This window comes from Scyliorhinus canicula, chromosome 7 (assembly GCF_902713615.1).
Source record: "Scyliorhinus canicula chromosome 7, sScyCan1.1, whole genome shotgun sequence".
NCBI classification, from domain to species: domain Eukaryota; kingdom Metazoa; phylum Chordata; class Chondrichthyes; order Carcharhiniformes; family Scyliorhinidae; genus Scyliorhinus; species Scyliorhinus canicula.
This window is the reverse complement of record NC_052152.1, coordinates 18,217,153-18,422,386: the sequence shown is the minus strand read 5'-3', so window position 1 is coordinate 18,422,386 and position 205,234 is coordinate 18,217,153. Positions and strand designations below refer to the sequence as shown.

Sequence of the window (205,234 nt, the reverse complement as noted above, 5' to 3'; positions counted from 1 at the left end):
TGGCCTGCCTTGGTCTGCTTTAAAAGCCAGCGATTTAGCCCAGTGTGCTAAACCAGCCCCTTTGCAAAGAGAGCACTTACTGACTTCAACATAAAACTCAGAAACAATCCCTCTTAATGTTGCCTCGAATCTAGACTTGGAAGTCTGTCTGGATTTTGGGTGGGTTGCGTAGAAATTTTCAGACATGTAAACCAGACAATACGGGTGAAAAACAAGGATCAGTGCCGGAGCAATGAGACTTGGGAGTTCAAATGCACAAATCAATGAAAAAAATCGACTGAATGGGGCTTAGAAAAAGTTATCAGAAAGGCTGTTGGAATGTTGGTCTTTATCTCGTGGGGCTGGGGTACGAAGGAGAATAAATTACACTTCAGGTGTACAAAGCCGTAGTCGGATCCAGTGCAGTGTACTGTGGCCAATTTTGAACACTGCACCGAGTGGATAATACTAATCTTCAAAGGGATGGAAAGCAGGTTCACCGGAATTACACTGAGGCATGATTAAATTATGATAAGTTGCCTTTGCTGTAGACCTCTATGACTAGTACATGTCATGGACTTGCAGAATCAATAAGGAATCACAGTATTTGGAAGCTCTCCTTGTACTGTTTTAAAAGGACTTGAGCAGTTTAAAGATTAGAGTATTATCTGGCACTGATCTCTAATGTTGAGAACAGGCAAATTGAAAGGTGGCTGGGTTGCAGTACTCCCAATTTTCAGCGATATGGCTGTCAATTTTTTAGTACAAAAGTTCAAGCGAGGGAGACCTCCTGCTGGAATGCTCCTCTGAGCTGTCAGTGAGACTTTTATTCACAGAGGTTTACTGTAAAAGCTGGTTTTTGGTGTAGCGGATCTCTCTGTCTGATTCCTACATCTCTTTTGATCTGCTGCTCCGTCACTCAAAGAACAAAGAAAATTACAGCACAGGAACAGGCCCTTCGGCCCTCCCAGCCTGCGCCGATCCAGATCCTTTATCTAAACCTGTCTCCTATTTTCCAAGGTCTACTTCCCTCTGTTCCCCGCCCGTTCATATATCTGTCTAGATGCTTCTTAAATGATGCTATCGTGCCCGCCTCTACCACCTCCGCTGGTAAAGCGTTCCAGGCACCCACCACCCTCTGCGTAAAAAACTTTCCACACACATCTCCCTTAAACTTTCCCCCTCTCACTTTGAAATTGTGACCCTTTGTAACTGACACCCCCACTCTTGGGAAAAGCTTGTTGCTATTCACCCTGTCCATACCTCTCATAATTTTGTAGACCTCAATCAGGTCCCTCCTCAATCTCCGTCTTTTCAACGAAAACAATCCTAATCTACTCAACCTTTCTTCATAGCTAGCACCCTCCATACCAGGCAACATCCTGGTGAACCTCCTCTGCACCCTCTCCAAGGCATCCACATCCTTCTGGTAATGTGGCGACCAGAACTGCACGCAGTATTCCAAACGTGGCCGAACCAAAGTCCTATACAACTGTAACATGACCTGCCAACCCTTGTACTCAATACCCCGTCCGATGAAGGCAAGCATGCTGTATGCCTTCTTGACCACTCTATCAACCTGCGTTGCCACCTTCAGGATACAATGGACCTGAACTCCCAGATCTCTCTGCACATCAATTTTCCCCAAGACCCTTCCATTGACCATATAGTCCGCTCTTGAATTTGATCTTCCAAAATGCATCACCTCGCATTTGCCTGGATTGAACTCCATCTGCCATTTCTCTGCCCAACTCTCCAATCTATCTATATTTTGTTGTATTCTCTGACAGTCCTCCTCGCTATCTGCAACTCCACTAATCTTAGTATCATCTGCAAACTTGCTAATCAGACCACCTATACCTTCCTCCAGGTCATTTATGTAGATCACAAACAACAGTGGTCCGAGCACGGATCCCTGTGGAACACCACTAGTCACCCTTCTCCATTTTGAGACACTCCCTTCCACCACTACTCTCTGTCTCCTGTTGCCCAGCCAGTTCTTTATCCATCTAGCTAGTACACCCTGAACCCCATACGACTTCACTTTTTCCATCAACCTGCCATGGGAAACCTTATCAAACGCCTTACTAAAGTCCATGTATACGACATTTACAGCCCTTCCCTCATCAATTAACTTTGTCACTTCCTCAAAGTATTCTATTAGGTTTGTAAGACATGACCTTCCCTGCACAAAACCATGCTGCCTATCACTGATAAATCTATTTTCTTCCAGATGTGAATAGATCCTATCCCTCAGTATCTTCTCCAACAGTTTGCCTACCACTGACGTCAAGCTCACAGGTCTATAATTCCCTGGATTATCCCTGCTACCCTTCTTAAACAAAGGGACAACATTTGCAATTCTCCAGTCCTCCGGGACCTCACCCGTGCTCAAGGATGCTGCAAAGATATCTGTTAAGGCCCCAGCTATTTCGACCCTCGCTTCCCTCAGTAACCTGGGATAGATCCCATCCGGTCCTGGGGACTTGTCCACCTTAATGTCTTTTAGAATACCCAAAACTTCCCCCTTCCGTATGACAACTTGACCGAGAGTATTTAAACATCCATCCCTAGCCTCAACATCCGTCATGTCCCTCTCCTTGGTGAATACCGATGCAAAGTACTCATTAAGAATCTCACCCATTTCCTCTGAGTCCACGCATAAATTCCCTCTTTTGTCTTTAAGTGGGCCAATCCTTTCTCTAGTTACCCTCTTGCTCCTTACATACGAATAAAATGCTTTGGGATTTTCCTTAACCCTGTTAGCCAAAGATATTTCATGACCCCTTTTAGCCCTCTTTATTGCGCGTTTGAGATTCGTCCTACTTTCCCGATATTCCTCGAAAGCTTCATCAGTTTTAAGTTGCCTCGATCCTATGTATGCTTCCTTTTTCATGTTAGCTAGTCTCACAATTTCACCCGTCATCCATGGTTCCCTAATCTTGCCATTTCTATCTTTCATTTTCACAGGAACATGTCTGCCCTGCACTCTAATCAACCTTTCCTTAAAAGACTTCCACATTTCAAATGTGGATTTACCCTTAAACAGCTGCTCCCAATCCACATTCCCTAGCTCCTGCCGAATTTTGTTATACTCTGCCTTTCCCCAATTTAGCACTCTTCCTTTCGGACCCCTCCTGTCCTTGTCCATGAGTATTCTAAAACTTACGGAATTGTGATCGCTATTCCCAAAGTAATCACTGACTGAAACATCAACCACCTGGCCAGGATCATTCCCCAATACCAGGTCCAGTATGGCCCCTTCCCGAGTTGGACTATTTACATACTGCTCTAAAAAACTCTCCTAGATGCTGCTTACAAACTCTGCTCCATCTATGCCTCCAACACTACATGAATACCATTCAATGTTGGGGAAGTTAAAATCTCCCATCACAACCACCCTATTGCTCCTACATTTTTCTATAATCAGTCTGCATATTTGTACCTCTACTTCATGCTCACTTTTGGGAGGCCTGTAGTAAAGTCCCAACAATGTTACTGCACCCTTCCGATTTCTCAGCTCCACCTATATTGCCTCAGCGCTTGAATCCTCCATCGTGCCCTCCTTAATCACAGCTGTGATATAATCTCTGACGAGTAATGCAACACCTCCACCCCTTCTACCTCCCTCTCTATCCCTCCTGAAGCATCTATACCCTGGGATATTCAATTGCCAGTCCTGCCCTTCCCTCAACCAAGTCTCAGTAATACCAATAGCATCATATTCCCAGGTACTGATCCAAGCCCCAAGTTCATCTGCCTTACCTCCTACACTTCTCGCATTAAAACAAATGCACCTCAGACCACCTTTGCGTTCATCATCTCTTCCCTGTCTACTCTTCCCCTTAGTCACATTGAGTTTATTGTCTCATACCTTACTGGCTTTAGTTGCTGCTTCTTTACTGACCTCTAACTTCCTAATCTGGTTCCCATCCCCCTGCCACATTAGTTTAAAACCTCCCCAACGGTGTTAGCAAAAGCAACCCCTAGGACATTGGTTCCAATCCTGCCCAGGTGTAGACCATCCGGTTTGTAATGGTCCCACCACCCCCAGAACCGGTTCCAATGTCCCAAAAATCTGTACCCCCTCCCTCCTGCACCATCTCTCAAGCCACGTATTCATTCTGACTATTCTTGAATTTCTACTCTGACTGTCACGTGGCACTGGTAGCAATCCTGAGATTACTACCTTTGAGGTCCTACTTTTTAACTTGTCTCCTAACTCCCTAAATTCTGATTGTAGGACCTCATCCTTTTTTTACCTATATCGTTGGTGCCTATATGCACCACGACAACTGGCTGTTAACCCTCCCCCTTCAGTATGTCCTGCAGCCGATCGGAGACATTCCTGACCCGAGCACCCGGGAGGCAACATACCATTCGGGAGTCTCGTTTTCGACCACAGAAACGCCTGTCTACTCCCCTTACAATTGATTCCCCTATCACTATAGCTCTGCCAGTCTTTTTCCTGCCCTTTTGTGCAGCAGAGCTAGCCACGGTGCCATGAGCCTGGCTACTACTGCCTTCCCCTGGTGAGACATCTCCCCCAACAGTATCCAAAACGGTATACCTGTTTCGGAGGGAGATGACCGCAGGTGTCCCACCTGCACTGCCTTCCTGCTCTTTCTCTACCTTTTGGTCACCCATTCCCTGTCTCCGTCACCAATCCTAATCTGTGGTGTGACCAACTCACTGAACGTGCTATCCACGACCTCCTCAGCATCGCGGATGCTCCAAAGTGAGTCCATCCGCAGCTCCAGAGCCGTCATGCGGTCTAACAGGAGCTGCAGCTGGACACACTTCCCGCATATGAAAAAGTCAGGGGCATCGGCCGCGTCCCTGAACTCCCACATTGTGCACGAGGAGCATAACACGGGTCTGGGATCTCATGCCATTTTTACCCTTTACCTTAACTGATTACAAATATAGTATCAAATAATAAATAAGTGAAAGGAATAAAGATTTTACTTACCAATCACAATACTCACCAACACACAAAGAGTTAAATTTCTCCCAGCAACTGCTAATTGGAGCACTTTCCTTGCCAGTCAATCAGGTCACTGCTTTGCTGTGATGTCACCCTTCAAGGTAAGTTTTTAAAGAGATAAACTTACCTTCCGACAACCTTAGAGGAGGGGGTAGGGTGGGAAACACTGAGGAAGTGTTTCAGGTTTAATTGTCACTTGACAACAGCCCCTTCACAAACCACCTTCAAATTAGGCTGACCGCACTGCACGTATGCAAATCTCCCCGGAACAGCCAATCAGTAGCTCCGCTCTGCTGCCCTCTGCCCTCGGACTTGCAACTTGTTACTTTGCTATTGCTCCTGGTGATAACCTCACTGCTCCTTATCTCAAAACCTTAGGGACTTGAGCCCTCTTCCTGCCTTATGATTGCTGAGTGCTCGTGATATTTAACTATGGTTGCCAACTGCTCAATGTTGTAGTCTCGGCTTCTCCACTTCATCGGGCACTGCAAGGTTACAGTCTCAACAGTCATTCTCTGCACTTGTGCTGTGTTTTTTTACATTTAAAAGTGGCCTTCGTCAGTTTGCTGCTTGTATATTGCATCTCCGCCCCTCCTCAAAGACCTTGTTAATCTGATCCAGAGCCATCACCAACTTCCCTGCCCTGTACCGCACCTGAACAATTTCCCTTGCCGCCGCCTCCCTCCGAAGCTGACCTGTTAACATATGCCCCGCCTTCTCTCCATGCTCGTAAACTGCACCCCTTGCTCACCTCAGTTGGCACTCTGCCTTCCTGGTATATAGTCGGTCAAAGCTCGCCTGTAGTCCCTGCTTTTCCAACTTTGCGGGGTCCCCATCTTCTGCATAACTCCTATCTACCACCAGCATCTCATCTATTACCCTCTGCCGCTCCAACCTCTCCTCTTTGTCCACCCTGGCCTTAAACAAAATCACACCACCACCAGCTTTAGCGCCTCCCAGACAACTGCCTTCGACATCTCACCCATACAGTTGAAACCTACATGTACCTCAATTACCTTTTCAATTTTGTCACAGAACCCTCGGTCCCCCAACTGTCCTACATCTAATTTCCACCCCGGCCTCTTTAATACCCCCTTCTCCAGTACCATATCCACCCAATGCGGAGCATGATCTGATATTGCAATTGCCGAGTACTCCAACCCTTAACCCCAGCCAGCAAAGCCTTCCGCACCACGAAAATGTCGATCCGTGAGTACACCTTATGGACCGTCGAGAAAATAGAGTACTCCCGCTCCCTCGGGTGCAGAAACCTCCAAGGGTCCACCCCTCCCATTCGGACTTCTATTTCAATGCCCTTCCAAACTCTCGCTCTAACTCCATACAGTTGAGCTCATACTAGACTTTTTCCACCCATATTATAACTCACACCATGGGCTAGATTCTCGATTTAGTGCCACTCTGATCGGGTTTCCCTATCGGGCGGAGAATGGAGAGTCGATGGAAAAATGGGTTTGGTGTGGCCCATTGCGATGTTTCGGTCCTCCGCCAACGGCCTCAGCATGCTACCTGCCCTGGCAGGAGGATGTAAAGCAAGCATTTAAATACATGTTAATGTCAGCAACGGGCTCAAAGTTCAAGTCTCCACCGTTATGCTCTGACCCTCACAGCAGGAAATCCTCCAGGCGGGTTTTGGTGTAAGTTTACCCAAGTGTGGCTTTGATGCAGTGGACCCCGAGGTGGATCAAGGGGGTCAGAGATGCCCCCCAAAGTTCATCAGAAGGCCCCTTCCCCCAACAATGCAAATCCTGCCCGTCCCTACTGACAAGTAGGGATATCTCACTACCACCCCCACATCAGGATGACCCAGTGCCCTCTTCTGACACCTCCATTAGAGGTGTCAGTTACTCCCATCGGACCCCATTAATCACCCCTGTCTAAAAGCTAGAGGGCATTCCAAGCAGGAATGAAAAAATCACTGCATTTTTACTTGCCCTTCCCTTCACATCTGCCGCTTCAGACAGAAGTGTTTAAAGCAGCAGCAGCTCTTATAGTGTCAGAGGCTTCCTTGAAAGCCAAGTCCCCTTCAAGGGCTTCAAATCCCTTGACAGCCTATGAAATGTAAATGCTCCATTAATTTCAGAGCAAACATTTCACCAGCCAATGATTGACAGTTTTATTGGTCCAAACACAGCTCCTTAGGTCATTCTCCTGACCCATGCTGTTCTCACGTTGGTTATAATAATAATAATCTTTATTAGTGTCACAAGTAGGCTTACATTAACACTACAATGAAGTTACTGCAAAAAGCCTTTTCTGCTTCTTTCCCTTCCTTACTTTTGGTTATGTAATATCTTTTAGCGTTATTTTATAAATATACTTCTAAAAACAAAAGTTGGGACTGTGCAAGAGGCCAGTATTGGAAGAGTGCAGAAATCATGGAGGGTTGTAGGGCTGGAGGAGGCTACCTAGATAGAGGCTAAAAAAGGATTTGAAAAGAGTGAGGGCTTTAACGTGGTGACATTGTCAAATTGTAAGTCACTGAAGATCAGTAAGCATAGGAGTGATGGGTGAGTGAGATTTTTGGGTCACAAAGTCAGGTCTAGAGATAACAAAAGCATGCTAAAGGGTTTCAGCAGCTGACGATATTGGGGCAAGGTGAAAGCCTAGTGATGTTTTGAAGCCTTGGTGATAATGCGGCCATGCGGTTAGAAACTTATTCTGAAGTCAAGCACAACACCAAAATTGCAAATGGTCTTACTTAGCTTAAGATAGTTGCCAGGATATAGAAACAGTCGTCAGGGATCAGAGTTTGTGTTGGGAACCTAACATTACTTCAGCACCATCCTCCATATTGCAGCTTCTTTTTCACTGTTGCTGGGTGAAATTCCTGAAACTTGCTCCTGAACAGCACTGTGGGTGTACCTGCACCACATGGACTGCAGCAGTTTAAGGCAGTGACTCACCGCTATCTTCTCAAGGAAAATTAGAAATTGGCAATAAATGCTCGCCTTGCCAGCAATGCTCACACCCCATGAGTGAATTTTAAAAAGTGGTAAAGAAATGCCACTTGTTGCTTTAATATAATTATTCTGAAATTGGTTCCAATGGAGTAATTAGCAACAATGGTTAGAATAATAATCTTTATTATTGTCACAAGTAGCCTTACATAAACATTGCAATGAAATTACTGTGAAAATCCCCTAGTCGCCACATTCAGGCGCCTGTTCGGTACATTGAGGGAGAATTCAGAATGTCCAATTCACCTAACAAGCACGTCTTTCAGGACTTATGGGAGGACACCGGAGGAAACCCATGCAGACCCGGGGAGAATGTGCAGACTCCGCACAGTGACCCAAACCGGGAATCGAGCCTGGGACCTTGGCGCTGTGAAGCAACGGTACTAACCACTGCACAGTTATATGGGACAAAATGAGCAGCAGTCCTGTCGCCCCGTTTCATAATTATTTTTAACATCTTTAAATTTACGACTAAAACCTGGCTATAATCATTTATCATACCGAATCATTTCCCGTACCAGCCTCCCTGAACAGGCGCCGGAATGTGGCGACTAGGGGCTTTTCACAGTAACTTCATTTGAAGCCTACTTGTGACAGTAAGTGATTTCATTATCACAGTGGCCACGATTACTCACTTAGCAGCAGGCTCGGGATGGTGAGATGACAGAAGGCTTCACTGGCTGCATTTTCTATTGTCTGCTGTAAATGTGCCCAACATTGAGCAGGATTGTGGAAGGGGGTTATGGATCTAGTAGTGGGAGAGGAGTGTTGTGATCACTCAGGACGTGATTATCTTCTGGAGGGAGTTTAGGTTGTTTCTGGATGGAGGATTCCTTAATCAGATTTATGTTGTTACGGGTCATTTAAAAAATAAAATTGGTTATTAAAAATTCCCACTCGAATACAAAATACAAAAAGAGTTCAAGAAAGACAAAAATCTGTTATGTTTGAAAACAATTCATTTATTACCATGTCTTTATAAACGTATTACACAAAGACATTGAAGTCAAGTGGTTAATTCGAGAGCAGAACAGTCAAAAGCCTAAAGCTATTGGTTAATCTTTGGTGTCTTTGTGAGCACAACTACTGCATGGCAATGTACAATTGGTATTCCTTGTTTTGAAAGTACAGTGCTTCAAAATAACCAACCTCATTCAGCAATTTGAAAACAAAAACTCAATTAATTTATAACCCTTTCTGGTCCAGACTGAACAAAAGGAAGTCCAATTTAGGTTAAGGACAAGGAACTTGAACTTTTGTACAGTTTAATTCTGTGCCTAAATGCACAAATGTTTTTTTTTTAAATCTAGAGGCCAGAACAATTACAAATGTTAGACTCTTCACAGACTTAGTTAGATTTTGCAGGTATCATTTTGACTTCATTAATAAAAAGTTATAAAGTAATAACACTTTTGATAATAGGCTTGAAAGGGCTCAAACCAGTTTCCTTTCTATGCAGTCAACATGTTCTGAGAGAGAAAGAAAGCAAAATAGATCAAAGTGACCTCAAGTTTAAAATACATTCCACATGATCAGTAGTATATTTTTAACATTAAAATTTTTCAAATGGACACTGGCATGTAATGCAACCACTGTAAATACAACTTGACATGCAAAAAACCCCAAAAGGCAATAGCTATGATTTATTTTTTAAAAAGTGAATTCGGCAAACAACCCAGGAAAAATAGCATCTGTAAAAGGATTTAACAAAAACATTTCTGCAGCAAAGAATCCCTAGGCATGTCCGTTTCCTATACTGTCCAGCCAGGACCCGGTGAGACACTTGTGAATAAAAAGGGAACTGTAAATTCTCCTCACCCTCCTTCCCTATTATGCTTTCCTAAAGTTCCTGGCCACCAGCAGCCTTGCTCATGTTAAGCTTAAGCAGCGAGTGTCAGTGAACTATAGAGGTATAAGCCTATCCTCACCCAAAGGTCCAATAGTGATAATGGACAGGAAAGCTGGTTAATATTCCTCATCCAACCTGAACGCACTGGTGGTCAGTTGTAATTCCCAACTGCTGTCACCAGCACATACCCCCTGCACAAAACAATAAAAGCAGGATGCAATCTGATCTTATTTGAGACCCTTAATAACTTTGGGAAGATGCATGATTTTTTTTTTTAATCAAAGACTAGCGAACTGGCTGATAGTGTGTTCTGAAAACGTGACACGATTGCAAATTTTACAAAAGCTGCGCTCTATTTCAAGTCAAAATTATATGTGTTGATGCTGTCATTCACTGGGCCTGCAGTGTTACCTCATAGTTTCTACACACAAAGTAACAGGAAATACAGGGGAAGAGCTATTTGACGGCAAACTGAATATCCAAAAATAATCTTCAACTGAGTTAGTGACCATACTGTGCATTCCCTACCCTCACCCCCTCCCATATATATTTACATTATAAACTTGCAGATAAAAGTAGCAAGCGTACAATAAAAATAGTTCATGAAAATCAAAGGTTCTGGAATTACACGACAGATATGTTTGAAAGACAAAGGCAGATTGAAGTTCAGGCCTAACGAAGGCCCACTCAAAAGAGAAACTCATCTTTCTCTGTCAGATGCTGATTGACCTATCTCTCCATTTTTAAACTTCCACGGTTTATATTGATCAACAAAAATAACCGTGTTTAAATAATTTATGGTTCGTTTCAGTCCCTACAAAGGATAACCAGTAAACTTACAAGTCCTTTCTCTCATGTCTGGAATACATTTTGTGTTTTCATGGTCAATGATTTACTCCCTAGACAATGATCTCTTCCAGGCTGCAGTTGCAATTTGGCACATTTAAAAAAAAGGATTGTACATGGTTATAATTTCTACAGCTCAAAACAATAACTGCTAGGAGAGTTTTTAAAAAAATAAATAAATGCATGTGCATTGAGGAATGATACTTCAAAAGTACTGTTGAGGGAGGGGGGTTAAAAACCCTTCAGCGTTGCAAAATTTTCCACATCGACTCAAAACTAGACGCAGTTTTATTTTTGAATGGTTAGTGTTCACAGGAAGAAGCTCCAATCTAATCTTTCTTCACACAAAGTTAACTGAAATTGTATGTCATCATTTTCTTTAACAAATTAGGAACAAAATCATGAAATGAAATTAGTTAGCAAGTTGCATTTATATAGCACCTTCAATCAAGTCAAATGTCCCAAGGTGCTTCACAGAAGCATAAGCAGACAAACTCCAGTTCCTGCAGCTTCAGCATGCACCATTTCCCCACTCCAATATGTTAATTCCCGACTGAGGAGACAAATGGCGAATCATTGTTCCATGCCTTCACCTCGCGCCAAGTCAGGGATATGTGTAGTCATGGAGAATTTAGGCAAGAGCTTGGGAAATTTATACACGTTTTCAACAAAATGGAGAGGGGAACAAAAGAGCAATGGAGGGTGACTGGATTATCAAATGCTAAACCCCCTGATCTCTTTATAGCGGCAGCCAGATGCCATGCTATAGTCAGAATGCAGATGCTTTGAAAAGAAAACTCAGGGGTAGCTCACTCCAGCCCACTCTTGCGGGTGCAGAGTGGCACCAGTGCAGTCTTGGAAACAATGTTCTCCAGGTATGGTGCACAATTAATGCAAAATGCTAAGACTGCTTTTATTTATCCATGTTCCATTACACACAGTTCTGTAAACTTGTTCAGGCTTATTTTATCTCAAGCTTTCGTATATATAAAAAGAATACAACGGTCAGTTATTTGATCTTTCTCAGGTATAATCAATGATTACTTCATCAAGTGCATTTAAGCTCTGCCCTTCCAACAGTTCATAGACCTGTGAAGTAGAATAAGATTGGATTGGATTTTTGTTTATTGTCATGTGTACCGAGGTACAGTGAAAAGTATTTTTCTGCGTGCAGCTCAAACAGATAATTTAGTACATGAAAAAGAAAATACGTAGTAGGGCAACAAAAGGTACACAATTTAAATACATAGACACAGGCATCGGGTGAAGCATACAGGAGTGTAGTATTAATCAGATCAGTCCATAAGAGGGTCGTTTAGGATGGGGGAAAAATAGCGCAACCATCACGTCAGTTCTAGAGAAATTACTGAAATCTCTTCATTGGGACAGGAAACCCCCAAGTGCAAAGTCCTGAAAACAATTAGCTGAGTTTGTTCATTCTGGTATTTCTCAGGTGGGAAATGTTAACAAAACGTGTTGCATTACAGTAGTGCATTATCATAGGGTGGGAATGGATGGTAACATGAGACAAACAATTGAAACATGAAGACGGTAAGGAAATAGTGATATTTTATGTACAGGATAGCAGGGTTGGGATGTGATCATCGCGCAAACGCAGGGACTTGCTCTGCTCCTTAAAATTCTATCATTGTGATAATGGAAGCCTCCACAGCACGAGGCATTGTTTAAAGAAAAAAAATTCAGTCTATAGGTTAAAATCAGGTTGGAGAATTCTGCTTAAGGAAACCTGTAGACCGTCTAGAAACATTAACATTGGCAACCAAAGGAATGGAGTTTCCAGAATTGTAGGCAGTCTCCTTCCTAGAATGATTTAAGCAGCATTGACAGGGAACATGAATAAAAACAGATTAGTCCAAACCTTATCTCAATCCACCCGTCTCGCAGAAAGGGAACGCCAAAATGGAAAGTGTGTACTGGAGTAGGGGTTAATAAGTGCTGAACTGTATGAGAAAAACAGAACCTTTCTTCATCGGTCTGGTTGCAATGTGAATCATTTAAACAGAAATACATCATTTCCTCCCTTTCCCAACAGGGGGTAAAAAAAAAAAATCATCAAAATGCTTCTGGAGAAAAACCACGAAAAGCCTTTCTCGTGATTACTTAAAAACACAGAATCATGGACAGAAAAGTAAACCTGAAGGAAAATTACAATAGAAAGTTACAATAATTAATCCTGACAAATCTCTATAAAACTCTCGTAGAACTATATTACCTTTCCAGGTCTCCAAATCAATAACAATTTACTTTCTTGTTATTGCATAGCCAGACATCATAATTTCAAACAGGGACATATTTAACTACCTAAGTACAAATACTGCAATACATTCATTCAATTTCTAAAAGAATATTACATTACACCTGTATGCCATTCAATTGGGAAACTTATCCGCAGGCACTTAGATATAACAGTCATCGACCTATATATATGCAATGAATCAATCAATATATACATATATATAGTATGTGCAGTGAATCAATCAAGTTTAAATGCATGATACAAGTCCATTCACCTGTTAAATATTTTTTCCGTGGCTTTTTGAGGGACTGTGAAAAAATACCTTTTACTATATGACAACAAGTTTCAGCATCATCCATGCTCAGTTATAGCACAGGTTGAATGCAGAGTACAGGACTACTGGCTCCATCACTCTCTACATTCTAACCCTCCCCTCAAAGAGCACTGCTGTGCTATTTTCCCCACACCCAACTCTCCAGGAATATCAATTTTTAGTGCAAAGCTGCAAGCAGTTTTGTGTTGAGACTGCGCCGACTAAGAATTGGGTTGAAGCTGCCCAAATACATTTTCAATGATGAACCTGCCTGGCAGCACTGAGAGGAGACATTACATTTGTCTGCACTGGAATTACATCCAAGTCCCACAGGTGAAAGAAGAATGTTAATGCAGGGAGCCACTGTATTTCAGACCCCTTACTCTTGTCGCCTCTCTTAAACTCCTTCACCAGCACTCTGAAAGTATTTTCATTGGCTTGCTTTGACTGAACTGGGCTGACAGATGGGAGTCGTGCCAAGTTAAAGATGTACTTGGAAAAGGTGAAGTCTGCGACACATTGAAGCGTTTGCATGTGCCAGAGCTGTGTAATAAACTCAGTGAGATCAGACCAATGTAGTGTTTCATAGAATGATAAAATCCCTACAGCGCAGGAGGAGGCCACTCGGTGCAGCGAGTGCACCGATCCTCCGAAGGAGTACCTCATCCAGGCTCATGCCCCGCCCTATCCCTGTAATCCACCTAACCTTTTTATTTGGTCAATTCAGCATGACCAATCCACCTAACCTGCACATCTTTGGACTGTGGGAGGAAACCGGAGCACCCGGAGGAAACCCACGGAGACACGGGGAGAAAGTGCAAACTCCACACAATCACCTGAGGTTAGAATTGAACTCGGGTTGCTGGCGCTGTGAGGCATCAGAGCTAACCACTGTGCCGCCCCCACTTTGTTTAATAAACAAAAGTCAACTTTGAGAACAGGTTCACATGTTCATAGCATAGGAATTGTAGTTAAAGGTAGTGTCGATATGACACTGTACACAGGAGCGCACATACTATATTACTGTACAGTACAATATAAAAGTAAAAATGACAGTTACACCAATAGATTCTCCAGTGATGTAATCACATTCTACAGTCTGAAATTAAGTGGGCTATATCATCTGATACATTGCTAAAACCAGGGGTGGCATACAGCCATTAAATTGCAAACATCAATCCATAAAAATAAAAATCCTGTAAAAATATAGAGGTTCAAGATGAGACTTCCATTTGATTTATATTAATCTTGGAAATATAATTATACAAATCAATGGGCACAATTTAAATAATTCAAATTTGAAAGAGAGGAGGAAACAAGATCTCGAGAAGAAGTGTGGAGCATTCATCCTTAGACCCCAAATATTTGTAGTCTTACTCTTATTTTACAGCCTTTCTTGGCCAAATACATTGCATTAAACTGCTCCATCCAAACGCAGAAGGTTGTGGTTCAAGTCCCAAACCAGTGACTCGAGGGTTCATTTACCACCATAGGTTAAATACCTAGGCTGACAATTCTGAGACATACTAAGGGAATGCAGCACTGTCAGAGGTGCTGTCTTATGGATAAGATGTGAAACCGAAGCTCTCCATGCCTTTCAAGTGAACATAAAAGATCCCAACCAAGGTGCTTTTTTCGAAAATGAGCAAGGGAGTTCTTCCTGCATCCTGGTTAGTATTTATTCCTCAATCAACATCAATAAATGATTACATTGCTGTATCCAATTTGGCTGGTGCATTTCCTACATTACATTGGAACATAGCAACAGGAGGAGGTCATTTAGTCCCTCAAGTCTTTTCTGTCATTTAATGAGAACATGACTGAGATCATGTACAACATTGACAACACTTCAAAAGTATTCTATTGACTGTAAAGTGCTTTGGGATATCCTGAGGTTGTGAAAAGCACCACATAAATCACCAGACATTGAAAATTTGGGTGTGCATTTAAAGTAAGCATTGGAAAATCCTCCAAAATGCTATTCAAATAAAACTTCCCATTTTACACATGGTCAATCTGTGTAAAAAGGGCAATGTACAGGGCAAAATCAGAGTTTTAACCCTAGTCTAGAAAGCTATGGCTGCTTTATACAACGTTTTACACTTTATAAATGGCATGAACCCAGGCTATTACATAATATTTAAAGCATAGTTAGAATTTCTTTACATGGAAATATCTGGAGTCATCAGCCACATGATCTTTCTCGCTAAAAACATCAGGGTTGATCAAAGTAAGGGCGCAAACCTTGGTATTTGAGTTGAACTATCAGATGGATTAACTGTCTTGTCCTTGAATTTTACGTTCTCAATATTTGATGGGCCTGTCAAACCCACAAAACGATTCCTGCATCCTCAAGACCACAGAGGTAATGATGAGGGAAAAAAAAAAATCATTTTTGGAACAAAGTGCAAACATCAAGCACTCCCACCAGGTATAACACAAATAGGTGCATTGCAAAGCTCACAAAACTGTGCCTTAACACCACCCTCAGAAATGCAGCAGCATGAATTTCCGACAACAATTATCCAATGGCTTCTCTGAGAGAAACACAATTTTTTTTGCTAATCTGTGAGAAATTTGCGTTAAAAACCTGCATTCACTAAAAATTGGATAGACTTTCCAAAGTTCACCCTACATGGAACGTTTCGAGCAGATTAGATCACCCAGTTTCTTTTGTCTTTTTACATTACATTAATAAATGTTGGTACTTAAATCCATAAAAGTCCATATCATAAATCTTGTTTGCAAATAATTCTACATTCTATTATTTACCTCTTCTCATTCATTTCTCCTTCCAGAGACAAGATACTGAACTAGTTGTTTATAGCAAATACCATCAAACCTGTAAACCCATGTTTTCAGCCATTTCTGTATGACAGGATAAATAAAAATGAGGCAATCCCATTTGGAGCAGCTTAATTAATCAATTCAGCAATCCTAACACTCTCCACTGTAGCATCTAATTGTTTCTTAAAATGATTCCGGGGGTTCACCTCCATTACTCTATCTGGAAGCTCATTCCCACATTGATCAGTCTTTGCTGTGCAAACAAAATTTTCTAGTGACAGTTCCCATTTACCAGTTTCAACTTGTCCTGGTTCTATTTTCAGATTATCTTTTTGATATACATTTAACCATCTTGCATTCCTCCATAAGATTATCATTGAAAAGTCTACTTTCCAGGTTAAACACTCTTCCCCAACAATCCCAAGTTTTTCTTTATAACTTCGGCCCTGTCACTGGGGAGCAGAGCAGCTCTTCTGTGCATTGTCTCCTGCACTTGAATGTCACTATTGCCTCTTGTTACTGAATTCTATTCAGCATTCCAAGAGTGGTCTGACTCGAGCTCTACATCTATATATATATATATATATATATAGAAACATAGAAAAGAGAAGCAGGAGGCCATTCGGCCCTTTAATACCCTGACACCCCCCATCCCCCCCCCCCCGCCGTGTATACAGTTTGATCAGACCGCAACATAGTTTTAAATTTGATTTTCATCATTAATTGTTGCTCAGAACTAATTATTTATTTGATGGCAAATGGAGCAGATGGCGAGCTAAGGATTCTTAGGCACAAAACACCAACATTGGAGGCTACCAGACTGTGAAATCATTCTGTAACTGACATTTGATTTCACAAACAGTGTTGTCATTTGCATTGATTTAACTTACTCGTTCTGGTAACTGACTACTCTCTGAAATAAGATATGTGAAAACAGTAGTCAACTTCATCATTCAGACCGAATAAGTTCATTTTCCTTCTCTTCACCCGCTGTATGGTTTCTCTCTTCCTTTCCTAAAGGTGATCGTTCATTCTGATTCACAGACGACACAAACTATTCAGTACCTTCACCGAACGGTTACTTCTCCCACAAATCTAGAGTCAGCAATCTATTCCATCACATGAGAAAACCAGTCATCCACCATCAACACTAATGATTTTCCCAGCACTGATCACTGGATTGTAACCAGAAGCAGGAGCTATATCAGACTTTCCTCTTAGCCCGAGAATATTGAAGACAACCACAACATTTCAACCAAGCCGCCCAAATAAAAATCAGCAAGTCAGCGGAAATCAGACCTAGTACTTTCCCGACCTCCTCAGCACCATATCACACAAGTTCATTTTTTTTGACTGAATGGCAATATTGCAAATAAAGTTTCAAATCCATTTGTCATTCTGACCAAACAAAAGCTAGATGGCATTATGATCTTTCTCGAACCTAATTAGACACACCTGATTTTCAACCAAGCTTAACTGATATAATTTTCTCTGCTTTAGAATTCTCGAGGCCTCACGGCGGTGAGGACCCAGATTCGATCCCAGCCCCGGGTCACTGTCCGTGTGTGGAGTTTGAACATTCTCCCAGTGCCTGCGTAGGTGTCACCCCCACAACACAAAAGGATGTGCAGGGCAGGTGGTTTGGCCACGCTAAATTGCCCCTCAATTAGAAAAAAACAGAATTGGGTACCCTAAATCTAAAACAGATAGATGTCCCCTCAGGTGCAAATTGGCTAATGCAGCATTGATCAAAATGTATATAGAAAGCCAACTTGGTGTTAATCTGGCATAATTTTATCAAGGTCATACAGTCAGCACTGTTAAACTGAGCCACATAAAAGGACCCAAAGAATTATTGAAGAAATCATGGTATTACTCCACCAGCATAAAGCAAAAACAAAAGTTGAGATGATAAAGAATTTCGTAATTAAACCCTTATTTCTTACTTACACCACATGGCAAATTTTTCTCAGATGGATCGTCATCAGCACACATCTTCTCAACTTGAGGCTTGATTAGAATAAGAAAATCACACTCTGGAGCCAGAATAATAACCCCCCCCCCCGCAGTTCTGACAATAACTAACGGGTGACTGTAAGCATCACAAAAAAAAGAATGCCGTGTCCAGCGACCCATGATATTCAAGGGTTAAGGGAAAGCAAGGATTTCAAAATAACCTGGCCAGAAAATTCACGTAACATTTGACAAGACGAAGCTGGATGAATGGCAATGCAAAATGTTATATTAGTGTTAAGGTTTTGTTTGACAGTTAAAAGGAATATATTTATGAACGGTTGACAGTCCTAATCTTGGCCCTTGAGCACCAATCAAACACGTATTACAAGGAAAAAGATATATGATCTTCCAATTAGTTTTTTCTCATTAGCTGATTAGAAAAGGAGATTATTGGTCTGTGTCAAAGATTGGATGATCTGAAAAATTGAGAATATGTTCTGTAATCCCAGAAATGTCTGCACAACCACTGGGTGCTGAACGGAACATCAAATTGCAACTGCAATCTCAGGCTGGAGTATGCTGAACCAGCAGGTCATGCCAAGTTTTCAGGGATTATTTCTGTCTCTGTTCAATGTTTGAGGCCTTTGTGTATTTCCTCTTTGCAATTGTTGAAAATCCCGCTTCTCTATGATATTAGGTGAATACTGTGTGGCAAGGGCAGCACGGTGGCCTAGTGGTTAGCACAACCGCCTCACGGCGCTGAGGTCCCAGGTTCGATCCCGGCTCTGGGTCACTGTCCGTGTGGAGTTTGCATATTCTCCCCGTGTCTGCGTGGGTTTCGCCCCCACAACCAAAAATGTGCAGAGTAGGTGGATTGGCCACGCTAAATTGCCCCTTAATTGGAAAAAATAATTGGGTAATCTAAATTTATAAAAAAAAAAAAAAAAAATACTGTGTGGCAATATTGAAGGTCAGCTGGCTGGCAAGAGGCTTTAGACAAACAAAACCAATGGTCAGGTCAAGCTCACAAAGTTTCCTCACAGCATGCTGAGTAAGAGAACTTGTAACATTTCAACTAATTTTGGTTCTCTTCCCAGATCGAAAGAAATTATTTGATCACAAGATTAACACACTGGGGTAACAACAGAAAGTGCGGTGAAAACTCAGCAGATCTGGCAGCATCCATGGAGAGAGAAATAGAGCAAACGTTTCGAGTCGAATGACTCTTCTTTGCAAGTTCTGAAGAAGTCAGTCGACTCAAAGTGTTATCTCTGTTTCTGTCCCCACAGATGCTGCCAGACCTGCTGAGTTTTTCCAGCACTTTGTTTTCTTTTTGGATTTCCAGCATCCACAGTATTTTGCTTTCATTTTAATGAATAAACTTCTTATCTCTTTAAAAATATTTAACAGCGTGTGCAGCAAATGATAAAACAAAACTTAGTTTGGGTTCTTGATTAAAAGCACGATAAAATAAATAGAATGAAAGATGATCTGGCCTGGTTGGATTATAAGGGTTGGTTATAATGGGCATTTTACAGATGAAAATAAATCCTCTTCTTTCAGTTTCCTTCCTCCTCTCCTGAAGTCAATTTGTCAATCTTCATGCATGGCCTTGGATAGGCTATATGGGGTGGGTGGGATGAGTGAGGAGAGAAAAAAAAAAAATCACAGCCAAGCCCAAATATTCAGACAAGTGCCAATTGCTATCCGGTCTAAGATCAGCAGACTCAGCTTACACGAGGGGTCAAGCCTTGATTTCTTGGTCTGTAAGATGCAGAACTACACAAATGTTTGAATGTTGTTTGCTGGTGGGTTAAAAATAAGTAGAAATATTAATAAAAAGGTCGCTGCAGACCCCCCGCCCCCCCCCCCATGTTAATAAGGGACTGGTTTAGCTCACTGGGCTAAATCGCTGGCTTTTAAAGCAGACCAACAGCACGGTTCAATTCCCGTACCAGCCTCCCCAGACAGGCGCCGGAATGTGGCGACTAGGGGCTTTTCACAGTAACTTCATGAAGCCTACTCGTGACAATAAGCAATTTTCTTTTCTTTCTTCTTCTTTTCTAATTTAAGGTGCAATGGAAGAAAGAACATCCCACAAAACAAGCTACCTGTCAAACGCGACACGTTCCTCGTCGATTAGAAACTTTAAATTCATCTTCAGTTGTGAGGATAGATTAGAGGGGTTGGGACTGTTTTCCTTTGAGAGAAGAAGGCTAAGAGCAGATTTCACAGATGTCCAAAACCATGATTAGGCTGGACAGAGTACATGGGGAGAAACGGTTGCCCACTTATAAAAGGATCAAGAATGAGCGGGCACAGGTTTAAAGTGATTTGCAAAAGAAGTAAATGTGATGTTAGAAAAATATTTTTCACAGCGAGTGTTTTGGATCTGAATTTCTCTTCCTGGAAGTGTGGTGGAGGCAGGTTCAATCGAGGCATTAGATGATTATTTGAATAGAAATAATGTATAGGGTTATGGGGAAAAGACAGGGGAATGGCACTAAATCCTGATGCTCATTTGGAGAGCTGGGCCAGATGGCCACCTTCTGTGCTGCAACAATTCTGTGGCTAAAGTATTATTCAGATTTTACTGACATAAACTAAACAAACATGGAAAATAACAGCAGATTAATCAATATCTGAGAGATTAAGATTTTGTGATGAATTTCCTCAGCAGGATGGAGAAGAGATCCACTGAAAGGTCTCAACTCAAACACCAATCTTTTCCTTCCAAATGATGATTGAACTGCTGTTCAATTCCATTATTTTATGCATTTATTTTTGAATTTCAGCATTTATATATTTTGCCTCTTTTTATCTTTTGTCATCTAATCTGCTCCAGGAGTTCATATCTGGTTTATCAATTCCCTCTGGACACATAACAGATTCAAAACAACAGCAAAGGCAAGGGCAGCCTTGAATTTAATGTATAAGAATGAAACAGTAATAAAGTTACGCTGCTTACTATTGGCAAAATTTGGCAATGTTAATCATTTAAAAAGTGCAAGTGAAATTGACACTACAGTGCAAACATAGTGAACAGTTTCAGCCATAGCACCTATATTAAACACGCCTTTCTGCAATTTACATCAAGATCATGCCATTTCCTTCCCCTCTCCTCCTCTCAATTCAGGGCATTATTTGCGACTTGCCCATGTAAAATCCCTGCACTGCCACATGGATCTTCTCTGCTGCTTTGCAAACAAACAATACGTGATCAACTCTTTGGCAACATGGATAGAAATATGCTTACTTTTGAATATAGGCTGTCATTACTCCTCAAGAGTACCAGTACTCTCCTACTATATTTAGGTCTAGTCATCAAGTAGGGAAAGATTAACCAATGGTAAAGGGATGCTAGTGCTGAAGGTTAGCAAAAAACATAGTAAACCAGTTAAACAGATCATAAAAAGATAAAGTTAATGGATAAACAGTAAACCAGTTGATCATTAAAACCCCAATGTCCATAATCAGTTAAACAATCATGGTTAGGTTGATTTTAGCAGATTGATGGATACTTATTTCAGCTGAATCTCACAAAAGATTCTTAACATACGGATTTGAACAATAGTATTAATTATGCAGAGAACCTTTTAAATTAAAAGGGCAATGGTGTTGGGATTTTGTCGGGCTGATGGAGATCTCATCCACCAGTTGAAGAACGAACAGGGAACGCCAGTTAGTTCCGTGGGAGAGGCCCAATGGAATTCCGCGTCCTTCATGCACTTACAGACAGCCAACTGAGGGCCTTCCCTGCGATCGAGGGCCCTGGCGGTGGATGTCCCATCTGCCGAGAGCTGCCAGCCAGAGTCTGGTGGTTCGCCATTGCCACCAGCACCAGTGGGAGTGGGGGCAGCTGGCGGTACTGCATCCACCAGAGGCCCAGGACCATTGTGGGACTCCAGTCAATGGCGACTGAGGGTGGAGAGTTGCGTGAGAGTCTCTCCCAGGAGCAAGTGAGCCCAGCTTCCATGTTTCCCGCCACGATGGACTGCATTGAATCCAGCCTGATACGTGCCTACAGAGCTCTCAACATTCTTCTCCCACACTTAAACTGTTAACAAGGGAAATTACAAGAAATAATATAGAGAGTTCCACTTGATATAGTTTTGCTGCAATAAGAGACAGGTTCAACTAGAAATGTAAGACTTTTCTGTTGTAAACAACTGAATTTAATGTTCAGAGTACTATGCAGTACTAAATTCAGGAAATCAAGAATTAAGTTGAGCAACTCCAATGCAGCAAACTGTATATTATCTTTTAAAATAATAAAAATTTACAAAGAAAATATCTAGTTATAACGAGCTGAATTGCTTGAACTTCTCTTGTAACAATTAAATAGAATGATGCATTGATAATCATTATATTACAATTTATGGTAGTCCTGTCAGTGTTATTGGAAGTTTTCTTATCCTCAATTTGGGAAGGTAAAAAAGACTCACTATGAATCATTTTTTTTGTCAATCACAACTGAGCGCAGACTGGGAAAGTAAACAAATAGAACCGTTTTACATATCTGGACAAACAGTATAAAGTTGATAGAGTACCATCCCTTCAGCGGAATACTGTCACATGATCCATATTTGAATGTCAAACACGGCTAAACAAATGTCTTTGTATTAGTTTCATTATAAACAAGTTAATTACATGTAGCATACTCTTGGAGCTGAGTGGAGGGTGTCCAGATGACAAACTTGAGCCAGTAGCAGGTTCGAAGAAAACTAAACTCTTAGAACCTGCCACAAATAAAAGTGGCTCATCCTCCTGCACTGCACATCTCTCCTTCCTGAGTACATTCTACAGAAACAAAGTTAGTGTAATACTCCATTTTCTGTGCCATTACCTTAAATTTACAATACAAAATACTTATTTACTACAAATTGGCCTCAACAGTAACGTTTGGCTCATGATTTTGAAGGACTTGTCCTCTTCCCCGACATCACTTGTGTCATTACTACCAAATCAGCCTTTCACTCCATTTCCACTTCACTGTACTTTAGTTGTAAAATTTTTAAAAATCCACTATCAGCTATTAAGCAAACAAATCCAAAGAGGAGACATTTCAACATGTTTGTCGCATGAAGGGGAACTTGAAGCGTGAGAATGGTTGTACTTTCCTGCACCTGTTCTACTGTCCTCCAGTATTGCTCAAGTCACCAGCTTTTGACAGAGCCCAGTGCTGAAGCAGGACCAATATGCTTTTGTCTCTTTTCTCTATTGTTTTAGTTCAGACCATTTTAAAGCTCGCATTAGCCGCCTGCTACCTTTGGTCCAGCTCGCAATGCTGGATTTCTAGAATGCTCATTGTGTGTCCAACACGACAATGGAAGTACTTTTTCTTTAATAGGTACTGTATAAAAATCACAGGGTGACTACGTGCACAGGGGTAAAAATGTGAAAGAGTGTAATCTCTAACCCTCGATGGTCGTCGGTTGAAAATCATTTTTTGGAGTCATCTTGGTTACAATGCCTCTGCTTGCAGTAGATTGCCATCAATTGTGCTAACTGAGAAGGTGCAGTTGACAATCCAGCTCCAATTTTGTCTCCAATCTGCTCATTGGTTGAGACCCATCATTTGCAGCTAATCCCAGTTTCTCCATGAGCCACTTAACTGATCCTTGACATACAGGATATACTTTGGGCCTTAACTAGTGCAGAAATCACATTCAGAATTATACCTTTTCTGTGCTGGGAAAAAAAACTAATCAAAATGGCTACATTCTTCATTCCCATTGAAACCAGTCAGTCTGCCAACACGGCTGAACCAGTGAATGTTAACTGAATTGCAGAATACAAATTGCTTTGATGATATTACTGAAGCCCCACATATATTACTCAATGTTAAAAACACATGATAAAGGATCCATCTCAAGTGTATGAGTTGGTTCAATATTAACCAGTCCAACTTAAAACAATGATTGTGTAACACTGGCAACGTCACATCTTTCTTTAAAAATGCTTCCACGTAGCACCCAAGTAATAAGTATGGTGATTTTTTTTTTAAATTCCAGGTTTTACTTTGATCCATCAGTAATACCAATTCCATATATTAATTTCCACCTTTCTTATCCAACTCTGCATTTTCCTAAACCTTCGGTGAATGGATTGTTCATTATATTGCCATCTACACAGTCCATGCCCATGGCACACCCTCTGAGTCCAAGTTATCTTTATAGATTAATCTAGTGGGATCCCAAATGAATCACATGAGACTTAAACCTTAATATCAGTTGTGAGTCTGTTCATGGCTCCACAGACTGAATGCAGTTTTGAAAGTCCTATGGCAAAATTTGCACATGAATGGCCTTTCGAAGGTGGCTGCTGCCAGAGGAGGGGCGTGAGAAAAGAGTGTGTCTGCTGCCTGCGGGCTACTCGACTTGTCCGAATGATTGGAGGGCTGTTCAGGCTCAGGAGATTGCTCATTGGGTGACGCAGGGAGCGGTGGCGCGGGGGGAGCAGGTGGACAAGAGGAAGGGCTCCTCACGGGTTTAGAAAATTCAAGGCGGTCTGTGGACTGAGAGATATGGGACTGAAAGTGGCTCCAGAGACGGAAGTTGGTACGGAAGGCTTTATGGCAAACGTGGCAAATGAATGGCTTGACAGCGCAGAGCAATTCCTGATGGCGCTCCAGCTGCTTGTGTATTGTGAAGATCTTGCCACATTTTTCACATGGCCAAAGACCACGTTCTCCTTTGCAAGTTAGGTCCTCTGGTTCCCCACTGCAGCTGTTGGATTCAGATGCCACGTCTTCCAGATGGATAGGATTTGAGGAGACTACGTCAGGTAGATGGTTATCATTAGCGCCTGTATTCCTCCGACTAGAGACGCTGAGATCTTCAGGAAAGCAAGAGCTGTCTTCAGAGTCAACATACATTGGTTCCGAAGAATCACTACAGGCGTCATCCTCTTTTGACGTACTTGGGCTGGCTATAGAGTCCTCTCCTATTTCAGTTTGAACCTCTTTGGGCAAGACACCATTGTGACATATTGGATCCAAGCTGGATTGTTCCATTGGGGCCATTGTGTTTTCATTGTGAACTTCAATCTGATGACGCCATATGCTGAAAGAAGACTTAAATGTGCGTTTACATTCGAGACAGGTTAGCTTCTTGTATTCACACTGACTTTCATGCTCCTGTTTCAGTTCTCTGGAACAGAACCTAAGGCTACAGTAGCAGCACACTGTAACATTCCTACAGATCCTCTCATGCTTTGTCTTCTCTGCCAATGAAGACATCTTGGTATTACAATGTTCACATTGATTTTCAATACTACCTTCACTCACATTCTCAGTAACACCTTGTTCTTTTGATTTGAAAGCCTTGTTATAGAGTTTGCAAACAAAGGGTTTCTCACCTGGATGGGTCTTCATGTGTTGCCTGTAACGTGAAAGGAAACGAAACAGCTTCCCACATGTAGTGCAAATGTACACTCCTTTGGTTGCAGATTTCAAATTCTTTTTGAATCCTTGTTCTGAGCGCAGGCCTGGGTAACCATGAGAGACTTGCCTGCGTCGCAACTTGTGAAATAGAGCCTTCTTGATCTCTCTTTCACGCACCATATCATTCAATTTCTTTTGAAATTTTTCTTCTGGAACTGGACTAGAGCTGGTAGCCGCTGATGGGTTGATAACCACTCCATGTTGAGTCTGGCAGTGTGTCCAAACTTTGAAATTGGTGAGAAATCTCTTGTGGCAGATATCACAGGCATATGGCTTATCTGGATTATGGTACATGTCGACGTGCCGGAAAAGACCTGCTGTAGACCGGAATATCTTGAAGCAGGTCCTGCACTTGAACTGCTTGCCAGTAACTGCTGATTCAGACTCAGAATATTCATCCTTGTTCTCATCAGTCTTCGATGGATCAAGATTGGTATCATCTGCTGTAGGGCTTGAACTTTCCTCAAAGTTTTGTGGTATATTGGGAGAATGCAGGAAGGCTTCTGACTTCTCATAAGAAAACTTTGCATTTTCAGCCTGGAATCTCCTCTTCACTGGCAGCATTGATGTTCTTCTGTTCCTCTCTATATTTTTCACAGCGAACTCCTTACTAGTAGTAGATGGTGAGGTTTCTCCAACAGTAACCCTAATTATATCAGAAGTATCTGAGACAGGGCTGGAGGGTTCGGTTTTTATTTTAACAGCTGTTGGTAGTGAGATAGCATCAGCTTCAGCAGCTTGAGATACATGAAGTTGTCTTGGTCGACAGGGCTGATCAGTCTGTGGTTTTTCCTTTAGAAGCTGCTGCTTCATTGAGTCTGTGATTGAGGGCTTTTGGGACGATGCATCATACATCAACTCCAGTGGTTCTCGCTTACAGATCTGTGAGCTGTAGTTCATTTTTAGATCAAGAGAGGAGGAGTAGGCAGGGACTTGGCTGTCCATGGACAAAGACCTACGAAGGAGACTTTTCACCAATGGACCACTGCTGACCACAGTCTGGCTGTTAGGTGGCAATCTTGCAGGTGGAACTGTTGGCCCGACTTTGGCATAATATAGCAAATTACTCTCTTCCATTTTGCCAACATTTACTGTGTGCCCAGATTTCTGTTGGGAATATGAAAGTCCTGTGGTTCCATGAAACGAAAACGCAGGTGAAAGTTGTGGCCGGGACAAAGACTTCCCATTTACCAAGAGGTCAGTCAGACTTTGCTTTGCCTCAGAAAGATTGTCAGTAAAACTTGTGGTGCCATCTACACTCATGGAATTTCTCCTATCACACCAAAACCTCATTCTGTTTTGATCGTCCAGAGATTTGAAGGTTGCACGGTATTTAGTGTCACCTAAAGCCGCATGTATATCTTTTGACAAAGGGTGTCCTTTATCATCCAATAGGTGAGTTGCATCAACATCTCTGGATAGAGGATTAGACTTTGCCCTGAGAGCATTCATCAAAGATGAGGACTTAAAACTGTGACTTGGATCTTCCTCTGCAGGTCCCTTTTTATGACTTGCATCTCCTGCCTTTGTTTCAGAATCAACATTACTTTTATCAAGATCATTGCGACTCTGACATACAATCACGCTCCGTGGCTGGGAACTACTTACATCCTCACCAACTTTGGTGAGCTTTTTAAAAGGATTCGGTGCGCAGGAAATCTGAGGCGTCTGTGATGGAATGCTGGTCAGGAAAGAGATACCAAGGTTGCCACCAAGGTCATGGATGGATGAAAGACATTTCTTCTCAATGAAGAGGGATGAAGAATAGATGTAATTCAGAATATTCTCAAAGATGGCTGCTTCACAGAGATCCAACTGGAAGACCGACTGGCCTTCATTCTCCTTCTTGGTAAACAAAGCCCGGAAGTAGTCACTGCTAGCAGCCAGAACGTTCTTATGAGCCCGGAATTTATGGTCACCAACAATTAGGAGTACGTCACATAGCTGGCCTTTTAGACGATCCTCATTGAGTGCGCTCAGGAGAGAGATGGCATGTGCTGGATTGATGTAGTGAAGTAATCCTTCCATGGTCTGCTCCACCTGCAAGACAGCAGCAGAATAATGAATGTCAAACTTGGGAGGAATTAACAGAAAACATAAAGAGCATGAAAGCATCATGATAGTGTCATCTGAATTGACTTGACAGACATTTCAAGATTCACATTCCAAGAGTGATAGCATTGTTCAACACATTTTCTATCAGGCACAGGAGCAAGACCCATACATAAGGATGGGAACACCTTAGTGACCTTGTTTTAAGCAGTAATAGAATGACTATGAATGAGACCAAGAAAAAGAATAATTTGGATTTTTAAAAAAGTGGCATAATTTACTATTTAATGACTTCTGGTGATGGGCGATTTCCGAGGGCGGCCATGAACTGAGCAGTCGCACAAAAGGTATTCGTAGACATCTTCAACACCTCACTCCTCCGCTCCAAGGTCCCCACCTCCATCAAGAAGACCACCATAATACCAGCACCAAAGAAGAACAAGGTAGCCTGCCTCAATGACTACCGACAGTGGCCCTGACTTCAGTTATCATGAAATGCTTTGAGCAGCTAGTCATAGAACATACAGTGCAGAAAGAGGCCATTCGGCCCATCAAGTCTGCACTGACCCACTTAAGCCCTCACTTCCACCCTATCCCCGGACCCAATGACCCCTCCGAACCTTTTTGGACACTAAGGGCAATTTAAGCACGGCCAATCCACGTACCCTGCACGTTTTTGGACTGTGGGAGGAAACCGGAGCACCCGGAGGAAAACCACGCAGACACGGGGAGAACGTGCAGACTCCACACAGACAGTGACCCAGCGGGGAATCGAACCTGCGACCCTGCCGCTGTGAAGCCACAGTGCTATCCACGTGAGCTACCGTGCTGCCCTGTCATGAGACAGATCAACGCCAGCCTCCCAGATGGTCTTGTTCCATTGCAGTTTGCCTATCACTGCAACCGGTCCACAGCAGATGCTATCTCCCTGGCTCCACAATCAACACTCAAACACCTCAACAACAAGGACACCTACGCAAGACTGTTATTCATAGACTATAGCTCTGCCTTCAACACCATTATCCCGACAAGACTAATAACCAAACTCTGCAATCTTGGACATGACCCCTCCCTGTGCAGCTGGATCCTTGACATCCTCACCAACAGACCGCAATCTGTCAGGATAGGCAACAGCACCTCCTCCACAATGGTTCTCAACATCAGGGCCCTGCAAGGTTGTGTGCTCAGTCGTCCACAGTGCTCCCTATACACACACACGACTGTGTGAGAAGATTTAACTCCAACTCAATCTATAAGTTTACGATGATACGACTGTGATGGGTCGTATCTCAAACAACGACGAATCAGACTACAGAAGGGAGATAAATCACTTGGTTGCACGGTGTACCGAAAACAATCTCTCTAAATGTCGGAAAGACCAAGGAACTGATCACCGACTTCAGGAAGCATAGCGTAACACTACCCCCCCCCCCGGACTGCATCAATGGCTCCGAAGTCGAGATGGTCGATAGCTTTAAGTTCCTGGGGGTCACCATCACCAACAGTCTGTCCTGGTCCACTCACATTGATGCAACAGTCAAGAAAGCCCATCAATGTCTCTACTTCCTACGGAAGCTAAAGAAATTCGGCATGTCTGCATCGATTCTCACAAACATCTATAGATGTGCCATTGAGAGCATCCTATTCGGCTGCATCACAGCCTGGTATGGCAATTGCTCGGCTCAAGATCGCAAGAAACTGCAGAGTGTGGTGAACTCAGCCCAACTCATCACACAAGCTTGCCTAACATTGATTCTGTCTACACCTCCCGCTGCCTCAGGAAGGCAGACAGCATTATCAGAGACCCGTCCCACCCAGGCTTTGCCTTCCTCCAGACCCTTCCATCAGGCAGAAGATACAGAAGTCTGAAGACCCGCACATCCAGACATAGGAACAACGTCTTCTCCACAGCTACTAGACTGCTCAACGACTCTCGCTCGGACTGATCTGTTCCCTATTCACAACATCCTATGCTGCTCTTGTTCATGTATTTGCTTTGTTTGGCCCCTTGTACCGCTCTGTAACCAATCACTATTTGCTGATGTACCATTTGAGGGCTGGTTTAGCTCAGTGGTCTAGACAGCTGGTTTGTAATACAGAACAAGGCCAGCAACGCGGGTTCAAATCCTGTACCAGCTTACCCGAACAGGTATCGGAATGTGGCGACTAGGGGCTTTTCACAGTAACTTCATACTTGTGACAATAAAAAATTATTATTATTTGTCAATGTTCTCTGATGATTATTCTTTTGTCTACTATGTACGTTCCCTCGGCCACAGAAAAATACTTTGGTACATGTGACAATAAATCAAATCAAATGGCTCTCGTCCAAGAACTACCATGACGGCCTTTTAACCCTAACAAACAGGCACCAAAAGTACTTATAACCCCCCCCAGTTTAACCCCCATCGACCACACTACAGAACAGGATGGAAAAACACCAACTACTCCTCCCCGGCTGAAAAGCCAGCAGAGAAGAGAGGAGGGAAACCTCAGCCTCAGAGCAGGGAACTACACGTGGACGTGCGGAGCTGGTGAGGGTCGACTCCGCAGAGCTCCCAGTGCAGAACCAGGCGCTGATGGCCAAAATGACAAACATCATCACCTCCGAGCTCCAGAGACACAGGGAGGAGGTGAGAAGAGCCTTCTGGCCATCGAGATGGCAGTGGAAGCCGTGACGGCCCCATGAAATTAAATGAAATGAAAATCGCTTATTGTCACAAGCAGGCTTCAATGAAGTTACTGTGAAAAGCCCCTAGTCGCCATATTCCGGCGCCTGTCCGGGGAGGCTGGTACGGGAATCGAACCGTACTGCTGGCCTGCTTTAAAAGCCAGCGATTTAGCCTAGTGAGCTAAACCAGCCCCTATGATGGAGGCAATGGACAATATGGGGCAGAGACTAGAAGCCCATGACAACTAGGGACCTTGAAAGAGCCGCCAAGAACCAAGGGGACTGGATCGCGGCACTCAAGGCTGAAGTAGGGAACTGGTTAGGATCTGGGAGGTGGTAAAGGACAACATCGACGATAAGGAGAACTGCTCACATCGGCAGAACCTGAGAATCATGGGGCTGCTGCAGGGAATGGAGGGGGAAACCCCACAGAATACATTGCAGCGATGCTGGTCGGCGAGGAGGGCCCGAGGTAGACCGCACCCACGAGTTGCTTCGGCAGCAGCCCAGGGTTGTTGAGCCACCACAGGAGTTAATCATGCGGTCCCACAGATATCACAATAAAGAGTAGATCCTGAGGTGGGCGAATGGGAAGGACATTCCACCCACTTGTATCAGGACATTGATGCAGACCTGGCCAAGCGCTGGGCAGAATTCAACGGTGTAAAATCCACGCTCTACAAAAGTGGGGTGTGGTTTGGCATGCTCTACCCTGCCAATATTTGGGTCACATATCAGGGGAAAGAGCATTACTTTGACACCCTGGAGGCCAACAAGTCTGTCCAGAAAAATGGACTGGGCAAACAGCGATAGTGGACAGGGACCAGAACATGGGCTGCAAGAGGTTGAGAAGGGCAGGGGCGAACACAAGCCATGGCGCGGAGGGAGAGTGGGGTAGGGTGGAGAGAGAGAGAGAGAGAGAGAGAGAGAGAGAGAGGGTTAAATCGGGGAGCCGAGGCGTGGAGGGAGGGGGTGGTGGTGAGAGATAGCTGGGGGTTAAATAGAGGAAGCCGACTGTTCGGGGAACCACTGCACTAACGGGCAGGCTGGTGTACGGGAGTATAACGAAGGAGGGGGTCATGGGGCGCATCCTGGGAGGGAGGGAGCGCCTGGCAGAAGGGAAGGGGAAAACGGAGCTTCGGGTAAAAAGGGAAGGGGGTGGTCAGAGAAGGGGTTAAAGCCAAAAGACCAGGAGGGGGAAGCACAAGGTTGAGGGGCGCAGAGAGAGAAGCAGAGGGTTGGGGGGAGGGAAGGCAGAGGGTGGAAGATAGGGCATTGGTTGCAACAGGTTGCACATGGCAACGACAAAAATGAGGAAGTTGTCGGTGGCCACCTGGAATAAGAAAGTGGCAGCCATCTTGAATGGCCCGTGAACAAAGGCAGGCCCGGAAGAACAGGCCCAGCCCAAAGAGTAAGTATTGTTGACCCCACAGGAAGGGGTGTTGGGCAAGACCCCCCCAATCCAGATTGTAACACGAACGTGAGGGGCCTCGCCCATCTCATGAGCCCAAGGATGGATATAGTCTTCCTACAGGAGACACACTTAAGAAAGAGGGACCAACTGTAGTAAGGAAAGGCTGGGTAGAGCAAACGTTTCACTCATGTTCTATGTTCATGCTTCAACATCAGGGAGAGGGGTGTGGCCACGCTAATCAACAAGACGGTTTCAATTATGGTGGCGAGCACAGTGATGAACCCAGGAGGGCTGAAACGTGGTGGTCAGCGGGACCTCGGAAAGGGGCCTGGCAGTCTTGGTAAATATATACACCCCGAACTAGGACGATGCAGAATTTGTCAAGAAGACGATGGCTGAAACCCTGGACCTAGACACCCACCAACTTATCGGATGGGGGTGTGCGCTTGAACGGCGTAGAGGACCCGACAACAGACATATCCAACTTCAATACAGGAACCATGTCAAGTATAACATGAGAATTAAACACCTTTTTGGAGCAGATTGGGGAAGGGGGGAGGGGAACCATTGGGCAGTTCAAGCACCCGAGAAAGAAAATAATTCTTGTTTTTCTCCCATGTGCACAAGCTTTCCGATAAGGAATTCTGCACAAAGATATCCCAAACAATCAACGATTATGTAACCTGCAACCAGAAGGGGGAGGTCTCACCCTTCACGTTCTGGGAGGCACTGAAGGCAGTGATTAGGGGTGAAATCATAGCTTATTGAGCCCTTGGGGAACGAGAGGGTAACCAAGCAGTGGCTGATTGGCTCCATACTGGAGGTGGATCGGCAGTACTCCACCACCCCAACTGTGGAATTGCTGGTGAAGAGGAAAAATCTGCAGATGGAATTTGATCTGCTCTCCACAAGAAAGGCAGTCCACCAGCCCTGCCAGGCATGGGGGCCTTCTACGAGCACGGAGACAAGGCCAACCTCATGCTGGCACAGGCAACCATGAAGAAAAGAGATAGGGCAGGTTAGAGACAGGAAAGGCAGGATGTTAGCAGACTCAGAAAAGGTTAACGAGGCCTTCGTAAACTTCTACCGAGGGCTAGACGCCTCTGGACTCCCGGAGGGGGACTCGGAGATGGAACAATTTCTCGACAGGCTGGACATACCAGTGGTGGGGGAGGACCAGAAACTAGGACTGCATGGAATTAGTCCATTCCACGATTTTGCCCAGCTCCAGCTCTTGTCCTTCTAGATGGTAGTGGTCATGGGTTTTGAAGATGTTGCCTAAGAAATCTTGGTGAGTTATTGCAGTGCATCTTGTAGATGGTACACATAGCTGCCACTGTGAGTTGGTGGTGGAGAGTTTGAATGTTTGTGGAAGGGAAACAATCAAGTGGGCTGCTGTGTCCTGGATGATGCCGAGCATCTTGGAACTGCACTCATCCAGGCAAGTGGAGAGTATTCCATTACACCTCTGACTTGTGCCATGTGGACTCCCTTTGGGGAGTCAGGGAGTGAGTTACTTGCCACAAGATTCTTAGCCTCTGACCTGCATGTATAGTCACAGTATTTCTAAGGCTAGTCCAGTTCAATTTCTGGTCAATGGTAACCCCCAGGATGTTGATAGTGGGGGATTCAGCGATAGTAATGCCATTGAATGCCAAGGGGTGATAGTCAGATTATCTCTGGTTAGAGATGGTCCTTGCCTGGCACTTGTGTGGTGTGAATGTTAGTTGCCACTTGGCAGTCCAAGCCTGGTCCAGATCTTGTTGCGTTTGGAAATGGACTGCTTCATTATCTGAGGAATCGCAAATAGTACTGAGGGAAACTCTGACCTTATAATGAATGGAAGATCATTGATGAAGCAGTTGTTGGGCTTAGAATACTAGCCTGAGGAACTCATGCAATGATGTACTGGAACTGAAATATTTGACCTCCGGCAATCACAACCCTTCCTTTTTGCATGACTCCAATCAGCGGAGAATTCCGCCGCCCCCACCGATTCCCATCGACTCCAGTTTAGCTAGGGCTCCTTGGTGCCATACTTACTGCGCTGTAATGTTCTATGTTCTATACTCAGTTAAATGCTGCCTTTGTGTCAAGGGCAGTCACTCTACCTTACCTCTGGAATTTAGCTCTTTTGTCCATGTTTACAACAAGGCGGTAATGAGGTCAGGAGCTGAGCGGACCTGGCAGAGCCCGTCAGTGAGCAGGTTATTGCTGAGTAAATGCTGCTTGATAGCACTGTTGATGACCCTTTCCATTACTTCATTGATAATCAATGATGATTTCTTGTGTTCAGGACGAGCCTGGGCAATTTTCCACATTGCCGATTAGATGCCAATTTTGCAGCTGTCCTGAAACTGCTTGCCAAAAGGTACAGGAAGTTCTGGAGCACAAGTATTGCTAGATTATTGTCAGAGCCCATTATCAATGCCTTCAGCCCCTTCTTGATATCACATGGAGTGAATTGAATTGTCTGAGGACTGGCATCTGTGATGCTGGCGAACTCCGGAGAGGCCAAGACAAATCAGTGTCTTGGCACTTCTGGCTGAAGATTGTTGCAAATATTTCAGCCTTATCTTTTCAACTAATGTCCTGGGCTCCCCTATCATTGAAGATGGGGATATTAGTGGAGTCTCCTCCTTCAGTGTGTTCTGTAATTGTCCACCACTATTCACAACTGGATGTGGCAGGACTTCAGAGCTTAGATCTAATCCATCGGTTGTGGAATTGCTTAGCTCTGTCTATCACTTGCTGCTTGTGCTATTTGACACACAAGTAGTCCTGTGCTGTCGCTTCACCAGGTTGACACCTCATTTTTAGGTTTGCCCGGTGCTGATCCCGACATGTTCTCCTGTACTCTTCATTGAACCAAGTGGCCTGGTGGTAATGGTAGAGGAGGAGGAGGGGGGGGGGGGGGGGGGGGGGGGGGGGCTGCTGATGGCCCACATCGCCTACTCTCGAGTTGCTAGATTTGTGTGAAATCTATCCCACTGAGTATAGTAGTAGTATAACACAGCACGATGGAGTGTGAAGACGGGACTAGTCTCCAGAAAGATTGTGCAGTGGTCACTTCTATGAATAATGTCATTGACAGACGCATCTGCAGCAGGCGAATGGGTAAGATTGAGGTCAAATATATTTTTCCCTCTTGTTGGTTCCCTCACCATCTGCCACAGACCAGTCCAGCAGCTGTGTACAGCCAGCTCAGTCTGTAGTGGTACTACCAAGCCATTCTGGTGATGGACATTAAAGTACATTCTGCACCATTGCCTCCTTCAGTGCTTGCTTCCTCCAAGTAGTGTTCATCCTGGAGGGGGCCAGTCGTACATGGTAATCAGCAGGTTTCCTTGCCCATGTCTGACCCGATGCCATGAGACATCATATGATCTGGAGTAGATGCTGAAGATAACTCCCCCCTGGCAGGTGGTGGGGCAGGACATAGCCAGGATGGTGATCATAGAATCATGGTATCCCTACAGTGCAGAAGGCAGCACTTGAGCCCATCGGATCCACATTGACCCTCCGAAAGAGGACCCCACCCAGGCCCAAACCCCATACTAACTACATCACTCCACCTCGGGCCAATTTAGCATAGCCAATCCATCTAACCTACACATATTTGGACTGTGGGAGGAAACTAGAGCACCCGGCGGAAACCCATGCAGACATGGGCCGAAAGTGCAAATTTCATACAGCCAGTCACCCGATGTCGGAATTGAATTCGGGTCCCTGGCGCTGTGAGGCAGCAGTGCTAACCACTGTGCCACCATACCACCCAGATGGTGATAGTGCCTGGAGCATTATCGGCAATGATTCCGTAAGTATGACTATGTCAGCCTGTTGCTTGACCAATCTTTTCACCCAGGCCCCCAGAGGATTTTGCAGGGTTGACGGGGCCATTGTCACTTCCGGCGCCATTGTCACTTCCGGCGCCTATGCCTTATTGACTCATTTTTAGTGGTTTGATACAACTGATTGGCTTACTGGGCTATATCAGAGGGCATTCAATTACATTGCTCTGCTGGAGTCACATGTAGACCAGACCAGGCAAGAATGATGGGCTGGATTCTCCGATGGCGAGTCAGAGTGTCCACGCTGTAGTGAACGCCGTCACGTTTCACGACGACACGAATAGGCCACCGGCAGCATCCATTAAGGCCCCTAAAAGGGGCCAGCAGCGGAGCTGCGAGAATCCCTGGGAGGTAGCCCCATGCCAGATCGGAGGCGCAGTACCAAGTGAGACGCCCCTGCCTGGCTACACACACTCCCTCAGCCCCTCACCTCCCCCACCCCCACTCACACTGCACCCTCCACCCCCTAACCCCCCCCTCACTCTCCACCCCCTAACTGCCCCCACACTCTCCACCCCCTCACACTGCCCCCTCACACACGACTCCGCGTGTCTAACGATACATGCTTTATTGTGTATTCCAGAGCCAGCAGCTGATCGTCCCGGAACATCTCTGAGGAGCTCCTGCCGTCCAGGTCCAAGTTCATCCGTCCACAGCGTCGCACGCCAGGGACGGGAAGTTAGATGGGCAGGAGTGCCCTCTTCCAAGGCCGGGGCATAGGAAGCTGACGCACAGAGGACCGACAGAAACGACACTGACGAACTCAGGACGGACAGTCAGGAGAGGTGAGAGAGCCAGGACAGTGACGGACAGAGGACGGGGTCTCTGGACAGTGACGCACAGAGGACGGCCAGACAGATGTTGGACAGACCAGACAGGGCCCCTCACATGGGCCGGGGACAACGTCCATCGGTCCAAGGCTCAACCCAGGAGACCCCAGACACGGCGTCCGATGAGGACATGGACCTTGCGTCACTGTTGTCACCCACATCCTCCACCATCGCAGATACCTTCACCTCGGTTGGGCACATTAGTGATAAGGCTTCTGGGACACTGACTGGTGCGCACCACACAGCCGAACCGGTACAGCAGGTGGAGGCAGGAACAGCCGAGGGCTGGACGGCAGGCCAGGCCCAGCACCCACCTCCTCCTCCTCCTCCCCCCCCCACTCCAAATCTGCAGTCTGAGCAAAGGGTTTGAAGGGCATTTTAAATCATAGTCCAAATGGCGACAACAATTAATAATATCTATTAATATAATCGCTTATTGTCACAAGTAGGCTTCAATGAAGTTACTGTGAAAAGCCCCTAGTCGCCACATTCCGGCGCCTGTTTGGGAGGCTGGTAAGGGAATTGAACCCGCGCTGCTGGCCTTGTTCTGTATTACAAGCCAGCTGTTTAACCTACTGTGCTAAACCAGCCCCTGAACATAGAACATAGAACAGTACAGCACAGAACAGGCCCTTCGGCCCTCAATGTTGTGCCGAGCCATGATCACCCTACTCAAACCCACGTATCTACCCTATACCCGTAACCCAACAACCCCCCCCCCCCCTTAACCTTACTTTACACTACGGGCAATTTAGCATGGCCAATCCACCTAACCCGCACATCTTTGGACTGTGGGAGGAAACCGGAGCACCCGGAGGAAACCCACGCACACAGGGGGAGGACGTGCAGACTCCACACAGACAGTGACCCAGCCGGGAATCGAACCTGGGACCCTGGAGCTGTGAAGCATTTATGCTAACCACCATGCTACCCTGCTGCCCCTAGAATGTGGAAAGCAAGAACAATTGCAAGTGTACGGTAAATGTGCTAAAGATCGCTACTCACAATAGGTAGCATTCACATTATGAGTTGAATAAATGTGGCACCTAACTGTAAGCTTAGAAACAAAAGTCAAGAACAAGAAAGGACCACACAGATTGGGCTATCTAGCTTGTTTAACAATTTAGATTCACATTCATGAACTACTCACGTTGTCTGTTCCCACTGTCTGGGAACTAAGTCTGTATGATGTACAGTTGGTGAAACAAAAACTGTTTATTTCAATCAATTCTGCATTCTCTATAATGGGCTCATTCATTTATAGAATAAGTCAACATCTAAGCGCAAAGCAGCTACTTTGTGAATTACTTTGGCTCTCTGTTACTTTATCTAATGAACCAAATTCCATTGTTCCCTTCTGCTTCTTGCATTCATTCTACAGATTCTGTATACTTGAATATGACCCATTCTGTATTCTTTGAGCAGTTTTGCTTCTTTACCATTTTATAGCCAAGTATGGGATTTGGATGATGAGCATAAACCATTTGAGCTGTCGTTGTTTCATTGCAGGATAACTTAAAACTCTAAATGGATTATGGTCATGTAAATTATTCCTTAATCAGTTTGCACCAATGCTGATAGTCTTTGGCAAGCAGGCAAAGATAATTTCCTCAGAATTTTAAATGCTAATTATTCTGTCAACAATACTACACATCAACGATATGGAGTGGACTGATAGATGGCATTGGCATGGACGGTTGCTGAATCGAAACTGTATATCTGCCTTGTCCTACCAACAATATATACATGTGGTGTTTTTAATGTAATGACACATCCAAAGGCACTTCACAGGAGCATTATAAACATAGTATGACACTGAACTACATAAGGAGTTATTAGGTTAGATGATCAAACGTTTGGTTAAAGAGGTAGGTTTATGAAGTGTCTTAAGGAAAGCGAAGTAGAGAGGTGGGAGGGAATTCCAGAGCTTGGGGCCTGGGCAACTGAAGGTATGGCCACCACAAAGAGCAATGTAGGCTAATGTGTTTTTAGTGATGTTGATTCAGAGATAAATATCGGCCAGAACACCAGGGATATCGCCCCTACTCTTTTTCAAAATAGTGCCGGGAGATCCTTCACATCCACTTACAAGAGAAGAAAAGACCTCAGTTTTAATATCTCACCTGAAAGATTGCAGTTTTATTTTTCAGCTGCGCTCGGCAGTCTAATACTGATGGTTTGGAAATAGTTTTCAGACCACCAGCAAGGAATATCTCAAAATGACAGGCACTGTTGGACTTTGTCCCCCTTATTGGTGACAGTTTTTTCGAACTATGGCTGTCTCCCTGCAAGACAAATGCTACAGCTCAAAACATCCAGTAATAGTTCTGAAGACTTGTGCTCCAGTGTTCGTTGCACCTCCTAGCCAAGCTGCCCCATTTACAGCAACAACACAGCTTCTACCTGACATGGTGAGTGGAAAGCTGCCTCGGCATGTCCTATCCACAAAAGGCAGGAGACATCTGACCCTGCCAATCAATCTACTCTCGAACATCAGTAAAATGATGGAAGGTGTATCGACAGTGCTATCAAGCAGTATTTACACAGCAATAACCTACTCAATGATGCTCAGTTTGGGTTCTGCTAGGGCCACTTGGTACCTACCCTTGGTTCAAATATGGACAAAGGAGCGGAGTTTCAGAGGTGAGATGCATACACCTGACAACAAGGCAGTGCTTGACCAGGTGTGGTATCAAGGAGCCTTTATAAAACTGAAGTCAATGGGGATCAGAATGGAGTCATACCTAGCACAAAGGAAGATGGCGGTGATTGTTGGAGGCCAGTTATCTTAATCCCAGTGTTATGCCCCAGAAAAACATCAACCAACTTTTAAATTTCAAAACTGACCACAAGAGGCAGCAAAATATGACAGCCCAAGAATCACCCGACTTCTTTTGTGGGTTGAAACCACTCCCGTGTATCAAGAGGGAACAAAAGGAAATGCCCAGACTGACGCTGTCCCAATGCTCTGTCCGGAAACAAATTCAAAAGTGAATGATCAATTCAATGGGTCATTTGAACACAAAGACACTGGCTGTCTCAAATTCTCAAAGTGTCAAATGACAACACATGATTTAGAATCAAAATGCCACCCTTTGTTTGGAAAATGGACTTTGAACTTGTGGAGGTCACGTGACGAGGAACCCACATCTATGACTGGTTTGAAATCAGCAGAAGCTGCTTGCAAACAGAGAGAGAAGCTCCATCAAAAGCCATGAAATTATCTGCAAGCCGTCAAGCAGCCAAGGTAATTTACCACAAATACCTTAAAATTTGGTGATTCCAACAGAAAGAAAATGACTCCCCAATCCATTCCACCTAAAGTTCACCTTCTTTATTTTGAAACTCACAAAGTCTTGCTGCTCAATTGTTTAATTAGGTGCACTTTAAGGGTAAGAAAACACACCCTGTTACATCCAAATTTACCGATAATGGGCAATAAAAAGCAACATAAATTCTGTCCGTGATACAATTGTGTGCTACAGTCCTGGATCAATCCATTGCAAATGAGCCAATTCTGATTTTAAAGAAAATGGAAGGGAAGTAAGCAGCCAAAATTCATGAAATAACAAAAGGGATTACAGCAGTAAGCTTTGAGAGTACCAATAATAAAAAATAAGATGATAATGCAAATATATTAATGCAAGAGAACTTATCTTGGCCAAAATTATCATCCCTAAACATATTTGACCTCGTCCTCACCAATCTATCTGTCACAAATGCACCTGTCCATGACAGTATTGATAGGACTGACCACCGCACAATCCTTGTGGAAACAAAGTTGCATCTTCACATTAAGGGGAACATCCATCTCATTGTGTGCACTACCATCATGCTAAATGGGATAGATTCATGCACATATCTTGTAACTGAAAACTGGTAATCCATCAGGTGCTGTGGGCCATTAGCAGCAGCCGATTTGTATTCAATCCCAACCTGTAACTGCATGGTCCGACATATCCCCCAATCTATCATTACCATCAAACTGAGGAGTCGACCCTGGTTCAGTGAAGAGTACAGGAGGACATGCCAGGAACAGCACCTGACATACCCAAGAGGCCTAAACTTAGAGAAGCCACAACACAGGAATACTTGTATGCCAAGCAGCAGATGCAGCATGCAACAGGCAGAGCTAAGCAATCACACGACCAATGGATCAGATCTAAACTCTGCAGTCCTGCCACATCCAGAAAATGGAAGGGAAGTAAGCAGCCAAAATTCATGAAATAACAAACAAAATCCACATCCACATTGCAGAAAATAAGGAAGTATGGAATTGAAGGTGATTTAGCGGTTTGGATCAGTAATTGGCTAGCTGAAAGAAGACAGAGGGTGGTGGTTGATGGCAAATGTTCATCCTGGAGTTCAGTTACTAGTGGTGTACCGCAAGGATCTGTTTTGGGGCCACTGCTGTTTGTCATTTTTATAAATGACCTGGAAGAGGGTGTAGAAGGATGGGTTAGTAAATTTGCAGATGACATGAAGGTCGGTGGAGTTGTGGATAGTGCTGAAGGATGTTATAGGATACAGAGGGACATAGATAAGCTGCAGAGCTGGGCTGAGAGGTGGCAGATGGAGTTTAATGCGGAAAAGTGTGAGGTGGTTCACTTTGGAAGGAGTAACAGGAATGCAGAGTACTGGGCTAATGGCAAGATTCTTGGTAGTGTAGATGAACAGAGAGATCTCCGCATCCAGGTACATAAATCCCTGAAAGTTGCCACCCAGGTTAATAGGGCTGTTAAGAAGGCATATGGTGTGCTAGCCTTTATAAGCAGGGGGATTGAGTTTCGGAACCACAAGGTCATGCTGCAGCTGTACATAACTCTGCTGCGGCCACACCTAGAGTACTGCGTGCAGTTCTGGTCACCACATTATAGGAAGGATGTGGAAGCTTTGGAAAGGGTTCAGAGGAGATTTACTAGGATGTTGCCTGGTATGGAGGGAAGGTCTTACGAGGAAAGGCTCAGGGAATTGAGGTTGTTTTCGTTAGAGAGGAGAAGGCTGAGAGGTGACTTAATAGAGACATATAAGATAGTCAGAGGGTTAGATAGGGTGGACAGTGAGAGTCTTTTTCCTCGGATGGTGATGACCAACACGAGGGGACATAGCTTTAAATTGAGGGGTGATAGATATAGGACAGATGTCAGAGGCAGTTTCTTTACTCAGAGAGTAGTAGGGGTGTGGAACGCCCTGCCTGCAACAGTAGTAGGCTCGCCAACGTTAAGGGCATTTAAGTGGTCACTGGATAGACATATGGATGAAAATGGAATAGTGTAGGTCAGATAGGCTTCAGATGGTTTCACAGGTCGGCGCAACATCGAGGGCCGAAGGACCCGTACTGCGCTGTAGTGTTCTATGTTCTATCCAGTTCTGGCTGATTGTGGACACTTAAAACAACCAACCAAAGGAGGAGGCTCCACAAATATTCCCATCCTTAATGATGGCCGAGCCCAGCATAGCAAAAGGCAAGATTGAAGCATTTGCCACCATGTTCAGCTAGAAGTGTAAAGTGGATAATCCACCTTGGACTCCTCCTGAGCCCCCGCATCACAGGTGCCAGCCTTTGGACATGATTCACTCACTCAATTTCAAAAATTGGCTGAAGCCATCAAAAGGGTGTGGATGTTGATAACATTTCAGCAACAATACTGAAATAGGGCAGCACGGTAGCATTGTGGACAGCACAAGTGCTTCACAGCTCCAGGGTCCCAGGTTCGATTCCGGCTTGGGTCACTGTCTGTGCGGAGTCTGCACATCCTCCCCGTGTGTGCGTGGGTTTCCTCCCACAGTCCAAAGATGTGCAGGTTCGGTGGATTGGCCATGATAAATTGCCCTTGGTGTCCAAAATTGCCCTGCGTGTTGGGTGGGGTTACTGGGTTATGGGGATAGGGTGGAGGTGTGGGCTTGGGTAGGGTGCTCTTTCCAAGAGCCGCTGCAGACTCGATGGGCCGAATGGCCTCCTTCTGCACTGTAAATTCTATGATAACACTCTATGAAACACACTCCAGAACTAGCCACCTCCCAAACCAAGCTGTTTCAGCACAGATACAACACTGGCATCTCCAAAGAGAGAAACTAACCATTTTCCCTTGAAGATCAATGGCATTACTTTGCTGAATTCCCCTCCATCAATATCCTCAGGGGTTGCCATCGATCAGAAATAAACCAGGCCAGTCATATAAATATTGTGCCTACACAAGGTCAGAGGCTGGGAATTCTGCAGCAAGTAGCTCACCTCCTTGTCTCCCCAAAATCTGTCCACGATCTACAAGGCTCAAGTCGGGAGTCTGATTGAATACTCCACTTGCCTAGATAAGTGCTGCTCCAACAAGACTCAAGAACCCAGATACTATCCAGGACAAAGCAGTCACTTGATTGGCACCTCATCCAGCACAACCCAGAGTACTTAAGGAAATGGCTCTAGAAATAGTGGATGCATTAGTGGTCATCCTCCAAGATTGTATAGACTCTGAAAGAGTTCCTGCAGATTGGAGGGTAGCTAATGTAACTCCACTATTTAACAAGAGAGATAGAGAGAAAACAGGGAATTATAGACCACTAAGCTTGACATCGGTGGTGGGGAAAATTCTAGAATCCATTGTCAGAGATTTTAAAGCAGATCACTTAGAAAACAGTGGCAGGATCAAACAGAGTCAGTATGGATTTATGAGGGCGAAATCATGCTTGACAAATCTACTGAAATTCTTCTAGGATGCAACTAATGGAGCTGATGAAGAGGAACCAGTGGATGTGGTATATTTGGACTTTCAGAAGGCCTTTGACAAAGTCCTGCATAAGAAATTAGTGAGTAAAATTGAAGCCTATGGGATTAGGAATAGTATATTGCGATGGATAGAATACTGGTTAGCAGACAGGGAGCAAAGAGTAGGAATTAATGGGTCTTTTTCAAATTGGCAGGCAGTGACTAGTGGGGTACCTCAGGGATCGGGTGCTGGGACCCCAGCTATTCACAAAATATATTAATGATTTAGACACGGGAACAAAATGTAACATCTCCAAATTTGCAGATGACATCAAGTTGGGTGGGAGGATGAGCTGGGAGAAGGATGCAGAGATCTTCAATGTGATTTGGACAAGTTGAGTGAGTGGACAAATGGCAGATGCAGTATAATTTGGATAAATGTGAGGTTATCCACTTTGGTAGCAAAAACGAGAAGGCAGACTATTATCTGAATGGCCATAAATTAGGACAGGGGACTAAGCAATGAGACCTGGGTGTCTTTGTGCACCAGTCACTGAAGGTAAGCACGCAGGTACAGCAGATGATAAAGAAAGCAAATGGTATGCTGGCCTTCATTGCAAGAGGTTTTGAGTACAGGCGCAGGGATGTCTTGTTGCAATTATACAGGGCCTTGGTGAGGCAATACAAATTAGAAGCAGGTGCAGGCCACACTCAGCCTTCGAGTCTGCTCCGCCATTCAGTAAGATTTTGTCTGATCTGATTGTAACACGGGCAGCATGGTTGCAGTGGTTAGCACAGTTGCTTCACAGCTCGAGGGTCCCGGCTTGGGTGTGTGTGGAGTCTGTACGTTCTCCCAGTGTCTGTGTGGGTTTTCTCCAGGTGCTCTGGTTTCCTCCCACAGTCCAAAGATGTGCAGGTTAGGTGGATTGGCTATGCTAAATTGCCCTTCGTGTCCAAAGTTAGGTGAGGTTACGAGGGTAGGGTGGAGATGGTGTGGGCTTGGTTGTAGGGTGCTCTTTACAAGGGCCGATGCAGACTCGATGGGCTGAATGGCCTCCTTTTGCACTGTAATATTCTATGAATCTATGGTTCTATGATAACCTCAATCCCATATCCCTGCATACTCCCTCTCCCCCGATAACCTTTCACCCCCTTGTTTATCAAGAATCTATCTAGCTGTGCCTTAAAAATATTCAATGGTTCTGCATCCACTGCCTTTCAAGGAAGAGAATTCCAGAAATCAAGACACTCCGAGAGACTCATCCCCATCTTAAATGAGCGACCCCTTAATTTTTAAGCAGTGACCCCTAGATTTAGATTCTCCGACAAAATGAAACATCCTCTTCACATCCACCTTGTCAATACCCTTCAGGATTTTAAAGGTTTCGATCAAGTCGCCTCTTACTCGTCTAAACACTAGTGGATATAAACCTAACCTCTCCAAACCGTTCCTCATAAGACAACCTGCTCGGGAGAATCACGTGATGCAGGTGTGGGAATAGCAGTGTTTCCGTGGGCGCTGGCACTGCTCATCTTTTAATCCTTCATGTATCCTCTTCATGCGGCATATACTTGCCTAATCCGGAGTGAATACACTGCAATACATCCCTGGAAGATTTCTGGCTGGAGCCGACTCCTCAATATGGCGACTTGATCCTCGAGCGAGCTCTTGATCCAGCACTCTCAAAGGCACAGCAAATGACGACTGCGAACACCATTAGAGTCATAGGTGACAAAATCGATTGGCTGGCACAGAATATTAGCGCTCCTGAGACTGAGCTGCAGAATATAAATAAGAGGGCCGACGAAACGGAAGAAAGGATCCTGAATGTTCAAAATGTAACCTCCTCAAGTTGGAGGACCGCTTGCAATCCTCGGAAAACCAGCTGTGTGGTCTGTCAGAAATCCTGAAGGATCTAGAGAGCCGAGGAAAGAAGAAAAATGTCCGGGTTGTCCGTTTGCCAGAAGGGGTGGAGGGCAAGTCCCTAGGAGCGGCATGGTGGCACAGTGGTTAGCACTGGTGCTTTGCAGCGCCAGGAACCCGGGTTCAATTCCGAACTTGGGTGACTGTGTGGAGTTTCCACTTCCTCCCAGTGTCTTCGTGGGTTTCCTGCGGGTGCTCCAGTTTCCTCCCACAGTCCAAAGATATTATGTGCAGGTTAGCTCGATTGACCATGCTAAATTGCCCCTTTGTGTCCAAATGGTTAGGTGGCGTTACTAGAATAGGGTCAAGGCATGGGCCAAGGTAGGGTCCTCTTTCCAAGGGTCAGTGCAGATTCAATGGGCCAAATGGCCTTCTATATTTTTAAGATTCTTTTAAATTATTTGAGAGCTGGCTGCCACATTTTCTTAAACTGTATGTGAAAGCTGAGCGTATTAAGTTGAAAAGGGAACATTGTATCTCGTCTTTGAGGCCTGGGGACTCATGAGTTTGTGGATCACCAAAGAGTATTGGAAGTGATGAGGTGTGGTGGGATCTGGCTCCATGAGGGAGCGAGGCTCTCTTGCTTCCAAGATTTCCTGGCCACAACGTAACAAAAGCATGAAGTTGGAAAACAATTAAAGGCTGCTGGAGTGAATTATGTCCTGCTCTATCCTGCGACACGGAGGGTCATATCCGTGAAGACATTCGATAATCCCGTGAAGATATTCGATAATCTGGCTAGTCCCTTGTCTTTTGTGAACTAGACGGAAGGCAATCATTTGGAGTAACAATCTGCAGCTTGCTAAAATATCTGGACCGTTTCCCAGTTAAAATGCTTTCTGCTTCATCTTATGCTGTTATTTATTACTGATGGAACCATCAATTCACCAGACACGTGTTTCCGATATGAATCTAGGCTTTAATCGACTTACTTCAGAGCCAGCCTGTTACCCGTTGGTGAATGCTTAGTGAACTCAGGCAGACTCTGGACAAGGGTATTTATACAGCTGCACTAGAGGGAGGAGTCGTAGGCAGAGCCAAGGGTGGAGCCCAGTACAAGTTCCTGAGTACTCCCAGAGCTACTCCCCCTAGTGGTAGGATAGCGCTACTGCGCTTACAAAGACAGTGTGAATTATAATATATATATATATTACATTCACCCCCTGCAAAAAAATCAAGTCCGGCGGGGGTGGTGGCCTACAACGTCAGTCTGTCCGGTGGTCGAATTGTCCGTTGTGATCTGCGGAGCACTGGGGTTGCAGCCTCTTGCGGTGGCTGGATGGGTGTTGTGTGCTGGGGTACGATGGCGGACTCCAGGGAGGGTTGTATCCAAGCTTCATACTCTCCTGCTTCGACCGGGGACTGGGGGCGCTGGCCGGCGCGGGGACGCGGAACTGGTGGAGCGAGCTCGTGGGCTCGGGAGCGCAAGGGGGCGGCAGCATGGGGTGTAGGGTGAGAGGTCCTTCTGTGGGGGTAGAGGGGGCGCTGGATCCGGCGGGTGCCAGATCCCGGAGGGATACAGTGTCCTGACGGTCGTCAGGGAACTCGACAAATGCGTACTGGGGGTTGGAGTGGAGCAGGCGTACCTTTTCAACAAGGGGGTCGGTTTTGTGCGCCCTGACGTGTTTCCTCAGATGTACGGGGCCCGGCGTCCTCAGCCATGCCGGAAGTGAGACCCCCGTGGTAGTGCCCCTGGAAAAAATGAAGAGCCTCTCGTGAGGGGTCTGGTTGGTCGCCGTGCACAAAAGCGTGGAGCGCGCCTGGGAGGACTTCCTGCCACTGGGAGACTTGGAGCTTTCTAGACCGAGGGTCAGTAGGACGGTCTTCCAGACCGTTGTGTTCTCCCTTTCCACCTGCCCGTTCCCCCTGGGGTTGTAGTTGGTAGTCCTGCTCGAGGCAATGCCCTTGTCGAGTAGGTACTGACGCAGCTCGCCGCTCATGAAGGACGAACCCCGGTCGCTGTGTACGTAGCTGGGGAAACCAAACAGGGTGAAGATGTCATGCAGGGCCCTAATGACTGTGTGGGAGGTCATGTCGGGGCACGGGATAGTGAATGGGAAACGGGAGAACTCGTCTACGACGTTTAAAAAGTAAACGTTCTTGTTATTTGAGGGGAGTGGCCTTTGAAATCAATCGCGAGGCGTTCAAAGGGCCTAGAAGCCTTGACCAGGTGGGCCCTGTCTGGTCTATAGAAGTGCGGTTTGCACTCCGCATAGATCGGGCAGTCCCTGGTGACCGTTTTTACCTCCTCGTTGGAGAAAGGCAGGTTTCGGGCCCTGATGTAATGGGCGAGCCGGGTGACCCCCGGGTGGCAGAGGTCATTGTGGATGACTTTTAATCGGTCGATCTGCACACTGGCGCATGTCCCGCGGGATAGGGCATCCGGAGGCTCGTTGAGCTTCCCGGGTCGATATTTGATATTGTAATTGTAGGTGGAGAGTTCGATCCTCCACCTCAGAATTTTGTCGTTTTTTATTTTGTCCCTTTGCGAGTTGTCGAACATGAAGGCAACCGATCTTTGGTCGGTGATGAGGGTGAACCTCCTACCTGCGAGGTAGTGCCTCCAGTGACGGATAGCCTCCACAATGGCTTGTGCTTCTTTCTCGACTGAAGAGTGTCGGAGTTCTGAAGCGGAGAGGGTACGGGAGAAAAATGCGACTGGTCTCCCTGCCTGATTTAACGTGGCTGCAAGAGCTACCTCTGAGGCATCGCTCTCTACCTGAAATGGAGTGGATTCATCCACCGCCCGCATGGCCGGTTTGGCGATGTCCTCCTTGATGCCATCGAAGGCCTAGCGTGCCTTGGTTGACAGGGGAAATCGTGTGGCCCTAAAGAAAGAGTGGGCGGGCTTTGTCTGCATATTGAGGGACCCACTGGGCATAGTAGGAAAAGAAGCCCAAGCACCGTTTGAGGGCCTTGGGGCAATGGGGGAGGGGGAGTTCTAAGAGGGGGTCCGGGTCTGGGCACAGGACCCCGTTTTCCACGACATAGCCGAGGATGGCTAGTCTGGTTGTGCGGAAAACGAATTTCTCCTTGTTGTACGTGAGATTCAGTTTCTGTGCCGTCTGGAGAAAACGGTGGAGGTTGGCGTCGTGGTCCTGCTGGTCATAGCCGCAGATAGTGACATTGTCCAAGTACGGAAACGTGGCCCGCAGCCCGTACTGGTCCACCATTCGGTCCATTGCTCGTTGGAACACCGAGACCCCATTAGTGACGCCGAAAGGGACCCGGAGGAAATGGAAGAGGCGGCCATCGGCCTCGAATGCCGTGTAGTGGCGGTCCTCCGGGCGGATTGGGAGCTGGTGGTATGCAGACTTCAGATCCACCGTGGAAAAGAGCCGGTACTGGGCGATCTGGTTTACCATGTCTGCAATCCTGGGGAGAGGAGACGCGTCTAGGAGCGTAAATCTATTTATGGTCTGACTGTAGTCGACCACCATACGGAATTTTTCCCCGGTCTTAACGACCACCACCTGAGCTCTCCAGGGACTATTGCTGGCCTCTATAACCGCCTCACTGAGTAGCCTTCAGACCTCTGCTCTGACAAATACCCTATCCTGCAGGCTATACCGCCTGCTACGAGTGGCTACGGGCTTACAGTCCTTCGTGAGATTGGTGAAGTGAGGAGGGGGGGGGGAATTCGCAGCGTAGCGAGGCTGCAGATCGTGAGTGGGGGCAGGGGCCCTCCGAAGCGGAGGCTCTTGAGGTTACATTGGAAGTCTAGGCCTAATAAGAGTGGCGCGCAGAGTTCTGGCAAAACGTAGAGTTTTAATTTCGAGTAGCTAGCGCCTCGGATTGTGAGTGTCGCGGCGGTGCGCCCCTGGATCTGGACCGAATGGGAGCCTGAAGCGAGCGAGATAGTTTGCTGCACGGGGAACACGGGGAGCGAACAGCATCTTACCAGGTCTGGACGTATGAAGCTCGCTGTGCTCCCGGAGTCGAAGAGGCATGGCGTTTTGTACCCGTTGATATGGACCTCTGCCATCGAGTTTCGTAGATTCTTTGGACGTGATTGGTCCAGGGTGACCGCGCTGAGTTGCGGGTAGTCGGCGGCTCGATCAGCTGTGCTGGAGTGGCCCCGTGGTGACTGCCCTCTGAGTTCATAGTCAAATTCGAATTCTTCCGCAGAGTTGTCCGACCGCGGAGACGCCGATCGGGCCCGTGGATCGCACGTGGCGGGCGGCGAGGAAGATGGCGTCCACCACGAGTCGCACGTGGCCGGCCGCGTGGTGGAGGTTTTCCAAGATGGCGGCCTCCATGGATCGCGCGTGGCTGGAGGGGACGGAGTCGGGGCATAGGCCGCAGCGTTTCGGGCCCCGCGGGCCTGCGAGTGAGGGGAGCGATTACTTCGAGTCACTGGGAAGTTGGAAGCTGGGGCCCTTTTAGCGAGGCACACTCTTGCGTAATGGCCTTTTCGCCCGCAGTTGTTGCAGATCGCGTTGTGGGCCGGGCAGTGCTGCCGCGGGTGCTGGTTCTGGCCGCAGAAATGGCAGGCTGGAGCAGCATAGTGGCTGGCTGGGGCAGCATGATGGCTGGGCGGCCGGGTAGCACAGGCCTGGGGGAGTCGCTGGTCAGGGGCCCATGATTGGGTCGCGGGGAACGAGTCAAGGCTGCGGAAGGAGACCTCCATCGTGGTAGCAGCTTCCACAGTTGTTTCTAAGTCCTGGGCCCCCTTTTCCAGCAGTCGTCAGCGCACATAGTTAGATCTGAGGCCCGCTACAAAAACATCGCGTACAGCAAGTTCCCCGTGTTCAGCCGCGGTAACCGCTTGGTAATTACAGTCATTGGACAAATTATTGAGTTCCCGTAGAAATTCGGCGAGTGATTCTGTAGGCCGCTGGCGGCGAGTTGTGAACACATGGCGAGCATAAACTTCATTAATAGGCCTTACATAAATTTTATCGAGAACTGCTAGCGCCGCAGTATATGAACTGGCCGAGTTTAGTTGCGTAGAGATTCTGTGGCTCATCCTTGCGTGCAGTAGACTTAGCTTCTGATCCTCTGTCGTTTCGGCTGTGCTCGCTTCTGCCAGGTAGGCCTTGAAGCACCGCATCCAGTGGGAGAAGATTTCTTTAGCCTCTGCATCCTGCGGGTCGAGTTCCAGGCGTCCAGGCTTGAGGGCCGATTCCATAATCGATCTTTACTGTTCTTAAATTGATTAAATTGATGGAACCATCAATTCACCAGACACGTGTTTCTGATATGAATCTAGGCTTTAATCGACTTACTTCAGAGCCAGCCTGTTACCCGTTGATGAACTCTTAGTGAACTCAGGCTGACTCTGGACAAGGGGGAGGAGTCATGGGCGGAGCCACAGGTGGAGCCCAGTACAAGTTCCTGAGTACTCCCAGAGCTACTCCCCCTAGTGGTAGGATAGCGCTACTGCGCTTACAAAGACTGTGTGAATTATCATATATATATATTACATTCACCATAATTACATTGACAGGGAAGTGTTAAAAATTGAGCACTATACTGGATGTTTTGTCCTTAAGAATTTCACGAACTTCATTTATCTTGAATGCACAACACCCTTCAGCATGTTCCTTTGAGGTAAGGGGTGTGCTGTGTCGATGGACTAGTAGTAGCGCCTCATGATAGATATCAGATTTATCTTCTTATCCATATGTTTATGATGGTAATATAGGTTTCTTTGGTATCCTTACTTCAATCATCATAGATATAAGTAGCACTACTGCCGAGAGGTGGGTGAGAGGTTTAGGTCTTCACAGGCGAGGTCCAAATGTGGGAAGGGCATTGGCTCCCATACTCATTCAAGCTTATCTTTACTCCTCTTTTCTGAGGAGCATATCTCCCAAATGTTACAAAAGAATGGTTGTAGGTTAGTCTTACAGGTCCTCATGTGTTGAGGTTTGTCCCCTTACAACTAATATCGTTGTGCTTTTCTTTGTATCTTTTTCACTTTGGGGTTAAAGACTTGTTAATTGGATCCTGCATTGGTATGACTGGAGATGGGGGAGGTATGTTTTGGTGCACAATCGAACATGGCGCGAAAATCCTTTCCTATATTTTTTCTGGCTGATTCAGCAATGGCGGTTGCTGTTCTAAAAATATGCACCTGAAATGTGCAAGATCCTGGGCTGGATTCTCCGTTTCACTGCCAGTGCACTCACGCCTACGGATTTCCCGATGGCATGTGGGTGCCCACAATGGGAAACCCCATTGGCCGGCTGCCAAGAGGGAGAATCCCGCTACCGGCGGGGGTGCGCCGCACCAGAAAACAAGAATCCCTCCCCCGTCTTTCCTGAAAAAAAAAGAGAAAGTTGACATAGCTTTGCCGCAGGAAACTCATTTAGATGACAAGGCGCATTTAAAATCCAAACTGGGTGGGACAAGTGTTTTTTGCCTCTTTCTCGACCAGAATATAATAATAATCTTTATTAGTGCCACAAGTAGGTTTACATTAACACTGCAATGAAGTTACTGTGAAAATTCCCTAGACGCCACATTCCAGCGCCTGTTCAGGTACACTAGGGGAGAATTCAGAATGCCCAAGCATGTCTTTCGGGACTTGTGGGAGGAAACTAGAGATAGATAGAGAAATGCAGCAGAAATATGGAGAAATAGAGTACCTGGAGGTAACCCACGCAGAGACGGGGAGAACGTGCAGACTCCACATAGACAGTGACCTAAGCCGGGAATCAAACCCGGGTCCCTGGCACTGTGAAGCAACAGTGCTAACCACTGTCCTACCATGCCGTACCTGACGTCGTGGCATTGCAATATTGGTCAATAAAAATGCACCTTTCAAAGTAGAGAACTGTGTGAAGGGCAAGGGGGTGGGGGGTGGGGCAGATATGTGATTCTCAAGGGACTTTTGTAAGGAGAATCTGTCTTGATAATGAAAGTGTACAATCCATCAACTTAACCCCCTGATTTCATGGAATTTGCTGAGTTGGTCTTTGCTCACTCCTTTGTTGGTGGGGACTTCAATTGTCAGCTTAACCCCTTGGTGGACAAGCTCCGAATGATCAGAAATCCTCCCGCCCAAAAGGCAAGTGCATTATTATCAGTTTGTGAGGAGGTGGGGTACTTGTGTGGCTGGAGAATTCTGCATCTAAAGAATTTACTTTCTCCTCTGCTCCTCATCAACATCTTACTACAATTGACTACTTCATTCCAAGTGCGATCTTGCACTTGATGGCCTCCCACTCTATAGATAATATTGTTGTGATCTGCGACGATGCTCGTGTTTTTCTAGAATCTTTGCTCAAGGGACCTTCCTTCCTTCTCTCTCTCTTCCCCACTTCCCCCCCCCCCCCGATCTAGGTCATGGAGATTTGACACATACTTGCTCAGGGACTAATGCTTTACTACCTACTTGGAGAAGGAATTTGATCTATTCCCTCTCTGATGTGAACCCCTCCCAAACTGTGATAAACCTGTAAGGCTTATACTAATTTCTTACACAGGTAACAAAAGGGTTAAAATGTTGGAGTGGCAACGCCAATTGGAAGTAAAATTACCAGAGGCAGAGACGGAGTATGGTTGGAATCCTAATCACATGTTGTTGGGGGAAATTAATACAATTCGCGCAGCGCTGGGCTCCTTGCTGACTCAGCGGGCTGAAAGGAGTTAAAGTTTACAAATGTAACATTGCACAAGTTTTGGAACAAACTGCGTTGATACCTGGCCTTTTTGGAGGAGGGCGGCTGACTCTAGGGCTATTCCCTCAGTGCTAGGTTCCAAGGGTAATGGAACGATTAAAACAGGATATCAACAGAGAATAAGGGTTTTAATGCCAAGTATACAAAGTGCCCGTGGAGGGAAATGACACTTATGGAGCGCTTCTTCTCTTCCCTTAAGTTCCTAGCAATTTCCAAAGACCAAAGGGTAGTCCTGAATGCTCCTATTTCTGAAGGGGAAGTGGCTTTGGCCATGAGGGAACTTCCACCTGGTAAGGCCCAGGGCCTGATGGTTTTGGATGCAAAGTTTACAAGGAATTTGAAGACCCGTTAATGGGTCTGCTGATTGGCATGTATTGTCATTCAATTGAAGCAGGTCTGCCACTGCAGAACTTGAAGGCAGGCAAGAATCCAAAAGAGTGAGCATCCTTTAGGCCAGTGCTTCTCAAAGTGTGGTACGCGTACGCGTACATTGTCATTCCTGAATCTAGGTTTGAAACTGTTGTGTAAAGTGCTGGCACTGCGTCTGGAAGGAATTCTCCCGCTGATCATCCAGAGTCATCAGACTGGATTCAATAAAAGCCGAATTCCTGTAACAATATCAGGAGATTATTGAATGTGATTCAGGTCTTTCAAAAATCAGTGTTAAATGGGCTAGTGATTTCCTTAGATGCATAGAAAGCTTTTGACTGGGTGGAATGGAATGACTTATTTTATAATCTGCAGAAAGTTGGATTGGGAGGCGAGTACGTTAAGTGGAGGCAGGTGCTTTATCAAAGCCCTTTGGCAGCAGTGCTTACAGATGGTTATAGGTCTGAGAAATTTAGTCTTAGCATAGGACATATCCCCGTTATAACTTGCAATAGCTATAGAGCCTCTGGCGGAGGCAATTAGCCAGGATCCTTCGATTTATGATCTACATATTGGGAGGGAAACAGCATCAGACCATGCTATAAGTGGATGATGCGTGGCTTTTTGTATCTATTGTCTTTTTGCTTCTGTTCCTGTTATTATTGATGAGGGGCCCCTCCTCCATTTGGCTCAACTTTGAAGCGGGCCAGTCCTTACAGGCCCTGTTGTTCCAAGGGATTTCAAGGCTGGAACTGTGAAGTGCAAGAATCCGATAATTAACAATACTCTTAGAGCGTGGAGGATGGTCTGTCCTCCCACAGTCCAAAGATGTGCAGGTTAGGTGAACTGGCAACGCTAAATTGCCCTTAGGTTAGGTGGGGTTACGGGGAAAGGGTGGAGGTGTGGGCTTAAGTAGGGTGCTCTTTCCAAGAACCAGTGCAGACTGGATGCGCCGAATGGCCTCCTTCTGCACTGTAAATTCTATGATTCTGTCAGTTGAAGGGAGATTAAAATTAACTTCCGCTCTCTCTCTCCCATTCAGGGAAACCTCGATTTCCAACCAGGTCTGATGGACCAATGATTCAATATCTAGCGAGATAGAAGCATTTCTAGGCTGGGAGACATGTTCAGTGGTGCTTTCTTGTCATATTTTGAGCAGCTATTCCAATAATTTGATATTTGAAACACTCCTTTTCCAAAACATCTGCAACTTGAGCCTTTATCCTCAATAAGACAACAATGCATCTTGACGCTTTGGTCTCCCTGGTGGAAAGAAAATCCTGATTTCTGCGGAACCTAAATAATAAGTTTTGTGTCTTAGATCCCATGTGAGTATATCAGGAACATTGTAGTCTTGGGAAAATGACCTTACAGTCAATATTGATGAGTGGACCGGAGGGAAAATACCAATAGAATTTCTGTATGTAATTGAACGAATGAGACTCAGCTCAAAATATTATACCATCTGCATATTACACCGAGCTTCAGATACAAGTTTGATCCTGCCATATCCTCGACGTGCCTAAAGTGCCAGGTAAAGTGGGGGCAGCACGGTAGCATTGTGGATAGCACAATCGCTTCACAGCTCCAGGGTCCCAGGTTCGATTCTGGCTTGGGTCACTGACTGTGCGGAGCCTGCACATCCTCCCCGTGTGTGCATGGGTTTCCACCGGGTGCTCCGGTTTCCTCCCACAGTCCAAAGATGTGCAGGTTAGGTGGATTGGCCATGATAAATTGCCCTTTGTGTCCAAAATTTCCCGTAGTGTTGGGTGGGGTTACTGGGTTATGGGGATAGAGTGGAGGTGTTAACCTTGGGTAGGGTGCTCTTTCCAGGGGCCGGTGCAGACTCGATGGGCCAAATGGCCTCCTTCTGCACTGTAAATTCTATGTCTATGTCTAATCGAGGGTGACTACACACACAGTGTATGGTCCTGTATCAAAATTCAATTCTTCCGGTCTGGCATATTTAAAGAGCTTCAGAAGATATACGGCACGGCCTTACAATTTGATCCTGTATTCCTAATTCTGGGGTCCCCAGATGGGTGAATCATCGATGTTAATAAAAAAGGCTGTATAATGTCCTAAATTTTGCAGCGTGGCAAAAATATCCTCTGCGCCTGGATTAGCAATTAGTATCCTGCTATTCAAAATTGACAGAAAATTGTCATGAAACGTCTCCCTATGACCTTTCTGACTTCCATATTCCATTCTGAATAAGATGCATTCCGAAAAGTCTGGGACCTCTCCCCAATTTATAGTTCCACTATGTCCGACTTGCTCCTCAAGATTTTCTATAAATAATGCAGCAATGTTCAGAATTCAATAAAGGTGTACTTCAAATGACCATGTTGGTACTGCTTTATCCTCTTCTCCCCAATTCTCCAGCTTACCCGTTGTCTGGTTTTGAGGGCTAGTTCCGTTATCTATAAAAATAATAAAAAACTCTAATAATTTTTTTTTTTTTTTTTTTAAAAGACAACCTGTCTATTGCTGGTATTAGTCCCCCACACCACGAGCTTTTATTTTCCACCATTATCAAAGGGGAGGTGATGGTGCAGTGGCATTGTCACTGGACTAGTAGGCCAGAGATCCAGGGTAATCAGAGGTGCCAACCTTCTCCAACAGAAATCAGTATTCCAGATACCAAAAATCAGTATTTTGTCAGTAAAATTATTTCAAGTAAAAAATGCCCACCAATCTGAAATCTAACTTTACACCTTTATTGAATAATTCTAAAACACAAATGGAAAAAGTGCAAATCTCATATTTTTACACATACATGTACATCATCATGAATGGGTGTTTTCAAATCAAGTTTCAAACATTCAGTAAATCTAAGAGTTAAAAATGTGAACTAAATATTTGTCTACTTTAAGAACCAAATGTGCAGGGCGGCACAGTGGTGCCTCTCGGTGCCGGGTTTGATCCCGGCCCCGGGTCACTGACTGAGTGGAGTTTGCACATTCTCCCTGTGTCTGCGTGGGTCTCATCCCCACAACCCAAAGATATGCAGGGGAGGTGGATTGGTAGATAGAACCAGAACATGAAGTTCACAATTGTTCGTACACCAGTATCAGAGCGCAGTTCAACCCGACTGATGCAGCTCTTTTTTCATTTGTCAAAGTCTTACATGCTTTCATGTGGAATAGTCCTTCAAACAACACATCTTAATTTCAGAGTTTACATCAGGCTAACTTAGTTAGGGAATGATATGTAGCTCTCCTACACTTATCAAGCCGTTTTGCATTGAATCGCATTTTGTGACAGCACTGTCCTTTGGCTTGAGAGTAGACTTTCTGGGTTAGGAAGTCAGAAAGTGTCTTTGTTCCTAAACTGGGCCGAAACTCAGTGGAGTTCTTCCTGACCAAATTGAAGATTCATTCATCTTTGGCATTACTATGTGCGATTGATCAGACTGCCAACATGACTTTTGCAAGATGACGATACTTCAGCTCACTGGTTGATTTTCCCTCAGCTGGGAGGCACCACCTAAACCTCGTCTGATCGTCTGTTTGATGCAATGCGTTCCAAAGCGTCAACCTGGAATTGAGCAATTTCCACTTCTAAATCATCCAGAACATCATCCATGACATGGAATCGCTTTGTAAAGTAACAAACTGATGTAAAGTTTGCCTCCATCATCCCCCTTGGATTTGCCATTCTTGCATATTGCAGCAATTCGTCCTGAAGGGGAAATTTGGTGATGACATAGTCACATACTGCAACATAGTACTTTCTTACTGATGAGTAGAAGTTACTCCTATCTCGTGAGGTGAGGTGTGCCGTCTTGAGAAACTTCCTGGCTTGGACACGAATCATGAAGTCTTCATCGGACTTCTGATTGCAGTTGTCCTTGTACATGCAACTAGCAGGCAATATAACACTGGCAATCGCAGCAGGTTTCAAAAAGCAAAGCAACAAGCCCTGAAGAAAGTCTAGCAACTTCTGATGTAGAATCTATATCACGGGAGCTTCTTGGAGTTCTGGGTTGAGCCTGTTGAAAATATGAAGCGTATTTTGAAGACAGACCCAAAGCTTTGCATAAATCCCGGCAGCTTTGCCTTGAAATGCTCTACTGTTGTATTAGCAACAGGGTTGCTAGCTGTGAGACTTATTCTTGTTTCCAGCACTTAGAACTGCTGCTTTTTCCGTCTCTTACTATTGTCAGTCTTGCTACCATACACAAGAACAGTGGTTTTTCTGACCAGATCCTGCACTGGTCTTTTTGGGTCTCACTGTTGCAGGGGCCTGTTTCCCGACAGTAGCTGAAACCAGACAACCACTCTTTGCTTTGGCAACATGAATGCTGTTTTTTGTTCCTGCAAACAATGTTCTTGATGTAGATGATGCAACATTACATCGTGTGTGTGGAGGTTCAGCAGTCTCATTGGTGATGTTCTCTGCCGCTGGAGGCTTGGTAGACGTCTTTCCAGAAGTCAACCTTCAATCACTTAAGAGTCTCTCAAGCCCCCTTCCTTATTTTTCCTTTCTCAGATTCTGCTTCTTGCGAGAAGTACTCTTGCAACACAGAAATCTGACTAGTGCTCTTTCCAAGGACAACTATATTGTGCAGACATGTTTGAATATTCTGTGATTTTCTAGATTGCACAATGTTTATATTTCCTTGAACTCTTTGTGGCGCTTGCTGGACTTCTCAAGTGAGTAATAGACTGGTACAAGCAAGCCCACTGGAGAGAATGGCAACTTACTTGCCCCTTTCTCTGCAGCCAGATTAAGGAGGTGGCATATACATCCAATGAAAATATCTGGGTTTTCTTTCTTCACAAAGGAAGCGACACCTTTGTGTACTTCCATCATTATTGCTGCATTGTCTGCAGAAAAGCATATCACGTTTTTCCAAAGGATGTTGTTTTCCTTAACAATATTATCCAGAAATTGGAAAATCGTTTTGCCGCTTGATCTCTCTTTCATTGTCGTTATTTTAACGATCACACTGATCACCCTGCTCATACCTGCGTCAAAGAATCAAACATTGATAGGTTAGAGTTGTTCCTCCGCACCACGTTGAGAACTCCCATCGGTTGAGATGGAGAATGGGGTTTGCCTGATTTTCTCAAGGATGCCACCTTTTGTCTCTTGGCCTAGAGTCCTGACAATTGCTATTGTCTTGGTCCAGCAAACCTAGAAGCAATTGGACTGTCTGGAAACCTCACATTCACAAATTCAGTCAAATGATCGGCAGCAGGAAATGCCACATTGTATTTAATCAGGAAATGTGTCATCAAAGTCTCTGCTCTTGTGACTGAGTAGTCTTTCTGCTGTATGAAAGGTTTGATGTCGTGGATGCTTTCCGAAACTTGTGCCACAGCATGTTGTTTCTTGGACCACATATATGCCTGTATGTCATTTACTCCTTCTTGAGCGATGAAGTCCAATGAGTAGACGTTATATCTCTCCAGTGTATTCATCCTTTCTTGATTGTACAATAAAGGACCATCTTTTTTTAAATTTAGAGTACACAATTAATTTTTTCCAATTAAGGGCAATTTAGCGTCGCCAATCCACCTAGCTTGCACATTTTTGGGTTGTGGGGTTGAAACCCATGCAAACACGGGGAGAATGTGCAAACTCCACACGGACAGTGACCCAGAGCTGGGATCAAACCTGGAACCTTGGCGCCGTGAGGCCGCAGTGCTAACCCACTGCACTGTCCGTAAAGGACCATCTTGATGTGTAGTCCTTCTTGAAAGTCTGTTTTCTAGATTTAGCACCAAACAAAGTCATGATCGTTACTCAACATTTTCATGGATTTTTCGTCCACTCAACCCTGACTATGCTGTCAGTAACTGAGACTAACAGGCTTGAACTGACACCTACTGGTAACTCCTATACAAACAGCCCTGCTTCAGCTAGCTTCCTCCTCACTTGACTAGGTCAAAATAGAAAGAGCTGGAAACGGTAGATAATGGAAGACACTAGAAAACTTATTTTATAATACTGCACAGAGAACAATGCAGCAGGGTTTATGTTACCCATTTATTATTTTTTTTAAATGATTATGGATGGATTCCTGATTCCTAGAGGAATGGGTTAGCAGGGGCTGGTTTAGCACAGTGGGTTAAACAGCTGGCTTGTAATGCAGAACAATGCCAGCAGCGCGGGTTCAATTCCCGTACCAGCCTCCCTAAACAGGTGCCAGAATGTGGCAACTGGGGGCTTTTCACAGTAACTTCATTGAAGCCTACTTGTGACAATAAGCGATTATTATTATTATTATTATTATTATTATTATTAGAGGGCACAACAGAACCGTTCGATCCTTACCCCGGTTTACTGTCTGTGTGGAGTTTGCACATTCTCCCAGTGTCTGCATGGGTGTCACCCCCACAACCCAAAGATGTGCAGGGTAGGTGGATTGGCCATGCTAAATTTCCCCTTAGTTGGAAAAAATAATTGGGTAGGCTAAATTTATAAAATAAATACACAATTTCCCTTTCACAAAACCCGCTTGACTCTGTCTGATTGCCCGGATTTTTCCAAAAGCCTTACTATAACATCTTGAATAATGGCTTCCAACATTTACCCCATGACAGATTTGGAACTATATTACTGTTCCTTCACTTTTGCTGGATCAAAATTGTGGAACTTCCTGCCTAAAAGCACTGTGGGTGTACCTACACCACAAGTCCTACAATGGATCTTGAAGGTTGCTCATCACCACATCTCAGGGACAATTAGGGATGGGCAATAAATACGGTCCTGGCGAGTGACACCCACACCCTTTGAAAGAATAAAAAAAGCTCAAATGGCTTCTTTGTTGTAATCTATCCCCTTAATCATATGAAAAATGAAATGAAATGAAAATTGCTTATTGTCACAAGTAGGCTGTGAAAAGCCCCTAGTCGCCACATTCCGGCACCTGTTCGGGGAGGCTGGTACGGGAATTGAACCGTGCTGCTGGCCTGCTTTGGTCTGCTTTAAAAGCCAGCAATTTAGCCCAGTGTGCTAAACCAGCCCCTGGTTTCCCACAGCTTTTGGATCATTCCATGATATTACATCACTTTCAATATAACTATCAAAAGGATTCATTCAGAAACAAAAATTAGAAATTGTTGCCAACTCACTAAATGTATATAGACCTCAATATAGAATGAGCTGTATTATTCAGTGCTTTTAGTGCTATATTTACCATTGTTATTTTAGTTCCACATACTTCCTTTTAATCATTTCAGTTTCAATATAGCTGTTCCTCCTTTTTCAGTTCTTTAAAAATGTATTTTTACTCTTTCTCTAGCGCTGTTTAACAACTCACAAGCTTTGTTTGATCATCATCCCTGGATTATAGATGTGTAACGGTCACTTCTGGTTTTCGCTCCCGCTTTCACCTTTCATGTTATTTACACGAGCCACAGAAACATAAAAAAAACATAGGAGTTGCATTAAACCACATAGCTCCTTGAACTTGCTCCACCACTCAGAAAGATCATGGCTGACCTCCTACCTCTTTCCTGTGTACTTCCGAATCTCTTGCTGCAGTGTCCAAAAATGTACTGATTGGTCAATGATTGAGTATCCACGCTTTCTGGGATAGAGAATTCCAAAAGATACACAACCCTGAGTGAAGGATTATGGGGATAGGGTGGGGGAGTGGGCCTAGGTGGAGTGCTCTTTTGGAACATAAGAACATAAGAACTAGAAGCAGGAGTAGGCCATCTGGCCCCTCGAGCCTGCTCCGCCATTCAATTAGATCATGGCTGATCTTTTGTGGACTCAGCTCCACTTTCCGGCCCAAACACCATAACCCTTAATCCCTTTATTCTTCAAAAAACTATCTATCTTTACCTTAAAAACATGTAATGAAGGAGCCTCAACTGCTTCACTAGGCAAGGAATTCCATAGATTCACAACCCTTTGGGTGAAGAAGTTCCTCCTAAACTCAGTTCTAAATCTACTTCCCCTTATTTTGAGGCTATGCCCCCTATGGAGGGTCGGTGCAGACTCAATGGGCCAAATGGCCTCATTCTGCACTGTAGGGATTCTCTGGTATCCTTGGGTACATCTCATCCGGTGCTTCTACCTCATAAACTTTAAGTATAGATAGCCGTTGTAAACCGTCTTTTCCGCAATTGTAAATTATTCGAGTGTACAAGTTACCTTCTCTCTCATCTCAGCCTTGGTAGCATCCTCTTTCTTTGTAAAATCAGATGCCAAGTACTTATTTAATAAATCTGCTTTTTCTCCTGATTCCACATGTGAGTCTCCGTTTTTTAATCCCTAGTCGACCCTACTCATTCTTTTACCACCTTTTTATTATTTACATGCTTACAGTAGACTTTGGGATTTCCGTTTATGTTAGCTGCCGGTCTCTTTTCTTGCTCCCTCCTTGCTGTTCTGATTCGTGTTTTTCACCTCCCTTCTAGTCCTTCTTTATTCAGCCTGATTCTCCATTGAATTTTCTCCCTGACATGTCATATTTGTCACTTCTTCCGCTTCAACTTCACCTCTATCTCTCTCGCCGTCCAGGGTGCTCTTTTGTCTACTTTTCCCCTTCAATGGAATATAGGGCAGCATGTTAGCATAGTGGTTAGCAGTTGCTACACTGCTCCAGAGACCAAGGCTCGTTTCCTGGCTTTGGTCACTGTCTGTGTGGAGACTGCACGTTCTCCCTGTGGGTTTCCTCCGGGTGCTCTGGTTTCCTCCCACAGTCCAAAGATGTACAGGTTAGGTGCATTGGCCATGATAAATTGCCCTTCGTGTCCAAAAAGGTTAAGTGGGGTTACTGGGTTACATAGATACGGTGAGCGCATGGGCTTAAGTAGGGTGCTCTTTCCAAGAGCCGGTGCAGACTCAATGTGCCGAATGGCCTCCTTCTGCACTGTAAATTCTATGATACCTTGGCATTGCCTGCAATACCATCTCTTTGAAGGTGCCCCATTGTTCAGCCACCATCTTTTCTGCCAACATTTGATTCCAACTCACTTGACTCGGATGCCCTCTCATCCCATCAAAGTTGGCTTTCTCCCAATTAATTATCCCTGTTCTGGATTGTTCCATGTCCTTTTCCATTGCCAACCCAAATCTTTTAATACAATGGTCACTGTCCCCTAAAGACTCACCCACTGATATTTGATCCACTTGGGCCAACCCATTCACCAGAACCTAGTTCAACAGTGCCTGCCTCTCATTCGACCGGGACCATATAACTGCAGAAAATGATCTTGAACACACTCCAGGAATTCTGGTCCCTCTCATCTCTTTGCATTATTCCTTTCTCAGTCTTTATTTGGATCATTTAAGTCCACCATTATAATCGCTCTATGATTCTTGCACCTCTCTATAACTTAGTTGCAAATTTGTTTCTCTACAACTGCGTTCAATTCCAGCCTCGGGTGACTGTCTGTGTAGAGCAGGGGTGGGCAAACTTTTCCGTGCAAGGGCCACATTCAGAAATTCACAATTTTAAAGGGCCGCATAGTATTAATAGTCCCGGTTGTAACCAATTAGCATGCGGCATATACCTCAGCGCTTCCCCCGGCGGCATCCTGTCTTTAGCCCTCTTTATCTCTACTTTTCAAAAATGGCGCTTCACCCGGTTATGATTCTGGGCGCCTCATATAGAACATAGAACAGTACAGCACAGAACAGGCCCTTCGGCCCTCGATGTTGTGCCAAGCAATGATCACCCTACTCAAGTCAACGTATCCACCTATACCAGTAACCCAACAGCCCCCCACATTAACCTTATAAAAATTTTTTTTTAAAAAAACAAAAAAAATTTTAAAAAAAAATTTTTTTTTTTTTTATGACTTGATCTTGGTGGGCCGCATAAAGACCTTTGGCGGGCCATAGTTTGCCCACCCCTGCTGTAGAGTGTGCACTTTCGCCCAGTGTCTGAGTGGGCTTGCTCCAGATACTCCGGCTTCCTCCCACTGTCCAACGATGTGCAGGTTAGGCGGATTGGCCATGCTAAATTGCCCCATATTAGAATTGTAGAATTTACAGTACAGAAGGAGGTTATTCAGCCCATTGAGTCTGCACCTGCCCTTGGAAAGAGCAACCTACCCAAGCCCATACCTCCACCTATCCCTATAACCCCACCTAACCTTTTTTGGACACTAAGGGCAATTTAGCATGGTCAATCCACCTAACCGACACATCTTTGTCCAAAGATGTGCAGGTTAGGGGGTTATGGGGATAGGGTGGGGTTATGGGGATAGGGTGGGGTTATGGTGATAGGGCGGGGTTATGGTGATAGGGCAGGGTTATGGTGATAGGGCGGGAGCTCTTTCAGAGGGTTGGTGCAAACTCGATGGGTTAAACGATCTCCTTCTGCACTGTAGGAATTCTATGATTCCCTCCACTATATACTCTGGTCTATATACTACACTGATCAAAGTTACTGCACCTTTTTCATTCCTTATCGCCAGACAGAGAGATTCCGTCCTTGACCCCTTTGGAACATCCCCTCTTTCTAGTAGTGTAATGTCATCTGTAATCAATGCTGCCACTCCCACTTGTATTCCTTTCCTGTCTCATCTCATCCAAACACCTTGTACCAAGGAATATTTAACGTCCGGTCCTGTCCTTTTTTAGCCAGATCTCCGTTATAGTAATAATATAATTCCATTTGTCAACCTGTGCCAGTAGCTCACCAGTCTTATTAGCCACATTCTGTGCATGTATACACATACAGATTAATCCTGATTTAGACCCCTTCCTCTAACCCCATCTAATGACTTACTCTAGTTCTATCAAATTCTCCAAGTATTGTATTTACCTTGATACTACTCCGGATGTATCCCCCTCATCAGTTAATACTTCCATACTTCCCATCATTGGTTTTTCTCCTCTCCTCTCTGAATTTCCCCTCAGGTTTCCATCCCCCTCCCAACCTAGTTCAAACCCTCCCCAACAACGATAGCAAACAACCCCAGTCCTGTTAAGGTGTAAATTATCTTTCTTGTACAGGCTCCATCTGCCCAGAACCGGTCCGAATGCCTCAAACATCGAAAGACCCCCCCCCCCCCCCCCCTACTCCATTTCTCCAGTCATGTGTTTATCTGCTCAATCTTCCTATTCTTATGCTCACCAGCACGGGGCATTGATAGTAATCCAGAGATTCCAGTTCTTGAGCTCCAGCTTTTTAATTCCTTTCCTAACTCCCTAAAATCTGCTTTCAGGACCTCATCCCCTTTCTTACCCAAGTCATTGGTCCCAATGTGGACCACAACATCTGGCTGTTCATCTTCAGAGTGTCCTGCAGCTGCTCTGCAACATCTTTGACCTTGGCTACACAGAGGCAACATATCATCCTGGAGTCACACCTAAGGCACAGAAACGCTTGTCAGCTCCTCTAACTATGGAATCCCTTACCACTACAGCACAAGTACAAAAATATGATTGGGAGTAGGAGTAGGCTACTCAGCCTCTCGCGCCTGCTCCACCATTCAATAAGATCACAGCTTATCCAATTGTAATTTCAAATCCACATTCCTACCTGCAGCAGCCTCCCCGAACAGGCGCCGGAATGTGGCGACTAGAGGCTTTTCACAGTAACTTCATTTGAAGCCTACTTGTGACAATAAGCGATTTTCATTTTATTCCCCCGCTAATCTTTCACCCTCTTGTTAATCTACAATCTATCTAGCGCTACCTTCCACTGCCTTTGAGAAACAGTTCCAGAAACTTAAGATCTTAAAGAAAAAAATTCTCCTCATCTGTCTTAAAAGAGCAACCCCTTATATTTAAACAGTGACCTCTAGTTCTAGGTTCTTCCCAAGAGGAAACATCCTCTCTACACATCCACCCTGTCAATACAGCACAGGGTCTTTAAGGACTCAATCAAGTCATTTTTTTACTCTTCTAAACGCTAGTGGATATAAACCTAACCTGTCTAATCTTTCCTCATAAGGCAATCTTGCCCACTCCTGTTATTAGTCTAATACATCTTCTCTTAACTGTTTCTAACACATTTACATCTTTCTTTTAATAAGGAGCACTATGTTGTACACAATACTCCAGATGTGGTCTCACCAATGCCCTGTACAACTGACGCATAACCTCCCTAATTTTGTAATCAATTCCCTTCACAATAAATTATAAAATTATGTTAGCTTTTCTAATTATTTGCACTCTTCCTCCTCCCTTCCTGTGCAGCCGAGCCACCTGTGATGCAACAAACCTGGCACTTGCGACAGTCCTCCGAGGTTCCATCTCGCTCACCAGTAACCAAAGCGGTTAGAGAGCGAGATAGCCTTGGGGGATTCCTGCACTACCTGCCTCTTTCTCTTAGATAATGAGGGGTCACCCATCCCCTCGCTGCCTGTGTACTTCTTTGCTGCGGTGTGACCATCTCTCTAAATGTGTTATCCATGTAATCCTCAGCCATGCGGATGCACCAGTGACTTCAGCCCACCACTCATGCTCTGGAACCCAGAGCTGATGATACTTCCTGCAGATGTAGGCATCGAGGATACTTTGCCTGCACAACGTCCCATATCCTATAGAATGCACATTCTATGTGACCGAGCTGCACTATCATACCCTAAACTTTTGACAAAGTGTTTGTTAATGTGTCACTCTCAATCCTTTACTCTGTGTGGAGTCCAAAAAGGCTTATACTTACCAAACAATTAACTACAGAACTCCTTTGAAGTCATTTTTAGATTTTATCTGTAAACCCCTGGCTCTCTCTCAGCTCTTTTTGAACTCCCAGCTCCCTCTTGGCTCGTTTTGAACTCCCGGCTCCTCGCACACCCCTTTTGTAATATTGGCTTTCGCTCACATGTCCTAATTGTGATATGGAGATGCCAGCGTTGGACTGGGGTGGGCACGGTAAGAAGTCTTACAACACCAGCTTAAAAGTCCAATAGGTTTGTTTTGAATCACTAACTTGCGGAGCACTGCTCCTTCTGCTCCATTGATTTCACCTGAGGAAGGAGCAGCGCTCCGCAAGCTAGTGATTCAAAACAAACCTGTTGGACTTTAACCTGGTGTCCTAATTGATCAATCCTTTATCTGAAGACGAGGACTCCCTAGTATTTGACAATTCACACCTCTTTAACCTGGGGTTACCCCATCTCTGGATCTGTAAAGACTTAATTACCTGCAAATGCTCGCATTCTAAGCATTGTCTGGCATCTTTGAATTTGTCTATATATATGTCTCTGGAACGTACCTCTTCATTCACCTGAGGAAGGAGCAGTGCTCCGAAAGCTAGCATTTGAAACAAACATTTTGGACTTTAACCTGGTGTTGTAAGACTTCTTACTAATTTTTGACTGTCTTCTAGGGAAACCACCTTAAAGCTCCAACAGGCTCTCTAAGAATTTTAAATGTTTTAATGAGAGCACCTTTCATTCTTCCAAACTATAGGGAATATAGATCCATTTCACATAATCACTCCTCATAATGGCAGCCTTCTCACCCTCTGAACTCTATCCCTGTAACACTAACTCATGCAAGGACCTCTACCCTGGCATGCAGGAGGTGGGTGTGGACAGAATTGGAAAGGTTAAAAATGTTTTTACCTTCAAACATAAGGGGATTCTCTGGTCCCCCAGCCACGTTTTCCTGCGCAACGTGCCCCCGCTGGCAGCGGGATTCTCCGTTCCTGCAGCTGGCCAATGGGGTTTCCCATTTGGCCACCTCACGCCGTCGGGAGAACCGTTGCCGGTGGACCTGCGGATCCCATCGACAGAGAATTCCGCAGAAAGCATTGTAGAAAGCACATTGGAGATGCCTACACACTTCGTACCAGTTGCCAAGTGAATTGTTGTCACACAAGGCAACAAATTGTAACAGAATTTAACATAAAAGCTTATATGGAGGGCTGGTTTAGCACAGGGCTAAATAGCTGGCTTTTAAAACAGACCAAGACAGGCCAGCAGCACGGTTCAATTCCTGTACCAGCCTCCCTGAACAGGTGGCGGAATGTGGCAACTAGGGGCTTTTCACAGTAACTTAATTTGAAGCCTACTTGTGACAATAAGCCATTTTCATTTCATTTCATATGAAGGTGCAAATCCCTGAAAATCATACCAGGCAATAATATTTTCCAAGAAAGAAACAATCACATTAAAATTTCTCTTTCATCACATTAAAATTCTTCAGGATTTAAAAAAATAGCAGACTTGCTGTCAGCTTAAATTGCTAATGGTGGAATGGAGTTCAAAAATGTATTCATTCTTGGGACATGGGCAGTGCTGGCCAGGCAGGCACCCATTGCCCATTTCTATCTATCTTGATAGCCCTGCAAGGCGTTTTTCATTCAAACCTGTGGTGACATTCTAAGTTCCATCAAAAGAAAAATAATGTATTGATTAGTGACTGTAGAATCCCTACAGTCCAGAAGGAGGCTATTCGGCCCATCGAGTCTGCACTGACCCTGAGAAAGAGCCCACTCCCCCCACCCTATCCCCGTAACCCACCTAACCTACATGTGCTTGGACACTAAGGAGCAATTTAGCATGGCCAGTCCACCTAACCTGCCAATATGTAGACTGTGGGATGAAACCGGAGCACCCGGAGGAAACCCACACAGACATGGGGGGGGTGCAAACTCGTATCTTAATTTCTCTCCCTCCATACGTTATCACACATTTACTAATGGACTCCCTGCGATATTGTTGATTGCAAGTTAGAATTAACAGATGGTAACTTAGACAAAGTGTTTTAGGCAAAGTCAGCTGTGGATGAGTGGGCAATCTTTTTTTAAAAAAAATTCTTACATGGGGTGTGGACATTGGTGGCAAGACCACCCTTCAGAAGGTAGTTATGAGCCACTTACTTGAACCTACTAAAGTCCTTGTGGTGCTAGAAAGGGAGTTGTGGGACAGTGGCACAGTGGTTAGCACTGTTGGCTCACAGCGCTGAGGACCTGGGTTCGATCCCAGCCCTGGGTCACTCCCTTGTGGGGTTTGCACATTCTCCCCCTGCTTGCGTGGGTCTCACCCCCACAACCCAAAGATGTTTAGGGCAGGTGGATTGGCCTCACTAAATTGCTCCTTAATTGGAAAAGAAAAATGAACTGGATACTTTAAATTTAGAAAAAAGAAAGGGTGTTGCAGGATTTTGACCAAACGGGAGTGAAGAAACGGCGACAAGTTCCAAGACCGAATTATGTGGTGTGGAGCCGAGCCTGCAGGTGGTGGTGTTCCCCATGCATCTGCTGTCCTTGTCCTTCTTGGTGGTAGAGGTTGTGGGTTTGGAAGCTGCGGTCGTATGAATTTGGAGAATTGTGGCAGTGTGGTTTATGGATGACACACACTGCTGCCACCGTGTGATGGTGGTGGAGAGAGTGAGGTTTTCAAATGCTGGATGGAGTGCTGATCAATTGGGCTGTAGTGTCCTGGATAAAGTTTACAAACGACAATTCAAAAACAAATATTGCTATGAAGCAGGGAGCTGTTTAACTTTTGTTTTAAATTTTATTTTGGACATCGGATTTCAGTTGCCAAGGGAAAAAACGGTGGATCAAATGGAGATTGAACTAGGATGACTGCTGAGAGAGTTGGCTTTGGAATAATAACCGAATTAGAGGTTGCAGATGAGGGGACGTGTTTAAAGTGAGTAAGGGCAACAACATCACGACAGAAGAAATGTACAGAAAGTGAGTGCTCGCTGAAGAATTCAATAAATCTTGTCGAAGAAAGCAAGCTTTTTAAGCCCATCAAGTCTACATCAATGTTCTCCATGTGAACCATTTTTTATCATTCTATTTTCCATACTTTTTATATATTCATCTTTTAATGCAACTATCAAATTATCTTTTAAAATAATTTATGGACTTATTGAAGGTTTATCCAAGAAAACTACACATTTCCCTATTGTTTGAAGAATTATTTCTAATGTCCCTTTCGTATTACAATTCATACTGCACATTGTTTTCCCCTTGTAATGGTATTTTTGCAGTGTTCTAATGAATGCAGGATGAAAAGCTTCGATATGTCTCGTTTTTCAGCAACACTCAAAATCTCAGTTTAATTTTCATCCTCTTAAATCTATGCTTTATATTATTGCTTTACAGATCAAATGAAATTGGCAACTTGATCATAAGTTTCCATATTGTTAAATTTTCTAATCTTCTCAGATCCAGGCAGGAAAATTAACTATCGAGAACTCTGACCCCCTTAATTTCCAGTAATGCTCTAGGAAATATCTTTCGTATGGCACTTGTATTCTTTTTCTAATGGGCTACCCAAAACTATACACAACAATTTAACCCATTAAATACAGGCTTTAACAATTTCAATATTATCCCCCGGTTTTTGTATGTCTAGGTAGAAAAATAAGGATCCAATTTACCATTTTCATGACCAAATCTATTTACATTAATCCTAATGAAGTATGTGGGGCTGCAATTCAAGGTCCTTTCAATTGTAAGGAAGTGACAAGTGATGGGGTTAGGCCTCGACCAATTGCTATATTTATTGATAACTTGCCTAACACAAGAGAGAGAGAGAGATATATCATAGGTATCCACTGACATGATGAATGGTGGACTAAGAAGTGTCGATGGAAGTGTAAAACATATCAAGTTATTTTATAGTTAAGTGCATAAAACTATGGCAGTTATGCTGACAATCAGGAGAATTCAATTAATTAAGGTCTTTGAAATCATTACCAATTTAGAATAGATTCAACAAAGTTACACTGAATGAAAAGAAATCTGTTAGAAAAATACTGTTGCAAGCTAATTAGTGTCTGAGATGACCAAATCCGGATAGTGGAACAAAAGTCCACTAATTGGAGACGACAGTCACTCTCCGGAGGCAAAAAAAACCTTTTAAATGAATTCAGGGCATCACATTTTGCAATAAAACGACTTGCGCTGAGAAAGCAACCTTTGTACCGTTTTTAAAAAATAAATCCCACCATGCCAAAACAGATGCTATCAAGGAAAACAACAGATTACAGGCCAACCAAGGGCACCAGTGTTTTAGGTAGGAAGACTTTGGAGTTCTGAATTGAGATAAGGTGTTCCTGTTCCATAAAATATAAACATCTCTTCCTTGTAAATTGACTATAAGAGACCTCACACAATGGAAAATTACTGGAGAAAATAAAATAAAAGAAAGGTGGACAGTTTTTTTGAGTGGCTTCAAATCATTTTTTTTAACCAAAGGCTGCAGAACATATTTGGGTACTGTGCTTTTAAAAGAAGCTTTAAAGGACAGTATGGCTTGTCAATATGATAAACTAACTCCACCCCTGAAAGAGTATAAAAGATCGAACGTATTGGACACATCTACTGCAGTCTAAGTGTTTGTCAGAAGGAGATCTGAGAGATAGAGACAGAGAGGGAGAGAGAGAAGGAGAAAGAAACTGTCTGATCATAGGGAGAAGAATCTACAGCAGGAGCCGGCTACTTCTGGTGATTGCATGACCACAGTTAATAGCATAGTTGAGCTAGATCTTGGTGAAGTATTTACTTGCTGGAAGTAAAGTAACTCCGATGCCAGATATCCATGAAGAGTTGATTTGCTGGGACAGAAGTAACAGAAGCTGCTGTTTATATTTTTTAATTCTTATTTTCTTTTTTCTCAACCTGTTAAATCTGTAACCAGATGCAGTAATAAACTAACTCTGTTAAGCACAACATCTTGACTGAGTTGATTTGATCTCTCGCAGGTCAAGGAACTATAAGTAGATCCTCAGTCAATCATTTCCCATCTTCCGAATCACATGCTTCCTCCATCACCTCAATTCCAGTGTGTCCACCACCATTTCAACGACCCAAGACAGATTCCGTCTTAGCAAATATGAAGTTCAAGATCAGATTTTTGGAAGAGGACAAGGCCTTTGCGTTAAAATTTTCATGAAGGTGTTGAAAGATTTAACTGATGTTACAGATGGGGGAAGAGTTTAATTTAAATAACACTGATTTCTCCTCTCACTACCCTTCTGCAAACAGAAAGGTTTTTTAAATTTGGATTTCCTCTTCATAAGCAATGGCGTATTTCTCAATGTTATCCAATTTCTATTAAGAAACTACAGCAAACTTGCGGGCAGCACAATGGCGCAGTGGTTAGCATTGCTGCCTCATGCCGCTGAGGACCTGGGTTCGATCCCGGTCCCGGATCACTGTCCGTGTGGAGTTTACACATTCTCCCCGTGTCTACGTGGGTCTCATCCAAAAAGATGAGAAGGGTAGGTGAATTGGCCAAGCTAAATTATCTCTTAATTAGAAAAACAAGAATTGTGTGCTCTAAATTTATTATTTTTAAAAAAAATGTACCACAGCTAACCCAAAATAGGGTTTGTTTATTTGCACATACTGGAAACCAGTGAGGAGGTGTCGCTACATAGCACCATGAGAATTCATAAAATAAACGACGGATAGAGAAAGAAAGTTTACAGGGCAAACACCATAGAGTAAATAATTTTTGTTTCACTTGAGTCCAGAATCAAAAGGCCAAATGGGGAATTCCTTCACAAGAGGTCGACAGACTGAACTGATGCTGGAAAGTTCATTTTATTCAATGGAGTTGACTTCAATGATGAGATAGGCACACAGAAATTAATTAGGCTTTCAGCACTATAAGTTTAGAAGTCTCAGTAGAAACAGTGTAGATGGGGACAGGCATTCAAACCTGGACAGGAGACCTTGTTCTGTCCTGCTCCTTGGTAGATGAAAGATGGCAGACTGATTGCAGTACAACAGGATGGTTTAACTGGTTCTCCCAGCTAGGGAGGTCATGTAATATGACTTTCACCTCGCTATTTTGGTTTTGCCAAAAGGTGCATATTCCTTTGCCGAGTTCCTGAGATTGTTTATGTTCCAAACATAAACATTAAGAATGTGAAAGGAAGGTTGCAGGGTCCTTTGTCCTAGTAGGTGATTTGGCCAGGCTTGGAGATGGCGTTTGTATAATTCCCTTCTGCAGTGGGCAATATCTCCTCCTCAGAGATAATGAGAAGCAAGATGCTGCGATGTTTCCCTTATTGTTGCAGGGTTACAGCCAGAGGCAGCTTCAGTTTAAAAGGTCCATTGTCCAGTTGTGAAATTTTAGAAAGTAGCTATGAGAATATATATAGGAATGGGAGGTCTTAAGCCGCATTACGTTAACTAATGTAATCACTAGGTTACTGCTGAGTAAGCATTGCTTCATAGCACCGTCGGTGACCTCTTCCATCACTTTACTGATAACTGAAAGTAGACTTATGGGGCAGGAGCTGGCCGGGTTGGATTTGTGTGCAAGACATATCTGTACACAAGAAACATAATAGCTGCCATGCTCCTCCTGTCTCCCAGCACTCATCTCTTGAGCCCTTGCGCAGTGAGGGGGGAGGTTTGGTTAGAGAGAGAGGTCTGAGGCCACGAGCTGGAGGGTCAAAAGTAAGACGAAAAGCCAGGGAGCAAGACAGACAGCAAACCAGATGGTTACAATGAGGAAGAGGGCAAGGTGCGGGATGTGTGTTTGGGGGGGGGGGGGGGGGGGGTTAGGAAGCAGGAAAGGGTGAAAGGAAGAAGGATTGGTGATGAGCAGGAGGTGAGTAGAAACTTAACATATTTATTTTAAACTGTAACTTAACTTTTATTTTAACTTTCATTTAAGTTGCTTCACTTAAAGTTGTACTTATCATACAATCTACAGTGCAGAAGGAGGCCATTCGGCCCATCAAGTCTGCACTGGCCCTTGGAAAGAGCCACTTAAGCCCACGCCTCCACCCTATCCCCGTAACCCCACCCAACCTTTTAGCACACTGAGGGCAAATTGACATGGCCAATCCACCTAACCTGCAAATCTTTGGACTGTGGGAGGAAACCCACGCAGACAAGGGGAGAACGTGCAGACTCCTCACAAACAGTGACCCAAGCCAGGAATCGAACCTGGGACCCTTGAGCTGTGAAGCAACTGCAACTTAAAATGAAAACTTACTGTACCTGCATGCTAACTTTGTCATTCATATACAAGGACATCCAGATTCTTCTGTATCGCAACATCCTGCATGCTCTCCCTATTTAAATAATATTTTGCTTCTCTATTTTTCCATCAAATTGAACAATATTACATTTCCCCACATTATGCTCCGGCTACCAAATTATTTGTCCTCTCATTTAACCACTGCAGACATCTGTCCTTTGCGGACTCTTTATGTACTCCTCTCAACTTTCTTTTCTACCTACGTTTATTTTCTTTATATTACATTTTATTAAAGATTTCATAGATAATATACACGATCGAAACTACAACACAACTCTGAAAATGGCTCAAACATGATACATTGGTTGTGTTAATAACACAAATTGGCAGGCCTACGAGATCATCACTCACACCTGTCCTCCACTTCAGCAAAAACCCTTCTCATCCTAGTTTTTGTTAGATGAGCTCTGTGTACCATATTGAGTTGGATCAGGTTGGGACTACAAAGGGACTCATTCCACAGATCCTCATCTAGGATGGGCCCCAACTCCTCCTCCCAATTCGCCTTCATCCGTTCATGCGGCTCAGATTCTGATGAGATGGTCTGCTCATAGATATTCAAGATCTTACCCTCGCTAACCGTAAGATCTTCTCCAACAGGGAGGGTTGCGATGCGAAGATGAAAACAGAGATGTTCCCCATGAACAAAGTCGCGCAATTCAAAGTATCAGAACAGATATGCCCCTGATAATTGGAATTTTGCCAAAAACCCCTCGCTCCATAAACAGATCTAGCTCCTTCCCTTCCCGTACATTAAAATTCGAATTAAAATCTGAGTATGTAAGGATCCTCCTATTTAAACCAGATTTCCCTCGTGTTTTTTTCCTTGATTTTCAGTTATCTTGGCTGCTATAATTTTTGTATCTGGACGATTGCTGACCACCCCCGCTCCGGCAGAGATGCTTTTTGGTCTCACCTCAGGACACCCCCGGTATCAGTGCTATCTGATGATATATTTTGATCGACGTGGCTGGTAGTCAATTGGCTACTTTGATTTCCCAGGACTCGTCTAGCTCCCGATGATGATTGATGCTGGTGTTCAGGAATGTTTTTCCAAATTCAGGCAGGGTGCATTTTGCAGATTGAAGTTCAACTTTTTGATCAAGAGGCTTGGCGAACTGCAGTTCTGATCTCTCTCTGGGGCTGTTTAGCACACTGGGCTAAATCGCTGGCTTTGTAAGCAGGCCAGCAGCACGGTTCGATTCCCGTAACAGCCTCCCCGAACAGGCGCCGGAATGTGGCGACTAGGGGCTTTTCACAGTAACTTAATTTGAAGCCTACTCATGACAATAAGCGATTTTCATTTCATTTCATTTCTCTCCCCCCTGATGACTTCTCTACGGTCCTGAAGAAAAGGCCTTTCTCTCTCTCAGGGTCTCTCTCTCTCTCTCTCCACAACCAGTTAAAACTGCAGGAAGATCCAGACCAGCACCAGGCAGGCTGGGCTATTTGAAAATCTCCTTTGAAAATCTGATAATTGGAGAACTCTGATCTTACCTCAATGAGGCTGTTAATTGCGAGTTCTGACTGAATGCACATACCAGAATATCCAATCCTACTGGTGATTTCAACATACCGGGCGGAATTCCCTGCTCCCGGGAAAAATCGGGAAGGCCGTCGTGAACTCGGCCGAGTTTCATGACAGTTCGGAGGCCGCTCCTCTCACTGTATTCACCCCCACCCGGGGGGCTAGGAGCGGCGCTCCGTTATTCTCGTCGGCCGGGCCTTGACGCTTGCTTCAAGGCGGCGCGCCGAGAATGACGCGACGGAGGTGCCCATGTGACGTCATGGCCGGCTCCAACCTGCGCATGCGCGGCTGACGTCACGACGGCTGACGGCTCAAACCCGCGCATGCGCGGTGGCCGTCTTCCCCTCCGCTGCCCCGCAAGACGTGGCGGCTTGATCTTGGGGGGCGGTGGAGGGGAAAGAGTGCGTCGCTTTGAGACACCGGCCCGACGATCGGTGGGCACCGATCGCGGCTCACTCCCCTCTCCGCTCCCCACAAGCTTCAAACGGGCCTTTGGCGTCCATGTTCATGACGGCAGCGACCAGGTGTGGTTGCCGCTGTCGTGAAACGGCCGCGAGCGGCAGGCCGCTCGGCCCATCCGGGTCGGAGAATCGCCGGTCGCCATGAAAAACGGAGAGCGGCGATTCTTCCGAGCGGGGGGTGGGAAAATCGTGGGGGGGGGGGGGGGCGCGTGAAATGAGTCGCACGGCCCTCCCGCGATTCTCCCACCCGGCGTGGGGAGCAGAGAATCACGCCCACCATGTCCTGAGAAGACAGCCAACTACAAAGACTTCAACATCAGCAACAAGATTCTTTGAGATTTTAATCCCCATCATTTTACCACTTTCCCTTCCTTTATGTACAGAGGGTTTGGGTAGAGGGTGGAACACACAGAGACGTGGGGAGAATGTGCAAACTCCACACGGACAGTGAGCAGGGGCCAGGATTGAATCCGGGTCCTTGGTGCTGTGAAGCACTCAACTTGTAATGTTGTCTGAACTGCCTCCATATCTTCAAAGTAGAAATCACCTGCGGGTTCAAAGTATACTTCGCTGGAGAGAATGTAACTCGCACCATCACTAGAGCTCAGAACTTGCGTCCATCCTCCCCCATATGGTATCCAATTCTCTATACCACCCCAACACCTTCTCCACATTGGAAGCCTAGTATACATGAGGAAATCAGGAAGTGTAAAGCCACCCTGTGCATCCATAGATATAATCACCTCCGTCTCAGAGGCCGAAGAAGGCGAGAGGACAATGTTCAGAACCTGCCATATATTAGCCGACATTTGCCAATCCTGTCTGGTCTTCTACAACTACACTCGGGACACATGGCTCCGAATGCAAAGCCAGCACCGTAGCACATTGGCATCCGCATTCAGCAGAAAAATGGGCCTGTAAGAACCACACTCCATGGAGTCGTTATCTTTCTTTAAGATGAGGGAGATGGAGGCCTGTGAAAGTGTATCAGGCAGGGAGCCTCAAGCTAAAATGTCACTGAGTATATCTACCATGAATGGCACCAGATGGTCTGAAGTTTATTTCTAAAACACATAGGGTACCCATCAGGGCCCAGAGCTTTAATCCAATCGCCCTCAGCACCTCCTTAGAGCCTATCTGGAATTAGCTATTTCCACCATGAGGGACAAACAAACAAATCTTCAAGAGGCATCAGTCAAAGGTCCTCCCAAGATGGCAGCCAACCCCACCCCCCAAAAAACACAAAGAATCTTCTAGAACAGCCCCCTCCCCCCTCTGCCTTATTCCCCTGAAATCCCCAAACTGGAACCAGACCCACGGCTTCAACATTCTTCCCCCCCCAACCCGACACTAAAGCACACAAAACCAGATCGGACTGGTTTTACGGCTGCAGCTCCTTCCTCATCTCACTCCGGTTTGCTAGCACAGTACACTAAAAGCAGTAGATAATGAAAAAAGACAACAGTATGGCCCAACACGAGGATAAACTATTCCTCAAAAGAAAAAGGGACCCACAAACCATCCAACATAGAGAATCCCACATCATCCCCACAAACAGAAAACAATTATCAACTGTATACAGAATAAGGACAGCACGGTGGCACAGTGGATAGCACTGCTGCCTCACGGCGCCGAGGTCCCAGGTTTGATCCCGGCTCTGGGTCACTGTCCGTGTGGTGTTTGCACATTCTCCCCGTGTTTGCATGGGTTTCACCCCCACAAGCCAAAAGATTGCCCCTTAATTGGAAAAAATGAGTTGGGTACTCTAAATTTATTTTCAAAAACTATATACAGAATACCCCATCACCCCCTTCAGTCCGCAACACTCACAAGAAACCACAAATAAATCACCCAAACAACACCTTTTGTTCAATTGGATCCCAGTCCATGTTTGTTGCTAAAGTCCTCCACCTCCTCGGTTGTCTTGAACTAAGAGCCCTTAGCCTTGTACGTGACCGCAACCTCACCGAGTATACCACCCCAAATCGAATGTCCTTCCAGTAGAGAGCGGCCTTCACCTTGTTAAAGGTCGCCTGCTTCCTCGCCAGCTCTGTCCCTATGTATTGATAGATTTTGATCAGACTTCCTTCCCATTTCGTGTTGCGGTGCTCCTTGGCACCGGGAAGGGAAAGAGACCACCATCATCTTCCAAAATATCCGTTGGAGATAGTGGGATTTGGGCCCTACACCCCCTCCAGCAACCCCACAACTCAGGAGGTTCTGCCTCCTTGACTAATTTTCCAGGTCATTGACTTTCAGCTTCAATCTTTTACTTTCATCAGTCACCACTGCTATCTCGGCCTCTCATGATGCAAGCTACTTATCATGCCTCGTGAGCGCCTCCTCAACCACTTTCCACAATCTCACCATGTTTTTTTCACCATCCCGACGGCTTTATCAAGTTCCACCTGGACCAGGCCCAACGCTGCCTCAATTGACTTACATAATCTCTCCGAGACCAACTTCCACTGCCTGCTTAACCAGTGCGCCCGAGAACATGTCCACTGTAATCAGGTCTGCTGATGACTGCAGCTCTGCTGTCGCCATCTATGCTATCGAGAAGTTCCACGAAGATCTTCAGTCCGTTGATGGAATATCTACTCCTGTTTTTCCCCCCTTTCTTTTGGGCAGGAATTCAGCGCGAGGGTACTTGTACTGGTCTAGAATGTTTTCTAATGAAAATCACCTGAACAAACAGGCGAAAATGGCTACAAATCACCGGAAGCCCTACCTACCTTCATATCAACAAATTTGGCTACATTACTCCTTCATTCAAGTCATGAATACAGAATGTAAATAGTTGGGAATCCAGCAGTAATTCTAGTGACACTCCCACTGGCTAGTGTTCGCCAACCTGAAAATAACCTATTTATGCTGACTTTCTTTCTGTTTCCTAGTAGTTAGCCAATCCTCTAATATATAATGCTAATATATCAACCCCAACACCATAAGCTCTTATCTGGTGTAATAATAACAATATATATTAATGACCAGTATGTGGCACTTTATCTAATGCCTTTTGGAAATCCAAATGCACTACATCTAATGGTTCCCCTTCATCCACCCTGCTTATTACATCCTCTTAAACGCTTGAAAGAAGTGTTTCAAAAATTGCAATAGTTCCAAACTTCCTCAATGGCCGACTGATATTAATCCATAGAGCAGAAGCACTCAAATTTTATTCCCCCAAATTGTGCTAAGTTAATTAGATCTCAGCCAGAATGCCATCATTCTGAAGTGCCTGAGAATTAAGAAAAGCCAGTCAGTGTCTCAGCACCTGATCAGTGGTTGACTATCCTGCATATGGGTGAGATATTGTAGTTCTACAAGCATTTGTAGGACAAAACCTCATCAACTAGTCAACAACTTTGATTGGGGGGGGGGGGGGGGGGGGGGGGGGGGAGAAGAGAAATAGAGAAAAAAGACTTGTCTAACACCTCATTCCATTTTATGGAAACATCCCAGAACTCTTACAATGAATTCCATTGCTTATATAGAAATTCACAAGTAATTTACAGCTTGCAAAGTATCTTGGGATATCCATTTGGAAAGTGAAAATGTACTATGTAAATATTTTATGTAGGTAAATGTGAAAACCACAACAAGATCCTACAAACAATGAGATGAATGGCCAGTCAATCGGGTTATTTTTAGCCCTGTTAGTTAAGGGAAGAATGCTGGCTCAAGGAAGAACAATAAATTGTTGCAATGCTTTTTCTGATATCTTAAACCATCTCCCAGCTTATAAACAAGATAATTAAGCAACACAGTGGAACAGGCATGCTGATTTAACATGGACTGCCTTCATAATGTTGGATTAAAACCAAAGAACATCCCTTGTAAAATCATTGGTAAATTTATGTACACCACCTTGTTTCAGAATTTAAAATTCAACCAACTGATAAACAGTCAACAGTGATAGAAGTGAACAGTTTTTAAAAGAATAGCTCCTTATCCCTTCCACCTCATATAAAAATTATTATAAGAAACGTTCAATGAATTAGGTCAAATAGAGCTTTACAAGTTTTTAAGACGAACCTTGGATGTGGGGCACACAGAACACCCAGGAAAAGGGATATGGTTTCTTCAAACATGCAGCTGCATCATGACAAAGCGTACATTCATCAGCTGAGCCACACAGTAACATCAACTGCCCAGTAACTATTTCCACTGATGAGTCACGTAAGTGTGATTTATTACAAATGGCAGCAATCCAAAAAGCACAGTGATTTTTCACTTTTTCCAACAGCCTGAAAACACCACTGAAGGTTGTATGTTTCTGAAGAAGCAACTTTGAATAGTGATGACATATCCACGTAAAAGTACCGTTGTCCTGACATTAAAAAAAATCAGAAGATGTACTCAACTGAAGGAGAACAGTGGAATGCTCTTTTTCAACCTCATAACCCATGCGTCACCGTTGGCTACGTGGAATAAACTTAGTGTTTCACCACTTCCCTACTGAAGGCGGGACAGCTCAGGCTAAGAAAAATAGCAGCTGTTTTTAAAAAAAGCATATTGTATGAAATAAAAAATTGCCAAAGGAAGCAGACCATGCGTGTGGCAGTATTGTAGGAGGTAGAGTCTGACAGAGAACGCAAAAGAAATCTTGGCAGAACCTGGACAGAAGCCCTTAATGTTGCTCTGAAAGACAGACCCAAGGAAACCTATTAAAAATTTAGAGTACCCAATCATGTTTTTTCCAATTAAGGGGCAATTTAGCGTGGCCTATCCACCTACCCTGAACATCTTTTTGGGTTGCGATGAGATCCATGCAGACTTGGGGAGAATTTGCAGATTCCACAAGGACAGTGACCTGGGGCTATATCGTTTTATTAAAACAGGAAAAAATGTATAGAAGGCCAAACGTTACAAACACTAATTTTTTGTTGGAGAAATGGGGTACCCTCTCCTCAGTACCAATGTACGGGGAGGTGGGGGGGGTTAGATTCTCTGATTATTAAAACAGTTCACAACACATTTCTACAAAAAACAAATGGTACAAGCACTAAACTTTGCGCTGGAGAGACCAGATACCCTCGCCTCTGTACCAACAGAAGGGAAAGGAAAGAGGGTGGTGGGGAGAGAGGAGAAAGGCGGGTGGTGGGGAGGGAGTCGGGGTGTTGATGGAGGGGGGCACAATAGGACACTACCTCAACTATCTATGGAGGCAGAAAAACAAAAGAACCTTCAATTATGATGTGCCAGCTTACGGGGGTCCCCTAGAGGGGCAAGGAGCGACACAGTGTCAGGCACGAGTGAGCCCTGCACCCTACTGCAGAGAACCTCATGTGCACCCTCTGCTCCCGACACTGGGCTGCTGACAGCCTCCGGACAGTCACCCTCCGGGCCCAAATCCTCCACCACACTGAGTGCGGCGGCCGACACGGGCCCCCAGGGCCTACCTTGATCGCGCCACCCACTAAATTGCCCCTTAATTGGATAAAAAAATAATTGGGTACTCAAAATTTAAAAAAAGATTCCTTAGGTCTGAGTTTTAACAAAGGCAAGGAAAAAAACATTTATTAAACATGAACGGTTGGATTATGTACTCCTTTACTCTCCTCTTAGTTTAACAATTAGACACAGTTTTTAGGATCAGCATGGATTACAAAATACATCTTAATCTACAATGGTCTCATTAACACTAAGTTCCTTTTAAGCATACAAGATGACTATGGGCAAATACACTTTCCACTCTAAACGCCGAGTGAATATTTGTGGATATCTCATCAGAACCCCTCACCCCTAGGATGATTGCCCAATGCAAGATTTTCCAAACCCCACTCCCAAAGAAACACATTTTAAAATCTTCTCCCCTAACAATGCTGCATTCTAAAATCCAGACCAGGTTTTCCAATCGATACTTTCAAACAAAGCTTCTGCTCCACTTTTAACAGTAAATCGAGAGCAGGAATTCACACGAACACCTTTAGGGTTTCTTTGTCTTGACTGCTGTGCTACTGCTCATAATTGCTTTACCTCTCCATTCCCAGATTGTATTAAAATTGCATCAGACTGTTGTTTACCTTTGAAAGTTGTTGTGCTACTTTAAATCTGGTTACTGCAATAGTCTCTTTAGCTCAGAACACTTTGTTTACTCTTCCGTGAATTCTTCTGAACGATACCTTGGTCTCTGTTCACTTAAGACTTTATTGGATACTTCTCTTCATTTCTCTAGTTTCCACTTAGCTGCTCTTCAGATATCTGCACATTTTCTTAACCATTACTCCATGGTACGGATTTTCTTTTAGCAAAGCTAAGAGAGATATTCCCTCTCTAGCCTTCAAAACCAACTGCTTCCAGCATAGCTGAGAGAGCTCCCTTCTCTCTCACTACATTTCTCCAACCGCAGTCAAATTCGTTAAACAAAAACTTTTTTTTTTTTAAATAATTTTTATTGGAATTTTTTAAAGAAAATATAAAAATATAACAAGTATAGCAACAAGCAGTAATATGCAACAGCCCCATAACACCCACAATTCCCCCCATACCATAACATCACATGTATCACACTCCCCCCACCCCCCCCAAAGCAAACAAAATCAACGCCCCCCCCCCCCCCCCACCCCCCCAGGTTGCTGCTGCTACTGTCCCAGTACCCTATCGTTGAGCCAGAAAGTCGAGGAAAGGTTGCCACCGTTTAAAGAACCCTTGCACCGATCCTCTCAGGGCGAATTTAACCTTCTCAAGCTTAATGAAGCCCGCCATGTCATTGATCCAGGTCTCCACGCTTGGGGGCCTCGCGTCCTTCCACTGTAGCAAAATCCTTCGCCGGGCTACTAGGGACGCAAAGGCCAGCACACCGGCCTCTTTCGCCTCCTGCACTCCCGGCTCTACCCCAACCCCAAAGATCGCGAGTCCCCATCCTGGCTTGACCCTGGATCCCACCACCCTTGACACCGTCCTCACCACCCCCTTCCAGAACTCCTCCAATGCCTGGCATGCCCAGAACATAAGGGCATGGTTCGCTGGACTCCCCGAGCACCTGACACACCTATCTTCACCCCCAAAGAACCTACTCATCCTCGTCCCAGTCATGTGGGCCCTATGCAGCACCTTGAATTGGATGAGGCTAAGCCGCACACACGAGGAGGACGAATTTACCCTCTCCAGGGCATCAGCCCATGTCCCTTCTTCGATCTGTTCCCCCAGTTCTCCCTCCCACTTCGTTTTCAGCTCCTCTACTGATGCCTCTTCCACCTCCTGCATGAGCTTGTAGATATCGGATATCTTCCCCTCCCCGACCCAGACCCCCGAAAGCACCCTGTCACTCACCCCCCTCGCGGGGAGCGCAGGGAATCCCTCCACCTGCCGTCTAGCAAATGCATTTACCTGCAGATATCTAAACATGTTTCCTGGAGGGAGCCCAAATTTCTCCTCCAACTGCCCCAGGCTCGCAAACCTTCCGTCGATAAACAGGTCCCTCAGCTGTCTAATGCCTGCTCTGTACCATCCCTGAAATCCCCCATCCATGTTCCCCGGGACGAACCTATGGTTCCCCCTTAACGTAGCCTCCATCGAGCCCCCAACTTTTCCCCTATGTCGCCTCCACTGCCCCCAAATCTTGAGGGTAGCCGCCACCACCGGACTCGTGGTATACCTCGTGGGAGGGAGCGGCCACGGCGCCGTTACCAGGGCCCCCAGGCTTGTATCCCCACAGGACGCTCTCTCCATCCGTTTCCATGCTGCCCCCTCCCCCTCCATCACCCACTTACGCACCATCGACACGTTGGCCGCCCAGTAGTACCCGAGAGGTTGGGCAACGCCAGCCCCCCCCATCTCTACTCCGCTCCAAGAAGACCCTCTTCACCCTCGGGGTGCCATGCGCCCAAACAAATCCCATGATGGTCACCCTTTTAAAAAAGGCCCTAGGGATAAAGATGGGCAAGCACTGGAAGAGGAACAAGAACCTCGGGAGGACCGTCATTTTGACGGATTGCACTCTGCCCGCCAGCGATAGCGGCACCATGTCCCACCTTTTAAATTCCTCCTCCATCTGTTCCACTAGTCTGGTGAAGTTAAGCTTATGAAGAGCCCCCCAACTCCTGGCCATCTGCACCCCCAGGTACCTGAAACTCTTCACTGCCCCCCTGAAGGGGAGCCTCCCAATTCCCTCCTCCTGATCTCCCGGGTGCACTACAAATACCTCGCTCTTTCCTAAGTTCAGCTTATAGCCCGAGAAGCCCCCAAATTCCGCTAACAGCTCCATCACCCCCTGCATTCCCCCCTCTGGGTCCGCCACATATAACAGCAGGTCGTCCGCATACAGCGATACCCGGTGCTCCTCCCCACCCCGCACCAGCCCCCTCCACTTCCCTGACTCCCTCAACGCCATGGCCAGCGGTTCAATCGCCAGTGCAAAGAGCAGGGGGGACAGGGGACAACCCTGCCTGGTCCCACGATAAAGTCTAAAATACTCCGATCTCCTTCCATTTGTGACTACACTCGCCATCGGCGCCGCGTAAAGCAGCCTCACCCATTTGATGAATCCCTCCCCAAATCCAAACCTCTCCAGCACCTCCCACAGGTACCCCCACTCAACTCTATCAAACGCTTTCTCTGCGTCCAGCGCCACCACTATCTCCGCCTCCCCCTCCACTGCCGGCATCATGATAACATTGAGCAGTCTCCGCACATTCGTGTTGAGCTGCCGCTCCTTGACAAATCCTGTCTGATCTTCATGAATTACCTCTGGCACACAATCCTCTATCCTGGTAGCCAGGATCTTCGCCAGCAACTTAGCGTCTACGTTAAGGAGCGAGATAGGCCTATATGATCCGCACTGCAAGGGGTCCTTATCCCGTTTTAGGATCAAAGGGATCAGTGCCCGCGATATCGTCGGGGGCAAAGCCCCCCCCCCCCTCCCACGCCTCATTGAAAGTTCGCACCAGCAGGGGACCCACCAGGTCCGCATATTTTTTGTAAAATTCTGCCGGGAACCCGTCCGGCCCCGGGGCCTTACCTGACTGCATTTGCCCGATCCCCCTGACTAGCTCCTCCAACTCTATCGGCGCCCCCAGCCCCTCTACCAGCCTCTCTTGAACCCTTGGGAAACATAGCCTGTTCATGAAGCTCCCCATCCCCTCGCTCCCCCTCGGAGGTTCCGACCGGTACAATCCCTCGTAAAAGTCCCTAAAGACCCCGTTTACTTCTGTCCCCTTCTGCACTACATTTCCACCCCCATCCTTCACTCCCCCAATTTCCCTAGCCGCATCTCGCCTACGGAGCTGATGCGCCAACATCCTGCTCGCCTTCTCTCCATACTCATATACCGCGCCCTGCGCCCTCCTCCACTGTGTCTCCGCCTTTCTGGTGGTCAACAAGTCAAAATTGGCCTGCAACCTGCGCCGTTCTCCCAGCAACCCTTCCTCCGGTGCCTCCGCATATCTCCTGTCCACCTCCAGAAGCTCTCCCACCAGTCTCTCCCTCTCCTTCCTTTCCCTGTGGGCCCGGATGGAGATCAGCTCCCCCCAGATCACTGCTTTCAGAGCCTCCCAGACCATCCCCACCTGGACCTCCCCCGTATCATTGGTATCCAGATACCCCTCAATGCTTCTCCGAACCCTCTTACGCACCTCCTCCTCCGCCAGCATCCCCACATCCAGGCGCCAGAGCGGGCGCTGGTCCCGTGCCACCCCCATCTCCAGATCAACCCAGTGCGGGGCATGGTCCGAAATCGCTATGGCCGAATACTCGGCATCCTGCAACCTCGGGATCAATCCCCTGCTCAGGACAAAAAAGTCTATCCGGGAATAAACCCTATGGACGTGAGAGAAAAAGGAATACTCCCGCGCTCTCGGTCTCCCAAACCTCCAGGGATCCACCCCTCCCATCTGGTCCATGTATCCCCTCAGCACTTTGGCCGCCGCCGGTCTCCTGCCCGTCCTTGAATTGGACCGGTCCAGTGTGGGATCCAGCACTGTGTTAAAATCTCCCCCCATGATCAGGCCCCCTGCCTCCAGGTCCGGGATGCAGCCCAACAATCGCCTCATGAAGCCAGCATCATCCCAATTCGGGGCATATACGTTCACCAGCACCACCTTCTCTCCCTGCAGCCTACCCCTCACCATGATATATCTGCCCTCCTTGTCCGACACCACCTCAGCCGCCTCAAACGCCACCCTCTTCCCCACTAGAATCGCCAACCCCCGGTTCTTCGCGTCCAATCCTGAATGATAAACCTGCCCCATCCACCCCTTCCTCAGACGGACCTGGTCCGCCACCTTCAGGTGGGTCTCCTGGAGCATAGCCACGTCCGCCTTCAACCCCCTTAGATGGGAGAACACCCTGGTTCTCTTAACCGGCCCGTTCAGCCCCCTCACGTTCCAGGTAATCAGCCGGATCAGAGGGCAACCCGCCCCCCTCCCCCGCCGACTAGCCATAGCTTGGTAGATGTTCGCCCCAGGCCAGCACACCCCGCTCGACCCATTCCCCATGGCGATAGCGCCTCTCCTCTTCCCCCCCGGCCCCCATCGGCTCCTTCCTAGTCGTTCCAGCAGCAACCCGGTATCCCCCCCCCCACCCCCTCCCCCCAGGCTAGGACCCCTCCTAGCCGCGACGCACCCTCCATGGTACTTCCGTGAGTCAGCTGACTTCTGCTGACCCCGGCAGCTCCCGCCAAAACCTATCCCCTCCTGGCTTGGGGTCATCCCCCTCTTGCCACACCTCCTTGGCATTGCTGCAGCGCGGGAAAAAAGACCCGTAGAGGCCCCGCCCCACCCCACCGCAAGCTCCCCCCCCCCTGCCCCGCAGCGCGGGAAACCAGAGGAAAGCCCGCGCTTTCACACTGCCACACCCCACCCTTCTGACGCAGTTCCCCAAAATCCAGTTTCCCCTCAATCCCCAGCCCCGTACAGAAGAGAACATATAGAACACAAACCCCCAACACTCCCCACCTAACCCACAACCATGCCCAACAAACAAACCCACCCGTAACCAGAGCAAACAGAAAACCAGCATACATAACACACATGTCGAAGTTGAAAAAGTTGAAACAGTTGGAACAAAACAGCCACAGCGGAAACAACGCCGGCCAAAGTATGTCCCCAGGCCCTAGTTCGAGTCCAGCTTCTCCGCCTGTACAAAGGCCCACGCCTCCTCCGGGGACTCGAAGTAATGGTGCCGGTCCTTGTATGTCACCCACAGGCGCGCAGGCTGCAGCATTCCAAACCTGACCTGCTTAGCGTGAAGCACCGCCTTCGTCCGGTTGAACCCGGCCCGCCGCTTAGCCACCTCCGCACTCCAGTCCTGGTAGATCCTCACTACCGAATTCTCCCATTTACTGCTCCTCTCTTTCTTGGCCCAGCGCAGCACACACTCCCGGTCACTGAATCGGTGGAACCGCACCAGCACCGCCCTCGGGGGCTCACCTGCCTTGGGCCTCCTGGCCATCACTCTGTGCGCTCCCTCGATGTCCAGGGGCAAATGGAAGGACCCCGCTCCCATCAACGAGCTCAACATCGTGGTCACATACGCCGGGAGATCCGACCCTTCCAGCCCCTCCGCCAGGCCCAGGATCCTCAGATTCTTTTGCCTCGTGCGAACGTCCAGCTCCTCCAAGCGGTCCTGCCACTTTTTATGAAGTGCCTCGTGCAACTCCACTTTCCCAACGAGGACCACGGCCTCCTCCTCTCTTTCAACGGCCTCCCGCTGCAACTCCCGAATAGACTCCTCCTATGCCGCCTGGGTCCCAAGCAGCTTGGTCGTAGTTGCATTCATGGAGTCCAGCAGCTCAGCCTTCAGCTCAGCAAAACAACGTAGGAGCGAGGCCTGTTGCTCCTGCGCCCACTTCCACCAGTCCTCGGGTGTTGCGCTGGCCACCATTTTGTTTTTCTTCCCCCGTTTTTTTTGGGGAGTTACTGCAGCCTTTTTCACCATATAGTGTGGGGCAAGTTCTTCCAGGCACCTTCCCCCACCGGGATACGTAGCAACAGCACCGTTTGGGGCCCTCAAAACGGCCCAAAAGTCCTTAAATAGCAGGAGTGCCGGCCGCCATTTTGGTTTTCTTTTCCCGTTTTTTTGGGGGCGTTACTGCAGCCTTTTTCACCATATAATGTGGGGCAAGTTCTTCCAGGCACCTTCCCCCACCAGGATGCGTAGAAACAGCGCCGTTTGGGCCCTCAAAACGGCCCAAAAGTCCCTAAATAGCAGGAGTGCCGGCCGCCATTTTGTTTTTCTTCCCCCGTTTTTTGGGGGGAGTTACTGCAGCCTTTTTCTTCTTCCCACTCTGGGTGAGCACCATGTAGTGTGGGGCAAGTTCTTCCAGGCACCTTCCCCCACCGGGATGCGTAGAAACAGCGCCGTTTGGGGCCCTAGAAACGGCCCAAAAGTCCCTAAATAGCGGGAGCTGCCGAACTTGCGGCTTAGTTCCGCATAGCCGCAACCGGAAGTCTCACCGTTAAACTAAAACTTAATAGCTTCTTTATCTTACAGGGCTCTAGTTGCTAAGAAACGTTCACTTGCTTATGCCTTTTATTTATTCTTCACATCATAGCTCTAAGCACAATAGAAACACAGCTGGGACTTAACCACACGTACAAACACCTTTGTCCAGCATGAATCTAACTATAGGTTTTACCATTCCAAGCACAGACACATTAAATTAAACCCATTTAAAACTATACCTTATTTCTAATGTTTACAAATACAAATATAAATCCCTTAAAACTACCTTTGTTTTCCTGATGTGGAGATGCCGGCGTTGGACTGGGGTGAGCACAGTAAGAAGTCTTACAACACCAGGTTAAAGTCCAACATGTTTGTTTCAAACACTAGCTTTTGGAGCACTGCTCCTTCCTCAGGTAAATGTTTTCCTAACAGAGACCAACAAGTTCCCTGAACCCCAGTAACTGCCCAATGCCTTTGACAGCAAAGGGAATGGAAATACTTTTATAAACCGCACAAAATACTATAACTGTAGAGCAGTTCAGTCAGGTAAAGAGCACATGAAACAGGACCATCAATATGCCATTCAGTCCTTCATGCCAACAACATTCGAGAAGATCATGGACAATCTTCTGTCTTAGCTGTACCTTCCCACCCTATCACCATAACTCATGATTCCACTGAACATTCACAACTCTCTGATTAGAGAATTCCAAAGATTCACAACCCTTTCAATTTGGAACTTTTACCTCATCTCAGTCCTAACTGGCCAAGCCATTAGGGTGAAACGGTGATGCCTATACTAGACTCACCAACAAGGGGAAAAATTCTTCATGCATCTATCCTAAAAAGCTTCTTCAAAAATGTATATGTTTCAATGAAATCGCCTCTAATTTTAAGTGCCGAGTAATATTTGTGCCACACAAGTGCCAGGCAATGACTATCTTCAACAAGAAACAATCTAATCATCATCCCTCGACACTATCATCATTGACTCCCCCACAATCAACATCCTAGAGTTTACCATTGAGCAAAATTGGAACTGGACCAGCCATATAAATACTGTGGCTACAGCAGCAGGTCAGAGGTGAGGAATTCTGTGGTGAGTAACTCACCTCCTGACTCCCCAAAGCGTGTCCACCATTTACAAGGCAGAGGTCAGGAGTGTGATGCAATTTTTAAAAAAATTTGTTCATGGAACGTGGGTGCCACTGGCTGGTCCAGCATTTATTGTCCATTTCTAATTGCCCTTGAGGAAGCAGTTAAGAGTCAACCACATTGCTGTGGGTCACATGTAGGCCAGACCAGGTAACGATGGCAGATTTCCTTTCCTAAAGGACATTAGTGAACCAGAAGGGTTTTTACGACAATAGGCTATGTTTCATGATTAGATTTTTATTAAATTCAGATTTCACCATCTGCAGTGGCGGGATTCAAACCTTAGGTTTCTGGTTAACCAGTCCAGTGACAATACCACTGCACCCCCACCACTACGCCACCGCCTCTCCTTGCCTGGATGAGTGCAGCTCCAAGAACACTCAAGAAGCTTGACAAAGCAGCCCACTTGGTTGGCACCCCACACACAAATATTCACTCCCTCCACCACCACTGCACAGTAGCAGCAGTGTGTACCATCTACAAGATGCACTGCAGGAACTCACCAAGGCTCCTCCAAAGACATGACCACTACCATCTGGAAGGACAAGAGCAGCAGATACATGGGAACACCACCACCTGTAAGTTCTATTAGCTTGATGGTTACACTGTCTCTTGATGCTGATGGTCATTGTCTGGCACATATGTGCGTAAATGCTACTTGCCATTTGTCAGCCCAAATCTGGATATTGTCTACCTCTTGCTGCATTTGGACATGGCTGCTTCAGTGTCTGAGGAGTCACGAGTGGAAGTGAACAGTGAACAACTTCTGACTTGATGGAAGGAAGGTCATTGCTGAAGCAGCTGAAGGTGGAGCTGAAGGTGGTTGGGCCTTGGACATTGCCCTGAGGAACTCCTGCAGTGATGTTCCGAGATGACTGATATCCAACCACCACAAACATCTTCCTCTGTATCAGCTATGACTCCAACGAGGAGTTTTCCCTGATTCCCATTGACTCTAATTTGCTAGGGTTTGTTAATGACACAATCAAATGCTGCTTTGATATAAAATGCAATCACTCTCACTTCACCTCTGGAGTTCAGCTTTTTTGTCTGGGTTTGAACCAAAGGTCAGGTGCTGAGTGATCCTGATGGAACCCAAACCGAGCATCAGTGAGCAAGTTATTGCTAAGGAAATGCCGCTTCATAGTACTGGTGATAACCCATTTTATCACTTTACTGATGATCAAGAGTAGATTGATGGGCTGGTAATTGGCTGGGCTGATTTGGCCTGCTTTTTAAAAAAAATGTTTTTATTCTCCATTTTCACATTTTCCTCCAAAATGTACACCCCGCCCGCAAACAGTAAACGGTAACAAATACAAAATCAATCCCCTTAACAATAACAACGATCCCATCCTCCCACCACCCCAAACAACGGCCCAACTGTCAATATATGCATCCAACAAAACAAACCCTCCCACGGTGGAAACAAAAAACAAAGTCGAAAAAGAAAAAGGAGTCCGGGATTACCCATGGTCACCACAGAGTCCGTCCACCCTCCCCCCCCCCCCCCCCCCCCCCCCCACACACACACACACTCAACGCCGTCCAACCTCTGAAAGAGTACCGTACGTGATACCCAAGAGTTGTAAACCCCCCCCCCCCCCCCACCCAACTCCTCCCGTCCACTGCCTCTTGCAAAACCCCTCCCCCAACCTCGGTTCCTTCCCCCCAACTTTCCACCCCGGCTAGACCCCTCAGACCCTGTTCTGCCAGGCTTCGATGGTCGCAGCCCCTCCCCCCCACCTCACTCCCGTTCACTGGCCAGTTTAAACCGGCCAACGCGGAGGCCCCCGCCCGGGTCCCTTTCCCGGCCCTAGGAAAGCCCAGAAATCTCCTTTTAGCACACACACCCCGCATATCCACCTACACCCCAAAGAGCCCTCACTTCGAGTGCAAGTCCCATCAGTTCCCTTGTCCAAATGTGTACAACATTGGCTCCTTTAGCACATACACCCGCACGCAGTGAAACAAAAAAGAAGAAAATACAGTCCTGTGGTTACATCGGCACATGGCCATTTCTCAATTTCTCAGTTCTGCCACAGTCCTTCTGCCTTCGCAAACTCCTCCGCTGCTTCCGCCGTTCCAAAATAAAAGTCCTTGAGCCAAGTCACCCTCAGCTTCGCTGGATATACAATGCCGCACTGCACCTTGCTAATGTACACTGCCCTCTTCACCCGGTTGAAAGCAGCCCGCCTCCTCGCTAGCTCCACTGTAAAGTCCTGGTATACACGTATACCAGCTCCAGCCCACTGCACCACCCGCTTCTGCTTGGCCCAGCACAGGACCTTCTCCTTCACACTGTACCTACGGAAGCACAGAGTCACTACCCTTGGCAGCTCACACGCCTTTGGTACAGGCCTCCACGACCGATGAACCCGATTCAGTTCATATCGGGAGGGATCCTCCCCCTCCCCCAATAGTTTTGCCAGCATAGCGGCAAAATACTCCGTCGGCCTCGGCCCTTCAACTCCTTCGGGCAGTCCCACAATCCTCAAATTCTGTCGCCTGGATCTGTTTTCCAGGTCTTCCATTTTTCCTTGCAGATCCTTGTTAACCTCCATCACCTTCCGCATCTCCTTCCCCATCGAGGCAAGTTGATCACCGTGCTGCAACAACATCTCCTCCACTTCCCTTGCACCCACACCTCCGCCACTGCCGTCGTCACCGGGGAAATCGCCTCCTCCACCAGCACATTCAAAACCTCCCTCGTCTCCTTCCTCATCGCCTTCTTTTTCCTTGGTGACCCTGTGGTGACCTCTCCACTCCCCGACGGGCCTTCAGCTGTTTTTTTAATGGCTGTTTTCTTGCTGATCCTGGACATCTTCTTCTGCTGTGCCTTCTCCCTGCCTTTGACGCCTCCGTGGACCGATGTGTCCTGCTTTTGGTGTACAGGGCACACCTGGGCAATTTTCCATATTGCCAAGTAGATGCCAGTGTTGTAGCTGTACTGCAACAGCTTGGCTAGGGGCGCGGCAATTTCTGGAGCACAAGTCTATTGCCGGAATATCAGGGCCATAGCCTTTTCAGTAGGCAGTGCCTTCAGCTGTTTCTTGATATCATGTGGAGTGAATTAAATTGGTTAAAGACTGACATTGGTTCTGGGGTCCGCTGGAGAAGGCAGAGATATATCATCCACTCAGCATTCTGGCTGGAGGTTGTTGAAAATGCTTCAGACTTATCTTTCGTGCTTTTATTTTTGATCGTCCTATATCCTGTAGCTGGACAGCCGTGGAAAGATTATGAATAACATATTTGCAATTTCCTCACCTATTTCCTTTAATACCTGGATAGAATCCATCAGGCCATGGAGATTTGTCTAAGTACCTCAGAATACCTGGAGGGCGTGAAAAGCACTATATGAATGTAAGCTCTTTATTTCTCTAGCAATGATCATGTGCTCTCCATATGTATTCACACCAAAATCCTGTGTATAGATTTACACCTTCACTTGCTTTTTAATAACCTCCTGAAGAATTTAATTTATGAACTGACGGGAATGGTCCTTTGCAAAGCTTTAAAAATAGCACAACTGCAGTTCACACAAAACGCAAATTTGGAGAGTGCCTGACACTTCAATGTGTCAAAAAACATTTTAAAAATAAAGGTGTGCCGTTTTTTCCCGACTTAGGAGTTTACAAGAATCCAGCAATCTGTTAACTTCTCTCACCAAACAGTATTAACACTGGAGCGGCGGCCTTGGTTTATGCATTCAAGCCCTGGAGTGAAACATGAACCCAGAACCGTGTGACTCAGGCGATGGAGCTACCAAATGAGCCATGGTTGAGGATATAAGGTTTAGTGACGGTAGTGGGGAGAAGGGTGCAATCAATATCCCACAACTCCAAACGGATCTCATAATGTCATGAATAGGAGCAAGCCTGAGGATTGGGAACATTATAGAAACCAACTGATTTCCTGCTATGCTTTGTGTTTTTAGACAATACCAGATGCCGACTGACCTGGCGTTTTTCCACCTTTCTGCCTTATTTCGGAATTCCAGCAATTTCAGTTGTTACCAGACAATCAATCACATTGGTAAACAATACAGGTTGACTGCTAAGTAAACAGTCAACCTCACTCAAACAGCCTACTGGGAAATGGGAGAAAATATCAAGGGTGCACGTCTGGGGGTAGGGCTGAGGTACATTGTTGAGGCAGAGTAGAGAGAACTTTACAGTCGCACTGCTTCACGCCATCATCAAAATGTTATGTTGTAAAATTTGAGGCCTAATCTGGCCTGAAGCGAAACATAATGCCTGCTCCAAGGAGCTCACCCCTTGTATTCTGAGTTCAGACTAGATCCTGCCTCTTGCTACAAAATTTTATAAAATTAGTCCGCTTTGTACTGTGATGCTGATATTTGTGTATTCATCAAAAAATGAGATGTTAGCAAACGTGTTCCAAAGCAGTCTAGATAATTAAGTGCTTGCAAATACTTAAAACGGTTTCTTCCCGTGTCTGTGTGGGTCTCACCCCACAACCCAAAGATGTGCAGGGTAGGTAGATTGGCCACACTAAATTGCCCCCGAAATGGAAAGAAAAAATCGGGTTCTTTAAATTTATTTTGAAAAAGTACATACTTAAATGCTTTTAACATGGGATCGCCCAAACTTTAATTAAAGCTGCCGCTAGTGTAGTCCAGTAGCTGTTTGAACCTATTAACCTCCCAAAGTCTCACTCAGTTTTATTATTTCTTTGTAAATAATTGTTCGAGTTTTGTTCTAATGTGCTGTACCGTCCATTTCTACAGCTGGTTTCCAACAATTCATATGGAGTACAAGTTTTGCAAAGTCATCAATACTTGAATCTTGTTTTATGAGGTCAACACAAATCAACTTAACCTGAGAACATAAGAAATAAGACCCGGAGTGGACCACATGGTTTCTCGAGCCTGGTCTCCCATTCTATACAATCACAGCTTATCATCTGCCTCAACTTCAATTTACCATCCACACACTTTATCACTAGATTCCTGGCTTGTAGTTCCCGTTTTTTTATCTCCCTTCTTTTTTTCACAAAAATTTACATTTTCTCGCTTCCAAATCGCTGGAACCTTTCCAGATTCTAGGAAATTTTGTAGATGACTAGTGTATCCACTATCTTTGACCCACCTATTTTAGAGCTCGAGGCCATCAGCTCCTGGGGATTTGTTGTAATTTAGTCCCTTAAGTTTCTCTACTGAAGTAACTACTATCAGCAGAGAAAAATTAAGTTATTCATTCTTACATGAGCTGGTTTAGCTCAGTGGGCTTGACAGCTGGTTTTTGATGCCGAACAAAACCAGCAGCATGGGTTCAATTCCCGTACCAGGCGCGGGAATGGGACAACGAGTGGCTTTTCACAGTAACTTCATACTTGTGACAATAAAAGTTTGTTATTATTATTAGCCCCTTGATTATCCTCTATTTCTGGTGCATGTATAGTCTACTGTGAAGACAGAAACATTTCTTGGATGTTTGCCATTTCCTAATTCCCCATGACAATTCCTCGTGTTTCTGCCTCAAGGTTCTATTTACTTTAGCGCTCTCCTTTTTATAATTTTTCTGCCCAGTTTCGAACCTGGGACCTTTCGCGTGCGAGGTGATCATGATAACCACTACACTAGAGAAACAGCTGACTCTTGTAAGACTTTGTGCAATCCATTTCAATATTCCTGGCGAGTTGATTCTCATTCTATTTTCCCCCCCTTATTTATCAACTTTCTGGACAACCTTGTCTGCCAACATTTGGTGACAGCGATAATGGTGGGCGGTGGGAACTGGTGGGTGGGGAGGGGGGGCATAAAAACAACAGAAGGCAAGTGGAGCCCGAAAAAACTGCTTGGAGGACTGTTTTCACAAGAAATAGATGGAATTGATCGGGGGGAGGTGGTCAAACAAATGAGATGGGAATAGGAGGGGACAACCTGAATGGCATGGGTGGCTGTGAATGAGATGATGGTATTAGTTAACAACGACAAAATGGCAGGGATACGTATTTGATAAAACTCATCATTGGAAAGCTTTCCCTTGTGCTAAAATTGAAGATTTATGTGATTGAATGAAAGTTTTATAAGCTGTCTGGTCAATTAAAAGAATACATGCATTGATTCTGCATCCTAAGATGGTGATAACAGTCTGTGTCCTCCAGAGTTTCTACACAGACTAACTCCAATAGGCATGCCATTGCACAAACTTAAACATTTTCTTTTAGAGTACCCAATTCATGTTTTCCAATTAAGGAGCAATTTAGCGTGTTCAATCCACCTACCCTGCACATCTTTGGGTTGTGGGGGCGAAACCCACGCAAACACGGGGAGAATGTGCAAACTCCACATGGACAGTGACCCAGAGCCAGGATTGAACCTGGGACCTTGGCGCCGTGAGACTGCAGTGCTACCACTGCGCCACCGTGCTGTCCCTCCCATTGCACAAACTTAAGACATAAGGAAGAAGCAGTTAGCATATTTCTACAAAATTCAAACACTAAACAGGAACTTCATAAAGGAACAAGACTTGTAAGCTGCTTTCTTCAATGGTTTAAGAAAAAAATTAATGTTCTCAATTAATTTTTTCCAATTAAGGGGCAATTTAGCGTGGCCAATCCACCTACCCTGCATATCTTTGGGTTGTGGGGGCGAAACCCACACAATCACAGGGAGAATGTGCAAACTCCACACGCATAGTGACCCAGAGCCAGGATCGAACCTGAGACCTCGGCGCCGTGAGGCAGCAGTGCTAACCACTGTGCCACCGTGCTGCCCGTTTTCTTCAATGATAGATGCTGACATTATAACAGGCAGATTTTAAAGGAAATGGAGCGGTTATTCCTTGAATAATATTGAGTCCATCAGATAAAAATCTGCCTTTCCAGCCCAGAAGAAAGCAATTCCCAACAAAGTGAAGAAAGCAGAGTATATTCCTCCACTACGCTGTATTACAATTTTGCAGCTCTTCCTCGAGATGCTCTTCCCTGCCTGGTTGATGCTCTGTAACTATGAAGCTGCAAAGATAAATCTTTTAATTAAGAGGTTCTAAGTCACCGAGGAGACTTCTGGACAATCCACTCCAACAACCTGCTCTGAAAACTCTGCTCATAATTTAACAGCTGCGTCAAATTCCACCACAGCGGCAGAAAACAATCAACAACTTTAGGGGGAGAGATATTGTCATTGGGCTAGTACTCCACAGACCCAGGCTAATGATTTGAACCAATGGCCGATGATGACATTTTAATTAAATTTTTTTAAAAGCTTGAATTGAGTCTAATGATAGATTGTTGGTAAACCTCCTCTGGTTCACTAATGTTGTATTTTAGGCAAGGAAATCTACCGTCCTTACCTCGTTTGACCGACATGTGACTCCAGACCTACAGGAATGTGGTTGCCTCCTAACTGCCCTTTGAAATGGTCACTCGGTTCAAGGGCAATTAGGAATGGGCAATAAATGCTGACCCATTCCAAAGAATAATAAAAAAGAAATCAACCAATTCACAACATTGTAAAAGAAAGTCCATTTGTCCTATCTCCCAATCTTAACGGACACTTCAAAAAATTCTAAGATCCAGATCCACACCTTCACCAAAAACTAACCAGTTCTTCCTTGAACCATACCCTATCTGTGTACAAAGTGTAATTGAAATCTGTCCATTAGTTTTGAGATATATTATTTACAAACAGAACAAGGATAAAAACATTATCTCCACCACCTTCAATGGCAGAAGTAATTAGGCTTTTATAGTCTATGACAATAAACAAGAACAAGGCCTCAATCTTGATAAATCTGTATTTATATTTCTGTCTTTACACACGGAATGGACAACTTTATGCGTTTCCCAGAATAAGTCTTTTTTGTTAAAGTCTTAAACTCTGTTAAAGTCGTAGGTGAAAGAATGACTAAAAAAAAGTTTTAAAGAAGTATTGTTGCAACAAAGATTCGACTACAATTTTTTGTGGTTCTCTGCCAGTTCAAAAATACTTTTTTTCTCCAGACTCTGGTTTACAAGTTTATTTAAAATGTTCTTTTAGGGCGGCACAGCGAGTGTTTAGCACTGCTGTCTCACGGCGCCAAGGACCCGGGTTCAACCCCAGCCCCGGGTCACTGTCCGTGTGGAGTCTGCATTCTCCCCACGTCTGCATGGGTCTCATCCCCACAACTCAAAGATGTGCAGCCTACTCGTGACAATAAGCGATTTTCATTTCATTTCAACTGGATACCAGAATTTCCTTACACACAGGTCTAGCCTTCTACAGACAAAACCTTAACCATAATTTTGCCTCCCCCACAATCGAAAGACCATGAAACAGGACTACCATTTGGTGAGATTGTTAAAATGGTCCTTTGCAAAATTCAGTGACTCATTTTGCTCGAAGTAAAGTAAAGGAAACAGTTCTGTGTCAGTTTAAATCACGAACAGCCCATTAAGCTATCCTCCGGGACTATCATTTTGGTTTTGGCATCTTCCTCCTTCCCGAGTCCAGCAGTAAAGCTCAAGCCTGGTTGCTTCATGTTGCTCTTTACAAACACTGGTCTCATGATGCAAAAGCAAAGGTCATAGCATGTAACAAGCACGTATTTCCTTTTGATCTATGCATCTGCAATGCTCACATTACCAGCTTTTAGGATATTTACCAGCAAAGTTGTTTTAAGTGCATCCAGACAATGAAAAAAGAATGCCTCCTTAGATTATACTTCAAATATGGATAAACATTTCCTATTGCCATGGTGTTTCATTTAAACGAGTTTGTAATATAAACTTCCCTCAGTGCAATGTCAAGGCCCTTTACCACCATCTTCTACTTCATATAAGCAGCAAACCATGACATCACTTAGCAAGAGAAATGGCTAGCAACTCATTGTTCAAGCTGTTTTTAACTCGAGAACAAAACGCAAGAAAACAAATAAGAGGTGTAGGCCATTTGGTCCCTTGAGCCTACACTACCAAGGGTCATTGGATTGTGGCCTTAACCCTGCCTGTCTGTCCTCCATCACCTGCGACTCCCTTGTTGTTCAAAAATCCAACTCTGTCTTGAATGTATTCAACGGTAGCACAATAATTAGCACTGTTGCTTCACATCACAAGAGACCTGGGTTCGATTCCTGGCTTGGGTCACTGTCTGTGCGGAATCAGCACGTCCTCTCCGTGCTCCATAAAGACGTGCTGTTAGGTGAATTGGACATTCTGAATTCTCCATCAGTGTACCCAAACAGGTGCCAGAGTGTGGCAATTAGGGCATTTTCACAGTAACTTCATTGCAGTGTTAATGTAAGCCTACTGTGACACAAATAAAGATTATCAATGACCTACCTTCAACTGGTTGTTGGGGAAGAGACTTCCAACACTTAACGCCCCTATGAGAGAATACATTTCTCACCTGTCTTGAATAAGAGAAGCCTTCTTTCAGAAATATTGCCCCCTTGTTCTAGATTACCCAAGGGGAAAACATCCGCTCAGCATCTACCCTCTCAAGCCCTCAGAATCTTACATGTTTTCATGAGACCATCTCTCATACTTCTAACCTCCAGAGTATAGGTCCACCCTGCTCAACCTTTTCTTATAAGACAAACTCATTTCAGGAATAAGCCTAGTGAACCCTCTCTGTACTGCTTTAAATGCGAATATGTCCCCTCTCAAACAAGGTGACTAAAACTCTGCTCCTCTAGTTGTGGTCTCACAAGCGTCCTGTAAGATTGTACAAAGTTTCTCTACTTGTATACTCTGTCCCTCTTGAAATAAAGGCAACTCTACTGGCCCGAATGACTGGCATGCTTTAAAATTTTTTTTAGAGTACCCAATTCATTTTTTTCCAATTAAGGGTCAATTTACCATGTTCAATCCCCCTACCTTGCACATCTTTGGGTTGTGGGGGCGAAACCCACGCAAACACAGGGAGAATGTGCAAACTGCACACGGACAATGACCCAGGGCCGGGATCGAACCTGGGACCTAGGCGCCATGAGACTGGAGTGCTACCACTGCACCACCGTGCTGCCCTCCTGCATGCTTTTTGAGATTCATGTAGGACACCCAGATCCCTCTGTACTCTTTCCATTTCAACAATATTCTGCTTTTCTGTTCTTTCCGCCAAAGCAAACTACGTCAATTTTCCCACTTAAATTCTCCAGCTGCAAATTTTTTTGAGCTGTTAAGTTAAACAGCAATACCAAAATAAACTTGCCAAATTCAGATTCCTGGGGCTAGAAAGACACTTCTTAAAAGCTTCAGCTGCTAATCTGTTTTCCTTAGTGCAGTGCGAGACCAGTGCTTAATATTCCAAATAGAACTAGTGAACCAGGTTCACGATCAATGAATTAAGATTCTTGCACAAATAAAGTGGAGAGCTGACTGACCACTTGGATATGATCGATGTAGAATGCAAGCTGACTTTAATTTAATTAGCTTTAAAAACACAAATAATCAAAACAGGATGCAATTTCAGTTTCCATTATAAACCAACAAAAAAATTGGTGACGTCAAAACTGGTAAAGTGCCTTCCGGTGCCAGATTTCTCAGCTAGAGATTTAACTTATAGCGAGGTAAAAATGGGGAACCCAAGGTGCATTTTGAAATAGTTTTTAAAAATTGTACACTCTTCTCAGTCATTCCACTGTAAATGAACTTGACACTGTACATTGGGTTTTTCTACAAAACTTCCATTCCCAGGTTGCCTCAGTGATTAACCGATGGCCTACTTTCAGATTTTTTTCACGAACAAGTTGGCAATTACAAAAAATGGTGATAACATCCAAGTGTGGGTGACAACCTTGAAACAAGAGGGAGTTGAAAGGTCTGTATTGGCCCACTTTGTGCAGTAAAATGCTATTACAGCAGTGGAGCACAAACTAGATAATATATTTCCCAGAATTACTGCAACACTTGTAATGCAAAAAGGGATCTGCGACAAACCTGATTAAGTGACGGAGGGGATAAGCTTGGTAAAGTATCCATGTAAATGCATAAATAACAGTGGTCAATTCACACAAGTTATTTATTCATTCTTCCACAATCCAGAAAAATATTAGGTAATACACCAGGATATATTTCAGAGCCAGCAGTTTCAACCTCCACCATAATTTTTAACTGGCTCTGTTGGTAGTGAAATTCTACAAACGTAAACTTAGTGGTTTGAAATTGCTTACGTTCATACAGTTCTATAATTCTATTGTACAAGTTTCATCACTCGTGTAATTTCTCTCTCCAGGGCCTCTTAATTTGTTCCATTATCAGTATGGCCTCTGACTCTAGATTCAGGCTGTGTTCACTATAATTGCAGCAATAATGTGAAATCTTTATGAATTGATTCTACAAATTGTTGCGTGAATTTAGATTTAAAATACAGGAACATGAATCTTCAATATTTTCAGATTAAAAGTGACCACACTTCAAAAGTAGTTGCAACGTGTTTGCATGTTTTAAAAATGCAAAACACAATATAATGTTACCCAATCTTAGAAGATTGAAATTGCATCGAAGTTAAACTATATATTGTAGTTAGCAAAAACAAGTAGTTAAAAAGGTGCGTGTGGAGCTTCGTAAGTGGGTAAACTCAGCCAGGCATAGCTGTTCCATCCACTGAAACATCATTAAATAGATTTTTATTACCACCATACAGCCTCTGCACACAAACATTTGCAATCCCAAAAAATCATACCTCCCTGATTAATTGGCAAATTGAGAACTTCAATAATGACTGTGTTAATTAGAAAAAAATATCACCCCTCAACGATTGAGGTTTTAAGTGAATGAAATGAAATGAAAATCGCTTATTGTCACGAGTAGGCTTCAATTAAGTTACTGTGAAGAGCCCCTAGTCGCCACATTCCGGCACCTGTTTGGGGAGGCTGGCATGGGAATTGCACCGTGCTGCTGGCTTGCCATGGTCTGCTTTAAAAGCCAGCTATTTAGCCCAGTGTGCTATTCGTACAGTACAGTAATCGAACACAGAATGTAATCAAACTTTCCAGTGACGGATTACATGGATTTTTGATCTAAACAGGTTAAAAATAAAAATGAGAGTGTTAGGATCGCACTGAGGCGTTTAAAATTTCACATCCCCTCCCTTCCAACTGGACTCCCTTCAAAGCTGCAGAAGAGTTTACATTTCAGGCAATAAGAAACTGGATTTAATTTGCAAAGCCTCAAACTCCCGGGCTTACATTTCAGGCAATTGGAAACTGGATTTAATTTGCAAAGCCTCAAACTCCCGGATACATTCTTAGAATCTCAAATGCAATTTAGTGGGTCAAATGCTGGGCAAACTCAGATCTGCAAACTCAGGGGCTGTTTAGCACAGGGCGAAATCGCTGGCTTTGAAAGCAGACCAAGGCAGGCCAGCAGCACGGTTCAATTCCCGTAACAGCCTCCCCGAACAGGTGCCGGAATGTGGCGACTAGGGGCTTTTCACAGTAACTTTATTTGAAGCCTACTTGTGACAATAAGCAATTTTCATTTCATTTCATTTGACTGGCAGCATCTGTGGAGAGAGAGAAGGGAGTGAACGTTTCGAGTCCGAAGTTGGGTGGTGGCAACGTACAAAAACTACATTTCCCCACTTAGGACACATTTAAAACTCAAGCGTTAGAGAAGGATTTCCCCCCAGTTATGCTGTAGACGACATTGCCGGGAAACAATTCGGAATTTAGTAGTCTACGTAAAAAAAGAAAAGGCGTGCACCAGGAAAATAAAGGGATGCACAAGAAATAAGAGGATGGACAAAAATAAAAGGGATTCATAAGAAATAAAAGGGATTCAAAAGGAAAAATAGATTCATTGGAGAAAAAAGGGATGCATAGGAAAAAAAGATATTTAAGAAAAAAAAGTATATAATAAAGGGACAGACAATTCCACTGTACTCCACGCTACATGAACGACGCACGCGCAGTAGCGATAATGCGACCGCTCCAGGCCCGCCACGCGTCCAGGGCGCATGCCCCCGACGTCAGGTGCCGCCCGCTCACGCACGCGCAGTGGGCTCTGCCAAGCCGCAGCCGAACCGCCGCCGATGGGGGGAAACCGCCTCGGAGTTACGTCAGGACGGGCCCGCTCTTTTTTTTCCCACATATATCGCTCCCGGCTCACGCAGACGAGCCGGGAGGACTTCCGGTCGCCCGCACGGCACTGCCGGCTAATTCACGCACCTTGTTCACCGGCGCCTCCGATTTGGCCGCCCAGTGCCCGCTTCCGTTGATTATATTTTTGGCTTTAGAATTTGGTGCCGCGCGCCGCCGCAGTGATTCCATCCATCTTGAATTTGACGTCATCCCACACTAGGGATGAGGTCATTCCACCGGCCGCTCGTCACGCGCGCCGCTTCCCCATTGGCCCGCGCTGCGAACCGGGTGGGCGGGACCAATGCGTCACTTCCGTCCACGCCTGTCACTCACCACCTGGAGGGGGACGGGCGCTGCGCTCACGCCCTTAAAGGCGAACTCCTCTCATTTTCCGTCTATAGACGCAAATTAGTTTCTCCCTATTTCCAGCGGTGAAGCACGGCCTCGCCTGGGATGCTACACCCCCTGAGGTGGCTTTTTTCAGGTCCCTGAGCTGGTGAGGGGAGAAATGCCAACTGAGGCGTCTGTCATAGAACATGATGTGGAGATGCCAGCGTTGGACTGGGGTGAGCACAGTAAGAAGTCTTACAACACCAGGTTAAAGTCCAACAGGTTTGTTTCAAACACGAGCTTTCGGAGCACGGCTCCTTCTTCAGGTGAATGGAAAGGCTTGTTCCAGAAATGTTTATATAGACACAGTCAGAGATGCCCCGGAATGCGAGCACCTGCAGGCAATCAAATCATCAAAGATGCAGAGAGAGAGGTAACTCCAGGTTAAAGAGGTGTGAATTGTCCCAAGCCCTTAAAGGCGAACTGTATGTCATAGAACATACAGTGCAGAAGGAGGTCATTCGGCCCATCGAGTCTGCACCGACCCACTGAAGCCCTCACTTCCACCCTATCCCTGTAACCGAATAACTCCTTCTAACCTTTTTTTGGTCACTAAGGGCAATTTATCATGGCAAATCCACCTAACCTGCACATCTTTGGACTGTGGGAGGAAACTGGAGCACCCGGAGGAAACCCACGCACACAGGGGGAGGACGTGCAGACTCCACACAGACAGTGACCCAGCCGGGAATCGAACCTGGGACCCTGGAGCTGTGAAGCATTTATGCTAACCACCATGCTACCCTGCTGCCCCTTGAAATAAAGCACAGAGAATTTGAGTTGAAAACACTACTTCTTGAGCGAGGTGCTCTTGGTGGACTGGCTGAAAGTTGCAGTTTGTTCAAAGTCAGCACAGGAAGAGGTAAATGTCACCTGGGTCCTGGGATGGGAAAGAAGAATGGTGGTGGTGGGGGGGGGGGGGGGGGGGAGAAGAAGAGGGAAAAGAAGAAGAAATAGGAGCAAGTGTAGGGAATTTGGTCCCTTGAATCTGTTCCACAATTCATTGAGATCATATCTCATGTGGCTTTAGCTCCACTTTCCTGTCTGCAACCCTTACTCTCTTGCTGATGGAGAAAGATCTGTCTCACTCGGCCTTGATCATATTCAATAACCTGCCTTCACTGCTCTCTGTGGAAGAGGATTATAAAGACGAACAACCCTCCCCAAGAAGAGATTCCTCCTCATCTCTGCCCTAAATGGGAGACCCCTCATTTTGAAACTGTGCCCCTCGTTCTGGATTCCTCCACGAGGCGAAACATCGTCTCAGCACCTACGTTGTCAAGTCCCCTCAGGATTTTATATGTTTCAATAGAATCACACCTCGCTGTTCTAAATTCCCAATAAATACGACCCAACGTGCTCAACTTTTCCTCTTCAGACAACCCCTTCATCTTCCCCGAACTGTTTGCAATGCAAATATATCTGTCCTTAAATAAGGAGATCAAAACTGTTAATCAGCATTCTCAAGTGTAGCCTCACCAATTTCCTGTACAGTTGTGTGTGCGTATATATATATATACATTCAATAGAAAAATTAATTTGGCAAAAACTAGTCTTTAACATTCCAACTTTTGTCAATAGATAGCTCATTTAAAACATCAGTATTATGTAGAATTAAAATTTTACTGCAGTATGACTGATTAATAAATCAACAAATTTACACAATACATATAATCCTATAATTTACCTGAAGAGAGAACTGCAATGCCAGTAATCTATCCTCCTGATGTCAAAAGATATTTGATGAGTAACGTATGTCTATTGACATAGGGGCTGGTTTAGCACAGGGCTAAATCGCTGGCTTTTAAAGCAGACCAGCAGCACGGTTCAATTCCCGTACCAGCCTCCCTGAACAGGTGCCGGAAAGTGGTGACTAGGGGCTTTTCACAGTAACTTTATTTGAAGCCCACTTGTGACAATAAGCCATTTTCATTTTCTTTTTCACACTAAGCAAACTGGGATGATTTCATTACTTAAAATGGCCACTTGTTCATTTAATGAGACGTTAAAGTCAAGTAGACAGTTATCGTAAACAGCGAAAGCAGAACTGGACAGGGAGAAGAACATTTGCAAGCCTTGAGCGAGATTAGGGAGGAGAAGAACTTCCTCGCGGCGCAAGAACAAAGGTCATGCATTCGTGACAAAAATACCATTAACTTTGTGTTAGTTGATGTTGTTAAAAACAGAATTTGAGTCGTACCATTGAGAATGGTGTTCTGGGTTTATGGACACATTAACAGACCCGTTTGATTAAAATGGAGGTTCGGAAGAGAGAAGAAAAACTGTGGGATGTGGGAAGAAAACATGACCGAGTTGGAATTAAGTAGATTGTGGATCTCGTAGCTAAACAGCCATAAAGCTACTTTTTCCTTCCGGTATTTGCCTTTTGAATTGAGGTGGTGGTAGGATCAAGGTTTGAGTTCTGATTGTTGGTTTGATCATATTTATTGATAATTTTAGTAACCAGTTATTAATGCTGCCACCTCATAAGGTAACAAAAATAAGTCTTCCACCGGAGACACTAATGCTAATTATAATCCTGCACTATGTTGACTTGTCTGTGATGAGTTACCACAACAAAAACCAAAGACCAACCCTGGTACCCCTTGCTATGTATGCCTCTGCTTGATGAAGCTTTTAAATGTGACAATAGCTTTTTTGTTTCAGAAGGTGAGGCTTAAACATTCTGCTCCTCAAATAAAAGCATTTGTTTCAATTACGCCAACGCAATACCTGCTGAAGCACAATGTATCAAATTTCTGAGGGATTTAGAGAGTGGGTAGAAGCGGTTCCTGCTGCCAGAAGCATTGAGAACCAGAGGACACCGATTTAAGGTGATTGGCAAAAGAACTAATGGTGACTTGAGTGGTTAGGATCTGGAATGAACTCCCTGAGAGTGTAGTGAAGGCAGATCTAATCATGGCACTTGAAGAGAAAAACATTGCAGAGCTCCAGAGAAAAGATGGGACTCCCACTCCTCCTGACAACTGAGTGGCTCTTGCTATTAGCTGGCATGGGGATGTGGGCTGAATGACCTCCTATGTATTAAAATCAGGACGATAGTGCATTGTAAATGATCCCATCAGCCACATGAAATGAAAAATGAAAATCGCTTATTGTCACGAGTAGGCTTCAATGAAGTTACTGTGAAAAGCCCCTAGTCGCCACATTCCGGCGCCTGTCCAGGGAGGCTGGTACGGGAATCGAACCGTGCTGCTGGCCTGCTTGGTCTGTTTTAAAAGCCAGCGATTTAGCTGAGTGAGCTAAACCAGCCCCTCTCTGGAATTCCCTCACTAAACCTCAAGGTTATGATCAATACCCCCCCCTCTGATTCCCTATTTGGGCTAATGTTTTGCTTTCCTTGCACCCCTGTGAAGACCTTGACCTGTTCACGGTAGGACAGTGGTTAGCACTGTTGCTTCACAGCTCCAGGGTCCCCAGTTTGATTCCCGACTTGGGTCACTATTTGTGTGGAATCAGCACGTTCTCCCCGTGTCTGTGTGGGTTTCTACCGGGTGCTCCGGTTTCCTCCCACAAGTCCCAAAAGACCTACTTGTCAGGTGAATTGGACATTCTGAATTCTCCCTCAGTGTACCCGAACAGTCGGCGCAGTGTGGCGACTAGGGGATTTTCACAGTAACTTAATTGCAGTGTTAATATAAGCCTACTTGTGACAATAATAAAGATCACTATTATTAAAGGTGCTCTATTAATGCAACTTGTTACGGAATAAATTCAGGTCTTTGTTTTTCATCACTCTTAAACCATAAATGGAATAAGGGCTCGAATTTTATTACACCCTTCACACCCTCAGGATGTCTCAAAGCACCGTACAGTCAATGATGTACTTTTAAAGAGTGATCACTGTTGCAATTTAGGAAATGAGACAGGCAATATGTGCACAGCCACCTCCCACAAACAGCAATGTGGTGGTAACAACAGTTACTAGTGATCTTGCTGCAGGATAAATATTGGCTGACACTAGGGATGATTCTCTTGTCCTTCTTCGATATAGTACCAAGGGATAATTCACGCCCACCTGAAAGAGCAGATGGGACCTCGGGTTACGTCTCATCGGAAAGACGGCGTCTCTGACAGTGCGGCACTCCCGGCCTAAATTTTTGTTCTCAAGTCCTGAAGTGTGTTTGGTCCAGAGTGCTACCCACTTTCACTTGCATAGCACCTTTCATGAAGTCAGGACATCCAAAAATGCTTCTTAGCCAATTATGTACTTTTTTTCGAGTGTAGTCAGTATTATAATATAGGAGTGCTCATTACCTTTGGCTGAAGGAGCACTGGTCACAAACAGGAAGTGCTGTGCAAGAAATGTAAGATCTTCTGTTGTAAACAACAGTGACAAAAGAAAGCAGTGGAAAGATAGGCTTATGTCGCACACACACGCACACACACACCCTCCCAGACAGACACATTTCACCAAATGCCTGGAGTATGAGAGAAATCATCCTGTGCATCATGGTGACATTTGGCATCACAGTGTGGAATGTGCAACCTGGATTAACACAAACTGCTGAGGTTTCCACCGAGGAGGAGAACTGTACTGAGGCGAATGGACAGCAGCCAGTGCTGGCAGGTAAGCCTTGTTGCTCAGATATCAGAGATTGTGATGTTTGATAAAGCCCGAGGAACAATTTAAAAGGAGCATTCTTGTTAGTCTTGCAAGCATTGCTGAAAGTCAAGCGACCCATGACCAGGTTTAAGTCTGGACGCTGAATTTCCTCTCGTATTTTGATGATGTGATCAACGATCACATTCGTTTCAGGCATTGGACTGGGGTGGGCACAGTAAGAAGTCTTACAACACCAGGTTAAAGTCCAACAGGTTTGTTTCGAATCACTAGCTTTTGTAGCGCAGCTGCTTCCTCCGGTGAAGTAATATTTTGATGATTTTGATCTGAGCATTATGGACGTGAAAATGAACTCAAAAGAGGATAAAAATCGGAATAACAATTCACAAGCCGTACTGCTAACGAGTCGATTAGACAACATGAACCTGCATTCGTCACAGTGCTTCTAAACTCTCAAAATAATATCAACATTTTATGATACGTAGTAGCGATAATCCTTATTACTTCCAGTAACGCTCATCTCAATCCAACTCCACGTTTCCCCCTCATTTCTTACTGTGCCTCTTTTAATTTTCCAACCGTCTACGTACAAATTGTCCAAACGCTCCCTGAGTTTCCACAGGTGCCTCAATAGATTTCTTGCCCTTTTTGTGCTGTCACCAGAGCAGTGCCTTGGGGGTAAGTTGGCTGTGCATTGATAAACTACTAAACTTAACCTGCTGTGGCCGATATATCAATGCTCTTTGAATGTCTGGATTCAAGGCAACAATATTTTATATATGAATTAAGAGCTCCATGAAATTGGAAATGATTTGCAGTGTGTAAAGTGTGTGCTGAGTTTTATTTTTGAAAAATATCAGGAATAGCAAATATCTGGCACGTTCGCAGGCTGTAGGATGGTTTAATTATTCCTGTTAATGTGCTGGACTAAAACTGTTTTCTTCATTTCTGTTTATGGGATTTTGCTTTGCTCAAAATAGTTGCCATTTTTAACTTAGAAAATACACCATCTGATTAGCTCAACCAGTCCACGTCAGTCTTTATCTTCTCCATGAGCAAGTCTTAATTCCATTTTTCCATTTTGTTTGTCACTGTATTTCAACATAATCCATTTGCATGTAAATGAGTTGTTAGAGATGTTTTTAAGCAACACAATAAAGTGTGACTCAATTGCAGGACCTTTTTGTTCCAGAAGCCCATAGAACTCTGCAAGTAGCAAGCAAGTCATTAGCCGCAGCCCACAAATGACCACAGCTATCTCTCAATTGGTTACATATAACGTGGGGGGGGGGGGGGGGGGGGGGGGGGGGGGGGGGGGAGGAGGAGGTGGTACAATTCCGCAAGTGGGGTAAGGCACGGAGGCAGGCGTACATGAACCAGCATGGCATTCCTTTTAGCCTGTCCCACACAACTGTTATGCTCGTCATCAGAATAGATACACTCCCCACCCAATCTGAAAGCCAAGGGATGTGTGCCAGATTGTGAGTGGGTTGAACCCAGTATAGGTAGTCTTGCCTCGAGTTAGAATGTTGTTGGTTTAACTTGCACTGCAGGACCTGAGCACAAAATCATGCTGACCCTCCAGTGCAGCACTGAAGAAGTGCAGTACTGTAGGAGATGCCACCTTTTCGATGAAACATTCAACTGCAGGCCTATCAGACCTGTCAGCTAGATTTGAAAGATCCCATGGCAGTGTTTTGAAGAGTCGAATCTTAGAATCCCTACAGTGCAGAAGGAGGCTATTTGGCCCATCGAGTACACCAACCCTCTGAAAGAGAACCCGACCCATGTCCACTCCCCCATCCACCCCACAGTATCCTGCACACCCCTGGACACTAAGGGGCGATTGATGATGGCCAATCCACCTAACCTGCACATCTTTAGACTCTGGGAGGAAACCAGAGCACCCGGAGGAACTCACGAAGACACAGGGAGAAAGTGAAAACTCCACGCGGACAGTCACCCAAGGCTGGAATTGAAACTGGGTCCCTGGCACTGTGAGGCAGCAGTGCTAACCACTGTGCTGCCATGCCACCCTTGTGCCAACGTGCCGTCCCCAAGAGTAGGGGACTTACACTTCCTGGTTGATCTTTATCCCTCAGTGGACATCACTAAAATGGATTCTCACATTGCCGAAATTAGCTGCCACATTTCCTACATTCCAGCAGTAATTACATTTCAAAAGTACTTAACGGCATGTAATGTGTTTAGGCGCATCCAGTGGACTGGAAAGGCATTATATAAGTGCACGTCTTGTTTTGATCTTCTGGGATCCCCAAATAAAGACCCAGGCTAATTAGAGAAAGCATATTTGAAGCCAGGAAGACGCAAGGAGGCCGATTCCTGTCCAAGATTTATCAACCTGCCGGAAGACTGGAGGATAGCAAATGTTGTCCCCTTGTTCAAGAAGGGGAGTAGAGACAACCCTGGTAATTATAGACCTGTGAGCCTTACTTCGGTTGTGGGTAAAATGTTGGAAAAGGTTATAAGAGATAGGGTTTATAATCATCTTGAAATGAACAAGTTGATTAGCGATACTCAACACGGTTTTGTGAAGGGTAGGTCATGTCTCACAAACCTTATTGAGTTTTTTGAGAAGGTGACCAAACAGGTGGATCAGGGTAAAGCTGTTGATGTGGTGTATATGGATTTCAGTAAGGCGTTTGATAAGGTTCCCCACGGTAGGCTATTGCAGAAAATAAGGAAGTATGGAATTGAAGGTGATTTAGCGGTTTGGATCAGTAATTGGCTAGCTGAAAGAAGACAGAGGGTGGTGGTTGATGGCAAATGTTCATCCTGGAGTTCAGTTACTAGTGGTGTACCGCAAGGATCTGTTTTGGGGCCACTGCTGTTTGTCATTTTTATAAATGACCTGGAAGAGAGTGTAGAAGGATGGGTTAGTAAATTTGCAGATGACACGAAGGTCGGTGGAGTTGTGGATAGTGCTGAAGGATGTTATAGGATACAGAGGGACATAGATAAGCTGCAGAGCTGGGCTGAGAGGTGGCAGATGGAGTTTAATGCGGAAAAGTGTGAGGTGGTTCACTTTGGAAGGAGTAACAGGAATGCAGAGTACTGGGCTAATGGCAAGATTCTTGGTAGTGTAGATGAACAGAGAGATCTCGGCATCCAGGTACATAAATCCTTGAAAGTTGCCACCCAGGTTAATAGGGCTGTTAAGAAGGCATATGGTGTGCTAGCCTTTATAAGCAGGGGGATTGAGTTTCGGAACCACAGGGTCATGCTGCAGCTGTACATAACTCTGGTGCGGCCACACCTGGAGTACTGCGTGCAGTTCTGGTCACCACATTATAGGAAGGATGTGGAAGCTTTGGAAAGGGTTCAGAGGAGATTTACTAGGATGTTGCCTGGTATGGAGGGAAGGTCTTACGAGGAAAGGCTCAGGGAATTGAGGTTGTTTTCGTTAGAGAGGAGAAGGCTGAGAGGTGACTTAATAGAGATATATAAGATATTCAGAGGGTTAGATAGGGTGGACAGTGAGAGTCTTTTTCCTCGGATGGTGATGACCAACACGAGGGGACATAGCTTTAAATTGAGGGGTGAGAGATATAGGACAGATGTCAGAGGCAGTTTCTTTACTCAGAGAGTAGTAGGGGTGTGGAACGCCCTGCCTGCAACAGTAGTAGACTCGCCAACTTTAAGGGCATTTAAGTGGTCACTGGATAGACATATGGATGAAAATGGAATAGTGTAGGTCAGATAGGCTTCAGATGGTTTCACAGGTCGGCGCAACATCGAGGGCCGAAGGGCCCGTACTGCGCTGTAGTGTTCTATGTTCTATGTTCTAACCTATTCCTTGTAATCAGGTTTCTGCAACTAAGGTCTTTATTGTAACAGGTGATTTGACAAAGTACTTGAGATTTTTGCTTTTGTCATTAATATTTTGGTGTCTGACATTCAGCTCCTGAACTTGGGCTGTAGTATTAGCAAGGTAAACAAGCATTGAGCGATAAAGAGGCAGCCATCAGGGTACATCAGCTGTGAATGATGCAGAACAACAGCATCAGATGACAGGAAAACTAATGTGTTTTTTAGTGAGTTCCTGGGGAATAAGGTAGGGAGTGGATATAACAGAATTCCAAACACATGTGATTTAACGAGAAAGAAAGAGTCCCTTTTTGGGCACGTTTGAGAATGTCACCACTATCAAACTGGACCCTTTTTTGGCCATGACGAATAGGGCTCCAGCGAGGTCGCACATACTTCACTTCCTGCAATGACGGCATTTTTAAATGCTGCCCCGATCTCTCGACCCCCTTTGGATTCCCAACCATGGTCATCGGACCCCTCCAATGCTCCAACTTACCTGTTAGGTCTCCTTGAGCCCCCCATTCACTCCACCTCATAAGGGCAGTGCACCCCCCGGGCCTGACCCCTGGAATGTGAAGCTGGGCACTTTGGACTTTGGCAGTGGCCCTGCCAGGCTGCCAGTGACACCTGAGCACCCTGGCAGTGACACCTGAGCACCCTGGCAGTGCCACATTGCCCAGGTGGCAGCCTATCCACCCCAGAGCCCGACAATGTGGAAGGCCTCCGATGGCTCAAGAATCCCCTCCATCCCCGGCCAGGTGCCATTATTCCTGTTCCACATTTGTGTGGGCCAGCGCCAAACGGCGCCATTGCGAGGTCTCCCAGGCATAGGGATTCATTCCCGGGAGCATCGATCGGCGACATATTTAAGTGAGCAGTTGGATCTTGCCAAGCGAGGGCAAGATCCGGATCGTGATATCTTGCAAGGTTTCGGTAGGTCTGACGAGGCATTCCAAGCTGCGCAAATATTACGAGAGGCCTCTCGCGAGATTGAAGGGCCTCATTGCGTCACCAAACTGGCCGTGACGCGGCTGTTTGATCGTGCCCATGGTTTGTTACTGTATCACCTGCCTAATTTGGACCCAAAATTGGTGTCTTTTCTCAGGTTCAAAACTGAACAAATGGCAGGACAGAGCACATACTTATTTTTTTTTCAAATAAATTCATTTTTTCCAATTAAGGGGCAATTTAGGGTGTCCAATCCACCAAGCCTGCACATCTTTGAGTTGTGGGGGTGAAGCCCACAGAAATACGGGGAGAATGTGCAAACTCCACACGGACAGTGACCTGGGGCTGGGATCAAACCGGGGTCCTCGGCGACATGAGGCAGCAGTGCTAAGTACTGCATCACCGTGCCGCACTGGAGCACACACTCATGACTCGACTTTTGACATTTGCTTTTTTGGTCATTAAAATGAATCGAAATCTTTGGTCATTTTGATAGTGAATGCATCCATATTATAAGACATAGGTACATGAACTAATAGGTTCCCAATGAATCCCTAATTGTGTTTTTTTTTCTGTTTTGCAATTCAGCAATTTCTGTTTAACCCATTCAAAGCTGGACAGTTCATAACAGTAATGTGTCTCTGTTTTGAACAGAGAACTGCTATAGTGTGCAGTTTGGGTCTCCTTATTTAAGGAAGGATGCGATGGTGGCGGTTCAGAGTAGGTTTATGGATTGATACCTGGATTAAGCAGGTTGTTTTATGAGGAAAGGTTAGACAAGCTGGGCTTGTTTCCACTGGAGTTTAGAAGATTATGGGATGACTTGATTGAAGTGTATAAGATCCTGAACGGTATTGACTAGGTGGATATAGAAAGGATGTTTCCTCTTGTATGCGAGTATAGAGCGAGGGCCACTGTTTTAAAATTAGCGGTTGACCTTTTCGGACAGAGACGAGGAGAAATTCTTCCTCAGGGACTTTGGAACCCCCGGCTCAGAAAGTGGTGGAAGTGGGGCCACTGAATATTTTTAAGCTGAGGGTAGATAGATTCTTGTTGGGCAAGGGAATCAAAGGTTACCAGGGGTAGATGAGATTTTGAAACAAACATCAGCCATGATCTTATCAAATGGCAGAGCAGGCTAGAGGGGCTGAATGGCCTACGTTGCCTATTTTGAATGTTCATATGCTACAATAATTTTTTTAAAATGTTTTTATTAGTTTTTTCTTTTATAAAATACAAGTAAACAAATCGATACAAATCAGGTATAATTTACAAAAATGAAACATTAAAAATAACCCCCAAAACACAGACCTCCTACCCACCCGCCCCTAACAACTGATGGTGATCAGTTCCTCAAAATAAACTATAAAAGGTCGGCACTTTCGGTAGAATCCCTCGATCGAACCCCTCACGGTGCGCATGACCTTCTCTAGGCGCAAGAACTCCATCAAATCTCCCAACCATACTGAGGTGCTGGGCAGAGATGCAAATCTCCACCCCAACAGGACCTGCCTCTGGGCAATCAATGAGGCGAAGGTAAGGACATCTACCCCCGTACCTGTCTGCAGCCCCAGCCACTCCGACTCCCCGAATATGGCAACCAACCGACAGAGCTCCAGTTCAATATTTAGAATCGCCAATTCTGGTGCTAAAAATGGAGACCCCAAAAGTCAGCAGCTTGGGACATGACCTGAACATGTGCGCGTGGTTAACTGGACCCACGAAACTGGGCTCACACCTGTCACCATCCCCCCCACCCCCCATCACCACCCCCACCCCGAGAAGAAGCAACTCATTCGGGACTTGGTCAGGTGTGCCCCTAAACAGTACTTAAAGCTGGATCAAACCCAGCTTGGCCCATGAGGATGTGGAGTTTATTATGATGAGTTTATTACTCATCTATTATGGGCCCCAGCTCCTCCACCCAGCTAGCCTTGATCCCTTCCACTGAAACTGAACCTTCTGCTAGAATCCGCCCATAAATACCAGATGTGCTACCCTCCTCCAAGCCAGTGAACGAAAGGTCCCCCTCCATCAGAGGTGGTGGCGGCGTTATTGGGAATGTTGGAAAGATCCGTCATGTAAAATCCTGAACCTGGAGATACCTAAACGAGTCTAAGGCAGAGAGCCCAAACATCGCCGCCAATTCCTTGAAGTTGGCAAACCACCCTTCCAGAAACAGGTCTTCCACTCACTCCAGCCCCCGCTCTTCCCACACCCCAAATGGGGCGTCTAATCTCGCCAGTTCGAACAGGTGGTTAGCACAGATGGGGGCCAGCTTTGATACTGGCCCCAAGTTTAAAATGTTGTCTGAATTGCCTCCATATCTTTAGAGTGGAGACAACTACTGGGAGTGAAAATATTTTGTCAGTGAGAACAGGAACAAAGCCGTCACCAGCGTCCCCAACCAGATCCTCCGCATGACCTCGCTTCTATCCACACCCAAATGGACCCTGGATCGCAGCCTCGGACCAACGCCTTCTCTGTATTAGCGACCCAATAATAAAACAGCAAATTAGGCAACGCTAGCCCTCCTGACTGTCGGTCACTTTGAAGGACTACCCGACGAATCTTCGGAGTCATGCCGGCTCATATAAAGGATGATATCGTCCTATCGACCTTCCCAAAGAAGGATTTAGAAAGGAAAACTGGAAGACACGAGAAAAAGATCAAAAACTGTGGAAGAATGTTCATCTTAATTGACTGGAGCCTCCCCGCTAAGGACAGATGGAGGTTATTCCACCTTTGCAGGTCGGTGGCCGACCTTACTGAGCAGGCTAGCATAGCTTATGAAGCTGTGTCCAATCCCCAGCCACCCAAATATCTGAAGCTGCATCTGACTAGGCGAAAAGGAAGCACTCCCAGGCTGCTCCCCTGAGTCGGGGAATTAACTGGAAACTTCAGAAAGTACTCACTCGTTTCCAGATTTAATTTTTATCCCGAAAAAGAGCCAAAACTCTTTACTAGCAGCATTAGGTCACCCATACTGGGCACCGGGTACGTCATGTAAAGCAAGGTTCATCAGCATATAGGGACACCCTATGCTCCTATGCTCCTCTCCCCCCGCCCCCCCCCCCCCCCCCACACTAATTATAATTATCCCCTTCCACTTGCCTGAAGCTCTCAAAGCGATGGCCAAAGGTTCAATCACCAATGCAACCAACAGGGTGGGACATCGGACACCACTGTCACATTCCCCTGTTTAACTGAAACTACCCCAAACTCATGGTGTTGGTGCAAACACTAGACGAGGGAGCCTTATATAACAGGCGTACCCATGACACAAACCTTGGCCCCAACCCCAACCTCTCCAAAACCATGAAAACCTGTCGAATGCCATTTGGCATCCAAGGATACAATTACCTCCGGACACGGCGGGGGGGGGGGGGGGGGAGACAAGGACTACATTTAATAATCGGCGCACATTAGAAGACAGTTGCTGACCCTTAACGAAGCCTGTCTGATCCTCAGCTATCACTTCAGTAAGACAGGCCTCCACCCTCAGTGCCAGCACCTTAGCTAGTAATTTAGCATTCACATTAAGTAAAGAGATAGGATGGTATGACCCACACTCCATGCGAGCCTTATTCTTTTTCAGTAGAAAGGAAATCAATGCCTGCCCAGGTAGGGAGCCCTGAACCAAAAAGGAGTTAAATATCTCCACCAGTAACGGAACCAACTGCCCTGCAAACTTTTTATTAAACTCCACTGAGAATCCATTCGGCCCAGGGGCCTTGCCCTGTCGCTACCAAAATTTCTTCTGGAACCAACAGTGTCTCCAACTCCCACCGGCGGCTCTGACCTCTATAGCTTCTTATAAATGGTTTCAAATGCTCTGTTAGTTTCCTCCGGAGCGGACATCAGCCCGCCACTCGAGTCCCCAACCTGAAGCCGCCTTCCACCTCAGCTGATGAACTAAAAGAAATGAAATGAAAATCGCTTATTGTCACGAGTAGGCTTCAATGAAGTTACTGTGAAAAGCCCCTAGTCGCCACATTCCGGTGCCTGTTCGGGGAGGCTGGTACGGGAATTGAACCGTGCTGCTGGCCTGCCTTGGTCTGCTTTAAAAGCCAGTGATTTAGCCCAGTGTGCTAAACCAGCCCCCAGACAGCTGGCATTCTCCCCATATTCATAAATAACTCCCCTCGAGCTCGCAGCTGGCGTACAACCTTACCTGTAGGTACGAGGTCAAACTGCATCTGCAGTTTCTTCCCGCTTGCCAGGAGCTCCGGGGTTGGGTCCTTTGAGTACCCACGATTGACCTAAATATCGTCCACTGGCTTCTGACCCTCCTCTCTAGACTCTCTACCCAAATATGTTTTATGTGAAATAATCTCCCCTCTAATTACCGCCTTCAGGGCCTCCCACAAAATGGAGGGAGAGACCAACCCATTCCCGTTAAATCCCACACAGTCGTCTATTGCTTTCGATATACGCCCACAAAACGGCATGTCTGCCAATAACCCCGTGTCCAGCCTCCACGCCGGGGGCTGGATCTGGCCTACCTCCACTAAATGTGGAGCATCGTCTGAAATGACTGAGTACTCAGCTTTCCTCACTCCCCTGGGCCAAATGGATTCTCAGTGGAGTCCCACCACTAAAAGTCAATCCTTGAATATACCTTATGATCTGGGGAAAGGAACGAAAAGCCTTTACCCCCAAGGTGTACATACCACCATGGATCTGCCTCCTGTCTCCTCCATAAACGCCAGCAGCCAACGACTTTGGTTTAGAATGATCAGCTAAGAGAGAAAACCTTTCTTTTTTCCACTATGTTCTCTCCTGAAATAACCAGTGAATTCTAACATACAATTTCAATCTCCGAAAATCAGCTGGCGCATGTCCAAATCTGGTATTGAGGTCAACAGCTTCCTTAAAAATGCTACACCATGCCAACCCGGAGCATATACACCTACCAGTGTCACAAGCCTACCTGCCAGTGACCCAGTGACTATCACGTACCTAACGCCGCCCCCCCCACTCCGCCCGATCCACTTGTCTGCCAAAAAATAGATCCTTTTATTAATTAAAATTGCTACCACCCCCGGGGTAATTCATTCGAAGCCCGAATGAAATACTCGGCTCACCCACCCCGTCTGGAGCCTGGTCTGGTCCCTCACCCGCAAGTGGGTCTCCTGTAAAAGCTCCACATCAGATCTTAAATTGTTCAGGTGAGAGGAAACTGTTGGCCTTTTAACTGGACCTCCCAATCCCCTAACATTCAAAGTGACAAGCCTAATCGGGGCATCTCCCCCCCCCCCCCCCCCCCCGCCCAGCCCAACGGCCCCACCAACCCCGAGTCAGCCATTTCCACCGTGAAAGAATATCCAAATCTTACATCATGTACCTGGGCCCGAGGCCCACTTGAGGTGGCCACCAACCCCGCCATAAGGCAGGACCAAGAAAAGCCCCTAGTTACCGTCAGATCTCCACCCCACCTCTTTTCTCTTGCCCACCTCCTCCTCTCCCCCTTAAACCTGCAAATTGCTTACCCGAAAGCAATACTCCCTCCTCTCTAACCCCTTCCCCCCACCAAACAAACAAGTTAGGCTCTTTGAACCTTGTCCAAACAGGTCCGAAGCCCCTCCCCCCACCTTACTCCCGTTCACTAGCTCAAACTCTGCTGCTAGACAGGTAAGCCCAACCCAGGTGTATGCTCAAAGAACAAAGAAAAAAGAAGCTCCTTAGCCCATTCCCGCTGCAAACAAATAACAAAATCCAAAACCCTTACAATGCTTAACTTCCCACAGGGGGCCATATATTCTCAATACTGTTTTCTTGAGCACTGCCCTCCAACAACCTTAGCCCCCTTATTCCCAACCATACAACATTTACTAAAACACACAACATCTCAAACAAACTCTTCCCATCCACACCCATTAAAGTCCCAATCGAACCCTTTTAATCAAGTCCAAGTCCATGCTCCTTGACAAAAGCCTCCGCCTCCTCTGACGTGTTGAAAAAAATGGTCTTTCGACCAAACATAACTCAGCCTTGCCGGTTACATCACTCCAAACCTCTCTCCTCTCTTGAAAAGTGCTGACTTTGCCTTATTAAAGGTCGCTCGCTGCTTCGCCAACACTGCTCTGACATCATGGCATATCTTGATGATGTTTCCTTCCCACCTCGAGTCCCGATTCACTTTGACTCATTGCAGAACCCATCTGGAAGCTGTGGAATCTAATAATCACCCACCTGCGGCGGCTCACTCGCCTGCAGCTTCTGCCGGAGTGTTCGGTGGGCCTGATCCAACTCGGGAGGGAACATTTTCCCGTTTCCCCCCTCCCCAGCAGCTTGGCGGACATCTGAGAAAAGTACTGAGTCGACCTTGGGTCCTCCACCCCCTCATGTAACCCCACGGTTCTGAGGGTCTGTCTCCTCGACCTGTTCTCCAAGTCACCCACCTTTGCTCTCAGGTTCTTGTCCCTCTCCTCCACTAGCAGCAACTCAGCTTCCGACGAGGTAATTTTTTGTGACAAGGCCACCGCCTCATCTTTCAGCACCCCCCCCCCCCTCCCCCCCCCCCCCCCCACCTCATGTTCCTTCACAGCCTCCGAGGTTCTTTACAGCTTCTCTTTATTGTCACAGTAGGCTTAGATTAACACTGCAATGCAGTTACTTTGAAAAGCCCCAATTGTCACACTCCGGCGCCTGTTCGGGTACACTGAGGCAGAATTCAGAATGTCCAAATTACCTAATAAGCACGTCTTTCGGGACATGTGGGAGGAAACCGGAGCACCCGGAAGAAACCCGCGCAGACACGGGGAGAACGTGCAGACTCCACACAGACAGTGACCCAAGCTGGGAATCGAACTTGGGACCCTGGAGCTGTGAAGCAACAGAGCTACCCACTGTGCTACCGAAATGTCCCATATAGAATCAATTTCCTTGAAGTCTGGTCATCATACTTACAGTGAGCTAAATGTTTTTTGTTCTTCCTCTAGATTGTTAAAAATGTATTCATGGAATGTGGGTATTACCCGTAAGGCCAGCATTCACTGCCCAACCACAGGAAGTGATGGTGATCAGCATCTTTGAACTGCGGCAGCCCATATGGTATAGGTCAGGGGTGGGCAAACTACGGCCCGCGGGCCGCATGCGGCCCGACAAAGGTATTTCTGCGGCCCACCAAGTCATTAAAAAAAAATGTTTTTTTTTAATTTAAAAAAAATTTTTTTTTTTTTAAGGTTAATGGTGGGGGGGGGGGGGGCTGTTGGGTTACTTACTGGTATAGGGTGGATACGTTGACTTGAGTAGGGTGATCATTGCTCGGCACAACGTCGAGGGCCGAAGGGCCTGTTCTGTGCTGTACTGTTCTATGTTCTATATGAGGCGCCCAGAATCATAACCGGGTGAAGTAATTATTTTACTTAATATACTATGCGGCCCTTTGTGAATTGTGAATTTCTGAATGTGGCCCTTGCACGGAAAAGTTTGCCCACCCCTGGTATAGGTACACCCATAGTGTTGTTGAGGAGGGAGTTACAGGATTTTGATCGAGTGACAGTGAAGGAACAGTGATAATTTTCAAGTCAGGATGGTGTGTGACTTGAAGGGTGGTGTTCCTATTGTTGTGCCACCCTGGGCTAGAGCGCGGTCAATTCCAGCCCCACGTGCCCCGGAGTCACAACACAAGTGAATTAACCAATAATTCTTATACAATATCCAAAATCTTTGGCTCTTGGCTGCCCAATAATTACAATCACCAGGTGTAAGCTTAAACACAATTACTGTTTAATATAACAAGGTAGGTCTAACATAGAGGGGAACTATACAGTAAATGCAAAACACTTAGGTATATAGAAAGTCTAGGGCAGCATGGTGGCACAGTGGTTAGCATTGCTGCTTCACGCCTCCGAGGTCCCAGGTTCGATCCGGGCTACGGGTAACTGTCCGTGTGGTCTAACATAGAGGTTAAAAAAAGTAAATGGCAAAACACTTAGGAATATAGAAAGTCTGGGGCAGCACGGTGGTGCAGTGGTGAGCATTGCTGCTTCACGGCTCCGAGGTCCCAGGTTCGATCCCGGCTCTGGGTGACTGTCCGTGTGGAGTTTGCACATTCTCCCCGTGTTAGCATGAATTTCGGCCCCACAACCCAAAGATGTGCAGGGTAGGTAGATTGGCCACACTAAATTGCCCTTTAAAAAATGGCAAAATGAATTGGGTACACTAAACTTATAAAAATAAAAAGGAATATAGAAAGTCAGAGATATCTGGGTGTACAGGTCCACTGATCTTTGAAAGTGGGAACGCAAGTGGACTAGGTAGTCAAGAAAGCATACAGAATCCTTGCCTTCGTTGGATGGGGCATCGAGTATACAAACTGGCAAGTCATGCTACAGTTATATAGAACCTCGGTAAGGCCGCACTTGGAATATTGCGTACAATTCTAGTCGTCACACTATCAGACGGATGTGGAGGCTTTGGAGAGGATGCAGAGGAGGTTGACTAGGATGTTTACTGGTCTGAAGGGTGTTAGCTATGCGGAGAGGCTGAATAAATGCGGACTGTTTTCATTAGAACGACAGAGGTTGAGGGGCAACTTGATAGAAGTCTAGAAGATTATGAGAGGCATGGATAGAGTGGATGGGCTGGCATTCTTTCCCAGGGTGAAGTGGTCAGTCACCAGGGGGCATAGGTTTAAGGTTCCATGGGGCAAAGTTTAGAGGAGATGTGCGAGGCAGGTTTTTTTACACAGAGGGTTGTGAGTGCCTGAAAAGCGTTGCCAGTGGAGGTTGTGGAAGCAGATACATTAACGGTGTTCAAAAGGCATCTTGACAAACACATGGATAGGATGGATATAGAAGAATATGTTACTAGGAAGTGCTGAGGGTTTTGGCCAAGGGTGGTATCATGACCAGTACATGGTTGGAGGGCTGAAGGGCCTGTGCCTGTGCGGTATTGTTCTTTATTTGTTGACAACTATGAAACACACAGTAAATACAACAAATTAACCATCAGCCAATATTTATCTCCCACATTAACTGCCCCACTCTCTACCCACACAGGCAACATAGAGAAACACAGAAGGGTGGAAAGGGATATAAAATAATAATGAATAAGAGTCCTTGCTTCGGATGATGGGTTCTTTAGTGCACTTCCTTCAAAGCACGAGTGTGGATTAAAGCCTCTGGTTTACATCTTCCTTGCAGTTAGCCGTACCTTACTCACATCTTTTCCTGGAGTGGCCTTGCCTTCACATCAGCCTGTTTTGCACAGAGAGTTATCAGATTCTGGATTCTGCTTACATCAGCCTTTTTTGCAGTGAGAGTGGTTTCCCACAATGGCTTTTTGGTGAGAATTTGCTGGTTATCTCTGGAGAAAACATAGTGGGAAAAAGAGAGGTTTTCTCTCTTAGCTGCCAGTGCAAAACTGAAAGCCCCTGAGGTCTCTGAAAAATTTAGTGGGGGCAGATCCAATCACCACCCGTTACTTGGCAGAACACCATCTTTTAGGCCAATTCAATCAAACTGAGACATACCTGTCTTTTGTGCCGGTCAGGCCAGAACTCCAGTCCATCCCAGCACAGGCTCCTGCTCAAATTAAAGGCACAGGTAGCTTGAATTAAAGGTTCAGGTTATCTTCAAGACACGTGTCCATAACTCATCCATGGATCAAAATTGTAATGGCAACAATAAAGAGAAAGGGGAAATAAGGGAATACACATGGAACAAACAGGAAGGACCCTTACGCTATGCATTGCTGTCCTTGTCCTTCTGTGTGGTAGACGTCACAGGTTTGCGACATGCTATTGAAGAAACCATGACAATTTGCTGGTACATCTTGTAAATGTACACACTGCTGCCACTGTGTGCCGGTAATGGAAGGCGTCAATGTTTTATGTTGTGGATGGTGCACCAAGCAAGCGGGCTACTTTGTCCTGAATGGTGTCAAGCTTGTTGAGTGTTGCTGGAGCTGTTCCCGTTGTAGATGGTGGAAAGGATTTAGGGGGTCTGGAGTTGCTTCAGAATTGCCAGCTTCTGACCCTCTTGTAGTATTTATATGGCTGGTCCAATTAAGTTTTTGGACAATCCTCAGAAGACTGCTAATGGGGGAATTCAATAATGGTAAAGTTTAATAATGAATGTCAAGGGGAAAGGCTTATATTTTCTCTTCTTGGTGTTGGCCATTACCTGATATATGTGTGTTGCCCCTTCCCCGATCCTGACAAAGCCATGTGTTCGCTCCACTAGCTTTTCTGTCTGGCAAGAAAACGCAAACCGTCCTCTATGAATACAGAACTTTGGGCACCTCTCTTTACCCATCAGTGGATGTAAAACTGAGATGTGGGAAATATCTCCTGCTTCAACTTGGAAGAAGCTAAACCCCGGCAAGTTCACTGCCATTGTCACCTTCCGCTGGCAATGCAGAATGAAAATAGAATATGCTGGAAATGTTCAGAAGGTTCTAGCAGTATCGGTGGAGAGACAAACATAATTAACCTTTGAGGTCCTTCATCAGAACTGGCAAACGTTGGAAATGGAATAGGTTTTGTGCAAGGGGAAGAACCAAAGGAAGATATACTCTAGGGTGGAAGGCAGGAGAGATTAAATGTGGACTTTACCCGACTCAGGTTGTGTTTGCAGTGGGTGGTAATTTCAGTGAAGAAGTCCTGACTGAAATTCAGGCATCTCATAAGTTGTTTCTCACGGACGTCCAGGTGGTAGAATTGCTCCCTGAACACCCTGAATGGATATCCTAAGAGCCCTTCGTCCTCTCTTCCTCTTCCAATAGCTTGGGAGCGATTCTCCGCTGCCCAGGCCGGGTGGGAGAATCGCGAGAGGGCCGCTCTGGCACCCCAATGATTCTCCCACCCCCCCCCAAAATGACATGTCGCATTTTGCGACACGCCGCTCGGAGAATCGCGGGTCGCCATTTTTCATGACGACCGGCGATTCTCCGGCCCGGATGGGTTGAGCGGCCTGCCGTTCCTGACCTGTTCGCGCTGACGACAACTACACCTGGTCGCTGCTGGCGTGAACATAGCGCGAAAGGTGAGTTTGGGGCCTGTGGGGGGCAGAGAGGGGATCAAGCACCGCGGCCATGCTCGAGAGGGGACTGGCCCGCGATCAGTGCCCCCTGATCGTCGGGCCAGCGTCTCCAAGTGACGCACTCTTTCTCCTCCGCCGCCCCGCAAGATCAAGCCACCACGTCTGGCGGGGCAGCGGAGGGGAAGATGGCAACCGCCAACCTGCGCATGCGCGGCTGACGTCATTAGGCACGGAGGGGAAGACGGCAACCGCGCATGCACGGCTGACGTCAAGGCCCAGTGGCCGAGTTCCACGAAACGCCGCTCCTGGGGGGGGGGGGGGGGGGGGGGGGGGGAGAGAGAGAGAGAGAGAGAGAGAGAATAGGGGGCGAGGAGCGGCCTCCGACACCGTTGTGAAACACTCCGGGTTTCACAATGGCGTCGGCCGTTGCTGAGAATTCCGCCCCTTGTCTTCTCCTCTGTTCATACTCCAAGTCACTCTCCAATCAGTCTGGGAGTGACTGGTTTATACAGAGGCCTTGAAATCAGCAAACACTCCTTCTGCCCCTGCCATGCCTGTTGATTCTGCCACCTTAGCCATAGTAAATACCCAATACATGTGGAATCGAAGCTACCAACTGAAGCAATAAACCAGCAGCTAAGCTATCAGCAAATTATGATCCTTTTAAGATGGTGCTGATGGGCAGGGGTGTGGGTTCTAACTGCTGCTGCACGTGTTCAAGCTGTGCTAGGTTATGGGAGATAGCTCGAGTGTTTAGCTTCAAAATGGCCCCATTTATCATACATTATGGCACCTTCTGCCATACTTCTGGTAGCTGTTCACTGTGAGAATACTAAAGTCCTCATCAATATGGTGCCGACCTTGACTCAACTCAGAGGCATGAGCGTGTGTTTGCATGCGACAAGGTTCATTTTAGAACTCTAAGGGCATCTATCGTGTCCAACAAGCAGACTCCAATGACCCCAATTTTTCATCCTTTATATTATAAACAGCTGCTATGAATTTCCTATGTTTTTCATGTATGGAACGATTTTCACAGTCAGGGAGATCTAGGTGTACAGGTCCACAGGTCACTGAAAGTTGCAACACAGGTGGAGAAGGTAGTCAAAAAGGCATACGGCATGCTTGCTTTCAGTGGCCGGGGCATTAAGTATAAAAATTGGCAAGTCATGTTGCAGTTGTACAGAACGTTAGTTGGGCCACACTTGGAGTGTAGTGTTCAATTCTGGTCACCACAGTACCAGAAGGATGTGGAGGCTTTCGAGAGGGTGCAGAAGAGATTTACCAGGGTGTTGCCTGGTATGGAGGGCATTAGCTATGAGGAGAGGTTGAATAAACTCGGTTTGTTCTCATTGGAACGACGGAGGTTGAGAGGCGACCTGACAGAGGTCTACAAAATTATAAGGGGCATAGACAGAGTGAATAGTCAGAGGCTTTTTCCCAGGGTAGAGGGGTCAATTACTCGGGGGCATCGGTTTAAGGTGCGAGGGGCAAGATTTAGAGGAGATGTACGAGGCACGTTTTTTACACAGAGGGTGCCTGGAACTCGCTGCCAGAGGAGGTGGTGGAAGCAGGGACGATGGTGGTGTTTAAGGGGTATCTTGTCAAATACATGAATAGGATGGGAATAGTGGGATACGGACCCTGGAAGTGCAAAAGATTTTAGTTTCGACGGGCAGCATGGTTGGCGCAGGCTTGGAGGGCCGAAGGGCCTGTTCCTATGCTGTATTTTTCTTTGTTCTTTGTTCTTTGATCTGTCTGGGCTGTACACAAAACAATACTTTTCACTGTACCTCGGTACACGTGACAATAAATATATCTGAATCTAAATAAATCCAATTCAATTAAAATAGAATGATTACTGTCTGCATTAAAGTAACAGATAGAGGAATGCCAAACAAATGTGTTCATCTGCTGTAAATCACTCGCCTTTCAATCCTGTCAAAACAAATCTATTAAACATTGATCGTTTATAAATGAAAGTAAAGTCCAACAAAAACAAATTAGAGTTAGACAGCGCCTTTAACTTAGTAAACTGCCCTAAGGTACGTCTCAGTGCCAATATTAGACACAATTTGATACTGAGCCGCAAAGGAGATATTAGGACAGGTGAGCAAAAACTGGCCAAAGGGGTAAGTCATGGGAAGCATCTTAAAGGAGGAAAGAGAGAGGCAGAGAAGGTTACAGAAACAGGGAATGTGGAGCTGAATATTTTGTTCTCAAGTGGAATGAAATGAAAATTGCTTATTGTCACAAGTAGGCTTCAAATGAAGTTACTGTGAAAAGCCCCTAGTCGCCACATTCCGGCGCCTGTTCGGGGAGGCTGTTACGGGAATCAAACCGTGCTGCTGGCATGCCTTGGTCTGCTTTCAAAGCCAGCGATTTAGCCCAGTGTGCTAAACCAGACCCTAAGTGGGATGGACTATCAGTTTCTGTCAGGAGTTTACAATAGATTAAAAACTTACTGATTATTAACGTCACCCCACACATTTTCTATGGATGTCAACTGGCTCTAATACTGATGATGTAGGCTGCCTTCTTGTGACAAAGGGATCCCCGCCACTCGGACACATAAACAACACCAAAAGCCTGATTGTTTTCAGTGAATGAAGTAAGGTCAGGACTGCGAGAGCCCCATTCTTTATCTCATAGCCAAGCCCTAGCTATTTTGCAAGTATACTGAGAGACATCTATTGCATACGCCCATATCGCAATCAGAAGCTCAACGCCAATACCATTCCAGTAATAAGAAGTGAAATAAAGGATGATTAACATTGGACAAGGGTGACATAGTGGTGCGGAGGTTAGCACTGCTGCCTCATGGCGCCAAGGTCCCAGGTTCAATCTTGGCCCTGGGTCACTGTCCGTGTGGAGTTTGCACATTCTCCCCGTGTCTGAGTGGGTCTCACTCCCACAACCCAAAGACGTGCAGCGTAAGTGAATTGGCCGCACTAAATTGCTGCTTAATTGGAAAAAATGAATTGGATGCTCTAAATTATATATTTTTTTTAAAAGAAAAAAAAACATTGGATAAAATAAATAAAAGGAGAAGGCGTGTCTCAGGTTTCATTTTAATTTCTGTCCACTTTCTGTAAGCAAGAAAGTTATGCAAAAACCTTTGTAAATAACTGGCTAGGCCTCAGTTGAAGCCTTGTGTCCAATTCTGTGGACCACATTTGGAAGTAAGTCAAGGCCTTTGGGTGGGTACAGAGAAGGTTTACTGGAACGGTATCAAGGCTGAGCACGGCGTTGCTGTGGCGATGCTGGGTTTGTCCTCAAGGCGGACAGGAGTTAATGGAATTTCTCAAAATTCTGAAGGACATTGAGAGAGTGAGTTTGGGCAAACGGGCGGGATTCTCTGCTGTCTGGATTCTCCGTTGCGCTGGCAGCCTGGGGATTTCCCGAAGGCATGGCGCTGCCCACATTGGTAAACCCTCATGCCTTCAGGAAATCCCCGGGCTACTGGCGCAACGGAGAATGACTGGTCAAAGGGGTAAATATGGGAAGCATCTTAAAGAATGCTGGCTGGCGAGACGGACAATCCCACCGACGGTTTCCACTCGCAGGAGGTGAGGCAGCGAGCAGAGGACCAACATTTAAGATAAATGGTTGAACGAACCGGTGAGGCGAGGAGGCAATTTTTCACGCAGAAGGTTGTTGTGATCTAAAATGTGCTGCCCAAAAGGGTGGTGCAAGCCGATGAAAAAAAAAACATAATTTTCAAAAGGGAATTAGGTGTGCGCGAAGAGAAAAATATTTACTGGGTTCTGGGCGAAGAGCTGGGGATTTGCACTAATTGAGTAGTTCTTGCGAGAAACCGGCACAAACACGATGGGCCTCTTCAGGGCTGAAAATTCTGTGGAAAGTTATCAACTCAGGGCCTACGTATTTTGGTGAACTCAACCCTTCAGTAATGACATTTGCAGTATTCCAAGGTGATGCACTGCAAGTGTTGTGCTGTACAGACATTGGAGTCAGAACGTGTGTTGGTGTAGTATTATAGAGTGGGTCATTTTTTAAATATAAATTTAGAGTACCCAATTATTTTTTCCAATTAAGGGGCAATTTAGCGTGTTCAGTCCACCTAGCCTGCACATCTTTTGGGTTATGAGGGCGAAACCCACGCAAACACGGGGAGAATGTGTAAACTCCACACGGACAGTGACCCAGGGCCGGGATCGAACCTGGGACCTCGGCGCCGTGAGGCAGCAGTGCTAACCACTGCACCACATTGCTGGCCAATTATAGAGTGGGTCATGTGCAACCCAAATGTGTTTGGTTCAGTGTGCCAACTGAGGAGAGAAGAATGAAATTAGAACTTGGAAACAGCCCATTTCGCCCAAATACCCCCTCTTAATATTTACCCTCACTGAGCTGTGATCCTAATCTGATGAGCCCAACTGTCACCATATCCCTTTATTTACACTTGCTCAGACCACCTATTCAATCTATTCTTAAATGTTGACTCAGGGTCACTATGGCACAGGAATAGGCCATTCAGCCCATCGAGTTTGTGCTGGAATGGTCTCTGCTTCAATCGCTGACTCTCGGGCCCTCACAACACTCAGTTGAATTTCGCAAGCACCACAGGAAAATAAATCTTCCAGGTGTGTATCCCTTTCAATCTGTTACCTAACTTGCTTTTTTCTTTCCATTTGCTTTGCAGCCCTAGAAAATGTCAGCATTTTCTCAATGAACTCAGGGGATTGTGTTGATCACTTCCCCATCAGGATGTTCCAGATCGGCAGTGAAGAAACAGAGCCGGAACTATCCTCCGAGTACCAAGCAGAGTGCAAAATAGACAGTCACTGCCAGGGATTGAAACTATGCTGCACAAATGGTACCTTCCTCAAATGTGTCCCATTTCAGAATGAAGGTGGGTGAGCTCTCAAGTACAGAAGTCAAATGCAAAGAAAACTCTAACAATACACTGTATATTACCTTTTTTCTCTTATCGGGAACTTATTTCCAAAGTGATAGCACAACTTGAGAGTACAGATTAAAAAAAAACTATGATTACCATAACTTAAATGGAGTTGAATGATGCAGGCCTGGATATGAATTCTACCTAGGCTGATGTGAATACCATGATCTTCTATGAGATGGACTTGGGCTGTCGCCATCTTACTCCCGGTCGGCACAGGTTTGCTGCCTCCAGTTTGTCATTTAATTGTCAATCCGCTCACAGAGGCGGGTGTGGAAAGTTTGAACATTCCCACGGGTGCTGTTCTGAGTGTGGACCTGAGGTCCATTGTTCAAATGGATTTGAGGGAGTTTCAGAACTCACAGAATGGATACATTCCAACAAGAAAGAAAAATTCCAAGGGGAGGATCCACCATCTGTAGTGAACTAAAATAAATTAAAGGTCACATCAAACTTAAAGAAAAGTCATGATTAAAATTAATTTATGGGATGTGGACATCGTTGACTAGGCCCATCCGTATTTGCCCTTGAGAAGGTGGTGGTGAGGGAAGCACGGTGGCGCAGTGGTTAATACTGCTGCCTCTCGGCGCCGAGGTCCCATAGAACATAGAACATTACAGTGCAGTACAGGCCCTTCGACCCTCGATGTTGCGCCGACCGTGAAACCCCTCTAAATCCCATCTACACTATTCCCTTATCGTCCATATGTCTATCCAATGACCATTTGAATGCGTTTAGTATTGGCGAGTCCACTACTGTTGCAGGCAGGGCATTCCACGCCCTTACTACTCTCTGAGTAAAGAACCTACCTCTGACATCTGTCCTATATCTATCTCCCCTCAATTTTAAGCTATGTCCCCTCGTGCTAGAGATCACTATCCGAGGAAAAAGGCTCTCACTGTCCACCCTATCTAATCCTCTGATCATCCTATATGTCTCAATTAAGTCACCTCTTAACCTTCTTCTCTCTAACGAAAATAGCCTCAAGTCCCTCAGCCTTTCCTCATAGGTGCGTCCCGGGTTCGATCCCGGCTCTGGGTCACTGTCCGTGTGGAGTCTGCACATTCTCCCCATGTTTGCGTGGGTTTCGCCCCCACAACCCAAAGATGTGCAGGTAGGTGGATTAGCCATACTAAATTGCCCCTTAATTGTAAAAATGAATTGGGTACTCTAAAAATAAAAAAAAGAGAAGGTGGTGGTGAGCTGCCTTCTTGAACCGCTGCAGTCCACATGGCGTAGGTACACCCACGATGCTGCTAGGGAGGGATTTTCCGGATTTTGTCCCAATGACATTGAAAGAACAGCGATGTTTCCAACACCAGTGGCTTGGAGGGGAACCTGCAGGTGGTGGTGTTCCTATGAGTTCTGCCCTTGTCCTCTAGTTGGTAATGGTCATGAGCTGGAAGGTGCGCAAAGACGGATGGCAGGTCAGAATATTGGGCAGAATAGAAAGAACAGCAAAGAATGACAAAAAGAATAATAAGATAGTAAATATAAGACTATGAGACAAAGCTGGCTAGAAATATAAAGACAGATAGTAAGAGTAACTATAGATACTTAAGTAAGAACAGAGTTAACAAAATGAGCGTTGGTCCCATAGAAAGCGAATTTGGGGAATTAATAATGGAAAATAAGAAGATGACAGATGAATTGAACAGGTATTTTGCATTGGCCTTCACTGTAGAGGATATAATTAACATCTCAGAAACATCTATAAATCAGGAACTGGGAGGGAGGGGGAAACTCAGGAAAATTACAATCACCAGGGAAGAGTTACTTAGCAGACTATTGGGGCTGTGGGCTGACAAATCCCCAGGTCTGCATGGACTTCAAAGGATCTTAAAAGAAGTGGCCAGTGAGATAGCTGATGTGTTGGCTTTAATTTTCCAAAATTCTGTGGATTTGCTAAAGGTTCCATTAGATTAGAAAATAGCAAATGGAGCTCCTTTATCCAAAAAGGGAGGGAGACAGAAAGCAGGGAACTACAGGCCAGTTAGCCTAACATTTGTCATGGGGAAAATATTAGAGGCCATTATTAAAGATGTTCTAGCAGGGCACTTGGAAAGTTTCAAGGCAATCAGGCAGAGTCAACATGGTTTTGTGAAAGGGAAATCAGGAACTGGAAGGAAGGAAGGAAATTCCAATCACCGAGAAGAGGTCCTTAGCAGGCGGTTGGGGCTGTGGGCTGACCAGTTAATTGGAGTTTAACCAATTTAGTAGAGTTCTTTGAAGAGTCATATGTGCTGTGCATAAAGTGGAACTGGTAGATGCACTATACTTCAGATTTCTAGAATGCATTTGATAAGGTGCCAAGGTCAAAGGTTGTTTCAGAAAATAAAAGCTCATGGTGTAGGGGGTAACATAAGGGCATGGATAGAAGTTTGGTTGGCTAACAGGAAGCAGAGGGTATCCATAATGGTCTTTTTCTGATTGGTGGGATATAACTTGCCGTGGGATCAGTGCTGGGCCCTCAACCTTTTACAATTTATGTCAATTACTTGGATGAAGGGATTGAAGGTATGGTTGCTACATTTACTGGTGATACAAAAGTAGGTATGAAGGTAGATTGTGAAGGTGACATAAGGAAGCTACAAGCAGACATAGAGAGATTAAGTAGGGGGAGGCAGTGGTATTGTCACTAGACTAGTAATCCAGAAACCCAGAGTCATTCTCTGCGGATCCGGATTCGAATCCCACAATGGCAGGTGGTGAAATTTAAATTCAATTAAAAAAGAATCTGGCATTAAAAGAGAATAGAGAATGCCTGAACCCAGCGGCGATGAAAGAACAACATCTGGGCAGTGTGAGAATTGGAAGGAAACGCAGCCCTGATTATATTTCCACAATTGCTGCTCTTGTCTGCCGGCACAGTTTGTGAGGCAGAGAACTCGCTTAACTAATCTTGGTGACTAATCCTCCACAGGGGATGTGGAGAGGATGATGGACGTTGTTCTGGACAAGATCAGCTAACTGGAGTACTTTTCAAAGAACTCGCACCAGTACAATGGGCTGAATGGCCTTCTGTATATCTATGATTGTAACTCAGCATCTCCTATTACAAAGAACAATACAATATAAGAACATGCCCTTCGGCCCTCCAAGCCTGTACCGGCCATGATACCACCCTTGGCCAAAACCCTCAGCAATTCCTCGTGCCGTATCCCTCTATATCCATCCTATCCATGTACTTGTTGAGATGCCTTTTGAACGCTGTTAATGTATCTGCTTCCACACCTTCCCCTGGCAACGTGTTCCAGGCACTCACCACCCTCTGTGTAAAAAACCTGCCTCGCACATCTCCTCTAAACTTTGCCCCATGGACCTCAAACCTATGCCCCCTGGTGACTGACCCCTCCATCCTGGGAAAGAGTGCCCGCCCATCCACTCTATCCATGCCCCTCATAATCTTGTAGATCTCTATCAGGTCACCCCTCAACCTCTGTCATTCTAATGAAAACAGTCCGAGTCTATTCAGCCTCCCAGCATAGCTGACACCCTCCGGACATGGCAACATCCTGATAAACCTCCTCTGCACCCACTCCAAAGCCTCCACATCCTTCTGGTAGTGTGGTGATCAGAATTGTGCGCAATATTCCAAGAGCGGCCTCACCAAGGTTCAATATAACTTTTATTGAACCTTATCCATATAAACTAACTTCCTCTTTGAGCCACTCATTGTGTCATTAGCCAGAGTTTGTTTGCTCAGATGTTGAATGGATCGGCCCACTTATATCGAATCGTGATTTTTTTTAAAAACGCTATTAGTTGCAATATATAACTTTTTTGATGTCTTCTTTCCAGAGATTATATTTAACCTCAGCACATAAATAATGAACTGTGTCAGCACTACACAGCCTGCCAGACTCAACGCCCAGTCAATTGGTTTCACACCATAACCTTTTCCACCATTTTGTTTCCTCTCACTTCATAGGTTGCGATTTTTTTCTCATTTTTCTTTCTTCTCTTTGTCTTCAGATGGCAGCTGTTTGCCATTCTGTCATTCCTGCCGCCTCCAGACAGATCTTTTCTTTCTTTACTTGTCGCATGACCACACCCCCTTTGTCCTTGCATCACCAAGCCATTTTTGCCATTCATTCATTCATTCTCTCCCGTCTTCCACCCAATCATAGCCCTTCCCTATCATAGCCCTTCCCTTTTGTTGGTTTATCCCCACCCTGCACCAATTATATTTCTTTTTTTTATTACTTCATCAGAGTTACAAAGCCAGAGCTCAGAGTGTGGACTGGGGAAAACCCCTGATCCAGCTCCTCGCCTGCTCCAAAAACCAATTCAGATTGAATCCAATTCATGGTCCCCACAAGAGAGACACTCCAGATCCAGGCATCACACCTGACCTCACGCTCACCTTAGCCATAAGGCCGAGAAATGATGATCACCAATTATATTTCTTTTTTTTAAAATAATTTTTATTGAAATTTTTTACAGAAAATATAACAACAAACAATAACAAACCAATTATATTTCTAACAACTCCAGTTCAGATGAAAGGTCATTGACCTTAAACGTCAAATCTCTTTCGCTCTCCACAGATACTACCTGACTTGCTAAGCATTTTCTGTTTTTTCTGTTTTACAGTTGGATTTGACTACTACTTAGGGTGGGCAAGGTTGAAGGTGAATGTATCTGAGATGGACACTAACCACAGCAGCTGGGATCATTTGGCTCTCTTAAGGGACACCAGTGGTTGGGTATGTAAATCCACTGAATATGTTCAACAGGAATGGCTAATGGTCAATTTTCTCCAATAAACACAGAACGGAGGTTGTAATAAATTAAAATAATGTTTTTCCTCCAGTTATTCCATTTTTGCTCTCTTGATCTGGCAAAGTTTTCATCTCGTGCTGGGAAAAATTCCATACGCACCAACACCTCTCTGGTACCACACCCAAATGGCTTCTCTTCATGGATCAGTTGAGTAATCCAATACTGAACAATAGGGACAGGAGTTATTGCTAACAAACTCTGCCTTGCCTCACATTTACACACAGGTCTTTATCTCTTTGTTTATTTACTCTTTATTCCACTATTAGATGTGAGCACCGCTGGCCAGGCCAGCATTCTTATTACCCAATCCTAAATTTCCTTGAGAAACTGATGGTGAGCCACATTCCTGAACCACTGCCGGTCAGGTGGTGTAGGCACACCCACAGAGCTGTTAGGGAGGGAGCTTTGGGACTTTGTCCCAGTGACAGTGAAGGAACAACTATATATTCCCAAGTCAGGATGCTGTATGGCTTGGAGAGGAACTTGTAGGAAGTGATGTTCCCATGCATCTGCTGCCCTTGTCCTTCAAGGTCATGGATTTGGAAGGTGCCATCGAAGGAGCCTTGGTGAGTTGCTGCTGTGCATCGTGTAGATGGTACACACGGCTGCCACTGTGCACATGTGATGCTGGGAGTGAGTGTTTACATTTGATAGACTGCCAATCAAGTGGGCTGCTTTGTCGAGCTTCTTGAGTGTTGTTGGAGTTGCATTCATCCAGGCAAGCAGGTGGTGGACAGGCTTAGGGAATGAAAAGGTGAGTTACTCATCACAGAACTCCCAGTTTCTGACCTGCTCTTGTAAGCCACAAGAGAATCCAAAATACGACAGTCCTCCTGGGATATTTATACAGTGGAGTAAACAAGTGCCGCATGACTTTGAATCTTGGCGCCGACAAAATCCCTTACTCAACTTAAAATCCTAATTGACCTTATTTAACTTCAAATTGTGACTCCCTGCAATGCCAGGATGTACTCAAGCTGTATCGATAAAGTATCAATACATGCCTATGTGTGTGTGACAATGTGTGGAAGCAGATGGATATAGATAAGGAAGTGACACGACAATACACAGGAAAGGGGACCCTCGGAGCCGTGAATGTTACTATTCTTGCCCTGTTAGCAGTTCTCTGAGCACTAAAATTATGGCCAAGTATCCCATCATGCTTATATTTTTCCAATGAAGATTTCACATTGTTTTATTGCTAGGGGAGGAAGTTGCGCAGACGAAGTGCAGTTTCTGGGATGTGCAGGAGAAGAAAAGTGGTACCATGATTCCAGATAGCGGAAACCTATGTTACGAGGAGCCATTAAGAGAGCTAGTTTTGATGGATTAGATCCTGACTGTGCAATAGTGTAAAGCAGGTAATGGTGACTCACCAGCCCACTTTACAGCTCTTCTGATTATTATTTCCTTTGAACTTTACCCAAATGTGTTTGTAAAAGAGAAGACTTTGAGGTGACCTGATTGTTTGTTATGGATGGTGGCTGCCTACCATCTCGCATGAAGATGGTTTGCGCCGTGGTGGTCATCTCTGTGTTAAACAACGCCTGGAGTCCCACTCTGGCACGGCAGCCTCTGCCGTATTTGCTGTAGAGGGAGACAGTGGGCTGTGAAGGTGCACGATTCACTGTTCTCTGTTTTGCCTGGGCCCATGTAATAAATCCAGAAGGCGCGGAGAAAAGGGCCAAACTGGTTTATTCCAAAATAAAGCTGCAACCGTGGCATGGGACTAGGGGGAACTGCCGGTCGGTTTCTGGGAGCTACATTTAAGGGCCCCGCTAACATGCCCCAGCTGGCTGGGCCTCTGCCCCCTCACCACGGTAGCTCATATTCTACGAAGCCCACAGGGAGATCAGTCAATAGTCCCCCATGATTTTCATGAGGATTATTATATCCTTCCCTGCCTTCAATCCAGATAATCCCCTCTGCTCTCACGGCGATTAGGCTTCTTTCGTCCCTTGGCACAAGGCCTCAAGTCAGCAGCATGTGGAGCGGAATGGGGGGGGTGGGGTGAAGCGGACTGGAGATCGTCACTTCCTTGACGAGCACCGAAGGGCCATGGCGGGGGGCTCATACTCGGTGCTGACCTTCGACGGAGGATCGGTCTCCTCAGCCTCCATTTTGGATACCGGGTCTTCATCGTTGGTGGGAGCGACGCTCGGAACTCCTGCGGTCTCTTTGCCGGAGGTGGTCACAGTGGTTGCCCAAGGTGCCTCTCTGCAGGAGTCAATTTGGTTGGAGCTGGTTCCCTGTTTCTCACTTGTTTCTTTACGGTCTTACCTCGGACTTCAACCTTGTGGGAAAGCGGACCAGTCTTTCCCAGCATGACCCCTGGGATCCATTGAGATCCATCTCCAAAGTTCCACACGTGGACGACATCCCCTGTTCTAAAAGTCCTTTCAGGTGTTCTGTTGTTGTCATTCCTTTCTTGGGTGTTCTGCTTTGACTCCGTCTTCCCCCAAGTTGGGAAACAGCAGGCTGAGCTTGGTGCACAGTCGTCGCCCCATTAATAATTCCGCTAGTATGTCTCCCGTCATCGTGTGCGTAGTGGTTCTGTAATCTAAGAGGAACCGGCAAATTTAGTACCCAGGGAACCAGCTGCTTCTTCATTCCGGTTTTCAATGTTTCAACTGCCCGTTCGACCAGGCCATTAAAAGGAACCCTTTGTCGTGGGTACAGAAACTTTGCAGGAGTTTTTCTATTGTTGCATGCAAAGCCATGGAGGACACATGATATACTTCTCACCATTTTGAGTGGGTGTCGACAATAATAAGGAACATCGATCCCAAGAACTGGTTGGCGAAGACCACATGCACCTGTACCCATGGTCTTCCTGGTCATTCCCATGGGTGGGAAGAGGCCGAGGGTGGAAGTTTCTGGTTCTCTTGGCACAGAGAACACTACTTCATCACGTTCCCGATGCCTGTATCCAGCCCAGGTCACCAGACGTAGCTCCTTGTGAGCATTTTCATCTTGGATACCCTGGGAGGTCCATTGTATAATTCCACGAGTATTGGGGGGCCGACCTGGGGGGGGGGGGGGGGGAACTATTACAGCTCAGTTCTTGTTGTTTGGTCAGGAAGGGCTCCATATCATCCCTGGGATGTTCTCAGATTCCAAAACAGGTCAGGACAGGCCTCAACCTCATTTACCTTGGAGCAGTTGCTGAGCAATAGGTTGGGAGCCCCAGTTCTGATTATTGGTCTGGCACTGCTTTGAATCTGGCTGGTTGTACCATCAGCTTTTTGTTTGCCTTCAACATTCCACCAGTGAGAATCATAGGGTATAATTCTGCCAAGGTATGGTCTTTCTTTTTTTAATATAATTTTTATTGGAATTTTTTACAGAAAATATAAAAATATAACAACAAGTATAGCAACAAGCAGTAATATGCAACTAACAACCCCATAACACCCACAATTCCCCCATACCGTAACATCACATGTATCACACTCCCCCCCCCCCCCCCCCCCCCCCCCCCCAAACAGGAGAACTTAACCATAAATTAAAATGAAATAAATCAAATTTAAATAAAATAAGCCAACATAATCAACCCCCCCCCCCCCCCCGCCGGTTACTGCTGCTACTGTCCCAGTACGCTATCGTTGAGCCAGAAAGTCGAGGAAAGGTTGCCACCGTTTAAAGAACCCTTGCACCGATCCTCTCAGGGCGAATTTAACCTTCTCAAGCTTAATGAAGCCCGCCATGTCATTGATCCAGGTCTCCACGCTTGGGGGCCTCGCATCCTTCCACTGTAGCAAAATCCTTCGCTGGGCTACTAGGGACGCAAAGGCCAGCACACCGGCCTCTTTCGCCTCCTGCACTCCCGGCTCTACCCCAACCCCAAAGATCACGAGTCCCCATCCTGGCTTGACCCTGGATCCTACCACCCTTGACACCGTCCTCGCCACCCCCTTCCAGAACTCCTCCAATGCCGGGCATGCCCAGAACATATGGGCATGGTTCGCTGGACTCCCCGAGCACCTGACACACCTATCTTCACCCCCAAAGAACCTACTCATCCTCGTCCCAGTCATGTGGGCCCTATGCAGCACCTTGAATTGGATGAGGCTAAGCCGCGAGGTATGGTCTTCCTGAGTGCATGCTTGAATCCGCATCTGGGAGAAATCGCTTTGTCCTCTTTAAATAGACCCAGTAGGGGTTTATGGTCTATTATGATTGTGAAATGTCAATCGTAGACGTATGGACGAAATTTCATCACTCCGAAAATGACAGCGAATCCCTCTTTCTCAATTTGGAAAGAGTGTCTTTCCATATCTGCCAAGATTCTGTATGTGACTGCTATATCTCTCTCTGTACCATCGTCCCATCGATTGGAAAGTCCCTTACTCCATATGGAGAGGCATTGCACGTTAACACCACTTCTTTCTTGGAGCCATGATGAGCTTGGATGTTTGAAGATAGGAGCTGCTGTTTTACCTTCACAAAGACTTCTTCCTTCAATGTCTGCTACGGCCACCTCTGGTGTTTTTTTTAACAGTGTTTGCAGGGGTGACAATAAAGTGGCGAAGTTTAGGATACATTTCCCGCAGTAATTTACGAGGCCTAGGAACAATTTTAATTCGGTTGTGTTAGTCGGGGTTGGTGCCTCTTTGATGGCCTTAACTTTGTCTTCCACATGATATAGTCCTTTCCTTGCATCTCTGTACCCTAAGCAATTCACCTTGCCTGCCTGGAACACACTTTCCCCGTCTGAAAAATGTCTCAGAACCTCCTCCAGGTTTTCTCGGTGCTTTTTTTCCGTGCTCCTGTGATTGGTGCATCATCCTAGTATACTGCCACTTTGGGTAGCCCTTGTAGAATATTCTCCATTACACATTGAAAGATGGCACATGCCGATGAGACTCCAAAGGGTCGACATGTGTATTTGTGTAAACCCCTATGGGTATTGATCAGCATGTACTTTCTGGACAACTTGTCTAATTCTAACTGGAGGTAGGCATAGCTCATGTCCAGTTTGGCGAAGGATTGGCTGCCTGCCAGTTTGGCATAGAGACCCTCTATGTGTGACGTAGGGAGATCTAAATGGGAAGCTTTGTTGATTGCTAGTTTGCAGTTCCACAAAGGCGGCCATCTTGTTGGGTTGGAGAACTTGTACGACAGGTGCAGCCCACTCTGCAAACTGCACTGCATTGGCCGTAAAATCCCAAGACCCGCAAATCTCTTTGGTCAGCGGGGCATATAGGACTGGTGGTGCCCTGAAATATTTGGGCGGGGCATTGGGGTGCACATGAACCTTCGCCCTTGCTCCCTTTGTTCTGCCAAGGTCTTTTTGGAATACCTCAGGGTATTTGCTAATGACCTTGTGTCGCCCGCCGGAACTTAGTTAAAAAATTTGCAACCAGTCCAGACGGACCTTAGGCAGAGACTGGCTCCAAAAGATCCACCTGGACTGGTTGCAAATGTTCAAACAACAAGTGGGAGTCGGGCCATCTGCTGTTTATAGGAAGCAGGATCTTCAATCGTTCCCCTGTATAAGTGGCCAACAATACCCTGGTGTCTCACAGGCCTCGTGGCAAGATGCCCATTCGGTGATGCCAGGATGTTTGTACCCCGAAGATGGAGACGGCAGCTCTCAGAGCTGCTCACAGAGTACTTCACTCAAGCCCACACCTCCACCCTATCCCTGTAAGCCAGTAACCCCACCTAACCTTTTTGGACACTCAAGGCAATTTATCATGGCCAATCCAGCTAACCTGCACATCTTTGGACTGTGGGAGAAAACCGGAGCACCCGGAGGAAACCCATGCAAACACAGGGAGAACGTGCAGACTCCGCACAGACAGTGACCCAAGCCAGGAATCGAACCTGGGACCCGGGAGCACGGTAACACAGTGGGCAGCACTGTTGCTTCACAGCGCTAGGGTCCCAGGTTTGATTCCCAGTTTGAGTCACTGTCCGTGTGGAATCTGCACGTTCTCCCTGTGTCTGCGTGGGTTTCCTCCGGGTGCTCAGATTTCCTCCCACAAGTCCCGAAAGACTTGCTGTTAGGTGAATTGGACATTCTGAATTCTCCCTCTGTGTACCCAAACAGGCGCCGGAGTGTGGCGACTAGGGAATTTTCACAGTAACCTTATTGCAGTGTTAGTGTAAGCCTACTTGTGACACTAATAAAACTTATTATTATTATTTTAAGTGATCCTGACTATCCAACTCCTGGTAGGTGTTTGCTGATTGTGATCATATGGACTTTAATTCAAAACCTGCAACTTTGGAAACACTCACTGGAATGGTTCCCAGACTAAATTAAAACAGCTCTGTTTTTGAAAGGAGGTGATTAACTGACCGTCAGGTGATTGTCGCTGTTCTTTTATGCATGCGGAGGGTTTGTATTACAGAAGCATAGAGAACTCAAGCAACAGAGCCCAGGCCATCGTTTGATGAATAAAAGTACACTGTGGTCATAAAATTCAAAATATATATAATTAATTTGATGTCGCAATGCACTCTTTAGATTCCATGGTGCTTTATGTGGTGGAATTGTTCTTGACACCAAAGTACAAACGTTAAATCTGACAAACAACAGATGGTCTGTGATCGGTGGGCCTGGTCCCTGGAGAAGCACGTGGGGCCCATGATCTCCCCCGCCCTGGACCCTGTACTATGGCTTTAAAAAGGTCCTCACTTTCCCGAAAAGAACAGTATCAGCTGCCTGTTACTGAAAATATTTTATATCTGTAGCAACAAGAAATAAAATGTCAGCCAATCAACAAAATAAAAGCTCAGGGGCATGATGTGTATGGTTCTGGTGGCGGAGATTAATTACAACAGTACAGACGTCCTTCCTTTAAAAATTTTTTTTTAGAGTACCCAATTATTTTTTCCAATTAAGGGGCAATTTAGAATGGTCAATCCACCTACCCGGCACATCTTTTGGGTTGTGGGGGTGAAACACACGCAGACACGGGGAAAATGTGCAAACTCCACACGGACAGTGATCCAGGGTCGGGATTCGAACCCGGGTCCTCAGCGCCGTAGCAGATGTTCTTCCTGAGGAACGCTCTTGCAGTTCCTCGAGGGCCAGTGGACCCCAGTTTGGAAATGTGTAATGCTATAATTCCGAGTGGAGTCGCCAGGCAATATTGTGATTCAACTTCAGGGATCTGGGTTGGCCCGGCAACATTCTGCACTCATAACCACAACAATAGTAATTAACCAATAGCTGGCATTTCTATCTATAAATTCTCATGCGCTGTAATTATATGTTACAGCTGACAGCTGCTCTCCTAACACACAATACATCTGATGCTAATGTCCACGTCCTCTGCCCAGAGCCAACCCCTGGAGACCAGCAGGACCCAGCCCTTGGCTTTATGCTGGCGGTGAATCAGAATTACAGTCTCGAATGGCTCTGTCAAGGATTCCGCAATTTAACTGCTACCAGTGAATACCTTTGGGATGTTAAACTTGGAGGTAAAAATGGCATGATGCGGAGCGAACGTTTGTTGCATGTGCATGGATTCTGAGTCATTGTCATGTGATTTTATATTTTGTCTCTCCTGTGTGCGTGAGTGTGGGGGGTCAGTGAAATAACAGATTCCTAGAGCTCCTGCAAACTCCTCACTTGTGTTAAACGCTGAACGGAGCATTGATACTCTTTAATAATTTTATTTTTGTTCATGGGATGTGTCGCTGGCTAAGCCAGCATTAGCTGCCCCCTTCAGAAGATGATGGTGGCTCGAACCTCTGCATTCCATGTGGCGCAGGCACGGCTGATCCACTTGCCTTTCTGCTCAGTGGTAATCCCTAGGATGCTGATGGTGGGGGATTCAGTGATGGTAATGCCATTGAACTGAGATGGGGAGCTGGCTAGATGCTCTATTCTTGGTGTTATAACCCTACAGGAGGCCCAGGGATGTGCAACCTCCGAATCTCAGTGGCCTCACCTGAGCACGATTTACACGAATGAGGGGTATGTGTCAATATGTGCATTGTAAGAATAATGAAGGGTTAACAATTTAATGTAACTCATCCAACCACTAGATGGCGATCAAGCGCATACACGTGGTACTCTTGAATCGGGGAGTAGGTTGTTAGGCAAGATAGTGAATAGTCGTGTTACCGGGACTCTGTAATTAGAATCATAAATTTAGTCAATCTGTAATCTTTTAGCAAGCAAGTCGAATCTATTTAGATGTAGTGTAAATAAATAAGCTTTGTTCAAAATATGGCTTGATGTTCTTTGTGAGTCACTACACTTTGAAGCCATCTTCATCAAGAAATTAAAGAACATTACAGGGGGTGGAGCTGCCCCCTTTTTCCTAGGACTGCTGGGACATGAATACCCAAATCAAAACTTTTCCACAGTCATCGCTCCCGAGTGGTTGCTTGCCTGAGACTTTACACTTGGAAGAGGTCGCTGCCTGGCACTTGAGTGGTGTGAATGTTACTTGCCACATCTGCATGTGGACATGGATTGCTTCGGTATCTGAGGAACTGCGAATGGTACTGAACACTCTGCGACCATCAGCAAATGTCCACACTTCTGACCTAATGATGGAGGAAAGGTCATTGATGAAACTACTGAAGGTGGTTGGGCCACGGCACTTCCGGCTGAATATTATTGTGAACGCTTCAGCTTGTCTTTGGCACATATGTGTTGGCCTCCTCCATCATTGAGGATGAGGATATTTGTGGAGCCTCGTCTTCCAGTGAGTTTTTTAATTGTTCTCCACCATTCATGGTTAGATGTGGCAAGACTGCAGAGATTTAATCTGATCTGTTGGTTGTGAAACAAGTAGTCCTGTGTTGTAGCTTAACCAGGCTGACACCTCATTTTTCGTTGTGCCTGCCTGATGCTGCTCCTGACATGTCCTCCTGCAATCTTCATTGAACCAGGTTGATCCCCTGGCTTGGTGGTAATGGTAGAGTGGGGGATATGGTGGGCCATGAGGTTGCAGATTTTGGCTGAGTACAATTCAGCCACTGATGGATGCCCAGTCTTGAGTTGCTAGATCTGTTCGAAGACTATTCCATTTAGCAGGGTGGTCGTGCCACACAACATGATGGAGGTTATCCTCAATGTGAAAACAGGACTTTGCAAGGACTGTGCGGTGATCACTTCTACCGATACTGTCATGGATAGATGCATCTGCAGCAGACAGGTGAGAATGAAGCCAAGTATGTTTTTCCCTCTTGTTGGTTCCCACACCAGCCTAGCAGATATGACCTGAAGCCATGAGACTCCATGGGGTCCCTGGTTGATGTTGATGTCTCCTAGGGCAACTCCCTCCCGACTGTATCTCCACCTCTGCTGGGTCTATCTTGCCGGTGGGACAGGGCGTACCCAGGGATGATGATAATGATTGCTGAGACGTTACCTGTAAGGTATGATTCTGGCAGAATGAATATGTCAAGCTGTTGCTTGAGACAACTCTTCTAAGTTTGGCACAAACCCACCCGAATTTGCAGGGTTGTCAGGGCTGGGTTTGCCGTTCTCAATTCCAGTGCCTAGGCTGGGTTTTGATTTTATAGCGATTTGATACATCTACTATCTGACCAATGAGGATGGCTGATTTCCTTCCGGAAGGGACATTAGAGAACCAGCTGAATATTCTTACGACAATCAACAATGGCTTTATTGTCATCATTAGACTTTTAATTCCCGATATTTATTGGATTCACTTTCCACCACAATAGCGGGATTTGAATCTGGGTTTCCAGAGTATTACCCTGGATCTATGGATCACCAGTCCGGTGATAATACCAATACGCCACTGCCTCCCCACAGAGATAGATTTGAAGCTTACATGTATAGATAGATGCTGGTGAATATTGAAAAGGATCATTGTCTGTTAGAGTCAATAATTCTCAAGACACTAAACAGACTCCCAAAAAATGCTCCAAGGGGACAAAACCTGTTTGTGTAGCAGAGGTGCTCCACAGACCGATATTGATTCCTCACGGGCAAGCAGCTCTGGGGGCTGCCACCCTCATGCCCGTGTGCTGCCCTTGAATGAGAAAACAAAAAAAAATTATACCCAAAAGTTTTGTCTGAACGTGTCTTATAAGGAAGTGGAGAAGATGGTCCTAGCCAATGTACCGAGCAGAGCATACCTACCAGAAGTTAACACCTATGGCTTTACAAGTAAACCAGATTAAATTCATCATCGCAAATCACCTCTCGAGAACCACACTGGCAACAACTTAATCATGCTGCTTCAGAAGTAACTGGGCTATCGATTTGGCAAGGCTGGTCAAGTCAGAGATACATTAATATCTCAATTGACATCCAAGGGACAATAACACATGGTAGCAGCTGCATTGTTTAAGAAACCAACGTCAGTAGCTCACTCAACACACCACCTGCAGAGAAGGTTGCATCTGTGGCCACTTCTATTGATCCTGGATATCAATGTACTTTAAGCGATACATAACAAAGTGTGATAGCAGTTCTCTAAGTAAGGAACGGTTATTACAGATTGTGGTACAGCCTTGGTCAAAGGTTAGAGCTGACCTGTCTGAGTCACATGGCCTTACACTAGCCAAGATTCCTGAGATAAGAGTATAAATAATTCTTACAAAATGCAAGGGTCTGGTTAATTAGAGTTTCAAGTTCTACTGGTTGATGCAACGTGGTGGGTGAGGACGTCAGACTGAGGAAGAATCTTGTCCCCTTGTTGGCAATATCAGCATTATTGCTATAACAGGAATGCTTAAATCACTTCAAGAATCACACACTGCAACAGAGTACAGATGACAACTCCAGGCTGGGGAAGTTGGAGCGCTGGATGAATACACACATGGTGGGTTTTCGAATCTGATCTGCAATCGGTGGCTCATCGCACCACAGGGATTGGCATCGGTTGATTTTTGCTGATAAGGCACAACGCTGCTGAGATTGAGGACTTGTCTGAAATGCGTGTCCCAAGCAGTCCTCCGAGCTGTCCAACACAAGTGACAATAGCTACATATGTGTGTCTGTCTGTGTCTATATATATGTGTGTGTGTATCCGCAGGCGCAGTATATTATATAAAAACACTGATTCCTTTCCACTAATTGAACTTATTCTTTGTTTTTCTGCAGACAGCATCCTACAAACCGAGAACACACTAACAGTGCAAGGTCAGACTGTAGATGTGTGCAATGCAATGCAAGCAACACAGAGTGCAAATGCGAGCATTGTGACCACTGTAACGATCCAGCCTACGATGATGCTGGAAAATGTTACAGCCGAGAACTCAACAACCCCTGATGGGAAATCCAATGGAACTGATTCAACAGATTCTATGTGGATAAAAAGTAGCACAACCGATACTCCCAATGTCACATGGCCAGTAAACCAAGCAGGACAGAGGAGCCCAACCACTACAATTCTTCCAACTCAGACAACAGTACGGTCAGAGATGGTGACAGACACAACAGCCGCTATTACCATGGAAACAGGTACTCTTGCACAGAGGCTGCAGCTGGGTGTTGGTGGGTAAGAGACAGCTGCCCAGGCAATTCTATTTGCTCTCAAAGTCATGCACAATAATAAACAGCAGAGACCTAAATACAATAAATTGGCAAAGTCATAGCCATTTTTGCAATGCATTATGTGGTGGAGATGAACTCGGGGGAAGGATTTCACACGTGGCCATAGAAAGACTTGCATTTCTGTAGTACAAGCTCAGGATTCCCAAAGCACTTTACAACTCACTAAGTACTTTTGAAGTGTAGTCACTGTTGCAATGCTAGAAAGATGGAAGCCAATTTGCATGCAGCAAGCTCCCACAGTGCTGATCGAGGGACAAATATTGGTCAGGACACCAAAGATAACTTCCCTGCTCTTCTCTGAAATAGTGCCATGGGTTCCTCCACATCTACCTGAGGTGGCGATGATCATAGAACATTGAACATACAGTGCAGAAGGAGACCATTCTGCCCATCGAGTCTGCACCAACCCACTTAAGCCCTCACTTCCACCCTATCCCCGTAATCCAATAACCCCATCTAACGTTTTTGATCACTAAGGGCAATTTATCATGGCCAATCCACCTAACCTGCACGTCTTTGGATTGTGGGAGGAAACCGGAGCACCCGGAGGAAATCCACGCAGACACGGGAAGAATGTGCAGACTCCGCACATGCAGTGACCCAGCGGGGAATCGAACATGAGACCCTGGAGCTGTGAAGCCACAGTGCTATCCACGTGTGCTACGGTGCTGCCCATGAGCTGTGATGTGGCAAATGTTTTGGAATGAACATGTTTAAGAATGTCCTTTCACCCCTCCACTCCCCTGCCAAGTAGCGTTTCAATTTAATTAATTGCTATTGGCCACGTTACCACCCTGACAATTATGCATCCACAGCAAACTTCTCTCTGCTGTTGTAACAGATATGTTCACCTGTCTGTAGATTAATTAAAATTGTGGAACAAGGAACTTGATCCAAATGGGAGACTACAATAGCAGGAATATACAGCAGATTGATCAGCATCTGTGAAGAGGAAAGGTCACTTATGAGATTTCGGTAGTTTACGTTTCACCAGAACTGAAGATTAGAGAGAGGATTCAAAATGAAAGGAAGGCTTGCATTTATATAGAGTCTTTCACAACCGCAGGACGCGCTTTATGCATGCATAGCACAGCAGTGATGCCCATGCTTTCTAAATTATTCTTTTTAAAATTCACCAGGCATTTTAAAATATCTTAAATTTTGTACTTCATTATACAATTTTTAATTTCACCTGAAAAAAAAGGCTGGTTTAGCTCAGTGGGCTAGACAGCTGGTTTGTGATGCAGAACAAACGCCAGCGCCGTGGGTTCAATTCCCGTACCAGCTGAGAATTCTGAATTCTCCCTCTGTGCACCCGAACAGGCGCCGCAATGTGGCGACTAGGGGCTTTTCACAGTAACTTCATTGCAGTGTTAATGTAAGCCTACTTGTGACAATAAAGATTATTTATTTATTTTTCCGTTTTCTCACTTCTCTCTCTCATTTTAGCCTTCTGGTAACTCATCAAACTGACCTTTCAGCCCAGATAACTGGTGAACCTGGGCATTTGTCAAATGGAGGGGTGGGGGGGGGGGGGGGGGGGGGGATGTCACCCAAAGTTCATACATATCTACTTTTCATCAGGGGGGTGACTGAATACTTGTCCAAATTAAGGACCTCTTCTGATTTTATCCCTTCCCTAGACTAGAATGGGAAAGGCCCATGTGCAGCATCTCAGTTTCCAATCTAAGGAGTCACGTGCAAGTTTTAAAACAACTCGTTGTCTCAATTTGTATATTTTTGCAGCCCTTACTGCATTCAGAGCATCCGTTTTGGTCACCAACCGGAACTTCACCCAAGAACTCAACAGTAAAACCAGCCTCGCCTACGGAAGACTGGAGGAGCTCTTTATAAGCCAGGTAAGGTGTCAGACTGCATGCAGCCGCAATGAAAGAAAGAAAGAATTGGAGGCTCTGCTCTCCCGAGACCTGAACCACCCCCACCCTCCCCCACCCCACCCCCCCCTACCTCACAGCCCCCTTTCTTACCTTTGCTCCCCAGTCAGTCTCACCCTGATTGATACAATTTACGTTTTGTGCTGTTTCCAGCTCGTCCAATCCGAGGCTGGTTTCTGGGGAAGCGTGAAACTCAAATGGTAGCAATCTACCCGGCCTGGCGTGGAACCCCTTGGAGGCTCTTCCACGGAATCTAGTTTGGGAACCCCTGAGTTAACGGAAAGCCTATACGCTCTTAAGCGTCGGTAGGGGCACAACTATTGGCCTCCAATAGAGCTCCCCTGCTCTTTGAATAGTGCCATGGGATCTTTTACATTCACCTGAGAAGGTAGATGGTACCTTGGTTGAACTCCTCACTGGTAACGCAGCATCTCTGACAAGGCTGCACTGCCTCAGTATGACGCTGGCCTCCAGGTGGTGGGGTTCCCTGGTATCTGCTGCTCTTGTCCTTCTAGATGGTAATGTTTGAGTTTCTGACTCAGTGCTAGCAATGTGCAGAGAGCTACAGTTACCACACCATTCCTCCCTCTGGCAAGCTCCCAGATCTACTGCGGCAGGCGTGCTGAAAGAAATGTCTTGCTAAACACCATGTATTTTTCTCTTTGTCAGTTATCTCAGCTGTTGACTGAAGCTGCAGATGTTACCTTCAACCGCACACCTGATTTGACGATGTTGGTGGAAGGATTTAGAAAAGGCAGCGTGATCGTTGACTTCATCCTCCTGACTCACAGCGGCGAGAATGTCACCCTTGCTGCCATAAAGTCGCTGCTCATCTCTGCCGTTAACCAATCGCTGATATCAGACAGTGGACTCCATATGTCTTACGGAAATATCGAAGGTAAGAATGTCCACATGGGGCAACATCATCCAAGACAGCAGAAAATAGCGGGGAATTTTAAAAGCCAGTGAGTTACGGCCAAGTTTCGTATTTTTGCGGAGCTCTTTCCTCTTTTTAAAAATTCATTTACGGGATCACTGGCTGGGCCAGTTGGCATTTGTTGCCCATTCTTAATTGCCCCTGAGCTGTATGGCTTGCTCAACCATTTCAGAGGACCTTTAAGAGTCAACCACAGTCCTGTGGATCTGGAGTCACATATAGATCATAGAATTTACAGTGCAGAAGGAGGCCATTCGGCCCATCGAGTCTGCACCGGCTCTTGGAAAGAGCACCCTACCCAAGGTCAACACCTCCACCCTATCCCCATAACCCAGTAACCCCACCCAACACTATTTGAACAATTTTGAACACTAAGCCAATGTCTCTCAATCTGCCGTGCATAACTGCATTTGCATCAGGAGATCACTGAGACCTTCTCCGCAAGGAGAGGAAAACGTCTCTCCCAACAGGGGGGCTGAGGCCCTGTGGAGGGTGAATGCGTCCTCGTCATGTGAGAGACAAAGTGTCATTCAGTTTAAGATAATTCGTAGAGCACGTACGGCGGTAGAACGGATGACTAGGTTTTTATGAGCGGGTAGAGGACAGGTGTAGAGGACAATATTTACCCAGCGCACAGAAATAGAATTGAGCCCATTTCAGTTAATATGCAATAATATTAACCCATTCCATTTGCAAAAAATATCAGTTCCAAGCTGCTTATTTGATCTTTTTTTCCCCATTACAGACTTTGATCCGTGTGAGAACAACACATGTGCCTCCTTTTGCAAAGCCCTCAGTGAGATGTACCAGTGTACGTGTTTGAATGGGCGGAATGGTAGCTGGTTTGCTTACCCGGGCAACAGGACAACCCCCTGTAGCGGAGCCCTGGCTGTGATAACGAATCCTCTTGTGTGGGAACTTGAAAAACTGATCCAGATTGTCGACTTTGAAAATGACACAGGATGTTCTTTCAGTAGGAACACGCCCGACACATTTGGAATTCTGCAGGTGAAGGACTTGTGTCAGGTAAGTGAAAAAAAAGGCATGCGGAGGTGAAACAGCAGTATTGTTTGAACAAATCTTCACACTCCTTGTAGAAGTCAGGGCAGCACGGTAGCTTAGTGGTTAGCACTGTGGCTTCACAGCGCCAGGGTCCCAGGTTTGATTCCTTGCTGGGTCACTGTGTGGAGTCTGCATGTTCTCCCCTTGTCTGCGTGGGTTTCCTCCGGGCGCTTCGGTTTCCTCCCACAGTCCAAAGATGTGCAGGTTAGGTGGATTGGCCACGCTAAATTGCCCTTAGTGTCCAAAAAGGTTATGAGGAGTTATTGGGTTAAGGGGATAGGGTTGAAGTGAGGACTTAAGTGGGTCAGTGCAGACTCGATGGGCTGAATGGCCTCCATCTACACTGTATGTTCTAGCCATGTATAAAGGCTCCTTGATAGCCATAACCAACTTCAGACCAGCCAATAGGATGGTCAACCCGAGGCAGTGGGAGGATTTTATTGGTTGCTACACCTCTTATGGTGAAGGGGGAAGCGGGAAACGGAACCACACCCAGTGGATATGAACATCAGCCGAGAATTCAGAGACAGCATCCTATCTAGCGACACCAACTCTTTAAGCCGCCTTACGCTCTTTAGGATTTAGTTCATCTCCTGATAAACTGTATATTTTTGTGCAATGGACTTTGCAATTAACTCAGAATGTGGTAGTAATTCTTGGTCAATTGACAAGCTATATTAATGGGAACTGAACAGCAGTTTCAGTGTCGTGCCCCTGCAACTTTCCCCATGTAACGTTAGCTGCCGCACTGTTGGTAGTATTGACTTTGGATGAGTTGATGGTTGGGGCCATTTGCTGACATAAACTTTAAATATCCTGCATTTTCCTGGCCAATGTTCTTTTTTATCTAAAGCAGTCAAAAACAAATGATGTGGGCACTGTTGCCAAAATGGTTGGTCTCCTTAGCAATCAATGACCTTGAAACTAACTCAGGCGGAGTATTTTGAAGTGTTTCGAAGAGATGGGATGAGGTGCCAAATCGGTGCTACATTGAATTAGACAATGAAAAAGACAACTTAAAATGATTTTCTCCATGTTTATCACGTTGTCATGGTGATTTATCTATTGAAAATAAGTCCCTTGAAACTGCAGCTAGGCATGAACAAAAGGAATATCTATGCTTATTTTGTAGAGGTTTTATTAACTCTAGTTACCTGCTGAAAATATATTCCATGGATTCACACAATTGTTACATGTTCATGGCTAGAACATAGAACATACAGTGCAGAAGGATGCCATTCGGCCCATCGTGTCTGCACCAGCTGTCTGTGCAATTCATCTAGTGCCATCCACCCACCTTAACCCTGCATATTCTTCCTGTTCAGATCACAGCCCAGTTCCCTTTGCTCAGACCCACCTCCACCTCACTCTCACAAAGTGCATTCCAGACCTCAGCCACTCGTTGTGTGAAAAGAGTTTTCCTCATGTTGCCTCTGCTACTTTTTCCCATGACTTTATATCTGTGCTGTTATTCCAGAGGGTGATCATACTCTGCATTGTTCAACATTGAGAAGCCTCAGTCACTCCATTGTGAATCATGCACAACATCCCTATCGCAGTTCGAGCATCTCAGTTTGAGTTGCAGATGGCGTCATTTCCGTTCATTACGGCTGTGCTGCCCATATTGTGCTGAACCTGTCAGTTATTTTCACATCTGAAAATTACTGCTCAATTCTAATATCCCCAATTAATGTTCATGTCATACTGCTGTTCATATTAATGTTAAAAGTCACAGGTATGTTTTCGAAGGCTGCCAATCTCAATCAAGGCTTGGGCGGAATTAAAAAAAAAGGTTTGGGTTTATTCTCTTGCGGAGGTTTTTTCTTCATTCTAATTTTCACTCATCTTTTCCTGTGGATCAGTTAATAGTTCTGCAGATGTGAGCATCTCTTCAACACTTCACCCAAAGGACCATTCTTCAGATATTCCTTTTGTTCATGCCTAGCTGCAGTTTCAAGGGACTTATTTTCAATAGCAAGGAATCTCTTCAGGTTCCATGACCCTGAACGGAGCAGTAAATCATTGGTGACAATCATAGCCAAACATTGCAGGCCCTGTCTTGTCAACCTTGCCCCTCGCCTGAAGTGTGGTGATCCTCAGGTTAAATCACCTCCAGTCAGCCTATGGTCATCTGGGACTATGCCGACTTTGCTTTTACTTACTTTACTAGTACTGCCAGAGTGCTGTACCATCAAAGGTGTCACACACAAGGTATTGACCCAAAACTCAATTTACCTTCCGTGGCACTGTGTTGAAGAGGAGGAAGGGTCTTATCCCCAGTGTTCTGGCACATATTCATCCCTCAGTTAACGCTAAAAATACAGATTGTCTGGACATTATCACATAACATTTTGTGGGAGCTTGCTCTGCACAAATTGGTTTCCTGCTGTACAGCAGTGACTAAGCTTTAAAATACTTAATCAGCCATTAAGTGCTTTGGGATGTCCTGAGCTCATGAAAGGTACGATAGAGGGCAGCACGGTGGCCTAGTGGTTAGCACAACCGCCTCACGGCGCTGAGGTCCCAGGTTCGATCCCGGCTCTGGGTCACTGTCCGTGTGGAGTTTGCACATTCTCCCCGTGTCTGCGTGGGTTTCACCCCCACAACCCAAAAATGTGCAGAGTAGGTGGATTGGCCACACTAAATTGCCCCTTAATTGGAAAAAATAATTGGGTAATCTAAATTAAAAAAAAAAAAATGAAAGGTACGATAGGAAGGCAAGCTGCAGGATTCTCCATCAGCGGGATCCCCCGCTTCGCTGGCAGCGCACACACGCCCGCGGATTTCCTGATAGCGTGGGATGGCCACAGTGGGAAACCCTATTGGTCAGCTGCCGGAATGGAGGATCCGGCTGCTGGCGGGGGAGCCGGAAAAAGGGGCTGGAGGGACAGAGAATCCCGCCCAAGTTCGTTCTATGCAGTATTGCACTAAACCTTCTTCCTCCTTTATTGAATCAGAAATATACATGAGGCTGGACCACCCCAGAACCCTTTTTCTGTATTGGCGAGGCAGTGGCATCATGGTATTGTTGCTGGATGAGTGTTCTAGAGACCCAGCATAATGCTTCGGCAGATGGTCAAATTTGAATTTAATAAAAGCATCTGGAATTAAAAATCGAATAACTGCGTCCTTATTTGGTCTGACCTACACGTGAGTCCAGTCTCCCAGCAATGTGGTTGACTCTGAAATGGCCCAGCAAGCCATTCAGTTGTATCCAATTGCTACAAAGTCTACAAAAGGGAATGAAACATCGACCTCGGCACACAAAGTGACAATGACAAAAACAGCCCTGTTGAGTCTGCAAAGTCCTCATGAATAAAATCTGGGGGATTGTGCCAAAATTGGGAGAGCTGTCTCACAGACTAGTCAAGCAACAACCTGATATAGCCATACTGAGAGAATCATGCATTACAGATAATGTACCAGACAGCACCGTCACTATTCCTGGGTATGTCCTGTCTCACTGTCAGCACAGACCCAGTGGAGCTGGTGGCACAGTGGTCTACTGCCAGGAGGGAGTTGCTCTGGGAGTCCTCAACATTGGCTCTGAAGTCTCATGGCACCAGGTCAAACATCAATCAAACAAGGAAACCGACTGTTAATTATTACATACTCTTGATCAGTACTCCTCCATGTTGAACACCACTTGGAGGAAGCACTGAAGGTGGCAAGGACGCAGAATATGCTCTAGGTGGGGAACTTCAATGTCCATCACTAAGATTGGCTTGATAGTAACACCACAGACTGAGCTGGCTGGGTCCGAAAGGACATAGTCCCGAGACTCGGTCTGCGGCAGCTGGTGAGCGAACCAACGAAAGGGAAAAACATTCTTGATCTCATCCTCACCAACCTTTCTGCCACAGGTACATCTGCCCGTGACATTATCAGTGGAAGTGACGACCACAAGTCCTTGTGGAGATGCCCCACATTCCCTTGAGGATACCTCCCTCGTGTTGTGTGGCAATACCACCGTGCTGAATGGGATAGACTTCAATCAGGGTGGCACGGTAGCACAGTGGTTAGCACTGTTGCTTCACAGCGCCAGGGTCCCAGGTTCGATTCCCGGCTTGGGTCACTGTCTGTGCAGAGTTTGCACGTTCTCCCCGTGTCTGCGTGGGTTTCCTCCGGGTGCTCCAGTTTCCTCCCACAAGTCCCGAAAGATGTGCTGGTTAGGTGAATTGGACATTCTGAATTCTCCCTCTGTGTACCCGAACAGGCGCCAAAATGTGGCGACTAGGGGCTTTTCACAGTAACTTCATTGCAGTGTTAATGTAAGCCTACTTGTGACAGTAAAGATTATAAAACAGATACAACTTAAGGATGGACATCCATGAAGTGCTGTGGGCCATCAGCAGCAGCAGAGTTGTACTCAACCACAATCTGCAATCTCATAGCCCAGCATATTTCCCACTCTACCATTACCACCAAACCAGGGAATCGGCCCTGCTACCATAAGAGAGCATGAGGGCAGCCAGGAGCAACACCAGGCATAGTGAAAAATAAGGTGTCACCCTGGTGAAGCGACAACACAAGACTACTTGTGTGTTAAACAGCATAAGCAGCAAGTATTAGACTGAGCTAAGTGATCCTACAATCAACAGATCAGGTCTAAGCTCTGCAGTCCTGCTACATCCAGCCGTGAATGGTGATGAACAATTGAACAACTCATTGAAGGAGGAGGTTCCACAAGTATTCTCATCCCCAACGATGGAGGAGCCAGCACATCTGTGCAAAAGACAAGGCTGATGCATTCACAATAATCTTCAGTCAGAAGTGCCGATGATCCATCTCGGTCTCCTCCAGAGGTCGCCAGCATCACAGATGTCAGTCTTCAGCCAATTCCATTCACTCCAGGTGAGATCAAGAAATGACTGAAGGTGCTGGATACTGCGAAGACTATGGACCCTGACAACATTTCAGCAATAGTACTGAAGCACTATACACCAAAACCTGCCACACCTCTACTAAGCTGTTCCAGTGAAGCAACAACACTCGGATCTAACTGGCAATATGGCAAATTGCCAAGGTATGTCCTAGAAATTCATAGATCACAGAATCACTACAGTGAATCACTACAATCACTCGGCCCATTGAGTCTGCACCAATCCTCTGATAGACCACCCTACCGAGGCCCATGCCCCAACCCTATCCTCATTACCCAATAGCCTCACCTAACCTTTTGGACACTCGGGGACAATTTGGCATGGGCAATCCACCTAACCTGCCCATCTTTCGACTGTGGGAGGAAACCGGAGCACCCAGAGGAAACCCACGCAGACACAGGGAGAATGAACAAACTCCACACAGACAGTCACCTAAGGCCGGAATTGAACCCAGGTCCCTGGAGCTGTGAGGCCGCAGTGCCTCACAGTGTCACCCTGTACAAAGAAAGCAGGACAACTCTAAACAGCCGATGTATTGACCCATTAGTCTACTCCTGGTCATCAATAAGTGATGGAAGGGGTCTTCAACAGTGTAATCATATGACACTGCTTAGCAACAATCTGCTCACTGATGCTCCATTTGGTTCCACCAGGGCCCCTCAATTCTTGACATTGATTCAAACATGGGAAAAAGCTGAACACCAGAGGTGAGGTGAGAGTGATTGCCCTTGACATCAAGGCAGCATTTAACTGAGCATGACATCAAGGAGCCGTAGCTAAACTGGAGTCAATGGGAATCAGGGGGGAAACTCTCTGCTGGTTGGAGTCATACATGGCACAAAGGAAAATGGCTGTGGTGGTTAGAGGTTTGTCATCTCACCTCCATGACATCACTGCAGGAGTTCCTCAGGGTAGAGTCCTTGGCCCAACCATCTTCAGCTGCTTATCACCGATCTTTCTTCCATCGCAAGATCAGAAGTGGGCATGCTCGCTGATGATTGCACAGTATTCAGCACCATTCACGGCTCCTCACATTCTGAAGCAGTCCATGTACAAATGCAACAAGACATCAATAATATTCAGGCTTGGGCTGACAAGTGGCAAGTAACATTTGCGTCACACATGTGCCAGGCGATGATCATCTCCAACAAGAAAGCATCTAATCGACTCCCCTTGACATTAAATGTGCAACGAGACCTGGGTGTCCTTGGACACCAGTCGCTGAAGGTAAGCCGGCGGTAAAGAAGGCAAATACTATGTTGGCCTTCATTGTGAGAGGGTTTGAGCACTGGATCAGAGATTTCTTGCTGCAATTATACAGGGCCTTGGTGAGACCACAGCTGGAATAGAGTGTGCTGTTTTGGTCTCCTTGTCTCAGGAACCATATTCTTGCCATTGAGGAAGTGCAGCAAAGGTTTACCAGACTGATCCCTGGGATGGCAAGGCTGATGTGTACAGAGAGATTGAGTCAGCTAGGATTATATTCGCTGGAGTTTGAGAAGAACCGGGGGGTGGGATCTCATAGAAACCTGTAAAATTATGACAGTACTAGACAGGGTAGATGCAGGAAGGATGTTCTCAATGATGGGTGTGTCCAGAACCAGGGGTCACATTCTGAGGATTCAGGGTGAACCATTTAGGGCAGAGATGAGGAGAAGTTTCTTCATCCAGAGATTGGTGAGCCTGTGGAATTCACGACCACAGGAAGCAGTTGAGGCGAAAACATAAGCAGTTTGATATAACTCTTGGGGCTAAGGAGATCAAAGGATATGGAGGAAAGCGGGAACAGGATACTGAGTTGGATGATCAGCCATGATCGTAATGAATGGGAAAGCAGGCTCGGTGGGCCTAATGGCCTCCTCCTGCTCCTATTTTCTACATTTCTATCACTCAATCCCCCACTATCAAGATCCTGGGTGTTATCATTGACCAGAAATTGAAGTGGACGAGGCATATAAATACTGTGGGTGCAAGAGCAGGTCAGAGGCTAGGAATCCTGTGATGACTAACTTACCCCAAAGCTTGTACACCATCTACAAAGCACAAGTCAGGAGTGGAATTCCCTCCACTTCCCTGGATGAGTGCAGCTCCATGAAAGCTCAAGAAGCTCAACACCATCCAGGTTAAAGCAACCCGATTGACTGGCATCCCATCCACAAACAATTACTCCCTCCCTGCACAGTGGCAGCCGTGTGTACCATCTACAAGATGCAAAGCAGGAACTCACCAAGACCCCTTCGACAGCAGCTTTCAAGCCCATGGCCACTATCATCTAGAAGGACAAAGGAAGCAGATACACGGGAACACCAACACCTGCCTCTCCTGAATTGGAAATATTTTGCCGTTCCTTCACCGCCTCTGTGTCAAAAGCCTGAAACTCCATCCCTAACAGCAGTGTGGATGTAGCTACACCACATAAACTGTTGCAGTTCAAGAAGGCAGCTCACCTTCACCTTCTCAATGGCAATTAGGGATGTGCAGTGAGTGCTGGCTGAGCCAGCGAAGCCCACATCCCTTGAATAAATAAAAGGTTACCAGGAATAAAAGTCACTTTTTTTCCTTGTCTTCACTTATATTGCAGAACATCAGTGAGGCCATCACGGATCTGTGGCTTGAATGGAAAAATGAAGTCTTACGCCTGTATTTGGAAGGGCCCAACATCGCAGTTTGTCGATTCTCAGTTACTCCTGAGCAAGAAATGACGTAAGTGCAGTCTCTGAAGCAACACATCTAAATGATGCAAGCACATAGAAATGAAGTTATCTGTGCGCCATTGTGGAGGGGGCGGGGGTGGGAGAAGGGTATTATCCAGCCTCCTTGTTGTAGTGATATGTATATATAGAGACATGTAAAGCGTTAATGATTACATCTTTAGTGTAACACAGCCATTCGAGGGCATACCAGATTCCACTATATATATGAAAACTCAAAGGATCTTGGGTCTCTTCCATCGAGGAGTGACTAGACAGCAGAGTGTTAGAGAGATAGATCACAGCATAGTGTAGTTTAAATTAGTTAATACTTTAATATAGATTACTTGATGATTAGTTATAATTCTGCAGAGTGTGCAAACTCAGTATTAATCAATTTGTTGTTCAATAAATCTGTTTTGCTTCATATTGAAGATTGGTGGTTTCTTAAGAAACACACCATCAGACCTTTCTGGATATATAAAGCAAAGAGTACCAGTATATTACCAAAGAGTAATATAACACTTGTATCTTCATGTTGGCCAGTTACGTAGCGACAACTGTGTCAGTCTTGCAGTGACACTTCTGCTCTTTTCTCTTGACCAAAGAACATAAGAACATAAGAACATAAGAACATAAGAACTAGGAGCAGGAGTTAGGCCATCTGGCCCCTCGAGCCTGCTCCGCCATTCAATTAGATCATGGCTGATCTTTTGTGGACTCAGCTCCACTTTCCGGCCCGAACACCATAACCCTTAATCCCTTTATTCTTCAAAAAACTATCTATCTTTACCGTAAAAACATGTAATGAAGGAGCCTCAACTGCTTCACTGGGCAAGGAATTCCATAGATTCACAACCCTTTGGGTGAAGAAGTTCCTCCTAAACTCAGTCCTAAATCTACTTCCCCTTATTTTGAGGCTATGTCCCCTAGTTTTCTTTCACCCGCCAGTGGAAACAACCTGCCCGCATCTATCCTATCTATTCCCTTCATAATTTTAAATGTTTCTATAAGATCCCCCCTCATCCTGCAAAAGGAGTTAGAATTAAAACGTTTGAAGTAAAGTTTAACTTCATGACTAAGTAAATGGTCAAATTATCAGAAATAAATACATTTGAATGACTTAGAGCAATGTGGGGCGGGGGGGAGAGCTTCAATGTAGACTTTAAACTTTTGAAAGGATCCCGACACTTTTGTGCCCATAAATGTGAAAACAAAATGGCAAATGTTACATTTTGGGGCGAATTTTCCCGTGAATTGCTATTTATGTGGAAAATGTTCAAAGTAAACTGGTGCCGTACGTGTACAAATATCTCACACCGATGGCAGTTGATCTCTAATTGATCTCAGAATGATCGCAGCAAGGGAACAAAATGGTCGTAAAAGGATGAAGGTCTTAGCTGCAGAATAATGCACGGCTCATGACATCGTGTAATGGCCCAGTCATTATCAGACAGCCTATTCCCCAAGTTCTTGAGCATAACCTCAGAGGGGATCCAGAGCTCTGCTGCCCGTTTCCATCATGTCCTGGTTCTCTCATCACCCCGGTGCTTGATAACACCCCTTGCCTCCCAGTCTAGCAACACTTCCATTTTTAAATCTCATCTTGTTGCCAAATTCCTCCACGGTTTTACCCCTCCGTAATTTCCTCCTACATAAAAACATAAATAAGAACTAGGAGCAGGAGTAGGCCATCTGGCCCCTTGAACCTGCTCCGCCATTCAATGAGATCATGGCTGATCTTTTGTGGAGTCAGCTCCACTTTCCGGCCTGAACACCCTTAATCCCCTTATTCTTCAAAAAACTATCCATCTTTATCTTAAAAACATTTAATGAAGGAGCCTCAACTGCTTCACTGGGCAAGGAATTCCATAGATTCACAACCCTTTGGGTGAAGAAGTTCCTCCTAAACTCAGTCCTAAATCTACTTCCCCTTATTTTGAGGCTATGCCCCCTAATTCTGTTTTCACCCGCCAGTGGAAACAACCTGCCCGCATCTATCCTATCTATTCCCTTCATAATTTTATATGTTTCTATAAGTTTCTATATGTTTCTAAGTCATTATATGTTTCTCCTGCCAGACAACTCCTTGGGATCTCTGAGCTCCTCCAATTCTGGATTATTTCCCATCCCCGATTTCAATAGGTCCACCAGTTGCGGCCTTGCCTTCAGGATCTTAGATTCTAAGTTCTGGAATTCCATCCCTAAACCTCTCCGATTCTCCATTTCTCCCTCCTTTTAAAAATTCCTTAAAATCTTTTAGACTATACTTCTGACCATCTGTCCCAATATCTCCTTATTTGATTCAATGCCAAATTTTGTTTGGTCGCATTCCTGTGATGCAGCCTGAGGCATTTAACTGCATTAATGGAACTGTATGGATGCATGTTACTGTAATATCAACAGGACGTGTGATTAATGTAGCAAAGAGTTATATGTTATATTTTGTATTTGTGGGAGTAATGTTATTTAAAAACCCTTGTTTAAAATACATACAGGCAGTGTGTCTACTCGTCTGTGATTAAGGAGGTGTAAAAGTGAGATAATCATTGATTTTACCCATTTACTTCTTTGCAGATGGATAGCTAATGGAATATTGTTTATGTTTTTGGAGATCCCCTGGGGTGTAAATAATTAATGAGAGATGGCGTTTATTCCTTGCTAAACAGGTTATGGGACATCTTAATGGGATATAAATGATGGAATTAATGGGAGGAACTAGGTCTATATGTAGTCTGCTGGAAGATTTTAAGTTGAACAGCAGTTTGCCATAGGATTTGAGTCTGACAAGACAAAAGAATTTTCAGGGTGTTCCTGAAAGGGGTCTCTCTCTAAAGATCTGCGCAAAGAACAGCAAGTGAGCCTGGTTGCTAACTTTATTTCTGAGTAGATTTTGGACTGTATTGGGTTGCTTTGTTGGAATATATATAGTGGCAGGTGTAGATAGTGAGCTAAAGATTTTTACTTTTCTTTAAAATCTGTTCAACTGTGAATTGTAAAGCTATTTCTTTGATGTTAATGTGATTAATTAATTAAATTAAAGTTTATTTTACTGAAAAAGATACCTATTGGTCAGAGACATCACTCCTGGGGTGAAGTATCCTCTCCTAACAGTTTTACAAATTGCAAATTGTTTGGGGTTTCTCGTCCGATAACCTAACATAAAATAGGATCTGGTCCGGTATCCTAACAGACGGAATTGTTACTGATGCTCTATGCTGTTTTGTCGATATTGTCAGTTGTTTTTATGTGCTGAACACATTGGTATATCCTCAACATCTTGCAGGTACAAAATAATTTACAGCACAGATGGAGTCAAAGGATCCTTCCTGGTTGACTATGCACATTTGAATGATGATCAATCCGCGTCTTTTGCAAAAAACGAAACTTTAAATGTGACCATGATTCAGCAACGGAGGTCTTTTACATTTCCCGAAAATGAAAGTCTGAATGTGACTGTGAGCATCCAGTCGAGACTGGCTAGAAACCCTCAACTCTTCATAAAGAGCTGCCGGGCCATGTCATCATCACGTGTACCTGAAGGGGACCAGCTAATCAAAGATGGGTAAGGACGAAGGTTCAAACTGGTGACTCTCAATTACCAATAACGGCGGTATTTTATTCAAGAAACACATTCACAGTCAGGAGAGTGCACTACAGGGTGACATATGTTGAAAAAAATCATATACAGACTAAGTAATTAGGTTCAGAATGTGCAAACGTATAACAATTGTATAGTAAAAATGATAGGAAAACAGCATGGTAGCTGTTAGCACTGCTGCTTCACAGTGCCAGGATCCCAGGTTCGATTCCCGGCTTGGGTCACTGTCTGTGCGGAGTCTGCATATTCTCCCCGTGTCTGCGTAGGTTTCCTCTGGGTGCTCCGGTTTCCTCTCACAAGTCTCGAAAGTCTGGCTGTTAGGTGAATTGGATATTCTGAATTCTCCTTCAGCGTACCCGAACAGGCGCCGGAATGTAGTGACTAGGGACGGTAACTTCATTGCCGTGTTAATGCTAGCCTACTTGTAATAATAAAGAGTATTAATTAAATTCAGCAGGTAAAAGGAAAGTGATGAATGGAATATTATAGGAAACGCAATGTTAAATTAAAATTATATTAAAATTACAAACCAATATCGTATTGCTACAGGATAGGCAATGGAGTACATGTAGATTTCATCATTGAAGCACTCCATTGAGGCTCTGAACCATGGAAGGTATAGGGTTACACCCATATCTTTCTGTCTTACGCCTTAATGTGTTGAATTTAGTCAAACCTCTGAATCACTTTGATTGCACTGGGTGTGGAAGTTGTAACCAGCTCTTGAATTGGGTAGATTGTGTATGCGGATTTAGTGCAAATGTTAATTCTCTTTTGTAGAATTTCCAACTTTGTGACATGAAGGCCATTGTTGTACTGCTGGTACGGAGGGCCTACAATCAATCTCAGCTCACGCTTCTGTGTTCTTTGGATCTGAGTGACTTGTGCATGTGTGAGGTCAGGGTTGTGCCACACAGAGTGTTTGACCAACGGACAGATGTAGTGAGTGTGGATTGACAGCAAATCACAGACAGGGAACCTGAAAGGAATGAGGTATCTACAAATGAAGATCCATTCATTTTTCTTTTGGCATATTGTCCGCTTGGCCGTCCAAATAGACTTGAATGTGTCTATACAGGACTGCCAAAACTTTCACCTTTATCAGAATGTAATTGCCTAATTTTATGTCATGGGGCATGTGCTCATCTCCACTGAAGTCTACTCTTAAGTCTAACTACATACTATTTTTCTCATAACGTGATTTACTCATGCTTTACTACTTCAATGTTCTTACACATGGTCTTTTGCTTGACTGAGGATTGCTAATGATCACACACATGAATCCACACACTACTATCGATATTTTTAATTTCTCCCTCCCCACCCCATACCACCCATTTCATCCGTCCATTCCACAGAAAAGCTTGGATACAATTGAAAGTGTGGCTACTCCCCTCTTGCGTGACACCTGATTTTGCTTTTTATTATTGAGGCCCCAGTTGAAGGACCAAGGCTATCGCCTCCCCGAACAGGCGCCGGAATGTGGCGACTAGGGGCTTTTCACAGTAACTTCATTTGAAGCCTACTCGTGACAATAAGTGATTTTCATTTTTTTCATTTTTCAATATAAGTTTACAGAAATTTGAATTTAAATAGCATTTCTAACATTCAAAACAGGTTCTAATATGTAATAAATAAAGTACATTTGGATAAAGAATAAAATTACCTTCAATTGCATCGATAGAGATTTGTCCATCACCTTAGGACTTCAAAAGCACTTTAGAGTCAGAGAGTCATGCAGCACAGAAAAGGCCGTTCGGCCCACCATGTCTGCGTCAGTCAAAAACAACCACCTAACCATTCTAATGCCACTTTCCAGCAGTTGGCCCAAGGCCTTGTCTACCTTGGCCATCGCAAGTGCACACCAAAATACTTCTAAATGTCTGAGGGTCTCTGCCTCCGCCACTCTTTCAGGCAGCGAGTTCCAGACTCCCACCATCCTCTGGGTAAACAATGTTTTTCCTCACATCCCCTCTAAACCTCCTGCCCCTTACATTAAATCTATGCTGCTGGCCATTGACCCTCCACCAAGGGGAAAAGTTTATTCCTGTCTATTCTACGCCCCTCATAATTTTATACACCTCAATTATATCCCCCCTCAGTCTCCTCTGCTCCAAAGAAAACAATCTAAATCTATCAAATCTGGGGCTGGTTTAGCATATTGGGCTAAACAGCTGGCTTGTAATGCAGAACAAGGCCAGCGGTACGGGTTCAATTCCCGTACCAGCCTCCCCGAACAGGCGCCGGAATGTGGCCACTCGGGGCTTTCCACTTCATTGAAGCCCACTTGTGACAATAAGCGATTATTATTATTATAATCTCTCTGTTCTGTCACAGGTTTACCTAAAAGTGTCTGTTCTTAATCCACATGGCGAAATCATATCTGATCCCATTAAAATCGGCCTTCCCTCAGTTTCAAACTTTGATCCTGATCCTTTTCCCAAACCATCTTGAATCTAATGGAGTTATGATCATTGTCTGCAAAATGCTCCCTCACTGATACTTCAACCACTTGCCCAGCTTCATTAACAAAAATTAAATCCAGGACTGCCCCTTCTCTTGTAGTTCCTCCAACGTACTGGCTTAAAAAGTTCTCCTGGATGCTTCCTCTAAACCTTTCACACTATGGCTACGCCAGTTAATATTGGAGAAGTTGAAATCCCCACTATCACTACCCCTTTCCTTCTGCACTTCTTGGAAATTTGCCTACATATTTCCTCATCTATTTCTCTCAGACTGTTAGGGGGCCTACATATCTCCTCATCTATTTCTCTCAGACTGTTAGGGGGCCTACATCTCTCTCTCAGACTGTTAGGGAGCCACTACTTTTTGAGATGTAGTTACTCTTGTAATAGGGAGGAAAGGCAGCAGCCAATTAGTGTATTGAAATGAACCACAAAAAGCAATGTGATAATCAACACAAACATTTCTGGAAATACACAGCAGGTGTGGAGAGAAAAACAGAGTTAATGTTCCAGGTGAGCAAGCTTTCACCAAAATGGGCGAATGACTAAGTAATCTTATTTGCTGATGTCTGTTTTATTGATGCAGGTGGAAGGATCACCTATAGCACAGCACCTCCAACAGTGTAGCACTCCCTCCGTACTGCTCTGAATTATCAGCCTTGATTATACGCTTAGGTTTGAAAGTGGACTTGAAAACATGGCCTTCTGACTCAGAGGCAAAAATCTAACCATTGAACCAAAGCCAACATCTTTAAAAACAAGACGAGGCTTGGTTGTGATGGCTGCTGACGTTGAACAGTCCACTGACTCTGTCTAGGTGCATAGATGAAGACTTGGGCAAGGATTGCATGGTTTCCACTGCCCGTTAGACCCTAGTCAGATCCTTCAGAAGAGGATGGGAGAAAATGTTATGGGGTAAAGCATGGTTAATGTTATAATCCAGTAGGTATTCACTCTGTCTTATTTCCTCCATTAGGTGTCCAGAATCCAAAGGGGTCTCTATTTTTCACAATGGAGATTCCTCGTTGGTGTTGTTGTCAGTTGAGGCGTCTTTTGCAAAGAACGTCACCTACTTGAAGTGTGAATTGCAAATTTGTGCTGAAAACCAATGTGCCTGTACGCACGTGAGTGAAAAGCATGTTACTTGTCAATGGTGAGCGCGGAGGTGCATTGCTCTGGTTTCATTGTGCAGTGATATCGGGAATGGTTTCAAGGTGATGTCATTACGGAAACAAATGACCAAATGGCCTCCCTCTGTGCTGTCTCGTTCTATTATATTCTCTGCTCGTACTTTTGGAAAACTCTAAACGGGTTCAGAGATTAAGCCACTGTTAGAACCTTGAACCAGAAAGAAAAGCCACCGAGTTCAACTTTCATCCATTCTATCTTCTTATTCCAATGCTGCCTTCCTGCTGTTGCCTCGTGCTGGGGTCTGATTCCATGGTTGCTGATAGCCCCTCCACAAAAGCATTGTGTCAACCTGAAAGTGGACTAGATTTTTATTTTAAATTTCGAGTACCCAATTCATTTTTCCAGTGAAGGGGCAATTTAGCCTGGCCAATCCACCTATCCTGCACATCTTTGGATTGTGGGGGCGAAACCCATGCAAACACAGGGAGAATGTGCAAACTCCACACGGGCAGTGACCCAGAGCCGGGAACAATCCTGGGACCTTGGCGCCGCGAGGCTGCTGTGTTAACCACCTTGCTGCCCACGTGGACTGGATTCTGACCTGTCACTTCAATAGAGATGAGAATTGGGACGTGATTTGGGCCGCCATATGTTATGATCCATTTTACACAATTGCGCAAAGTTTATGATCAACCCTGATGAAGCTATTCGACTGGGGGAAGCACTGCTCGTCGGTCTCCCTCACCCACATTTCACAAGTCTTCTAGTTGAGTTGATTTTTCTTCACGACCCAGTGTGGGGATATGGGGGAGGGGGATATGGGGGTGGGGGTAGGGGTATGGGAGGAATAGGGGGAAGGGGGTAGGGGGAAGGGGGGATTTGGGGGGAGGGGATATGGGGGAAGGGGGAAGTGGGGATATAGAGGAAGGGGATATGGGGGAAGGGGGATATGGGGGAAGGGGATATGAGGGATATGGGGGGAGGGGGATTTGGGGGGAATGGGATATGGGGAACGGGGATATAGGGGACGGTGGATAAGGAGGAAGGGGAAATGGAGGGATATGGGGGAAGGGGATATGGGGGAAGGGGATATGGGGATATGGGGGAATGGGATATGGGGTGGGGGATATAGGGGACCGTGGATATGGAGGAAGGGGAAATGGGGTGATATGATGGAAGGGGGATATGGGGAAGAGGGGTATGGGGGGATATGGGGAGGGGGATATGGGGGAAGGGGAAATGGGGGGATATGGGGGAAGGGGATATGGGGATATGGGGGGATATGGAGGAAGGGAATATGGGGGGATATGGGGAAGGGGGTATGGGGGATATGGGGATGGGGGTATGGGGAAGGGGATATGGGGATATGGGGGGATATGGAGGAAGGGGATATGGGGAAGGGGATATGGGGATATGGGGGAAGGGGATATGGGGGGATATGGGGGAAGGGGGTATGGGAGAAGGGGAAATGGGGGGATATGGGGGAAGGGGTATATGGGGGAAGGGGAAATGGGGGGATATGGGGAAGGGGATATGGGGGGAGTGGGTATTTGGGGGAATGGGATATGGGGTAGGGGAATATAGGGGACAGTGGATATGGAGGATGGGGAAATGGGGGGATATGGGGGCAGGGGGATATGGGGAAGGGGAAACGGGGTGATATGAGGGAAGGGGATATGGGGGATATGGGGGAAGGGGGTATGGGGATATGGGGGATATGGGGGAAGGGGGGATATGGGGAAGGGGATATGGGGGATATGGGAGATATGGGGAAGGGGGGATATGGGGGAAGGGGGTATGGGGAATATGGGGGATATGGGGGAAGGGGGTATGGGAATATAGGGGGAATATTAGAGCAGCACAGTAGTATTGTGGATAGCACAATTGCTTCACAGTTCCAGGATCCCAGGTTCGATTCTGGCCTGGGTCACTGTCTGTGCGGAGTCTGCACATCCTCCCCGTGTGTGCGTGGGTTTCCTCCGGGTGCTCCGGTTTCCTCCCACAGTCCAAAGATGTGCAGGTTAGGTGGATTGGCCATGAAAAATTGCCCTTAGTGTCCAAAATTGCCCTTAGTGTTGGGTGGGGTTACTGGATTATGGGGATAGGGTGGAGGTGTTGACCTTGAGTAAGGTGCTCTTTCCAAGAGCCGGTGCAGACTCGATGGGCCGAATGGCCTCGTTCTGCACTGTAAATTCTATCTATCTATATAAGGGAAGGGGGATATGGGGGAAGGGGGATATTGGGAAGGGGGATATGGGGGAAGGGGATATGAGGGATATAGGTGAAGGGGATATGGGGGAAGGGAGGATTTGTGAGGAGGTGGAATATGGTGGAAGGTTACCCGAACACACAGGACACCGAAGTCCAGGACACTGATGCACAGGACACTGACGCCCAGGACACTGACACCCAGGACACTGACGCCCAGGACACTGACACCCAGGACACTGACACCCAGGACACTGACGCCCAGGGCACTGACACCCAGGACACTGACACACAGGACACTGACACCCAGGACACTGACACACAGGACACTGACACCCAGGACACTGACACACAGGACACTGACACCCAGGACACTGACACACAGGACACTGACACCCAGGACACTAACACACAGGACACTGACACACAGGACACTGACACACAGGACACTGACACCCAGGACACCGACGCCCAGGACACTGACACCCAGGACACTGACGCCCAGGACACTGACGCCCAGGGCACTGACACCCAGGACACTGACGCCCAGGACACTGACGCCCAGGACACTGACACCCAGGACACTGACACCCAGGACACTGACACCCAGGACACTGACACACAGAACACTGACACCCAGGACACTGACACCCAGGACACTGACGCCCAGGACACTGACACCCAGGACACTGACACACAGGGCATTGACACCCAGGACACTGACACCCAGGTCACTGACGCACAGGACACTGACACCCAGGGCATTGACACCCAGGACACTGACACCCAGGTCACTGACGCACAGGACACTGACACCCAGGACACTGACGCCCAGGACACTGACACCCAGGGCATTGACACCCAGGACACTAACACACAGGACACTGACACCCAGGACACTGACACACAGGATACTAACACACAGGACACTGACACCCAGGGCATTGACACCCAGGACACTGACACACAGGACACTGACGCCCAGGTCACTGACACACAGGACACTGACACACAGGACACCGACGCCCAGGACACTGACACCCAGGACACTGACACACAGGACACTGACGCCCAGGTCATTGACACCCAGGACACTGACACACAGGTCACTGACACCCAGGACACTGACACACAGGACACTGACACACAGGTCACTGACGCCCAGGTCACTGACACACAGGACACTGACACACAGGACACTGACACCCAGGGCATTGACACCCAGGACACTGACACACAGGTCACTGACACACAGGACACTGACACCCAGGGCATTGACACCCAGGACACTGACACACAGGTCACTGACACACAGGACACTGACACCCAGGGCATTGACACCCAGGACACTGACACACAGGTCACTGACACCCAGGACACTGACACACAGGACACTGACACACAGGTCACTGACGCCCAGGTCACTGACACACAGGACACTGACACACAGGACACTGACACCCAGGACACTAACACACAGGACACTAACACACAGGACACTGACACCCAGGACACTGACACACAGGACACTGACACCCAGGGGACGGATGGACAGGAATCACCATTCCAGGGGACCCCAGACTTCGGGTCGGATGAGGAGCCCGGCATTACGCCCCTGCTACCTCCTACACCCTCCACCATCTCTGAGACACTCACCTCGGTTGGGCACCAGATGCACCTGGGATGGAAGGTGGGGGGGGGGGGCATTTTAATGATGAGGCACCTGGGACACTAACTGGTGGCACAACACAACCGTCCCAGTACAGCAGGTGGAGGCAGGAGCAGCCGAGGGGCCGGGCAGTCGGAGGGCAGCCCGGCGCAGGCAACCATCTGCCGCCCAGATGGGTCCTGGGTTCCTGGAGTTACCACACCCGCCCACAGACCCGATGCAGTCACGGACCAAGGGACGACTGAAGGGGGTGACGGCCAGCTTGTGGCAGCTGCAGCTGAAGGTGGAGGAGCAGGTGGTGGTGCTGGTCATGTGTACCGCCCAGGCTGATACTGCACGGGTGGCGGGTCCACGGTGGAGGCAATGGGTGCGACGGTGTCAGACATGGGTCGCAGTATGCAAGGTGTGGGGATTTCCGTGCAGGCGGTGTCCATGGCCCAGGACATGGCTGCCCTCTCACAGGCAGCCATGAGCCAGAGCCAGCAGCAGATTGCAGAGGCGCTCAACGGCGTGGCCCAGTCTCTGCAGGCAATGGCCCAGTCTCTGCAGGCAATGGCCCAGTCTCTGCAGGCAATGGCCCAGTCTCTGCAGGCCAACGCAGAGGGCATCGACGCCATTGCCCAGGTGCTGGCCCGCGTTGTCCAGAGACAGAGAGGGATGGCCAACTCCCTGAGAACCATGGCTGCAAACGTGCCGACCCTTGTTGATACCAGGGCGTGCCTTCAGGACTGGCAGCGCCAAGTGTCGGGAGGTGTCGGGTGCTCGGTCTGTTCGCATCCCCGACCCATGTCAAGGCCCGGGGGCCATCGGGGACGCCGAGGGAGGAGGAGGTGCTGGGGCCTGTTCTTGGTCCCCATATAGGGGAGGTCCCGGAACACAGCAACACCTCGGGACGCCCCCCCCCGCCACTAGCCTGTCCTGCCAGTTGCCCACCAGATGCACCTGGGACGGAAGGGGGGAGGGGGAGGGGGTCACCCGAGCCGCAGCCTGGCCCATCAAGGCCATGCCGCCCCAGGAAACGGCCGCCAAAGGGATCCCGAGTCACAGGGCAGGAATCACAGGAGTCCACCTCCAGTTCTGCTGCACTGTCTGGGGAACCACCTAGAGATAGTCATAGGGCCGGTAGGCCAAAAATTTAGACACTGAGTAAGTTGGCACGGGTGCAGGGCACAGATTAGTTCTGGGGCTAGGGCACATGTATGAATTGTTTGTTATTCAAATCACTTTCACACCTACAGAAGCTGCCTTTGTGCTCTGTCCGATGGGTGCGGGGGTGTGGTGTGAGGTTTGCGCCAGTGGGTGTGTGAGGGGTGATAGAACACCAGCCCCAGGTGAGTGTGCCCCCCCACTCCCGCCGAGTCGCCCTCGCCATCCCCCCGGGCAGACGATGGGACCGTGCGCTGCAGTGTCACGGCCGCATGCAGGGACGGGCCGGCTGGTGGGTGGTACTGTGGCCGTGGGTCAGATATTGTCCAACGATGTAGATCCCAGAGCTCATCGCAGGGCGGGTTGTCATCATCCTCCATGGCCTGCAGTAGACACGCTTCCACAGGCGATTTTCACAGATAATTCATGGCTTGCTGAGTATTTCGAGCATTTTCTGTTCAATTGCAAATATGTAGGCCGGTAATTCACAAAAACAAATGTATCCTGCATGAGTTATCCATCTAAAAAGGAAGCCTTTTATTTTATCTTTCGCTGAAATCAGAATACTCCTTCATTCTAGCACCTGGATAAAATCTATATGGAAGAATTGAAGGAAAACTACATTGAGATTGGGCCAATCACTGTCCTCAGAACCAAGCCTAAGGACAAAGGTGAGAGCTCCTCCATAGCCGTGGTGACCACTGATTTATGGCATTGAATAATTAGATCACAGGTCCCAGGCTTGCCTGCTGCATAAATATTTCATCCAGTGAGGGCCTTAAACCACAGAGAATAAATGCCAGTCTGTACTGAGTTAGCTAGCCTTACCCATCCAGTTTATGGGGTGGTGCATTTGGCCACTGAATTACTAGCCTGGGAGAAGAAACGCTTGGTCTCTGCTATTCACCACTATTTGGCAATGAAGATAGCTGGACATCAGGATTAGCAGTAGGGCATCAATCAACCAGCACGGTAGCATTGTGGATAGCACAATGGCTTCACAGCTCCAGGGTCCCAGGTTCGATTCGGGTTTGGGTCACTGTCTGTGCGGAGTCTGCACATCCTCCCTGTGTGTGCGTAGGTTTCCTCCGGGTGCTCCGGTTTCCTCCCACAGTCCAAAGATGTGCAGGTTAGGTGGATTGGCCATGCTAAATTGCCCTTAGTGTCCAAAATTGCCCTTAGTGTTGGGTGGGGTTACTGGGTTATGGGGATAGGGTGGAGGTGTTGACCTTGGGTAGGGTGCTCTTTCCAAGAGCCGGTGCAGACTCGATGGGCCGAATGGCCTCCTTCTGCACTGTAAATTCTATGAGAATCTATGATAACCAACCTTTCTTAAGTCCCATATGTTAAGAACACACCCCTGCTCCAAGTACTGCTCCAAGTAGACTCCTTGTCCCTTCCCAGATCACCAACATCTCTCCAATGCGCCCCATCCCCCCAAGCCCGCTGACCAACCTCACTCCCACCCCTTTTTAGTTAATTGTCCCCACCACAATCCCCTGAAACTGCTGTTAGAATTGAATGATAGGGCACTTCTCTAGGGCTCATGTGCAGCTTTGGAGCGAATACAAGACACAGCACAGGTATGAGAGGTTAGGCTCCGAGGAGACAGAAAGGAAAAGTGGCCAAAGGACGCTGAGGAGAATTGATGGAGACGTTCCAAATTATGAAGGGTTTCGATAGCATTAAGAAGGAAAAACTATTTCTCGTGGTTGGTGACTCCTGAGGGCATCAATAAAAGATCTTTAGGGAGAGAAGGAAGGAAGAGGTTAAAATAATTATCGTATTAACACAGAAGCCTTGTCAGCCACAGGGATGGCAGCAGAGAGCATAGAGGGAAATGGGTATAAATGAAAATTCAATGCGGAGAAGGCAGGGGAGAGTGGCTCTTTCAAAGAACTTACAGTGCAGAAGGAGGCCATTCGGCCCATCGAGTCTGCACCGGCTCTTGGAAAGAACACCTCCACCCTATCCTCACAACCCAGTAACCCCACCCAACACTAAGGGCAATTTTGGACGCTAAGGGCAATTTAGCATGGCCAATCCACCTAACCTGCACATCTTTGGACTGTGGGAGGAAACCGGAGCACCCGGAGGAAACCCACGCACACACGGGGAGGATGTGCAGACTCCGCACAGACAGTGACCCAAGCCGGAATCGATCCTGGGACCCTGGAGCTGTGAAGCAATTGTGCTATCTGCAATGCCACTGTGCTGCCAGTATTGAGAAAAATGGGATGAACAGTGTAAAATGTTATGGGTTTAGTGCAGGCTGTGAGGTTACTCCTGTCCTAATTGTGCATCCACATGTATTGTGCTAAACGTTTTCTGTATTTTCATAGCAGAGCCAAGTATGCTGATGGTGATTCTCCTATCCGTGGGGGCTATACTGCTGGTAATTTTACTGATCGGCTTCCTGCGGTACATGTACCGGCACGTCGCTGGCTCCAGTTTCTCGATCAAGACAAGGAATATTTTCAGCAGACGGTCACCGGTGAACCCCGTTACCTTAAAGTCTTGGAAGCAGGTTTAGCAGGCGCTGAGCAACCCGGGGAACGTGACTGTCGCACCCATCGCTCCAGAGGGCAGTGAGAAAGGGAAGAAAAAAAATAATGAACTTGCCTCGATATCACGCAAAAGTGAAACGCTGCGGAAGCTGGAAAGCTGAAATGAAAACAGAAAATGCTGGAAGGACTCAGCTGACCGGGCAGCATCAGTGAGGAGAGTCAATGCTTCAGGTCGCTGACCTTCCATTAGGACTGGGAAGCGAAAAAGAAACGCAAAAGCAAAAGCAAGTGAAAGGGGGAGGGGTAGAAAAAGGACAAAAGCGGAGGCCTATGATAGGGTGGGATGCACGAGAGGTTCAAAGACAAAAGAGTTGGTGGTGCAAGGTCAAATTCAAAGAGTGGTAATAGGACAAGTAAAGAAACCGGAGCTGTGTCTCGAGGAGGTGTGAATGGCAGGGCGAAAACCAGCCGCAATCTGCGAGCAAGAAAGAGAAAAAAAAACATGAGTAGGACTCAAACCTGCAAAGAAAAATATTGATTCCAGCGCATTTTCGGAAGGATGTTGTGGTGGTATGAATGTGAGCACTGCCATTGGTGCAGAGCATTGGTTTCCCATTGGCTCTGGCTGGTCATGTGCCTGTCGTCCGATTGGCTGGGACTAGTCATGTGACTGCTCACCAATTGGCCGAGAAGCAAGTAGACCCCGCCTCCCAGGTGGGGTATAAGTATCCAGAGTTCCCAGCGGTCGGCCTTTCTCTGTAGTCGACCACTGAGCTAACAACTAGCTGATTAAAGCCACAGTTTGGATCGTCATCATGTCTCGAGTCCAATTGATGGTACATCAGATGTGAAAGCCTTTGAGAGGATGCAGAAGAGCTTTTCCAAGATGGTTTCAGCGATGAGGGCCGGGGTTGGGGTGGTAGGTGCGGTGTAGGGTTTAGTTACAAGTTTAGGTTGGAATGGTTTACCTCATTGGATTGATCGAGATGTACACGACTATAGACAAGATAGACAGTGAAAACTTTCCTTCCATCAGCTGACTGTACAAGGACCAGGAGACACACTTTCAGGGGAAAGGTGAGGAAAATGTTTACGCAGCGGGTGATAATGGCCTGAAACTCGCAGTCCATTAGGGTAATGGACACAGAAACCATCAATGATTTCCAAAGAAAATTGCACAGGAAGCAAATAAAATTGCGGGGTTACAGAAACCGTGTGGGGAAGTGGGACTGACTGGACAGCTGTGCAGGGTCCCGATGGGCTGAATGGCTTCCTGTGTTGTAAAGGTAAACAAAGTGATCACGCAGATTATTGTCTCAAAGGGTTGGACCAAAGCTGCTGTTCTTCGAGCCTCTTCTGTTCAACTTCAACTTCACTGGAACACCACCAGGGGGTGGTAGGGATCTGCAACTGCCTGAAAGAGGCAGAAACCCTCAACATTTAAAAAGTACTTGGATGTGTACTTATCTGCCGTAACCTACAATGCCAAAGACCAAAGAGTTGGCAAAGGGGATCAGGCTAGATGGGAACTTATTCACCAGTTCGGACACGATGGGCCACCTTTCTGTGAACAGTACAAGGGGTCGAGGACAGAAACGTCGGTGTGGGAGCGAGGTGAATAATGAAAATGAAAGCTCGGGGTCATTCTTGCAGACGGAATGGAGGTGTTCAACAAAGTGCTTATCTAGCCCGCTCTCATTCTCTAATTATTTTACCGATGCTGCTTGATCTGCTGAGTATTTCCAATATTTTCTGTTTTCTTTGCCACTAAGTGCCTTTTACGTTTTCAGGATGTCCCAAGTGAAGTACTTTTTGAAGTGCCGTCACTTTTATCAGTGCAGGTAACATGGAAACTCATTTTTTACACAGCAAGACCCCACACGCAGCAACGAAAATAAACGACCAAGTCATCTGTTTGTGCTGTTGGCTGAAGGATTAATATTGTTCAGGACTTCATGGAGAACTCATCTATATTCTGCAGGCCGCGCAAATATTAGAACCATTTCTTTAATATTGAATCTGTAAATGACAAATTCAAGAATAAACTTTTCATTTTCATGTGGTATTTTCTTGACAATGTTTATTTCAAGGCATTATAAACCTCTGATGAAGTAAAAAGGCTTCACCGTAAATCTATAGAAGAAACAGAGTGGCGTGGTGGTCATCAGAATATCTCATTTGTAATGTGGAATAGATGCATTTTATCTAGGTTGATGTTCAGGAGACAAGCCTTGGAGTTGGAAGTATGGGTCACAAAATCCGGGGAACTCTTTGGCCTCAAAGTCTTTGCTTCCTCAGGAATAACATTTTCAACACTTCCCCATATCTTTAGAACACTCCGCAGCACCTCACACTACAATCACCGCTCTTATGCCATCCCTAGCTCCTCCTTCCACTTGACCTTAACCCTCTCTAGACACACATTATATTCCTGCAAAATCCTCCCATAAATCACCGAGACGAAGACGATCTCACCCTCCAACCCCATCACCGGCAACACCTCCTCCAGCAACGAGGAGGAAGGTGCCACCGGAAAGGTCAGAAAGACTTTTTCGGCAAAGTCCCGCACCTGCAACTACCTAAAACCGTTCCCACATAGGAACCCAAACTTACCCCAACTCCCCCAAACGTGCAAACCGCCCTTCCAAAAAAAAGTCCTTCATTTCCCTCACCCCTATTCATAGAATTTATAGTGCAGAAGGAGGCCATTCGGCCCATCGAGTTTTCACCGCCCCTTGCACCCCTCTTTCCTCCCATCCCCGAAACCTTGCTTCCATCCTCCCAGGCGCAAACCCATGGTTCCCTTAGATCGACATCAACCTCGATGCCACCCCTAACCTGAAGTGCTGCCGAAATTGCCTCTATAATCCGCTCACCCCCGTCCCCCGACTGCCGCCCACTCTGAAGTCCCGTCTTCCTAATCCTAGCCACTTTACTTGCCCAAATAAACAACAAAACCATTCTGTCCAACCCCTTAAAGAACGACTTTGGCAAAAAGGCCAAAAACACTGAAATAAAAAGCACGGCAAAGTATTCATCTTCAGCGCCTGCACCCGAACAGCCAACAACAGGGGAAGATGATTCCACCTCAATAGATCTGTCTCGAACCTACCTACCAGACCCATAAAGTTTGATTTACGAAGCCGGGCTCAATCCCGGGCCACCTGCACTCCCAAATACCTGAAGTGGGTAGGTGCCGCCCGAAACCCCCCCCCCCCCCCACTCAGACTCCCACCCCTGTAGTGAAGTGTTGCTCGCACTCACGCCATTGGATCTTTACACAACAATTTCATCCAATGTCACAAACTTAGGCCCAATCCCAAATCTGTCCAGCACCGCAGATAGCGCCATTCCACCCGATCAAACACCTTCTCCACATCCAGCGTCACCAGCTGGAGAAAGCACCACATTCATCAGATGCTACACATTTCATCACAAATGCCTGCCCTTTACCAACCTTGCATGTCTGCATTCTCCCTTTCGTCACCTGCACTCCCTGCATCCCCACTGGCTCCTCCAATCCTGCCCTCTCCTCCTCCCCTACTTCAGGACACTTCAATCTCCCCAAGAACTCCCTCATATCTGACTCATCCTCTGGAGGCTCTGACTTATACAACCTCTGTAGAACGCCTCAAAACTTTGTTCACCTGCTCCGGTGCCACCACCAGCTCTCCCGTCCATTCATAACCCGAGCAATCTCTCTCGCCACTGCCTGTCGGTGGAGCTGGCCCGCCAACAAGCAGCCGGCCTTTTGGCCTTCCCCCCACACAACTTCCCTCGCCCGCCTCAGCTGCCGAACTGTCTTTCCTGTGGACAGAAGAACAAACCTTGTCTGTAGCCCCTTCCTTCTTGCCTGAAGAACTAGCATTGGATCCTCCGTGTACCTTCCATCTAGCTCCAAAATCTCCTCTATCAACTGCTGCCGTTCCTCCCTTGCCTCCCTGTCCACCTGTGCCTTAAACGAGATGACCTTTGCCCCTCCGTACCGCCTTCAATGCTTCCCATACCACTGACGGCAAGATCTCCCCATTTGTATTGTACCCTCCTTAATCCTTAATCACCGCCCCCATTTTGATACAAAAATCTGCGTCTGCCAACAGTCCCACTTCAAACCTGCATGCCGACCTCTGAGTCGGCTCCTTCTCATTGATCATAGAATTTACAGTGCAGAAGGAGGAGATTCGGCCCATTGAGTCTACACCGGCCCCTGAAAGAGCACCCTACCAAAGGCCATACCTCCACCCTACCCGGTAACCCAGCAACCCCACCTAACTTTTGGATACTATAGGGCAATTTAGAATGACCAATCCACTTAACCCGCACAGCTTTGGACTGCGGGAGGAAACCGGAGCGCCCGGAGGAAACCCACGCAGACACGGGGAGAACGTGCAGGCTCTGCACAGACAGTGACCCAAGCCGGGAATCGAACCCGGGTCCCTAGCGCTGTGAAGCAACAGTGCTAACCACTGTGCTGCCGTGCCGTCTATGACCATGTCCACCCAATGTGGAGCATGGTCCGAAATGATGATTGCAGAATATTCTGCCTTGCTCACCCCAGCTAACAACACCTTCCCCATGACCAAGGAGGTCACTGTATTAATTGCTGCGTATCTAAATCTGGAATAAATCTGAGGTCGACACAATTTGAAGCATATACGCTAACCAACACCACCAGCCTCCCTTCCAATGCACCCGTTACTATGACGTACCTACTCGCCTGGTTGGCCACAACCTTCTCCAAATGAAACCTCACCCTCTTACCCACCAGTAACGCCACCCCCCGGGCCCTACTATAAAAGCCTTGTTAAGTAATGGGTTAAGAGACATTCCAATCAGTTGTCTCATTTATGTTAAGTATCCAATAATTTTTTTTATAAATGTTTTTTTATTGGGTTTTTGAACAAGGTATAATTACCGTTATTTACACAGAATAAGCAACATATATCTATATATACACATATTTAGAAGAGAAGGGTACACCCCAACATAAAATACAATAAAATATGAAATAGAATAACTGGTAGGGTATTGTGCACCAGCTCGACAGCGGCATCTCTGTACACCTGGCAAAATTATTTGCACCACGTAAGTAGGCGACTGTTTGCGGGAGGGGGGGAAGGTGAGGGGGTGGTGATTGGGGAGGCAAATATACATTTGGGTGCCGGGGAGATAATTACAGTGTGCGATACTTGGTGGTGTTTTGTGTTGTTGTCGCCTGCTTCTCCCGGACGGATCTCGCTGCCGTCTCGCGCTCGCCTCCGCTTCTGCTGCTCCTCCAGTCCTCCATCTTTATTTTCCTCGTTCCCCGCTCCTGGAGATGTCGTGCACGTTTTGGCATCCCGTGCCTTCCTTCCGGCTCCCGTTTCCCCGCCCCCCCGCCCCACCCCGCTGGTTCTCCTCTCTAGTCCCCCCCCCCTCTCCACGGTTCACCTTTCTTTCCTCAGGTATAACCACCCCCACACACCCTCCCTCCCTCCCAGTCTATCTCTCCCTTTCATGCCTTGGCTACCTTCCCCTGATTCTTGACTAATTTCCCCTGATTCTTGGCTACCCGACTATTCTTCCTCATGTTCGTTGGCCACAAACAGGTCCCGGAACATTCGCGTGAATGGCTCCCACGTTCTGTGGAAGCCGTCGTCTGACCCTCGGATGGCGAATTTGATTTTGTCCATTTGGTGAGATTCCGAGAGGTCGTACAGCCAGTCTGTAGCTCTGGATGGTGCTGCTGACTGCCAGCCAAACAGGATTCTATGGCGGGCGATCAGGGAGGCAAAGGCAAGGGTGTCTGCCCTCCTCCCCAGGAATTGATCTGGCTGGTCCGAGACCCCGAAGACCGCCACTTTCGGGCATGGCACCACCCTCACCCCCACCACTTTGGACATTGCCTCAAAGAAGGCTGTCCAGAACTCCACAAGTCTGGGGCAAGACCAGAACATGTGGGCGTGGTTGGCCGGGCCTCCTTGGCACCGTTAAGTATCCAATAATTGACACTGATATGTAAAGGGGCTTCAGGTGGCCTTTGTGTCAGGTGATGTGATGTTAGAGTTTTGTGCAGAGTCTGTTGAGGTAAATTAAAGATGTTTGTGGAATAGGAACAGAACCTTTGACTTTATACAACAGCAGCTAAACATCTAACAAATGGTAGCAGAGGATGGTTGCTGTGTAAAGGTGAAGGGTTGAAAGATAGATCTTTTCCAGACCAAACCAAGGAGTGAGGTCAATGGCTGAACCTAGGATAAAGATGGCTGGATATGACTACCCCCCCCCCCCTTATTTTCTGAAAGGGGATCGTACGACCAATGGAGAAGTGCAGTAGTTATGTGGACTAAGGTAGCTGTCTTGGGAAAGAGAAAACAAGGTATGGCATTGGCTCTTTCTCCACCTTATGGCAGTAAAATCCGGGGCAAAGTGTTTTCTGAGCTGGAATTGGAAGAGTTAGACTCAGAAGAAGGTCTGTAGATGCTATTACGTTATCTGGATAAGATTTACAAGAAGGATGCCTTGTTAAGTGCGTATGAAGCAGAGTCGGATTTTGATAGGTGCCGGAAAATAGAGGATTTCTCCATTGAAGACAATATAATGGAATTTGGCAGACTTCATAAAAGGCTGCAGAAACACAACCTGGAATTTCCACAGTCTGTGTTGGCCTTTAACTTACTTGATTATGCTAGAGTGAGCAACATGGATAGGCTCCTGATTTTGTCAGGAGTTCAGTTTGCGGATAAGGACACCTTACTCGATCAGATGACAGAAGCTTTAAAAAGGTTTCTGGGGAAACATTCGATTCCGATGGCTCTGATGACCCAAATAGGTCAGCCTGCAATAAAGCAGAATATGGAAGATACACTACTAACAGGATGGCAAAATCATACGGCTGCATACAGGTTCCAAGACTATAGAAGGAAATGGGGACCGGAAATGATTAAGACAGAAACCCACTTAGAACCTACAATAGGAAGATGAACCCCAGAAATGCATGGGGCATGATAAATCGATGTTTTCAATGTGACTCTCAATACCATTATGCTTTCAACTGTTGAACACGTTATAATAGAGTATTTGAAGTGATGCAAGAGTCAGAAGAGGAAAAAGATAGTGACCAGAAAGAAGGCATTGTCCTATTAACAAGCAGTTTTACACTGGTAATGAGTGTGTTGGTTGCAGAATCCTTCAATAGTGCTGTATTGGACAGTGGCTGCACATCTACTGTGTGTGGAATTGACTGGTTAAAATGTTACCTGGACTCCTTGAATGCTGAAAATCATAACAAGGTTAAGGAATTTGAAAGTTCCACAAGTTTCAGGTTTGGGGATGATAATACTCTGAAGTTGCTGAAAAGAATGGTGATCCCTTGCAATATTGCCGGAGTGAATCATTTCATTAGTACGGATGTTGTATCAAGTGAGGTACCTTTGCTTCTGAGCAGACTGTCGATGAAGAAAGCACACATGAAACTGGATATGGAACAGGATAAGGCAACAGTTTTTGGAAAGACGGTGGACTTATAATTTACACAGTCAGGACACTATTGTATTCCATTATTGACAAATAATATTTCAAGTATAGTTGTTAAGGACGTGTTAATGTCAGTTGAAAATGGGACTTTAGCTGATAAAAAGCTTGTTGTATTAAAACTGCATTGGTAATTAGCCCGTCCCTCTCCTCGGAGGCTGAAAATTTTGTTGAAGGATGCAGGAGTAAGGGATGATGACTAGACAAAGCTAATAGAACAGGTTAGTGATTGCTGTGAAGTTTGTAGGTAGTACAGAAGAACACCAGCACGACCAGGGATTTTAACGACATTGTGGCCATGGACCTTAAGATCTGGGATAAAACCAATAATATATATTTATTTTGCATTTTGTAGATTTAACAACCAGATTTCGTCAACCAACGATTGTACGAAGTAAAGAAAAAAAAGAGTAATTCTGGATCAAATCGTGGAAAAATGGATAGGGACAGGAATGGTCCCACCGGCAAAATTCCTTACGGACAATGGGGGAGACTTTGCTAATGATGAGTTTCGGCATATGTGTGAAAACAGTGAATATCACAGTTCTGAATATGGCTGCAGAAAGCCCATTTAATAATGGTGTGTGTGAAAGAAACCACGCGGTAATAGATGGCATGCTCCGGAAAATTTTGGTAGACAGACCAAACTGCAAGCTAAATTCAGCTTTAGCACGGGCGGCAAAGAATTCATTGCAGATGGTTGGGGGCTATAGTCCCTATCAATTAGTGTTTGGTAGAAATCCTAAAATTCCGTCCATTTTGGATGACCAGCCTCTAGCTTGGGAAGGGACTACAATTAGCTCAGCCTTTGCTGAGCATTTAAATGCATTACATAGCAGTAGAAATGTTTTTTTGGAAGCAGAAGTCTCTGAAAGAATTCGCAGAGATTTGAGGCATAATGTACGGCCATCAAATACTGTTTTTCAGCAAGGAGACATAGTATACTATAAGAGAGACAATTTTAATGAATGGAAAGGCCCAGGGAAGATCATAGGCATAGATAGCAAAACAATTATTTTGCAAGATGGCAGCCAAATTGTTAGGATACATTCATCAAGACTTCCGGTTGCGGCGATGCAGTGCTAAGCTGCACGTTCGGTGGCCCCCGCTATTTTGGAATTTCGGCCTCTTTTAAGAGCCCGCAACAGCACTGATATAACTTTTCCCCGGGTGGGAACGCAGCCTCGGCGCTTGGCGGCTGGTGGGTGGGCTGGACTAGAAGTGGAGCGACCAGAAAATCAACTTTGCAGCAGAAGAAGGTGCGAGGCAGAAAGGACAAGATGGCGGCAGGCGGGGGACCGGCAGCGTGGCAGCAGTGGGCGAGGGAGCAGCAGGAGCTGCTGCTGTGCTCCTTCCAGGAACTAAAAGCTGAGATCCTGGAGCCATTGAGGGCATCGCTGGACAGGCTCGGGGCGACTCAGACGGCTCAGGCTGCGGAGATTCGGGAGCTGCAGCAGAAGCCTTCGGAGAACGAAGATAAACTCCTGGGCCTGGCAGTGAAGGTGCAGTCACCCGAGGCGCTTCACAAGAAATGGTTGGCACAGATGGAGGAGATGGAGAACCGCTCCCGCTGGAAGAATCTGCGGATTTTAGGCCTCCCGGAGGGGCTGGAAGGTTTGGATTTGGGAGGCTACGTGGTCCTGATGCTGAATTTGCTGATGGGTGCGGGGTCGTTCCGGGGACCCCTGGAGCTGGAGGGTGCCCATCGGGTGCTGCTGCGGAAGCCCGGGCCGAATGAGCCGCCCAGGGCGGTGCTGGTCCGCTTTCAACGCTTGGTCGACCATGAGTGTGTGCTTCGTTGGGCGAAGAGGGAGAAGAGCAGCAAGTCGGAGAACGCGGATGTCAGGATCTATAAGGACTGGAGTTCAGAGGTGGCGAAGAGAAGGGCTGGGTTTAACCGGGCGAAGGCAGTGCTCCACAAGATTTGGCCTGTTACAGCCGGCATGCCTGTGGGTCACTTATAAAGACCGCCAACTTTATTTTGACTCCCCGGAGGAGGCCTGGACTTTTGTCCAGGCAGAGAAGCTGGACTTGAACTGAGGACTGGGAGCTGGGGAACTTTGTACGCAGCCCGGAGGCTTTGTCCTCTTTGATATCCTTTTGCTTTTTTTTTGGTTCTATTGGACGATGCATTTCGCTGTTCTGTTTTTCTATTCTGTTTTTCGGGATTGTTATCTGTTTACTTGGGTGTTTTATCATATCATGTTGGGATTTTTATTATTTCACTGGTTGCGTGTTTGGGGGAGGGGTTCGCGGCCCTGTTGGGTCATATGCCTGTTTTCCCGAGTTTTGGGTAGGGGCTTGGGATGGGGGCGCGGGCTTTTCTCCCGCACTGGAGAAGCAGGGGGCGGGGTCGGCATTGGGGGAATGGTTGTGTGATGCTGGGGAGGGTCATTGGGGTGGTGGGAGCAGCCGGGGTCAGCAGGAGTCGGCTGACTTACGGAAGTACAATGACCGGAGTTACGCAACTAGGGGGGGCCCTAGCTTGGGGGGGGGGGGAGGTTTGGGGGGGGGGGGGGAAGAGGGGGGGGGGGGGATACCCGGTTGCTGCTGGAATGGCCAAGAAGGAGCTGGAGCGTGCAGAGGGGGTCGGGATGGGGGTCTGTTGCTGTGGGGAATGGGCTGAGCGGGGGGCGCAGGCACGTGGCGGATTACGGAATGGTGATGGCTAGTCAAACGGGGGAGGGGGGCAGGTGGCCCTCCGATCCTGCTGATCGCCTGGAATGTGAGGGGACTGAATGGACCGGTCAAACGGTCCCGCGTGTTCGTGCACCTGAAGGGGCTGAAGGCGGATGTGGCCATGCTTCAGGAGACGCACCTGAAGGTGGTGGATCAGGTTAGATTGAGGAAGGGATGGGTAGGCCAAGTGTTTCATTCGGGGCTGGATGCAAAAAACCGGGGGGGTGGCGATCCTGGTGGGGAAGAGGGTGTTGTTTGAGGCGTCGAGTGTGGTGGCAGACAGCGGCGGGAGGTATGTGATGGTAAGCGGCAAGCTGTAGGGGGAGCGGGCGGTGCTGGTCTATGTCTACGCCCCAAATTGGGATGATTCGGGTTTCATGCGGCGCATGTTGGGCCGGATTCCAGATTTGGAGGTGGGGGGGCCTGATAATGGGGGGGGGGGGGGGGGATTTCAACACGGTGCTGGATCCGCCACTGGATCGATCCAGTTCCAGGACGGGTAGGAGGCCTGCGGCGGCTAAGGTGCTGATGGGGTTTATGGACCAGATGGGAGGGGTGGATCCATGGACGTTCGCGAGGCCGAGGGCCAGGGAATTTTCATACTTCTCCCATGTGCATAAGGCCTATTCCCAGATCGATTTTTTTTTGTTTTGAGTAGGGCGCTGATTGCGAGGGTAGTAGACGTTGAGTACTCGGCGATAGCCATTTCTGACCATGCCCCGCATTGGGTGGACCTCGAGCTGGGGAGGAGAGGGACCAGCGGCCATTGTGGCGCTTGGAGGTGGGGCTGCTGGCGGACGAGGAGGTGAGGGGGCAGGTTCGAGGATGCATCGAGAGGTACCTAGAGGCCAACGATAATGGGGAGGTCCGAGAGGGGACTGTCCGGGAGGCGCTGAAGGCGGTGGTTCGGGGGGAGTTGATCTCCATTCGGGCCCACAGGGAGAGAGGGGAGCAGAGAGAAAGGGAGAGATTGGTGGGGGAGATGGTGAGGGTGGACAGGAGGTACGCGGAGGCCCTGGAGGAGGGATTGCTGAAGGAGCGGCGCAGCCTTCGGGCTGAGTTTGACCACCAGAAAGGCGGAGGCTCAATGGAGAAAGGCTCAGGGTGCGGTGTACGAGTATGGGGAGAAGGCGAGCAGGATGCTGGCACATCAGCTCCGTAAGCGGGATGCGGCCAGGGAGATTGGTGGAGTTAAGGATCAGGGAGGAAATGTGGAGCGGAGGGGGGTAGACATTAATAGGGTCTTCAGGGACTTCTATGAGAGACTATATCGGTCCGAACCTCCGGCGGAGAAGGGGGGGATAGGGCGCTTTTTGGACCGGCTGAGATTCCCAGGGTGGAGGAGGGACGGGTGGAGGGTCTGGGGGCGCCAGTTGAGCTTGAGCAGCTGGTCAAAGGGATAGGAAACATGCAGTCGGGGAAGGCGCCGGGGCCGGATGGGTTCCCGGTTGAATTTTACAAGGCGTATGCAGACCTGCTGGGCCCCTGTTGGTTAGGACCTTCAACGAGGCAAGGGAGGGGGGGGGGGGGGGGGGCTTTGCCCCTGACGATGTCTCGGGCGCTGATCTCCTTGATGCTTAAGCGAGACAAGGATCCCCTGCAGTGTGGGTCATACAGGCCGATCTCACTCCTGAATGTGGACGCCAAGTTGTTGGCAAAGATTTAGCCACGAGGATAAAGGATTGTGTGCCGCAGGTTATCCACGAGGATCAAACGGGGTTTTTGAAGGGGAGGCAGCTGAACACTAATATACGGAGGCTCTTGAACGTTATTATGATGCCGGCGGTAGAAGGGGAGGTGGAGATAGTGGTGGCGCTAGATGCGGAGAAGGCCTTTGATAGGGTCGAGTGGGGGTACTTGTGGGAGGTGCTGGAAAGGTTTGGGTTTGGGGAGGGGTTTGTCAGGTGGGTGCGGCTGTTCTGAGGCCCCGATGGCGACTGTGGCCAGGAATAAGAGGAGGTCGGAGTATTTTCGACTATACCGAGGGACGAGGCAGGGGTGTCCACTGTCCCCCCTACTTTATGCGCTGGCAATTGAACCCCTGGCTATGGCGCTGAGGGAGTCGGGGGATTGGAGGGGGCTTGTCCGGGGTGGGGAGTGTCTCTCTATACGGATGACCTATTGTTGTATGTGGCGGACCCGGTGGGGGGGGAATGCCGGTGGTGATGGGGATTCTCTGAGAATTTGGGGATTTCTCAGGGTATAAACTTAACTTTGGGAAAAGCGAGCTGTTTGTGGTACACCCGGAAGACCAGGAGGGGGGTATTGGGAGGCTCCCACTGAAAAGGGCGGAGAGGAGCTTCAGGTACTTGGGGGTTCAGGTGGCCAGGAGCTGGGGGGCCTTGCATAAGCTTAACCTCACAAGACTGGTGGAGAAAATGGAGGAGGAGTTTAAGAGGTGGGACATGCTGCCGCTGTCTTTGGCGGGTAGGGTGCAGTCAGTCAGGATGACGGTGCTCCCGAGGTTTCTGTTCCTGTTCCAGTGCCTCTCCATCCTTATCCCGAAGGCCTTTTTCAGGCGGGTTAACTGGAGCATTACGGGGTTTGTGTGGGCGCACGGGACCCCCGAGGGTGAGAAGGGTGTTCTTGGAGCGGGGCAGGGATGGGGGGGGGGGGGCTGTCCTGTGTGGGCACGAGCCTGGAGGCGCTGGTAACAGTGCCGCTGCCGCTCCCTCCAACAAGGTATACCACAAGCCCGGTGGTGGCGGCTACCCTCAAAATTTGGGGGCAATGGAGACGGCATGGGGGGAGGTGGGGGCCTCGATGGGGTCTCCGATACGGGGGAACCACCGGTTTGTCCCGGGGAGAATTGATGGCAGGTTCCTGAGTTGGCACAGGGCAGGTCTTAGGAGGGTGAGAGACCTGTTTGTAGACGGGAAATTTGCGAGCCTGGGTGAGCTAGAAGAGAAGTTCGGGCTCCCCCCGGAGAACACCTTTAGGTACATGCAAGTAAGGGCGTTTGTCAGGCGGCAGGTGGCGGGGTTCCCTCTGTTGCCGCCGCGTGGGGTTCAGGACAGGGTGCTCTCGGGGGTATGGATTGGAGAGGGGAGGTTCTCGGAAGCGTACCAGGTGATGCAGGAGGTGGACGAGGCCTCGGTGGAGGAGCTGAAAGGTAAATGGGAGGAGGAGCTGGGTGAGGAGATTGAGGAGGGGACGTGGGCGGATGCCCTAGAAAGGGTGAACTCCTACTCTTCGTGTGCGAGGCTTAGCCTCATACAGTTTAAGGTGCTGCATAGGGCTCATACGAATGGGACAAGGATGAGCCGGTTTTTTGGGAGCGAGGACAGGTGTATTAGGTGCTCAGGGAGCCCAGTAAACCATGTCCACATGTTCTGGGCATGCCCAGCGCTGGGGGAATTTTGGAAGGGTGTAGCAAGGATGATATCGAGGGTGGTAGGATCCAGGGTCAATCCAGGCTGGGGACTCGCAATATTTGGGGTTGCAGTGGAGCCGGGAGTGCAGGAGGCGAAAGAGGCCGGTGTTCTGGCCTTTGCGTCCCTAGTAGCCCGGCGGAGGATTCTTCTTCAGTGTGTGGATGCGAGGCCCCCAAGCGTGGAGGCCTGGGTCAACGATATGGCGGGGTTTATTACATTGGAGAGGGTGAAATTTGCCCTAAGGGGGTCAGTGCAGGGGTTTTTCAGGAGATGACAACCATTCCTAGATCTCCTGGCAGAACGGTAAAAACAAACGGTCAGCAGCAGCAGCAACCCGGGGGGGGGGGGGGGGGGGGGGGGAGGGAGAAGTGTTTTTGTTTTGGGTTGAATATCTGTTTTTTGCCAACAGCGGGCGTTAATTTATTTTTTCTCTTTTGTATCTACGGGGGTGGGGGGGATTCTGTTCTTTCTGTTATTTTCTTTTTCGTGAAAATGTGAACATTTGAATAAAAATTATTTTAAAAAAAAAGGATACATTCATCAAGGATAATGGGGACAGAATTACAAATTTTCAAATTTAGACAGAGCAGACAGATGTGACTAGGAACCAGGGTCATCTAGTAAGCACATGTTACAGAACTATGAGGACCAATTAACTGATATATACGGTGGTTTACACCCTCTGGTTTACAGGGGCTGGTTTAGCACACTGGGCTAAATCGCTGGCGTTTAAAGCAGACCAAGGCAGGCCAGCAATTCCCATACCAGCCTCCCCGAACAGGCGCCGGAATGTGGCGACTAGTGGCTTTTCACAGTAACTTCATTGAAACCTACTTGTGGCAACAAGCAATTTTCATTTTCATTTCTGAATATTTATAACAGACCATTTTTCCAAAAGGACAACGGCCAAAAGTTGGTACAAAAGTGACATACTTGCCTGAAGGGTCTAGTCAATGGAAGGATGCAACTGTTAGTAGTAGAGCAGGGAAGGCCACTGGAAAGTATAAACATTGGTTGAATGTACAGCATTCAGGGGAGGGAGTCAAGACAATGGATTGGGAACATGAAGTTCAAAAATGGAGGGCACTGAAACGCAGTGCCAGTTCAGATAGTACATCGGATAGTGAACAGGTCCGCAGGAAAAGTCTGAGAACTATTGAAAGGACATTGCACAGGAGAAGGGAAAGATCAAGCAGTAGCAGTACGGAACGAGATACCAGGCGGGAGAGGGGACGTCATTTATAAAGGTTTCGGAATATGAGTAAGACTACGAATACTAATGGGAGTAGAAGCCCACATGTATGTGAGATTTTGGTGGCTTCCAATAAGTTAGATGAAAAAGTTATCAAAGGTGCCAAACAGCAAGAACTGTATAGTTGAAGTGAATTTGGGGTAGACAAGGCAGTACTGGATAGGGGACAAAGAGCTCTATCCCACAGATGGATTTGCACGGAAAAAGTTCTTCCGGATGGAACTTATAAGGCAAAGGCCAGGCTTGTGACGAGGGGATTTGAAGAAAACCTAGAAGATCAGGATTTACGGCCAGATTCACGGCAGGAAAGGTTATTTTAAAGATCTTCTTGGCTCCATTAGCTACAAAGGCAAGGGAATGCAAATCTATAGATATAAAAGCTGCCTTCTTGCAGGAGCATCAGCTCCAGAGAGACATTTTTCTCCGTCCTCCTAAAGAGGCAGCTAGCACAGAAAGGGTACTCTGGAAGTTGAACAAATGTGTATATAGATTAAATGATGTGTCTAGAGTCTGGTATTTTTCGGTAAGGTCAGGTAAAGTTAGGCTGTTGCCAGTTGAAAGCAGATCTGGCAATGTTTTACTGGCACTATAAAGGAAATGTTTCTGGCATCTTTATGATGCATGTCGATGATTTTTTGTGGGGTGGGACTAGTGATTTTAAAGCTATTGTAATCTCTGGTTTGAGGAAAGAATTCAGGATTGGAAGTCAGGCTTCCGGTGCATTTAAATATATTGGACTGGAAATCAGACAGACTAAGTTAGGGGCAACTTTATGTCAGCAATCTTATTTGGAAAGCATCAGCTTAGTTGCGGCCGGGTTTCACAAAAAGACGCAATGGTTTCAAAGATGGAAAAAGAGCAACTGCGAAGTTTAATTGGGCAACTGAATTGTTTAGGTAGACAGACTAGACCGGTTGTGAGTTTTGATGTCTTAGAGTTGAGTACAAAAATGAATGATCCTGAAGTGGAAGAGATGAGAGCCAAATAAAGCGTTGGTCAAACTAAAAATGCAGGCGTGTGTTTTGAGGTTCCCGGTTTTAGGTGACTTGAGGCACTTGAAACTCAAAGTTTATAGTGACGCGTCCTATGCAAATTTATGTGATGGGGTTTCAAGCGTAGGAGGTTTTATAATTTTCCTTTCGGGGAACAATGGTAAATGTTGCCCTCTTGTGTGGGGAAAAAAAGAAAATAAGGACAGTGGTCAAAAACACTTTGGCTGCTGAGACGTTAAACCTTGTAGAGGCGGTGGATATGGCTTTTTATGGATCTCAGATATTGACAGAAATTTGGGATTAGGGGATTGGGTAAAATACCTACTGAATGTCACATTAACAATAAATCCCTGTGGGAAAATGTGTACACTACAAAAAGTGTCAATGAAAACAGCTTAAGGATAGACATCGCAAGTTTGAATGATGTTGGACAGAGGGGAAATAGCAAAAAATAAATGGGTTGACAGAAGCTATCAATGTCAGACTGTTTTTTTACAAAAAGAGGGGCTAGCTCACAGAAACTTTTGGATATTGTTGATGAAGGGCGTCTGTTTCTGTGACTATTTTATTCCAAAAATGACAAAAACAAGAAGGGGGGAATTTGCGTGTGTGCTTTTGAGTTTCTTGTAATTTTGTTTTCACCTAATTATTTTTTTTCTCCAAGGAATGGGACACTGTTGAAATGAAATGAAAATCGCTTATTGTCACAAGTAGGCTTCAATGAAGTTACTGTGAAAAGCCCCTAGTCGCCACAATCCGGCACCTGTTCAGGGAGGCTGGTACGGGAATTGAACCGTGCTGCTGACCTGCCTTGGTCTGCTTTCAAAGCTAGCAATTTAGCCCAGTCTGCTAAACCAGCCCCTAAGTAATGGGTTAAGAGATATTCCAATTAGTTGTTTCATTTATGTTAACTATTCAATAATTGACACTGATATATAAAGGGGCTTCAGGTGGCCTTTGTGTCAGGTGATGTGATGTCAGAGTTTTGTGCAGAGTCTCTTGAAGTAAATTAAAGGGGCCGATTCTCCGCTCCCGCGGAAAGTCGTGAAGGCCGTCGTGAACTCGGCCGAGTTTCACGACCGCCTCGGAGCCCACTCCTCGCACCGAATTCAGCCCCACACGGGGGGCTAGGAGCGGCGCTCCGTTATTCTCGGCCATGGGGCCGTGACGTTGGCGTCAAGGCGTCGCGTTGAGAATGATGCGACGGCGGCGCCTATGTGATGTCAGCCACGCATGCGAGGATGGCCGGCTCCAACCCGCGCATGCGCGGCAGACGTCACGACGCTGACAGTTCGAACCCTTGCATGCGCGGTGGCCGTCTTTCCCCTCAGCCCCCCCGCAAGACGAGGCGGCTTGATCTTGCGGGGCGGCGGAGTGGAAATAGTGTGTCCGATTGAGACGCCGGCCCGATGATCGGTGGGCACCGATCGTGGACCTGTCTCCTCCCGAGCACAGTCGTGGTGCTCATTCCCCACCAGGCCCCCAACAAGCCACCAAATGGGCATCTCACGCCTGTTTCATGACGGCAGCGACCAGGTGTGGTTGCCGCCGTCGTGAAACGGTCGCGAACGGCAGGCCGCTCAGCCCATCCGTGAAAAACGGCGAGCGCCGATTCTTCCGAGCGGGGGGCGGGGGGAGGGGGGGTGTGCGGGAGAATCGCGAGGGGGGCGTGATATTTGTCAGGGGGCCCTCCCGCGATTCTCCCACGCAGCGTGGGGAGCGGAGGATCGCGCCCAAGACGTTTGTGGAATAGGAGGAGAACTTTTGACTCTTTATACAACAGCAACTAAATGTCTAACAAGCCTGGGTGGAACACCTGACTCACTCAACCCTTCCAAATACTTTTTTTTAATATTCTTTAAAATAAGTTTAGAGTACCCAATTATCTTTTTCCAACTAAGGGGCAATGTAGCGTGGCCAATCCATGTACCCACACATCTTTGGGTTGTGGGGGTGAAACCCACGCAAACACGGGGAGAATGTGCAAACCCCACACCTACAGTGAGCCGGGGCAGCCCTTTCAAATCCTCACCTTGTCCTTAGGGGCAGCAGGGTAGCATGGTGGTTAGCATAAATGCTTCACAGCTCCAGGGTCCCAGGTTCGATTCCCGGCTGGGTCACTGTCTGTGTGGAGTCTGCACGTCCTCCCCCTGTGTGCGTGGGTTTCCTCCGGGTGCTCCGGTTTCCTCCCACAGTCCAAAGATGTGCGGGTTAGGTGGATTGGCCATGCTAAATTGCCCGTAGTGTCCTAATAAATGTAAGGTTAAGGGGGGGGGGGGGGGTTGGGTTGGGTTACGGGTATAGGGTGGATATGTGGGTTTGAGTAGGGTGATCATGGCTCGGCACAACATTGAGGGCCGAAGGGCCTGTTCTGTGCTGTACTGTTCTATGTTCTATGTTCACCCACAGATGGCTCACTTGCAACAGCACCACATTGGCTTTCAAGCTCTTCAAATGCGAGAAATCTCTTGCTCACGTCACCTGTCCCCCGCGGTCCTTGCACGTTCCACGTCACTGCCTGGACCGGGGGTAGGGAGTGTGTCTGTGGTTTGGGGAAGGGGCCGTGTCTGGAGTTTTGGGATAGGTACTGCGTATGGGGTTCAGGGATAGGGACTGCATATGGGTTCAGGGATAGGGACTGCATATGGGGTTCAGAGTAGGGACTGTGTATGGGGTTTAGGGGCAGGGGTTGTGTTTGGGGTTCAGGGGTAGGGACTGTGTATGGGGTTTAGGGGTAGGGGTTGTGTCTGGGGTTTGGGGGTAGGGGTTGTGTCTGGGGTTTGGGGGTAGGGGTTGCGTCTGGGTTTGGTGGGTAGGGGTTCTCTCTGGGGTAGGAGGTAGTGGTTGTGTCTGGGGTTTGGGGGTAGGGGTTATGTCTAGGGTTTGGGAGTGGGGGTTGTGTCTGGGGTTTTGGGTAGGGGTTGTGTCTGGGATTTGGGGGGTAGGGGTTGTGTCTGGGGTTTGGGGGTGGGGGTTGTGTCTGGGGTTTGGGGGTGGGGGTTGTGTCTGGGGTTTGGGGGGTAGGGGTTGTGTCTGGGGTTTGGGGGGTAGGGGTTGTGTCTGGGGTAGAGGGTAGGGGTTGTGTCTGGGGTTTGGGGGGTGAGGTTTGTGTCTGGGGTTTGGGGGTAGGGGTTCTGTGTGGGGTAGGGGTAGGGGTTGTGTCTGGGGTTTGGGGGGTGAGGTTTGTGTCGGGTGGGGGAGGGGTTGTGTCTGGGGTAGGGGGTAGAGGTTGTGTCTGGGGTTGGGGGAGGGGTTGTGTCTGGGGTAGGGGTTGTGTCTGGAGTATAGGGTAGGGGTTGTGCCTGGGGTTTGGGGGTTAGGGGTTGTGTCTGGGGTGGAGGGTAGGGGTTGTGTCTGGGGTAGGGGTAGGGGTTGTGTCGGGGTTTGAGGGGTGGCGTTGTGTCTGGGGTAGGGGGTAGGGTGCAGGGGTTGTGTCTGGGGTAGGGGGTATGGGTTGTGTCTAGGGTAGAGGGTAGGGGTGTGACTGGGGTAGGGGGTAGGGGTTGTGTCTGGGTAGGGGTAGGATGGTGTCTGGGGTTTGGCGGTAGGGGTTGGGTTTGGGTTTTGGGGTGGGGGTTGTGTCTGGGGTTTGGGGGTGAGGTTTGTGTCTGGGGTTTGGGGGTAGGGGTTGTGTCTGAGGTAGGGGGTAGGGGTTGTGTCTGGAGTAAAGGGTTGGGGTTGTGTCTGGGATTTGGGGGTGGGGATTGTGTCTGGGGTTTGGGGGGTAGGGGCTGTGTCTGGGGTTTGGGGGTAGGGGTTGTGTCTGGGGTAGGGGGTGTGTCTGGGGTAGAGGGTAGGGGTTGTGTCTGGGTTAGGGGGTAGGGGTAGTGTCTGGGGTTGGGGCTAGGATGGTGTCTGGGGTTGGGGGGTAGGGGTTGGGTTTGGGGTTTTGGGTGGGGGTTGTGTCTGGGGTTTGGGGGTAGGGGTTTTGTCTGGGGTTGGGGGGGTAGTGGTTGTGTCTGGGGTTTGGGGTAGGGGTTGTGTCTGGGGTTTGGGGGGTAGGGGTTGTGCCTGGGGTTTGGGGGTGGGGGTTGTGTCTGGGGTTTGGGGGTGGGGGTTGTGTCTGGGGTTTGGGGGTGGGGGTTGTGTCGGGGTAGAGGGTAGGGGTTGTGTCTGGGGTTTGGGGGGTGAGGTTTGTGTCTGGGGTTTGGGGGTAGGAGTTCTGTCTGGGGTAGGGGGTAGGGGTTGTGTCTGGGGTTTGGGGGAGGGGTTGTGGCTGGGGTAGGGGGTAGGGGTTGTGTCTGGGGTTTGGGGGGTAGGGGTTGTGTCGGGTTGGGGGTAGGGGTTGTGTCTGGGGTTTGGGATGGGGTAGGGGGTAGGATGGTGTCTAGTGTTTATGGGTAAGGGCTGTGTCTGGGGTTTATGGGTAAGGTCCATGTCTGGGGTATATGGGTAAGGGCCGTGTCTGGGGTTTATAGGTAGGGCCATGTTTGAGGTTAAGGGCTCTCCTTTGGTTTGGGGGTAGGGGTTGTGTCTGGTGTTTGGGATCGGGGTTCTGTCTGGGGTTCGGGGTCGGGGTTGTGTCTGGGGTTAGGGATAGGGGCCGTGTTTGGGATTTGGGTGGTAAGGGCTGTGTTTGGCGTTTAGACAGAGGTTATGTGTGGGGTTGGGATCTGATGTCATGGTTGGTGTTGGGGGTCAGGGCTGTGCCTGGGGTGTGGGGGTTGGGTTTGCAGTTTGGGAGTGGGGGTCATGTATGTAGTTGAGGGGTAAGTGTTGTGCCTGGGGTTGGGGGTGGGGGCTATGTTTGGGAGTAGGGGCCATGTCTGGGGTTGGGTGGTAGGGGTTGTGTCTGCGGTTGGGGTTGGGGGCCATGTTTGGGATTAGGGGCTGAATATGGGGTTTGGGGGTTAGGGTTTGTGTCTGAGGTTTGGGGCTAGGGGTTGTGTCTGGGGTTTGGGGGGTAGGGGTTGTGTCTGGGGTTTGGGGGTTAGAGGTTGGGTTTGCGGTTTGGGGTCGGGTTTGTGCCTGGGGTTTGGGGGGTAGGGGTTGTGTCTGGGGTTTGGGGGTAGGGGTTGTGTCTGGGGTTTGGGGTAGGGGATGTGTCTGAGGTTTGGGGGTAGGGGTTGTGTCTGGGGTTTGGGGGGTAGGGGTTGGGTTTGCGGTTTGGGGTCGGGTTTGTGCCTGGGGTTTGGGGTCGGGTTTGTGCCTGGGGTTTGTGGGTAGGGGTTGTGTCTGGAGTTGGCGAGTTGGGGTTGTGTCTGGGGTTTGTGGGTAGGGGTTGTGTCTGGGGTTTGTGGGTAGGGGTTGTGTCTGGGGTTTGGGGTGTAGGGGTTGTGTCTGGAGTTGGGGGGTTGGGGTTGTGTCTGGAGTAGGGGGTAGGGGCTGTGTCTGGGGTTCGGGGGTAGGGGTTGAGTTTGGGGTTTGTTGTGGGGGTTGGGTTTGGGGTTTGGGGTCGGGTTTGTGTCTGAGGTTGGGGAGGGGTTGTGTCTGGGGTTTGGGGGGTAGGGGTTGTGTCTGTGGTTGGGGAGGTGTTGTGTCTCGGGTTGGGGGTAGGGGTTGGGTCTGGGGTTCGGGGGTAGGGGACGTGACTGGGGTTTGGGGGCAGGGGTTGGGTTTGGGGTTTGGGGTGTGTTTTGTGTCTGGGGTTTGGGGTGGGTGTTGTGTCTGGGGTTTGGGGGGTCGGGGTTGTGTCTGGGGTTTGGGGTGGGTGTTGTGTCTGGGGTTTGGGGGGTCGGGGTTGTGTCTGGGGTTTGGGATAGGGGTTTTGTCTGGGGTCGGGGAGGGGTTTTGTCTGGGGTTTGTGGGTAGGGGATGTGTCTGGAGTTGCGGGAGGGGTTGTGTCTGGGGTTTGGGGCGGGGTGTTGTGTCTGGGGTTTGGTGTAGGGGTTGTGTCTGGGGTTTGGGGGGTAGGGGTTGTGTCTGGGGTTTGTGTAGGGGTTGTGTCTGGGGTTTGTGTAGGGGTTGTGTCTGGGGTAGGGGGTAGGGGTTGGGTTTGTGGTTTGGGGTTGGGTTTGTGCCTGGGGTTTGGGGGGTAGGGGTTGGGTTTGTGGTTTGGGGTTGGGTTTTTGTCTGGGGTTTGGGGGGTAGGGGTTGGGTTTGCGGTTTGGGGTTGGGTTTGTGTCTGGGGTTTGGGGGGTAGGGGTTGGGTTTGCGGTTTGGGGTTGGGTTTGTGCCTGGCGTTTGGGGGGTAGGGGTTGTGTCTGGGGTTTGGGGGGTAGGGGTTGTGTCTGGGGTTTGGGGGTAGGGGTTGTGTCTGGGGTTTGGGGGGTAGGGGTTGTGTGGGGTTTGGGGGTAGGGGTTGTGTCTGGGGTTTGGGGGTAGGGGTTGTGTCTGGGGTTTGGGGGTAGGGGTTGTGTTTGGGGTTTGGGGTGTGTGTTTAGTCTGGGTTTGGGGGTAGGGGTTGTGTCTGGGGGTTGGGGGTAGTGGTTGTGTCTGGGGTTTGGGGGTAGGGGTTGTGTCTGGGTTTGGGGGGTAGGGGTTGGGTTTGTGGTTTGGGGTTGGGTTTTTGTCTGGGGTTTGGGGGGTAGGGGTTGGGTTTGCGGTTTGGGGTTGGGTTTGTGTCTGGGGTTTGGGGGGTAGGGGTTGGGTTTGCGGTTTGGGGTTGGGTTTGTGCCTGGCGTTTGGGGGTAGGGGTTGTGTCTGGGGTTTGGGGGGTAGGGGTTGTGCCTGGGGTTCAGGGGTAGGGGTTGTGTCTGGGGTAGGGGGTAGGGGTTGTGTCTGGGGTTTGGGGGTAGTGGTTGTGTCTGGGGTTTGGGGGTAGTGGTTGTGTCTGGGGTTTGGGGGTAGGGGTTGTGTCTGGGTTTGGGGGAGGTGTTGTGCCTGGGGTTCAGGGGTAGGGGTTGTGTCTGGGGTAGGGGGTAGGGGTTGTGTCTGGGGTTTGTGTAGGGGTTGTGTCTGGGGTAGGGGGTAGGGGTTGTGTCTGGGGTATGTGTAGGGGCTGTGTCTGGGGTAGGTGTAGGGGTTGTGTCTGGTGTTTGGTGTAGGGGTTGTGTCTGGGGTAGGGGGTAGGGGTTGTGTCTGAGGAAGGGGGTAGGGGTTGTGTCTGGGGTTTGGGGTGTGTGTTGTGTCTGGGGTTTGGTGTAGGGGTTGTGTCTGGGGTAGGGGTAGGGGTTGTGTCTGGGGTAGGTGGTAGGGGTTGTGTCTGGGGTAGGGGGTAGGGGTTGTGTCTGGGGTTTGATGTAGGGGTTGTGTCTGGGGTAGGGGGTAGGGGTTGTGTCTGGGGTAGGGGTAGGGGTTGTGTCTGGGGTAGGGGGTAGGGGTTGTGTCTGGGGTAGGGGTAGGGGTTGTGTCTGGGGTAGGGGGTAGGGGTTGTGTCTGGGGTAGGGGGTAGGGGTTGTGTCTGGGGTAGGGGGTAGGGGTTGTGTCTGGGGTAGGGGGTAGGGGTTGTGTCTGGGGTTTGGTGTAGGGGTTGTGTCTGGGGTAGGGGGTAGGTGTTGTGTCTGGGGTTTGGTGTAGGGGTTGGGTCTGGGGTTTGGGGGTGGTGAGGGGGAGATGGGGTGGTGGGGTTAGAGTGGTGCTGGGTGGTGGGGTAGTGGTGCAGTGGTGTGGGGGCGGTGGTATGCTCGGGATGTGGTGTGGGGGCGGTGGTATGCTCGGGATGTGGTGTGGGGGCGGTGTGGGGGTTGTGCCACACCTGTCATTGGGACACCACAACTCAGAGGGGGCTCACTTCATTCCTAGACACTGATCTCCATCTTGGCGACTGCCCCTTCACTGGGCCCAATGAGCAAGTCCTGTACCTGCCTCTCTGCAACGGTGAGGGGCCGCAGGTACTGATGGGCCTCCTCTAGTCTGCTCTCTCCCAGTGAAGGGGGTGGGGGGGGGGGGAACCGAAAATGCACACTGTTAGGCAGTCGGACGTGGGCAGCACAGGGGGTGGGCAGCTTTGTGAACAGGGCACCTGGCCATGGCGGGTGGTATTGATGGGGCTCGGTCGCCCTCTGGGTGGGGGAAGGGTCACTGGTGTGTGGGTTGGGGGTTGGTGCCAGGGGAATGGTGCTGGTTACTCACCCTGACCTCCCTGAGGCGGAATGTGCAGATTTTTCTGGCAGGTCCAGATGGCGTTGCCCATGGCGTTGACTGCCTCTGCCACCTATGCCCAGACCCGGTGTACATCGGTGGGTTGCAGCCGCCTTGCCAACCCAGGGACCAGGATGCCGCCCCTTTCCTCCCACGGTGCCCAACAGGGCTCGAGCTCAGCATCTGCAAACAATGCTGCTGCCCTCTGTGCTGCCATCTTGTTGGCTGGAATGAGGGTGTGTGGGGAGTGCGGTGCTGATATGTGACTGCAGCTTGTCAGCCTCTCGAGTGCCAATCCCGACCCTGGCGAACCGTACACTATTTTTCATTGGAATTGCTCTTGTTCCATGTGGCGCCTGTGCCAGCCAATTAACGGATACTATATAGCTCCAGAACTGCCGGCACCTCCGTGGTCATAGAACACCATCGATTCAGTCCCGCATCAGCACTTAGTCTCTGAAACGGAGAATCCAGCCCCAAAACTCTGTCTACCGCACCTTGAAAGTAAAAGCAAACGGCTGGGTCGGAGAATCGCCCGGGGCCGGTGTCAAGCTCGCCCCTGCCGTGTCCCGAATTCTCCATCCCCCCTGAGATTCGGCGGGGGCGGGAATCGCGCTGCGCCAGTCTGTGGCGCCCCCCCCCCCCCCCCCCCCCCCCACCCCACCGCCCCCACGGCGATTCTCCGGCCCGCGATGGGCCAAAGTCCCGCCGCTGGCTAGCCTGTCCCGCTGGCCTGGATGAACCCACCTCTCTTACTGGCGGGATTGGCGGCACGGGCGAGCGCCGAGGTCCTGGGGCGGGGGGGGCGTGGGCCGATCTGACCCCGGGGGTGCCCCCATTGTGGCCTGGCCCGCGATCAGGGCCCAGGTAGAAGAGACCCCCTCCCCTGCGCATGCGCCGTGATGACCTCAGCAGCCGCTGACGCTCCGCACACGCGTGAACTTACGCCGGCTGGTGAAGTCCTTTCGGCCCCGGCTGGCATGGCGCCAAAGGCCATTCAAGCCAGCCAGCGGAGTGGGAACCACTCTGGAGCGGGCCTAGCCCCTCAGCGTGAAGGCTTGGCCCCTAAAGATGCGGAAAATTCCGCGGCTTTGGGGCAGCCCGACGCCGGAGTGGTTCACGCCGCTCCAACTCGCCGGGACCCCCCGCCCCGCCGGGTAGGGGAGAATCTCGGCCTTGATTTTGAATTTGATTCATTGCTTTGTGTGTATTTAAAATATTTCACGTTTGGATCACTTGTTGCTACATTGCAATCCGCGTTACAAGGTAACAAACATCTCTCACAAATTCAGAATTCAATTTTATTGAAGAACTATCAGTATGTCATGGGCTCACTGTCTGTTCCAAGTACATCAATCCCAATTGCTTTTAAGTACTTTACCAAAGCTTCCAGAATAACTGCTTTTCCAATAAAGCTCTGTTCAGCCCCAAGGTTTGTATAGGGACATTGTAAGATATGAATTGCAAATACCTGACCTTTCTCATTGGCCACTAGTAGAATATTATTCATTGGATGAGGCAGCAGATAAATGATTATATCGGTATCTGTGGCGCTTGTGAATCTCTCTGTTGTGAATTGGTGGATACATTTCATATCTGCACCAATTTCCTCAGTTTCCATGGTATAACACTGTGGGTTACTATTAGCACGCTGCACGATATTCTCAAATATATACCCACGCAAATGAGGAGGGATTATTAAACAGGTAACAATTTCAGTTGGATTCACGATATAAACGACCCCATTACAGGGTACTTTAGCAGATTGATTATACAAACCGGGAGGAATTGCAGTGTTCATCCCACTCAGTTTTAAAATACAGAAATCTGGAGAGGCAGGTATAATTTTGAAATAATTTCCTGAACTAATATTGGCTGTATCAGAATTAATCATAATTGGGATTTCATTCTGTTGCCAGAAATTAAATTTAACAGATAATTGACCAAATGATATTAGATTCTTAAGGCCAGGACTGGCAACAACATAGCGGTTGTGCAATACAAAGCAGCTCCCCACATATAATCCATTTGAATAAAGACCTCCCATTGATATTTGTATGCTGGAAAAAATTTGGTGTTGAGAAATGGTTGGACCGTACATTTTTTCCCTTACCCTCTGAAAGCCCTGATACATAGCCAAGAATAATTCAGCACTAATGGACAAAATATTGTCAAAATAACGAATAGCATTAAAATTAACTGAGGTTCTAATGATGTCTTCTGCAATTTCCTGCAATCCAAGCACTTCTGTCTCTGAATGCACTCCATCAATTTCATACAGACGAGCTATAAATAATTTCAGCAAGGTATTGGTATTTTGTAAACTAGACATCTGGAGGGAGAGAGAGAGGGAGAGGAAGATTACTGATTGTGGTAAACACCACTAGTAACATATTGCATATATTACGGCACTGCCCATGTATTACAGGTACCACGGTAAATCCCTGCCTGCTGGCTCCTCCCAGCAGGCGATGTATAAAAGTGTGTGCTCTCCTGTGCTGCTCCCATTCTGGTTCCAGCTGCAGGAGGCACAACATTGATGCACTACCAATTGCACTTAAAGACTCAAATCGGTACAAGAGAGGCTTTATTACAGTTAGATGTTGATCCTCCGACTGCAGCTGGTAGAATGGCTGCTCAGGAGAACTCATACATATTTATACGGCTCCTTGTGGGCGGAGCTAGCAGGCAGGGGCTACTGGCGAACCTGTGGTACAGGTACTGCTGTACATCCCCTAATACAAGCACACCCACAATTATACAGTGGTGGATCACCACAAACATCTTGTGCAATGAAGCCTCGATTGTTTCACCATTCATGTCTCGTGGTAATTGACGGGACATCACTGATGCAGCGGAGTGGCTTCAGAAGTCAAATAGGACTTGCATTTTGGTAACACTATCCCTGGAAGCACCAATCTGCCTACTACAAAGAAATCAATGCGTGAATATACTTTATGGACTTGGGAGAAGATGGAGAACTCCTTCTCCCTCAGGTGTGTAAGCTTCCATGGGTCAACCTGCACCCCACCCCACCCCCGCCCTATCTGCTGCATAAAGACATTCAGCGCTCTCGCCGTGGCTGCTTGCTTCGTTGATTTGGGATCAAATTTGTCTGTCCGTGGGTCCTGCATGCAGTTGAAGACCCCCCATGATGAGCCGATGGGAGTCTAGGTTGGGGATTTCTGTCGTGGTCTGTTTGATGAAGTCCATGTCATCCGAGTTAGGGACGTATATGTTCACCAGTACCACCCGTGCCCCTTCCAGGACACCGCTGACATTACGTACCGCCTCCCTGGGTCTGTCACTGTTTTCAATGCTGTAAAGTTAATCCTCTTATTTTTTTTTTAAGTAGTTTTATTCACATTTTAACATTTGAAACACATAACATTACAAATTAAAACTAACACTAAACTCCAAACCCACATGCCCCAGCATCCTTACCAACCTCCCCACCTCGCACACTACCCTCCCTCTTAGCAGTTGACGGTAACCAGCTCCTTGAAATGTATTATAAAAAACCCCATCTCTTACGGAACCCGTCACTCCCCCCCCCCTTAGAGCAAATTTATTGCCCATCCCTCCCTCTTTTGCCCTCTTCCCCCCACTTCTCCCCACCCTGCTATTTTACGCCCCACTTCTGCCAGGTGTGCCCCCCCTCTCCTCTTACCTTCATGTTTTTGGAGACTCGCTTGCCCAGTTGGTCCCCTCCAGAGAGTGTTTTCTCCTATCTTTGGCCCGTTTTGCTCCTCTTCCCTCCTCCTTCCCTCTGTCCTAACCCCCCACCCCACCCCTGGGGTATACAGGTGGTTCTTCTAGTAGGCAGTCTGAAACAAAGCTCCACTTACCCTCTCAGCTGGAAGGAAAGGATCCCACAGAGTTACTTGAGGAAGTCCCCAGATGTGATTTTCCTGACCTTCAGCAAAGCTCCTCAGGAAACAGTAACAAGATCCTTGTAAAAGTTTGGAATTCAGAATGTGTATCTGCCGTCTGTCAACCTGAAACAAGAAGAAAACACAGTACAAAACTGGCCATGTAGCCCATCCCTTTGCATCAATCCCTTTTTGCTTTCCAATTCCTGATAAGTCTTGTCCTGCAAATGTGATTAAACATACACATTTTATTTTAAAAGAACATTTGTTAACAAATCAATGTAAAAACAATTCCAAACTAGTCATTATCAGTTCTTAACTTCCTTCTATTTAATATCCATCATGTTAATGTTATTAAAGGACAATTAAATTTGAATAAATAATCTCACAACACTTTCTCGCCGTAGGAAGCATTTGCTGAGTCACACTGAGACGCCATTTTGAAATTTACCGGCACCACAATAGTTTTCTTTTTTGTGCATGCTAATGAATGAATAAAGCTAATGAATAAAGCGATTTTCATTTTCGAATGGTTTGAAAATGTACGAGAAATACTTACTGGGAAAATCCGCCTTTTCCTGTTTATTTAGCTGTAACAAAAACTTTAGCTGTAACAGGTTTCAACGGAGGCCTACTCTCAAAATAACTCAGGGGAGAAGGGAGAGAATGAGGAAGCAGACTTATTTAACACGGCTTTGCGCACCGGATGTTTAATTTGATTGGCTCTTGGAAGGTGGTTCGACAATCCCGTCATTAATAAATACATGACGTATTATTCTGTTTATTCTGATTGGTTTGTGGTGCGTGGGCATCATTGGCAACTCCACCCAATTGCAATACGCACTCAGGGGGTGTGTCTTCCACTTGAACTATACCGCTCTGTGTGGCAAAGACATTAGGAAATGAAATGAAATGAAATGAAATGAGCTTATTGTCACGAGTAGGCTTCAATGAAGTTACTGTGAAAGGCCGCTAGTCGCCACATTCCGGCGCCTGTCCGGGGAGGCTGGTACGGGAATCGAACCGTACTGCTGGCCTGCTTGGTCTGCTTTAAAAGCCAGCGATTTAGCCTGGTGAGCTAAACCAGGATGAGGGTCCGAGGGGTGTTTGAGAACGAACGCATTTTCCACAGAATCTTGCACAGCCTCAGGATGTGCCCCAGATTTTTGTAACTCAGCCAAGATAGTGAAGTATTTGAAGGGTGTGATCATTTGAGAGCAAGTCTAACTGCTCTGCTGATTTAATTTGGATTTGCATTGGCCGTTTGGCTGTTTAGCAAGTTTGGCAGCCAATTTTCATACAGCAAGATCCTACAAAATCATAATGTCCAAATAATGTATTTTTTTAGTGATGTGGGTAGAGGGAGAAATAGTGTCCAGGACATAGCTGCCCTGTTCTTCTTCCAATAGTGCCATGGGGTCTTCCATGTCTACTTGAGGGGACTGAGAGGGCTTCAGTTGAATTTCTCATCCAAATTGCAGCATCACTGAACATGTAGCATCCTCTTAGTGCAGTCCCTCTGACAACAACATATTTTTATATGATGCCTTTAATTTCAATAGAAGATCTCAAGGTAGTTCATAGGGACAATGTGAGATGAGGTAAGGCAGCAAGTCACATGAGGAGACATTCGGGAACGTTTGGTGTGGTCTTTGGACAGGCAGCAGAGCTTGGATAACCTCAGGCCAGCCAGGAGAGTGTTGGGATAGTTCATTGTGGGGAGGGATGATTTGGAGGGGGGGGGGGGGGTCCCTGCAGAATAATAATGGAGGAGGGGCTAGGTGGGTAGGGGAAGAGGGTGAACGGAGGAGGATTTAGAAAAGGGAGAGTGATAAAGGGGTGGGAGGGGTGAATGGAGGGGACAGATAGAAGGGATGAGGGAATTGGGAGGTGAGAAGAGGGGGCGAGGTGAATGAGGGAGAAGGGGGAGGGGGTGTCTGTGGGTTGAGGTGTCATGGGGTGGGGTGGATAGGGATGTAGCGGGGGAAGATGTGAAATGGGAGGGGCGTTAAAAGGATGTCTAAGCACCGTTTTGAAATGGTTGAGCTTGGCGGGCGTTAAGTACAGGGCATAAGGAGGAGAGACTAAACCAGGACCAATGATAGAATGGTTATGGCATTGAATGACACTATTCTGCCCATCATGACTGTGCAATGTCGCTGAATGAGCGACTCCCTTACTGCCACTCCCCCACCATCAAGGTGACCAACTGTATGCTCCTGTGCCCCCGCACTGTGTCCTCTTCCTGGTGACCCTACTCCCTGTATGGTTCCCCAGTGCTGTAATTCTGTCCCAGGTCACCCTGCCCTCTTTCTCCCTGTAACACTGCATATCCTTCCTTTTCAGACAACAGTCTAATTCCTTTTCCAAAGCCTTGATTGAACCTTCCTTCACCACACTCTCAAGCAATCCAGACCGCAACCACTCGCTGTGAGGATACAGCTTTCCTCATATTGTCAATGTGTCTTTTGCCAATGACCTTATATCTGTGTCCTCTCCTTCTCAAGCCTTCCACCAATGGGAATGCTTCTTCCTCGGTAGTCTGTCCCGACCCCTCACTAAATTCAATATATCTTTCAGATCTCCTCTTAGCATTCTCTTCTTCCACAACACCGGTTCCAGTTTCTTTGATCTATCTATGGAACTGAAATTCCTCATCTATGGAACCATTTATCTGAATTATTACCACCTTCAAATCCTCCCTGAAGTGTGACACCCAGAACTGGACTCAATAATCCCATTGAGGTTGAACCGATGATTTATACAAATTCAACATAACCTTCTTGCTCTTGTACTCTGCGCCCTGGGATACTGTTTGCTTTGCTAACTCCTCTCCAATGTCCTTCCACCTTCATTGATGTATGCACATAGACACCCAGATCCCTCAGCTCCTGCAGCCCCTTTGGGGCCGGATCCTTTATGCTGTTTTTCCATATTTGCCCTGTGCACCCAAGTTTATTTCATGGTTGGAGAAGAATAAATGCTGTAGAGTTAGAGTTGACGCCTGGGGAACCCCACTATTGTCCCCCAGTCTGAACACAACCCTTTGCCACTACGATCTGCTTCTGCCAATCTGCCCATTTCATATCTGTGTAGCTACGGTTCCTTGTGTTCTTACACTTCACAAGGCAGCAAGGTAGCACAGTGGTTAGCACTGTTGCTTCACAGTGCCAGGGACCTGCGTTCGATTCCCTGCTGGGTCACTGTCTGTGTGGAGTCTGCACGTTCTCCCTGTGTATGCGTGGGTTTCCTCCGGGCGCTCCGGTTTCCTCCCACAAGTCCCGAAAGACGTGCTTGTTAGATGAATTGGACATTCTCAATTCTCCCTCAGAGTACCCAAACAGGTGCCGGAATGTGGCGACTAGGGGCTTTTCACAGTAACATCATTGCAGTGTTAATGTAAGCCTCCTTGTGACACTAATAAAGTTTATTATTATTTAGTCTGTTGTGTGGCATATTATGAAATACCTTTTGGAAGTTAATTCACACCACATTAACATCAGTGCCATCATCAACTCCGTTACTCATCAAAACCTCCAGCTAGTCAGTTACACACAGTTAGCCCTCAATAATCCGTCCTGATTTTCCGGAATAAACCTGCGTTTGCCCGAGTGATTGTTAATCTGTCCTGCATTTTTTTTTGAAGCATTTTTTTTTGCATTTTCGAATTTATGTAGAGTTGCATCTTGTGTTTGTTATTGTAAGGTACGTTAGATTCTTTTGTATTTATTTACATTTTGTCACCATCTGTCTCTGTGCGCTATCCTTTTTCTTCCCCCTTGATATCCTCCCAGTTCGCTCAGGAGTGTGCCCCCCTTTACTTCGGCTCTCCCTCTTTCCCCCCTTCTTTCCTTGTTTTCCACCCCGTCTGCCTTGTGACTGGGGGGGGAGGGGGGGGGCGGGGACTTCTGCCTCCTCCCCCTCCGTCTGTGTTATTCCCTTTGTTCCCCTTGGGTTCCCTCATCGCTTCCATCCCTGCCTCCCCCGGGTTGTGTATTCCTGTCAGCCCTCTTCTCATCTAGCTATTGTTGGCCTCGAACAGGCCCTAGAAGAGCCTGACAAATTTCCTCCCTGCTTTAAGGAAGCCTTCCTCCGACCCTCGGATGATATATTTGATCTTCTCCAAGTGGAGAAATTCCACCAGGTCCGCCAGCCAGTCTACAACTGTGGGTGGTGCTGCCGATCGCCAGCCGTGCAGGATTCTCTGGCGTGCGATTAGGGAAGTGAAAAATAGGGCATTGGCCCACTTCCCCATGTGTAGCTCTGGCTGCTCTGATACCCCGAAGATTGCCACTTTTGGGCACGGCTCCACCCTCAACCTTGGACATTGCCTCATAAAAGGCGGTCCAGAACCCAACAAGCTGGGGGCAGGCCCAAAGCATGTGGGTGTGGTTGGTCAGGCCTCTCTGGCACCGTTCACATTTGTCTTCCACCTCAGGGAAGAACCTGCTCATTCAGGTTCTGGTTTGGTGCGCTCTGTGCACCACTTTGAACTGCATGAGGCTGAGCCTTGCGCAGGAGGAGGTGGAGTTGGCCCAGCTCAGTGCTTCGCTCCAAAGTGCCCAACCCACTTCTGTCCCCAGTTCGACCCACATTTTCGGCTGGTGTCGTCCAGTGGCATTTGGGCCCTGTCGAGTCGTTGTCCATAGATTTTCCCTCAGTTTCTCCCTTCCTTACTGATCGTATTCATCAGGTTCTCTAATAGTGTGGGCTCCGGGCCTCTGGGGTATCCTACTGTCTCATTGCGGAGAAAGTGTTTCATTTGTCGATATTTCCAATTCCTCCGTCAGTTCGTTTAATGTCGCTAGTCTGTTTCCTATATAGAAGTCACTGACTGTCAGCGTTCCCCCGCCCTGTCTCCATTTCTTAAAGTTGGTGTCCAACATGGCTGGTGGTAATTTGTGGTTTCTGCAGATGGGGTCCATGGGGGACATCTTGGTCACTCCGAAATGTTGCCACATTTGGCTCCACGTTTTCAGTGTGACAACTACCACTGGGCTGGATGTGTATTTCGTCATGGGAGATGGGAGTGCTACCATGGCTAGGGCCTGGAGGGTTGTCCCCCTGCAGGAGACATCCTGCATCGGCACCCATTCCAAATTGGGTTTGTGTACCCATCCCCTCACTCTTTCCGCCGTAGTACTGCAGGTTTGGTAATGCCAGGCCACCCTTAATTTTACTCCTTTGCAGCGTTGATTAAGCCATGATTAAGCTGTCTACGTTTTGGAAGGAGGTCTCAAGGATGAAGATCGGTATGGATCTAAACAGGAAGAGGAACCTCGATTGTTCATTTTGATCATCGACACTCTCCCTGTCAGGGATAGTGGGGAGTGAGCCCCACCAGTGTAGGTCCTTTTTTACTTCCTCCACCGGGCTGGTCTGATTCCACTTGTGGATCTATGTCCAGTCTCTGGCTATCTGGATCCCCAGGTAACAGAATCTGTTTTGGGCTAGTTTAAAAGGGAGCCAGATCTGTTCCTCCCCCGTTAGGGTTCACCGGGAATGCCTCGCTCTTGCCCAGGTTGAGCTTGTAACCCGAGAAGTTTCCAAACTCTTTCAGGATCTGCATAATTGCTTTCAGCCCTTCCTGTGGTTTGAGATGTATAGGAGCAGATCATCCATATAGAGTGAGACTGTGCTCTCTGTCTCCCCTTTGGATGCCCTTCCAGCTTTCCACGTCCTGCAGAGCTATCGCCAGGGGTTCGATTGCAGCCGCCTGATGTTCACAGTGAGTTGCCTACCCAGTCTGGTCTTCTGTGACCACCTCTGTATGCAGTCCGCTAGTCGCCACATTCCGGCACCTGTATGCAGTTCTACAGCCTTTTGGATGGGACCCTTGCGAGTACCTTTGCGTCTACATTTAGTAGCGAAATGGGTCTATATGAGCCACATTCCATCGGGTCCGTGTCTTTCTTGGGTATCAATGAGATTGTGGCTCATGTCAGCAAAGGAGGCAGAGTGCTCCTCGCCAGTGAGTCTGCGAACTTGTGGGGCCAGGGACGGAGCGGAATTTTTATAGAAGTCCGACAGAAACCCGTCCAGTCCCAGTGCCTTCCCCGCCTGCATGGAGCTGATGCTCTCCGTGATTTCTCCCAGATCTATTGGTGCTTCCAGCTCCTCCGCCTGTCTTCTGCCACAACTGGCATATCCAGTCCATCGAGGAACTGTTTCATCCCCGCGCCCCTGTTTCATCCCCGCGCCCCCCGTCAGCCCTCGGTAGAAGGTCTCGAATGCTCGATTGATCTCTTTGGGTTCTGGTACCAGTCTGCCTCTGTTGTCCTTAACCTGCTCTATTTCCCTTGTGGTTGCTGGTGACCAGTAAGCGGCCTGCCTTTTCTCTGTGTTTGGAGAAGGTCCCCCGTGTCTGGCAGAGTTGGTACACTGCCTTCCTGGGGGATAGCAGGTTAAAGTCCATTTGCAGCTTTTTCCTCTCCACCAGTAGCTCTATGGCCAGGACCTCGGAGTATTTTCTGTCGATCTCCAAGATGGCGTCAGTCAGCTGTTGCCTGGCCGCCCTCTCTTCCTGTCTCTGCGCGCCTTGTAGGCTATAATCTCCCCTCTAATCATCGCTTTTAGTGCCTCCCAAAACATGGAGGGTGAGATCTCCCCTTTCTGGTTGTTACTCATGTACTCGCTTATGACCTGTGATGTTTTCAGGCAGAAGGCTTGTCGGCCAGCAGGTCCGAGTCCAGTCCACGTGAGGCGCTGGGGACAGCCCGTCCCCCACTTCACTTCCACGTAGTACGGAACGTGGTCGGAGATGACTATCAAGGAGTATTCTGCTCCCACAATTCCTGAAAGCACCAATTTCCCCACTGCAAAGAAGTCTATATGGGTGTACACCCGTACTCCTGTGAAAAGTATGATAACTCCTTTTCTCCTGGGTGTAGGAACCTCCATGGGTCCACCGCTCCCATTGGTTCCATGAACGTTCCCCATTCCCTAGCCATGCCTGCTTTTTTCCCCGTTCTGGGGTTCGATCGGTCATTCAGTAGGTCCTGTACGCAGTTAAAGACGGACCCCATGATCAGTTGTGTGTTAATGTTGGGGATTTCCGTCGTGGTCGTTTTATAAAGTCTGTGTCGTCCCAGTTGGGCGCGTACACATTTGCCAGAACTACCAGTGCCCCGTCTAGGCCTCTAGGACACGGCTGACCATGACGTACTGCCTCCCTCGGTCCGTAGTCGTCCTGGTCTCTGTAAATGTCGTCCTCTTGCTAATCAGCATGGCTGTTCCCCTAGCCCTCGTCCCGTAGCATGAATGGTACCCCTGTCCCTCCCAGCCCTCTTTTACCAGCCTTTCTCCCTGCAGGTAGACTATATCAGCCTTCAGGCTTATCAATTGGGCAAAGACTCTGGATCTTTTCAGTTGACTGTTAAGTCCCCTTACTTTCCAGGTGACTATCCTGATGTGGAGTTTCTGTCCCCCGTTCCTGCGGGATCAACCATACTTACCTGCATTCCGGGTTTCCTTTTATTAGGGGCTGTCCAAAATGGCCACGGTTACCATGACGCCGGGCCCCTGTGCTCCCGAGTTTGCGTTTGCCAGGGGCCACCCAACATGGCCGCCAACTGTGTGTACGCCATGTGGTGCGCCCCTGCACTCTGGGGTTTCCCTTTGTTTGGGGACCTTCCAAAGTGGCTGCTTGCGGTGCCATCTTGATTTATCGGCCTGTTCCTTGCCTGCCGAAACCAAACCTATCCTGCTGCCAACCCTTCTCTCTTGTTCTGTCCCCATCTGTTCTGTGTATCCCCCCTGTCCCTCTCCCCACTCTCTCCCCCCCCCCCCCCCCCCCCCCCCGTCCACCCCCTGTGTTCCTCCTCCCTTCTGCTGTCCCCCCCCCCTTTGGCCAGATGCTCCCTCTCCTCCGAGAGATGCCCCTCGGCCCCCCTTACTACTTGTCTTCCCCTGCTAACCCTCCCTGCTACACGGTGGCTTCTCTACCCAGGCTGGGTCAGCCCTGTATCCGTTTGCCTGCCTGTCTCTGTTCCCTTCATCGCCCCCTCACCTGCTTTCCCTGTAACTGCTCCCTTCTCTCTGTATTTCAGCTCAGCTCAAAATGAGTCAGTACAGTTCCACGCAAACACATAGTCCACACAGCAGTCTCTGGTCTCCGCTTTTCTTTCCCAGTGCGGTCTTTTTCTGGCGCGT

General features: G+C 47.0%; 3 protein-coding genes across 3 annotated transcripts in view; 1 reads left to right on the top strand and 2 right to left on the bottom strand.

The window, feature by feature from the left end:
- Positions 1 to 20,620: 20,620 nt before the first annotated feature.
- zbtb21 (zinc finger and BTB domain containing 21) lies at positions 20,621 to 101,553 on the bottom strand. The gene is made up of 2 exons (XM_038801440.1): positions 101,380 to 101,553; positions 20,621 to 27,436 (listed from the first exon to the last, which is right to left on the bottom strand). The coding sequence occupies exons 1-2, from the start codon at positions 101,500 to 101,502 to the stop codon at positions 24,182 to 24,184; spliced, it is 3,378 nt and encodes a 1,125-aa protein (XP_038657368.1). The 5' UTR covers positions 101,503 to 101,553; the 3' UTR covers positions 20,621 to 24,181.
- On the top strand, positions 39,355 to 169,466 carry LOC119968654. The gene is made up of 13 exons (XM_038801274.1): positions 39,355 to 39,461; positions 126,704 to 126,913; positions 131,558 to 131,670; positions 138,979 to 139,180; positions 142,794 to 143,153; positions 144,993 to 145,105; positions 145,811 to 146,039; positions 146,824 to 147,104; positions 154,605 to 154,726; positions 158,000 to 158,278; positions 161,756 to 161,903; positions 167,514 to 167,604; positions 169,276 to 169,466. Exons 2-13 carry the CDS (start codon positions 126,730 to 126,732, stop codon positions 169,464 to 169,466), a joined length of 2,313 nt encoding a protein of 770 aa, XP_038657202.1. The 5' UTR covers positions 39,355 to 39,461; positions 126,704 to 126,729.
- A 25,033-nt stretch (positions 169,467 to 194,499) lies between these two features.
- Positions 194,500 to 205,234, bottom strand: part of LOC119968587 — a 19,042-nt gene continuing 8,307 nt past the window's right edge. Inside the window, exons 3-4 of the mRNA XM_038801215.1 lie at positions 197,060 to 197,209; positions 194,500 to 195,543 (exon numbers count right to left, since the gene is read on the bottom strand). Coding sequence (XP_038657143.1) covers positions 194,527 to 195,543; positions 197,060 to 197,209 — 1,167 coding nt within the window. The 3' untranslated portion in view covers positions 194,500 to 194,526. The remainder of the gene's footprint in view (positions 195,544 to 197,059; positions 197,210 to 205,234) is intronic.

Bases quoted from the DNA above. Each gene is read 5' to 3' on its own strand.
- zbtb21 (XM_038801440.1), bottom strand. From the start codon at position 101,502: ATGACGTCAAATTCAAGATGGATGGAATCACTGCGGCGGCGCGCGGCA. The intron at 27,437-101,379 runs GTGCGTGAATTA...GCTGTCTTGCAG, and splicing joins CGGAGGCGCCGGTGAACAAG to GTGGAGCAGACCATGGAAGG.
- LOC119968654 (XM_038801274.1), top strand. From the start codon at position 126,730: ATGAACTCAGGGGATTGTGTTGATCACTTCCCCATCAGGATGTTCCAG. The intron at 154,727-157,999 runs GTAAGTGCAGTC...AACATCTTGCAG, and splicing joins ACTCCTGAGCAAGAAATGAC to GTACAAAATAATTTACAGCA. The intron at 161,904-167,513 runs GTGAGTGAAAAG...CCTTCATTCTAG, and splicing joins ACCAATGTGCCTGTACGCAC to CACCTGGATAAAATCTATAT.